This window comes from Stigmatopora argus, chromosome 10, assembly GCF_051989625.1.
Source record: "Stigmatopora argus isolate UIUO_Sarg chromosome 10, RoL_Sarg_1.0, whole genome shotgun sequence".
Lineage (NCBI taxonomy): Eukaryota > Metazoa > Chordata > Actinopteri > Syngnathiformes > Syngnathidae > Stigmatopora > Stigmatopora argus.
This window is the reverse complement of record NC_135396.1, coordinates 5,359,292-5,595,789: the sequence shown is the minus strand read 5'-3', so window position 1 is coordinate 5,595,789 and position 236,498 is coordinate 5,359,292. Positions and strand designations below refer to the sequence as shown.

The window sequence follows — 236,498 nt, the reverse complement described above, 5'->3', positions numbered from 1 at the left end:
CGTGCCGCGGGGGGTGCTGGAGCCTATCCCAGAGGCACACCCTGAATTGGTTGCCAGCCAATCACAACAAATCACAGTCATAATTAAGCACAATTTAGAGGGATTAATCAGAATATTTTTGGGGGCAAAGCAAAGTACCCTTAAAAACCACTCAGGTCGGAACCCTGAAATAAATTGTGCTTATTAAAATGATACAATTTTGGGAAACATTTCCTTAACTTAAAATGCTAAGTTATGCTAAGTTGAAATGCTATCTTTGTAGGCCCACCATTCCACTGAATTTCAAATAATTGTGATTCTTTAATTTTCTTATTATTATCAATAAATGTTTATCAATCACTAAAGTTGGATAAACCGATATTGAGAAGGGATAAACATTTCAATCTACAGTAACATATCCAAACCTCACCGATTTTTTTTGCAAAAATGGAGTTGGCCCAAAGCATCCCAAGTAACTAAACAAGAATAAAAATCAGATTTTTATCCCAGTACTGCACGCCGACAGTCAAGCGCACGGAATGCAAGGAATGTCTTAAACGAGTTGTTTTCGGGTTTGATTCCTCCTAAAAAAATGCCGTCCGCAGGTGTCTTTTTCTTGAAATAAAACAATCTGCGTTCTTATAAGCGCCCCGTAATTGCTTCCATGCATTATTCTATTAGCGGCCATCTTGGAAACACATCGAGGAGGAACACCTGCTAGAGTGCTCATTGTTTCCATAACAGCATTTGATGGTACGCCGTGAGCACCCAGATGGCCTCTTTGTGGCTGGCGCGCATGTACACACACTTGAACACACACACTCGAACACACTCACACGCACTTGATGTTGACTCAGAGCAAGTTTTGGGAAATGGCAAAAGCATCTGGCTTTGTTTTTTTTTTTTTTTTTTTAATATATATAGGACCTGGTTGTAGTTGTGATGAATTATAGAGTTTACTAAAACTGGTGCGCGTGTGGTCTCGTGAGTATCAACTTTTGCAGGTATTTTCATTCTCAGACAGGACAAGTCATTTTATATGGCTGTTTTTCAAAGTGCTGCTGGGAACATGAATATATATCTACCCATTGATGGGTGGCTAATGCTCACCCACACACATTTGCGAGCTGGGCCTCGTCGGATATAATAAAAAATGGACTTGCAGTAGGGTTGTCCAAACTTTTTTTTCTATCCTTCCATTTTTATTTGTTTAAAAAAATGGGTTTTTCAAATGTATTTTTAAGTTTTAAATTTTTTTGGGCTGGCTCGGTGGATGAGGGGTTTGCTGGGTGGCATCGCAGTGCTGAGCTTGAGGGTTCGATCCCAGGTTGGGAATTTGCATGATCGGCCCAGGCTTGCGTGGGTTTTTTTCTCTGGGTACTCTTGCTAGGCTAGCTGCTTGAAGACTCTAAATTGCCCCTAGCGTGATTGGTTGTCTGTTGTGCCCTGCGATTGGCTGGCCACCTGGTGCCGAGAGTTAGCTGGGATAGGCTCCAGCACCCCGGAAAATGTACCCAAAGCCCAACTAGCTCTAGCATGACGTTCTGGCCGTAAATCACAGCCACGACGTCGAACATCTCCTGTTGGATTTTTTTGCTTTGCTTACCCGTCTGATTGGATGTGAGACAGCGGCCGTAAATCCTTTGAGAAGAGACGTGGCTAGCGCTCGCAAATTAGCATCGGCTGCAACCCTCACGGTGGTAAACATCGCCTTATTGATTTAACGACCATCAATGACAGATAGACGGTAGAATGTAGAAGAGAAAACACGTGGTAGGATGAAAACATGGCCTAATATGGAAAGTTGGGCTGGGCATTGGGTAACACCCGGACCACTTTGCGACAAGTGGAAGCAAGAAGTCTCAGGTGTGCACTGAAATCCAATGGGAACTTTGGCCAGATGTCGAAAAGACGTTTTTTTTTCAAGGAGACGTTTTGATTCTCCGTCTCACATTCGGGCGTGGTTGGATATTTTTGGGGAGCCTCAAAGCTGACGTCATGGCACCGTTTTAGCAGCTTAGGTTTTGGTCAGATTTGTTTTCCGTCGTGTGTCATGGTCGTTACAAGGAAGTATTTCGTGATTACGACTGAGATTTTGAACTACATTTGACTGAAAGTCACAAATTGCAAAAGCAAGGCAAATTTATGATAAATGATGTTTATTTTTACACGATTCTTACACATGGGTGTTTTGTTTGCCAACGAGGGCTTCCGTGATTGGCTAATTGACAGTTAATCCTTTATTAATTGACTCAACAACTAGTAGAGGCATTGTCTTAATAATTTCATTTGAATTTTTCAAATTTGTTTACATTTTTCTCTATTAAAGAAAGGTCAATCTGGAAGTATAATTTTTTTCCCGTACAAAACTGAAATTGTTGTCTTAATTTGCCGTTTTAAATTATATGAATTAATAATTTTTCAGTTTATTTTTGAAGTGATCTTAATTTTTGGAATACATTTTTCCAATACATGTTTCATGTATGTTAAATTATGAGTATGGCTCTCAAGGAATAATATTTGAAAATATGAATTGTTTATGGCTCTCTCTGTCAAAAAGGTTCCCGAGCCCTGATCTAGGCCATTCTCGGCTGCTTTGCAAAATCCAGCTGGAAAGGTGGATCTCAACAAATTGGGGGCCACCTGCAAAAACATCATTTTTCATCGGCAAACTTTTACAAGAATGGGATGAAGGGGAAGCTGGATTGGAAAAGCTGCTTTCGTGAGGAATGTTGTTCGCGATCTCGCTCTGCTCCTCCAAGGCTTTTTGGACGGGCCCACCGGGCTTCCTGGCGCGCGGCGGGACCTGATTGACGGCCTGACTCTCCACACCTGCCTCACTTGTTCTCGTTCGCTTTGCTTTGTTTTATGGGACTGGCCTCTGGTGGAGTCGTTGACGTCTCCTCTCACTTAATGGTGCGTCACACACACGTATCAAAGTATAAAAGACGGCAGAGGGTGATTAACGCGGCCCAAAAGATCATCAACTGTCCCCTACCCACCCTGTTCAGCATCTACAAACCCCGGTGCCTTAGAAAGGCAGCGAGCATCATAAAAGACAAAACAGGTCCCAACGGTCTGAACTTTGTATGTTTTCCCTGGGCTTGCATGAGTTTTCTTCAGGTGCTCCAGTTTCTTCCACCATCCCAAAAACATGCCAAGCTGGTTGAACACTCAAAATTTCCCCTAGCGTGACTGGTTGTCCTTTTTCCCGCTTGTGCCGTGTGATTCGCTGGCCCCCGATTCGCGGTCACCCCCGCCCAGTTTTTTGGATAAAGGAAGGCTTAGATAATGGAGAAGGAAGGTTAAAGGTTAGCACTAAATGAGCTCTTGTGCGTTACAGCCTATGATGTGATATGTACTGTCGCACATCCGCATTTCATTGGAAATTGGACAGCGGTCAAATGTCCTTTACGACAATGTGCCTTTTCAAAAATATTTAGAAAAAAAAAAGAATATTTCTTCATTCTCTGTTCATTTGTACTATATGCTTAACATAAGTAACTTAAGGCGTTAGTAGAGGTAGCACAACAATCATCAACAGCGTTGAGATTCTTACAATCAACTGCATCGCATGTGTATGTATGTATATTTATATATGTATGTGTATATATATATATGTATATGTATATATATGTATGTATGTATGTATGTATGTATGTATGTATGTATGTATATATATATATATACATACATACATACATATACATATGCATATACATATGCATATACATATGCATATACATATATATACATATGCATATGCATATGCATATGCGTATGCGTATGCGTATGCGTATGCATATGCATACACATACATATACATATATATATATATATATATCAAAAATTAAATTAAAAAAAAGAATATTTCTTCATTCTATGTTAATTTGTACTATATGCTTAACATAAGTAACTTAAGGCGTTAGTAGAGGTAGCACAACATACATCAATAGCCTTCTTTTTATGAACGTATTGTTTATTATTTCAAAAGAAGAGAGAAGTGGCTTCCCGAGTGCACCAAGAGAAAACTCGCAGGCTTTTTGTTCGGTTTGTTTTCTTTATTGGGAGTCATATTCTAGACATTTTACAAGCTGCTACGTCCATGTTTTCACAAAGTCACAAAGAGAATGCGACACTGAAAAAAAGTGAGCAGAGAACACGTCATTTTGGAAGGCACCAAATTGTTTCGTCGTAGTTGCTTCATTTATTTATTTAGCTTTTGCCACATGCAGACACGGCGAACGACACTTCACTTAGGTAGAAGCGACGACACGTACACAAACAGGGGTTGCACGACTTAGGTGTTTTAACTGATCTTATGGTGAAATACAAAATGTCAAAAATACATGAAAAGCAAACCTGAAACAGGACGCTCATTTAAATACTATGAAACAAAAAAAACATCACATTTTGGGTCCTGGAGTTCAAAACTGTGGACAAAATATTAAAATTTTAAGTACATCATTCATTTTCAACAGCGCTTATCCTTGTCAAGGTCACGGGGTGCCGGAGCCTAACCCAGCAAAAGAAGGACTACATCTTAGATTGGTCGCCAGTTAGTTGTAGGGCACACAGAGACATACGCAACAAAATTATTGATAAAAAAATATTGATACACAAATATTCAATGCTTGAAAAATGTTGCTTTTAAAAATGACTAATATATGCAAATTTGGCATTTTATCAAAAATGTGTAGATCTGTGTTAGCCCACAAAATGACATAATAGTGGATTTGCTGCTTGTTTTTTTTTTATTTCTTTGCAAGAATTCATTATTGAAAAAAGGAAACAATTTGAAATGCATTAGAAAATGAGATGGTATCGAGCTTTATTTTTGTACGCTGGGAAAAGGCTCACAAAATCCTACTAGTCTGTGCAACCCCTAAATAACACACACAAACACACACAAAGAAACACGGCTTTTGTTACTTAAGTTGCTCAGGTGACCTGACGCACAAACATACAATATACAGCCATAATTTATGAGCGTGAGGCTTCCTTAAATACCACCAAGACTAAATACACCGCAAACCCGCACCCTTTAAATACATTTTAATTTAGACAATGGCACGGCGGGCGGGTTAAAGTACGTATATTTTTTATTTTTTATTCTTTTTTAAATAATAGCGTACATTCAAAACACAAGCGCAGTTTTCCTGGCAGCATTGCTGTGTTTTGTGTTTATTAAATATCTGACGACATTCTTCATAGATGGTCGCAGTCTTTCTTTTTGTTCTTTACAATGCTTTGATAGCTGCTGCTTATTGTTATTGCAAAACAATCTCCAAAAATGGGTTTTCCTTACTGCACGGTACCGACTCATTGAACGGGGTACGCGCTAAACTAAACGAGAATTGAGAATGAGATCTGTCAAATCACTCTGAACATCGTTCAGGATAATCTTACTGAGATTTCTGATCGCTTTGTGATGGTTAAAATGCTCAAATCTGGTTCCATTATTAGCATATGTTCTTTGGCACTCCATTGGATAATCGTGTAGGATAATTTGACCACTTTCTAATAACATACTGGGTTTACTGGGATTCCTAAGGGGTAAAATTTGTGACCAATCTGTGTAAACTAGCATACCTGTCAACGTTTGTTGATCATTTCAAATTGTGTACACCATATAACAACTTTTGTACGGGATATTTTTGAAGTACAATTTTTTTTGTAAACCCGATCTTGTTTTACCCATTTCGGGCCAAATGGGTACACACACGATCCGGGGGCGGGGCGAGCGCGCGGATCCCGTTTCGGCGAAACCTCCATTTGGCCGAATGAACGTTCGGCGAAACGTCTGTCGGCGAAACGTCCGTCGGCGAAACGTCTTGCGACGAATCATCCGGTCACGGATGATATGCGCATTTCCCTTTCACATGTCCGCCTGTTCACTATATAAATATAGCGCGTCAGCAAGCAATGTACCCAGACAGTTAAGCTGTCTTGGTCATACAGCGACATCTACACAATTTTGATTTAGTGCACCGATTGGGTATCCCGTCCACTTTGGAGAAAATGTAAGACTTTTAAGTGCGCCTTATGTAAGTAAATATGTGCCCCGTTGCATTTGTACGGGTTTTTAGTCGCTTAATAAGGGGAATTGCAATCATTATTAAGGAGAGGAATTGGCCAAGGTTGACAGGTATACACTTAGTCAGTAAAATGACTCTATCCTAAGAGAGCGCACAGTACAAAATAACCACTTCGATTTTGTACGGATATCTGAAAGTAACTTTTGAGCTAACTTTGATCCTGTGGGAAATAATACTTTTCTTATATTAATGGCTTAATGGTTAAGTGTGTACCCCACGTTGCTTGTTATACTGAACAATGTCAATTTAACAGCAGTCCCCTCTCAGGCGAATTTGTCTCATTCTGCACCTCTTCCGGTACCGTGCAGCGGGAAAGCGCCATGGTATTTTCTGTCGGCAAAGTTCACGCTAATGGCCACGGTCTAGCGCCCGGGTTTATCCGGCGCGCTACCGGCAGCCGCAGCCCTCCACCACCATGTCCTGGTAGTTCTTGAGCACGACACGATCTTGAGGGTCCAGGTAGAGCAGGGCGATGGGGCTGAGCGAGGTGGGCACGCAGCAAGCCCGCGGCACGGCGCCGTTGACAGAGTTGACCAGCGTCTGCACCATGGCGTGGCTGGAGGAATTCATGTGGTCGGCCAGGGGGAAACGGCACTCGCCCAGGCAGAAGAAGGCGTCGTACCCGCTGGGCGCAATGATCCACTTGTGCCAACCCACGTCGTTAAAATCCACGTAGAGGGGATGGCGGCGGCAGCGGTTGCGGGAGAGGCGCTTGAGCTTGGCGGCGCGCCCGCCGTTTCGTTTCACCCTGCCCGTTTGGCCCCCCAAACCGGGCGTTTTAGACGCTTTAACCCGGCGCGGTTTTCGGTCTCTGTTCCCGGCCACGCCGCCGAGGTTCCTCCCGCCGCGTCGAACCAACGGCTCTCCGCGGCCGTCGTGACCGTACGTGACCAGCAGGGGCCTTTCCTGGGCCCAGATGTGCTCGTCCTGCCCCACGGACCTGCGCACCCTCAAATGACCCCCTTTCTGTCCCTCCCCCGGCCCTTGACCGGTACTGTTCTCCGGCACCAGCTCCAAGAGGAAGCCCAGGTCCTCGTCTCCGTTCAGGGCCAAATCAAAGAGTTGCGCGTCCAGGTTGAACGTTTCCCAAAGGCCGGCGGACGATTGATTTTGAGGCACGGGGGCCAGGAGTCTGGTCCCTAGCAGCGTGGGACGGGCGTCCTTTCGCCGCCCGGAGAGGTATAGGTTAAATCTGCGGGGGCCGGGATTGAGGGACGTGGTCCTGGCGGTGCGCAGGAGGCGGAGCTCGGCCGAAAGCACCTTCTCATCCGAGGGGATGGAGGAAATGTTGAAGGAGATGTGAGTCCATTTATGGTTCTCCGCTGTGAGAGGCTCTACAGAAACAACAAGGGAGAAAAAAAAAGTTGTTTTAAAAATTGACCCGTTCAAAAATGACACATTTTTTTGCCACCAACAGCTTGAGATTCTTACAATCAACTGCATCACATGTGTATGTATATATATATATATATATATATATATATATATATATATATATATATATATATGTATATATATAAATATATATATATATATATATATATCCATATATACATGTATATATACATATACACATACATACACATATACACCCATACATATACGCATACATATACACCCATACATATACACCCATACATATACACCCATACATATACACATACATATACACCCATACATATACACCCATACATATACACCCATACATATACATGCATATAGATATACATACAAAGACTACTGGTACATATAAGCAGCACATTCATCATTTAAATAACATGACCCGGGTTCAGTGCATACACAAATGTGTGTGTCTACACGTACAGGGGCAACCCACATAATCTTTTGTGCGCGTGCTCAAGGCGTATGACATGTTGTGATTGTTAAACGAGACTCGTCAAAGATAACTGCACCAGTCATAAAGTAGATTTGGACATCACTTCAGGCTGATAAAATATCCAACAATTGGGGCACTCTAAAGGTCTCTCATGTTGACTCTTGCGCATTCTTACCGTTGTGGTGAAAGCTGCGTACGGTGTTGGCCCGCTGCACGTGCTCGCTGGGGAATGTGAAGGAAGGGTCTTCCAGCAGGTGGTACTGCTGCTGGTGGAAGCGATAAAGGTCCATGAGGTACTGGGGAACTGGCACGCCGGGCCGAGGGTTGGGCTGCGACCGCAGGCCTAGGCGGCTGAGCAGCAGACTCTGGATGGTCTGAGCCAAGGACTCGCTCGGGGAGGGCTCGGAGGTGGCTAGCCCACCATTGTCCACCTCGCCGGTGTTACCCTGACCACTGGGCGAGGCTTGGGGTAGCAGCAGGACCATGAGGAGCAGGATGTTAGCAGGGAGCATGGTGGACCTAACGGGAGAAGCATTATTAGCATTCAAACGGATTCACCAAACCATTTTAAATGATTGTAATAACGGTCAATAAAGTTCAGTTGTTGTACTTTTCACATTTTTTTGCCCATCTTTAACTTGCTGTAGAAAACCGGCCCTAAAACATGATGTTGAAACCACACTGAATTGTTCTTTAGGTCGTGATCAGTGTTGTGTTTGCGTCAGATATACTGCAACTTTTATGATTATTATGGCCACAAAGTTCAGTTTAAGCTTCTTCAGACCTCACCACATTTTCCCACGTGTTTCGACATTTTATTTTCATCGTCTGAAATGACCACAGATAAACTCAGGAAGCCGATTGACAACTTTCCAACTGCTTTCATGTTAATTCACAAACACATTCCTGATAGTCAAAAATGACCTTCCCCTCCCACACACCTTATTTTTGTGGGAACGTGAACACAAAATGGGAGGTCACACACTAACAATCACGGCTACCCGCATACCATCATGACGCAGATGTTAGTTAATAAGTCAACCAGTCATTACAGACCTAACGGCCCACCTGAGGTGAAAATTAGGGTTAAAAAAGCCACACAAAAGAGCTCAAATTTCACGAGATTCCCAAGTTCTTTACAGAAAAAAAAACTCCTTGGCTGCCCTCCTTTATCTCTTTACGAGACTCGCAATCGATTCGAGTCCAGATAAGCGAGGCGTTTATGGCCCGAATTGACACATAACGATGCTATAATGGCCGCTAATCTGTCCGCACTTACAGAAACGGGCAACAGGTGTGACCATATCTGTTTATGCTTTTATGCATACGTGATTGCGGACGCCGGCTCGGGTTCAAAGGCCACGAGAAAAGCAGCGTGGGATCGTCGCGAGCCGTCGGTCACGCTGCGACCGACGGCCCCACCCGCTCGCTTTGTTTCACCTGAGGCCAAGGCAGAGAAGGACAATTACAGAGGAGACGTTAGCGTTTCGAAAAGTGGAATGACAACAAGCAGAGAAACATCTCGCCTGTACTTTCCTCGTCTACTAAAAGATACTCAAAAGGTCAAAGGTTCACACAACAGGGTCGGGGCACTCCCCGCTTTCAAAAGGTGCTGATTTGGAGGTACCCGCAACTACAAACAACTAGAAAATACCATGTTTTGCTCTCCCATGGGTCACTTTCTGTAGATTTTCCCTCCCGTCCTATTAATTTTTGGACATTTTTAATCACTTTCTCACCTAAAAGACGCGAGACGTCCAATCCATTTTGACTGGGAGTGGCCAAAAACATATTTGTGCATGTATGTATGTATATTAGAAGATTATTAAGCAGATTCCCCTTCACCTCCACCCAACGACAATGTTGAAATTTTTATCACGACCCCCTTCACTGCCCACTCAAAAGACGATTGTTCTTTTTATTTTATTTTTTTTGATACCGAACATTCCTGTCAGCTTAAAAAAAAATAGCATGATGAATTATTTTGACTAAGGTGAGATGAAGGTTTAAAGGTGGTGTCCACCAAGAGATATATTGTACGTGGCCTGACCTCGCCGCGCAGCCGTCCGGCAGCGCGGCGATAAACTCCCATCCTCTGTTTTTATCTGTTTATTTCAACATGGCTTTTCCCCTTCCTCCTTCCTTCACTACGAGCGTGTCCCTTTTACCCCAACGGTGTGTCTTTCACTCTCTATTTTATCCGATTTTTCCAAAGCCTTGTATGAATGGTGTTTTTGCGGAAGAGTGCGGCACACAGACGGCCCCCCGAGTGTCACCACAGCTGGTTGATTTATCCGCCGCCGCTGTCTTCATGTTACGCCTGGTTCTCAACTTTCCCTTCCTGTTGCTCTTCCCGTGTTCTTTTTTCCCAAATTCCTCCTCGCTCCCTCTCTCATTCGCTTGCTGAAATTCTCAGTCCCCTCCCTAGTCCGCTCTCTGTTGCGCTCAACAATCACCCGCTTAAAATTGAGTAAAAACAAAAGTGGGCTAACTCCAATCCGGTCATATTTTTTAGTAGAATACTGATCTAATTCATGGTCTAGTTCCAAATTCAATATATTGGGAACACCTGTACTCACTTTTATGATCCATCAGTGCCTGCCTTTTCCAAGTTTGTCATATTATGAGTGTGCATAACATAATTTCATTCCCATTTGTGTGTGTACATTGAAGTTCACCACATTATGAGTGTGCTTAACATAATTTCATTTTCATTTGTGTGTCTACATCGAAGTTCGCCATATTATGAGTGTACATAACAATTTTAGTTTAATTTGTGTGTCTACATCCAAGTTCGCCATATGAGTGTGCATAACATAAGTTTATTTTTATTTGTGTCTACATCCATGTGTACATATGTTTACTCAGCTGCCACTTGCAAAATAATATTCATTTTAATGCCTTAATACATAATATTCTTATCTTTTTTTAGCATACATACGCTTACACATTTCATAATTTCATACTAATATATATATATATATATATACACATATACACACACTAAAGTAGAATAACTATAAGTACTACCTCACAAAGTAAGGGGTAGTACATAAACCTATGCTATACAGTATAAAGGTGCATTGTGGTTCAAACGAGAGAGCTCCACCTCCCTCTTCCTCTCATGACAAGCATGGGTGGAAATATTGACATTTCTCACCGATGACTGTGAGCGTCATGCTCGCGTCTGACAGCTATGCGAAAAACACAGACTGCCTGCTTTTCGCATTAATGAGGATCGCGGCGGCGGTGGCGGCCTCACGATTTGCGGGCTGCATTACCTGCCACTCTTTGAACTCATAATGGGAACACGGGAACAGGTAGCTTTTCTCGCACTGGAGTTTGGATTGAGCAACTGCTGTCTTTGTACTCATATGTGTATGTGTGTGTTTGTGTGTGTGTGTGTCTTTCCCCCTTTGCGACTAATGTCTTAAGCAGTGCAATCCCAGACCAACAGGAGTATTTGGAGTCCTCAAGCACCCTGAAGTGTCATGCAATAGCATCTAAAAATACCACAGGTGAGGGCACTGAGTAGAATGCATCACTGTTGCTTCAAGTCCCACAATGCACTGCTCTGGCTGATGTATTGTCATATAAAATAGTACTGTAGCTTATGTCATGCACACGAATGCAAAATGTAGTTATTTGTCAACTAAATGCTGTAGATAGGACAGTGGGGAAATGTGTTTTTATTTCAGCATTGTAATGAAATTCAATAAATGCAACTGGTTAGATTTAAATGTACACAAAAAGTGTCGTTGTGAGTAAAAGTAAGTAGCAGTTGTAGTAAGTATAGTCTGTTGCCAGTGCTCCTAAATTTTAGAATAGTGTAAGTGAATATTATTTTCAGTCATTCATGAAATATTGATAGATCTGACAGATGTTTGGACTACTGTTGCACTAAACTTTTTTTCTTCTAATCCCACTTTGTATTTTTTTCCTTTAAGTGTAGTTGAATCTAGAATTCTCTATCTCCAGAAACATAGAATCTTCAACCAGATATTACCCAAATAATTTGAAATGGAAAGTTATTAGGAATATTTATCTTAAAAAATGCAATACAACTTTTGTTAGGTTCTATCTTAGAGAGCCACAGTTTGAATTTAAATATGTAAAAACAAACTAATAAAGTTGATTTTTAACTAATGCTTTACAGTAAACAATTTTTTCAACCATTCCAATTCAGGGGCAAAAAAATAAACAAATCAATGCAACAAAATGTCACAATTCAGTTTCCATGACAATGGTTGTATCACATTGACTCTAACAAAGAGAAAGAATATTAAAAAGTCCATTTAAAAAATGTATAAGCAATGTTCATTTGGATAAAAACGGGAATGGCAAATGCTGAATTCTACTTCATCTCATAATCCCAAATTATTTCTGATCACTTATGTATTTACACGTGTATGCAGTACTCACCTCCAGGTGTGTTGGGATGTACGCAGTGTCCATGGCTTATCCTTGAGCTCCAGTGTTCCGATTCCTCGGCTCTCCCTACTGCTCCTTTGGACAGAGTGGATTGTGTCAAGTGTTATGTAGCACTTTTTTTCCTTCTTCTTCTCCTAACTAAAGCAAGTGTCTACTGGGATGTGAATCCTCTCCCACTAAATTGTGTAATTCTCCCTCCATGTTGTATCCAAAGATACACTGTCCACCTGCGTGTACTACCTAAAAAAATGGTGCAGGTGCTATTGTGCGGGTATGCAAAGAGTCAGAAGGAGAGTGAGTGAATGAATCAAGTCCCCGTTGGACCTCAACCTTCTCACTATATTGTCCCACTCCCTTCCTTTTCTGTCTCCTCCCCTTTTCCCTCTCTCGTTCTCTCTCTCCGTCACACACACAAATACAAACACTATCTTTCCTTTCTAAAAAGTCAATTTCCTACCTATCACTTCCTCTAAGAAATCACTTCAACAAATAAAACAAAGTGATCAAACTGAAAAACACTGCTTTTTTTCCCCCCTCCACTTCATCTACAAACAAACTCACCTGCTGAGTTTCAGTCGCGCCATTGCAGCGGTACAATGGCTCCTTCATTATAAATATGTGGCCCCCATTTACTCTGAATGGGATTGGGTTTTAATAAATAATCAAAACAAATGTATGAATGGATGAGTCAGCGGCCCGTGAAGTCAGCGCGGTTTCCGTTTGTGATTGGATGGAAGAAAGGAGGAAAAAAAAGGTAGGCAGTGCTCATTCACTCACTATTAGACGAGAGAAGCAAGGTGCACTCGTCCTTTCCCGAATTTGTATTCATGGAGTTGGCCCATGAGCAAACGTCTGTTTAGTCTGCATCGTCTCACATATTAGGGTTCGCGCACACTGACGCGAAACAATCTTCATTCGTCAAAGCACACAAGAAAACACACTTATCACACGGCCATATTTTTTTCCCCGTCTGGTAGTCCATCATTTCTGCGAACAGTAATTAAGGAATATGTCGTACTTATTCATTCAATCAAAAAGACTACACCCTAGATTGGTCGCCAGACATCCGCAGTGGCACACACAGTGACAGACAACATTCCTACACCTGATAAACGGCACGTTGTGCACGGCAACGCGCTCGTAACATAAACAAATTTAAATGAACCTGGATTACGATGCAGACACACTCAAAAATAAGTTGAATCTAACCTTATACTAAACTTAATTCTAATTTTGTTTTAAATTTTGATACCTTTCTTCCCCCGGGTTGGCTCTATTTGCCCCGCCTCCACCCTGACTTTCAGATGCAACCTATCGAAGGTTGTTTGCTTTTGTATTCCCTTCAAAATATTCAGAAAATGATGCACATAAATGTCCTTAAAATAGGATAACGCACAACCACTTGCCAACGAGAAGTAGTATATACGCCAGGGGTTGGTTCGCGGGCCACTTTAATGTCAACTTGATTTCACGTGGGCCGGACCATTTTAGATATAATATTTAGATCTTTTAAATAAATGGATTAAAAGAACTGGATTAAAATCCCTGAATATTCAGTTTTTATAGATCTAAAACAAGGTTTCTTTTAGCTTTTTTTTAAATATATTTTTAGATTTTACAAAATGATTTTTGAACTAAAAACAAAGAAAAAAATGATTAAAAAATTACAATTCTTGATTAAAAAGGGGCAAAATCAGGAAATTTAATATACATCTATACTCTTCATTTTAATTTGATCCTAAAACAGAAAGTCGGCACTCATGATTTACTTTCCCGGGCCACAAAAAAATGATGCGGCGGGCCAGATTTGGCCCCCGGGCCGCCACTTTGACACCTGTGATATATGCCATTCACACTGACAAACGGGAAAAAAATGCGAAAAAAATGTAATGCTCCGCCCAGTGCTCGTAGAGACATTACACGAGGGAGTTGCGACCAGAAAGACAGTGCCCATGATGTTCTTATGAGCAGCCTCTTGCATCCGCTGTATGCTCGTATATCCAAATTTGTCTCATATCTCAAGATAAACATTTGCCCGAAATTTTACTCGTATCTAAAATTGCTCGTATGTCGGGCCACTGTACAATAAAAAGACTAAACCTGCCCACGAAATCATCTTTTTGCCTTTGCCAGGCAGCGAATGACTTAAGCATCCATTCATGGCCCTTTTAACTTTAATAGATAGAAATACCAAACCTACGCATGGTATTATTATCTTTAAAACAGCATCAGATGCTGCGATAATGGACAAAATATGCTGCAAGATGAAAAATGTGGGTCAAACATATAAAGGCATTAATAGCCCCTGGACATTCTTTCATGGGCAATCTGCGGCTTGACTAACCGTTGCCTGGTCTTCCTTGCAAATGAGAGGCGATTCCAGCCTCCAGGTTTCCCATCCTCTGGAAAAGAAGTCTGCAGTCTGGTCCCGCTGACTTCCGCCAACGGGGGTGGAGAAAAACCTTTCAACGCCCTTTTAGCAGGTCATTCAATCTTCCTGGAATCAAGCATCAAATCATTTCTGAGCACAGATTCAAATATCAAAACTCACGTTATTTTGAAAAAATTAAATGGTGCCTCAAAGTAAAAATATTGATCACGATTTGCTTCTTTTGGCGACTACATCTTATCATTTTGGACAGCTGCCTTATAGCATGGCAGCGCATTGACATTTACCGCCAACTTTGTCACGCAAGGTGCCAAGCAAATCAGAAACGGGTGATTAGTTTGGTCTGCGATCCTAAAGGATGAAGTCATCGCTGCCAAGCTTCTGGTCTGTTTCCAAAAAAAAATCACTCTTAACTTGACTTCAAAACATTTTGCCAAAGACTATGACTGTGTTTGGACTTGTAATTCCATAAAAAGCAACCTACCATCTTTTCCACATCACTGTTATGGCCTCACAGTCTGAATGTGTACATTAAAAATCATCTGCTAATCGGTACTCGATACTTTTGTCATTTTATATTGCTTTTAACTGCAGCAGTTGCAATATTACCGCTATAGCTGCATATTTAACCTCAGTCTGCAGAAGGTCCCCACCTTGTGGACATCCTGTGTGGCTCCAGTTTTTTTTACCTAGGTCTACAATGTCTTCTGTGTCTGTGCTTACTACTGTCTTGCTACTACAACCAAGGGAATTTCTTGAATACGGGATGAAATAAAGTTCTAATCTAATCTAATATAACAGTTATGGCAGATTGGTTGGGAAAAACTGTCTTATAAGTTTGTGCTACAGAAATTTGAAGACAAATATGCAAACATAGCTGCTCCATTAGGTCACATCTGACCCAAGGTTAGAGCTCTTGTCATTGCACCTTATTCTTTCTGCTGTGCAGCACTCAGCGTCTCCTCTTCCCGAGCCAAGTTAGCCGGTCTCCCCCACCAAGACACGACCCCCCGCGACAGGTTGTTCCGACAACTTCCAATTCATCTCCCTGCACAGAAATTTGGAAAACAAAGCATAAGGCAGGTGGACGTCACGCAAGGCCTTGTTTGTGCAATTTACTGATACGACGAAGATTAACGACGAGTTCATTTGTATTGTTCAACCAAAATCTAATTGAGCACCCAGAGAAGTGCGTCATGAAGCAGGATGAGTCACAAAAGTAAAGTACCCCAAAAGCCAGGAATTGAACAAAGAATCTGAATGCCCATAAAAAGCAGCGTAATATTCTACCAAAACAAACTTGCTTAAATAAAATTATGGATGGAAATGGTATGAATCAGTTAAACAAATATGAAAATACTTTATTTATAATAAACTTACAGAACTACCCATCCCAAGTTTTAGGTGAAGAGTGACTATAGAGGACATGGATGTCATAACATTGCTAACACTTGTTTTTGGTTGTTTTTCTTGTTAAAACAGAACAAAGTGATGGATAAATTAAAATTAAAGTTGAATGTTGGTCAATACAAATGGAGAGTCTTAAAGTATATCAATAAAATAATAAGTTAGGTATGAATTTTCCTTTTTGCGACTTTGCGTAAATAATGTCCACCAGTACTTTTACATCTAATTTCAAAGCCTAATTTTTAGGAATGACTTTGCAACAAAATGAAAAAAAAAATATGAAGAGAATGATTTGTGTTTTGGCTAGGAAGGACAATTGGTTGTCTGAAAGTAGAGAAAGAGATAAAAGACAAAATTGTATTGATGTTCACATACTGGCATGTGATCAGGTGACGTTATGTACAAAAGGCAGACACGCACATGTAAACAAGGTTTGACGTTTTTTCATTCAGTATTGACAAATTCTAGAGTGATTTTTTTATGCTGACAGGACATAATACCTTTCCTGAGCTTAATGTCTGTAGACAAGGATAAGTAGCGGTAACGGTGACCATAAATAGAATAAATACATAAATAAAAATAAACCGCACTTCCAGAAAGACTGCATTTTCATGCACAAATGGATTTGAGGGAAACAATATGAAACATGTTGCCAGTACATTACAAAACCCATCAAATACTTTGAAGTTTATTTAAGTTACTATCCATATTTTAGTTGATTAATTGTAAAAAAATACAGAACATACATATTTTGTTTTGTGCTAGTTTTCTGCTTGTTCCATACAGTATGAATTCCTACTCGTGAGAACAGGTCTGTTCATCCTATTTTACCGCAATGTCTATCAGTTTGTATGTTCCCTTTCCTGTAAATAACATCTCTGTAAATGCAAATATATGTGTGTGTGTGTGTGTGTGTGTGTTTAGTAATAGCAGGAAACTGACCTTTCATGTTGACACAATCTTAGCAGACCAATTTGTCATTTGAACTAAACAAACAAAAACGCCAGGCTTCATTCAACCCACGCAGATCACAAGCAGCTGACTTTTGGCGAGTCCTTAAACTGTAAACACAAGGCACGGCCACGGAGTTGATTGTGAGCGCCTTATCGTGAACCATAAGTTTTATTTATAGTAGGTCTCCTTGTGTGTCCTATAGCAGATGTCACGGGCCAAGAACAAAGTAACCCTCCTGAGTCCAGATGTAGCCAGGTGTGGTCTGCTGTCTCGGCATGTTGCCGTGAAAATGCATTCCCAGTGCAACATGTCCTGAGGCAAATAGTAAATTTTTATATCCCGCATTGGAAAAGTCATCATACGAGTCCGTGCGCTTCATTTCTTTGCGTGTCAGGATGCGACTGTCTTCATATTCTGTACATCTGTTCGCACTGATGTGTAGCAGGAAGAAAACTGCCGCTCAGGGCCTTCTAACTTCGAACAATCTTTCTAATCTGAAATACGCCACTACAACACAATACAGCTTGTGAAAAGAGCTAACTCACAATTCTCATCTCATCTCATTTTCTGAACCACTTCATCCTCACTAGGGTCGTGGGGGTGCTGGAGCCTATCCCAGCTGACTTCGGGCCAGAGGCGGGGGACCACACCCTGAATTGGTGCCCAGCCAATCGCAGGGCACGAGGAGACAAACAACCATTCACACTCATGCCCATAACCCTTTTTTATTTTATAACGTACGAATGTACAAATAATTAAGAATAGCAATAACATAATAATAATAATTGAGACTCGGCATTCCCATTTGTGGACATCACATTTTAGTTAGTTAGTTAGAACATATGTTCATTAACATGAATATGTATATTTTCATTAATATGTATTGTCCTTTTATTCAATAAATCAAACTCAAACATAGGTCACAAAATGTTTATTATGTGACATGACCCAAAATGTCATGTCCACTTTTTTCTCATCTCATTTTCTAACTGCTTTATCCTCACTAGGGTTGTTGGGGGTGATGGAGCCTATCCCAAGCTGACTTGGGGCCAGAGGCGGGGGACACCCTGAATCGGTGGCCAGCCAATCCGAGGGCACAAAGAGACAGACAACCATTCACTCTCATACCTATGGGCAATTTAGAGTGTCCAATCAGCCTACTATGCATGTTTTTGGAATGTGGGAGGAAACCAGAGTACCCGGAGAAAACCCACGCAGGCCCAGGGAGAACATGCAAACTCCACACAGGTGGACCGACCTGGATTTGAACCTAGGTCCTCCACCATCAGGCCAACGCACTAACCACTCATCCACCGGGCCACCGGGCCACCGGGCCACACTACTTAGATTTTCATACCGACTTCCTTATAGTAAAAAAACAAAGTTCCAACAGATTTACCTGTACTTCAACGCTGTGCCTCTCCTCGTATTGTGTTCAAGACTACAGTACCCGATACCAAGACCAGACCTCACTAAAACCAAGAGAAGATCAAGACTTAAAGGAGTGAGAAAAAAAAATCAAACTTAAAAACCTTATGCATTTTTTTAGTGCACTTTATTATGTTGCAGTCGCTCACATGGGTAATTTAACGACAATAATAAAATTAGTCTGTTATAAAAAGGAGGGTAACGTGGTGAATGAGAACTAGAACAGGGTGGTCATGGATATTAACATAACATAAGTAATCAAGAGATATTGACAATATCTTTTTGGTTTTGGTTATAAATGGAGAAAATGGCTTCCCAAAAGAACTTGATGCATTACCAGGATGTTTTGAAGACACAGCTCTCATTTAAGAATTGTATTGTAGCCAATTCCACACCCATGCCCTCATTGACGTCCCAGCGTTTGTCCGTCCTCCCTTGCGTGATAGAGTGATGTGACAGTAGAGAGCAGACAATGTCGGGTTACCCTGCTAAAATGGGAAGGAGGACGGAAGCATCCCGGCCGGGCGGGATTTTAGCGTCCCCCGCTCGCTTCTCCGTGCGACTCGAGTCCCGCTGATGATTCACCAGTCTGCACGATAAAAGGTTAGCGACCCCAATTTGAGTAAGGCGAGGAGGAGGAGGAGAAGAAGGAGGCAGATGAGGAAGGGGGATAATAAGAAGGGGAGGATGTGGGTGCCTACGTCAGAGGCACTTCCTAATAGGTAGATGTCCTTGTCCCTGACACAAGTAAATCACGACTCTCTGGGAGAAGAATAAAAGATGGAGAGATTGCCGTCTGTTCAGCGCAAAGCTGTTTTGGTGATGCGTAAGATGGGAGGGAGTCAAGTGGTGGAGATTAGTAAGTGATTTAAGATGTGTGAGGGGAGAGTGGGTGGGTGGGTGGATATGTAGTGGCGGGGAAAACAGGTGAGATCCCCAAAATGAGATGGGAGGAGGAACAATGGAAAAGTACTCTTGAGACATCTTGTAGTTGGCACTTAAAAGTGGGAAAAAGTTACCATAAATGCTGGGAAATCATTTCTTGCTTTACAATTAAAATATGGGAAAATCCTGAGTGTTACATCCCAAAAATCAAACCCAAAGTCACGCTTCTTCCACATCCGGGACGTCATGTTCCTCAACGTGCATATATAATCGTCCAAATGGAAGTAAGACGTCAGCAGCTGAACTGCATCATAGACACTTCTTAGTGGCATCTTCCTGTGTTTACCCCGGTGGGATAGGGAGTGGACGGTGATGGGGGCTTACAGACAAATTAAGATAAGTTTGATTGCGCTCTAATTTGCACTTCCCTTCTCCGCCCTCATCTTTATGGGGCTTCTAGCATACCCAGATTTTGGGAGTCTGTACCTCGCAAGAGAAGTTCCAAAGCAGAAATTTGTAGTTGTACATAAACACACAGGGAAGCCGTACTGCCTCTTTATCGGCCCGGGTTGCTGGAGTCAGGAAGTGAACTGGCCCTCACAATTACTGGAGCACCTCCAACATTCTCTGCTCAAATAAGTCCGAGGACCAACAGTGACTCAGCCATTCCTATTGTGACTGCCTCCAAAACACCATTGGATGGGCAAGAACATCAATGTTTTAAAGAGGCAGTGTTTTATCATGATAATCTTTAATAAATCAAAAAGAAAACAATTGAAATATTCTAGCGTGCAATACTTGAATAAAAACTAATATAAAGTAGTATTTCAAGGAAGTGATTGAGGTAGACATTATCTTATACATTTGTATAACTTACGTTAGCACGACACAGAGTCCCTTCTGTGCAATAACAATCCGCAATATTTTAGAATTTACCTTGTCAGGACGTGACTTTTTATATTTTTATATTACTTATTTACATTTTTTTACTGGGAAAACGCACTTTGTAGAGTAGCACCACCAATTTTGTTATACGCAGCTGTGTAGGTTGACAATAAAGGCTTTTGATTTTGATTTGATTTTTGATTGATGCGGGTCCTATTTTAGCCAATGAAATGTGAGGATCTCCAATTATAGTAATAAGTGGTGAGCTTTTTTTATTTAATACGAGCAATTTAGTTAACAATTTGCATTCCTAAATGCCTTTAGCAACTTTCTTTAAACATGGTCCTTTTTATTATGTTGACAATTTGGATACATTTCAATTGAAAGGATATTTGGGCCTATAAAATCATGTCCTCCAAAGAAATAATTAATGTTGCCAAGGTTTAAAGGTGTTGTCCGTCGCTTTTAAAAATGCTACTTCTGGACTTACTGTATTTACTTTTAGGTATTGCATCAGGAACAAAACATAACTCAGAATATGTATTCATCTCTGTAGTCCAAACAGAAGATCCCCAAGACAGTAAATCTGTTTCTCTTTCACCTTCTGTAATGCTTCAATCCATCCTAATGGGTTCTAGCAAATAAACAGCGGTGGTGCGGTCAGACAAATGTTATAAATGAAAGACACTAAAAATAAATTGAGCGTGATGTCACAGCCCAGTTATTTCAGTCCAGGTTGGGGCAAAGGATGATGGAGAGCTTCTAAAAGTTATCAGACACTTGCCAGGAAGCGTGAGAGTTAGGGCCACAAACAGGAAGGAGTTTGGAATGTGCTTCCTGAGTCTACAGGTCAGATTCTTTCTACCGTCACCGCTAACCAACTGTAGGCCAACACACACAGGCAGAGGCAGAAATGTTTTCGTATACGAAAAGCGGGGCCCGGCAGGAAAGTGCCAGGAGATAACGCCGAGACAGTGTCTCGTGGCGGCGTAACAAATTGGAGCTGCCATAACATTTTGGGCTTTTGTAATGGATGGCCACAAACGCTATGTAAAATGGGCCTCTAAAATCACTTACTTTTCCTTCATGAATTGTTTTTATATCCTACTCACCATTTTATCTTTTAGTTGGGCACTTATTTTACCTGTAAGAAAAACAAAAATTAGCACACAGTGTATTTTTTTTTCATGTCATCATAAATTACAATTGATTTGAGCCTTTTTTGGCCAACATTATATCACACACATACTTGCTCCCCTTATTAATGATTGCCATTCCCCTTATTAAGCCATTAAAAAACGTATAAATGCAACGCGTTACATATTTACTCACATAGGGTGCACTTAAGTCTTAAATTTCCTCCAAAGTGGACGGGGTGCCCAATCAGTATGCACTAAATACAAGATTCTGTAGATGTCGCTGTAGGACGCTGATAGCTTGACTTTCTGGGTACATTGCTTGCTGACACGCTATAGGTACTCGGCCGTTTGGTCGCTGCACTTTTGGTCGCTGGACGTTTGGTCACCCGGAAGGTTATTGATAATTACCATTTAAAATTGTTGCTCAAATTCCCTAAATACAAACTGCGAATTATTATTTAGTCATACTTAAAGCCCTATTAATTATTAGGCTAAAGAAAAGCTCCAAATGTCCCGGACTTTTATTGTTTTTTGTTGGAGAACTTGTTAAGACCCTGACTGACGTAGCTTCTTAAAGGGACAACTCATGTACATACAAACTCTTATACACTCACACATCGGCTCAGTGAAACTGCTCATGACCATTGTTGGCTTTTATTGATGCGTAGATCGTGTTGTTTTACCTTGTTTTGTCGGAGGACTTTTGGTCGCCGGACTTTTGGTCGCCGGACTTTTGGTCACCAGACTTTTGGTCGCCGGTTGTTTGGGTCCGGGCGACCAAACGTCACGCACGCTATAGTATTTATCCTGAAAAGGGTGGAAATGACTGACACACGTGCGCATATGATGGTTAAAACATCACAATATTAGCAGTCGACGATGACGTTTTCGTCTGCTACTAGTGACCGAGACGATCTGGATTAGAGCCGAAATGGGTAAAACGGGATCAGTTTTTACAAAAAATGTACTTTTTGTAAAACATTTTTTCCCGTACAAAAGTTGTGAGACGGCGTACACAATTTGAAATGATCTAAAAACGTGTATAATATGGGAAAACGTATAAGTTGACAGGTATGCATACAAAAACATTTATGTGCTGTTCATACAGAATAATATTCCCATTTTTGTCCATTTAGTAGCTGAAACAAAATGCATTACTTTGTATGCAAATGTAATGTACAGCCATCACGTGTTGGATATGCGTCGCCGCCACAGAAGTGAGAAGCGACAGAGCCTGAGGTTGGTGCCCATGTACTATACGTCTGTGTAAATAAAATTAACCTTGCTCGTCCTTGTGGGCTTCCTGATTGAATCACACGGGCGCTCCATGACGTCATTTAAGTCATATTTCGGATTAGGGAGGGCGAAGAGGAGGGATGAGTCACTCCCTCATTGATGACTGTCTCCATTGAGTGGCTGGATAATTCAGCTACAAAAAAAGGAGAAAGACGCAGGCGGAACACGGCCGACTAATGGCACTCAAATAAAATGACTTATTGGGAAGTCGCAAAACACACCTTTTAGGGAGATTAAATAGTATTGATGTTGCCTGTTCATCAGGCGCACAACAATGAGGAAGGCTGCGACTCGGAATGCTTTTAATGGTCAGATGTGTGCCGCTTGACTTCGTTGTGTTATGGGAAATAATTAATAAGCAACTTGTCATTGTGTTTGCAGCTCTTTTTGGCAAGGCCTTTGTTAAATTTCAAGTCAATAGAATTTGTAAACGTATATCAGAGGTTCGGACATCCAAATGGATAGTGATGAGATTAATGACTCTGTTGCATGAATATAGTGAGGGTTTTTTTCTTTTAAAAAAATCAAATTGCATTTAATTTGACTTTAACTGGTTTTATTTATTTTTACAAAAGTATTTTTTGAACCAAGTACAAAAAATGTCAATTCAACAATTCGAGACAAAGAGACATCCAAAATTCAGCTTTTACAACTGTCACAATCCATTATATCCTGTATTAATATCAGCTGCAATGATATCATTCATGTTCATTCTTACCAAGATAAGAGCATGAAAAAAAGGGGATTACACCGCCATCTTGTGACAGCAACGAGGCTGTGCATCTAGTTCCCTCAAAGTCTCACATCTGTATGTAAACAAGGCCAATACAAAAAAAGTTCATAAATCAAACGAGTATGAAATGACGTCCTGGCACCTAATGAGCGCCTCCTTCTGGACCCCGATGGGAGTGTGCAGGTCAGAAACCTGCAGGTTGAGCACGTCGATGTCACAGCCGCGGAACGTGGCGTCCACTGTCACGTCGCCGTGCATGCAGATGTTCACTTTTTTGTCTCGCGTGGCCAGCACACACCTGAGGAAGCGTTCTCGCAGTTCTGCGCGCATGCGCTGCTCACGCTTCAACTCCTCCGGATCCGCGCATGCGCCTGAAGACGCGATGGTGGTGCTACACAGGCCGATATAACGAGGGGAATTAGGGTCGAACCCACGGCCGTGTGGGTCGGGTCCTCTTGGCAGGCGAAGCACGGGCACCGTTTTTTCCATTCCTTGAATTGACCTTGTTAATAAACAGAATACAAGAGCGAGTAAAACGTCGGTAAAACACGTGTTGTTTTTGTAGTTTTAGCAAAGTTAAAAAGCATCTTTTGACACTCGTGGTGGTGCGAAAAAGAATAGTGACTGTTCTCAAAGCACAACTTTCATTGATTAGAAGACCTCATTTAGAATAGTTGTAGTTTACACTTACCGACTTTGCCTTTTAATTGTACGCGGTTACCAAAACGCAACGTTGTTTAGTGTTCTTCTACTGAGCCTTTCATTGCCGGTTTGCTTTACAAGAAAGTGAACTACTGCCACCTGATGGACAGAAGAAAAACTATAGGTCTATTGCAGGACCAGAAGGATAGCTCCTACGTTTACATCATCATTTACATCATTATCTATTGGCAGAATTTGTCATAAATATTTGTTTAATTACTATTATTGTTCCATCTATCATAATTAAACAGGAAGCATCTTATTGTCTTGTTTCCCATATTTTTCTGTGCTATTCTAAAATAAAAACCCTTCATTTGAAACAATTCAAAATAAATAAATGCATTAAATCCATGCATTCTTGTTATCTTTAAATGGTATACACCTAGAACTACATCTATGAAATCTACTTTATATTTCTCGGTAAATGCTTTTGTTCTTTTCATTTTCTGACTGACCAAAAATTGCAAATCGGTTTCACAAACATTATTTTCTCAAATTAAATCAGTCTCAAAAGGGTACATTTACATAAAATGTACACAAAAAATAACATCTAATCAAGTATAACCATACAACTACCTCTCCGATAATTTAAGAGTATATTTTGTTGCCTAATTTATGACAGTTCTGAGATCGATGGTTCCATTTCTTTTCGTCTTATTCCACTAAAGTGTCACACAAACCATTGATATATTTGAAGGCCTCAAAAATTCATGTGAAAATCTTGGATATATTCATGGTTACTGAAAACATGCGTGACTCATGAATGTATTTGTGTGAAACATTTTTTACACAAATCCCTTCTCAGGCAAACTACACGCTGTATCAAGGGGGCATTTCATTTGAGCTCCAGTGGAGAGCAGTTTTCTTGGCCCAAAGGACGCGCAATGAACCAATAAAGCACGGAACCAGCACCATCCTTATTTTAGTTGAAAAGGGGATATGACTGCATCAAATCTTGTTGTCATGCAATATATACTACCTAAAATCCCTTGGTGATGCACATCTTGAGCACCAATGCAGGGGTAGGGAACCTATGGCTCACGAGCCATATGTGGGTCTTTTAATTGAGTGTTGAAATGAAAAAAAAAAGAACACCTTCTGAGTATGGCTCTCAATGAATAGCATTTAAAAATATGACCTATTTCTGTCTCTCTCTGTCCAAAAGCTCCACCTTTGGCTTATATGTTTCACTGCCATTGACGGCACTAGACGTCCAATCCATTTTGATTAGGAGAGACTGGCAGGCAGTAAGAATGGATAGGACGTCTAGGGCCGTCAATGGTAGTCAGTGAATCAAATGAGTGTCCTATAAATAATACATTTTCATTTCTTCTCATCACTGTCAACTTTGTGCATGTGTTTGGATTGTTTTGATACTGTAATATGTTCCAATGTGTTTGTTCTTTCTTAGTATGTATGTGAATACTGTTAATAATAATTAAATAATACATTCAAGTAATATTTCAATGTTGACGGATTGTCATGGCTTGATTGTGTTTACCAGTTAATAGTATTGTCAGTTTTAATCCTCCATACAGCTCCATCCTCTTTATGGCGTGCTGCGATGGTATCCTTGCGCATATGGTGTTATAGTCCAACATAGACCCCTCGGTAGCGTTGTAAAATAAAATCCAAATACTATGTAACAAAGATAAAATAATTATTTATGAAATAAAAAGCTCTTCTAAATAATAAATACGACTATTTTAGCACGTTATTTGACAGTGTGTGGAGGTCAAGCCATGTTTAGGCGGAAGGATACACTCGTCCGAGTGGAGCATGACAGGCCGGCGTCTCTCGTTTGAGGTTTCCGGGCAACTCTACTGCAATCACGCTGTACAGCTTAATAGATTCCTAGCTATACACACGAATAAAGCTGAATCAGATTCGAGTATTCCTGCCAGAGTGCGTGCCGCTGAAGCATTTTAAGCCTCCAAGCTACCACTTGACGTTTTTTCCCCTTTCTCCATCTTTCCGGAGCTCGTAAAGGCAAAATGGTGAGTACCAGGCCAACGACGTGGTTAGCTAGCTTGGGCATGATAGTGAACGTCTCTCGATGCTTCATTTAACGTCATTAAAACTGCCTCGCCGCGATGCTTTCCATTTTAAAAAATAACAGTTATTTAGCCTTTAATTGAACATTCCATTTTTTTTTTTCAAACAAGCATGTATAGCTAAAATAAACGATAACGATACGGGCTTTATAACGGTACCGATCGGATAGTCCGAATTGATTTTAGAAGATATTTTGCAGTATAATTATTATATTTTGCGAATATACTCGTTTTTACCCAAAAATGTTGTATTAATATATTTTTAAAAAAACCTTTACTGCGCATTTCGTATGTTTTTATGTGCAACTCAACACTGCATCCATGCCATTGCGGCGTAATAGCAAATTCGATGATTTCCAATGGCGTTTATTTGAATTATTTCCTGCACTGGTGAGTTTTTTTTCCCCTTGCAGCCTCCTCGTAGCTAAATGTGACCGAAGAAGAGTGGGCGTGGTGGTGCAGAAAGGGGCTGCTAAGAATAGACCACCCGGCCTCGGTGTTATCTTGAAACTCATCTCGTTTCTTCTAACCTTTTGCGAGGAGGCAGATGCAGAAAATGGTCGTTAACGCCGTCGTCTATGGTCGCACAATTAGCCGTCTGCAGCTGGCCAACATCAACAGGGGGTTATGGATCATGGACATGCGCAACAAGCGTTAAAAAAAAGCCGATTCCAGCACCCCTGTTGCATTACATAAGAGCAGTGCTCACAGGTAGTCGTTGAGGGATGGTTAACATGTGGACGTAAAGACGGCATGGCTCCTGCGCCATGCCGCTGAACCGCATTCTGCTCTTGCTGAATGAGCCTCCATGCCACCCCCCATCCCCTTTCCTCCTCCCGTGCCACCCACCCATCCCATCCGATCCCATCCCCCCTCCCGCTTCCAACCAAGCCATGCTTGGCGCAGTAGGCTGTCATCATCTGCAGTGCACCCTCCTCGCAATGAGAAGAAACTATTTGCAAAGGCCACCTCAACTATGATAACTTCCCTGTCTAATAATCATTTTTAAAAAGAGAGGGTTATCATTTGCATTGTCTTGAAGCTTTCTTAGTAACCACCTCCACCTTCAGATGACTCAGTTAAATTGACTTGAAGATCCAGTTGCATTGCGCCCACCTTGAGGAAAAAAAACACTCAGTGGGAGACTTAAAAGGTGAAGTGCAATTTTGGACGCATTTCGTTGCGATCGGGGCTTCAGATATAGAATACTTTTAGATTTAAGGATTATCCATGCGTTGGGAAACGTGATTTTCCGCCAGCCCCTCCCAGTCAAAATCAATTTGAATATTTTTGCGATTAGTTGAGTGATCAGTTCATTTGGGACTTTTGAATTACGTCATGTTGAATTGTCATATTTAAATAAATTTACCTTGCTTTTACATCTTGGCAGGAAATGTGCTGTAGATCCCCAAAAAAGTAGTCACTGAGAAAAGTTGGATTAATATAAATTAAGGCTTGGCTAAATGGGTATATCAATATATTGATTTGATGGAATCATTGCTTATGGATTTCATTTTAGTTGAAGAAAACCCTGAAAAAACTTGATGTTTTTTTCAATAATTCACAATAAATAAATAAAAAACTCAATTTATGGCCCAGGCCTAATGTAACTAGTAACATTATTATTGTTGAATAAACATAAACATAATTCATTTTTTTTCCCTTACCAATTTTCCTGAAAGTTTCTAACGTGTCACAATTTCAATGTGATTCTACCCACGCAGTCTGTTCCTCAATTAAAGACAAATATTCTCAAGAGGGGTCAGAAAAAAATACTTTTAAAGAAGTCATTTATGAAAAAAAGAATCCTGACAAACTATAAAGAAATAAACTATTGTCAATCATGGAAATATCAATGCTGTTTTCCCTTTTCTTTTGACAGTAGTGCAACAGGTTGGCTACACATTGATAAGAAATTTGAACCTTTCGTGATTTCAATTAAAGATTAACAAATAAAGGTGCTTAAAGGCAGTGATCTTCTGTGTGCTACATAGGCGACCCTATTCACGTCTCACTAATTATAGCGGACGCGCGTATTTCAGGCCGTGGCGTATTTATACCCGGCCCTCATCACACTTTCGCAGCTTTAACTGGACACGCTGTCTGACTTGGACAGATCTCGTAAAGACCTCACACAGGTGCCATAGTGACATGTCAGGTAAAGTTAAAATTGAATTGTCATTACATTTCTAGCTTTTTTACATCCGGGGAAATTACCAAATGATGGTTAAGGCAGTGTGATGAAGTATTTTATTTCATATCCAAGTATTGTTGTATCACAGTTTAAAACGATTTGAAGAGGAAAGCTTGATTGCTACATTGAACTCAAGTTTGTCAGTTATTTTGGCAGGTATAGTGATTAATACAACAAAAGAGGCTTCAAAAAAGTTGACTGACCTTGAAATCATTTCATTCTATTCGAATAAAAGCATGCAATATGTAAAACAGTTATGAAAAAGGTAAAGGAATTTTGTTTTGCATTCTTAATGCTATTGATCAACTTGAGTGTTAACAGAAGGGCAAGACTTGTGAATTTCTTTCATTCATTTTAATGCTGTTTTTAACATTTTCTCACTTTATAAATTGATCTAAAATAAGGAAGCGCATTGATTAATAATACAAATATATGTATATATAATTATGACTGAAACCTGTCGTAATGAGGTCTTCTCAGGGAAAGTGAGCCACTAGTGATTTGTCAATGTCCTTTTCTGTCAACAGGCGGACCAGCTGACCGAGGAACAGATCGCAGGTGAGTACATAGCGCGGCGATGCCGTTAGCTTTAGCAGCTCTGAGGTGACAGAGAGATGATCGACTGCGGAGGATAAACGCTTAGCCTGCGGTTGTCACTTGGTATTCTCCGACAAGCCGGTTGACATTCAGCCAAAGTCCCGGAAATCAGCGGGGCTGTGAGTCAGTCTCCTCTGCAAAAGAAACCTCACATATTTGTTTCCCAGTCCGAGCTATAAATTCACTCCTGCTTTTGCTTCGGCTTCCTTCCAGCATTCATTTACTTAGGCATTAGGAATGAGTCATAAGCACACAGAGACACACACAAATACACGTTTGATACCGCTTAATTTGGCGCGTCTCTTCTACCGGGTGGGAGTCTCTGGGTGTCACGGAGGACCGTGTGAGTTAATTGTGTCAACTTGCAGAGTTCAAGGAAGCGTTCTCGCTGTTCGACAAGGACGGCGATGGAACCATCACCACCAAGGAGCTGGGCACGGTCATGCGCTCCCTGGGACAGAACCCCACTGAGGCCGAGCTTCAGGACATGATCAATGAGGTCGACGCTGACGGTGAGAAGCACACCGCGTTCGGACTTGACGTAATGTATAAATGTGTTAAGGTTGGTGGCAACAGCGTCATGAATTAGTCATGAAACAAATGCTTGATTTGGTCAGAGGTCTACGTACATAAAAATGCTTTTTTAACAGTTTCTTGTCTTTTTCTGTTAGCTATAAAAAACATGAAAATTAAAAAAAACAAGGGAAATTTACAAACCTTTAAACCTGATTCTTGTAAATATAATTCCCAGTTGCTGGTTGAAATAATATAAACATTTTTACCACTGTTTATATATTTGTCAAACCCTCAAAATGCATTTTTTTTACGCTATCAGTTTTGTGTTAAGGTTGGTGGCAACAGCGTTATGAATTAGCGTTCGTTCAGTGATTTGAATTAAAAATTGTGCGAGATTACAGATACTACAAGTTGAGTTTGATGTGCAACTTTACAGTAAACAATGCCAGTACAAAGTTGAGTATTGTAACCAATTTTAATGATGTTTGCTTGGTTACTCAAGCAAGATGCTAATGCACCACCTGAATGTTTACATATTTTAAGTTGTATTTCAATTTTTTTTAACGGGAATTGCTTTGTTTACCTGGTTAGGAAATGGGACAATTGATTTCCCGGAGTTCCTGACAATGATGGCGAGGAAGATGAAGGACACAGACAGCGAAGAGGAGATCAGAGAAGCATTCAGAGTCTTTGACAAGGTCTGGAACGTTGCAAAACAATGGCCACCGTCCACTTTCTGCCAAACGTCTCCATGTGCTACCCCTAGCCTTTTTTGTTTCACCAATACAATGCCTGTAAATTTAATTCAGGAATCAACACATTTGTTATTGATTGACCAACATTTACCTTGCGGTAGGGTTCATGCAAATGCAGCGACATCTTGATTTAGGAGTTTAATTTGTTCAAATGAATATATAGCCTTTATCTAAAAGCAAAAATGTCTAAAACTGTGTTTGTCAATCACTACCGCTACTCTGCTTGGAGTACTTACATTCCGTGTTGCAGCCATTAGTTAATTCGTTTTCGCCAATGATTTTTTTCTTTTATTGCAGCATACATTGATTAAATGTACTTAATTAAGACAACCCTTTGCAGGATGGCAACGGCTACATTAGCGCAGCAGAGCTACGGCACGTCATGACCAACTTGGGTGAGAAGCTCACTGACGAGGAGGTCGACGAAATGATCCGTGAGGCCGACATCGACGGCGACGGTCAGGTCAACTACGAGGGTGAGATGATCGGGATGCCAAAGATAACCTTGTCAATCAGTCACTTCAAGGAGAAGGTTGCTTGCAAAACACTTGCAAAAGGATAGGAAGGTTTACAAAATGAGAAGTCATGAATAAAGCTCAAATTGTGTGTTTTTTATCTTCCAGAATTTGTCCAGATGATGACCGCCAAGTGAAGAAAAGGCCGAATTTTCTCTTAAACGTTGCTTGTCCTCTTGAGATAACTGTCTTTAAGAACATAAAGGAACAATTGTCAGCCGATGCCCCCCCTGTCCCCTCCCTTTACGCCCCTTAAACCAAACAAATCATTTCACGTCGAATTTGGCCACTTGATACAAATCCAAATACTTCTGCGGTATCTGTTAAGCAATCAACCACAGACGAATCCCCGAAGAAGTTAACGGACCAAGCTTTAAGAGGGCCAATGGCCTTTTACTTCCGACCAAGATTCTGCCGAGTCACCTAGCTCATGAATAATTTAGCGGGAAGAGCGAGGCTGCCACTGCAAGGGCGCTGGGTAGGAAAGGAACCGATGCCACCGATCACTTTCGAGAAGTCGGTTATTCTAATCTCTCCGCTTCCACAAAGAAAATCACCTCTTTACTAGCACCGGTGGTGATTCTCTCAATATCAATTTGACTACTCTTGCATGCAGCCGTTCTGTGGTGGTCTCCTGTCTCGACAAGGTGGTTCTGATCTGATAAGAGGTAGTGGTCAGATCTTGTATACAGTGGAGGTATATACTTTCATATATAGCTATATATCTGTTAAAAAAACAAACAAAAAAAGTGTCACTGTTGATTATTTCAAGAGCAACTAGTTGCAGTCTGTGGTGTTCATTGGTGCTTGGTTGGGGGGGGAAAAAAAAGCATTTGAAAAGTTTGGCTAAGAAGACCGATATGGGTGCTCTCTCGTTTTTGAGCCGGTGGCTTTATGCATCGCCACGGCAACCGAGCGGGAGCGCTCGTGTGATTTGTTGCTTGAGGCTGATTGTTGTGAAGACGCTCCCGAGGACTGCTGTTAATACATTTGTTCTGCAAACTGATACAATATCGATGTAATGCTTTCTGTGTTCTAAAATATGTGTTGACAAGAAACTTTGGTCACAAAACCTCTCTCTTGCTCTCTCTCTCTCTCTCTATATATATATATAAATACATGTATATGTAATATACAGTATATTGGTGTGTTGTAAGTTTTGCATCGCCTGTTGTTGAAGTAATAGTAAATGGCCGTGCTGTTTTCTCTTTGGTTTGGAAATGTGCCATAACATTCTCTCAATGCCTCAACCTTCTCTCGCAAGATAAACTATGTCTACCATATTCTCAAACTAGATTACATAACAGCACGTGTTGTATATCATGGTGTGGATTTTGCAAAAAGGAAACACTATTTGACTGCTGCGATAACTCGTCTTTCCCTCATTTTTCACCCTCGTTGGCTGTTGCTTCTTCAGTTTGTAGTCCAGTGGTTTCACCTCCAACCTGCTTGCTCGTTTTACTCAACCGAGTACTACTTGTATATTTACAATTACCTAACGTGGTCGGCCTGTTCTAATAAAACACGAGAATGGTTGTAGCAGCGAATTGGAGTGGTTTAAGAATTTGAACAAAGCGAATCATGGTTGAAGAGATTGAACGTTAAGATCACGTCGAGGCATGTCAATCAGTGATGTTTGATTCTGAGATGAGGACGTAAACGTGAATGGACTGTTACCTTCTGATGGTGTCCCAAAAGATGTAAAGATGTGATATATTTTCCAGAAATCAATAAACTGAATGAGCTTTACTTCACTTCAACTTTCAATGTCATGTCTTGGGCTCATGGTTTCCTTCTTTTCTCCATGTCCAAACTTAGGTAAATTTCTTCCAGATCGATTCACCATCACAGTACAGCTCACATCTTAAGGTAATAATGACATCTTGTAAAAGTAATTAAAATATACTTAACAGATGTAATGTTTACTTCTGTTAAAACTCTCACACTGTTCAGGCATGTACAGCTAAAACAGCAATGTTAATTTTTTTTTAAAGGATTTATACATATGACGTGTCTACAAATGTATCCGTTCATAAAGATAATTCATGAATATTTCAATTGCTGGCTGTTTTCCAAGCAGTTTCCAGAGGGGGAAAATATTTCTTTACACTTCAACTACAGGGTTATTGCTTAAGTTCACCTAAGACATTACAATACTAATACTACAAATTCTGCTGAGTTATATTTTTCTGAGTACATTCCAGAGGGCATAAAACTCCAATAAAAACTTGTTCAATGTTCAAATTGTCATGCCTGAGTGACATCAAGGTGTCGGTAAGGGAATTTTTTTCACTGCCTTTCCTTTCTGAAATACTCTGTTAATAGTTTTTTCCCTGCCAGTTGAATACATTTCCCACCTAGGATTGCTCCGCCTCAAACGGGGTCAGATTGAGTCACCCAATCCCTCGACTGGAGAAAGCACCCAGGCAGCATCGTGTTATATTTAGTGGCTCAAGGGATTGCTCCTGACCCTTTGCCCCCCATGCAACTGAGAAGAGCGTGAACCTTCCGGGCCAAAGCGACCAGAGTGCCTCATAGGTGAGTAGATGTGATTGGTCGCCTGTCCCAGCACTGTATTTGCATTCACTGAGGTTAGCAGACCGACGAGACGAATTAAGGAAGAGAATCACACACAGCAGTAAAACAAATGCTGTCACAAGGAGGAATTAATGGTTCTCCTCTGGTTGGGGCATGAAGAGCACTTACTCACACGCTAGAGGACGTCGTTACACAAATGCTTGATTTGGTCAATAGTCTACGTAGTACATGAAAATGCTTTTCCAAGTTTCTTGCCTTTTTCTGTTAACTCTAAAAAACATGAAAATTAAAAAAAGGAAATTTACCAACCTTTCAACCTGATTCTTGTAAATATAATTCCCAGTTGCTGGTTGAAACACTTGTTATAATTTTTTTTTACCACTGTTTATACATTTGTCAAACCCCTAAAAATGCATTTTTTTTCTTTTTTTTACACTGTCAGTTTTGCCATTCACAAAGATTGCATACAGATGGAATTTTCCACAATATCCAATTGATGTTAGTCCTGTCCACCGACTTTAATGGGAGAGTTTTCCCATTTCTAATAATTAATGACACTTATAATCATTTCATTCTGTCCCATTTAGTCCACCATACCATTTTACTTATTAGTACCAATTAATATTCAGTTGCTTTCTAACAGTATCATGAATCATTTGTACCAACATAGACTGCCTTTTCAAATTATTCCCTCCACATTTTACACATTAGACCCCAAACTTGACTACTTGTGGGTGCTCTACTGTTGAATAGATCAACTATAAAGTAGGAAATATATTATTAATGGCATAAATCTTTCTCTTAAGAGGTGTGCCAGTAGCCATCATTAGTGTAGAGAGCATCCTCAGATTCCATTAGGGCTTGGATGACCTTAAATTGAATCAGCGTTGTCTAATTCCATTTGTGTGGTTTTTGTCTGTAAATTGTCTGCAGGATGGGGAAAATCCTCCCTGCCTTTTTGTATTATAGACGCTTGCTCTTCGGTGCTTTTGTTTTCAGTTATCTTTCAACGCACATCAAATACTACATCAGCTTAATGTCAGTTGGTAAAAAAAAAAGTATTTCAGCCTGGCATAAAAGCATAGAAGCACCTTTTTTTTTTTCCTCTCCTCACCATATAGGTTTATTTTTTATTTTTTATGGATTGCACTATAAATGGGGGGTAACATTAGAACTAGTGAGTAGACTGAATTTTGGCATCCTGTAAGGCCTGTGTCTAATTATGTGCATGCCAGTCTGGAATTGATATTTCTGTTCATTATCTTGGTGAGTTTGTGTGAGATTGAATGATTCCAACATTAAAAAAAAATCTGTTTTTGATCGGCCGTTTAAGCATAAAAGTTGAGTATTGCTCAAGTTTCAATTATTTTATAACATTTAAAGGGAACTTAGAAAGGGGGAACTCGTTAAAGCTTGGGATGTCTGAGTTTGAATAAAATAAATGTTGTCTTTTTTTTATTATTGACACATTAGTAAGGACTCAGTCAGTCGTTCCACCGCTATATTGTCTCAATAAACATTTTGCATTGCCATGGAAGCCCACATCTGCACTTAACTCGGATCTTTTCATTACCGTTTGAAGTTTCTCAGTTCGTGTCGTTACATATTTTTGACTGCTTAAAGTACTGAAATGACCAATTTTTTTTCCAGCCAGTATGAAATCACTTGTTCGTGCAGTGCTAACGACGAGTTCGTAAACATCTTTGCACGAGTGAACTGCTTGTTTGCAAGTTTTGACATTTGTTTCTCAATGTTTGACAGCCCCCAAGTTAGAGCTTTAATGTCTCCTCCTCCATGTTCACAATGCACAATTGCAATACTACATTTCAAATGGGAAATTCCAGAATTCCAGCCTGCTTTTTATTATTTACTGCACTGTCATTTTTTGATATGTCTTAAATATACCTTTTAAGGATTTGTCATTAGTTTTGTTAAGCACAATTCCTGTCTCTGGAAGTGGACACTTTACTTATTACCCGCATCCTCATTGGCGTGTATTTCGTGCTACTGTAATGAAAACTTGCCACGAGCCACTTGAATGCGTCAGAAACTTGTTTGAGCGCTTCCCACTCATCCGTGCCAACCAATCATCCATAACCTTGGAAAATCAACACATTGTTCACCTCACGAATGCCAACATGGCGCTCCGAAGATGAGAATTCACATGGCAAGTGCGATTTTGCAACCTGATCCCCATGAAGCAAACATTGGCACTGTCCTGCTCTAATGATACCTTTGGCCAATTAGACAAACAGAGACAGGAAACAAGGCAATATGTGATTACTTAGAATTGTTTCTATTTGTTTGTGTCGTTTTGTCTCATCTCTGCTTGCTGTTTGCTAGCCGTAAAAAAACAGGATTATTGGCCTCGTATTCTACATCAATGTGATTTTTCAGTCATATTTTAACACTTATCTCTTTTATGATCTTGCAGGGGTGAATTGATGTAGGAGAAATCTGAGGTTTATTTCAAGACATCCGTTTTTTGGTTGGCTTGCAAGCGATAAGAGTGCTATGGTGGCAGTGGAAGTCAACTCACTTAACCAACAGCAACGGTTTAGTAAGTTTGGTTGGTTAACAATTTCAAATTATTAATAAAATATAATGTGCAACATCTAACTGACCTTGAATGTCAAAGAATTACACATGAATATTTAAAACAACCACATAACTTTAGACAGACTGAATTTTTTTGAATGTACACTAATTAGGCACATATTAATGAACATATATATATATATATATATGTAAATGTGTAAGATAGTAGCCAAGGGCTAAAGTCATGCTATTACTAGATTATTTTCTATTGTCGATCCTTAATGTTTTGTTGCATTTTTGCTTGCTGTTTGTTAAATTTGCAATTTAAAATCATTTGTCTGTTCGTAGTTGTTTAATTTTGCTTCATAAAATCAGAAAAAAACTCTAATGTTGTTTGCTTTTCACATGTATTGCTTTTCTTTTCTTCCCGTTCTCAGTTGTATGCTGTTTTGTCTCTCTTGGGTGATAGTGTTAGAAAAACTATAGGTGTGTCGATATGATAGAAGGCGGTTGAGGGAAAGTCACAGCGAGCAAGAGAGAGAGAGAGAGAGAGAGAAAGTGTTTGTGTGAGTGTGTGTGTGTGTGTGCTGGAGTGTATGGGCGGGTAAAAATATGCAGTCAAACAGTGCTTTGCTGAGCGCCGCTTTCAAACTTGGGTCGTCTTTTGAGCGTGGCTCACATGTGGACTTCACAAGGACACCACCATGGAAAAGTGAGTTACCGCTTTCTGTCTGATCTTCAATACATATTTTGGCTAGATTATTAATTTAATTTAATTTTTTAATAGGTCTAACAACCAGCTATATTGAAATATTCTGATTGAGCACAGAAAAGCTGGTAAGCAGCTCTAAAATTACGTGTGTGTAACTTCCACTGTTGAGATCCTGGCACTACTGGCAACATCATTGATCATTTTGTTGATTATGATTATGAAATAGCATGTCCTCCACAGAACTGTTGTACTTTACAGTACTTTACAACTGTAATTGGAACATCTTATGAAAATCAAATCAAAACATACAGGGTCAAAAGTCTGCATGCTGAAAAGGTTTAGATTTTTTGCCTTTTTTTTAGCTAGGTCTACAATGTCTTCTGTGTCTGTCTTGCTACTTTGTAGAATTGTATGTAGAGTATATCTGTAGGTTGTGGAAACCCCCCGGTATGCAGAAACCGGGTATTGAGAGCATTTTTTTGTAATGCCCCCAATGCAATACAGTATGTAGAAAAAGAGAATGACATGAACCATTTCTTCTTGCATTTTTTTGGACAAATTGCTCAATTTATTAACGTCTAAAAATCAGTGCTCCATTTTATTGTACATATTGTCTTTCAGGTGTAAACCCTTATCAGTATCAGTCTTATGCTAAAAGGCATTTTACAGGTGAGTTTAATCTGACTTTGAGTTTTAGAATGCATTTGTATATTTGATTTCCTCTAAAAAGGAGATGAATGGCTGAAACAGTTTATATGGACGAACAGATTTATTGTTTGAGATGAACAGTCGTCATGCAGTTCATATTTTGTCACATTGAGAACCAAGTCGTCACCACAATTAAAACAACTACTTTGCCATTGCAAAACTCAAAACAGGAAGTGGCCAACAGATTGCGACAGTCCTAAAGAGAGCTACTGGGGGGTCACAAATGACATAAAAAAGGTTGTCTGTTCCACAGTAAAACACAAAAAAACAAGCACATGATGAGCACTAAAGCTTGTCCATGCTGTTTTTCAAGTGTTTATGTGCATTTATAAGTTTACAGAAATGATATTTATGCATCCCCCTGCAAAGATTACATTGTGTTTTGGTTTGAATAAGTTGTTTATGCAGTAAGAACATATTTTTTTTCTTTTTCCCACAGAATGCTTTACTGAGAACACCCTGGTTCTTTTTGGTATCTGGACAGACACTAGTCTCCAAATGAAACCAAACCTCACCAAACATCTGGGAGCCGCTTAATTTTCTCCCAGATGAACGCCAGCGCGTTTTGCGACGGGCCGTGTCCCGACGCCCCCTGCAACGCGAGCCTCACGTTGCAGGGCGATAGCAAGCCGGCGACCAGCATCGTCATGTTCTTGGCCGGCGTGGCCGGGAACCTGCTGGCGCTCTTCATCTTGGGCGTGCACCGAAAAGACCACCGCTCCACCTCGTCCGTCTTCTCCATCCTGGTGACGGGCCTGGCCCTCACGGACCTGCTGGGCACTTGTCTCCTCAGCCCACCCGTCTTCATCTGCTACGCCCGCAACGTGTCCCTCACCGGCCTCGGCGACGAGGTCCTGTGCCAGCTTTTCGGCTTCGCCATGAGCTTCTTCGGCCTGGCGCCCACCCTCATCCTCTGCGCCATGGCGGTGGAGCGCTGCCTCGCCATCAGCCACCCGTACTTTTACTCGGTGCACATCCGGCGAAGCTTCGCCAAGGTGACCCTCGTCATCATTTACCTCTTTTCCCTCGCCTTCTGCCTGCTGCCGTTGGGCGGCATCGGCAAGTTCAGGCAGTACTGCCCGGGGACGTGGTGCTTTATCGACATGGACGCCACGGGGGACGCCAACGCCGAGCGGGTGCGGGCCTTCTCGCTCACGTACTCCAGCCTCATGGCGTTGATCATCCTGGCCGTGTTCGCCTGCAACGGCTCGGTCATCGTCAGCCTTTGTCGCATGCACCGCAGCCAGTTGATGCGGCGAGGGTCGGTCCAATCCACCGGCAGGAAGAGGAAGCTGAGCCTGCCCTTGTTTGGAAGGGGCGAGGAGGAGATGGACCACCTGGTGCTGCTGGCGCTCATCACCGTCATCTTTGCCGTCTGCTCGCTGCCACTGACGGTGAGGTCATATTCTACCTTCTGTGTGTGTGTGTGTATGTTACTGTATGACTGATTTGTTTTCAACGGAAAGAGTCGCTTTGTGTGTCAAGTCAAAAGTTGATGTGGTTTGACACGAATCCTCACCACCAATTTGAAGCCAAACTAGTTCTCATACATGCAGAAGTAAGATTATATAAGTACTCCCCCTTTTTTGTATGCTATGGCCCAAAAAGCAGTCACTGAGACGCATTGTTCGGATTGACAATAGCAATTAACAACCTTGCGTAATGACATGGATGACACATACAATAAAATTGTAATCCAACTTAAGTCCAACCAACCAGTCAAGTATCCTCATCAAATAGAGAATAATCAGCAGGTCCTCAAAACTTATATTATTGTAGCTATAGGACTGAATTCCATCAAATTGAAGTTTAACCTGGTATGATTGCAAAAAAAAATTCCCAATTATGCTAAAACACCGGCAGCTGTGGGTTCCTTTGATGATAGTGTTATGAAATGTAGAAACCTAAAATTTTACAGTCAACACAGAATTTGCATTTTAACTGTCGTTTAACAACAAACGACCGTAAAATGTATGCTTAACAGGTCTTGTGGTAGCATCACTCTGCTCCTGGGGTTTCAAACCACGTCCAACTAGGTCAGTTGCTCAGTACTCTGCAGTAAACTTTGCCTTGACATACTCTGTCTATTTGAAAGGAGAGTAATACCTAGGGAAAAGCAGCCAATCAGGTTAATCAACATCTGTTCCATGTACGTACTCAAACACTAGGCAGAGCATATAGCATACCTGTCAACCTCGGCCAATTGGTCCCTTTATTAATGATTGCAATTTCCCTTATCAGTAAGCGATAAAAAAAACATACAAATGCAACGCGACACATATTTACTCACACAGGGCACACTTAAAAGTCTAAAATTTTCTCCAAAGTGGACGGGGTGCCTAATCAGTATGCACTAAATTCAAGATTCTGTAGATGTCACTGACAGTTTGACTGTCTGGGTACATTGCTTGCTGACGCGCTATATTTATATAGTGAAAAGGGTGAAAAGGGAATGCGTAGTATGAGATTATTAGCAGTCAACGATGACGTTTTCGTCTGCTACCAGTGACCGATCCGGATTAGACCCGAATTAGGTCAAACAAGATCAGTTTTCAAAAAAACGTACATTAAAAAATCCTGTACAAAAGTTGTTATGCGGCGTACTCAATTTGAAATGATCAAAAAGCGTAGAAAATACGGGAAAACTAATAAATTGACAGGTATGATATGTAGTCTGGGTAAATGTTGTCAATACAAACCTAATTTGAGGTCGTGATCGGAAAGGGTTTATGTGCAGGTCATTTATGGGAAGGCTTAAAAGTCCTCATTCCTGCTCCCAATTGCTCACTCCACTTCTTGTGGTAAAGTCTGAAACCCACACCAAGTATGAGATCATGCATGTCAATTAGGGAATGTCAAGCGATGTCATGACGGATGTGACGAACCAAGGCCGGATAGCCCACATTTCCCAGGTTCGTTCGCATCTCCACAATCTGATTGTTACTGACTCCCAAGAATATTTTCCTATGTTACAATCACATGGCAATCGCCAAAAATGCAGCGGCATTTTTTTCCGTCTGACCTCCACGAATAGAATTAACACTATTGCCAACAGATGTGTGAGAAAGCATCTGGTCTTTTGGCTATCAGGACTACAAACATTCTATTGTAAACATTGCGTTGATGTATTGTCTTATTCATTAGCCGTAGCGCTTATCTTCAAATTAATGACCGACATTTGATTAGTTTCCTTTCCTTGACATCAAGTCGCGTCATATTTTGTAAGAAAAGATTTTAAATTCTGTGAATCCTCATGAAATTAATGTACAATCCCTCACCAGAAACATTTTCTACACTTGCTCAAATAACAATGGCCCTGCCAAGGAAAAACTAACTCTTATTGGCACTCTAGTGCAGTTAACTACTTAGCCTGACTAAACACAAGAGATTAAAAAAAAAAAAACGCTATTTTCCTTTAGATAAATGTTTTAAACCTGAATTTAAATTTCAATCATCTCACATCATCAGGTCAGCTTCAAATTTCCACAGATTTTTAGCACCCAAAACTAGTTTTCGCAGTAAACGTTTACTCCTGAACCCTACTTAGACATCCAGGTGATTATAAAGAAGGCACAGCACTATCATTACTTGAGAGTAGAAAATCAGACATTTTAAAAGTTTCATCCACTCTCAAGTGACAAACTGGTTTTCACCTGTTTAACCAGTTGCCTTTGTGATCAAACCTTAAATCACCAGAAACAAAATGCTGTTGCAATGACACACCTGTACTATATTCAAGTGTTATTTGTAACACATAAATTCATCGTCATTTTGGTGATTTTTGATTTTTGTCCAAGAAAAAAGCTACACATAATATTGCAGTTTAAAAAAATGGATTGGTCGGCTGATGCATCTTAGTTCTTTTTAACTCCCATTAGGATAATTAAGGTTTAAGATGCATACTGACTAGACCGCGACTATTTGCGAATGCGTGTTTTCTATGTGTGTATTCACGTTCTGACGATTTGTGTCATGTCTTAGCATGCAAAATCAGTGCCCGGTCTCGCAACAACAGGGGGGGTTTCTGAATTTCATTACTTGTTGTGCAAGGACTGCTTCTGCTTCTTTTGTTGACATTTTTACATTTTCATCTGCAACATAATTGGCACATTCCAGAATAGGCGATCATTTAGGCATCAGTATTTGTTATGTCTTTTTGTAGAGGCCCTTTAAAAAAAAATGTTTTGAGGCCCCAAACTCCTGATTTTTTTCCCCTATGGATAAAGAAACTGCAGCCTTAAAGCTTATTAACAAAATACAGTAGTTAAAAAAAAAATCAAGAAATGACGCCTTTCCTAATTTGGGGCCTGTGGACACAAGAAAAAAAGATGAGCTATTTGGACAGTGTGGGAGAAGAATTAAGGAAGTGCTGTGTCTATTTAGGGAGTTTTCTATTGGGACTCCATTTTTCTTTTCTCAAGCTTGTCACATAAACGACTCAAACCAGTATATCAGTGCCAGACACCTTTGATCTAAACCATCTTTACTTGCAGTCCAAAACAAAACCCCCTTGGTGCTCATAGCGTTATTTCAGTGGACAGCTTGTAGATATAAAACAGCCTTAACCAATAGCAGCAACAGATGGCCTGCAAAAGAACGTTCAATTTCTTTGCGAAACAGGAGTGGAGTTCATGCGCCATATTTTATAGGCAGCGTCAATAAACGTATACATTTATTGCAGTGTGGTGTAAAGTGTGGTTGGGGTGTCTCACTGAGAGCTATTTTTCATGATAAATAAGACTCGTGTTTTGGGTAGCTTTAGTGTAATTAACTCCTTGGTTGTCATGAACGTCAATTCATTTAGACTGGGAAGGGGCTGACAGGGAATTATCGCTAATGCTAATGATTTGTTTTCTGGATCACAGCCGTCTTAACCACAGTTACAGACTAGCAATTGGGTTTCGTGCTATTCCCATGGCAATTGCCAGTCAATAGTCAGCTCAATAAAGAGTTGGGTGAAAGCCGTGGTTCTGATTATGTACTCTTAAATCCTTACTTAACTGTCTTTATTTAGGATTGATGGTTTCCTGATGAAAGTACTTCATTGTTATGTTTTTAGCTGGCGTGAATCATTAAAAGATGGAAAATGGCTGAATCAGTCATGCTTTGGTGTCACGATGACAGGGATCCGTTAGTGCCGTTTCCGTGTGGTGACTCAGTCAGCAGGCCGTTATTGACTTAATTTAATTTACTTGATGACATCCCACAAACAAAATGCTCCTGCACCCGCTTAATGAAAGGGTCGCAATAATAGAGCAGCGGTAATGAGATTCGTTAGGCTATCTGTAAGGAACAGCCTCTGTAAAAAAAAAACACCTTACCCAGAAAATGTATTATTTTGTTGACATTTAAAAGTAAGTGGTTAAAAAAGATCATTTGTAACCAAATTATAGTTTGAAAACAATCCTCAAAGTATTCAAAGTTAAATACAACTGAACTGTACAAAAGAGTGCTATCCTTAATTCAAAGTGAAATTAAATCCAACGCTCCATCAGTCATTTTTTTAGCAAGTCCAAATTAAATCCACACCACTATTTACATATATATTTTAAATATTTAAATATTTTATATATTGCAGTTACTGTTAGCTTTCGTGCTATAAACCCAAGACATCACAACCTACCCTATCGTTCTTTCCTTCTGCTGCCCAAAAAAGAAAAAGAAGAAAAGCATAGTTCATTTTTGAATGTGGGGGAATGACACTTGTGTGGGTTGAAGAAGTCATGCTATGAGCCAATTGCGCAAGACGATGAATTAAATAGCAACATTGCCGAGAGATTAGCGCCTCGTAAATCTGGAAAACATGACAGACGAAGCAGGAAGCAGTCGTACATCAAACAAAACATTGTGTGCCCGCCAAAGGAATAAATCGGAGGAAATATCCATGCCTCCGTGCTTTGACTTCTATGCGAGACGTATTACGTGTTGACAAAAAGCTCATCTCCCTGAATTTATTCTTCCAGAGGGTGTGGCCCCGCTTCGTGTGAAAGTCAAAAGATTTCAAAGGTCAGCTTTGTTTGGTGTACTTTTGTTGCCCTGCAGCTGCTGTCTGCCAATTAAAAAAAGGTTCAATAAGAAGAAAGATGATTCTCCTAAAGTATTCTTAACAATCAGGAATGCCTTTTCATTGTTAAAGGACATTTAATCCTCCATTCAGCATTCACGCATGGTTCGTGTTTGTCGAGATGAATGCAAACATTGACTCGCAGCTTTGCTTAGTTGGAATTTGTGCTTTGACAGCATTGGCTTGAAGAACAAATGGTCATTTGTTTAATGAGGTTAAGAGTCCCCGAGGCTTCATTTGATTGGCCATGACAGCCGAGAAGGACGTTTGTGTCGGTGGATGGAATGCAAAGGTTGCAATCTTCAAAGCAAGGAGAGATGTTCTCTGCTTTTTTTCTGCTTTACTCATCTTTTGTTTTGGGAACACTATGTGAATATGTGACTATAAAGTGTTATGGGGGTGCTGGAGCCTGTCCCAGCGAAGCAGCTGGGGGCCACCCAGCCAATTGCAGGGCAAAAGGAGATAAACAACCAATCGCTTAGTGCTAAGGACAATTTAAAGTGTTTAACCAATTTAGCTTGCATGTTCTGGGGTTGTGGGAGGAAACCGGCGTACCCGGAAAAAACCCGCGCAAATTCGGGGTGAACATGCAAACGCCACTCAGAAAGGTCTATAGCTGGGATCGAGCTCTCGGTCTCAGAACTGTGAGGCCGAATCCCTAACCACTGGGTTGCCTATATATTGACGTACCTTGAAAAATTCACTGGTTTTTGGCTAGTTATAGATTACCGTATTTTCACGACTATAAGGCGCACCACATTATAAGGCGCACCCTCAATGAATGACACATTTTTATTTTTTTCCATATATAAAGCACACTGGATTATAAGGCGCCCTGTTTATTTTGGAGAAAATTTAAGACTTAAGTGCGCCTTATAGTCGTGAAAATACGGTAGTTATAAAAACATCTCTAAATGTTTTTCTAATGCTCGTTATGTGATTAGACAAGGTGGTATCAGATTGGCTCTGGCGACCAATTAATTAATTAATTACCCCGCCGCTGCCCGTTGTTGGCCGGGATAGGCTCCAGCACCCTCCGAGCAAATACGGCTAGGCTACGCTAGGCTAGGATGCAGTCTGACAAGCTAAAGGCGAAATCAGCATTTGTGAATATCTGATCGAAACGACTTCTCTTTTTTACCATCCTTTCGTCAGGCATAAACAGGCAAACGTTTCGTTATGTTTTCTTCCCCCAAAACACGTGTTTAGCTTATCATTATGTCGTCGTGGTAATAAAACCGTTCATCAATAAAATATTTTTGACATGGTCGTCGTTAACCAGAACAACACTGCTAAGGACGATTAGAAATAATTTCGTCAGCGCTGTTGATCAAAGCGTGTGAATAGTTCAAAAGGCCACTAGAACTGATTTTTTTGCTGCTATGGTGCAATTCATCAAAGGAAATATGTAGTGTTTTTTTTTCCTAATTCAAAACTTCTCTGACTTCTGCCAGTCGTTTAGTTGCCACCTTGTTTTCTTTCCAATTGTGCCTTAACTGTCTTTTATGTTCAGTCATGTCAGATCTTTATCATATTGCACTTCATGCTCTTGCCTGCCTTCTGCTTACACCCAAATTTGCCAGTGTCAACACCCCGAGGAATTCTTTAGCTCCGTTCGCACCCAAAGACTGAAAAGATTTAGAAAAGACTCTTGTAGGATAACTATCTTCCCCTGGATTGGCATCCAAAGCCTTTTTTTTAACTTTTAAATCCATGTTTTTTTGAAATCACCATCTTTTGTATTTGGATTTAACTCTATTAGCCACATTTTTCGGAATATGAACTGTCCCAGGCCCCCCAAGTTAAAATTCTGGCGACCTTTAATGATGTTGATTTGTATTGCTTATCAACGAGTATGTTGGCGGATGCAGAAAGCCTCATTAAATATGGCATATTTTGACAAATAAATCTCAGATGTCTGTGCTATCATCTGGCTTCATAATGTGGGTCCCCAATGCGTTTCGGATACTTGCCATTTCTTAATTTGACTGACTCATTTTTCTGGAGAATTTCAAAAAAGCAGAACATGAATGTGGGGTGTTCTCCAAGTGACACATTTTTTTGCCATGTGATGATAAGTTTAAGACATGACAAATTTTAAAACTAAAAAAAGAGGATTTACTACATCCCAAGTGTTGCTAAATTAACTAGAATAACCTCCCCAGTTTAAAGTACATTTTAATTTAAAAACATTTAATTTCACTTTCATCCCTTTTTCGCATTGACAACTTGATTAAGGACACACTTAAAAGGCGCATACGCAAGTTCGAACACCCATTAAAACCATCAGCCTCCAGCTAATCTGCTAATAGATAAATTTATTACATCAACGTAGTCGTAAAAGCTGTCGACTTTGGCCAAATGTATTACTAGTCTTGATGTTACTGCAGGAATAAATCTACCATCGATTATTAATGGCCGCATCCTACTCCACTTTCCGTTGACTTAAGCATGAAACACTGCTGTTTATTTAACACGTTTGTCCAATTGCTCTAGCATACGATGGAAATTTCTAACAACTAGATGTTGACTTAAGAATGAAACACTGCCGTTTATTTAACACGTTTGTCCAATCGCTCTAGCATACAATGGAAATTCCTAACAACTACATTTTGTAACTAGTAGAAGACCAAAGATGATTTGTGTCAGGGCCCGCTCAGTGTTCTCGGTGAAATACGGCACCCTCGTGTCAAATTAAAACAATGATAGTTGAAACATAAAAATTGCATTCGTGTGACTTTGTAGCACAAAAATTTTGCACCAATAGACTAGTATTATTACTGTAATTAGCTATTAATTGGGACAATCCGCGATGCACCGAGGGATGCGAAAGTCGAACCGTGAAATGGCGAGGGAACACCGCACTACAAAGTCAATGTTGATCTTCAACGCAAATGTTTTAAGTCAACATGAAAAATAAAGTGATTAATCTCAATGTTCTAGACTTAAGCAGGGAGTGTCAGTGTGAAAAAAAAGCCTCTGTGGTTGTTCCAAAATATTTGGATGTTGCATTACACAACTTAGTCATGCACAACAAAGGATTCAAATGAAACAAAGAAGGATAATTACAAGCAGACACTGTGAAAGGCTCTGTGGTTTGGCCATTATGGAGCTCAGTGAACTCTGGCTAATGTTTACCAGCTAAAATGATCATGCATTGTGGGAAGAACTTCATCCAGAAGTATCCTTCCTTCACCCTGCTTAACTCTTTATTGACGGCAATCCATGTCCAATTTGACACAGGAAATGACTTTAAATACTATGGTAGCAAATAGCAAGAAGACAATGCAAGAAGATGAGATGTTTTTCTTCATCATGACAGAAATCTTTAGTTGTAGTATTTTACCTGTCTTTGCAAAAATCATATCTAAACAAATAAATCCAAATGTATAAATAGATAAAATATAATAACCAATTTTAGCTAGGGGCAATTTAGACTGTTCAACCAGGCTACTCTTCATGTTTTTGAGATGTGGGAGGAAACCGGAGTACCCGGAGAAAACCCACACAAGCACTAGGATAACATGCAAACTCCACACAGTGAGGCCTAACTCAGTGGTCAAACCCTCAACCCCAGAACACGAGGCCAATGCGCTAACCACTCGCCCAATTTAGAGTGTTCAACCAGGCTACTCTTCATGTTTTTGAGATGTGGGAGGAAACCGGAGTACCCGGAGAAAACCCACACAAGCACGAGAAGAACTTGCAAACCAAGGACTGACTCGGCGATCGAACCCTCAACCCCATAACATCAGGCCAATGCGCTAACCGCTCACCCACCAGGCTCCCGTAAAAATATATATTTAAAGATTTCTAGCAACTGCCTTCCCTGTTTTCATTTCTCTTTTCCCAGTTTCAACATGACTTCCTCTTTGCTAACTCTGCATTCTATCGCCATTTATTTCAACCCCATTTATTAACCTTTATAGGCCAAGTGGCTATTTTTGGTTTTAAAAAACCATCCCATCACAACCTAACATTCACATCAAGTTTAGCACTTATCAGGGACTTTTACTGACCTAAATTATTCAACAATACTGTGGTCATCATCCCTGAAAAGGAGAATTTGAAATGCAACTTCCATATTGGTTTTCATTCCACTGGGTATTGCGGCAGTTGTTACGTAAAAAAAATATGGTTCTAAATGGATATCAGCATCCACACCAACTTGTAAATGATGCTTGCTAAAAAGCCAGGAAAGCATTTTTCCTGTCTATTGATTGGACGGTCAAATAGAATCAGGAAGCAATTTGGAGCCAAGATTATTCCAAGGCTGGAGAATTACAGACAGTGGAGCTCATACTAAACACTCAGACGGCCATTAGCGTTAAGTCGTGGGCGTATTGGCCATCTTGCATGACTCGTCCGGTCCAGAACAAAGCATCCAAACCTAGCGACTAGAACAAAGTGTGTCCAGATGTGTCGGGGGTGTCATCACGGGGCCACGGCAGGCGTGACGCATAGCAAAAATAATGACATGATAATGCTCATTAACGTGTTTGCCGATTAGGTAGCGCCGCAGTGGTTGCTGCGTAACGTGGCATTAAGAGGGAAACTCGCCGGATGCTTAATTAGGTGAAAATGTGCTAATTATGTCCCTGAGCGGCGAAAAATATTAGCTCTTTGGTTTAATTTAGTTTTAAGTGAATTGGATTTTCTCTTAATGTAATTTTTAAGCCAACTATAATATTGATCTTATTTTAGATTAATGTAAGCTTTTTTTGGGCTGCGAAAGTACTATTTAATGACTATATTATGGCTATATTTGAGTCTTTAGCTGAGTAGGTTTTGTTGTAGTTTTGTGTTTGGTTTACATTTCTAATTAACTGCTGATTAATGCATTCATTTGGACAGTAGTTAATGGCTTTCATGCTTTTTTTGCCCCCAGATTTTCAAATCTCTTATTTTTGTTTTTATTGTTTAAAAATATATTTCAGTAAGATCCTTTTTTAAACAAGTAAATAATTGGATTTATTTAAGATTATTTTTGCTTCATAGAATATTTTCTTTATTCCATATTTGTTTTTTGCAATGAATTATTCATATTCTTAATTGAGCTTTTGTATTTTAAAATTATTTCATTAACATTGTAATTTAAAATTTGGTTATTATAATGTGTATGTATAAATACATTTTTTTTGTTGACGTCTGCTCTTAGTTTGAAATCTTTGACCTTTACTTTGCCTGAACTTTTCACCAACTGCGAGTATGAATGAGCAACAGCTCTTTGATTTATTTATTTATTTAACTTATACACCCATTTTGAAAAGCGTCCAATAGAACAAATTATAGTCAAGTTGGCCCGATGATCGCGCGGGTTTAGAGAAAACATTGTCGTTGAACATGCCTAACACTTTGTGTACGCCACTGGAACATGACAGGATGATAGATGAGTTTGCACCAGTGCACAGTGCAAAACAAACACTCTACTTTCCAATTGGCACTGGCTCGTACGTACCTTCAGGCTGTTCTTGATTGGCCAAACACATTAATATTGTGGTGTATAAAGACAACGTGATTGGTGGACTTGTGTTCACAGCGCAGAGGCAAATGGTGATACTTGGTGATGGATGATAACATGCACTCATAGGACAACAAATGGCTGTATGGTGTCGAAAAAGTGTGTTTCTAATGCTCTGTTAATGTGCTTTACTTATTCACTGACATTGGAAAATCTGGCATCTGGTCACACAGTTATTTGTTGTGATTTTTCAATCATAAGTGCCATATTTTCTGGACTATAAATTGTACCGAAGTATATGTCGGACAAGCAGAATATGTAGAGAGGAAAAAAACATTCATTTTCTTAATCCCTCATCCTCACTAGGATCGTGGGGGGTGTTGGACACTATCCCAGCATGTGGGATTGGATTATGGGATGTGGAAGGAAACTGGAGTACCCCGAGAAAACCCACGCAAATGTTAATAATTTGGGATATTTCTTCATGCTTTCGCATGGACTTTTCTTTGTACTTTGTGCTTTTTGCTTTGTTGTCTTGTATCTTGTGCGACTCGTCCCCACCTGTCGCGTGGCTGGGTTTCTTTGTGCTAGCCCTAGACTTCTTTGGAGCTGTTCTGATGGACCGTCTGATCATCTTGGAATTATTGCATATTTAACCTCAGTTTCAGTCTGCAGCAGGTTCCCACCTTGTGGAATTCCTGTGTGTGGCTCCAGTTTTTTTTTACCTAGGTCTGCAATGTCTTCTGTGTCTGTCTTGCTAGTGTAACCAAGGAAATGTCCCGACTACAGGATGAAATAGAGTTCTAATCTTAAAATAAATCGTGTGGCAAAAGGGGAAATGTATTCAGTTTTAAGAACTACAGTCCTGTGTATTGCTTCTTATTGCAAAACTGTAATGGTTCATCTGAGTCAAGGGACAGATAGACACTCCAGTTATGACAAGAAACCTTTATGTTGTTGTAGTGGTACTCGCAAAGGTAAACAGGACCTCAAATCCCCACCATGACGACACATTTGCTGTTTAGCCTCCACTTTTTTCCCACCACGCAACATATGCACGATGACAACACTCTTCCATAAGTTCTCCGCTTGTGTACATTAGTTCATTCGAGACTCTCCCACGTCTTGCACAAATGTCAAACTTAACCACAACCATGTGAGTGCAAGTGTGTATTCAGGGCGGAACTCCTCCCACTCTTACTTCTCCGTTTTCACCAAATTTACGTTGGAGGCCCTAGCAACAGGGAAACATTTTACGTTAGTATTGAAAAAAAGAATCAGTCATCAAGGATTGTAAGCTTTGTTGGGATTTTTCCCACAAAGGTTATGAATGCTCGTTGATTGATCTGAGGAATGAGGTGAGAAACGCCGGCGTTCACGGAGCAGCTGTTTGTCTTTCAGCTTCCAGCTGCTGCCGTCTGGCTGCTTGAACTGCAGTTTAGGCAGCGTTTCTGCTATACCAGGAAAAGAACAATACTGTGTTCACATCTGTCTGACTTGGACATGTTCCTGATCCCAAAGTGGAGATTAGCTCATCTTGGAAAAGTACAATCGAAAACAGTAACAGGTGGATTATTCACTACTTTGTTAAAATGGCCGCCCTTTGGACGGAAAAGTACCCCGGAAAGAAGACAATCTTCAGACTTAAACCCTACAGAGGATGGCATTTATGTGTTTGCACTTCAATACAATGTTATTTTATGCATTTAACATAAAGCAAGAAAAATACAAAGCAATAATTGTGTTTGACAATTTAGTTTTTAAAACATTTCTGACAAAATAAATAAATAAACAAAACAGGATCAACTTTAATCTGTTTGGCTTTTGATCCATTTCAATTTGATTTAACAAATGGATATCTCAATCCATCTTAATTAATTGTCCCCCCCCAAGAATGTGTTTTTTAAAAATGTTGTCTTTAAATGTTGGTCATTTTGTTAATAATAATTGGTTTGTATATTGGTTTGTATATTCAAGATCGGTCTTGGTTAAGCCCACCGAAAACTAATGCATTTGTGAATAGGCTCAATAACAATAAGCACAAGACGTAAGCTTTTTCCAACACCCTCAGTTTATCCTTGAATATCGCACTTTTTGCCTTTGTTGTATTGTTTGAAAACAAAAAATGCACCCCCAAAAATCCCCACAATCCATGCTAAAACTTTCTCCCCGTTTCCTCAGTTCGCCGGGTTCATCAACGCCATCCACCCGTTCAGCGGCGACAGGGAGAACCTGACCGCTTTCCGCTTTTACGCCTTCAACCCCATCGTGGACCCGTGGGTGTTCATCATCTGCCGCAAGTCGGTCCTACGACACCTGCGCTCGCTGCTGAGCTGCCGTTTTGGCCGAGGGGCTGGGGTCAAGACCCCCGCTCACTCCGCCGCCGTGCCCCTGGAGGGCCACGCCATTCAACGCAAATCTCCGGACGTGTCGCGCAACGGCTTTTACGCGGGTTTACCCACGTCGCCCGGTACATGACGTCAGGACGTCTGAACTAAACACTTGGTGCAACCCTTTAAAAAAAAACATTTCCCACCCCCTCTAAGTTAGTCTATGTTAACATTAGCGGGCTGTTCAATGTGACTTGTTGTGATTTTAGCTTTCAAATATGCATTCATCCCTCTTTGTTGTTGTTGCCAGCCTTGGTCTTTTATTCACTGACTTCAAGTCTTTTAAAGTTCATCTGTGCATGACATCCAAGCCAAACTACTTGCCGTGACCCGTTCTGTAAATCTGCTAAAATGAATGTCGAATTTGATGTGTAATTTATAAAGTACATTCTATAGCACCTAATGTTTTTTTTTAAAATGTGAAATTAAATGTTACCTAAATACTGCAATGTATGTGTATACAAGTGTTTTTTGTTGTTGTATTTTATGATGAAAATGTGGATTTTTAATCTTTTTTATGTCACTTGATTCTATGTTCGTGACTGTCAGTAATGCTCATGCTTGTATTTGGAATGAGTCATTTTAAAAGCTCCAGATTGTTCCACTGAATTCAAAATTTAAAAGGTCACAACAACAATTTAAGCAAAGAAAAATAAGTTCCTTCTGTTGTAAATCCCTTTTTATTCAACTTATACAAGAACACATTTAAGAAAATGTCATCGAGTTCACCACATTACGAGTAACTTCCCGGCTCAAACAGTTTGACCACCACAGCTTCCCGGGGCTGCAGCACCAACGTGTCAAGGGCGACGGCGCCCATGCGGTCCATTGCCGAGCTGACCACGAAGACGCCAGCCTCGGGCAGGGCGGGGGCCCAGCCGGGGTCCAAGGGCCGGGCCTCCGGCCCGACGTTGAGCAACACCAGAAAGTGGACGCAGCCCCACGAACGTAAAAAGGCCAGGATGGGCGGCGAAGAGTCCTCGCTGGCGTTGGAGGACTTGTTGAAGGGAAGAAAAGTGAAAGTTCCGAAGAGGAGCGCTTCTTCACGCGCTCTGTTGTGACTCAGAGATTTCAAGAGGGCCGTTATTGAATGTCTTGACTTGAATGTATGCTGAAAGGAAGAACAAACTTCTCATCTTAAATTGTCTCAAACTCGGTTGTACTCTGGCTCTCTCTAGCGGAAAATCAATGCATTTTCAAACGATTTACAACACTCACTGTGATATCAGATGATTCGCTGCTGTTTCCTCCCTGACACAAAGGAAAACAAAATGTTTCAGTTCAAATATTAAAAAAATAAATAAAATAAAAATCATTTGCAGAGCTTTGACTAAACCTGTGCAGGTTCTAGCTGGTCGTACTGGACCACCGGTGTCCCTGGCAGCGTCATGAGCAACACCAGCAGCAGTCTCTTCAGGTCAGATGGGGCTTTGCATCCCACCTAAAAATAGAGAAGTAGCATTAAAATGGACAAATGACTGCTTTTTCACGATTTATCTACAACTTACCATCCAGCCAAGCCACGTGTCCTCCTCAGGCGTCTGAAGGTGAGCCTCGATGGCCTCCCCGACTTGACGATCGGACGGCAGGCGAGGCCTTTGGGGCAGCACCGACTTCAGGACCACGTCCACCAAGGTGACATTGAGCTCCTGGCTGGAGACCCTCAGGGAAGGAAGCGCCTCTCGCGTTTGTTTGACCACAACAATCCTAAAAACAAAACAAAACGCTAAAGCATAAAGTGGAATCTTCTCACTAACCTTGCACTGATACCTTTCCTCATCTTCTTTACTAAACTCCTCCAAAATACGCCTCCACTGAACTAAATTCTGCAATGCAAAGAACCCCCCTGTTCAATGGATTCAAAAGAACATCTCAACAGGCTAAAAAAAAGGAATAACCTTTTGTGTAAAGGCTGCATCTGTGTCACAGATTAAAAATCCTGCCACACCTTGACTCAACCAGAACCGAAGTGTGTACTGTGAAAATACCAACGCAGATCTTATTAAATATAACATTTTAAAATAATAATAATAATAACACGTGTCACCTGTGCGTCCTCTTCACTTTTTTCCGCCTTCTGCTCCTCGCACACGTCCAGAACCACTTTGAAGCCTGCGAGAACACGGTCAAGCAACGACCCTGGAAAGGATTCCGAACCATTCCATTCCAAATCAAAACCTTTGTCTCACTCACCTGCTTTGTTGCTTTCATTGAAAAGATGCCGTACGTAAGGCAGAGTCGCCGGGTGCTCCCCGGTGTCATTTAAAGGGTCCCACAATCCCCTCAGGACCAGAGCACTGATGCCCAAAGACTTCAGGTAAGGGAGTTGATCACACAGTGCTTTGCATAAGAAAAAAAAAGTACTGTATATCTGTCATGTCATCAGGATACAATACATTCAACAAAACATTAGGCACTTTTACTATAGTACTTAATTTTTGCCAGGGCAAGTTGCTCACTTTGACCAAAACAGAATCTAAATTAATCTAATTAAATTATTTTTAATGTTGTCAATGACAGGCAATAAAATAAAGTTTATAACTAGTACTAGTATGTATACTCTTTCCAATATGGGTTAGTGTGACATGCCACTTTGTACCACTAGAGGGCATCAAATAAACGACAACGTCGTTGGTCCGTAAATCAGTCATTTCATTAAACTGCCGTTCACTAGCCAGTTGTCTATTATTTTTCCATTTGGCGACTTATTAGTTTCCGCACTGTTAACTTCTAAGTTCTTAGGGTCTTACCCTCGACTGCCTCCGAGCTCCCAGGTGGCGTCCCGATGAAGAGGTCAGGTTGCAGCTGGAAAAAGAGCGACTCCTGCCACCAGGCCAGCGGGGTCTCCACGGGTCGAGGGCTGGTCAAGATGACGGCCACGGCGGCAGCCAGCATGGCCAACCAGACCAGCCAGAAGAGCACCACCAGGTAGCAACGAAGCCTCCTCCACCCCGGCCCGCCCGCCGTCTCTTCGAGTTCCTCCTTGCTCATGGGCCGCCATGTATACTCGTCGCCCTGGTCCTGCTCCCCAAATTGGAGCTCCGGGACGAGCAAAGCGGCCGTCTCCGAGGAGCTGGCGGCCCCGCTGGACGAAAGGCCCGGACCGGCCACGCTGCCGTAGCCGTTGTCGCCGACGTTCAGGGGCATGGCGCTGGTGCTGAAGGTTAGAGTTCATAGTTATTGCTTTTTATTATGTTTGGCACCATTTCCTGCTCCTGACAGGTGTTTTAATCACCTCCACTACATCTGGTTGAGGCCCCCCAAGGCATTGATAAGATCATTGGCCTCCATTTTCAATACTTAACATTACTACTACCACTTCGTCATATGAATTTCCCCAAAAAGTATTTGACTAAATAAATAATCTGGGGGCATTTTAAAACACTCATTTAGTCATCTTCATCACTATGAAGAGTTGAAATTAATTCTATTTCAAAAACACGAGCTAGCCAAAACAGTCTGAAGTTGAAGTGCCTTTTAAAAACGTTTAAATGGACCGAAAAAGTCTGTATCATTAAAATACACATTTCTTCTGTATTTGGTATTGTATTGTATTCTGACACTCACAGTAACCATAGTAAAAATTATTGAGTACATTTCTTTTTCCATCACGTAAGGTATATTTTGACGACTACCACTGTGTATGTATATATAAATATTTTCTATACTGTATAAAACCAATAGACGATCTATTATTTATATTTCACCCCATAAATAACTATAAGAACTATCATATTTAGATATTTGCTTAGCCATTACACAACTTAATATTGGCTAGGGAGCATTTCGTATTGCAAATTGCCCAAATATTTTCTATTAGTTGTGCACATAAAACGCTGTGTTAAAGCATTTCTAAGAATCCTCTTTTCCTTCCCTTTTTGAAATGTTTTATCATTTGAAATAAACACAGATTCTTCATAATCCAAATTACTCTATTTGATACTTGCTGATGAAAAAAAAACACCGCCACTACTCACCGTGTTTTTGTCCCTCCTAGATTTCACCTCTGGTAGAACTCCGATCAGCTTGTATCTTGCCGTCCTGACTTTTGTGAAGTGAGGAAATAAGAAGAAAAACCTATCCAATAAGGGCCCTGCTGAGTCACTTAATACACAGGTGGCGATCCTCACCACACACCCTCACAAGACATTCTGAAGACACACGACAAAGACCTTCCTTGCAGTTCTCGACTCATCTATCTGTCTGCCAATTCTCGGTATCCCCGTCCTTCCCCGACTTCTTCTCTTATGCTATCGTGCCTTTTGTCACCTTTTGAACTCTGGCACCGTTGTGTTAACTTCCATAGAGTATTGTCTTCGGTGTCTATCATCACAAGACCATGAAACGCCACATGCGGCGAGCACGTTGTTGGTCGTGGTCCTACTGTACAGTAACATCTCTGTAATAGGTAAGCATCTAATAACAGCCAATACAAAATGTGTCTCCCAAAAATATTTTTTTGCCTATCCTAGCAGACATGAAGTGAAAACTAATTGAACGAGTACACTATGGTTACTTAACTTAATTTAACTTCTCTAATTTCATTATTAAACCTTTTTTGTTTTTTTTTTGCATGTATTTGTGTCCAAAATTGAGTTTGCTATCTTTTTAACATCACTTGCTATAATATTATAAAACACTTTTCAGTCAGAATATGCACCACTGGACCATCAGGAACTTGTAGAGTTTATTTGTTGTAAAATTAATTTACATTTACCTCTATTATTTCAAATCATACAGTCACATAATTATATAAAGCAAATTCAAATATGAATTTCCTAAAATATACAAGGAAACCCATCTATATTCTAAATATTTAACTCATTGGTTCCATTGATGTGTTGTCCAATTCATGTAGATTGAACGTCATTCGCTGACAATCGCAGCGGGTGAGCTATAATGTTCCAAGAATGTTAATTTTCTGATTCATTTACTCCAGAAAGTAGAAAGTCAACTGCATTATACTGAAAAACACATGAAAATGAATTCCTCTCAGAATAAATTGAATTTTTTTCCTTGTAAAGGCAGAATGATACGCGTATAACGAGCAGTTTCCAAGCACAAGTTTCCCAACACGTAGTACTCGTTGAGCACTGTCACTTTTCAATTTTTCATTTCTAAAAATGGCCGCAATTTAATTGAAATGAATACACTGAATAAATACTCAATAAACACCATTAGTTGAACTCTTCTTCTGATCCACCAATATCCTGAAAGGGCAAAAATCACCAAACTCACTCAAAAATGAAATCCTGAGATGTAAAATAGTGTGTCACATGTTTTGTGTATACTTACCATTGGGTCGTGAGTCCTGTGAGCTGCGACGTGTTTCTGATACGAAGAGATGATACAGTCTCGCCTAAATGGTGAAATAGGGAAATTTTAATCTACACATTCTTGAGAGTGCATCCAATTTTTTTTTCTTATGTGTTTCAGTTCTTACTTGCTGGTTATACCGCCTCCTAATGGAAGTCCTGGTATCTCCTCTTCAGCGAGGAACTTAATCACATACAAAAGGTCAGGATCTTCATCTTTGGAGCGCATCGTCTGAATGATTTCTGTAAAGGAAAATATCCTGTATTAGGGAATAAACACGTACAATTGTTTTTTTTTTAGAGTCTGAGAGAAGCACCTTCTACTTTCATGTCAATATGGCGTTCGAGCGCTTCTTCCTGCCGCAGCGCTTCTTGCGAAACCTGGGGGGCCCCAGGTAGGCACACAATGATGATGCTGATGTTGTCCAAGCTGCCCTGCATGGGGCGAAACGTTGATATGCTTGATTGAAATGATGCCAAAATGTAGAAACATCATAAAAGGGTCGAGCTATATAACAGACGACAAAGGACTGAATTCTAACGATTCTATGTGAAAATTTAAATGTTCTGATCATGCATACCGTATCTTAAAATTTGTTTCAATTATAAAGCACACCAGATTATAAAATATGGTAGCGGTAGCGTAGTTGTAGTGGTTATAAATCCACTTGATGGAGCTGTGGTAAAGGGAATTTTATACAGGGATTAACCAATATTGATCCATATGTAAGGCTGATTAGATTAGAAGGCGCACTGCTGCCTTTTGAGAAAATTTGAGTCTTAGTTGCGCCTTATAGTGCGGATAATGCAGTACATCAAAAATTGTCCTGTTGGGTGCTAAAATAATGGTCTACTTTGTGCCCGATGACATCAACATAGTCAACAATGTACATCAGCAAGGCTCAGGAATGCAGTCACACTAAGCTTTTCAGGTGAAATAAATAGAACGGCAAGCAAGAGTTAGATAATGCCGATGAGCTAGTGTATATTGATTAATGGTACTTACTCCCTTACATATAGTCCTAATCCTTACGTGTCATCAAAGCTCCCAACGTAGCTTATACTGTAAACACCTATATATAGCGTCAAGTTGACGCTTTAAACACGGAGGCAGGACTAATCTGCTTACAATTAGACGTCAGTGTACTGCTTCGCCGCCATGTCCACACACGACGTCCTTCAATGTAAAGCTGTCCATTCATAAAAGCACGTCTTGTAACCATGCCAACCATGCCAACTAACAGGCACAAAGGTAATCATTTAAAGCGGTACTTTTTCGGTACACGGTCGATTGGTCGCCGGTCTTTTGGCTGCCGGTCTTTTGTTCGCCCGGAAGGTTATTGATAATTACCATTTAAATCGTTGCTCAAATTCCCTAAATACAAACTGCGATTACTATTTAGTCATACTTAATGCCCTAGTAATTATTAGGCTAAAGAAAAGCTCCAAATTTCCCGGACTTTTATTGTTTTTTTGTTGGAGAACTTGTTAAGACCCTGACTGACGTAGCTTCTTAAAGGGACAACGCATGTACATACAAACTCTTATACACTCACACGTCGGCTCAGTCAAACTGCTCATGGCCATTGTTGGCTTTTATTGATGCGTAGACCGTGTTGTTTTACCTTGTTTTGTCGCCGGTCTTTTGGTCGTCGGTCTTTTGGTCAACCAAAAAGCAAAAACTACTGTATAAATGCCATTTTTTGGGCAGTTGTAAAAGGAAAAATAGGGTAAGAAATGTGAAACTAGGATTTCTGCATTAGGTCATCTTTAGCACTTTTGTTTTCTCCTCACCTTGTAGAGACACAAGTCAATGACTTGCGCACAAATCTCTCGCAGGTCATCGCAAACCAACAGGCGGGAGCGCACGAAGGCGCAGAGTTCCTCGTTGCCGATGGCGTCCCAAACGCCGTCGCACGCCAGCACGACAAACTCGTCCCGGGCCGCCCGCTCCACCTCGTACACTTCGGGCTCGGGCGACACCAGCTGCTCGGTCTCCGGCCTCCAGTCCACCTCCTTGAAGTCAAAGTCGCCGAGCGCCCTGGACACGGCGAGCGAGCCGTTGATGCGCTGCAGCGTGACCGAGCCGCCGGCGTTCTGAATGCGCTCCTTCTCCCTGGGATTGAAAGGCTTGTGATCTTCCGTGTAGAAAACCAGCTGGCCGTCGCGGCAGAGCAAAGTGCGCGAATCGCCGCAGTTGATGAAGTAGATGTATCGCGGGGAGATCATGACGGCCGCCGCCGTGCTGCCGCTGCGGTCCCAGTTGTCCTCGCGGGCCAGTTTGTGCATGTGGCGGTCAATTTTGAGAAATCCCTCGCGTATGCCCTCCTTCACCTGCTCTGGGTCTTCACTTGCTTTTACCATTTCTGTGTCAAACACAGGGAAATTTCACATTATTTCTGGAAACTTTAGGGTTTAGATTTGTGAAGACGTAAACAAGACTTTTTGCTATGGTGACAAAAGTGCAGGCTGAAAAGCATTTGCTTAAAGAGTGGGGATATTTATTGCATTGTGGTGTTAACTTAATTAAATACAATCCAATAATTTAAATCTATTAAAATTCATTCATAGCAGTAAATGGTTAAAATAAGGTGAACGTTTGTGAGTTGAAAATTCAGTTAAAATTAAGTGATTGATTTGATTACATTAATAAGAACAATATATACGTTGTATGGAATTTTACTTTATAAATAATATAACTAATTATGAATTATTTGCACTTGTTTTGGTGGTCTTTAGGGGAGGAAGCGTAATGCAGTGATGAAGACACAATAAGAAGACTTTCATCACCACGTCAAATGACTTGGAGAACTGCTGTAATGGTATTCTAATTATTTTCTACAAATTTGTAGTATTACGTTGTCTATCTACATGTGTTTTGGCACCTTTTTTGTTGTTGAAATACCCTTAACCTTTTATAGGCACTTTTTTAGCTTGTTGGAATAGCTATTGTTTAACCTTTCATAGGCATTTATTTAACTTGTTGGTTCCCATTCATGTTACTAGATTTGAGTTCAAATCCCCCAGTTTTTACTTGCAAGTGCCTTAAATATGTCCCTCTAACATAATATCGCTGTATTCTGACTGATTGCATTTTTCAGTACCTGTGGAGAGGATGTGGTCCAGCAAGTTTTTCGAGCAGTACCGTGCCACGGTGCTCCCTGCATGTCCATCAAACACGGCAAAGTAAGCCCACTCACTCAGCTCTCCTTTCATGTGAGGCATGCACGTGTGCGCGTCCTCCATCTGAGCCCTCCAACCCTGCATGCTCGCCACCGCGTAGTTCACCCCGGATTCAGACCCCCCCTCGGCTACGTGCTTCTCCAAAATAGGCCTCTCTAGGTACGGGCTGGGCATGTCGTCGTCTTCGTCGCAGTTGTCCTGCTCCTCCGTGCCCTTTTCTCTTGAGCCGCCTTTGAAAAAAAAAGTCACCATCTTCCCCGTTTCTTTGACCAGCTGCCGGAGGAAGGAGGGCACCTCCACGTTGCTCGCCCTACGAGCAGTCCTCATGGCACCGCCGAGACGCCGCTTGAGCTTTCTGCTGGACCTGGTTGCCACGCGGCTCCCCTTTCTGGTGACCCTGCGCCGGCCCTGAGTCTTCTTCAGCAGGTCCAGGGCAACCAGTAAAGGTAAATACAAACTGAAATCAAAAAGATCTAGCTAAGAGCCCTGATGTCATTTTCAAGATTGGTATATCTAGACCTTGGATTCCCTCTGTTATTCCGGGCACAACTCAGTCCTTGCGTTCTTTACTCCTCCCTTATTAGCCTCCAGCTTCTATTGGCTGGTCTATTTCAGCATCTTTATCCCTCTTCCCAGCGCTCACCTTTGTCCCTCCCTCAGTCTGTAGAACACGGCGGCATTAATGACTTAGCAGAAGGCCCGTCTGCTCAAACGGGATGTGTCGGCGTAAGCGAGCGAGTGCTACAAAAGTCTTTTGACTAACAGCTGAAATTTAGCAGAGCCATAGTTGTTAAATCTCTTCTATCTTAGGTGACAAATTCCTAAATAGTTTTGCATCAAGGATTTCACCGAAAAGCGACTACTATAGCAAATACATTGTGGCTAACTAGTAAACGAAGGTAAAAACACCACCAAATATTTGTATTAGCTTGAGCTATATTATATGAAATCAAATAAAAAACGATTCTGGGAGCAAAATACACGTGAGCTAGACTAAAAGGAAAATATTAAATTAATTACTAAGGATTCATAAAATATATATTTATTTTGATGTTATTACTATCATTTTTATACTATTCAGAGTTAATACAATTTGTGATGTTTTTATTTTATTGAATTTTTTTTTTTTTTTAAATGTTTATTTAGTTATTTTTCTAAATGATAACATTGTATTTAAAATTATATCAGTTTTTTTTTATTTCCTGTGGCAAAATAAGCACGAGCTACACTAATACTAAAATTTTCTATTGCATAAGGTGCAGCAAAATATTTCTTCATGGGCTGCAAGTTTGAGATCGATATAGCACTTTCACAATTCGGTTGGCTCCACCCTCTAAAAAAAACTCCAAATATGTAGGATTATACTTCCATTTTTTTGTGTATGTAAAGCATTTGTAATAGATTCCTAATAACAACAAAGCTCAAGACTAGGCTTTATCCTTCATGCATGCAATAGCTGCAGCTGAACATCTCCCCCATGTGGTGTCTCTGTCAAACATCTTTTGGAAGGTTGCCTTGAGAAAAACTGGCAGATGCCAGGAGCACTTTAACCGTGGTCACCATTTCTTCATTTCTAAGATCAAAATTTGGTGGATGAAATAGACAGAATCATGCAGCGAGTCCCACGCGCTGGTTTCTCATTCATTATTGACAGCTCCTCCCATCAGATGCTCCCATGGCTGCTCATCACGACCCGTCGTCCAGACCAGAGCCATTCGCTCATGCGTCTCTTCGTTTAATGTAGCGTGCCTCGCTAGCTTCAGCGGTAGCGCTGATGTGAGAGCAAGCGGAGAGAGTAGGAGGAGGGGGGAGGTGGCGTGGGAGCGCGAGGAGGATGCTGGTGCGAGGCAGGGTGGGGCGCTTGGTTGTGTGTCGGAGCCGGAGGCAGGAAGCCGCTCACCCACGTAGCAGAGCATCACACAGGCAACGGGGAGCGAAGGACCAGAGGGTTTTTCCTCTCGGTTCCCTGGCGATACATGAGAAAAGGGGCGGAAAGGGGCTGGGGGGGGTGTCTTCCGGACTGGGAGGGCTCAACCATGTCTTGATGGAGTATGGGCCAGATCTTAGGATTCTCCCACTGCCGTGAGTCTTCTCGTCTTTCCTCTCTTTCCGGCTGACGTGCTGTTTGTCATCGTCATAGCTCTCGCTAGCCATATCGTAGCTTTCGTCTCGATGCGTTTCCATCATTTGAGGTTGCGGCAGCACAGTTATATTTGTGCACACCACAGGAAAAGAGATACCTAATTCATTATTTATTATTGATGGCTAACTGTTGTAGCAATAGCTTTAACATAACCTTTAAAAAGCCAAACACCACTAAAGTCCTAACTGCAAATGCAGTGAAACGGGTAAGAGAGTATTTTTAATTTGCTAAAAAGATTTTTCCCAACCCTAACTGCAAATGCAGTGAAACGGGTAAGAGAGTATTTTTAATTTGCTAAAAAGATTTTTCCCAACCGGTGCATTTAACGAGATGCATTTAATGTTGTGAACTTTTGATATGAAACAAAAATACCTGTAGATGTAAATGTTGCCCTAATTGGGCAAAACATCGTGATATTTTGTTTCAGTGAATCACAATTGTCTTAAATTTGGTAAACAATATATTACAAATGTGTTTACAAAAGAAATGATGTTGTGTACCCAAACACGGTAGTTGATTCATTCAAATAAATAATGCATTGGATTTATAAAGCGCGTTTCAGGACACTCAAAGAAATGTTACATTATTTTATTCTTCCACTCCACACTAGATGGAGGTAGCCTACTAAAGTACAGCTAGCATTTATAGGATATGCTCGATGGCCAAATATCAGCATTGAGCATTTACTTGGTATTGATTGCTAATGCTTTGCTTGTTTTCTATATGAACCATTTAGCAACAACTTTTACCTCTTTTTCTTTTTACAGAGGAATATGGCTCAGTGGCCTCCACTCCAGATTCAACGCCCCCGTGCACCGATGGTATGAAAGCTGTGCGCAAACAATCTGACATGACTCACTGGAGTTTCTGCTTTTAGAATTGTAAAAGTGCGACAAGTCTGACATGTCTCTCTCTCTTCAAAATATCTGAACTGAAGAGCCACAAGTGTTCACTTGCTTCCTTTCTGATGCTCGCACTCACATAAGCTTCCATCGCATTCCTCAAACATCAAACATTGAGACCCCTGAGGAAATTTCATGTGATCAAACGAAAGATATACATAGTTAAAGCAGCCAGTGAATTGCAAATACAGTTAGTTAGTAAACAGGATCAGAAAATGCTTTCTAATCTATTTTGAGTTTGTTCCAATCTAATGATAACTCATGGCTACTAAAATTTGTGGAAAATGTTTCCAGAAAATCATGTCTGTCAAGGGAAAAACCTCAGCTGAATAAATGAACCCCCCTATATTCTCCAGGTGGTAACGAAGAGTCTGAGCTATATGAGCTACAAACGGCGAGGGACTGGTCCGAGGATGAAACGACGGGATTCGATGATGACGACACGCTGGCCTCCTCCCCGTCCGTCTGGGGGACTCCACGTCAGAGCTCCCCGGAGTTGACGTTCTCCTACATCGCCATCGCCGAGCCCGAGGCCGTGGGGGCCTCTCGCGGCCACCGGGTTAGGCGCAGGGGCGGCTCGGGGGGGAGTCGCACGTCCCTGGTGCGCACCGACACCCCGGAGACGCCGGTTGAGTCACCAGACGTCGACTGGGACTCCCTGAGTCGGGCAGACGGTGAGGAAGAGCGGGTGGATGCAAGGACTACAAGCCCGAGGAGAAGGAGGCAAAATGAGAATGTTATAATGCAGCCAACGCCCCAAACTGTGGAGGCAGAGACTCAAGGGGGTAATACAGAGGTCACCAACCAGGAGAGCAGATTGGTGCAAGCTACATCTCAACCACAGATACTTCAAGGTAAAACCAGTTCCACGCTGAGTTCTGTTCAACTGACAATTACTAAAAAAAAATCCCGCCGCCAACAGCGGAGTAATGCCAATTGACATGAACTGATTCATCTACCAAGGCCTCTGGTGATGTAGTATGTGATAACATTTCTTGTTTTCCCAGCAGAGGCGGCATCCTTACCGACCCCCGAGCCTGAGTCACCCATTGTTATAGAGGAGCTCGAGTCTGAGTCCGTGTCCCCGGATGCCGTCACCAAAGATACTCAGGAAAAGCTGCTGAGCCAGTGTTTGCACTCAGACAGCGCCACAGTGTGCCCACCACTACAAGGTACATGTCCGTTTTAGCTTCCACCTTCTAAATGTCTCTGTCGATCTCTGGCAAAGCGCCCGCACTGATCGCTTCAATGGAAGCAGATCAGATATCATATTGATCCATTAAGAGCAAGATAAGAACTGCAAACCCTTGAAAAGTCCTCTCCATTGCATCCCTGCAGCAAACAGAGATCAGGGAATGTTAAAAAAATGAAAATGAATAAATATATTTCAATTAAAATAGTATCAGTCTATCAGTCTTAGTGAATGTATAATAAGTAAATATTAAAATAAAGCTAAAACAAATTCATCAGCCCAACACTAGGTACCAGGGTATGCTATATTATGTTTATATATATATATATATATATATATATATATATATATATATATATATATATATATATATATATATTTTTTTTTTTTTTTCATTTTGGCCAAGACTACAATAGCCATAGAGCTCTTTCAGCGTTTAAAAAAAAGCCCTTCGTTGCAAACGTGGGAGTGGGCGGTGCTTCAGGAAAGATTATTTTGGGCTGTCTGAGCGAGCGGGGCCAGGCCAAAAACAGCTGAGGGGGTTCGAAGGGGAGCACGGCGGGACAGCGGGGGTAGCCAGGCGAAACAGTGGCCAAAATGGCGAGCAAAGGTGAGAGAATTCTGCTGAAAATGTTGGAGAAAAGAATGCAGTGGTCACCTACACTATCTTGGCTAGTGTTGTTGTGAACAAAACGTAGTGTTTTGCAGTCTGGACATTTTTGGACTGCGGTTTGTCCGACTGAATATCTGGTGGGGGAAATGACGGGGTGAAGAATTCTGTCAACATTGGCAAAAAGAATACGGCTTGCTTAACTAATTGCTTTTTTTTCATTCATCCTCTTACATATGCAGACTTTGACATTTACTTTGTAGTATTTGTATGGTTTCAGTGGTGTGAGTTCAGTCAAGTTTGTGGATAATTTTTGATCCTTTTCATTCTTCTTGCCATTTTAAATGGGTTCTTAATCTACAGTGGTGAATATTGAATGCAGAGGTCTGCAAGGAGACCTGATGGGCAGACTGGTGTAGTACTAAGATAGACCCGTGAGAGAGAGAGAGAACATGATGCCACATGTTTGAAAACTGCTGTAAAGAAAATATAGGGCAATAGTATGTGGTTATTAATTTAAAAAAATCATTATTTGTGTTCCTTAAATTACTTTGACATCAAGTATTACAATTCCATTTGCTTTGCTGCAGCATTCTGATTATTATAGGAATGTTTGCATGATCAGAATAAACAGATCATATTTAAAAGCATGTAAAGCATAGACCTGTTATAGAAACTCATTTTGTCAGGTGACAGGTAGTCACAGAAGCAACTTAAATCACTATGAGAGCAGAGTGCAACTTGAAGTTTACCTAAAGCTCTACTTGGACTCTTTTCACCAAATTGTAAAATTCTGAGATGGCGCCAGGGACACAAAGTTATTTGTTTTGTCCCAAGTCAGTTGTCACCTGCTGAATTGCACTTTCCACCAACTCACATACACAGAAATCATAGTATTCTGTATACACACTAGACAGATAGATACACAGTGGCACTATTAAAAAGTAAACTCATCTTTGTTCACCAACAATAATAAATCAAATCAATTACTAACTCATACACATGAAAAAATACATCTTCATTTTAAAGCAGTGTAGATGAGGCACATATTTTCATACAGCACCCTAACAAAAAAATTGCAAAATATCAAACACCAATGAAATTAAAGCAATCAATGTGCAGGAAAATCTCTACCTAAAAGAAGACTTGGTTTTGGCACTGTCATAACAGTATGAAATGTTACAATGGGTTTATATTAAGTACAGTAATCCCTCGATTATCGCGGTTAATGTAGACCAGCCATGGCCGCGATAAACGAAAAACCGCGAAGTAGGTTCACCCCTATTTTAAAAAATTAAAAATAAATAAATAAATGAAATAAAATCAGCGTGGATTTTTACATTTTTATGAACTTACAAAAAAAATCTCCCCCCAAAAAATCCGCTATGTAGTGAAACCGCGATATTCAGGGGATTACTGTAGTACTTTCTTTTATGCAAATTAATTCATTGCCTCTAAATCCATAATTCTAATTCACCGAGACTGTCCAGACGCCACCTTCAGTCTCCACGGCAGCTGTTGCCGGGTGACGAAAAGACAGGAAACCAAGCGGGGTGTAGAAAATGGTGCTGACGCCTGGTAGCAGGTGCCGTTCGAGGCTCCATTTAAATTCCCATTGACCGCTTGCTTGACTCTGTCATCCCAGGCTAAATTTAGGATCCCTTATGTGTCCTCTTCGCCGCTCTGGCTTCTCATGTTGGAGGATGATAAGCACTCGCTTCTTCCTTATGTCACACCCCGAATGTTACTTGAACCTCTTGCACCTTGGAACTCATTGATCTTTCCCCACGTTTCAAATTTTAAACTCCAGTAGTACCTCGTTTATCATAGTTAATAGAATCCAAGACCTGCTTCAATTGGACAATTTTTTTATGGTGTCCACTTATGTTATTATAAAACTGTAACTTTAACTCGCAACTTTAACTCGCAAATAATGAGTTAAGCAGTGTCTGACCTAGCCATGATAGCAATTATTTCACATTTAAGTGATTATGCAGTCATTTAATATTAAAAATTAGAAAAAAAATGTATATCTTAAAAAGAAAGGTGGTATTGGCATTGAGGGATACAACACAGTATCAGTATTATATTGCTAACAAGGTTCTATATTATGAATGTAATAAATGATACAGTAGAAATGGTGAAAATTTGAACTACCACCCTGTCTGACTTTTCTGCTGTAATATGATACCCCGATATTTTTATATCTTCACCCGTCCATCATATCTTCCAGTCATGGACCTGATCTATTGGAAGGACACGGAACGAACAGGAATGGTGCTGACTGGCCTGGTGGTGGGCCTTCTGTGCCTCTTCCAGCTCAGCATCATCACTGTGGTGTCCACGGCGTCTCTCGCCATCGTGTGCTTCACCATCTCCGTGCGCATCTACTACAACATCATTCACAGCCTCAAGTGGGGCGATGGAGTGCACCCCTTCCGGTGAGCCCTTTTCTTCAATGTTGTCTTACAGGAAACACCAGTACACTGCTCCCTCGCCATTTTGTGGTTCGGGTGGTTATGGAACGGTTTAACTGTGAAAATCGAGGGAATACTGTATGTGGGAAATAATTTCCTTTTCAATGTGTGCGGCAGGTCCTACTTGGACATGGACATCAGTTTTAGTGGAGAGCAGGCAGAGCAGCAAATGCAGAAAATGATTGTCATGACTTTATGTGCCGTGGACAGCCTGAAAAAACTCGTCTTCGTCAGCAACCTCTTTGAATCCCTCAAGGTGAGACAGGGCGTTCTCGCTAATGACCAGCCAGTGCGTTTGTGCTGGACCTTCCTGGACCTCCAGTCGTTCTCATTAATTTTTTTATGTGTCTCCTTAATTCCACCCATCAAACTGTATCTTTTTGGCAACTCTCATGCTTCATTATGTGTGTGTGTGACACCGGTAGCGAAAAGATTTTGAAATTCATAAAAACTTCCAAGGACAAACTATCTTGAATATTTTAGGTTTGGCAGTGAAAAAAAAAATTGTATCATCATTTTACTACTTAAAACTTTAGGGGAAAAAAATCCATAACCATATGTCTTTGTCTTCATCTTGACTACTTGACTGTTAACAGCATCAGGTTATGCTTCGAGAAGGTTCCAGGACATTAGCAGTAAAAGTTTACTCGAGTGAGAGCTAAGGGATCTTTCACCTGAGGACCTTCCAAAGTCAACCCTGACTTGGCTGGAATGTGGCATGACATGCAGTAGCAGAATGAGGACAGGGTAGGTTCGGGCGGGGGTATGTCGATGGAGCCCCTCCCTGGCAGAGACTGTCCTGTCCCATATTGGGATAAAGTTACAGTGGAATATAAAAAGGGACACTGACACCATTGATGATCCCACTGACACCTCTTTTAGATTTTTATAGGACACGTTACAAAGCAAATGCTTGGTAACTTTTTATATTCTGGACGAGGAGCCGAATAGACATGAGACAAAACGTCCAATTTGTTTGAACTGGAAAAGGCCGGCTGCCAGAGTTCTGATTGATAAGAAAAGACCAACAGTTAGGGAGTGTTAGGGCTTTATTTAAAAAAAATAAAAAAAATAAACAGGATGAATGTCAAAATTGTTGTTAAATGTGACAAAAGTAATGTGCCACTATATGGGTGCTTAAAAACATGTAATGTAGAAGGCATAATGGATTTTATCTTGTGTTCTAGTTGCTGTTTCTGACCTATCTGGTGACGTACCTCGGTGATCTGTGCAATGGCCTCACACTCACCATCATCGGTACCACATTCACGTCTGGAAATGGTCAAAAACCAACTGCATGCTTGCCGTTTTAATGTATACTTCTTTTTGTCCCCAGGTGTGATTGCTCTCTTTTCTGTGCCGCTTTTCTACCAAAGGCGTCAGGTAAAAAGCTTTTACATTCTTCCCATCGCCCCACTGTTTTTTAGATTTAATTACAACGTGATTGTTATCAAATGTTTTAGGAGCAAGTGGATAGTTTCTTTGCGAAGATCCAGGCAGTCATTGACAACGTCAAGGACTTGTGAGTACAGCGCCATCTACTGAGGATTAAGGAAATATGGGAAAACAGAAATGTATCACATAACTTAGCTTATGATCATTTTATTTAATTTAATTCCCTCATTCTTATTTTTCCCCGGCAGCTTCCGACGATTGGCCCACGGCGGCAACCCCCCGCCCGACCTGAGCCCAGGTGATGCCAAACCAAAAATTCAATAAACACTGGTGATGATGACGAAGATAACGAAGCGCCGCGGTCCGTCACTCCAATGTCTTACCCAGACAGCTATGTGTGCAGCTGCAGAGGAGGATGGGACGTTTACTATTAGAATTATCTAAATTATTGGGTTTTAAAAGGGTTCATTCTAAATCTAGCTTTTTTTTTTAATATCCAAAAGGGGCCGTTGAAAGCTGTCGTCCAAATGTGGTCCCCGAGACCCCCGTTTGGAAACTTCACATTGACTTGACATCATTTTTCACTTATTTTCAGATGGAGTGCATGGTGATTTTCAAAGTGTTATTCATTTTCATGACTGTCTTTCATGCGCGAATGCGAGTGTGTCAAGCCATTAAAGTCACTTTTTGTCCTTTTTCTTTGTTTCCTCACGTCAGCTCATCACATTGTGCGTTTTTGCAGTTCGACCATCGATTTTGGGCAAAGTTGCTTTTATGCTGGAAAGCCTGTGGGGTAAGATTCTGCATTAAAAAAAAATAGAAGGTGGCTTTTGGTGGAGGTTTAAGTTTATTCATGAATGATTTTTCTTTTGCAACATACTCATCCCTTCTTCACATGCACCTTGCCCTTCAAAAAATAGACTTTTGTACATGTGCGATGCCTTTGTGATGACATGACTATCTTGTAAGTAAAATCCCTTTTAGAAATAATTAAACTGTACAGGTTAGCCTAAGAATTGTAGTCTCTTCCTACATAACTTGCACTACAACAAAATGAAATAATACATTTCTATTTAGGGAACATACAACAGTAGTAAAACACAAAAGACACAAGTTTTTATTTTTAGAAAAAAATTTCAAATGCAGAAATTAGGTTGTAATTGGCCTCTGAACAGCAGTTTCATGTGTTCAAAATACTATATACATACCATTGTATTCACTTGGTGTGTTGCCACATTTTGCCACACGAGGGCGACAACGTCTAGCCTTCAATTTCCTTAAGCCTAATGACACCAAACATTAAATTAACGTTTTGTTTTCGAGTAACAGTAAGATTTATTTTACACTTTCCTATATTTGACTTTTAATCTTCAACTTGCATACTGTTTAAGTGACGAACGTAGTATAAGCATGTAGTATGGTTTATTATGGGAGTTTCATTTTTCTGGAGGACTCAGAAGGCCACTCAAAAAAAATTAAAATAAAATTTGGGACGTCCAATTTTTTTAAAATCATATTGTAGCTAAAGCTCAGCCCAAAAAGTTATTTCTTGAACTAGTACTCTCTTAAATTATCTTCTATTGCTTATGTTGTGACGTCACAAATCCACAAACAACGTGCCGTCTACTACGCGAAGTGGGCGGAGTTAAGTCAATGAACCGAGCATATATAAAACAGCTTCGCACGCGTCAGGTCATTGTCGTCCGAAAAACCTTTTTTTTGGTGATAATGACCGAACTCCCTAAAGTTCCGAGGCGTTTTTACAGCGAAACAACTCTTATTTTGTTGTTCTTTTAAACATCGGACGACTGGGATCTCATGTTGGAGCCCGACCGGCGACTTCTTTGAATGTCCCCTCATTCAGCTTGCATGGAATACCATCCGACCAAGGCGCCTCCGGTGCCGCCTCACAAAGCCCAAAGTGGCCGACCGGGGCAACCTCATGAGCGGCTGCTGAAGTGCGTCCTGCTCGGTGACGGAGCGGTGGGAAAGACCAGCCTGGTGGTCAGCTACACTACCAACGGATATCCCACTAAATATGTGCCCACGGCATTTGACGACTTCTCTGGTGAGTTCAATGAATTCAATTACCTTTACATTGATTGATAATAACTCTTACAAGGTCTTTTATTCCTGAATTAAAAAACAAAATAATAATAATTTGTATTTCAACCAATATTCCCCCACTGTATTCATGTTAGATGCTTTTCCATTTTCCTTATTTGTCTTTTATATTTCCCCTAATTTTTCCCAAAATATTTTCAGTTATTTTTTGTTTTATTTTATATATTAATATAGCTGTTGGGAGAAAAAATATTTCTATTGGTCAGATTTTACAATAATGTTTATATGAAATTTGTGTATTTTTGTTAGATTTATCTTTCTTGTGTTTTTCAGTATTTCACAAGTTTTATTCATTTATTTTACCAAGTAGATTTTTTTAATTTTGTAATAACTTGGCTTTTTCAATGTTTATCTTCATATTGTTGTCTATCGCCATCCTGTATGTCTACCTGAAGTTAGCTAACATAGCCTATAGCTCTCTGTACCTTGAACCGGATAAGCATTGTCAAAAATGGACAACCGAGTGGACTTTGGATCATCTGCAAATAAATCGCATGGTTCCTGACCACCCATAAATTATGAAATCAAACAATGCCATCTTTTATCAAACACTTACTGCGAGCAAACAGCCACAGAATGGCCCACAACCCATATATTTCACACCATTGTTTTAACCACTTTGTTAAAATAGTGTACTCCTGAAGTAATGTTCATACTTATTAAGAAATTGCTAGATTATTAAAACTTATTCTTGGCAGAGGTGAAGTAAATATGTTTCTACCTGTCTGTATAAAAAAAAAAAGGCGGCATCCACCCAAATTTGTTCCATCTCCCATGGTAATAATAATGAGGCGTGTTTGTTTTCCCCTACTATGTTAATGCATGTGGGTTTTGTTTCATCTGTATGACTCCTCCCTGTTGTTGTTGCTACTTTTCAAAACGTGTCTCTGCAAGGTTTTGGGTAGCAAACCAATGCACTGACCCATACATGAAAGTCATTTCCAGTAAGTCCGAATTGTGTTATGTCATAATCACATCCAGTCATTAGTGCGCCCCTTTGGTTTACGTTTTAAACGTTGTATGGATTCGCTAGCCGTTATTTCTATAGGAACATGCTTGCCTTTTTAATGTACTGCTTTTAGTGCCCAGGTTTGACAAACTGTTTTTGTCATAGAACCTTTAACTCGTCTTACACATGTTGTAGGAACGTTTACCGTAAACGTCATTTCTGTTTAAAGCAGTTTCTCCCGACCCTAAATACGTTTTTCAGTAGAAAATTGGGCCTGCAAAAAATTCTTTGTACAGCTTGATATATTGCATAACAAAGAAAATTGTGTGTGTTTAATGCAAAAATATCTTTAATGGTATGTAACATAATGATTCTTAAGCCAAGAAAAATCACTCGTAATTTCATTTTGTTTATTTTTTTGACAGTAATTTTAAGTCACACACACACAGTCAAAGATAATACAAAATAAGACATGATGCATTAGGTTTAATATGGGAGTCAAGAACTGTTAAACTGTGTTTAAACGGAGTTCTGCACTAATTAGTTTTAAAGCCTACTGTACTGCCTCGAATCCACATAAAAAACACTCAACTGTGGGAAGAGAAACCACAAAGACCCACTTGGCGGCTCGCTGTCAGCTTTTGGTGCGCACAAGCGGGCTCGTTGTTGCGGTCGTCGTAGGCAGCCTTGACCCGTGGGCGCTCTCCTCCACATCTGTCACAGGGGCTCAGAGGCACAGATTGTCTTGACAGAGACTGATTGTGCACTTGGTGGGGCGGGAGGCCGGGGAAGGGGGTCGCAAAAGTGTGTGTGGGGGGGTTCATCGCTGGATGATGTCATTGCTTTCAGGCCCCACCAAAGAATTAAGGCGACCCAGTTTTCTTGGTGTCGACTTTAGGCGTTATGCAACGCGGCAGGTGCTAACAAGTATCACATGAGCCATGTTAGTTAACGAAGATAGAAAAATATGGAATTTGAGGCGTAACATTTGATCGCAATTGAAATTAAACCGGTCGTACCCAAAAAAAATCATTAGCACAGGGTTTGCGGGGGTGCTAGAGCTCATCCTTCCATCTGTTGTTTGCTTCTTAACCTAATTGAAAACAACCCATTCAGTCTGGTTTAGCTAACATGAACGTAAAATAGCTTAGACATGCTAACCCACAGGGATACGTGAACACAAACTCTAGGCAGACATTATACATGTACATTCTTTATCCTCTGCCAAGAATGAATAACATTATTGTGGCTTTCACATGAGTTACTTTATTCATTTCTTTACAGAAAAGCCATCTAACATACCACTCACTTTAAATGTATCAATAAATAGTCTCTCTATAAACACCAACCATTAACAAGTGACACATTTACAGGCATTTCATGTTTGAGATGTTTTTCTGGCCTCCAATCCGAATGTGCAAGCATTCATCTGGTTTCTGGTGTTGACTTCACTTTTTTTTTTGTGTTGGTACTGTGATGAGGCCGGCGGTTTCCAGCCGGGCCTTTGATCAGGTGGATATATGCGACCACACACACCCTACGGGCCTATTGTAAACGTTTCCATGTGCCCGTTGCTTTGTATCGCAAGAACCAATGACCCCGGCCGGCGTCTAAACTCGGGATGACTCACTCGCTTTTCATAAATGAGGCCCGGGGGAAGAGTCGCGTTAAACAAACAAATCGGCTTCCCGCTCTTGTCAAAAACACGACCGATGAGTACAAACCGTCCCAGCGGCCGTGTACGCGTGTCTGAATCCAATTGACGTCTTTTTTTTTTCTTTCTCTTTACCCGCAGCTGTGGTTCAAGTGGACGGAAACCCGGTTCGACTACAATTGTGCGACACTGCGGGGCAGGTGGGTTCAGTACACACACAAATATCCAATGAGCGACAGTATGAATTATCTTGGTGCAAAAGATGGTTATTGAAAGTTTTCAGTATGCAAAGAGGGAATTTTTTAGACCTCTCATGAGAGGAAATTATGTTTCAATGCTATAAATGAAAATATATTTGAAAAAATGAATGCAGTATTGCAGTGCGGTGGAAAAGCATTTGCCGCTTTCTTGATTTATGTTTTTGCAAAGTCGTCACGTCAGTTTTTGCCATTACACATGGCTTGATACATTTTTTTGTGCCTTGATATATTATGTTCTTTCACAAAAATGTATTTTGTATTTCCTTGGGTTGTCTCAGTGTGGTTCTAAGATTAGTTTGGTGAACTGTCTATAACAATTGTTTTTTTTATTTTTTTACAATGTATACAAAAATGGCTCAAATAGTATAGATGTTTTTTTATTACATTTTCAGATTTTTTATTTTTTTTGCTCATACAGTTCCAATACCATTTTTTGTTCTGTTATTACACGTAAAAAACTAAATTTGGTGTTTTTTTTCAATTAATTAAAATAAGATGTTTTCCTCAAGTGCACATGATAAAATAGTTTTCTGTCCTTTTACGGTAGCCCTTTTCAATTGAAGCTTCCATTTTTATGACTAAAAGCACAGGTATGGCAGCCATTTGCCTGGACTGGTCCAGTTATGTTTTTGGATGATTGTGGATACATAATTCTTTGGTGGATCATCAGTTCATTGCATGAGTCATATGCCAGGGATGCCGTTTGATTCACTGTTTTGGCAATAAGATTAGCGTATTAGCAGTCAAGCCAAAATATCTGACTAGTGACAACCTATTAATGGTGCGTTTACACCAACAATGATGTATTGTAATATGAACAGGACTAAAATTGTCATATTACAAGATTAAAGTCATCTTGAGGCTTATTTTTGCCTTAGTTTTTTTCATTTTCAGTGATCAACACAATTTTTTTAGCACAATATCAGGAGATTGTAGTCATAGGAGGAAAAAAAATTGTTGACTTTCGAGGTTGAAAGCCTTATTTTTACGTGACCTGGACATAAGTGGTAGGTGGATTTCAACTAATTATAATTATCTGGGCTTGGATTTCTGTCACAATTGCTACAATGCCATGAATGAATTCCACATATCACAGAAATTGCGTGCAATTGTGAAATTAAAGCGTCACAAATTCAAGTGGAAGCAACGACAAAAAAAGTCTAGTTTCATAAGCACGCTTTGACGAAGCCCCCCGTTTGATAGGCGGCCATATTGAGCCGCACGCAACGTGTCATGAGCTGCAGCCGGCACGTTGGCGTGTAAGGGCAAATATGAGCAGATTAGCGTCCGCGCTTATGTAATTCCACGTGCCAGAAATGGTCGCCGTGTCTGCCAAGTGACTGACTGACTGACATGGGGCGAGCGACACGTTAAGACGCGGTGGGCACGTGGGTGGGGGGGTTTGAGGGGGATGAAGGGAGATTAGTGGAAGGGGAAGAAGAGATTTGATTTGGTGTTTGTTTTTGTTTTTTTGAACTTTTTCATCAAATTGCGCTAGTTGTTGTATCATTTGAATTATTTTTTAAATATCACAAGTTGGAGACTTGCCATGGGAATAGATTGTAGTGAATGCGAACGGATGTATTTTAACCAAAATATAGGATTAAATCATGTTTAAATTTGAAAGAGCCACACCAATTTTGGGATTTTGGGACATTTAGAGGTCACGTCTTGTTTTTGGATTATTATTTTTTTCATTTATAGCATTTCTGCTCATTTTGAGCTATTTTTTATTCATATATGTTCATGTTGGGTCATCTCGTTTTCATTTTGGGCAATTCACAGTCACTTTCTGTTCATTTTGTGTCAATTTCTGATCATTTTTGGGACTTCCCAGATCCGTTCTCTTCATTTGTCAATTTTTCTTTGAGCTCTTTCTTAGTCTTTTTCTCAGTTATCAAATAACATTTTGTTATGAGTGCATGTCCTTCAAAACAGATGCCCTTTTTCCCCAACTAGTTTTCGGATGCTGATACATAACTCAAACTTATGCAAAACAAAACGGGAAACAAATTGTTTAACCAGGCCATTTTTTATCTTTTCCACCAGGATGAGTTCGACAAACTCCGCCACTTTTGCTACAACCGCACGGACGCCCTCCTGCTATGCTTCAGCGTGGTCAGCCCGGCGTCCTTCCAGAACGTGTGGGAAAAATGGGTGCCGGAGATCCGCCGGCGCTGCCCGCTCACGCCCGTCCTCCTGGTGGGCACGCAGTGCGACCTGCGGCAGGACGTCAAGGTGCTGATCGAGCTGGCCCGGCGGAAGGAGGGCCCCGTGGCCGAGGAGGACGCCCGCGCGCTGGCCGACAAGGTCGGCGCCGTTGCCTACGTGGAGTGCTCGGCGCTCACCCAAAAGAACCTGAAGGAGGTCTTCGACGCCGCTATCGCTGTGGGCCTGCGTAACTGCGAGCGCAGGCTTCGGCGCGAGAGGAAGGTGCGCAGCACGGCCGATAAGATGAAGATGCTCTCCAAGTCGTGGTGGAAAAAGTATGTGTGCGTCCAGTAGAAGCGGGACGTGGAAAGGACCAACGCGTGCTGTATGTTGACTGAGCGCTCTAATGTGAAAGAGTTGCATTAGATCAGCGTATGAACTGAGGAAACTATACTGGGTTTCATCTTTTTTAACTCGGCGTGCGGTACACTGTAATTCCACTTGCCAAATTCAGCCAAATCTTACCTTCACAAGGTGAAGAGAACGTGTTTTTTTTACTCCACATTTAATGCTTTATTTGATTCACTATTTTTTCCCTGATGAATACCAAATCAAACAGTTTTTTGGAGTGTACCGTACACGAATGAACGCCAGGATTTACGGCACCTTTTTAATCCGTTGTTTTCACCGTTTGATAGAAAAGTGCAGGTTTTTGAGTGATTTTCAAATCAAACGTATTGAAACTGGATTTTTTTTTTTGGGTGACATGGACAGATTTTTTCACTTGGAATGGTAGCAAATATATTTCACTAAAATGAAATGTCAATCAATATAATTATTTTCTTAGTTTTATAAAACAACCAAAAAACAATCTTTTTTTTTTCAGCAACAAAACTGGAGTTTTTTAAAATCTGATTTTTTTTAAATCTAAAAATTTTCTAAATATTTTCTTACTATTTTAGTAAAATGGAATCACATTATGCAAGGCATTTCCTAAGTATAAAAACTTTGCACATTTATGGTTATATCTACTTATGCATTTTTTTCCTCCAAAAAAATGGCAAAAACATGACATCAAGTTGTCTACTTTCATTTATTTGTTAAAACAAATTATCACATAGGTTGGAAAGTATTGGTTGTTTCTCAACATGGATTTTAACATTTAAAAATGTGCTAAATTCTGCTCTTCCACTTTTCCTATTTTTTTTTAAACTTTGTTTAGAAATACAGACCATGATTGAATTTTTATTAATCCAAAAAACATGTCATACCTCCCACTAGTGATGTTTTTTTAAATCCATGTCATCATATACTGTTGGTGAATTTCATTTAATGACTAACTAAAGTCGGATGTTGCCACGCAAATGACATGCAACGGTTGACCTTTGGTCCGCGTGGTGGTCCGACGCCAAAGTCCGCAAAACAAACGCGTACTCCCCTCAACTAAAGAGCGTGCCAAAGCATTGACATGTGGTGATGGTGGTCCGTGATGGTCCATTTTTACGCTCTTCTGTTGACCACCAAAGAGACTCCAATTCTACTGTACGTTTTGCTTCTTATTTTTCAGAAGCCTGTATTCATTCATTCATTGTTTCTTCATATCTGATCATGAACAAAGCGGATGCCTGAATGTGCCATGTTCACTTATGTATGTTACATAGTATATATACGTCCTATAAAATGATGTTTGTAATGTCACCATACTTACTGTAAGAGGTAATTAACAGCAAAATAAAAAGAAAAAATTTAAAGTGGCAATATTGAAGGTTTTGTTAGTAGTTTTTGGAGTTTCTTCATTTTTTATTTTTTTTATTTTGGATAATACACTGCCCCCTGGCGGCAAAGGTCAATATGAGACTCAACGTGACTGCAGAGCACGCTTCTGGTATGAAGTATATTTTCAAAAATATCACATAAAACAATGATTAACTAATTCATATTGATGTCTAACGAGTTGCTTACGTTTTAGGACAAACCATCGTGTTTATTTTGATGTGAAGACGTGTGATCGTCGAGTTAATACTACTACTTTAGCTACGGTAAGCAAGTCATGATATATCTTAATTGTGCTATTGTGTTATTTTGCCAAATTAGGTCATTTTCGAGAAATCGTGAAAATTCAATCTGAGTTACAGAAGTATTGAATATTATTGTAATCGTTGTATTTTCGATCTTGTGTGAATATCATACTAATTAGCGATTAGCTCGAGCCTAGCTAGCTATTAGCTAGAGCTTAGCTAGCTATTAGCTAGTCGCGAATGGCTAAACGCGACGCTAGCTTGACGTTTTTGTTCGTTTTTTCAAGTCAGTAGAGACTCAAGAAACAATTTCATTTTGGCATTTGCATTTAATACCCCCTAGAAAGTGCAATTACTCCTAAAATTATCCTGGATGACATCAAATGTTTGTTATCCAATTTCGTAATGTATCTAATCACCCGCCTTCTGTCTGTCGTTGGCTGGGCTGCGTTCCAGCACCCCCGCGAACATTCAGAGGATAAACGGTACCGAACGTGAATGATGACTGTATCTAACTAATCAATAGATTCATGGATTTCTCAAATATCATACAGCTGTGGCTCAACCTCATTTTGACTCTACATAGAAGTTAATGAGAACCTTTGTGCTCGTTAAAAAATAAAATAAAATAAAGACAACATTGCACTTTTGTTCCGTGAGTGAAGGTTACACAATACCAATCATATGAAGTCCGGGGATGAGTGCCATTAAGCAATCAGGAAGTGGAGTACAATGTCTCCAACAAGAATTTGCAACCCAAGCCATGATTCTCTGCCCCACAAAAAAAAAAAAAATTAAAATAAAGCTATGCTCTGCCCGGGAATCAGAGGTCAACTCTATTGCAATAATGACTTACTGTCAGATAACTTAGAGATAGTGTGTTGTCTGGCACGATAAGTGATTATGTTGTGGGTGGAGGTGGAGGTTTCAGGGTTGGAATTAAATCACATAATCAGTATAGTAGTCAAAAATGTTTCAATAACAACAAATAGTTGGCTTCTGAAACATACTGAATGCTTTCTTAACCTTGGCACTTTCACTTCATTTGTGTGCAAACCTATTTTCTAGCCCAATCCAACGACCCAAAATGGTTGCTAAATACCCTATAAAACACATAGGAGCCATTTTATGACAAGGTAATGACTTTAATCTTTGTGGTTCCTGCTTTGGCAGTTATTGGTCGGTATGAATGATGAAAGAAACAACTTCTCAAGGTCATTTATGGAGGATTTCAAACTGTAGCAATATTTGCACATTATTTTATTCTAGTAGTGGATATAAATGCAGGAATCAACAAATTTTCAATGTCATGGTTTCGACTTGAGTGGCTTCTTCTGGAATGTGCTGCATAATTTTCGTTTTTTCTCCAAATTTTAAGGTATGATGCCACCAAACATATTGTGGGAATCCTCGACTCATTGACTGCCAATGACGACAACATACATCCAATCCATTCAAAATGGGAGGCCTGAGAGAGGTAATAACACAAATCGAAACTTGTAAACCAAAAAAAAAATACCGCCTAAGGGAAATAAATTGGGCAAGCCAAACTACTTAAAAAACCCTATAGAGTATGCATTTCCACTGCTAAATAGGAAACTTAAATAGAGTAAACTATCTCTTGTTACATGTGAAAAAAAATTTTTTTAGTCTACGCAAAAATCCTAAAGTTAACAAAAAGCTCTTCTTATTTCATTTGGTGGATGTCCAATTTCTCAAGGAGGAATCCGAAGATTGCATCTTTTTTTGACAATATTTTCTAAACTTGTCTTTCCACATACAGTTCAAACTTTTTTTAACAGTAATCCACAAACCAGAAAGTGGCGACTAAATACCTTGAAAAACATTTAGTGGCTATTTAATGACAAGATAATGGGCAAAATCGGCGTTGGTGGTACATTGGTTTAATTAGTCAGCGTCTAAGTAGACTTTATAAACCGCATTCTGCCAACTGAGGCATTTTAGCATAGCTAGATTGAGGAACGTTTAAGAGTCACTGAAGGATTCCTGGGACCCCCCCTCCCCTCAATTTCCAGCATGATGACTGCATAACTCGCCGGGTGGGATTACAGAAGAAATGAGCTCCCCCGGCCGGTCAGCTCAGTTGGGTAGGGAGGGTTTCGATACTTAGACTGTGCTCCACTTTGTGCTTTGTCTTTGAGATTAAATGTTACCCAAGACCCTGTAATGCGGCATAATTTGTCTAGGGGCCTGATTAGACACCTACACCATGGCTTGCCCTGTGATATTATTTTTTATGTAAATCGGCTCAGGCATTATATGGTTCTGTGGTGCAATGGACAGCCCATTGGAATTCTAGTTCATTATCTCTAGAAAGTCCTTCAAAACCTGTTGTACTTTTATTTGTGAAATAAACCTAAAAAGCACAACACATGCACATCTTGATGCAGCATTATAATTATAGCGGTCCATGGACTTGTGTGGCTCTGTGGCGCAATGGATAGCGCATTGGACTTCTAGGCTTTAAACTTGAAAGGTATTCAAAGGTTGTGGGTTCGAGTCCCACCAGAGTCGTATTATAGTTTGATTGCCCTCGATAGATACAAGGTTTGATTAAAGGATCTTGTCATGGTACCTCTTAAAGTGAAGGACAAGTTCTTAGTGGTTGAAGAGTGGATAACAACGTATGCTTGTGTGGCTCTGTGGCGCAATGGATAGCGCATTGGACTTCTAGGCTGTAAACTCGAAAGGAATTCAAAGGTTGTGGGTTCGAGTCCCACCAGAGTCGTATTATAGTTTGATTGCCCTTGATGACACAAGGTTTGATAAAAGGATCTTGTCATGGTACCTCTGAAACGAAGGATGAGTTCTCAGTAGTTGAAGAATAGATAATATTGTAGGCTAACAATTGAATTAAATTTATCAGCTGTTTACACTGTACCTTAAAGTACCAGTTGCATATCAGTTAGTACTTCACTGAATTTGATTGATTGGATTTCATGAGCCACAAGTCCACAATACTGTGTGGCTCTGTGGCGCAATGGATAGCGCATTGGACTTCTAGCTAAGAGACTTGAGAAAGGCATTCAAAGGTTGTGGGTTCGAGTCCCACCAGAGTCATATTATAGATTCTTTGCCCTTGATAGATACAAGATTTGGTGTCATGTTACCCTTGAAACAAAGGATGACTTCTCAGCACTCGAAGAATAGATAAGGCAAACAATTGAAACAAGTTGAGTCGTCTTATTCTCAGTTTGTTGGTGGATTGAATTAATCAGAAGCTTTTACATTGTATCTTATAGGAGAACAATGCTATCAGTGTTTGATTCATCACTCGTCTGTTATCAAATGAATGTGATCTCATCATTCTCTGGTCTAAATGAAACATGACCTGATGCAATTTGGAAATGTTTATGTGGAAGAGCAAGTCATTTATCAAGATAGATTGTGATTTCTATTTTTAACTGTTTCCAGGTGAAAGATGTTTTTTTGTCGAGGAAGCTGATTAAATTTTTCCATAATAACTCGGGTTGCCTGTTATCAGTTGTGACTTGAAGGACTTTCCAAAACACATTTAACTGCTTTTATTGCCCTATTGATTTCACATGGCTTACTTTTATATCACTCTTGAAACACTAAAACAGCAGCAGGTTTTGCGATTATTTTCTTACAAAGCACTTTTACATGACGTTATCTTTTCACTCTTCCATCTCTGACGTATTGGAGGATCTTTCGTCCATTGAAGTTTTGGTTAATGCATAACTTGACTTATGTCACAATCGGGCCTTGTCGGTTTGAAGGTCGTGGTAGACATTAACCACAAGCTCTGCGATACTTGATAAGAAAAGTTTGCAAAGCTCAAATTGCCCGAGACTGTACACTCGTTGGTTTCGGTGCGAAGTCACAAATTTTATCCAGTGGGCATGAAAAACTGTCTTAGTGTTATTCATGAAATTAAGAAAATAGAATGGGTTGAAGTACATATAATGTGTCATTTGCCTCCACCGACACCTGATATTTTCATTGAAAAATGTTCCTTGCATGACTCTTAAGATTATTCCTTCCTCCTCCTTTTCTTTATCAGTTATTTCATTCCCTCACTGAGTGCGATTACTGGCAGCCTGCGTTGCTTTCATCTCTCATATGGCGCAGATAAGTCTGACAAAGGAGGCTGTCTGCAAATTCAAACACACCTCAGTCTAGTCCACGTTGTTCCCGCTTTGGACATGCCAGATAGCGTGAGGGACTCCCAGGTCAAGCGACATTGTCAACAAATCTCAGAGAACAAACAGATGCTGGCGGAATCAGCGGGAGGTTCTGGAGCTCGTTAATAGAGCTGACACAAGCACCGCTGGGCCAAAGTACTATCCGTTAGTATGATAAAAAAATAACAAAATCACAAGCACACAGCAGTAAAACTGTATAAACTCAATTCAGTGCTCCAATCAAAACCGATAAGCAATCAAACTGAATATTACATTGAGCTTTATTGCGGAGTGAGGAAGTAAAAAAAAAGTCGACACACCCGTGTTCTGTATGAAAAGATCGATGAAAGTTCAAGAAAGTTAAGTTTATATTGCAGTCATTGTGCTCCTTGCCTGTATGATGTAATAAATGTTACATACACTATTTACCGTAACCAGTTAATAGGCTTAAGACTGGAGAATTCCATAATTGCTTAATACTAGATTCTAATACATGAAGGTTATTTTCAGAAATTGATGTCACGAAAACAAACTTTATTTTGAGCAGCCTAAATGCCAAGATGTTTTCTTCATGTTTTATTAAGCCCACATCTTACTATCTACATTTTGTGCATGGTCTAGAGTTCGCGGATTGTCGGACCGGAGCGCAGACGTATGAAGTGGTGGCCATTGTGCAATGTGGACCGGAGAGCGACGCATTTTGCGGGTATGTGGATCAGTATGAGTTGTTGGCTGTCGATCAGAACACATGTTGAATGGATTCAGTCTGATGAGAAACAGGGGGGCTCGTGTCCAGATTTTCAATGTGAGCGTCTGGGGCCAGCGCACTGACACATGCGCGACAACTGGATCACTACCACAAATTGTGTTTATGTAGAGCTGCTTATGTAAGCCTGACCCAGGCGGTCTTCTTCCCTTGATACCATCCTGCTGTGTGGCAAGTTCTTAATGGCAAAATTGAGTTGGAGTTAACACCTGTTGGAGTGCTCCAACAATTTCAATCCATTCATTTAAATCAGTCCAATAAATTCATCAGTTCTGTCGAGATGAGCACTCCGTACCGTCCAGGGTCAAAATTCAGTTTCTAAATAGCACCAGGTTCTGTTCCAGTTCTTTTGTTACAGAACATTTTGTAACTTGTGCTTCGTCACTCTTGGCAGCCTCCTCTTCTCCCCTTTTGTGTGGCGCACACCCACGCCAAACTCCCTTTCTCCTCTCCCTCTGTGCTTGCCCTTTCTCCCCTTGTAAATACGTGCATTCACTTTCTCAATGCGAGAGCACCAAAACAATGACTTATTCTTCAGGCCTGGAGCCAGAAGAGTGACCTCTTGCGTCTCCTCTTTCTTCTCCATTATCTCTTTCCTCTTCATTTCTACCGACAAATCTCTTGAGTTTGCAAAGTTGGCTTCAACATGACTCCCACTCCTACTTCAATAGGTAGAAAGGAGGAGAAACCACGTCTTGGATGGCCTCTGTTCTAAAGAGCCATTGAGTCGTGATGCATCATTAGCTGAAAAAGACCAATCATTAATCAGTCGTTAATCAATCATTAAAGCAGACGGCACTTTGTTTCTGCTTTCATATGTTAAGTAGTGTTGCATTTCAATTGGACGATGAACTCGTTTCAACGAACAACTTCATGGTGGCTATTTTGGTAGGGGCAATTAGTGCATTGACATTGAAATGACGTCATAACTGATTTTCAAAAGATTATTTTATCAATATCAAAGCATCTACATGTACTCAATAGCTGCCATTGTCGGCGCTAGACATCCAATCCATTCAAAATGGGAGGGTTGGCAGCGAAAGAACGTTGCTAGTTCTAAATTCAAATCAATTGTCTGCCTATCACCGCTAATAGCAGTGAATGGTTTGAATGCTTTAATCCCGATTGAAAACTTCTTACTGGCTTCCAGGGTGTTGTTTGTTGTTTTATTTTTCTTATCTTTTTATCTCAAGGGTCTTTTCCACCCCACAATGCATCTTCCACAGACACTTGCACACACAGTGATGCCGGAGCCCAGTGGAGCCACATTGTAAAGCGAGCTCACACTGGGCTTGTGTTTGTCCACTCAGGCCGAAAAAGCTGAGCCGCCCTCAAAGCTTGATTGCTGACTAATCCCCACAGTAAGACAACAACACCGACTGCAATCTCCCTTGGAGCATGTGCTGCAGCGCACAGCAGGTAAAAGGCCTAAAGGGGGGCTCCATTCTTGCCCCCTCCCTCAAGCCTCTTCTATTAAGCCTAGGATATAACTGCTTCCATTTTTAGTGTTTAATTGCGGAAGCCATTACCGTGATGTGCAGCGACACAGTGGCCCTAACTAGAGCGAAACCCCCCACCCCGAACCCATCACCTCAGCCCCCCGAGCAAGCTTTGAAACCTGAGAAAGCAATTCTGACCTTTGGCATTCTGCCTCCCGTGGTAAAAACCTGCCCCCCCCCCACACATTATTTCACTGTTTCTCCCCTAGTTTCGGACAGGATGTGACCTATGTGGAGGTCTCTGTAGGAGGGCCTTGACCCCAGACACTGTCCAGACTACATGTCTGGACCCACCAAGCCCCATTGGGCTGACCATTAGACCTGATAAGAAGATGTATAAGTACTCAGTTTAAGATAATGATATAAAGTCAATCACCCAAGAGTTGTAGTACACCACAAACTGGTTGCCAGTCAGTGGGTCAGATAACCATTTGCCCCCATCAAAGTCAGGCAAATGAACCACTACACTATCAATTAGAATTCGCAGAGTAGAATTTCAAAATTTTGGGAGCAAATGCATTATACAAGTTTTTTGCTTCATGAAAATCAATGGAGTCACATTTTGGTTATTTATATGTCAAGTTGACACTACCAATCTACCACCATGGATATTGTATTTAATAACTGATATACCTGTAAATATTTAAAAGGGACTAAACAATTGGCCGTCATCAACTTTACAAAGAAAATGTCTGTAATTGGTATTTAGCAATATTTTCTGGGGAGTTCCAGATGGAGGTCCTTTTCGGCTTTTATCGTTAACTTGTGTATCTTTTAACGCCAGTAAAGCCCAGTCCGTAAGCACGCCAAAAAAAAAAAAAGTGCAATCCGGGTGGGACACGTTAGGAACCAGGTCATGACGTCTGCTGTGAGTCAGGTCCAAAGCTGCTTTTTTTGAACAAAGAACTGCAACTGCTGCACAAACTTTTAATACCTCATTATACCACACAATTTGCAATTTGTCACGAACAACAACAACACAGAAAGAGAGCTTAAGCTTACTGGGATGTTTTCAGTATAAAATGTTCTCATTAAGTCAGTGTTAAGAGTTACTGAGACCGAACAATTGTACACTTAATTAATTTCAGTTATTGTTGCGTTGCAGTCACTCTTTTTCAAATGAAGTACATATTAATCCTTCCATGAGTGGTTATTAATGGACACATGCTGGTCGCCGTGTGATTCATTGTTACCATAACAACTGGGCACAGCAAAACAAGTACTTTGAGGGCAAGAGAACTGACATTTTTTAATGTAGAGCATAACGTTTGGGCTCCAGTTACTTTGTAACAATTACTTTTCTTGAATGTTGAAATGAAATTTAATGGATTGAATGCTGCCAAGTCAAGTAACCTAAGGCTATTTGGGCCATTCTACTCAACTTTGCTTTGAGAGCACTTAAACATGGTGCTTCGATGAAGTGGAATTTTAGATTTCGCTTTGATGATCTGCTATAAATGCTTTTACGGGGGAGTTTCATTCACTCCCATTGACGTTATAGATGTCCAATCCATTTGGTGTGGTATTGATCATTCACTTTCTAATGTAGGATCCTAAAACAATACATTGGTTTATCATATCATACTAAGCAGACCTAAAAAAAAATAGTGTTTCAGTGGCGAAAGCTAAGTTTTGAGAGCTTGTTAGAGACGCACACTCAGGAGTGTAAAAGCAAAGATGTGAAATTGCTCTTAATGGCAACTCTGGTGGGACTCGAACCCACAACCTTTGAATAACTTCACCTTTCAACCACCTAGAAGTCCAATGCGCTGTCCATTGCACCACAGAGCCACATATCAAATGGATTTTGGACCTTTAAAATAATTTCAGTTTAAATAAGATATTTATTTAACCTGCATATTGTTTTTGTCTAATTCGTTTTGGAGTTGGAACCTATTTATTCCACAGTGCGTAACCGTCAAACAGCTAAAGTAGGAATCTTTGACTAGGAAACTCATCCAAGCACATGAAAATTTCAAACAGGCTGAACCCGGATACCTTTAACTGTGGGGCTGTTGACATGCTAAACAGTTGACAAGAACAGCCTGGACTGTGTCTTACTGTATTTCAGATTGTATTTTTTCCCTTCCTGATAAAGAACAGTACTTTGACAAAAGAAATTCAGTAGCAATCTGAGCTCAAGAAATATCCCGCATTATACTGCTTGGTAGTTAACTACTTTCTGCCAGCATATCAATGTTCAATCCAGCACACCGCCACGCTGCAGCTAAAGTGTTACAAGGGTAGATGGATTTAAGTGTCAATTACATAGAGCTTCCTGGACTAGTGGTGGTCTATAGCTGCTTTTCAAGGGATTACAGTAGATCATTAACATAATATTATGACTATTTCTGTGGTAGCTGTAGCTCATCTGGCATCACTTAGCGTAGATCACTAGAGGAGTACCGTACTAGAAATATTGCAGACCAATTGGTGTAGTCATTGCCTGTTACCCACATTTTCAGCATTGGGTAGCATAGCAGTCAATTCCTGCCATTTCACTGCTTTCAACTATCCCATTGGAAATGGCTGTCGCAAACAGACCTCATCCATGGTTGCTAAAGTCACCGTAAGACAACTCTGGTGGGACTCGAACCCACAACCTTTGAATTACTTCACTAATGCCTTTTCTAGAAGTCCAACACTATCCATTGCACCACAGAGCCTTACATATCATCATTGGTGGAGCTAAGAGAACTTATCAGAGTTAAGACATTTATGTTTATGGTACAGACACAGCTCCAACCATATAGCAATATGATCCAATATAAATACTCATTACAATCCAAGCCCAAAATCATTATGATGGCAAAATGCCTAAATCTGAGGAAAACCATGCATTCTGTATGTTGACCTGGGTCCAATTCCATTTCAACTATCCCATTGGAATAGAGAGACCTCATCCATGGTTGCTAAAATCACCATTGGACGACTCTGGTGGGACTCGAACCCACAACCTTTGAATTACTTCACTAATTCCTATTCTAGAAGTCCAACGCGCTATCCATTGCGCCACAGAGCCTTACATACCATCTTTGGTTATCAGAGCTAAGACATTTACGTATATGGTACAGACATAGCTCCAACCATATAGCAATATGATCCAATAAAAATACTCATTACAATCCAAGCCCAAAATCATTATGATGGCAAAATGCCTAAATCTGAGGAAAACCATGCATTCTGTAAAAACAGGTCATTTTCAAGAGTAATCATTGCCTTATGTATCACCAAGTTATTATAATATGAACCCTATAGCTGTAAAACTTGAGATCACACTAGCAAACTCAGTAGCTCATTTATTCAGGTCTTGATTATTTCAGCTCTTTTGCCACGTCGATCTTCTAGACAGTATCACTGGCCCGTGTAAATTAAACTAAATCAACAAATGGTCTATTTCTTTAATCAGTCATTTTTAAACACCGTTCTGCTGGCCCAAAATATGCTAATCATTTTCCAGTCCTCTGGTCAGCGCAAAACTGCCGAAAGGTCGAAACACAGCTTAAGCGAGCTTCACCGTGAATTTGACCCATGAATTGCCATAGACATCCAATCCATTTTTAAAAAAAAGTTTTTCCCGCAGTGGCAAAAGAGCCTAGTGAGAGCAGCAGAAATCCACATATAGACGCATGTTTATTGCTTTTCACATTTTTGCGGATGATTTTACGAGCACAAAGTGAGGCTTTATTCTTTCCAAAGAAGGCTTAGAATGAGAAAAACGGAATCCCCTCTTGGCCACAGACTCCTAATTGGCCTCATTACTGCGTAACTTCCTGGTCAATGCACGCCACGCTGACCTTGGCCTTTGAAATGTAGAAGTGCCGTTTTGGGGTTGGCGCTCCAGGAACAAGCTTTCTCTGTGTGCGAATGGGTGTGCAATAGCGAAACTTGTGCTGGGGCGCTCATTGGTGATCCCTCTGACGTCAATCTGCTTCACTTGCACTGGATCGATGTCAGTGTACGGTGTAGGGCTGAGGATTGGATTAGACAGGGAGCCTAAGTATCTATCAATCACTTTTACTGATAAACGCAGACTCTTGTATCTATTGTAACACATCAGACCTGAGTGTCAGTGTAAGTGCTTAATCGCGCGCCTCTGTGTAGCCATCAATTAAAGTTTTTAGACATCTTTTGTGACAATAACATTTCAGATTTTCACATCACATCTTGGATAAAATATTTTTTTTATTCTCTCACCAGTAAATACGTTTTTTTTTTAAATTTGCACACACTTTTGCTTGACTTTGTCCTTCCTTCAGTTAAATTAATCACCCTAGCAACCCCCCATTCCTTCAATTAGGCAATTAGCACGATTTAGGCACTGAAAAAAATATTCCCACTTTGTCTCTATGTAGCAGATTATTGAGATTCACCACTCGTATGAAACAGGTTTCAGAGCCCAGGGTTGAAAGAAAGGAGACCACACAAAGCATATCGTAACACCTTGTGTGGGACACGATGAGCTGGTGGAAAGTATGAGTCCTGTTTTATGAAGCGCCAATTGATGGGAGGCCCCCAGAGGGACTGCAGACGGAGAGTGTGACATAACCAGCGTGGGGGAGGAGAAAGATAATTGGCACTCCCAACTTGGAGGAGGGAGACGGTGTTAAAAGAAGTGAGATAGTGGAGAAAGGGGGAGGGGGGCACAAGGCAAACTAGAGGAGGCAAAGTGAACTGATATGACATCATGTCTTCAAACAACCTGAGGTCACCACCACATTGCGTTGCCTTACAATCTTATCTTGATAAAGTAGATTTCAGCTTCTAGTTAGTCACTAAAGTTGTGTTTTGGGATAAAAAGATATTTTTTTTCAAATACAGGCAGTTTTTTGTAAAAAGGTGTGATTTCCTTCTTCCACTTTATCCTTTTTAATCTTGGCATGGAATTGCAGTACAACTTTTTGGGGGTAAATAGACAAATTCCTTTTCATGATGTTAAAATTGTATTCTTGGGGGGAAAAAATTCATGGCACACATGAAAATAAGACATGTCTAGATCTTTTTTGGCAGGGTTGAGAGGGGTATTTTATGGTTTGAGTTTGATTTATTTAATAAGGGACAGCATGTATTAATGAACATATTTAGGGAACTACACAGTCACCTCTAGAGCCAGCCAGCCCTTCTTGATGTGTTGAATTTGTTTGTACAAAATCTTGCAGTGGAGGAGCTTTGTATTGGAAGATTTTGTAACAGTGACAGTGGTGTTGCGTTTTTGGCTTTCTGTCCAATACCTTTAGAGCTTGCTTATAAATGGGTTCTATTCGTTTTAGTGTTGTTTTGCAGGCCGATGACCAATTTGTTAGGCATTAAGTCATGTGTGATATGATCATTGTGTCAAAATATAATTTAGCTGAGATTGTTTCTAACGAACCTAAAATTGGACAAATTTAATTTGATTTTGTCCAACGTGTTTTTTTTATCTGTCATTTAAGACAAGTTGAGAGTCAAGAGTGATTCCTAGGTATTTAAATTCTTGGACTACACTGATTGTTTTTCCTTGGACAAAAACGTAGGGATTATGGTTGTGATATTACAACTTAATGTGAGTATTTTATTCCAGTCAGTCAGTTCATGTGCGATTATGCGTTCAAATCTCATGGTTTGAAGCGACTTAACCTAGCGCTAAGTGCCGACAACTGCTCGACCATGATGATTTACAAGATGAAACGAAGGCATCTGATACGAGAGCTCCCTCATCGTATCGCCTTGCATCATTCAGCGTGGGAATCATCTCGCATGTGTTATCTCTCTGCCGCAAATATGTCCACCACCATATCAAGTGTCACAAGCTGGCAACGCTCGTATACAGCGAACACAAATCACAGACACGTACGCGGCGTGTTCCCCAGCTGCGGTGCGAGGTCACATGGTGGCTCCCAGTGACCCTCTTCTTGTGTCGGCTCGTTTTGGGTTACACGCCGACATCTGCTGTGTTTTGGATGCTCTTGTCTTCTCTGTCTTAATAGACAACTGTAAAAATGGTGTAAACACCAGCATGTGATGTAATATGAAATATCTGGTTATGTGCAAGATGCTTTAATAACGTAAAAAGAAGTCATCCAACGATTTAAGTGCAGTCATTTTATCATGTTCACCATCTAATGAACTCGTCATCGTGACCTCAGCGTCCAATTGGTGTGTAACAACTCACACTTAAACCAGTTTTTCTCTCATTGTGTGCCAAGACTTCACCTTAATGCCTTGTGATGGTTTCTAATTAAAGACCTATAAACATTTAGGTTCTTCCCCGTTGCATAAAAAGCTTTGGGCTTATGTAAACATGGCTGGAAAAAATGCCATGTGTTATGGATTTTTTTTTAAAGTCCTTAATACATTTGTTGTTGTATAGTGAAGTTGTTTTTAACTTTAAAATAATGGAACTTTTAAAATCCTAGTTTAATGTTGGACTAAAAGGATTTCAGAAAAAGAAAAAACAATTTTAATTGGGTTTGTTTGTTGTCATTTGTGTGCTTTGTGGTGAAGCTTTAAAACTCATTATACTTGAATAATGACAATGAAAGCATTCAATTCAATAATTGAGAACATTTGCCATTCAAATGTACCAATATTAGCTTTCTAAGATTATTCATGTATTTATGATGAATATATTTGGGCATCCGGTGCAATTTTGCTATTTCGGCCTGAGACAGTTTTAATTTTCTCACAAAAATGTGCTTTATGCAGTCAAAGACTTAAATCTACTTGACTACAGTGCTGGTAACTCAATTTGCAAATAATATACAATTACTTTTACCTTGAATAACGTTAGAGTGAATGCAAAACAGACTTTAGCAATGGAACCACGGCCACGATGATTAACATTTTGAGGCCATACCTGATGTAAAGAGTTGGAAAACCGCCGCTACAGTTCATACCCGGGCACACATGCGTGTTCACATTCCAGTGCATTTTTGTGAATGGCTGCCATTGATCTAGCTCTAGCTCTCTTTGAGGCCACCTCCTAGCGTGAGTGTGGTGCAGAGCAGGTAAGCGATAGCAGGTAAACCAATACAGACCCCCGTCCCCCACCCCTTGTGAACACACACGCCACTATTGTATTGTCGCTTGCTTCCTGGGCCCCCCGTGTACTACCTGCCGGCACATTCCTGCCCAGCCGTGTCAGAATGGCTTTGTGTTCACACTCCTTTTGTGGCGCTCTCTATTCCGTGTCGCCCTTTTCTAGTTTGCCTTCTTCCTCTTTTCGCTACATGACAACATGTCAAATGTTCAATTCAGTGATTAGTTAAAACATTGATTTGCTTTGTGTTTACAATAAATATGTGCTGTCAGGGCTCTAACATGCAACTGAAAGGCTGTTATTAAATATACTCTGGGTAGGTGTTTAGTAATCAGTTGATTGTGTTTAATGCATGCAAGATTTTAATCGTGGGTTGAATTCCAATTGGGGAGCTTTTAAACAACAGACATAGTGTATAATTTTGCAGTATACACAAAATTAACCGTTTCAGAGACAGTGGTTGCTATAGTGGACAGCTATTTAAAAGTTGATACCTTATAAAGCAAGGAAAAATTATTTGTACTTGTTTTATATTTAGGATATTTAACCCTTTACAGGCAAAGTAGCTATTTACGGTCATTTAGAAAAAAATTACACACTTTACTTCACATGCTTACACATTTTTACACAAACACACTCGAATGACTTTCAGTTATCAACACAAACAACATAACTTTTATTAAGTGTGTAGTTTCCCAATTAAAATGATAACTTTAACTTTGTAGTGGGGTCAAATTTGAAGAAACACGTCTCAACGACCCTGACAAAAGTAACAATAACGTACTGTTGAAACACTTCTACTTTGACAGTTGGCAAAGAAAGACCCTTTCTGGGGTAACTCATATTTTGACCCGTGAGTTTTGAAAGTCAAAACTGTAGCCCACACCGTGTGGCTAATAACTAAACCATATGTCACAGATACACTAGACAGCTTTAGTAGAAGCTAATTCAGACTGTAGGAGGCAATCTCTTTTGCACACGTGGAACGCCGTAAGCCCAATTCCCGTAATTACGGAAAAGGGTTCAATTGTAAATGCGAGCGGCAGTGTTTCATTTCAGACTGCTCATTTGCGTGTGATTGGTGGCACTGAAAAGTGCAGTCAGGTCTTAAAGCTGTTGAAAGCAAATAAAAGTTTAGAGCCTCTCCAGGCAAGAGTCTGAGTGGATGGAAACGGAGATGGTAAGTGACACCGTCCACTTGTTGGAGTTGTCGCGTACTTTTGCGGCTTCATTTGAGCCTTTAGGCTTCTTCCTGCCTGCTCAATAATGCCTCGGGAAGGCTGATTACTTTAGGATGAGGTGATAAAGAGAGAGATTTACAACAGCCAGACAAAGTCCGTCACTCCTTTAGTCCCCTCCACTCAAATGTTATCACTTTAGAGGCTCGAAAGCTACAGTTTCATTTTTCACTCTCAGTCGGGGATAAAGCAAATAACATTTGATAGATTTTTTTTACTGCTAATTCCTACAGGCAAGGAGGTGAAATGTGAGCAGCTGTTTTAGTTTCCCTCAAACACGGGGGTTACGACTAGGAATATATAAATACTACATGGAGGCAGCTACGATTAATCGACATGTGTGCGACACGGCTGATGTAAACTTGTCATCTTATTATAACATCTTAAAATTACAAATATTCACTTTGATTTTTCTCCTTTTTCTTTCAGTGAGAATTCATTGTAAAATGGCTAATCTTGACTCCAAATCGTCCTAATTGTGGCTCAGGCGTAATAGCGTAAAGGTCCTGATCTGGTCCCCGTGCCTCGAGTTTCACATCGACGCTTTAGCTTAAAGTGACCCTAAATAGTCCCCCTACCATCACCCACTCTTTCCATTTTTCTTCTCAGCTTTGATCTTCTTCCCCTTCCCTAACCTGACCTAATGCTACTCCCTCAAATCCCAGGGAGCCCCACATCCCTCTGTTGCTTATCCTCCATGGTGGGATGGCGAGGGGGGGCATAAGAGCCCGGCTGGGTGGTCCCACCCCAAAAAAACCAACCTCCCCGTTCTTGCCCAGGGTCAGGAGTCAGAGGTGAACCCCGACAGTGTGTGGGAAAGGTGCTATGGAGTGTGCGGAGCTGAGGAGGAAGGAGCCGGCCGGGGGCTCGGTCGGGGTCTCGGCCGGGGGCTCAGCCGCTTCCTCCGCTAACGCACCGGCGGGGCTCCTTAATGGGGCTGCGGGGTCAACGGGACAGAGAAACACAGGCGTGTTGCTGCACGGTGTCACTTGCGCTTTTGATTTATTGGCCCAATTCCTTCCCCAACGCGCCTTTGTTTGGACTGACGGGGAGGGACGGGAGACCGCCTTAACTGGGGGGGGGATCAGCAGAGACGCCTGCCCGGGTGATGTTCTCTTTGGAAATTGCTCACGTCAGGATAGTCAAGGCTCTCAAGTTAAACTGATTGGTTGGCGTTTTGAAACAATCACAGTTCTGAGGGTCAAGGTCCGCCATTGATGTAGAGAGTTTCAGGGTTTTTTGGGGGGGGGGTTGTGGGAATTTTTTCTCAGGGTGCTTAAGCATTCTGATACACTGTAAAACATGCACATAATATTCGTTGGCGGCTGTAATTAATTCTGTTTGTAAATGTGAGCGTGGATTTTGTTGTGTTGACGATATACTCTTGTCTAAAACGAAGAAATTAGAATTCGATGTTAAAAAAATTTTTTTTAACAAAGTCACGCTAACTTAAGATCTTAGGTAAACCTCAATTTTTATCCTATTTTATGTATATGTTTTTTTCTCATTATTTAAAGACTTTTTTTTTTTTTAAAGAGACATTAAACTCCTAAAAATCCCAAATCTTTTTGCAATACACTGCTTCCAAAATATCCCCGTAGAAATATTTTGACAACTTAATGTTATCTCCGTGGTTGCGGAATGAACGTCACAGTCAAGAGTTCCCAAGGACATATTTTTTTTGTCAACGACAGTCATGAGGTGAACAAAAAAACCACATTAGAACAAAACGTCCTGACAGGAAATGAAACCCTCATGCAGATCTGTCTGTTCCTTTTAATCTATTAATTCATTCTGGCTCTCTTTGACAGGCTTAAAAGAAAATCAACTTGAAGAAGAAAAAATATGAAAAGACAAACAGCTGCTCCCTGTTTAGGAAGCATCCCAATGTGTGTACAAAATATGTGGTTAACAGTATGCATACAATTATACACCTAAAAGTATGCAGTCCACATAGTTATTGTTATGACTAAACACGCCCTCACTGACAATGGCGCCTATTTGTTGACAGATTTGCGTCTTGTCAGACTCATATGGGAGTCTATGGAATCCAAATAGCGCATAGTCTGCGCATCAAAAACATAACATTAGACGTCTTTTTGATTGCCAGCCAAAGATGGCTATGAACTTGTAAAACAAAACAGCTGTCAACATGAAACGCTCGGTAGGATACAGAGATGGATGGCGCTGCCGTTTTGGTTAATGGAGTGTTTCTTATTAGGCACAGACTTTAGTTGGTGGAGAAACCTCACATGATTTATTTTCCCAGAGAAGTAATGTGAAAAGGTGGATGGTTCGGTGAAAAGGTTCTTGGTCATATATTGGGAAATGAAAGCTAAATGTACACTAATCCCTCGAATATCGGGGTTAATGTAGACCAGACGTGGCCGCGATAAACAAAAAACAGCAAAGTAAGATCACCCCAATTATAACTACCACAATACATGTTTTCGCACCTATACAGGAATACAAGTACAATTATCCAAAATTGTATATTTCTTAAATATTACAACTACAAGCATGTCAAAAGACTTTAATCTATTAAGATCCAAATATAATGTATATATTTCAAAACCTACCTACTTTAAATACTGTACTCACAGTGAAAATAGTTCCTCTCTGCTTGATATAAATCACAGGTAAATGCAAATTTTAGTCTAAGTCCTTTGTCTTGGGTCCATTGTCCGCGATATTTGAGGGATTACTGTACATCAGGGGTGTCAGGCTCGGGTTGCTTCGCGGGCCGCTTTAACGTCAACCTGATTTCACGTGGGCCGGACCATTTTAGATATAATATTTAGATTTTTTTAATAAATGGATTAAAAGAACTGGATTAAAAGCCATGAATATTCAGTTTTTTATAGATCTAAAACAATGTTTATTTTATCTTTTAAAATATATTTTTTGATGTTACAAAATGATTTTTGAACTAAAAACACAGAAAAAATGATTTAAAAATTACAATTATTGATTTAAAAGGGGGAAAAATCAGGAAATTTAATATACATCTATACTCTTCATTTTAATTTGATCCTAAAACAGAAAGTCGGCACTCATGATTTACTTTCCCGGGCCACACAAAATGATGCGGCGGGCCAGATTTGGCCCCCGGGCCGCCACTTTGACACGTACTATACATGAAATAAAGAAACTTGCTGAATTAACTTTGAAGACTTTAGTTCATCTTTTTGCACAATTTTCTACTGAGATTTTTAAAGGAACATTAGGAAGAAAAAAAAAATATATAAGAAAAGATAAAATGTTTAAATCACCATGATGTGATGATACATAGTTATTTTGATTGAGTGGAAAATTTTTCTTTGTTAGCCTTAGGGAGGAGGGTTCACGTTTTTTCAGTGAAGTTCACAGACGGCAAAGTGACATCACGGAAAGTAATTTTGCAGCAAACCAAAGCGGGCGGCTGCCCCAAGGTGGCTTTTATGATTAGGAGATTATTAGCAGGGAAATGAAAGAGCCTCACGCACACTTCTATTTTGTGTGTGTATATGTTTGTGTAAAGAATAGAAAAGGAGGTCATCAAGGTGGCCTGCCCTGACCATTTTCTAAATGAAACTGGCCCAATAATACAGTGAAAAAAGTTACAATAATCTATGTTTTAAAAGCTTTACTGACATGTGTAGTATAGGAACTGAGGAAATGAAACAAGTGGTTACCATACGCGTGTGGTTCCATTGGCGTTGATCAAAGGTACAGAGGCGTTTCAGGGAGCGACGCCCGCGCCGGCATCCAATCAAGACCTTATTTACACAACAAAGCCGGCCGGCGGGCCTCACGTGAAAGCGTTCCACGTGAGCCACCTTACGAGCCGATGTTGCCACATGTCGTCCATATGCCGTGTTTGTACTGAGGCTGAAAAGATACACTAAAAAGTGCTCTCATCCACACCTGCCACGCAGGTGGGAATGCCACCGCCACCACCAACTTGTAGTACTTATTGAACTCCTCGACTTTTAAAAGTGAAAAAGAACCATCTGAAACAGGAATAGTTCATATGAACATTTGTAGAATTACAATTTTGTAGAAACTCACCTTCAGACCACCTTACAAAAACGTCAACAAAAGTATACATACCGGGGAAACTAGGTCAAAATGAACTACGACCTCCCGGCTTCTTCTACTGGCTAACTTCGAATCCTACAGAGAACCTTAAATCAGTAGTTAATTAATTAATTAGTCACTCCCGAGATCAACATAAATTTGAAATAGTGTTCTGCAATGGATGCTTACAACTTTCTAAAATATATCTACCAAATGTTTTTGTGATCCATCCATGAATAATAACAGCTTGACACTGATGTGATGATGCAATGTTTTTTTGATTGAGTGGAAAAATATTTTACATTATTTATATTTTCTTTGTTAGCCTTAGGGAGGGGTCACATTTTTTTCAGTGAAGTTCACAGACGGCAAAGTGACATATATAACAGATTTTAATAACAGATTTTAATTTTGCGATTATTTTTTTAATCTAATAAATAACACTTTAAGTCATTATTGGAGGCTATTGCCACCCGACAATCAAATCTAACTCCAATTAATCTGTCTTTTCCAATTCCTTTGTACCCCGACTACAACCAATTTGAATGGGATGCCAACAAAACCTGTCTTTGACAACAAAAACTCACTACGGGACGGAAATGGAAAGAAAGGATCCATAGATTACAGTAGCAGGATTGAGAAGATTCCAACATGTTAGGACATGTTGGCGCCCAAGCAAAACCTGCATTCAAAGCAGGATTTGACTCCATTGCTACTTTCCCAGGTGAACCCCCCACCTAACCTGACCCACTCACAACTTGTCACTTCCCACAAAGGCTAATCCAGCCTCTCTCCATTGTGTCCCGCTCACTCAGCATTCAGAACCCCCCCAAGCACCCCCGCAGGCGAGACGCTGGGAACGTCATGTAAAAAAACTGGATTGTAAAGAGCTAACTGTTGAGCCAGGCTTTAACTTTATTAACCGCCGCCTCCTTTGAGGTGGACAAGTCAGCCTTGACTGGGGCCCTTATGAAATCATCTCGCCGTGGAAAAAACTTATTCTATGGCCTTCTTTCATGGCGACTAGCAAAGGGTCAGCAAACACAAGAGAGGCACACTTCACCCGAGATTGACACCCACTGTTTTTTTGCGCACGGGAGGAAGAGGAAGCCAGTTCAAGACTGGTTTTACTCCAGTTTAAATACTGGTCACACAACATTTGTATTCAAATTGAACTATTGATCCATGCAGATGTCTTGAGTATTGTTGTTGTCGTACGAAGTTGGTCATTGGTTTTGTCTGTGTTTTTTATTTGTTTAATTTTTCTTTCTTCTGGCATCAATTTGCTGTGGCAAACTCGGATATTTGAGAAACACGGTAGTTTAGTTTTAAAAAGGGTCAATTAAGTGAGGAAAGTATATCATTTGAAATCTTTCACTGTCATTGACCCTGATGCCAAATCCATTTCATAACAGGACAAGAAAAAATAAGAAAATAAACAATAGCATTTATAGTAACATTGAAGCGTATTACTGCCACACTGAAAAGAAATGTTAGATTAGATTAGAGTAGATTAGATAACTTTATTCATCCCATATTTGGGAAATTTCATTGTCACATATGCCATAAGAAAGAAAAGTAAATCAAAAATACATTGAAAAAATCGGACAAAACCAATAAAACACTTTCATACGGCAACAACAATACGCAAGACAATAATAATAAAACTAAGAAGTGAATTTACTTCCCAAAAAATGATTAGGATATTCCCCAATTTACAATCAGTCCTGTATATTACTAGTCCCTTATTTACCACAGAAATAAACTAAATCACACTATACATGAGTAAAGATGAGAAAATAAAGACACAAAATATAGAAACTAGCCAAAAAACAGCTCATTTTCAAAAACACCCAATTCTCAAATGCTTCAACTTGACAAATATCACATGCTCAAACATGATTTATTTCACATTTCATGGCCAAAAATGAAATGAATTGTGTCCAATTTAATTTCCCCCACGTCTTGTGCGTGCTATAAACTATTTGAAAACTGGTCCCATGATGATGTCATATATAATAGCAAGGCAGTCTAGTCCAAGAGGTGTGGGGATAAGAACATGAGTCTTTAATGGGGGGCTTTTGCGGGGGATGAGAACATAATTAAAGCAGATTAAAGGAGTGTTGGGCAGCGAGTACAGTGTGTCACACTCAGATGCACAGGTGTTGTACACCTGGGCCTTTTAGGCTCACCTTTTAGCCTCACATTCACCTCGCTAACTGGGGCTCAGGGACCCTCGACCCTCAGGCACACCTGTGCTTATACTTCCAAAGAGGTGGAATTACGGGGTGAAACACTTCAGACCCTTCAGAGATAGTTTCATAACAAATATAAAATGCCGACATTTTAATCAGGCGGTGGAAGTTAAATATCAAATAATTTATAAGCACTAAAGTTTCGAAACTCAGACAATGACATTGGCTAACAATGCAAAAAAGGACAAAAAACATATCAAATGTTTTACCTTTTTTTAAAAAATTTAAATAAAATATTTGTTATGTTTTTTTGTCTTTTTTGCATTGTTAGCTAACGCCATTGTCTGAGTTTCTTAACTTTACTGCTTATACATTTTATTATTTAATATTGTTTACTGTTCTGCACATTTGATTCGTAAGAAAAATCTTCTTTTTTTCTGTTATCAGAATACGTTTTTAGTTTGCCAACAAATTTTTATTTGGTATTTAACTTCCACTGATTAAAATGTCTGTTTGCCAAAAATGAAATGAATTGTGTCCAATTTATTGATTTTTTTTTTTTTTTAAATGATAAAAAAATTCTACAACAAATAGTAAACATATTGAATATGTGGGTGAAAATCCAAAGTTTTAGACAAAAATACAGAAACCCTGAACAAACTTTTCGACCCAAAAAGTAAATAATAAAATATTGCAAAGAAATTCACAGCACTTGGAGTAATGATGATTGTTACCACTTAAGACAGGGAGGACGTGATGGCTGAGTTGCGGTCGTCTCGTGTGGAGGTCACGGATGTCATCCATCAAAGTTGACATGATCCTCGAGGGCCAACTGTCTCCTCTCATTGACACACTGGAGAGCACCACAGGCTTAAGGCAGGACACAACTCGCTAAAGGTCTTTAAGTAAGCCCCCCATGGATTTCGTTCCACGTGAGTTCCACTGACCCACCAACTTTTTCAACTTTTCTCAATGTATCTCTTATCATTTTAATTGAATATCACATACCTGTCAACCTCTGCCGATAACTGCCCTTATAAATGATTATGATTCCCCTTACAAACCCCCAAAAAACCTTACAAACACCGTACGAGTCGTACGGTGTTTGTAAGGTTTTTTGGGGGTTTGTAAGGGGAATCATAATCATTTATAAGGGCAGTTATCGGTAGAGGTTGACCAGTATGAATTATCAACCCAGCGCTGCCAAATACTACCAATCAATCTTCTGTTGTTTACCACACCAGCTTTTCAAAAGAAATCAAATGTTTTTTAAAAAAAAGTAAAATGTTGAAAGCTTTCGCTGTTTTAACTTAGCATGACGACTCATTTCGAAACGCAACGTCAAGTTCTAGCTTAGTTTTGCCTTTTGCACGTTGTCCAAACGTTCCATTATTTTGAAAGTGAAGTGTGCTGACTTCCTTTTCGACGACAATTGTGCGTTCTCATCCGTTGTTTCAAGCAGTGCAAACGTATGTTAGCTAAAAATCAAATCAATAAAAAAAACCAAAAGCCTTTATTGTCATTATACAACAGCTGCGTATAACGAAATTAGTGGTGATACTCCACAAAGTGTGTGTTTCAATTAAAACATAAATATAGTAATGAAAGTGAAACCATGAGTATTAGTTGATTTGCTGTTTGTCTTTTTTTATTTCTTTGCAGGAATTAACCATTGAAAAAAAAAAGACAATTATTTGAAAAGCATTAGAAAATTAGATCTTGATGCACATTTCTCTTTACGAAATGCGCCAAAGTTTTGCTTGATTTTGTCCTTCCATTATAATGTGAGTAAGTGAAATATTTCTTTGCTCATTTTCCAGTGCAGGTGATCAATGCTGATGATTCGTGACAGGTGAGAGAGCAGGAAGGAAACAAACATGGACTATTCTGGAATGTTGTTGTGCCTGTGGCATTGGAAAAGGTGAGAGACAAACTCCGAAGTTGGGCGTGTCTTGCAAAAAAAAAGTAGTAAAGTCATTTTAAGCGGGAAGTTTGTTTCCCAAAACATACTTCTGATTCTCTACGTGCAATGCATCGCGTAAAAAGAGCCTTCGGACGTCAACAAGTCTTTGTGTACGTGCAGTCTGGCATTCATCAACAAAGACTTGTTGCTCTCCACTCGGGTTTTTTGGGATTCACCATAAGCGAGTGTTGAAAGATGGAGTGTCAGTCACATTGATGGAACACTCCCCCCCGTGCGAGGGGATCCGAATGTATGTAATATGCAACGCTTTTACAAGAACAAATGACAAAAAGGGGGAGGGATAGGATGTGGCACCTATTTACCTTGCAGCCTTGCAGACCTGCAATCTGATCTTCCCAACATAAACGACCTGCTATCAATTCTGATCATTTCGAGTGATGTCATGAAGAGATTCCTCAACAAGTTCCATCCGGTAGCTCAGAGGAGCCTGCCTCCATGCCAATATGGGTGTTAACAGGAGATGCGCATATTTGATTGATTATTTCAATAACAGATCAAGTCATCTTATGCCACTTGTTTTTGTTTTTAGCAGTGCTTTATGCACTTTTTTTCCATTGACTCAAATAAGGATGAAAAGAGCATGATAATATTAAACAAAATGGTAAGAACGGACTGATTGCTCTTATGATTTAATATGGGGTTAAATCTTTGTTGTTTTTGTTATTTCTAATATTAATGGTCAATGTACATTCTGTTCAGTACCAAGGTAAAATTATATCATTATTTCAAGTATACACAAGTTGTTTGCTATGGTGTTGAGGATAGGCTGGTAGGGTGGGTAAGTATGACTCATGCTTGTTTTTGTTTTTTTAAGGTAATGTAGTCAACCGCTGACTTGTCAGAACGTTATTATTATTGTATATAAAGGGTACATACTGCATGCATGTCATGCAAAATATGCTTTTTGTATGGTCCTTATAAAATAGCATTCAGGTTATTTCAGGGATTAGATGGACGTGATTTTATATGGTTGAGTTGCTATGTAATGTTTAGAGTTCACATTCCCTTTCTGCTCTATGCCACTCCAGCAGGACGGCTTGAGTTTAGCCACAGGTTGTCAGGGTAACCAAAGACAGATTTTTTTTTCTGTTGGCCCCCTGGCAGAAGGGTGTACACTCAGTCAGTTGCTAGGGCAGGGTATATATATTATTTTTGCTAGACAAGATGTTGGGTGTGTAAACTTTGCTATCTTTCTAAATATCTGGCGTCTTTTTGTTCTGAATATTTTACCCACGGTGCCGTTAGTCTTGAAAACGAGGGGGTCGTCTTATACTCGGGCCAATACGTAGTCGTATTAAACAAAGCTGAAAAACTTTGTTTATTACCACTCTAAATTGAAGGTTACAGTCAAATCAAACATAAAAACAGATCATTACAAATGATCTATTTAAAATAAGCACATATCTTTGCTTCAGATAAAATGATTTACAAACACTAATGCCAGGTATCTTCACGTCCCTGTTTGAAGTGACTTGTTCCATGTACCCTGTGAACATGACTCATTGTTTGTAGTAAATATTGCTTAGGTTGTTTGCCATTGCATAGGGATTTCCCCTCTGTGATCACTGTATTTGTTGTAGAGTTTGAATTCCGTCCTCTTTCTATTCACCTTCCTGACAGACGTACGCACGAATCTGCATCTGAGCTGGTTGTCTAAAGTGGACAACAATGCCCGCAGAAGGACATCCGTCATGATGATGTAAAAGAAAAATAAAGAACGGATACAATGAGCGATGAAACAGCCACAAAGGGAAGCAAAGTGAGTAACAGAAGCACAGTCTGGTATTTTTTTTTTGCTTAGCCAGCTGCACACCTTTGAGACCCCCCCCCCCCACCCCCGCCCCCACCCCCCACCCCCTCCTTGGCCTCCTTTCTTCTATAGCCCACCTTAGGAAAACATCCAAACATCCTTGCCCCCACACGACGGCTTTAATCTCTGTGAAAAGAGCTTTTAACGACTAAGGGACCTGCCAAAGTGCAACAAAAGCAGGGAGGAACTAGGAGGATATTAGGTGAGTGCAACCTTCTGTAATTTATCACCTGTTGCCTTTGAGCCTCCTTACCTACACCTCTTAATCCCAGGGTTTTTTTGTGCAATTATTATTACTATTATTAATGGTTAAGAACAAGGGAAACTATGCATCAGGATCTTCAGTCCATTTGTCAGTCCTCCTAATTCAAATGGATTTGACGTCTAGCACGTTTTAACCCAAATATTTATTTTTCCTTGCATGTCTTTTAAAAATATGCTAGACGAGGAATACAATCCATTGCATTTTGCCCAGAAAATCTAATTATGGCTTTCCTGGGACGGTTTAAAGATATTGCATGCCCTCTTGTGGACTATGATTGCAAATACAGATTTTATGTTGGAATTAATTCACAGTATTTATTGAGTACCAAATGAACACTGTCATTAGTCGAATGGATAGTTGACATATATTTTGTTTTAAAGGCATTATTCTCAACAATACAAAGCTGAACGTATAATACAAACACAAGAGAAACAGGTTAGCTGCGCGTATTTTGTGCATCATAGGGTTAATGACGTCATGCCTGCACTGTGGTGCATAAAGCGAAAGAAACGATTCAGTATTATTGTAAACGAGCATCAATTAACTGCATTTTGAACGATGGCCTTAATTTATTGATATGTTTATTTTGCCTTCTGCTTTTAATTTAAATTCCGTAACAAAAAGCAGAAAGCAGAAATAAGATCTTTTCAACCGTACAGCCCTGTTGTTTGATTTCCAACTGCACGTGAACCCAACACTTACGGCAACGCATGACGTCATCAAGCAGTCCCAGCGTCCGTCTCGGCTCGATTGAGGCGAAAGCAGCACTCAGACAGCATTTAAAAAATCATTTAAAAATAAATAACAAGAAGAAACGCCCGACTTTTCAAGTCAGCCGTGAAAACGGCCCGATTGACTCATTCACCGCAACGAGGGGGGGCAACATGTCCGAGACGTACGGTATGTTCGTTCGGGGTGTTTTAATTCCCCTCCTAAGCCGTAAATATGAACGTTCCTCCGCTCTGGCAGGATGTGGAAAGCGCTTAGCTAACATCGCAAACTGGCTAGTTTACAGGGTAGATCGCTCTTGCTTAATAGTGATTATTCTTAAAGGATAGGGAACTTTTTTTTAAATAAAAGACGCCGTTTCTGTCTATGTGTGGGTGTTTGGATCTTTTATATCTGCAGTTTACGGTACACACCCCGCTTCCGTAGCACTGGGGAGGCTACATTTTGCAGGTGAAAGTTGGTCAAACTTTAATATTTCCGGTCATGAATGACACAAGGGCTCGCTAATCTAGAAGTAATGAAACAAAAAATGGTCTGCATTCATTGTCGTATTTTTAAAAAACATGTATATATGACATAAAGCGAAACTCAATGGGCCTGCAGCATAAGGAAGTTAGACACCGTTTGTGTGTGTTTTGGCTCGGACGGTGCAAGACGTCCAATCCGTATGGACTGAACGTCATGCAACGTTAATGGTATCTGAAGAGTTAACGGTATTTTCCACATTTTATTTTCAAATGTTACATTTAAACAACAAGACAAGAAAAAGGTAAAAATGGATCCAATGTGTTTTTTTTTTTGTTTTCTTCAAATGACCTAAAATATTCACTGACTTAAAATAGCCAGGCTGTAGGATCCAGGATCGAGGACATCCCTAATAACCGTGGATTATAAATTATTTATAAAATAACTCACCAGTGTGATCAATAGCCACCATTCATATTTCGAGAAAGTCAACGTGATTGTATTGGCTCTCAAGTTTTGCTTGGTAAGCGAATGCCAGCGTATACTACTGTAGGTACATATGTAATTTTATAAAGTACAGCAAGTAAAGTTTTGATTTCCTTTAGTTCTATTTTGTTATTAGCCAACTTGTCTCTTCTTTCGATACTGTGATCCAACAACCATAGCATCCCAGTGGACTGCTGATAAAATGGCAAAGTTGGCGTGTCACTGCTGTCACACTCACAACCGGGTTGCCGTGTGAGGGACAGCAGGGCATCCGGGAAGACGCTTGAAAAGCTGAGGCAAGCGTTTAGAAACTGCCAATTTTATTTAGTCAGCTGTGCTGTCTTAACACATCAAGCGGAAGAGTTTTTTCCCCTCTAAGTACGACTTCATGTTATTCTTCAGAAGTCTACTGCCAATTTCACCTTGACAAAACACCTCCTGGGCATTAGGTCTATGTTTGCTGAAGGAGGTGGCTTGAGTGCTTGTTTTTTTCTTTTTCCTCCGGTAGACGGCAGTGTTGCTTTATTGGCATCATTGCACACAAAATCGTGCATGCATATGCACGGCCTTGGTTTCATCATCTCGTAGTTGTCCTCTGTGAAAACATCTGTACAAACACCTGGCTGCGGCAGTGGCGCAGTCACCCGAAGCCGGGTTTAACAGCTTTGACGCTGAACGTGTGTTAAGTTCCGCTGCTTGGCTTGGCCTTCCAATATTGTCAAAGCGCGCAAACCGTGTTGTGTGCTCAGCGATTAGAAGGTTCATTTGGAGCCTGCCAGAAGCCGCGAGAGTGGGAGCTTGACGAGATTAAACGGATTGTCTACGCGGTTTCGAGCGCCAAGCGCAGACGGTTCGGGTTGTCCCCTGGCATTTGCTTAGCATTGATCTCCACTCTTTTCTACTTTCAGACTTCCTCTTTAAGTTCCTTGTGATTGGCAGCGCCGGGACGGGGAAATCCTGCCTCCTCCATCAGTTCATTGAGAACAAATGTGAGTTTTTGTCAAAGTTATTAGCTGACTTTAAGAAGGAATGCAAGGTAAGAGTTATTTTGAATGAATATTTGCGTGGTTGCTTGTAGTTAAACAGGACTCCAACCACACCATCGGCGTAGAATTTGGTTCCAGGGTGGTCAATGTCGCCGGGAAGACGGTCAAGTTGCAGATCTGGGACACTGCCGGCCAGGAACGCTTCCGGTAATTTCATGGATTATTTTTTGAAATGCAAAGGTTAGTGTGAAAGTAGGAAAATTAAAAACAGTGACTATTTGGGTTCACAGCTCGGTGACACGCAGCTACTATCGTGGAGCAGCCGGTGCACTTCTTGTCTATGACATTACAAGGTAAAATATTTTGGTCCTGTCACTATACCGAGTAGTATGTCGACTTTAAGACAACAATTGGTGCATATTGGTAAGTGTGTGTCCTTTGCGAGGATGCTGGTTCTTTACAAATGATGTTAGCAATTAGCTATAGCCTAAACAACACAACAGAAATTGTATACCAAACTCGCTAACTAGCTCTAGATCAAAAGATTGAAACGACTGTACAGTAATCCCTCGATTATTGCGTCTTCACTTATCGCGAATTCACTACTTTGCGATTTTTTTCCGCTGTTAATTATTTTAAAGTTCATAAAAATGTGAAAATCCATGTTGAAACTCGTAAGCAGAAGCCACTTTTGCTACTAGGACGCAGCACTGAAGAAAAAAAAAAGAAAAAAATGGGGGTGACTCTACTTCGCAATTTTTCGGCCATGTCTGGTCTACATTAACCGTGATATTCGAGGGATGACTGTACTGGTTTTGCCTTTGTGTTTTTTTTGTGCAAATAGAGACAAAGGTGACAGTAAATCTTGATTCAGACCTAATTAAAAAAAATAACGCTCCCCCATGTCTTGTCTCGCAGCCGGGAAACATATAACGCCCTGACTAACTGGCTGACAGACGCACGAACGCTAGCAAGTCCTAACATTGTCATCATCCTGTGTGGCAACAAGAAGGACCTGGAGGCCGAGCGAGAGGTCACCTTCCTGGAGGCGTCACGCTTTGCTCAGGAAAACGGTAGGACAAAGGATACGTTTAAATCTGTATTCACTTTGTTGTTGTCATATTTCCTCGTTGCCTGACCTTGCCCGTATGCGCAGAGCTGATGTTCTTGGAGACCAGCGCGCTGACGGGGGAGAACGTAGAAGACGGATTCTTCAAGTGCGCTCGCACTATCCTCAACAAGATCGAATCAGGTGAACATCTGGTGTGGCCGTCGACCACTGAATTGATGCTTGAACAAGTGAAATACAATTACCATGAATTGCTCTCGGTCTCCATAGTTCATAAATTGAGGATGGAATGATCCACCCCCAAAAAAATTAATAACCCAAAAGTAGCAGAGAAGCATCTCTAAAAAACTCCAAATTTGCACTGCATTTCAATAAATGTTAGCACATTGTGGGATGAACTAACATCTGTGTGAATGTTAAATCATCTCCACAGTTAGAATGAAAACAAAACTTTAGGGTAAAAAAAAACATGAAAATAACAATAGAAAATACAATTTAAAAAATCATATTAGAATTGAAACCTGCCTTCCACAAATGTCGGAATTATATCACATTTTGGGTTGTGTAGGCCACACTAACAAATGTTAATATCTTGGCCTACATGTCCACATATGTGAGCACCACATTTTTTTTATTAATGTCCAAAAATAGTCACTTCCATGACCATTGTGTTTGCCTCTCCAGGTGAGTTGGATCCAGAAAGGATGGGCTCGGGCATCCAGTACGGGGACGCTTCGCTGAGGCAGCTACGACAACCGCGAGGCAGCACGGCACAGAACAAGCAGCAATGTAGTTGCTAGGGTTGCACGCTCCTTTTGGTCCAGTCCACAAGATGTCCCATGCAGGTCAGTGACTTCAGACTCCAACAAGTTTAGCCAGGGAACCTGTTTTAAGTCTCTCAGCTCCAGGTGTTTTGGGGTGTCTGACACACACCTCGGAGCACCTGGATGAAACGGTCATGAGGACCACTTCAACTCTTGGCTTCTCAGAAGGTGTATTTATAGATGTGAGGATGCGCCGGAATGGTATTCAGTCCTTAGTAGACATGGACATTGTTTGTATGGCATGTCCCATTCATATTTTTAAGTCATGTCCTTCCATTCCTGTTTTTGGTTCAAATATTTCCACTTCTTTTAGTTTATAAATGATTGTGGATTCAAGTGTGCTTTGTTTTAGCACTTTTCCGGAAATGGAACTAGGGGATTTAACTCTTTCAATGCCATTTGGGGATGACAGACGTCCAATCCTGTGGTTCTTTTCGTTCTTCTGCTACGAATTTACATTCTTTCCTCACTAGTTGACGTACAACCTATTTGAACTGGGAGGGCAGGCAGCGATTGGACGTCTTTCTATCGCCATAAATGACAGTTAACGAGTTAAATGGAAAAAAAAAAATAATGTTACGCCAAAAAGAGCTTCATTGTCCTTTTTTGAAATTGTGCATTTGAGTGGATTGGATCCATTTTTGGACTCCTCAGCTTTATAAACGCACCAACGTAATACTCATGATCCAGTTGGCCCAAGTATAATATATATATACTTAAAGACCTCCCAAGTCAGCCACTTCATGCGCATACAGACGTCACCAAGAAACCACATTTCCCACAATTCGCCCAAAACGATTATATATGCACAAGGCTGTTTTATTTTGATTTTATTTTTTTTACTTTCCCTCTAAAAGAACATAGCCAGATCTCAACGGGGTATTTCCTTGATTTCTGCTCCACAGCTGGTGAGCTTTGTCGAGCTTTTGCTTAAGGCTGAATGGAGGAAAAAAATCCAAACAAAAACAAAAAAATCAGGCCAGACTCATCCAAAACTAACAAACGTGTTTGCGTGTTCTAAAGCGTACACCTTTTGGGAACTCAAGTCAGCGGGTTAGCACACTTGGAGCAAAGAGACACTGGAGATGATAAGAAATGTGTTATATCAGACTTTTTGGTTCATTTTCTTCTTCCTTCTGTATGAAGAGTTATTAGGGTCACACTGACAAGAACAATATATACTTTTTTTTGTTACTTATTAGTACCATTTTCTTCTCAGTGTGGCCTCAATTCTGCTTTTCTTCTGCAAGTGCACTTTTACTTTTCGGATGTTTTTGTTTCTGTGCTGTAATGACATCAATGTACATTTTCATTTGACTTGAAATTGAAAGAAAGATTTGCAATGTCATTTCTTATGAAGGAACATCTGATTAGGACATTAAATTAGGCAAGGGGAGTCGGTGTTAAACATGCGACTGTTATTTATTTATTTATTTATTTTTTTAAATGTCATTCAGTCCACTCGGAGCCACTCAGTTGTCACTTGGTAAGAAATGACACTTAATCTTAAATAGGACTGGACATCTGGAATATGATTTGTGTTGTAAATAAGAGTTGTCTTTAGAAGGTGAGTGTTGCTCATTGATTGTAATAATTATGCAATCCCCAGTAAATCTGCTTGTCTTTTTCCAGTGAACAATTCATGTCATTGAAAAAAAAAAAGCTTTATTCTTAAAACATAAATTACTGTTCACATTGTCTTCACCAGAGGCTTATCTGTCTTTTAAAAAGAGGAAGGTTATAATATCGCTGGGCTCATATGATGAGCAGTAAATGGTTGCCAAGGCATCCCAATCGTCTTGATTTATGCCCCTGGCTCGGTTCAGTTACAGCCTGAGTGGTTTTATGTTGCTAGAGTGTATCTATCGATTGATTTATTGATCTTGGCCAGGCTGTCGGGTGACCTCATGATTCAATTCCACAAGGTGTAATTCCGACAGCCGCCACGAGATGGTGCCAAATCACTTGAATGGAATCCCATATGACGTCATTCCTGCCTTAGCTAATAGTAGTGTCGTTTCCTAACTTTAATTAAGCAATGTCCTTGTCAAATTCAACTCAATAGTCTTCACGTAATTATTCCGGGCTTCCAGTACACTAAACCTGTGGACTGTTTTTTCTTTGGTCAGAACCCTAAAATTTCATAAAGCAGGATAATGATGCCAGGTTAAATAAAACGCACAAATTTGATTAAATTTGCTTTATATTTACATCAATAGCACTCCTCTTTTGTTAAATGAGTGGGTTAAGTGCAATTGTTGATGAAATAAAAAGACTTGGGGTCTTAAATTATTCTCATATATTTTTATTTACACATACTGGGACAAACTGGGAATCGTAAAAAAAAAGTGGGGGACTTGGATGGACACAAAAGGAAATATTACATAAGTACTGTAGTGAATCATTCAAAACCAAAATAAAAACATCAGAAACCATATTGGAAAATAGTCAACTTTAGTTGATGGGCGGTTGTTTTACAAGCAAAGTTGCTTTCATGAAGCCAATAAGTAACTGACATTTAGTAAATACTGATTGAGGCACATTTTGTGTGCTCTGGAATGAATGCTTCATTTAATAGGCAACATAACTATCTTAAGACATGTATTCATATTTACTCACAAACCATACTACACACAACAGTACTGCTTCACAAATAGTGTGGCAAACAAGCACCATGTCATACAGAGGAGTAGACTACATTAAAATGTCATTGTACGGAGACGGACGGCCATTTTGTACCGCGACAGTTTCCCATGACACATTCGACCAGGGTACACTCAATAGAGCCAAGGGATGGCAATCTACAGGGTGGGAAATCGGGTACCCCGCAGTACCAGAGATTGAAAACAGCAATTTCTTTTAACCATAATTTATGCTTAATTTTCTGGCAAATTCATGTTCAATACAAAGGCCCTTGAACCAGAGAGCTGTTTTTACCCCGATATTATCTTAGATTCCTAACGCTCTATAGGTGATGTTAAAGTCGTAAAATGGCCTTTACAAGATTAATATGACACCATTGGCATGTTTTAAAAATCCATTTTAAGCGCTGAGTGCACTGATTATGACGGTGCTTGTTCATGACAGTAGTGCTCTGAGATGAAGGTTAATTGGGGGAGTTGGATGTCAACGCGGCGGCCTTGTCAAACCATTGGAAGAGATGATTCACTTGGCTTCTTCAATTTTATAATGGGGGGGGGGGGGATTACAAGCCACGCCACACATCCAAAATATCACAAAAGAATTTCAAGGTCTACGAACTCCCCTCCCTATCATCGACGGGAAGGGGAAGGAAGCGAGGTACGTGCCCATCCGTTGTCTATTCCAGCGATTGGAGCATGAGGAGCTGCTTGAGGACCTTTGTCTGACTGGTCTCCCTGATCTCCCCGGCGAGGAACATCTCGTCCACCACCGTGTACACCTGTTGGGAAAAACGGCGCCGTTAAGGGCTGGGAGTTTTTCGACGTACATTCGATCTGACGTGAGCAGGACCGCAGAACAAAAATAGCCAAGGACAGCCACCAACCGCAGGCTGAAAGAGGATGTGGCATTATCTCTTTCCCTATTCATGTAAAGTCAAGCTTCCTGGAATGTCACCTCAGCAAATGACAACCTGTCATATTTTAAAATAACCACTAAATGACCTTACACAAGTCAACTCGAAGTATTTGGACAGTCCTCAGAGACTTAAATTTGGCATTACTTATTGATTGTTCGTTATTTGTACACTTCTTGAAGCTTTAAATCTCATTATACTTGTTTAATGACAATAAAAGCATTCAATTCAATTTAACCTGTTTTATAATTAATAGTGAATTTTTGTCAATTTATTAGCCAGCGCCAAAAGTTCTTGACATTTAAGCGAAATTATTATAGCTAACCTGGAAAAGTGTCTCTCCAAATACGACTAATTATCGATTTTTTTTTGCACCATTTTACTGTGAATACGTTTTTGTAGTCTCGAAAGTAAAAACCAAAGTACTAAAACTAATTGTTTTCTCAGTTATTCATCCACATCTATTAGCACAGCTCGAAAGAATAAAATGGTTAGTGTTAATTTGTGCGTGGGCTTAAGTGCTTAAAAAAACATGTATTTAGCAAAAGCATCAACTGGGGAGTTGTTTGTTGCTAAGCGTTCTCGTCTTGACCTTACATGGAAAAACTGCCACAAGTTTTAATGACATTCGGGAGAAAAACATGTTTATTGCTTTGTCAATGTATTTACCTTGTAGAAGTTGAAGACAAGATCCAGTTCGCAAACATTGTGGAAGTACTCATTGAGCACCTAGGATGAGGAAAATATATTTATTAGTGTATTTAGTTAGGCTTTTACTGGTGTAGAGTAGAGGATTTAAGTCAATTAGCATCAATCAATTCTTCAAAATATCAAAAAAACAGTGAAATGTGATGAGGTGCCGCAGTCAATGATAATCATTAACGGACATTCCAGAACACAATCAGGGCATGAGAACTAAATCATCATACTTGACTTAGAGTAACTCTAGTGTGTATAATGCTGTGCTGTGTGCGTCTTACCTCTACAAAGTTGTGGATTCCCTCGAGATACGCCAGGTTATTATCAGTCACGTCAACACAAATGCAGAAGTACAGTCCGGCGTAGCGTCGGTAGATGATCTTGAAGTTTCGGAACTGTGAAAACAAACAATGATTTAGATTTTTATTTCCATGTTGAGCTGCATTTTTATTGACATGAGCACACTTGATTTATTTTCTTTCAGGCAGGATCTTTACGGACAAGTATTTGGAACTGTTCATTAATCCTTCTGCCATTATTTAAAAAAAAAAGGTGACTGTCAAGAAAATATCTGAGTTTCTGCTTACTATATGATTCGAATATTGCCTGCAAAATAGTAACAACCTCTTTACCTCCACAAAGTTGGTGTGCTTGGCATCTCTGACAGTCACCACAGCGTGGACCTCTTCGATTAATTTTTGCTTCTCATCGTCGTCGAATTGCATGTACCATTTGGCCAGTCGTGTTTTGCCAGCTCGGTTCTGGATCAGAATGAAGCGGATCTAGAATATAATGTAAAAACACATCACTTAGACATGGACTAAAGCAATCACTCTTAATAATGTAATATGACTTTGGCGATCGATGTCATTCAAATGTACACATCTTAGTTTAAACATGCAGAGACAAAGTGATCCGTAACACCAACGATCGAGGGTTTATTTTACGTTCTGATGATTGAATTGCCATGTTTGGATATTATTACGGGTCTATAGTAATAACGATTTAGCCAAAAGCTATCTAAGACGTTAGCATCTTAGCAGTGATCGGCACCTCAAACATTTTAAAACGTTTTTGCGTTAATATGCCACACATTTACCATGTTCGTCTCCTATTTTTGGGACCTTGTCGACTCCAGAAAGGCACGTTTATGGAATATTAAGCAGAGCGATTACTCAAATACATGAGTAGTTCTTCCGATTCGCCCGCTATCTTTTCCAAGCTAACAGGAAGTAGGGAGTGGGCGATTAGACCGCTTTGCATGTTGGGAGATGTCGTTTTTATCAGCGGGGTTGAAATATTTGCGCTTCATTTTCAACTACAATACCCAGAATATTTCTTTCGTTGATCACATGAGTAGTTTTTTTTATTCCTCAAACATGATTTTCTTTATCATTGCTATATCGTTTACTTTGCTTTTCCGCTTTGTTTTATATCGTGAGCAAATATATATATTTTAAAACAATTTCAATTGTGTTTTAAGGAATAAAGATGTAGTTTAGATGTAATTTGTATACGATCATAAATTGGATTAACAGTTAAAAACTCCAGATTTAAATATTCATTCATTTTTTGAACCACTTATTCTCACAAGGGTCGTGGGGGGTGCTGGAGCCTGTCCCAGCTCACCACGGGCACCAGACGTGGGACACCCTGAATCGGTGGCCGATTAAAAAAAAAAGAATAAGAGTTCTGATCAACGTGCAAAATAATACGAACAATATATGTACTTTATAGATTATGTGGTGGTGTTAAAGCTACAATCGTGACCTCGGAATTGCCGGTAGTCTCGATGGGCAGCTGGATTTCCACAGCTGGGAGTTTGGATGGCGTTTCTTGCTGAGCATTTATTGGATTTAGATTGGGTGGAGGGATCAGGACTGTCAGGGATTGCACAATGTTTGAGTGCAGGAATGTCTTGGGCCCTTGAGACCAAAAACTATTCCAGCTGCAAACTTGGAGAAAGCGATCAGGGTAAAAAAAATTCAATAGCAAGGACAAGTAGTAATATAGGTATTGCACCATGTATGTCTTTAAATATTTTGTCTCATTTAAAGTAATGATGCTATTCTGTTAGGTCAAAAGCCGAGGCAGAAAGAAAAACAAAATGGATGAAAAACAGAAGGCTGATTATTTTAGCACAAACTTTGACCCCTGTTAATCTTGTTTTGCATGCCTCGGGTCATACAAATATTGCTTGAGAGCGACACAATGTCCGCTCTGATTGGCCTTCTGTTTTTGTGTTTGTTCAAACAAAGGTCACTGCACTTTGAGCAAGGCCTTGTTGTGTGTTTCATTTTAAGGGCTATGGTGGCCAACAAAAATGCATACTATATTCTAAACTAGTGGAGTTCCTACATTGGGTTCATGCGCAGTCCAAACACCTAAAGTACACTGAAGACTAATTAAATTGGCTGTCTCTACGGCGTCTGTTGAACTGCAATGTATCAAACCTTGACAAGCTAATAATATTTACATTTTTAGACTAAAACATATTTGACTATCCAATTTCTATAGCTATTTTCTGCGTTTTGGTCTTGACACACGTGGTCAGCGCGTGGTTCTGAGATTGAGGGTTTGATCCCAGGTCTGGATCTTCCTGTGTGGAGTATTCATGGTCTCCCCGGGCTTGCGTGGGTTTTCTCCGGGTACTCTGGCTTCCTCCCACATTCTAAAAACATGCATGCTAGGCTGGTTGAACACTCAGAATTGCCCCTAGCGTTAATTCATTTGTTTTCATGTAAATTATTTATATATTTTTTATTTTAAAAAAAATATATTACTTTTAAATGTGCATTATATATAATGCACATTTAAAAGTAATATTTTAAAAAAATATTATTACTTTTAAATGTGCATTATATATATAATGCACATTTAAAAGTAATAATATTTTTTTAAAATAAAAAATATATAAATAATTTACATGAAAACATATATATATATATATATATATATATATAGCGTCACCACGAACAACAAACAAATAATTAATAAATAATAAATACTTAGTCAACATAATATGTACTCAACAACAAATAAGTAGAGAAGTCCACAAATAACAACAACAAACAAAGAAACGAGCAATAATAATAATAACAGTTAACATAAAAAAATAGTCATAGTCAACATGAATAAGTTATAACAGTAGTGGTCACATAAATAATTAGGTAGAAAAGTGCATTTTATATTTACATATCCATGCCAATATGAAAGTAATTAAAATACTGAAGGAACAAAAAAAATCACAATGGCATGAATGGTGATTTCTAAATGTTTGTGTGTTTGTGTGTAAAGAGAGAGAGAATATAATGTGAGTTATGTTGTAATGTTGTGCATGAACCACTGGGCGAGACTGTCTTTCTGTGTTGGCCGAAAGAGGAAGGGAGATGCCGCCTAGAGTCGGGAGAAAGGCCGCCGCCATTATTGGGAACCAGACACAAAAAAATAAGACTTGCACACATTTTTATGCTGCCAGCAGCCCAACAACACTAGCGAAGAGGACCGGAATCCAACCTTAGCCCCCCCTGCGCCTCCCCCTTTCTCTCTCTCTCTCTCCCTTTCTCTCTCTCTTTTTTTTTCTTCTTCAGCTCCGCTCGGATCATCGCAGACATCTCGCTCGCCTTTCCCTCTCTTGGCGAATCTTTTATTTTGCACACAACAAAGGAAATAATAATCGCTCCAAACAACGTGGTGGCCAAGCGAGAGACAAAAAGACTCGGAAAGGACGCTTTTGAAACTCGCCCTTCCTGCATTTAAACCCCATTTTTTTCATTCTTCTCAGGCACGTTGAAGACGACTTTGTGTGGCATTTTGCTGGCTTTTTTTCCCACTAGAAATCGCGTTTGTCGGATCGCCCTCCGGCACGCACACACGCAACAATGCTAATGTGAAAACTTAAGACGCGAGCGTATAAAGTGACAAGAAATGGACACTTGAACACTTTTCCCGGATCCTAATCGAGGAGTGTTTTTGTCTCTTTTTTTTTAAGACTGCGAGGAGGAAAGGAGCGGACGGGATCGGAAGAGGAAGAAGGAATGTTATGGTAGGTAAAATGACTTGCTTTTTCATTTCTACAATGTGATCAATGCTCTCTTAAATATTGTATGATTTATAATTAACATTATTAAGACTTGATTTTCGCCATCAAGCGAATAGAATCCACATTTAAGAGTCCACCCCCACTAAAATCCCCCTAAAAGGATTCCGCGATCGCAACCTCTTCCTATGTAATAATCATAATTATTATCTGATTTTGATGCGTGTTCATTTATAGCTTATTCGTGGGAAGTTTATTGAGAGGAAGGAGTTTTATAAACATGGACGTTATCCAAAATAAACATTCAAACAATTGTTCTGAGCACACCTGGAATGCATTGATTGGATCAGGCCTGCAGATTTCCCTTGTGTTGGTCTTAAAAAAACAAAAAACAAACATAAATGCAGGGGAAAGTACATTTGTTTTACTCGGATGTTTCTGATTTAATCACAAATGGAGGTAAGTTAAGTTTGCCAAGTCATCAAATTGACATTTTGTGTGTTAAGCATGAAAAAGGAGGACTTTTAAGTCATGAATATTCCAATCATTTGGATTCCACGCCCATTTTTCATCTCTCTGGAATTCATTTTACATCACATGTGAAGCTATGTGGCTCGTGTCATGTTTTACGTTAACGTCACCACGTTAGACTTGCGTTACGAGGGTGACCTCATGTTAACGATTAACATAGCTGCGGATCTATTTCCACGATAGAGCCAGTCAACGTTTAGCCTACTGCAAAGTGGTCCTTGGCCCCCGACGGCCACTCCCTCTCCTTCGGGTCCCCGCTGGACATCTGGTCACTTCATTTCAGGAGACGTGCGTCTCTCTTTACTGCCGCTGGGTTAAGATTGATGCCGAAGCGTTTAGAACCAAACCGGCGCTGTGTCATTTCCCAATGAGGAACTAAAACAGGAATTTTGTTGCTGCTTTTGAATCCTTTTAGCCAATCTGATAGCTTTATCGGCCAGTGGAGGGCTATAACGGTTCTTTCTGTGTGTAGTGTGTCACGCCTCGATAACAGTGGCGAAGAAAATGTCATTTAATGCCGGAATGATCTCAAATCAAGTGCGTTCCCGATTTGATGACCGTTCACTTAATCATACCCATACGTCGCCTAATTTATTGAAATTGCGCCCCCTATTTGCGTCGTTTTGGAGCCGATACTTGGATTCATTTTAGCCTGCAGTTTATTGGGCAAGATTTGTGATGACTCTGTTTTTTTTACGGTGGTTAATCAACTGCCTTGGGAGGATGGCGGTGAGAAGCAAGTCAACAAAACACAATTTTCATGGTAGAACATCTCTTGGCTCCCAGGTAAAAGGCATTTGCAGCTGTCAGCACTTCTGTTCCTCGCCCGATTGGGCTCATTGCAACATGGCGGCCACACCTCCACTCACCTCGTACGCTATGCCACCGGCTCGTGTCGATCCACTTTTGGGAGTGAAGGCCATTGCTAAGATTGGAGGGAGGCTGACTCTGCTTGTCAGGCTGCGAGCCAGACATGTGGATGCATACTCTGATTAGGACACTGGAAGTGAGATTAAGACCCTCATTATCTGAACAACTCGTAGTTTGGCAAGGTTTATAAGAAGGAAAGTGGAAGGCTGTGCTCGCCTGTGTGCGGTCGATTGGTCGCCGGTCGATTGGTCGCCGGTCGATTGGTCGCCGGTCTTTTGGACGCGTTGTCCCTTTAAGAAGCTACGTCAGTCAGGGTCTTAACAAGTTCTCCAACAAAAAACAATAAAAGTACGGGAAATTTTGAGCTTTTCTTTAGCCTAATAATTACTAGGGCATTAAGTATGACTAAATAATAATTCACAGTTTGTATTTAGGGAATTTGAGCAACGATTTAAATGGTAATTATCACTTACCTTCCAGGCGACCAAAAGACCGGTGACCAATTGACCGTGTACCGTGCTCGCCTTGACGTGTTCTGCGGGATGTAAAACTGTGGCGCTATCCTTCTTAAGGTTGTTCGAAATGTGAATGAGGTGGTTTTCGATTGACTATCGGTACATTTGAAAATTGACCTCATGACATATTTCCGTGTTACCCCACGCGGAATGTCTAGCCGTCAATGCCAAGCGACTTGACGCAGCAAAGATGGATCGCTCGCTTCTTGGTCTTTTCCCCGAATCATCCCCTCGCAATTTAGATTCCCAGCAGAAGCTTGCTTGTAAGTCAGTGTATGCCTATGTTTGATGGAGAAAAGAGCTAATTATAGCAGGGAGTTTGGTGGTCCAGATTACAGACAATCTTTGCTCAATGGTGGCTTTGTTCTGGTGACCGATTATTAGGCAGAAAAGAGGTGCATTCTGGGATGATTGCATCTGAATTTCCATTAGAAAGTGTGCCTCGCCTCGGCTGAAATGAGGTTCTCTTCCCTCAGTCAGTGTTTTAGATTCTTTGCGTATGACAGTATTGATATAATGACCTCTGTGGCTTTCCCATATTCTCTTTTAAATGTACTACTTTCAAAGAATTGTTGAATTATTCGCCAGGGACTGACCTCAAATCAGCAGTTTTTCAATTGTGCCTCATATTTACCCGTGGGACCAAAATGACTATTAAATATCACCAAGACTCGTTATCTTGAGAATAAATTGCTCTCCCAAGAACTTTGAATGAACAGTTAACAAAAATTGAATTTGCCCTTTACCTAATCCAGCCTATAATTGTATTGTTTTCCAATTGAAATGGCTTATTAAAGAGGACGGCTTGTAATAAGAGAAGCTTTTAGATATGATTAATGGCGTAACGGGTGGCTCCAAAGAGTCACGGCGATTTAAGTGGCCATTTGAATAAGACCCCACGGTGACCGTTTTCACGACAGCCTTGCAAATGTAAAACCGGGATTCAAGACTTTGTGAAATAAGAAGGCCTCGATAAGAGCAGCGCGATTATATTCCTTTGTTTCCATTCCATTTCAGTGAGAACTGCATCTAAATTAAATAGCTCCTAAAGCTTAATTACAAAAGAATTCTGGCATAGATGTATGCGCAACGGCAATCCGCAACGACTCCGTTGCGAAAAACCTTATTAACGTTGACTGTAACTGGAAACAGAACTCAACTGCAACGCTTGATGGAAATGTGGCTTTTGACAAAAGGTGGAACGAGGGGGTTCGTAAACGATACATGAGGGGAACGCTTGTTGAACCGTTGTCCCATTCAGGATTACAATAGCTTGGCACTCGGGCGCTTTCAACTGCTTTTGTACGCTTGATACTTTTTCAGTGCAGGAACATAATGGATCGTTGGGTCTGGTACAAATAGTTACCTTTGAGTTTAGGAATTATCACTAAAGGCTTCATATTGATTGGCAAAATTAGTATGAGAGCGGGCAACCTGCTGTTGGTTAGAACTTTATTTCATCCCGTATTTGGGAAATGTCTTGTTTGCAGTAGCAAGACAGACATAAGACACACAAGACATTGTAGACCTAGGTAAAAAAAACTGGAGCCACACACAGGAAGGCCTTTGGGCCTTTGTTACTGTTTTTTTGCCATTTTAGCTTTACGCTGCCGGATCAGCCAATCAGTGACGACCATAAGTAACCCTGCTAGTACTTGATTATTGGCCACAGTTGAATTCCATGACTCGCGTGTCTAGAGACTAGATGTTATAATTCAAATAGTCATCCCCTTCTTCAGGTATAAGTAAGAAAGTATTTGGTAAAAATTAATACTCAAGTTAGGAGTAACTGCTTAGAATGTTTTTTTCCCTTTCTAAACAAGGTTATATTTTTCCCAGCGAATCATTTAAATGAACTGCTATTATTAATTATACTGACAAGACAGTGCTAAGATACGGAACACTTGTTTTGTTGAATACGGTTTTTATATTGCAAGTGATTTTTTTCATGTTAGTTGTGAATGTTTCCTGTTGCTTGCTATTTTTAAAGAAAGTAGATGTGTGGAGTTTTTTTTTGTTAGTGAGCATTTGTGAGTTTTTGCTCAGTGATGGAGCTATTTTACCTTTTTGGAAGCATCTTTGACATGAATCTGACTAGCGGATAAGTACTCCTAACCTTCTTCATGGCTCTTCGCTGGCCACTTTGATTCCATTCAGCAGAAGTTAAAATCCATTCTGCCCGCGTTTTTAAGCCATGTGCTTTGTTTTGGTGAGTCACCATTTAGCCGTGCAACAAACAATTGAATCGCTGTTCTCGTAACGTCTGTTTTTGGACAGAAATACCGTTTTGGTCCATTTTCCCACGTCCCAGATAACATCACGTAATTTTCTGGCTTGTGCGGCTTAACGATGCCAAGCAGAATGTCAGCCAAACGTCCGAAAAATCCCGGTTGTGGTTATGTGAACACTGAAAACAATCTAGATAAATTCATTTCAAATTTGGCCCAACTTTTGGCATCTTACGTCATTAGATGTGCAACTATGTACCTCGAGTTAATGAAAGCTGGCCGCTTTAGTCTCGGACTGCCAAACATCTTGAAATTAGAAAATCAACTGCAGATAGAAACTCCCCCAGGCCTTCAAATACCTTCGCCAAACCCATGTTTTTACTTTCCCTGCATTTTCAGTCTCCCCTCTTTTGTTTTTCCCCATGTTGTCATCATCATCAGCTATTTTCATTCGGCCTTTTTTGAGGGCACTGCGCGTAGAATTGTCAGCTGTGGTTAAGGACACCGAAACGGCACTGCCTTGTCACCCAATGTTTGTCTCAGATGCCACTTCGGGGGGTTCTGACCACAACGTTAGCCTTTGGCGTGTCCTTCGCAAACACGTGCGTGCTGCAGGCGTCTCGCACACAAACAAAAGCCCCATTTGGGGGTTTCTGAGGTCGCTGCCATTTTACTTTGGAGTGATCCAGACATTTTAAGTGTGGAACCATAATGTTTGTGTTTGTCTTTTTAGTGGTTCATCCAAGACAAACAATTAAAATATGATTTCATAGCAGTTATTTTTGTAGAAAGAGGCACAAAATTGCTTCTTTTGGTTAATTGATCAGTGAGGAAATCCCCGAATTATGCGGGGTGGATTGTTGACAATCGTATGACGGGGCGAATCGGACAAAACGAAATGGGACTGGATTGGATTGGATAACTTTATTCATGCCGTATTCGGCAAATTTCGTTGTCACAGTAGCAAGGGGGGGTGAGGATGCAGAAATAGGAAAGGCATTTTAGACATAAATAGATAGTTAATAAGTGGGTTAATAAATAAATACATGAATAAATATATAAATAAATAAGCGTGTTGCTGAAATATATATATATATATATATATATATATATATATATATATATATATATATATATACATACACATACATATACATACACATATACATACACATACATACACATATACATACACGTATACATACACGTATACATACACGTACACATACACATACACATATACATACACATATACATACACATATACATACACATATACATACACATATACATACACATATACATACACATATACATACACATATACATACACATATACATATACATACACATATACATACACATATACATACACATATACATACACATATACATACACATACATACACATATACATACCCATAGATGTACATGCATGCATACGGTAGGTCTTAACACAGCCATTTCATTTCGATTTCATTTTCGATCCCATTCCCCAAAAATGGCATTCAAATTACATATAAATCACTTTGACAACTTTTGGCAATCTGGCTTAAGTGCCAATTATTCCTAGCATCCAGGCATCAGTATGACAGTGTCCGTCATATTCTATTTAAGGTCCAAAGATAAGCGGACTTGCACATAGCACCTACTGTATTTGATATCCCATGCTGCAAAGCTTTGATACCTCCACTCGGTCTAAATCTATAGCCCTAGCAAAGGCTTCACGCTAGTAGCCCCTCAGCTGATGAATAAGCACCGCTCAGGCTGCGGATGGTTGAGTCGGCCTTTATCGATTGCAGCGCCACCACCTGTCACCAAGCCACCACTTAACTAATGATGTCCATGCCAGCGTCTCACGGCGGGGTGGGGGCGGAAAACGCAGAGGCAGCGACATAACGATTGAGAAATTTACCGGAAAAGCTTTGACCCAAGCAACGTACTACTTTTTATTTAGTATGGCAGTACTCTATTTACTTCCTGCACTTTCCATGTCTCCGATCTAGTCTGCGTGCTGGCAGCCGGACGTCATTGTGGTACTGGCGGGTCCATCTGCATGAAAGAAAGACCGACGAGAGTTTCCGACGGGGTGCCAGTCTCTGGCTTGGCCTGGCTTTGACCTTGTTTTTTTCTTTCTTTTAGTCTTTCTGTTGTCGGACAAACTTAAAGCGAATGCTACCAGTAATGAGTCACCTGAATGGTCTAAAATTAGGGTTAATGAGATAAAGGCAGTTCAATTATGGGAAGCATTCATGTAAGTCATTAACTGATATGTTGCTGTCACAAATTAAACTAAGCTATACTTTTTAACTTGTATTTCAGTCGGGGATAGTTCACTGTAGAGACCCACCCGACCCCCACGCACGAAAAAAAAGGCTGACTATGCTTGCATCAAGCGGTTTTAGTCACTCTTTTAAAATATTTACAGTATTTGACCATGGAAAGAATGAAACTTAGGCGAGCAAGTTGTGGTAGACTATTTTTCAGCCTTCGCCCCCTCAACAGAACAATTTGTCGAGTGAGTGAGGACAATACTGGAAAAAATATATAATCGCGCTACACTTATTATTCTGCAGAACTAAAATAAAAAAAGACAAACATGGTACACAGTATAGTATTGAAACTAATAAACGTTTACCCAAAACACAAAATATTGTCGTTGGCTTGACGCTAATGAAATTGGAAATTCAGATCATTTTATTATTATTACAAGCTAAGACAATACATTAAAAGACTGATCAAATTTTGGATTTTGCATTGATATCGTTTCAATAAGGGTTTCAATGTAAGTTCTTAAGTTATAGTGTTGAATTCTGAATTTTGTTATCGTGGCAAACGTCCTCTGAGTATAATTGGAATTAATCTCCCCCTCCCTCTCAATGTCATCATTTCCCAGGATGCACCAGTGGCCCCAAAGTCTACTTCTTATGTCAGAGTTCATTTCCTGCTGTGGGGCTGGCTGTTAAGAATCTCCCATTTTGTCACATTCCTAATACTCAAAAAATGAGTTGTCCCCCTAATCAAGGCACGGAGCACATACTAATAAATAAATGTTAAAAAAAAAAAAACTACATCTAAAGTGGGCATTTTATTTACACTTTATTTATTTTTCAAACAAAGCTGCTTTTACATGCTTTCGGTCACCAGCTTGTTTGCCGTTTTGCAATGCTAACTTGCCGTCAGTCAGATAAAAGTAACACAGGTGAGGAATGTAAACAAGTTTTGTTTTTGACAAAACGGCCTCACCACAACTCGTGTTAGTCACAGTTGTCGGAGAAGCGAGAATGCAGACTTTTTTGGGGCCAATGAGGGAAAAGGTCATCTAGAATGCCGTTTGTCAGGTCAGGACGAGCTGGGCCGGTTGTAGCTTAAATCCATGTGACTGTCGAGGAGGGCGGGGGAGGGGAGATAAGTAAACCTCAGCTGCATCTCAATTTACTAGATGCCTCATTTTATATTTTTGGGATTGATCTACTGGATTTCGCAGTTTGCGGCATAGCACTCGTGTGGATTTGGAACTACGGCTGTGACTCTATATAAAAGAGTAGTTAACACAAACATCAAATCTGAGCTTGTTTTATTTTTCTCTCGCCGAGCTGTGATATAAACAGGCGGAATGTATTGAGTCATACCGCTGCGACGGCAAAGAATTTCCTTTTGCCGTGCTTTTCGGGCGAACGTAACGAACAAGTCGACTCGTTTATAACCTTCCCTCGAACCGCAACTCTGGCTTGGTAAGCGCACTCATCGTCAGGCTCGAGGCGCAGGCCGAATACTCCCATCCTTATTTTTCTGCTTCATAACTATGTAAATATATCCTCTGCTTGTCCCCACTCAGTGTTTGGTCATAACAAACCCGATTCTGGGAAATTGTGCAGCGGCAAACGCGTTCACGTGCAGTCTCATCGAAAGCCCCGCCTCTTTCTCCGGGGTTCGTCGTTGACGGGAGATGAGGATGAGGATGAGGATGAGGATGAGGATGAGGATGGGTGATGTAAGCGTTTTCTCCCAGAGATGACTAGGGGCCCCTCATGGGTGCTTTGTGGTTGGGGCGCTTGCTCCAAAGTGAGCACAGGAAGCGGCGATGGCAGTCTGTGGGGGAAGGAATGGCTCACTGTTGTTCTACTTTGTTTGTTTTTTCATATGTCAGTACTAAAGCCAGAAACACAGGATGTGGACGCTCAAGAACAGTTCATTGCTTGCTTGTGCGTATGCACTGTATTTGTTTCCTGGCTTTGAAAAACATCTGTTTGGTGTTTTCATGTGACCACTGCCAAGAAGGTTTTTTTTTAAATATTTTATTACTCAAATATTTGCCTAAAAGAGACGATGTTGTAATTCAAAGTTATCCAAAATCAGTTTTCCGCATTGAAATGAATGGACATTTAGTAATTCGTTCCAGCCAGGGAAAAAACGAATGCACTTTTCTTACCACTGTCGTATTATTTGACATTATATTACGTCCAATTGACATTTTAAATAGCTATCGTTTTTTTGTGTTGAAAAGACCTGCTCCTGCAATGAATATTATGGCGCGCAAATTATGTACCAGTCTTCACTTAATAGCTAATCAATGTAGCTCCCACTGACAACTGTATGTGAGTAATACATACACTACAATTGAAAATAGCTCTTTCAAATTTTTTTCCAGTTGATCAAACCACGATCAACCCGAAAAGAAACTTTCATCCTAATTTACTAGTAAACGTTCACAAAATCTGAATTTTCCCCTTACCCACTACGAAATATAATTATTGACATTGTTCAGAAACGCTATTTAGCAGCTTGAAGGTGTGTCACTCAAAGTCTTTTTGAATTCTCTGTCTGGAAAGCAAATCCAATCCTCCTTCCATATGGATTTTTTTGTTGTTGCTTTCCTTTATTGACCAGATGCCAAGCGAAAATGCGCCCTTTTCTTTTCTATTCCTCTCTATCATCCTTTCTCTCCCTTGCTGCTGATTGGCTGGACCGAAAGGGAGGCATGAGGTTTTGTCGCCTAATCTGCCAGCAGATCGCCACTGATGGGCCTGTGCAGAATGGCTTTAGTAAATTACTGTTCCAGGCTGGAGCAAATCCCTTCTATCAGATAGCAGCTCTCTTCACTCCAGCCTCTTTTCCAAGTCTTCCTCTTGGCTACGTCCATCATGCTTTGACTTTATCTCTCTATCGCTACCTTGCGCGCCGTCTCTACTTCTCTGTAGTCGTTTCGCCCATTTCCTTTCTGTTTGTTGTTACTGCTTTCATTATTTAAACACCTCTACCCATGATCTCAGTGGTGGATGAGTTGTTAGAAAGTAGACATTCAACAGATTTGGAGACATTCGCCTTGACCAGAGTAGATCACGTTTGCAGTTGTTCTGGTTGGTTGATTGTTGGGTACACGGTCGATTGGTCGCCGGTCTTTTGGTCGCCCGGAAGGTTATTGATAATTAGCATTTAAATTGTTGCTCAAATTCCCTAAATACAAACTGCGAATTACTATTTAGTCATACTTAATGCCCTATTAATTATTAGGCTAAAGAAAAGCTCAACCAAAAGACCGGCGACCAATCGACCGCGACCAAGAGACCGGTGACCAATCGACCGCACACGGATTGTTGTTATGAAGATGGATGGATGTTGAGTGCTGTGGAAATGCCAATCAAAAGTCTTTCAAAGAAATTGAGGGGTGGACCGATCACAATTTTATTTGCCGTGAGCAATGGTCAGGTTTCTGTGGGAAATTGCAAAAAGTCATAAACTGTAATATTCAGAGAGAAAAATTAATAGGAGATTAAAATTGAATTATTCACAAGGTTAAAATCAAAATATGATGAACGTTGAATTATACATTGTACTATTACAAGATTCAAATTGTGAAACTGACATTTTGTTGCTCATTTTTCTCTAACATGAACCGTTTGGTTTCTATGGAGTCGACTTTTGGCGACGTAGTTTGTGTGAGCACATTTTTTTTGTGTAATATTAAGAGATTTTAGTCATGTTAGGAGAAAAGTCATAAAAAACATTTTTGCATCACTTGAACCGGAATTTGGTCAGGATCTGCAGACATCAACTTTTGGTGACATACCGACGTCGCTTCCTCATGGACCGCGAAACATGCCGTGCCAGTCCTCCGACTGTGTGATAATTAACAGGTTTCGAAGAGGCGTTTAGAAGAGACCACACACACTCACACATTTAAATAGGTGCAAACATTTTTTAAAAGCTTATGTGTTGTTTGGAAGGAATTTCAAGAAAACCTGTTAAAGAGGCATTTAATAGTGTTCTCAGCAACGGCAAGTTTCAGCCGAATTTGAAAGTGTTGTTCGACATAAAGCTCTTCTTGTAATACAGAAAGCATTCTGTTGTAGAAAACGCTTAGCCGAGTCACCTTTTGTCAGCTAGAAGTACAACACTGAGCTCTTTCCCCTGTAGGCTACAACCAGATGTTTGAACATGTTGTTGAGATAGTTGTCCAGTTTTAGTGGACTGATGCGAGAGGGAAGAACACGCAGCAGTGTGGTTGCTGAGCTTGAGGAACAACAACAACTCAGTGGAGATATTTAACCAACATTTTATGTTTTAACCCCTTTGAATTCTTTCTTTTTGACATTTCCTCAGGACTTTTTCAAACGGAATATAATGTAAGGGCTTCTTGACATTTCTAACTGACTGATGTTAATGTGAGTAAGAAGTCGAGGATGAGTATGTTTTTTATTTATTTTTTTATTTAGTGGAAGAGGATTCAATCCTTCAGTTTTTGTCGTTGGAAAGATAAAGGAAGAAAAATATTTAGTTGCTCTAAGTCAGGGTTGTCAGACTCGGGGTTGGTTCTCGGGCCGCGTTAACGTCAACTCGATTTCATGTGGGCCGGACCATTTTAGATATAATATTTAGATATTTTTTTAATAAATGGATTAAAAGAGCTGGATTAAAAGCCCTGAATATTCAGTTTTTTTATAGATCTAAAACAATGTTTATTTTAGTTTTTTAAATATATTTTTAGATTTTACAAAATGATTTTTGAACTAAAAACACAGAAAAAAATTGATTAAAAAATTACAATTATTGATTTTAAAGGGGGAAAACCAGGAAATGTAATATACATCTAATACTCTTCATTTTAATTTGATCCTAAAACAGAAAGTCGGCACTCATGATTTACTTTCCCGGGCCACACAAAATGATGCGGCGGGCCAGATTTGGCCCCCGGGCCGCCACTTTGACACATGCTCTAAGTCATTATTTTTGTACAGATACGTGACATCTCAAATAGAAAAGAAGTATATGAACATTCAGTAGGGTTTTGCAAATAAGCCAATAGGAACTGTGTTTTGCATTTGAATATACTAACAGTATGGATTTTTTTTTTGTGTTTAGTGTAATAAATATATCAAAAGCTTTCAACAGTGTTGTCTCTTTTGAGGGACAGTTTGTAGTCGAGCTTCATTCTCACTGAAATTGCCCAAAAAGTATTTCTTGATCAGCATCCTCCATCTTACACTTAAAGGCTTTTCAAGTCTCATGTGAAATACTTAACATTTTTTTATTATTATTTATTCATTTATTTTCTTAAGTTTTGGATGCACTCGCACCTGGAGGGGGAAAAAAATCCCTTAACTTTCCCTGCTGACTGTTGGAATGCTCCATTACACATTGGCTGAGCTGGTTGTTTATGTGCATGCTAATACGCAGTGGTCTCTTAATGTGGAGTCTTATGGCTTAGTAGTCCGGGGGGTGGGGGTCCCAGGTTTTCGGCCAGTCCCACACATCCATTAAATCTCTCTCTCGATGGCTCGTAACCCAAGCGGCTATCACCGTGGCCGCTCGCTATCCCGTGCACACCGATGTTGCGGCGGCTAATCTCGCCGCGCTCTAAAGGCCACGCAAAGGGAATTTATGTCCGTCCGCTACGGAAAGAAAGGAGGTAGTGAAGAAGCGTTTGAGGAGGTTGACAGATAAGGCTCTTGTGCTTTCTGTGCGCTGCTTTTTAAGCGGTGTTAAGCTTCTTAATTAGACATAATCTACAGGCCCCAGACTGAGGCGGAACTAATGAAGTTAAAAGACTCAAATCCCAAATCCTGCCATCACACTTTCTACCAACCGCCACCATCCTTCGCATTGTCGCTTCCCGATCTGCTGCCCGAATCCGAATTATGTATTTCTTGCTGTTGAAGCAAAAGTTGTAGCTACCTAACTACGCCACGATTGGCAGATATCGCTGACATTGAAAGATAACGTGGGAGACATTTTCTTACGTTGCTCCAGTTAGCTTTTCTTCCAGCAAAAAAACAGGCTGATTTTGCGATCTGACATTAAAGGTTGAATCTACCGTTTTTCTCTCCATCTTGAGCAATCAAACTATGACTCATTGACTCTGTTTTTCAGGATTATTACTCAGAGTTCAAGGGACAATTCTGTTTATTTTCAGTGTTCTCCAAAATAGAACGGAGGTTGAAAGACTGAATACGTTCACATTTTCTAGGGTTATTATTCTGTCAAAGTAGCTGCCATCATTTCTCAAGAGTAATGCGCTATATGCTCCAAATTTAAATGAGATCACATTTTACTACACAGCACTAGTCAGTCAGACCATTGTGCCTTTTTGTTATGTTTGTGTGCATGTTGATGTCTGCTATGCTATCATAACTTGGCTTCTTGTCCAAAAACAGTGACAAAATCCAATCATAGCAACAACAACTTCTGAAAATGTCACGGTAACCCTTAATATTTTTTTTAATCCTCTGGACTTCAAAATCATTTAACTGTGAAATTTCCCAAAGGCAAACACACAGACGTAATGGCCCAAAAAGGGACTCCTATTTGCCAACATTTTTGTTGACATATGTGGACATTACAATAAAAAAGGACATTTTCAATCTTTCAAATCTATCCATCCTTAGTCCAATTTTAGATTGTTGTGCATCAGAGTTGATCTATGAATTATTTGCGGAATTATATTTTTTAGTTGGCCAGTTCAGGGGAGCCTTTTGTAGCCAAATAATTTGTCAGAATTGGGCATATATGGATTTATTGGTGCCTGTGTTGCCTGTAGGTTAAAAATTGGGCAGTAGAGGGCATCCTTCAGCCTGTCATAGCAGATGAGTGCATGTTCTTGTTTCCTTTCTAGCTTGTTACCAGACATTCATTTTATCGTTTAATGTAAAAGCCAGAAACGTATTGATTAACGACTATGCGACAAAGCCTATAAGTGGAAGTAGATTCTTTGTCATCTCGCCCTGCTGTTATCAATCAATTCTCTTCAAACTTTTATCGTTGTTCATTTGTAGAAGGAAAACCGTATTTGCTTTTCATACGAGTCCACTCCGCAGAGTGATGGGATTTTCTGCCTTTTTACGACGAGTTTATCGCAACTGTTATTTAATTCACGCGCAGTGACCTTTTCCAAACGTCGTCACGCAGATGGGACGGTAAATGTAGTGGAAGATGTCTTGCTCAGCTGCTGAAGTTGATGAAAGTCGCGCAACGCCTGCTACACAAACCAAACAAGCAAGGACATCATAATGATGGCTCTGTCGAGCCAAGGCGCCTCATCAGGAAAATTCCTGACTCAGAATGTCGGGAAAGTGGTGAGCAGCACAACAAGTTAATTAAAGAATTTTTTTTTATGCGTCTTGGCACATATTGGTCTCTTCCGCACCGTCAAGAGTGTTTCCTTGTCCTTGTTCTCAGGGACTCGCATCTCCCCATGTATTCAAATGTGGGTGTGGGTGTTGTTTGGTGACCCAATTTCCCTCCCTAATCTCACCGTGGGGATATAGTACACATTCTCCAGACACTTCAGGAGGTACATCTGTTCAATGACTGTTGTTTAAATTTGTTTTGCCTTCGCAGTGGTCAGGATTTTATCGCAATGATTACAATGTCAGTCATTTTAATGTAACTTAATAGAAGATTAAAATTGAACTATTTACAAGGTTAAATTTAAAATATATGGACCGTTAAATTATAGATTATACTATTACAAGATTCAAATTGTGAAACAGTCATTTTGTTGCTGATTTTTTTCTAACATGGTTTCTAGGGTGTCAACTTTTGGCGACTTAAAGTTTGTGTGAGCACATTTTTTTTGCGTAATATTAAGAGATTTTAGTCATGTTTGGAGAAAAGTCATTTTAATGTAACGCTGTAATTTATGGGGTTAAACATTTCCAATTTTTGTGATGACCTCTATTTCCAAGCTGTAAAACGAGCGGTTTAGCAATTCGAGTAGTTGATCTGGATTTAGTTAGTTAGCATCATTGTGTAAAAATTTCTCAAAAAGTGGAATATCGCCATATGCCATTAAAAAGTGGTTTTCAAAAAATTATCGAGAATTTTTTGGCAACCAAATTGACAAAATCACCAATTTTGCTTTGTCCTTTTTACTTTTACTTTAATTGTATTAAATTTGGGCAGACTCTGCAACATTATAGCGTTGTCATTAAATTGGTGGTTAACACCGCTACTTTAAAATTTTCACTTTGCTTGTTTTGGAACGAGTGGGCGAAAAGATGTCAGGTTTGGCCATAGCAATTCATTTATTAATGCACTTTTAAAGTGTTAATTTAGGTTCTATTTATTCAACAAAGCTTCTTCTGTCCGTGATCTTACGCCAAGCAAATCTGGAGTTACATTTATTTAGCTTGAGAGCAAAGATTTTGTCCCTACATTGTCACTGTCTTCATTCGGATTAAGCGAAGGTAAACACGAGGCCAGCTTCATTGACTTTATCAGCCCAGACTTTTCAGGTAATTTGTCTCCCTCCGTATGTATTTTCCCATTAAATTCCACTTGGCCTTGATCTGCTCCACGTCCTTCAAGCATACCTTGCCCGCTACTCACCAAGATCATTACCTCGCTGAGTGGATCTGAGGGCTGACACATTCTGGACACGCTTGATTAGCCATCACGGTGCTCGAGGTAGCTTTGTTTAGAGCCCGAATGCAATGTTGAGCTCAGAGCGTCGTCGTAGCAAGCAGGAAAATGGAGAGGACGTGGTGGCTGTTGTGCCGAAGGAAGGGAAGGAGGATGCTGAAAAGGGGGAGATAAAGTGAGAGAGCAGGTGGGGAGGAGATAAATGGAACTGGAGGAGGAGTTGGAGAGGTGATGGGAAGACAGCGATGTCGAGTGGAGAGGAGAGAGGAGAGGGAAAGAAAGAAAAAAATAAATGACCTTTCCTCCTGTGCACGGGGAAGATAACTGTTTAGAAATGCTGAGGTGGACACAAGGCATATCTTCCACCAATAGAGCATCTTGTGCTCGTCTGGTTCTCTGCAATTGCTTCTCTTTCCAAGACTGGCTTTTTTCACACTTAGATTGTGTCACACTATTTCTCTGTATTTTGGTCTAAAAGAGGGAATTATGCAGTGCAGCTTTTATAGACAGTCGTCAGCATGAATCGCCGTCTGAAGCTTAGCTCTGGACTTTCTGTGTCACGTTTGCTTAGGTTTTCTTCAGCTACTCTAACTTGGTTCATTCCCCACAAAAGAATGCGACTTGGGTTACTTTTTACACTCCAAATTGTCCATAGTTATAATTGTGCCCTGTGGTTCATTGTGTTCTCTGGAAATTGCCTTAAGTTAGATTGGCTCATTCTGATGAGCACACATGCTAAAAATAGGTGGGTGAATGCATTTTATATCATTATTGTCATCGGCGTTATGGTGCCAAGCAGGAGAAAGTGATGTCTAACAAAACTATTTAAAAAAGCTACCCTGCCAGTAACCGTCTTACATATTTTTAATCAGGCAGGCTTAGTCATACAAAAGTGAAATTATTCCCCACTAATCATGTTTAAACTACAGTAAATCTTCAGCAAGCTGCCATCTGAAAAACACTAGGTCATGTTTTATGGGCTTCACTGAAGAAGAAAAAACGTATGCTATTACGGCCATGTCTGGTCTACATTAACCGCGATATTCGAGGGATTACTGTAGTTTGGTTCATTGAGTAAATGCTAAAAAATACTCCCGTTTCAATTATGTCACACAGGGAAATCTCAGTTTTTGTGATTAATCTATTGAAAAAAAAATCTTATTTGGAAAAACAAAGCAATATACTATATTAATAGTCAATAATGTTCATACAATATATTTATCCCAGGTGCTAAAATGTGTTTTTACATACAGAAAGAAGGGTTTAATCAATTAGACATGTCCTTGCTGTTTGGAAAATGGAAAGGAGGGAGGATGAGAGTTTATTGCTTGGAACAGGGATGACCCTATCTGGGTTTACTTCCCTTTGTCTTTTTTTTCTGGCGCTAAGACCAAGTTGAGAGTCACTGGACACCTGTCAGCTGTTGCATTTACAATATGTGGTCTGTGCAGACTTTAGTGTATCCTGCTCAGATTGGCCACACGAATACCACTTTTCAATTTTGGAGCAGGTTCATCTTTCTCGCCCTGTTAAGAATTGGATAATACTTGGAATTTTTCTTTCTTACTGTGGAGACTCGTGAGAGACAATCTTGTGAAATTGCTATGAAAACTGACCAGATGCATCGAAAATGAGGAAAATGTTTGGACAGGCGTCCATAAAAAAACGAAATGTAAGAAAGCTGATGCATACAAAAAAGCGAAATTCCAATGAGCAGCAGAGATATCCAGATCTTATTACGTGATCGGAAATCGGGCCTAATCATGTCGTTAAGCGCTCCAAACAACAAAACGATCCACAGCAAAAAATATATATATTCAGTACTATAGTTATACCAAATTTATGCTAGTGAAACAAACATTGCACAACAAAGAAAAAATGTCCAGCGACAAAATAAAAGTCGATAGCTCAATTCATCACATTCCAATATTGCAAAGGTTTTTACGAGATTAATGTAATTTCTTTACAACTTTATGTGTTGCCTAACTGATATGCATTCGCATGCAAAAATATGTCATCGGCACGTCCCTAATGTGCAGTATTGTATTTTTTTTTAGCTAAACTGTACATATCAATCATGTAAGTACACCAAGGGATTTCGTCACAAATTGTGAGTCTAAAAGTAGACTTGTTCGTTTGTGATTGACAGTCAGAAGACTGCTCTTCTAGTGGCGGGCACATCTGGTTTTCCATATCTGGGGGATTTGCTACATTTAGTAACTCAAGTGTGCAGAGCCGAGGCCTTATGGGTGACGTATATGACGGCAAGGTTGCTTCTTTTGTCGAACCCATGTGCTATTGCCACCTCCTTTTAGCCGTATGAAAAGAACACATGCTGTCAGGAGTGCCCTTTTGGCCCTCCTGGGTTGCCGTCGACACGTACCGGCTGTAGCCAATCCAATGATTACTTCCAGTTCCTGTATTTAAGTAAGCGACGCGTCTTCACTCGTCGCCGGATCATACTCTACCATGGACTGTTGTTAGCAGTTGCTAGCGGTAGCTAGCGGTCGTTATGCTGCTGCCTCTCTGTTTGCCTCTGTCCGTGTGCACGCCGCATGCGGCCACGCTTGTTTGCACGTTTTGGTTGATGCATTAAAAGGACTCGTTATCACGCTAATGCCTCGTCCTCTCCTGCCTCCTGCATTTGGGTCCCGTCCTACATCCACGGTCGCGGCGCACAACGCGGCGCGACCGTAATTGATACCCCCGATCGCGCTGCGACGACCCAGCGACGCAGCGTGATCATAACACATGCTTAATGAAGTGCCAGAGTCTCCGCATTGCTGCTGTAGTGTCGCGATCCCATTTTTTTCCTCCTCCTCAGCCTTAGCATCATCTTTACTGTAACGCCTAACATGCCTGGTGCTTCTCCTTAGTTGTTGTTTGTCAGCCTGTCTCGTTCCAGCGGGTGTGATTTTCACAGATCATGGTTCCTTCCCCATGCTTAAAAAAAGTGTACTGCTATTGATGCGTTTCCTCATGCCAAGAATATGTGCGAAATTCTCTTCTGTCCATGCCAGCGTGTGTTTGCCTCTGTGGAAGCAGACTGGAATTGAGCCCAACCGCCAGTGTCGACGGCGTCGTCTCGTCATAGCGGACGGGGTACACGACCGCTGAGCAATATGGGAGGTAGACGTGTCGTGTTTTCCCAACAAATAAATTGAGGTGGCACACTCGAATGAAACGACTCGATAAGACGTCAGCCGTCTTTGCAAATTTCCGCCGTCCAATAAGTGATTCCCTTTCTGTCTCTTCTCGTTTTTCCCGTGTCCCCGAGACACTCCGGCGTACTTTGCATCCCCCCCCTCTGCCTTTCCATCCCACCCCCTTCTGGCAAATGCTCTGTTTGCCAGACGAACGGGGAGAACACACACGTCTACACATCCATTCACACAAAACCGAGAGGCAGAAATAAAGAAGGCCTTATCTCTCCTACCAGAGACACTTTGTTCACGCGATTGCATGCTGATGAATAATATATGCGCTCACACACACATACACACACACACACCACGAGTTGCACTCTTCGATCGCTGATGATGCTGACACGGGCCCCCTTATGTGGTCTTGTGTGTATTACTGTATGCGTGAGCGCTGCAGACTCTTGTCACTGTAGAAGGATGAGGACTCTCTAGGGAGACGCTGATGAATGGGAGTGTTGTCACCAGTCAGTTCCAGCTGCATTAATGCTGCATGCTCTGATATTTTTTATTTATTTTTGGATGGGAACAAGAATGGAATGGGAAATTGCCAAATAATTTTAAAAAATGAACACTGTTACATGTTAACGACACACTTTTTTTGTGACAACTCCCCGTTGATGGTGTACTTTCAAAACTGTCGTGGTTATGTTTGATGGATAGCACCATGTTTTTATCGTTCTATATATATGTTTGAGGTGGCTAGACTTTTTCGGATAGAGTTGTATCCTGAATTTTAAAAAACTCACGGATTCATAACCGCTAAAACTCAAGAAAAGTCCAAGCTAGAAAAGCTTTCTCTTTAATAGAGGGGCATCTGTCACTATATACTGTTTATTAATTATTCATGCATAATCCTACTGCAGCCCTAATATGCATTTATTTTATTATTATTTAATACGACGGTGTAGCATATCTGGAAAATTAATGACGGCGCTTAAAAACAAAAAGCATCCATACTTGACTAACATCTCAAATTTACTGTAAAAAAAACTTTTGTCCAAGATATTGATTTTATATTGTCCCAAAAAACCTACTTAAATCTCTTCGGTGCATTATTTGATGTTGAAATAAGGATTAAAAATGCTAGTGTTGACTTACATTTTCTTGATTTATCCAATTAATTGACGTTGGAATCGAGCTTGATAAGGAAGTGGATTTGCACTCTGTCGGCATTGACATTTGTATTTGACTTTTATATTCATCCTCTTATCAGCGATTCCTACACAATTTGCATATAGAATAATACAAGTGAAAGTCTTAATTTGAATCAAAATTGATTCATATTTTCGCCCTTTACTTATCACACTGCTATTTTTTTCCTCTCATATCCCAGGAAGGCTTTTCAGCTTTACCGTGTCATCCTCTGAATTAATCGAACAGGATCTTACCAAGCGGCCACAAACATACTCGGCACTTTGATCGGTTATTATTCTAAATTAAGTAAGTGTGAGACATAAACAACTCCAATATAAATGTTGCCTTCGCCTTTGGCCAAGATTTTAATCTATGGCAACTTTATATTCATATATTCATTCATCTAACAAAGCCACTTTTCCTTGTAAGAATCGGTGGGATTAAACCCGAAATCTCACAACTGTAAGGCAGACATGCTAACCACTCTTCCACCGCGACGCCAACTTTATATTGTCTACCTTAAAACGGAGCGTTTATTGTTCCGTTTTGTGAGTTCTTAGTTCCTTTTTTGAAAATTATACACTCGCGTAGAAAACTAGAAGACAAACTACAGCTTCGCAGATGTCATTTACTTTTTGCTGAGTTGATTTTTACAGTCTGTTAACGTTCCTGTTGGGACATTGTTTTGACATTTAAATCCTATGAAGCAATGCTGATTTTTCAGAAGCATTTTCTTCGTTATTAGCATCAAGCTAATGGCTTTTGCGGGGGAAAAGTACATTCTGGGTGTACGCTATTTTCTTTGTTGTTGTTTAGTTTTATAGTCAACGTCAACTGGAATGTAATGCATGGATACGTTTTGATCAGGGAATGCCGTAGCCTGAGGTTTTTTTTGTGTGTTTTTGTGGTTTGACCTAAATCCAATCCTCTGGAAATGAGGTCAGAGTGCCCGATTGTCATGGAGGTGATCGGATCAGGACATCTGCACCTGGGACCGTTGCCCAAACATTGCATGACGACCGATCCACGGTGTAGCAGACATCTGATAGAAAGTCCCACGCAGGACAAGTAGGATTTGAGAATAAATGGCTGTTTAGTTGTGTCCATAACACGCAAAACTGCACCTGTGCACTTGCCTCGTGCTTTAGTTTGATGCATGTGCTTTGTTCATTTAGCGAATTGTCTGCCGTAGTAGTTAGCTGGGGGTGTCTCCTGCGGGCTTTTCGGTGTGTGAACAATGTGTCGTGGGGGGGGATGCTGTCACAGCAGTCGCTAAATTTGCCAACAGAGACATTTGGGATTGGGATTGTGCATTAATTCAATCCAGCAGTGTGGCGTTACATTTGTCGCGTATCTGATATTGCAAATCCCCGTAGCTCAGTGCTGGGTTTTTTTGTCCTCTCTCGGCTGTTTTTAAGAGGAATATTGGCCCCACTGGCTTATCTTCTACAAGACGAGAATAGCGTTATCGTACTTTAGAGATGCAGAAGTTGTCTTCCTTTGACTGTGTAGCGCTAGCATGTGGACATCTTGCATAATTCTTATTTTAATGTTATAATGGTCAGTTGGTATGGTTCAGTAGCAGTCTTGATACGTCAACACAATTGCCTTTTTCTCATGGACATAAAGGCTATGAGCAGTACATAAGATCTAGTATATCAGACAAGTGTTACTTATTCAACTGTTTGTATGGTTTTGCTAAGCAGGTGTACATGTTTATTTACAAATGCACTTTGGGGCATTTGAGACATTTGGATTTGATGGCAGCGGATCTGAAAATTCTGCAACTTTGACCAAATCTTGTCAGACATCTTAGCTTTTCAGGAAGCCAAACCACTCTACAGGGGTCCGCAATTTCCAACGGCACTTATGACATATGAGACCTGAGTTTTTCTAAGTATTTATCCATGCGTCAGCCCGTGGCAAAACCATTAATATTAGCTTCAAATTCCTATTTGCCCTCCGGCAAGATGTTTTTCTGTGGCCAAATGCGTTTTAGTTTGACTGTTTTTATTTGGGGAAAAACCCCAAACGACTTTATTTTATATAATGAGCAGTCTCCATTAAGTCCACTGTTGAGTTCTACAATTCAGTCGCAATGACTGATTAAGCGTCCATAGCAGCTCACGTTTTGAATTTCGATGACAAGGCCAAGATGTTCATTTAAAAGCTCACTAGTTCATTTTGACACGGATTTATCACTCTAATTACAGCGAGGTCAAACACGAACATACCCCTGACGAGCCGTCACCGCCACGTGCGTCTGCCGTGATCTAAATGGGAATCTGACTGGAGGTTAGCGTCTCGGTGTGCAGAGTAGCCCGGCAAACGCAACACCTGACAGGCCAATGAATGCGGACGTAAATGGATGGGATTTAATACGCGGCGCCGAGGGAGCGAACGGAACAATGTTTACCACTGTGGTCAGGGCTCAATCGTGTTTAGATTGGTCTCGCCATTCCGCACAGGACCATTTGTCTTCTAATTGCCGTGATTTAATTAGACGCTTTCGTTATCAAGCCATTGTGCCAAGAGTTTGATTTAGCTTCCGTCTCGGATTGTTCCGAGTCAGCCGAGAGCCGCACTTGAGAATCCAAACATGGAAGTGGCTTGTGGGCCCAAAGCCAGATTGGGTCCACTCTCTTAGTGCCATTCCTTTGCAAGCGTGTGATGAATGCCCACGTATGTTTAGTTCCTTCATTAAAAAGCTGTAAAACACTTGTGCTCGATGATGGGCGGATGGTGCAGCTTTAATTGCTCCTCCAAAATGGCTTGATTTGACGGCTGCGTCCAGGGCTATTATTTCAGTCATGATAAAGTATGTAATCCTAAAAACAAAATATTTTTGGTCATCCACGTCTGCAGATTGGGGTTTTGGTATTCTAGCGGGGTCTTTACAGGACAGAACGGTCCAGTGAATTTTCTTCCATCGCCTCAGTCGGAGTGGCTTTTCCAAATAAGCCTACTCAAAGTCATTTGGTCGCTCTGCCATTTGAGGTTATTCCTTCTCAGCTCCCACATACGGTCGACTTAATAACTGACTCACCCTTCCACTATCCCTATCTGCCCTCCCAATAGACTACGGAGCGAGGAAAAAGGTGAATGCGATAGAGGAAGTAAACAGAATACCAAAGTCCTGCGATGTGTGACCAGTGGAGTACAGGCAAAAATCATCCCTTGTCTACATGGAATAATCACACTAATGACCTGAGTCTATTCATTAATAGACAGAGCTGTACCTTTTTGCTACATGAGGGATGTGAAACACTTTGTGCCCGTGAAAGCTTCCCATGCCTTTGGGATAAAAGATTAGAGGGGTTTGAGGATGTTGTGTGTTTGGGGAGCGTTAATGGAGGTGCCCTCCACACTTAAAGGCTCGCTACTCGTAATACATCGTTGTCAGAGTCCACATCATGTTGTCAATGCCTTGTTTTCGCAGAGTGGTTTTTATAGCCAAAGACGAAATTGTCATACTCTAAGTTAAAGGGAAAGTAATAATTGATTATTCTTAATTGCGTTCGTTTTTCACCCATTCATGGCTCGACAACTACAGAACAGACAGTGCCTTAACATTAGTTTATCACTGTGAAAACCTATTGACAAAAAGTATTGTTTAATAGTCACCAGTTTCTGTGTTTTCAATCAAATCTTAAGCTTTTATTAGTCAAAATATGGGCTGAGTAATGATTGAAAGCATACGGGATACTAACATATTTTGATATGAATGTCAAAGTCAATAAGGATTTTTATGTCTACATGTTTTTGCTTAAGGGATATTGCACTTATGGTTCTATCACACTTGAAATAACCCCGCGTTAATACGAGTTGATGGTAAATGGAGTGTACTTAGTATATGTCGTGTATTTACCATCCCCAAAGCTCTTTACGTCAGCACCATTTCTACTACACATTGTAGATGTCTCATTTCAATTTCACTTGCGGATCATAGAAAATCCAAAAAAGTGAGCAAACGGCAGCCAATAACAGAAGACAATCTATTTTCTGCTTTCCCATTTCGTTTTTCAAAATCAAGTGCTTATTTCCTACTTGTTGAGGCTTGTCAGGAAGACAATCGTAAAAAGTGGATGTGAGTGGATGGTGAAGTAGCCGTGCCAGTGTACCATTAGCCAACCGCAAGTGCTCAGCACTCAGCAGAAACGGCCAGCGTTAACCTTCTCATCCCTTTGCCGCCTCTCATCTCACATCCTTCTCAGCCCTTTTCAACTCACTTTGCCGGAGAGTCATTTTGATCCTTTATGTTGGTTTTGGTCTCACAACCTCACCAGACTTTCTCCCATAACATAGTCATTATTTTCTTTCGCGTAGTTTCTCACTCGGATGGCTAAATGGGTTCAGGTGTTTATCGTTTCTCAGATTTTTTTGCCCCACCGTAACAAAAGAATCCAATCTTTTTTTTTGCTGTTTACAAATGTTGCATTAATTCAAAAGATATCTGTTTTCATCTCATCGCAATTTGTGCCTCTTTGTCTGACAAAGTGGTCTTCTGAAACGTGTCCAATTTCACAAACAAAAGTGACATTAATTGCCTAGGTAAAAAAAATAGCTTGACAATATGAAAAATTCTTTTATTTTTGTAACGGATGAACAATTCTCTCTTGAAATGTTTTGATTATTTTGTGTTGAGATGCCACCACATTACTGATGATATATTGATTTTTACCCAGCAAACGACTTGAAAAAAAACAGCGCTAGACATTTAATCCCCTTTGACTGGGAATTACAACTTTTTTTTGTTATGGTATGAACAATTCTCTAAATATTTTCATGTTGATTTCGTGTTTACATGCCCACCACGTTACTGAAGACATGGATTTTTCACCAGCAAATTATTTTTGACTAGACATCCAAATAAGTGCCCTGTAAAGAGTTAGTTCAAACCTATAGAAATCACCATTTGCCATCCTAAAGGCGCTTCATGCATTATACTTTTTGCCCAATTTTCAGCTTTGATTAGGACTGTTCTCAGTGAGTACTAGTTTTTATTTGCACATCTTGGAAAGTAGTTTGCATTGTATTGTCTCAAAGTTGCTTTTTCTGCTACATTAGCCCTTTTCGGAGCAACGAGATTTGGTGCATCGAGTAGAAACGTTACCTATTGGGCTGTGTTTCATTTTGTGCTCTTGCCAGGTTTTTGTTCGAATCTTGGTACTTGAACCCGCCCCAGTCCCAATCGTCCTCTTTGCATAAGAAACATGAAAAGACCCAGGCTCTGGGTAAGTGTGGTTTTTCCCCGCCACTAAAGAAATAATCTTCAGAATACACATTCTCAGAAATAGGTTTACGCTATCTTTTAGTCCCCTTGAGGCTGACCCGTGTTCTCCATTTCTCTTTCTCCTCATTTAATTGGACTCGGCGAGGCTCTGCAGTGCATGACAATTACTCATGGTGGTGAAAGGGGGTGGTCTTAAAAATCGGAATTTATTTCAACTTTGGCTATTTAAGCAGACTGCAGACATTTGGTGTGACTTGTTGAAGGTACAGCATCTACGTGCAAACATATGGCGCACTTTTAGTGTGTTATGTGTGTGTGTGAGGACCATCTGCCACTTAAGAGTTTGCGTGCCTGTGTGTGAACGCAACATCTTGTTGTAAGCGACGTAGAACACAATTTTGGGTAAAACTGCAGATACCAAGCATGAAAAGGCTTGCTATATATTTATTTGAGTGAGTGTTTTAAAAAGACTAACTAATTAATTTTCACACTGGGAGCAAAATCAATGCGACTCAGTTATTCGGCTGACAAGCTTTTACAAAGCCTTTTATTTCAGTACCTTGATGGCAAAAAAATTGCTTTGCAGTTTGATTTGGGGGTGGTACAGACTGCTTTTTGATGGATGTGGAATCCAAATTTTACTCTGTTTTGTTCCTGAAGTTCAGTAAGTTGAAGCTCCTAATCTTTTGAGGTTAAGAAAAAAACAAACCATTTCAATGACCAGTATCAAAACCGTATTTTCCACCCTATAGGGCTTTTAGTTGCACTTTATAGTGCGGAATATACGGTACATGCAATTTGTCGCTTGTACTTTAGCGGTGTGGAAAGAAGCCAACGATCGGTAATCGGAAACTAGATCTGTGCCATTTTCTGTATGTTGAAGCTTCAAATTCCTCAGAACTCGTTTAGGAAGGTTTCAGTCAAATGTTTTCAACGTTAATCTGTTTTTACGCTCTGATTTTATACCCATGTTTATGTTGTGGAGGGATTTCGTTTGGACTTTGATACCATTTCCTCCAATGTAAAATCGGTCGATATGTATTGCACAACAGGCGTTTGCATTTTCCTTTTTGCTCTTCCTGGCTTTCGGAGCACATTCCAAAAAAGCCCCCCTTGTCATTTTCGGTCAGTTCCTGAAACATTAGTCCATTAAGGCGTCCAAAGTCAGAGGCACTTGTCATAACACATTAGGTCATGCACCTAACAGACAAATAAATGTATTCAAAACAAAGTGCAAAAACTTCCCTAAATGACAACCAGATGCATGCAATGAAAGGAGATACATATAAGGGGGCTTTCCCTGCTTCTGTGAGACCGTCAACCCGATAACAGTCGGACTTGGCTGCTCATTCATGCGAAGTCTTTCAATCTCCCTCAACCAAGTAGTTGTCATACCAAAGTACATGACATGTCCGTTTGCGTTTAGCGTCTCCTGCCAGTCTTTTAACTTGACATGTATTTGCATACGTGTTTGTTGCCGTTAGAGCTGTTTCCATGCGCTAGCCCCAGGTGACAACATAGCTAACGAATGCGTGTCCTCTTCTTGAGGAGAAACGTTTCGCTCAAACATGAAATCTCGTAAGCAGACATTCTATCGGCCGCTGTTGTAAGACTGAATGCGAAATGTAAGCGCCAAAGGTCGTGCTTGAGAAACTGCTCTTATACCTTTTGCGTTATATCAAATTTATGATGTGTCGCTGAGCAAAGACTTTGTGTGTGTGTGAGCACCAGCCCATAAAAGCCCGCAAATCCATCCCCGTTTGGCATGGTGGTAAAGGAATATTGTACCTTGCACAGTAAGTAAATGAAGCTTGCGCTTGTAAACTTTGACGCAAAGTCAATTCTGGTGAATGACGGCTCCAAACTTTTGTTCCAAAGTTGTTGAAGTTGTCTCCGAACCACTCGTGTCCCATAACTCGTGCTCTGGTGTCGTCCACTCGGAGAGAAATGGTCTCCACGTTAAAGGAGACACCACGCTGTCGCTCCTTCTCGATGAATGTGCGACACTGGGAGGATTTATAAGACAGTAGTTTGAACTTCCTGCTGTCACAGTCAGCGGCGCATTATATTTAGAGGTCCTATCGGTAAGACCTTCTGCTGCAGTTGGAAAGGTTAAACCGCCGTTACATCCACTTTTCCGACTCTCTCATCCGAACGCTTGTCCAAATTAGGGTTTTGATTCTTTCAAGAACCCATATTTCTTTGGACTGTGAGTCTGGGTTGCCTCTCCCTTCTTCATTTGTATCCTGCATTCTTACTTGTTGAGTGTGTTTGTTTACAGTCTTTGTCCTGCTTAGCCTTCTTATACCCTCATCTGGCATCCTTCCGCCTTCTGTCCATCTGTCTGACACTCTCTTCGGGAGGTGTGTTGGGCCTGATGTGCTATAGCCACTGTGCCAGGCTGGCGCAGGAAGAGTAGTAGTACCCAAAACCCAGAAATGTCTATGTACATTCTCGAAAATGGCGCAGTAATAAAGGTGGGTTTATGTGCCAGATATTCATATGTGCAGTGCGGTATATCAGACTTGAAGGGATTTGCTACTGTATCCTGCGAGATGTTGTATTGCCATGAGATCAGATCGCATCAATGAATGGAACGCGCCGTTTGCGGAGATGCAGCAAGTCTATAATCCTTCTCAGAACTCTTCTGGATTACACCGTGATACTCGTTCCCCGTCTCTGTTTTTATGTCTGCTTACAGATGTGCTTTTTCTTGTCTGTTACATGTAAGGAATGCGCTCGTCAGCTACACCATGCAGAATAGCGTGGAGAATTCTACTAGGGGAAAAAAAGCTTTAAACATTGATAAGAAAACCACAAAAGAAACTCGTGAGCACACCCTGTTGACATTAGGGATGCCAGAAGCTATTATTTTTATAGGGAATCAATTGACTTATTTTTAAAGACAAGATCATGTAAATATTTTCGCCTACGTGGCCCAAAATGGGATGTCCACCTATTTGAAGGAGTGCTATGTGTCATTCTTTTATAACATTTGAAAATGCGAGCGCATGACAACTCGGAAATTCAAGGAATGTCCGACCCACGGCTTCTATCTCCCGCCCTCAACCTCCAGTTTCTTATTAATGGACGACACTTCCCCTGAGACACCGCTCTGAATGGGGAGGAAGAGTGTGAGAGAGAGAGAGAGAGAGAGCATGATGACCAGAGAGACAATCCTGACAGATGGGGGTGGGAAATCTATAAAATGAGGAGGGTTGATCGCACTCGAGTAGAAAAACAATAAGGGCGGAAGGAAGCGCTTGTATTCTTGCATCATGCAAGTGTAAGAGAGGGAAAACATGTTCACAACAAATGGAAGAAGAAAAAACACGCGAGAGAACTGCTATTCTCTCAATGTTGCCTTTCTGCCACTGTCATTGTCATTCCCGTCACGCTGCTTCATGACTGTTTCATGACCTTCTCAATTCCCAAACCTCCTGAGTGAATAACTGTTCACAAGCAGAAGGCTGGCGAAGCAATCTGGAAACCGTGATTCTTCATTGGGTGCTTTTCATTACAAAATAGATGCCAATCAACCTTAAAAACAATCAAATGCTTTTGCCGTTACAGAAAGGATTTACTTCAAGGAGTAGCCCAGGGATATCTGGAGAATGAATCATTAATATCGCCAGTGCTATTGACACGCTACGTTCCGCCTCAGCGGTGAGCATTCATTAGATTCCCAGAAAAGTTGTCTTGAATTAGTTTCTCCTTGTTGTTGCTGTTGCTTTGTACAAAGATGCTTCAATCTCTGGCCTTCCTGACTCTTATTAGCGGCGTAATGAGAGGAATGCGGCTACCCCGTGAAGGCGCGTACTTGGGCAAATATTTCTCCTTCTGGACAGTGAACACAGCCTGTTCTTTCCTCGCTAGCTTTTGTAGCACATGGTTTTGTGAAGCTCACGCACTGATGCACCACTACCGTTGGTTCGGCCTATCTTTCTCGCCATCTCTTGTCCTCCAGATGGGCAGTGACCTAGAATAGGCTCTTGTTACTTGTCTCTTTTAACCCTTTTAAATAATTGGAAAAAGAAAGTGCCACAGGAAGAGAACATTTTGGAGGGGGGGCGGAAAAACGGATTCGACATCACTAATGCCACTTCTCTATCCTGTGTTATACTTTGAAGGTAGTCAGCTGAGTGAAGGTACTTTGAGACTGGTGAAAACACTTGTAAACAACTTCCAATTATGCTTTGCTCTTAACGGAGCATTTGCCAAGCCAGCCGTGCGCTCGCGTCAAGAATGTGCGGTGAGCGTCTGCGTAATAAAGTATGACTTGAATTATCCTGCCATTTTCATTTTTATAACTTGCGGTTTTCTCAAGAAGGGCCTCGGGTTTATTTTTACACCTTTTTCCAGAAGTTAAATGGCTTTCAAATTCTCAATTATTTACTCTAGTATATCCACGAAACAACTTATTCTCTTATGCTAGTACAATACTATAATTTAGTACAAAGCTACTAAAACAATGTAAATGCTTGCAATTGGATTTGACCAGAAATATGCTTTTACTGCATTTCAATTAAGAGCATGTTGTTGTCGCGCATAGCAACAAACTGGAAAAACAGAAACATTTTTTTTTAAATATTTTGCACACAGATTTAGGTAGGGATGGTACTTGGAAGGAGAATGAATGTCTTTTTCGCATCATTTCAGGAGGAGGAATCAATCCAATCCAATCCCAAATCCCCCATTTTTATCAGTATTCCGTTTAAAGCCTAGCCCCTTAGTCTTAAATTGTCATGCTTTCCTCATCCCTGCTTTACCACCACACCCTGCCCCTTCTTTCCTGAGGGGATTCCAGTGTGGAGCTCACATGGCTCGGGCCACTGACCTCTATCCCCTTCCCCTCTCAACCATTCTTCTCCATACCCCCATTCTCTCTGTGTGCGCTAACTTCCTAACCTCGACCTCCTCCCTCCCCCAAAGAGAAGCTTCCATTCCTTCCTGCTCTTCTTCCACCTCATCCTCTCTCGGCTTACCCGTTTTTAAGATGAAGAAAAATGGACCAGCACATGCTTTAACTTATCTCGGTCTCTCAACACTCTGCCCTGACACTGCGGTATGTGTCTGGACGTGTGTGCCAGACTCAATCTCAATCGACCAATGAACTAATCTCTAAAATTAGTTCCGTTCGGGCATAGGTGTCTTAAAAGTCAAGCTAAGCCAAAGCAAGTGTTCTCTCAGCGAAAACCTTTGGAAATGCACATTTGTGTAGTTTTACTGCCACTTCTGTCAGTTTGTCTTAATCATTGAAGTCTGTCTCACAAGGCGTTTATTTACACCCTATCTGATGTCAGATATCACAAAACAATAAAACTGCACTTTGAGTTGACTTCGGTTTTGAAAAATGAAACAACGTACGCTCAGATCTAAGTCTTAACTATTCGTCAGTTCTCAGGAATTCCAGAAGTCACCAAGTCGATTATATTGTAAACATTGATCTGTGAATTATTACAAAAGGACATCAACTGATTTATCTTTTTGTCCACATGCCGCTACATGTTTGCTAAAGCCAATATATAGGTCAGTTGTCTAATACAGCGTTAAAGTAGGACGTCTCCCTGTCTATTTGTCACCCCATTCAGTTTTTGTAAGTGTGCCATAAAAGTTCTTTTGTTTAAGATTTCTCAACTGTGAAGCTTGTCTTTTTTCCCAACCTTATTTTTCAATTGATTTCATGTCCTTTTATCCCAGGTCGCAAAAGGCTAAACTACTCATACAATATAATATATCATGTCTTACGTTATCTATAGACTAATGTCGAAGTAGAACATTGTATCTCTTCATTTTAACAGGAATAATGCTTATTGCTATAATCGTTTGATAAATATTTCATTCATCTTAAACCTGGCAAAACATCGAAAATCAGGACATTCTTTTTCATAATGAGTCCCTTTTTGTCTCGTACACGGCAAAAGCACAGCAGGGAATATTTTTCCTTTGTTATTGATATTGACAGTCTTCTAGGAATTATGAAATCCAAGTTCTAAAGGCCTCTGCTGTAACTGTCAGCTTTGAACTTTGATTAAGCAAATTCCTCGCCGCTTTCCAAAATCGAACACGTTTTATATGCCAAGTTTGACACATGGCGGTTCCTTGGTTGTTTTATGCAGATGATTCCACTGTATTGTTTTAATATATAGTCTATATTTTTGTTTTGAAAGAAAGTCTGCCAGTTCCATTTCACCATTTAACCCTCCAGAACAGAGTTATGCTTTGAAGTTCGGTGTTTTCAAAAGATGAATGCATAACCGCAAACTCTCCACAACAAAAATTCAGGTTTGATTACGCTTAACTGTTTTTCTAACAGGTGCTTCGTGCTGCAAAATAATGTTTAATGTCGTGAATGGCTATGTTTTGACAAAGATACGAGTCGTCGTTTCATTGTGAGAGGAATTACGTTCCTTACAAATTGTAGCAAACAGCAAGGGTCGTTTCATCAAGTAATTTTGTTTCGATCATGTCACATGACAGAATGCATATAGCGCCCCCCCCCCAGAAAACAATGCCTACGTTGTCGACGCCAAAACAAGTCCAAATTGTTTATTTACTCTCGTATATTTACTTTCAAATGAATGTTAAAACATTTTGTCTCACTGTTCGTTGATGAGTTTGCTTTTTTAAAGAAAAATATAAAAACATGTTTTTCATTTTCAAACACTGTCAGTCGGCAAACTGATTTTTTGGCTTTTAAAATGCAGATGGCTTTCCCTAGTTGGCCAATTAGTAGCTGAGACCACATGTATGCTTTCATCTATTTGTTATGTACGTCTTTCATTTGGGCTGATGGGAGTTGGGCGCTAATTTTCACTGATGTGCTTGTGTGTCGTATCAGTGAAAATGTAGTCATAATAATAATGTTAATTAATGATTCCTCTGGAATTGAACAGCCTATACGGATTTTTTTGCGCAATACGACAACCATTGTTGTAATGTGGTTTAATAACCCCAGAATATTAAGGCTTAACAATAACAATGTTGCTCTTTCAGCTGTCTTTCACGCAACCCTATTTTTTCAGGTGCTGAATCATCTTCAGCCAAGAAAAAACTTATTAAGTGGTGCGCTAGATTCTATCAGCTGTTAATGACTGTAGTCTTTGGAGGAAACCTTAGTCAAAGGAATGATTGGGTGACAAATAGAAAATAATTATCTCCAAAGACGATTATAATTAAGATTCTAGCGTTGGTAATTCCAGAAAAATGGCTTGTCAATATCATTCTTGATTCATCTAAGTTTCTCACTTACACTTCTCCTTGTCTCTCTTTCAGGGTCAAATCAGAGTGCAGTAAATCCTCTTGCATGGGATCCCCGTGTCCTTGGCAGCCTCCCTCTCTCGCTAGAGTTTGAGGCAAGCATGACAGGATGAGCTTCTGCCAGCGATGATGATGGCCAAAAAGCAAGATGCGCGGGCTCCCACCTATAATCTGGTCGTGGTTGGGCTGTCTGGTACGGAGAAAGATAAGGGCCAATGTGGAGTGGGCAAGTCCTGCCTGTGCAACCGCTTCGTCCGGCCAAGTGCGGATGACTTCTACCTGGACCACACCTCGGTTCTCAGCACCAGTGACTTTGGCGGTCGCGTCGTAAACAATGACCACTTCCTCTTCTGGGGAGAGTCCGGGCGGACGGTGGAGGAGGGGCCGGAGTGCCGTATGAACGTGGTGGAGCAGACGGAATTCATCGATGACCAGACATTCCAGCCACATCGTAGCACGGCACTGCAACCGTACATCAAGAGGGCTGCCTCCACTAAGTTGGCTTCGGCTGAGAAGCTGATGTACTTTTGCACAGACCAGTTGGGGCTAGAGCAGGACTTTGAGCAGAAGCAGATGCCCGAGGGCAAGCTCATGGTAGACGGATTTTTACTCTGCGTGGATGTAAGCCGGGGCATGAACCGCAGCTTTGAGGATCAGATGAAGTTTGTTACAAATCTGTACAACCAACTTGGCAAGACTAAGAAACCCGTGGTCCTGGTTCTCACCAAATGCGACGAAGGAGTTGAACGCTACATTAAAGACTCGCACAGCTTTGCGCTAGCAAAGAAAAACCTCCAGGTGGTGGAAACATCCGCACGCTCCAATGTAAATGTTGACCTAGCCTTTCTGACACTTGTTCAACTCATTGACAAAAGTCGAGGAAAGCCTAAAATCATCCTTTACTTTGAGGCGCTGAAACAGCAGAGTCAACAGATTGCCTCAGCCAAGGACCGCTACGAGTGGCTTGTCAATCGAATTGTGAAGAACCACAACGAGCTGTGGCCGGCTGTCAGTCGCCGGATGCAGACGGCCCAAGAGTACAAAGAGTACGTCTTCCTCGAGGGAACGGCTAAAGCAAAGAAACTCTTTCAACAACACGTGCACAGACTCAAGCAAGATCACATCGAGAAACGTAGGAAAGCCTATCTAAGTACTCTCCCACAGGCCTTGTCTATACTATTACCACAGCTGGATGAGATAGACCACTTGAGCTGGTCTGGCGTTCAGAAAGTCTTAGAGACCAAGAGAGATTTTTCCCATTGGTTCGTGGTCTTAGATGACACACCGTGGGAGACCACACCGCACATAGACAGCATGGAAGATGATCGCATTCCGCAGGACCTCTTGGAAACCCGCACGGCTGAGGATATCTATGAGACCCACTTGAAGCAGCTCAGGAATGACCGAAAACGGGCTGAAATCAGGTGGGAGTTTAAGGAGAGGCTGAGCGTCTCTCCTTTCATTTCTCCAGGTAAACCGTGGGAGGAAGCACGTAGCTTCATCATGAATGAAGACTTTTACCAGTGGCTGGATGAAGCGGAATATTTGGATATCTACAATAAACATCAGAAGGAGATTATTGACCGAGCCAAAGAGGACTTCCAAGAATTGCTTCTTGAATACTCTGAGCTTTTTTATGAACTGGAGGTGGACGCAAAGCCAAGTAAAGAAAAAATGGGAGCAATCCAAGAACTGCTGGGGGATGAGCAAAGGTTTAAAGCCTTGCAAAAGTTGCAGGCAGAGAGAGACGCTTTGGTCTTGAAACATATCCACTTTGTCTACCACCCTACAAAGGACACCTGCCCCAACAGCCCCCACTGCGTGGACTCTAAACTCGAGCAGATCCTTGCTTCTAGATTCCCCACTCGCTACGCCTCGCCCGATATTTCCAGATTAGATGGAGGCAGAGCCGAAAGGATCAATCTGGTCATCCTTGGCAGAGACGGGCTGGCCAGAGAGATGGCCAATGAAATAAGGGCATTATGTACCAGTGACGATCGGTACGTGCTAGATGGGAAGATATATGAATTAGCCCTTCGACCCATAGAGGGCAATGTACGTCTGCCAGTTAATTCCTTCCACACGCCAACTTTTGCTCCCCACGGTTGCCTTTGTTTGTACAACTCGAAGGAATCACTCTCGTATATCGTTGAAAGTGTAGAAAAGCTTCGCGAGTCAACCATAAGTCGAAGGGACAGAGAAAATATTTTAGCCCAAATTCCGCTTTTCCTGCTGCTCGTGACTAAGCGTGGGGTGGGTTCCATAGGGGATATTGGAGGGGAAACGGCTCACACCCTGATCCAGCAAGGCTTGCAGGTGGCCGCAAAGCAGCAGTGTCGTTACCTGGAACCAGCCTCTCCCGGCATGGGCTACGGGCGTAATTTCAACGAAAAGCATCTCAACCAGATGTTACGAGGTCTCTTGGAGTCCCGGAGAAGCCTACGTAGTAGCTCGCCGCCCTTGCCTCCTTCAATAGCTGCCTTCAGAGACTCTCCGTCACAAGCCGTTCTGGAATCGGACCTCAAGATTGTCATGTGCCTCATGTGCGGAGACACCTATGATCTAGATCAGCTCCTCGCTCCTTTCCTGTTGCCCCAGCATTGTCGCCCCACGAGCAGTCTCCATTGTGGCACCTCCGTCCTGTTGGATCTGAGTATAGGTAGTCAGAGGCAGACCATCGAGCTGTCTCTGCTGTCCTTCCACTCCTCGTTCTCTCTCCGCAAGACCAAGTTGGTCCACGGCTACATTGCGGTTTATTCTGCTCGTCGGAAAGCGTCTCTGGAAACGTTATGTGCTTTCCTGTGTGAGGTTCAAGACATCATTCCGGTCCAGTTGTTAGCAGTTGGGGAAAGCCAGATGGAGCTCTCGGACTCCGACTCAGCCAGGGAACAGGTCAGTCAAGGAGAGGAACTGGCTCATGAAATTGAGGCGAGGTTCAACACAATAATATGTGGGCACGGAGGAGTTGTTGGCGGGCTTCATAAAATGGATCTTTTCCAATCGTTCCTCAAAGATATAGTGGAGAAGCGCACCATTATCGAAGCTACGCACATGTACGATAACGTGGCCGAAGCCTGCACCAATGAGAGCACCAGCCCCCGTTGTGGCTCTCCCAGTCCGGTTAACATTCTCATGGACTCGGAAGACGACATTGACCCTTCACCGCCTTACCCCACCTTCAGGGAAGATGGAGGTCTCGGTTCCCATCTGGTTAGCTTCAAGCTGCCAGATATGGATTCCAGTGATACATTTTCCGTCATTTCTGAGCTCAGTACGTTTGAGAGTAAGCTGAACAACAAGGTGCCTCCGCAAGTGAAACCCAAACCTGCCCGTAAGGTCAATCTCGGTCCTTACGTGGACCAGCAGGTTAGCACCAACAGACGCTCCTTGCCGCAAGCCGTCACCTGGGCTCCGGGTAGCGACGGTGGCTACGATCCCTCGGATTACGCGGAGCCCGTGGATGCTGTGAGCAAACCCCGACACGGGGAAGAAGAGTGCATCTACGCGGTCCCTCATGATAGCACGCAGGGCAAAATCATCACTATTCGCAACGCCAACAAAGGTCACTCCAACGGGAGTGCCGGCGGAAACGGGTCGGACAGCGAGGCCGATAGCAGCTCACTGGAGCGGAGAAGAAAATTGTCGGCCATCGGGATAAAGCCCAAGCTTTACAGGGATAGATCGAAACGACTTGGGAAGTTCAGCAGTTTTCGGACAAGCTTCTCCATAGGCAGCGACGATGAAATGGGCGGTCCTCCCAAGGCTAGCCAAGATGACGGAGGAAGCCAAAAGGACAATTCCATTGAAGAGAGTGAAGATCCTAAAAGGAGAAATATCCTGAAGAGCCTGCGCAGAAATACAAAGGTCAGTATTCTTTTGTTTTTGGTTTTTGTGAGGTTAATTTGACTGTCAGGTCAATTGGGATAACGCGCTGTGTTTGAGATCAAATACCTTCAATTACAGACACAGAAAAGGTGAAAAAAAATTGGTCTAGGCATTAATAATGCATTGTTGAGTAATTAATTGTAAGCAGCAGAGATTCAGTTGTATAGTTCTTCAAACTTTCTTGTATTTTAAATTAAATGCATGAGCAGCTAAGCTATCTCATCTCCTTCCCCAAAAGGTACTACATTTCTACAGAATGCTACTTGTTAAATATTTTGTCTAATTAAAGTTTTTTTTTGGGTGATGCACATTGATACAAGATATTTTGCACATGCATTTGTTGACGGCTAGAGTAGAAGTATAATTAGTTTTTGGCTGAGAATCAGCACCTGCCTGCCTCCTTTGGAGGATAACTTATCGCGGAAGTCGAAGACTAATTAGTGCAATATCTGCTTTCGGGCAGCCTTTCTCAGTGAAAACATGACAAGCTTGAGAAGATCCTCCTAAAAACACGTTGGCAAGTTTGTCCCTGACCGCTCTGTGGGAGCCCCCCAAACAAGCTTATTAGCAGAGGCAAAATGAAAACTCAAGTCATTAAATTGCGATCAGAGATACAAGAAATGTATTGTTGAAACGTATTTAGTTCAGAGTTGGACTTCAATACATGTCAAAACTATTTGAAAGCATCGCCATCTCATTTATATACTCATTAATGCAATGAAACCAAGATGACATGTAGGCTATTTATCTGCAAACATTTATGATGTTCCAAAAATTATCATGCAATTACTTACCTACAAAGTTGACAAAAACATGACTTGGGGTCTAAATGTACTTTTAAACACTTTTTTTATTCGCATTAATTATATTTGGAATGATTCAACCGTCAAACTCCCATCATCATTTGTACATAAAAATAACTGAAACATAGTCGTGGGTTTCGGGCCAACAGATGATAATAAAAAGAAAAGAAAAATGATGTAGATGATGTTACCCTGCAGTGACAAGGATCTTCTTGGTGATTTAAAGTTGACTCCCCTAATTTTTGAGTGGTGTGTTTTTCATAGGTATCTGCCTCTTCACTCTTCCCCCCCCTCTCCAACCCCCGCGGTGACACTTTTGACCTTGAAATGTTTATCAGTCCTGGTATGCTGCTCATTCACTTGTACGGCTTGGTACAGAAGGCTCTTGTGTGTAGCTTGCGCTTCTCTGATCATGAACAGCTTTTCACACAGTCATTGTGAGGTCGAAGGAGTGCCAATATGAAGTCTGTCTTTTATCACTTAGTGGCCCAAACCATTTTTTTCTTTAGTAATTTGATTCATAATGTTAACCCAATGAGCACCAACAGTTTGCAAACTGAAAAGATAAGAGTACAAGCTACACTATCACAGCATTGCCTAACTGCCTGTGACCTAAATAAGCAAGGGTTCAGGCTCCAGTAGAGCTGACCTTTCCCTTGAACCTCTGTGACTGCGAGGGTTAAAATCAATACATAGAATTTTACAAATGTTTATATTTCAAACCATGCACCATTTATACCATCATTTTTGCACTAATTAGCGACTCCTACGAAAAGGGTTTTCGCGTCCATATTCAAGCCATTCATTGCTGCCGTAAAAAAGGTCTTATCTGGTTCCATCCTAGTGTTTCCACGCAGCTGGCTCCACTAAAAAAAACCTTCATACTCAATCTGCTCCAGTCTAAAATCCCCGTAGGGTAGCCAGCCGTCTGTGTGGGTGTTTTTCGAGTTATCCGATCATCTTTGGAAGTGTACTGTGCTTTGACTTTCTAAGCAGTCAACACATCTGAGATCCACCGTGAGGCCGAGGGGACCGTCCACTCGGAGTTGTGACGGCTGGCAACAAATAATTGAAATGGCTTTCCAGTTTTTAGCATTTTTACCAACCCCCTCCCTCCATTTACCGGAGGATCCCGCCGCAACCTATCCTGTATTCCCTTCCTCACTCAGTGAGAGGCCGGAAACATCCCCCCCCCTGGCTCCGTCGCCCTGCAGCTTTTTTTTTTCATTGGTCTTGAGCCGGCAAGTGGAATGTTTTGAATTCCTCTGTCACCTAGCTCCACTCGAGTGTCCTCATGCAAGAAGTAGGAGAGTGGGAGATTAGACCAACGTAGACAACACAGTCCTGCGAGGATATTAAACTGAGCTGGGGAGAATTAAAGGGTATGATAACGCTCGCCTTTCACACATTGACGACTTAAACTTTCAAATGAATAGCAAGATTGGTAAACATCGAAAAATCTTATAAAACTATTGAAGCATCATTTAAGCCACTTCTAATATAGGCCGAATGTAAGACGACCACTGAACGAGGGCTCCGTGCGAAAGACAGCTTCGATTTTTTTATTTTTTTATTTTATTCAGCTGCCAGTACGACAAGTGCACATGTCAGGCTCCGTTGAACTTCTGTCTTAATGATTATTTTTTTGCTCTGTTTCTGCATGTAGCGGTTTCATTGTGCGCTACTGTGTGTAGAAGCGAGATGGTAAACCTTCAGTGTAGTGCAGTATCGAGAGCCGAGGCCAGTCTGGGCTCCGTCTCCGTAATGAGCCCTCCTCCACCCACAATGTGTCAGGCCCGCTCTGCTGCTGCAGTCCACGTGAGCAGCCAACCATGCATCCCCGGCCCCACTGACCAGCCTGCCAGGTTATAGCCGTGGGGATCTGCCAGACTTACTGGAGATGCAGGCCGTGGGGGGAGGGGGAGGGGGGGGCATCAAAATACCGCCACCTAAAACCATGATCGCACGGGTGTCCGAACCCGGGTGCAGGTTTGGGGGGTACGTTTTCACTAATCTGGTGTCTTAAATATAGGGATGTCCCAATCGTATATTTTTGCATGTGACTGCCACTAACCTAATTTGGCGAATCTGCTAATACCGAGTCCTGGTCTCACACCCAGTAAATGTATTAAAAAGGAGGGGGCAGTGGGGGGTTTGTTGTACTATATCCAAATGTGTTTTGTCCACCCCAATTTGAGTAATCTTACCGCAACATTCTAATCCTATAAAAGGGTGATTTCAATGAGATGAAAATAACAAATTCTTTTCTCAGTTGAGTAGCACCAAAATAACAAATTGTTTAAATCGTGTATTTTACATGAATCAACTTGTACGTGTATAAACCCAATGCAACAAAATTGCGCTATTTTAGTTATTTGTTAGTTATTTTAGTACTTCAAGGTTTGTTTCAATAGTGGCAATATAATCTGTCTAGAGAATTTTACATTATAAATATGGATCATTTTGTTACTGTAACTCATTAGCTACCATAGAAAAAATGTTAAAAACCTGATCTTTTTTTTACCTAATTCTGACCTCCCTACTTAAAAAATGTTACTTATTTCAGAAGAAACCTCATTGGTTAAACATTGCTGTCTTTTCTGTCTTTTTTGGAAGGTAAAAAACAACGTCCCTTTAGTGGAATAGTTTGCACACCCCTGCTATTTACGCTTAGTAAAATGACTGTTGACGATACAGCCATATGGAGGCAGGCAGAGAATGTTTTCCTGTGAGCGAGGCTGTTTAGAAAGGAATTACAGTTTGTATTTTCAGTATTTAAAAAAAAAAGTATGGCGGCACCCTGGCGATATCGATCAAAGTTATACGCAGATCAGGCTGAAAAACAGGATTGAAGAACCGATTGCTTATCATACGAGCTTTGAAGGAATGTGCGGGATGGCTGTCCATGCATTCCACTAAATACTTGCAACCATAACACATGTTGCGTGTGAATGCACCTCATCCAAAGGGCTTTTGTTAGCGTTGTCAATCAAGCAAGACAATAGCGCCAATGGTTCGGCAATAGTGTCAAAGCAATCAAGTAAGACAATAGCGCCAATGGTTCGGGAATGGCGTCAAAGCAATCAAGACCTGGACTCCTATTCCGCTGACCAATCTTATCTTTAATTTCTTTCAGAAACAGCGTGCCAAGCCAAGGCATTCCATCTCCAAACCTATCGAGAGCAACTACTTCGGAATGCCACTGGTCACCGCGGTAACTCTGGAGAGGCCCATCCCAGTCTTCATTGAGAAGTGCATCCGATTTATCGAAACCACGGGTAAGAAAGACTCGTAATTGGACATTTTATCTTTTGTCATTTTAAGATCCTCTCTTAAATAATACATTTTTCAAATACTCGCTAGGCACTGCGTGTACGCCAGTTGTCTACTTGAAGTATAATTCAAGTTATTATTATTTTTTTAAAAAGCTTTTTAACCCTGACATGTTAAAGCGTTTGTAAATATTTTTGGGATTTATTTTTTTATTATCTTTTGAAAAAGTCCAAACTGTGTTTTTGCATGAGTTCACGGAAAGCATTTCTGGTGCTTACTGACATTCCATTGCATTCCGCTTTTAATCTGGCTGCCATTAAAGGCCTGTGAAAGTGTGGATTACTCAAGCCTTCCAAAACATCCTTCGGAAGAGTGAAGGCAACTCTCTGGATAATGAGGCGTCACGTTAGGTCTCGCGTTGCCGTTTTCACACGTGTAATGAAGCACTTCCAAAAACTTCTGCGAGCGGAAAAAAAAATCTTGCGTATTCGTTTATTCCCGCACTCCATCTTAGGCGTTTTTCTTTTTTTTTTTTCCAACTTTATTACCTCCAGTGTTTGGTTTGATTCACATTCCCTTCCTTGTCCTTCACTGACTTGTTTCCGTAGCTCTGATTCACTCCCCCTCCGCCGTCATTCTCTTTGAGTACTTTCGACCTGTCAGCTTTGATTTCCTTCATCTATTTCTTCACCCGTATTTCTTTATCGCGGCAGTATTATTACCTGCCTCCCTTTCTTTGCTATCCGTGCATCTTTCGCTTCTCCTCTATTGCCCATCTCCATAAGTCAAAAATCAAGACTCAGATCATTAAAATCTGACTGCCTCTTTAAACCCAAATAAAAACCTTCACTTCAACAAGTATAATGTTCCAAACCGAAGGGATCCAATCAAAGACCCGTGCTGTACAAATTAGATAACGGAGATAACAAGTATCCACTGGACCAGTGGTTATCATTCGTAAACGATTTAAACCAAGTGCAAGTACATGAAAAGAATTAAAAGACTGACCCTTTTCTCCTGGTGCTCCGGTTTCCTTCTACATCCCAAAAAATGCATGATTGCACACTACAAATTCTTCATAGCTACGAGTGTGTGCATGGTTGCTCGTCTGGTTGCGCCCTGCGATTGGCCGTCAGCCCATTCAGGGTGTCCTCCACCTACTGTCCTTCATAGTTGGCTGGGATAGGCTCCAGCGCCCCCGCGACGCTTGTGCAAATAAACAATGCAGAAAACGAAAGGATGAATAAAATTAACTATTGAATTCTACTGGCACCTCAACGCAGTATAATTGTGGAAATTTGAGCCACATTAATCAATCACACTCTGTTTTGGAAAAATAAGGCCCAAGTTGAAAGAAACAATTTAAAAAGTAAAGCAACAACTAGATTAGATTAGAACTTTATTTCCTCTCATTCTGGAAATTTCTTGGTTACAGTAGCAAAACAGACACAGAAGACATTGTAGACCTAGGTAAAAAAAACTGGAGCCACACACAGGAAGTCCACAAGGTGGGGACCTTCTGCAGACTAAGACTGAGGTTACCGCACAGTCCCTCAGTAATCTGGAGGTTTTAAAGATCATCTTCCTTGCCTAGATCCTCCTAACCTATCCTATCACCCAATCAAAAAAATTGTCCACTGTTTGAATTGGGGCTATGTAAAATGCTTCTTTCTAAATACCTGATTATTTTTTTCATGAAATTGAGCATTATTAGAGTAACTATGTAGGCTTCATGTTGAGTAATAACTATCAAATGCACTGTAAAATCAAGTTGTAGCTAAAAATAAATGAAATAAGCGCTTTCATGTTAGCACAATAGAACAGCCGTGGGTCACGGATGAGGAGGAAATCACTAACAATGTATTATGGGCTTTTGGTAGCTGCTGCAAGTCAAGACTTAGCTGTAATCTGTGTCTGCGATCTGCGCCTATAATGGTGCTTGCAGGAAATTACGATATAGTGCTGACACTATGTTTGTCACCTTCGTGGCGCTTGATAACGAGCGAGCGTTGAGCTTGCCAGGTTGACCCACAGCCGTCCCACCCTTGTGCAAAAATACCTACAGCAGAGCAGTCGCTGGTCATCTGTTTTTGTCTTGACTTCTTTTGAAATATCCTTAATAAAGTAGCTTTTAATCAATCTTTATACTAAATGAATGAATGAGATTGCAGATAGGAAATGGAGCCAAGTACATTATTGCACACACTTGATCACACAACTCACAAATATCTATGAAAACATTTTGTACATGCAGTATAAATGAGCAGCAAAAAAAACCCAACAACCCCGCGGGCCGGTTCGGACCCCTTAGTGGGCCACTTCCAGCCCTCGGGTCGCTGCTCTAAACCGAAGCCAGATGAGATTTCAAGAAAGTCATTTTCTGACGATAATTTCAACCGATTGTTCCCATTTTTTTAGCGTCTTTTTGGAACAGCACGCATTGTAATATGATGTCTTTTTATTTTTATTAGACGCCACAGCTAATATCTGCGAGAAGAATGCTCGTGCTGTTTTGTTGTTTTGCAGCTAGTATAGTTTTTTGCATGATAGATGTGGTGGTGAAATGTGCACGCACGAGTATGCGGCGGGCATATCTACCGGCTACGTGAGCCTCCGTAGTGACGCAAAGGGCAGACCCCGCCGACCCGGCTGTCGCCATGGTGAGCGATGAAATGGGCCTTCGGGCGGTTTAGCCTGCGGAGAGGCTTTCGGGAATATCGACTGATGTGGGATTGGCTGAAGCGTCGTCCCGCTGTGAAATGCGATGGGGGCGCGACTGGTTAACCTGCTGCCTCATTAATGACAATGACTTCATGTTTTTCTTGTGCCTGAGAGTCCATTCACATACTTACTGCTACTGCTCATCATATTTCTTTCATGAAAAATTGCCACTTCAGAAATGAGTCCAGATTTCTTTTTAACTTTGAATTTAAAATGCGCCTTTATAGCTTACTGAAATTTTGCGTTTTTGCTTATTCTAAATAATATGGGATATTTTACACTAAAAACTAAGCATAATAATTTTCATAAAAGGTGAACCGAGCGACAGTATTTTGAAACAATATGCGAGTATTTTCGGAAGTTGATTCGATTATCGCCATCTGCCGGAATCCAAGTCAAAGCAATTTAAGAGTCCTTCACAGATCTTCATTGCAAACTCAGATCAACAGTCCTCAGCCCGGAACTTGGTGATCTGTCAGGTCAATAGTCCTAAAAACAATTAAATGTCCTCGTAGCCAGCTGCAAGTGTCCTTGTTATACTGAGCTTTCGTCTGCTTATAATGATTAATGTATCACATATACATATAATGATTAATACGCACATATATAATAATATCCCAGAATAACCCCAACACTAACCCTAGTGCTAACCATGAAGCAATATTTAAAACTCATTTTTTTCATGTAAAGGAATTCCTAAAGGAGTCTACTCTTTCTTTTCATAGATTTAGGAACAATCAGTCGAAATGCTCTTAACCCCCCCCCAAAAAATGGATTTTTTTTGGACGCTGTTCTTTAAAAATACTTGGCAGGAAACAAATTAATGAGCATTCTAATGTTATGTACATTTTAGTTTTTATTTTTCGCTGCTTTTTGATTGACGACTAAGTTTAAAAAGTTTATGCTCGTCAATGAACTCAGTGACAAAATGACATTCACTACTTTTGATAGGCACAGTTGACTGTAATCGATCAATTATTCATTAAAATGTCTGAAATGTTCCCTGGCTGGCAACTAGAATTGGCACCACAACTTTTCTTGGACGCTTTCCAAGAAGGTATTCTCCAAAACGTGCAATCCAATCCAGTAGAAGATCAAGCACCATTTTATTTTATTTTCGATACGTTGCGAATTGGTACTCCGCCATGCCTGCCTTCCTTCCTTCTTTCCTTGCTTCCTTCATCTTGCTTTATAGTTTGATCCTTTCATCTTTGCGCCGAACATTCAGCCGTCCCCCACCGTTGCTCTCGTCCTTGGGTGTTTACTGTTCCCATTTACCCTCCCATTTCTCTCTCTTTTCCTTCTCGTCTGCTTTGAAAAGCTTTTGTGGGTAATTGATTGGGAACGCGAGGTGGTCGATGCCATCCGTGTGCCTTGACTGAAAGCTCGCTCTACCTCGCCCACGCCGACTCCCCTTCGTCTTTGTCAAAAGTCTGAATGGGCAAGTTCACTGATGGAGATGGAGATCATGAAAAAATGCTGAATTACAATTTAAGCAGCAACGTGATTACCGTATTTACTCGCGTATAAGCCGCACCCTTACATTTTCATTATAATTGTTGAATTTTACAATTTCTCGCGTATAAGCCAATATCAAAAAGAATTAAGTCATCCAGTAATGGTTGTTTTCTTACTGCAAAGCAGAAAATAACCACAAATAGTAAATGTTACTTTGCCCACATCTACTGGTGAAAGAGTATAGCAAGGCTTGTGCGCATATAAGCCGTACTTTTGATTCCGTCATCATTTTTTTTTAGTTACAAATACGACTTCTATGCAGGAAAATACGGTAATTATTCACAGAACTAACTGTCCTAAAGTTAGGCCATCCAACACTTTTTTTATTTTTAAACTTTATAGTTTTGCAGCAGTTTGTGCCGCTAAACATCCAACCAACAAAACTATAGCTTTTTAGGCTGCTCTTCATGCTTTTCATGTGCTGTCAGCAGGTAATAAAGACCAACGGGGGCCACTTTAACAAGCGTTTAACTGAAACCTCAAGACATCACACTTGACTGTGTCTTTTGTTTGATGTAAAAAGGCAGGAAACATACCTTACGAGCACATTGCAAGACAATCCAAGGTGGAAAGTATTAAGCGGAAAATAGGACCAATTAACTTTCTCTCCCGTTTCTTTTTTTTTTGCACCCAACTTTCTACAGTTCTGCCTCGAAACGAATACCAACCTGGCTCCAATCTAGATCTTAAAACCTTTCTAGTAGACCAGGACAAGTATGTGACAGAAGTGAATGTCTTAACATGTAGCACTCGGGTAACCTCAGCTCATCTGTGGCCTCCATGCTGGCTTTTAGCATGCTTTATGGGTTTAATAAGCGCTAATAGTGTATTGAAAAGGACAAATGAGCTAACAATGGGCTATTGGAACCCTTGAGTGCTTGAGTATATAAAGCATTTTGCTCTTTTTTTTTTTACCAGGGTTGAGCACTGAGGGGATCTACAGGGTTAGCGGGAACAAGGCGGAGATGGAGAGCATGCAGCGACAGTTTGAGCAAGGTAAGTTATCTTCTTCCACTTTCTGAACTCTTTCATGGGGACAATGCATTACTTGGTTTGCCACGGTCCAAAAAATAAACTGCTTCAAGGCTACCCGCTGCATTGAAAGTAATAATAACCACAGGGGTTCAATTTGTTGATTTCGTACCTTCCGCTATTTTGCGAAAAAGGAATTAGTCTGTCATCATTTGTCTTTAGCAAATACAAATATTTTGCGGTTATAGCAGATAAAACATTTTTGACCATATAATTGATGGGATTATTTATCGTTGACTGAACAGACTGAAAGACCAGAATTGTTCTCAGTCTATTTTCTGACCTTTGTTTATTTTTTTTATTGAATAATCACACTTGGGTATCGACTTTGTTAATGGATGCTGCCTTCTAACTTTTCTCCCGGCTCTCAATGTGCATGTGTGCCCAAGCAAGTGTCTTATAAGGTTAGGGCGCTTCATTATCTCCAGATTGGTTTGTTTAATGAAGCACATCATGGCTAAGATGGACAGCCAGAGTGAGATGGCGGCAGAATGCAAGCGAGTAGACATGTAAATGAGGGGTGGGGGGGGGGGCTCAAGTCCAACTCAAGGAATCCGACTCGAAGCAGTGCTGAATAATTCAAGACGGCCATTTTGATTGACACATTGACAGATACTTATTCATTTAACTGTGTCTGCTGTGCCGCATCAGGTTGCCAGATTTTTCTAATATCTTGGTTACCTCGTTTAGCCGCATAAGTGGGGTAGAATGCTCCAATCACCTCGCAAAATGAGGCTATGTCGTTTCTGAGCAGCCAAAAATAAAGATCAAAGTCCACCGTTATTTATTCATGATTGGACTGCAGTATATTTGTATTGAGAAGCCGCGATTGCACATACTTGGAAGCGTCTACACACATTTGAAGTGATGATTAAAAGGAAAACAAATTGTAGCACATCAAAAGTTTTAATTGTTCTTTTTGCTTTTTGCATGTCATTTAGAATCCCATGAAATATATTATTAAATAATACAGTGGAGAGAGATACCAGGTCATTAAATTCATAATTCAATAAATAAGAAAACAATAATGGGTGGGGTGAGTGTTTAGCTCCTCGGCCTCACAGCTCTGGGGTCCTGGGTTCAAATACAGGTCACGTCCACCTGTGTGGAGTTTGCTTGGTCTCACCAGGCCTGCGTGGGTTTCCTGCGGGTACTCTGGTTTCCTCCCACATTCCAAAAACATGCATGGTAGGCTGATTGGAGACTCTAAATTGCCCCTAGGTATCGGTGTGAGTGTGCATGGTTGTCCTTTGTCTCCTTGTGCCCTGCGATTGGCTGGCCACCGATTCAGGGTGTCCCCCCCAGCTGGTATAGGCTCCAGCAACCCTAATGAGGATAAAGTGGTTCAGAAAATGAGATATGGGAGAGACAGGCCCATCTAGCTGATGTAAAACACAACCCCTAACCACTACTAACTATTACTACTACTACAGCTCCATCTAGTGTATATTATAACAACCCCCAATGACGACTATTACTACAGTTCTATCTAATGCACGTGTCAAAGTGGCGGCCCGGGGGCCAAATCTGGCCCGCTGCATCATTTTGTGTGGCCCGGGAAAGTAAATCATGAATGCCGACTTTCTGTTTTAGGATCTAATTAAAATGAAGAGTATAGATGTATATTAAATTTCCTGATTTTCCCCCTTTTAAATCAATAATTGTATTTTTTTAATCCATTTTTTCTGTGTTTTTAGTTCAAAGATCATTTTGTAAAATCTAAAAATATATTTAAAAAAAGCTAAAATAAACATTGTTTTAGATCTATAAAAAACTGAATATTCAGGGGTTTTAATCAATTTATTAAAAAAAATCTGAATATTATATCTAAAATCGTCCCAGCCCACATGAAATCGAGTTGACGTTAACGCGGCCCACGAACCTGACACCCTTGATCTAATGTATCTATAAAACAACCCACTACTACTACTACTACTGTTACAGCTCCATCTAGTGTATGTATTACACAACCCCTACTATCAATACTACCACATCTCCATTCAATGGATGTATAACACTATCCCCCACTACTACTACCACATCTTATAATCCGCTGTGCTTTATGTATGAAACAAATTTTAAGATATGCCATTCATTGACTGTGGGTGCAATGCTTCCTCTTTACGAAAAAAAAGCCTTACTATACTATGTCGTTTTACTAGGGAAAAAAGCCTCACTATACTATGTCGTTTTTAAGAAAAATAGCCTAACTATACTATGTCGTTTTTTTACGAAAAAAAAACCTTACTATATACTATGTCGTTTTTTTTTAAAGAAAAAAAAGCCTTACTATACTATGTCGTTTTTTTTTTAAAGAAAAAAAAAGCCTTACTATACTATGTTGTTTTTTACGGAAAAAAAAGCATTACTATACGATGTCGTTTTTGTAATGAAAAAAAGCCTTACTATGCTATGTCGTTTTTTTTAAAGAAAAAAAAGCCTTACTATACTATGTCGTTTTTTTAAAGAAAAAAAGCCTCACTATACTGTCGTTTTTTAAGAAAAATAGCCTTACTATACTGTCTTTTTTAACGAAAAAAAGCCTTACTATATACTAAGTCGTTTTTTTAAAGAAAAAAAGCCTTACTATACTATGTCGTTTTTTAAAGAAAAAAGCCTTACTATACCATGTCGTTTTTTACGAAAAAAAGCATTACTATACAATGTCGTTTTTTAACGGAAAAAAGCCTTAGTATACGATGTCGTTTTTTTAAAGAAAAAAAGCCTTACTATATACTATGTTGTTGTTTTTTAAGAAAAAAAGCCTTACTATACTATGTCGTTTTTTCTACCAGATCTCCATTCAATGGATGTATAACACTATTCCCCACTACTACTACTGCATCCTATAATCCGTTGCACTTTATGTATGAAACAAATTTTAAGATATGCCATTCATTGACGGTGCAACGCTTCCTCTTTATCAGATCACGGCTTGGACCTGGTGGAAAAAGACTTCACCATCAACACAGTTGCCGGAGCGATGAAGGCCTATTTCTCCGAGCTTGCCGAGCCTTTGGTACCCTACGGCATGCAGGGAGAACTGGTGGAAGCTTTCAGTAAGTCCTGCGACGCTCCTCTTTAGTAAGGTAGCATGCTTGTAAAATAGTCCAGTCGGTGGGTGGAAGGCCAAGGTCTTCCTTGAAACCCAAAGTCTATTGGATTTTCCTCCAAATCCTTTTTGCATTTCTTGAACCTAACAAGCACTTCTCGCACAAGGCAAATCCATTCATGGGGAGAATTGGATTTGCCCTTCAGAGCGATATACGCGGGAATAGGATGGTGGTAAGAATATGTCAGCCTCGGCCGGGGGTGATAGAGGGGTAGTAGTCTTCTCCATGAAGTCGTGGCTGCGATTAAAAAAATAAATACAATTTTTGTTTCCGTGCACCCACACAAGAATTAAGATTGAAGTCCAAGCTTGGCGGTAGATATTTACCCAAAGGGTGCACGGATGGTGCTTTCACCCCCCCCTTCGCTCACACATGCACATGCATTTGCATTTGTGTGTTTTTCCTTTTTATAACCGCTCCGGCGAGACCCTTCAGCCGTGACAGGGACCTGATAAGACTTCTCCAGGCGCTACCAAAATAAAGGGACCCAATGCTTAGAAAAAGAAAACAAGTGCGCTTTGACAGCTTCGTTTAGTACAACATTGCACAACGAATATAGTGCTTTATTTGAATCCCCTCTATTGCTGAAATACATTTCAAAAAGAATTCCGGCTAACAAACTTTACATATTAATTTTCTGCTAACTTCATTTTCTTGCACACAAACATAGAAAATAGCCAATTTTTCCACAAACCACACGTTTGTGAAGGATTGGCTATATGTGTGTATGTGTATGTGTATGTGTATGTGTATGTGTATGTGTATGTGTATGTGTATGTGTATGTGTATGTGTATGTGTATATATATATATATATGTGTGTGTGTGTGTGCATGTACACGTATGTGTATATGTATATATATATATGTGTATATATATGTAATATATATGTATATGTGTATATATACATCTATATATATATATTCTTCAGCAACACGCTTATTTATTTATATATTTATTCATGTATTTATTTATTAACTTACTTATTGCCTATCTATTTATGTCTGAAATGCCTTTCCTATTTCTGCATCCTCACCCTCTTGCTACTGTGACAACGAAATTTCCCGAATCCAATCCAATCCAATTCCCCACAAACATTAAACATAATGCCAAATAAACAGTTATACCACAGTGGGCAATGTAGGAAAATTAAGCATAAGAGTTAGTTATAGATGAGTAATAGGCGGTGAGTGTTAAGACGCCAAGAAAATGCATGCTAGTCATCCCACTGCGAATTGCTTTCAAGTTGTTAGTAACCGTTACGTATTGTCGTATTGTTTTATTAAGCCCCACAATGTTTGTCGTTCTCAATGTGATCCTGGGGAGAAATATTTTTTACAATTTAAAGCTCTTGTTTAGTGTGGCAATCACAGTTTGTCATGCCTCCATTTAAACCTGTTGGGTTACAATGCCTTTTAGCTCACTGAGGCGGATTTGACTGCATTCTACAAATGTTAGCAACTCTCAGAGATCCGTAGTTTACTACCCCAGTTTTTACCAAACTACTAAAAATGCATTTTGTATCAAAACTACGAAAATGGGAAAAAAGCTATGTTTTTTTTTCAGCAATTTAAATGGGGACAAAATGAAGACGCCATTTTAACTCATGACGATTCATTTCGAAACGCAGTGTCACGGTCAAAATATTTGTTGCATTTTGCACGTTGTAAAAACTATTATTTTGTAAGGAGCGTCCTCACTTCCTTTTCAAGGACACGTGCATCAGTTGTTTCAAGCCGAGTCGACGTGTGTTAACTAAAATGAAAACATGATTTGTTGTTGTTTGTTTTTTTCATTGCTAGAAATTAACTTATGTATTGGAGAAAAAAAAAAGAAATTTTGAAAGCATTAGAAAATGAGATACTATTGAGCTAAACGGTCACAAAATCCAACAATTCTCTTTAACCACTCGGAAATCAGATTTTTTTTTTAGACGTTTTTTGAGCTCTGACATCATTTTCCGACGAGCCGTTAAATGATCTTTTTAAACTGTAGGATGCTAACCAAGAACCTTGCCAGCAACAAAGAACAAATCAAGTGTTAGCTTCTCCGCCGCGTCCAACACGTGCTGATGTCACCGCAACAGAAATGAAAGAAATCGGTCGCCCATCGTAGACGCGATTTCCCCCGAGGACCCGATTCCGCCTAAAATGTGTTTTTGATCCAATGTGACCGCAAGGCTCAATTTTCTGCGTCTAAATCACGCGTGCTGCATAGAAGAGAACATCTGCCGCTTTGTCCGCCCCGTTCGCGTATACAGTACACACGGGACCGACTGTTAGACGGGTGACGTCAGCTTTTCTGACTCACCCCTCGTTGCCATCCGTCCGTCTTAACACACCCTATCTGTGTGTGTGTGTGTGTGTGTGTGTGTGTGTTTGCGTGAAATCTCCAGGGGTCGCATGTGAGGTATTCTTGTCCTCTCAAATGTGTGTGGTCTTTGTGTCACGCTTTGGCCTCCTTTTTAATCATGTGAAATGCATACTGTCATCGAAGGAAATCATTGGGTGTATTATTTTCGGAGACTTAAGTCCAATTGCTTTCATTACCCCTGTCGCACTCTTTCCGATTCGCCCCGCCATCTTTTAGGATGACTCTTTGCCTCAGTGATATTCCAAAGTGCGGCTCGTGGGCCGGAAGTGGACCGCTATGGGCTCCGGTCCGGCCCGCAGGATCGTTTTTCCTGACGGGGACTCGTCCATACTTTGCGTACAGAATTAAATTATTTCATGTTTTCCGACCAGGGCGCCGCAAAAATCATATTTGTTCATTTGTTCAAAACGGTGCCTTCAATGACAGCCAATGACTTCATAAGGAACCTGAAAATGTCCCAAAAATCAGAAGGAAATAATCCAAAATTTACCAGAAGTGAAAAAAAGCTCATGCAAAATGATCTCATTGCCTGTTATTGACAACAATAGATGTCCAATTCACTTAAACTCATCTTTCAGTGCCATTGACAGTGCTAAATGTCCATTGGACGCCTAGCGCCATCAATGGTTCAAAAGTTCACATTTTGGGGCCCCAGAAAAATATGGTTCAGCCCTCCTTATCTATTCTTTTTTTTACCCTTTCCGACCTCTTCTCCTTCGTCTTACCTGTCCTTTTCTCTTGTACAATACAGAGATCAACGATAGGGAACAGCGCTTCCAGACGATGAAGGACATTCTCCGCCGCTTTCCCCGGGAGAATTACGAGGTCTTCAAATATGTTAGCAGCCACTTAAACAAGTGAGTGACGAGGTCGGGGACATACTTTGATGGCCTGATGACTATACCTTTTACAAGTGCATATTTCTTTTCTGCTACATGTTACTTACTCCACTCTATAACCTGCAAAAAACAGAACGATGAATTGGACACCCTTGCCTTTGGCCATATCCTAGCTTTATTGGAATAATCCTATTCCCTATTTACCGCCAGTAATCCATTTTGGATTAGTACACTACATATATTTTAGCCTTTCCAGCATCAAAAGTGCATATCTGTTAACCTCGGCCAATTGCTAACCTTATTAAGTGATTAAAAAATGGTAGAAATGCAACGTGGCACATATTTACTCACATAGGGTGCACTTAAAAGTCTATAATTTTCCCCAAAGTGGATGGGGTGCCCAATCAAAATGTATAAAATACGGGAAAAGCGTATAAGTTGACAGGTATGAAAGTGATTGACACCCCAAGCAACGCGACTAAATGTGACATTTCACCTCGCGTTTCCTGTTTACAAAGAACGTCAATGTGCAAAACCGTTGTTTGTGGCGTTCATCTTTAATTGGACTCCCAATTAGTTGCGGCGAAGGACACTTAACTGCTAAAGAATGAAGGAAGTGCCCGCCGTCCGTCTGGCGTCATCCTCTGCCGTCTTTACCAGAAGAGCCCTGTGATGTTTTGATGGTCTGTGCTGTTAGCATTAGCGCATCGCACTTTAATCACTGGCAGATGTTTTACAATGAGCTGTTAGGTTTTTGGCTTGGAAGGATTTTTTTTTAAATTCACTCCATTTTGGTGCAATAGCTTCAAGGCAAACGCATACACACATTAGTGAATATTTTTCTTTTGTTTAGCCTTACTATACTATGTCATTTTTTCAAGAAAAAAAGCCTTACTATACTATGTCGTTTTTGTACAAAAAAGCCTTACTATATATGTCGTTTTTTAACGATAAAAAGCCTTACTATACTGTTGTTTTTTACGACAAAAAAAGCCTTACTATACTATGTCGTTTTTTTAACGAAAAAAAGCCTTACTATACTATGTCGTTTTTTTTTACGAAAAAAAGCCTTACTATACTATGTCGTTTTTTTTTACGAAAAAAAAGCCTTACTATACTATGTCGTTTTTTTTTACGAAAAAAAGCCTTACTATACTATGTCGTTTTTTTACGAAAAAAAAAAGCCTTACTATACTATGTCGTTTTTGTATGAAAAAATAAGTCTTACTATACAATGTCGTTTTTTAAGAAAAAAAGCCTTACTATACTGTGTCGTTTTTTTACGAAAAAAAAGCTACTATACTATTTCTTTTTTAAGAAAAAAGCCTTACTATACTATGTAGTTTTTTAAGAAAAAAAGCCTTACTATATTATGTCGGTTTTTTTAGGTGCTAAATTGATTTTGACTTTCAAAATGTATAATTAGGTGTTCATTGGTGGGTGAGCCATGCAAAAAAATGATGACCAAATACACGCTTGTCTGTTTTCCTCAGAGTGAGTCAGAACAGCAAACTGAACCTGATGACCAGCGAGAACCTGTCCATCTGCTTCTGGCCCACGTTGATGCGGCCCGACTTCACCACCATGGACGCGCTGACGGCCACGCGCACCTACCAGACAATCATCGAGAGCTTCATCCACCAGTGCGCTTACTTCTTCTACAATCAACCCCTGGCCGAGGGCCCCCCGGGCTCGCCCAGCTCCACGCTGCCCTACGGCGGGGGCACCTCGGCGTACTCGTGCATGGCCGGCGGCTACTCCTCCTCGCCGGCTCCCTCCCCTCCGACCCCTTACGTCCTCCCCGCCACTCCTCCCGTCATCCCTCACTACGGCCCCCCCATCCACCATCATCACCATCAGCAACAACACCACCACCACCACCACCATCATCATCACCACCAATCCCCGCCCCGTTCGCCGCCACCCACCCCCCAGTTACCTCTCCCCGCCCTGCTGCCCCCTTCCCTGCACCCTCACCACCCACCTACGGAACAACACACACTGTGAAAACACCAAGGGATCAAGGGAAAATATTAAAAAAAGGAGTTTGCGAGTCCTTCGACCTTTTGAAAAGCAGAGATGATTTTGAGGTATCTGTAGTATATCCATACAGGGTGTTCCAAAATGGTTGACCCCATTCTAAATGGCCATATCTAGGAAATTACTGGATGGATCTTAATGAAACTAAATACACTCTGTTGAAGGTCATTTGTTTTATTGGTTACATTTACAAAGAAAAGGACAAATATCTGTTTGTTTTATGACAGATTTTCATAAATGTTCACTATGAGCGCCGCCTGTGACTGCACACGTCGAGTCGGTATTTGAGCTCGTGTGATTTAGGTATGCAAAAGCAGCCCTTTTGTTGAAATTTTTGGTGGCAAGTGCGAATTTGTTTTGTAGTTGGTGCCTTCTTTGCAAAATTTGTGAAGATGGCACGCTGCACTGTCTTGGGTGACTTTAGAAGTGAACGGCATTCCTCAACCTGAAAAGATAGAAATGCCAAATGTTACACACAAATTTTTAGAAATTTTTTTACACAAGTTTTGAAAATTTGAGGTCAATCTAATCTATATTCTCAAAATTATTGGCCTATGAAATGGGCTCAAACATTTTGGAACACTATTTCTGGGTCAAACTCAATGAAAAATGTGAACTAAACGGATAGAAGTTTGGTTTTGCTAAAATTATAAGTGTTACTCAATATATCAGATCTAATGTCCTAGTTGGGCTTACGGCACACTAACCTGTAAAAGTGTCTGATCTTGGAACCTAAGCAGGGTTGGGCCTTGTTAGTAATTGGATGGGAGACTGTCTGGGAAGACCATGTTACTAAGGGGAATTATCTTAAATGCTAGAGTGCTAACGTAGCCTGTAAGAAGCAGTGGGATCTCTAAGAAACAGCCAGGCCCCATAGCCTAAAGAGTTAGTGCGACAGTCTCACAGATCTGGCGTCCTGGGTTCAAATCCCGGCCTGGGAATACCAAGTGCTGTAAACTCTTATGTTACCAAGGGGAATGAGCTCAAGTATTAAAGTGCTCGCTTAGCCTGTGAGAAGCAGTGGGATCTCTAAAATACATTAATTCTATTTGGGGCCCGTGGCCCAAGTAGTTAATGCATTACCCTTGCACCCTGACACCTCTAGCGGTGTGGGTTCAAGTCCCGGTCGGTACTGTGTAAAGGTTTCCCTGTGATCTGAACATAAGTTTACAGCACCTGGTATTCCCAGGCGGTCTCCCATCCAAGTATTAACCAGGCCCAATCCAATTTAACTTCAGGCGTTTTCAGGGTATAATACCGTAAGCCCAACTAGGACATGAGTTCTGCTATTTTGAGTAGCACCTATAATTTTAGCAAAAGCAAACTTTTACCTGTTTAGTGCCCATTCTTCCTTGAGTTTGATCCACAAATATGTTCTTTGGGAGAAGAGTGCTTGCATAGAAAAAAAAGGTCCTGACTGGCCACTTCCCTTCCCATCCCATCTCATCTCATCCCACTCCTTCAAACTGCAGAAGAACATGACAGCGAGATGTTGCCAGGACCTAGGAAAGACCCAGGGTGGGACACGATCGACATATGAACAGCCACGGAACTTTTATTTTTTATTTTTTTTAACTTAGCTGGAGGCCCCCTTGCACACATTTGCTCACTCAAATTCTTGTGTGCACACACATGCACACAGACAAAGACGGACGGTTTCACTCGAGGCTCTTTGCCAGGCAACGAAGAGCAAGAGAGAGAGAAAAGAACACACCCAACCGGATCTGCAGAACGGGGCTCATGGGTCATGGGTGCACTCACACCCTTGGCATTCAATCTACAGGAGTATGATTACCAATTGACAGATATCATTTTTTTAAGTCAGCCCTGCACCTCATGTTTCCACCTTTCTGTTAGCAAATGATGTGTGTGTGTGTGTTTTTACCTGTGCGTAGGTTTGTGCCAATTCTGCAGTTGTCAAAGCAAGGACCTTATTCAAAAAGCACTTTTCAGAGCACTTTTAGGGCATGTTTTTTTTTATATATCCAGAACTGTGACTTCACTTTCATCTCACTCGCTTTTCTGGGAGCACATCACTGACACCTAGAGGAGAAATTGCGGTATTGCAGTCACTACATGGGCGTTGCACCACATCTTTCACTGCTGATGTTTTTTGTCCGCTTTGTTTTTCCTTTTTTTTTTTCCTGGGATGGCGTTAGCAAACCTTTTGTGGGCCAAGGCACATATTTTTTTTACACAAGGAAAGTCTGATAAAAAATCATCCCAATTGGTTACAGTTTAATTTGTATAGAGCTATTTTTGCATTTTAATGGTCTATCTAGCACCATACATTTGATTTAATTAAACTTGCAAGCTCTCAAAACAACAAGAAAGGCTTCAACAATTAACATTATTTATTTGAAGATGGAGGCCACATTGCAGTCGCAGATGCTCCTCTAGAAATCCCAGTGTTGGACTTTAAAAAATATTTCCAAACATATCAATGATCTGTAATAATAATGAGACTGGATCTTTATTTTAGGGCAGCACATTTGTTTTTAAATATATAACATTTCAAAATTCATGTGACTAATTTTTTTTTTGAATGAGTCATTATTACTACATATCCTTAATATATTTGGAAATATTTTTAAAGGTACAACACTGGAATTTATAGAGAAGCACCCGAGACTGCAATGTAGCCTCCATCTTCAAATAATGTTAATTGTTGAAGACTTTCATGTCATTTTGTGAACAACAAAACTGTGACGATAGCCCCCATTTTGGAAATGTTTTTTTGCTTATTCAAAGACCACAACAATTAAATTGTGGCCCTAATAACCTCAATGGCCCAATCACATCTCCCCTCTGCCCTATTCTACCACAACACCTCCTTGTGACGTCCCCCCCACCCGAGCTGAAATTGTTGTTTTTCGGGAATTGCGACGGGAACAGATAGTCCATTCATCCGTCTGCCCCACCGGAACAGAGCATCCCCAAATTCCCTTCCCCGTCCCGCTGTTACCGTAGAAACCAGCCAGATCGGGGGCTCCGGAACGGAAGAACCGTAATCCAAACCGCCTTTGAAGTACGTCTTTGTGTACAGTCACACAAGATGCTCGCCAAGGTCACCTGGACACAATCACTGAAACTTAACAGGAGATTCTCTCAAACGGCCCAAGTCGTTCCTATGTGTACTTGTGTGTATGTGTGAAGTTGCGAGTGTTGCGATTAGGAGTGTGTACGTCGGATGAGGTGTGCGTGGCAGACGTCCAGACGGCGACGTTATCCAGGCAAAGGTGACGGCGAGGAATGCGGCTGCTCGACGCCCTGCCGGGTAAGCCTATTTGCTCATCCACATTATTACGGACAGGGGGAGTGGGATGTTTAAATGTGTGTCTGTGGGTGGGTGGGTGCTTCAGTAAATTCAATCTGTGTGTTGAGCTGACTGTGAGGCAGCCAAAGACTGGACAAAAGAGATGACGCTTCAGAAAAATGGAACTTTACAACAGAAAATGTGACATTTTTCCCCCACTTCCCAAATTGTTAAATTAAAATGAGTGGAGGGGAAAAAGTATATAGTGAGTTTTTTGTATGGTATGTCAGGGTGGGCCAGGGTCTAACATTTTGCCTCTTTAGTCAGTGGTGATAGGAAGAAAAAGTTTTTTTTTATGTTAATAGTAAATAAAAATGCTTTTAAAAATGTTTTGGGTGCCCATTATAGTGCATGAATTCTTCCCGACAAAGGAAGAGAAGGGCCTGACCACTCGGACTATTTAAAGACATCATGAAATAAGATATTATGAACTGTTTTGAGGAGAGAGGGGAAAAAAAATACAAGTAATGGAGTACTGTACTTACCTGAAAAGATACGTCAATTTGCTGAGTCGGGTCATTTGTCTCAATGGGAATGATGTATGCAGCAAGGCCTTATGTGATCTGTATCATAGTTAATAAATCAAATCTTGTACAAAGGTTTTTGTCGGTTGTGATTCCTTAAATTTGGAAAAGAATAAAAAACTAAGCGTAAAGTGGTTTTCTCACTGGACAATACATTTAATTGAGAAAAAATAGACAATTGACAGCAGTAGGTCCACACACACACACACACACACAAAAAGACAAAGCATACCTCCTTGGCACAAAGTTTCAAGTTTTCACGAAAGCGGCGACAAAACTCGGCGCTACAGTGCGACGTGGATTCACAGTATGAGAGACGGCCGAGCGCCGCTTCTACCGCACGAAGACGTCCAATCGCCTCGTACGTACTACATGCTGCCGTACTATAAAGCGCTGGAGACAAAAAATGTTAAGACAGCCACCAGACTTGATACGTTACTACTTGGAGATTTGACTAATTGATGAAAAAGAACAGTCGTGCAACGCAGCCACGGAGTAACATTTGTCTTTTTAAATACAGCGAGTCAAAAGAACGGAGCTAAAACTCACAAGGCAGACCAAAATGAAGTAAAATACTTAAGATTTGTGCATTTCTGATTGATTTTTTTTTTTGGTAGTACTTGAAATTTTATTGCTTTTGCTCTATAGTTGTGTCTAATATTTCGATTTGTGCCACTTCCCTGACATATTTTTGTATGGAGGAATTCAGTGTAAATAATCGATTATTTTGCAAGGCTACCTATAAACATGTAGCATATGTATTTAGTTATGTTTCTGCTTGATTGTATATCCATGCCATTTTTTGGTCCTCTTAAATTCAACTCAAATGGAGAGAATGTGGGACACGCAAAATATTCCACTAGAATACGTATTTAAAAATAAAAAAAGTACATGTCGGCAACATGGCTTCGCTCCTCAACCAAGAGGCCAACTTGAGTAACGACAAGTCTTGGGCATTGCGACTAAAATATTAAAATTAAAATCCTGGAACAATCAAAGTGCTTTTAAAAATGAAAAAAAAATATCTTGGCCTCAAATATTCCTGTCAATTACTCACATTTATGGGGATTAATTTTGAATGTACAATGCAAATCTTTCAAGTTATACAGTTCTGAGGATAAAATTTGAATTCTCAGTTTGCACAAATCTGCTGCGGATATCGGAAATTAGCTGAAATTTAAAAAAAAGAATAAAAATCAATTTCAAAAATTGATCAGCTTTTGAAAATATCAGATCGGTCGACCTCGCTCTGAAATTTCAAATAAATAGATTGAACAGTCGCCTGACACTTTTGTAAACTTGGGAGAACCGACACGTAAAAGTCAAATCCCAGACTAAAATGCCATGATTAAAAATGATTAAAACCGTGTGGAAAAAGGAGGAGAAAGTCATCGCTTGCGCGGTTCTACCTTGTCGGCGACAACGCACCAGTTGGAGTGGTCGAAGTAGGCGTGGCGGACGCGGAGCTCCTCCACCTGAGCGATGAGCTCGGCCAGTTCGCCCTCCCGGAACACGTGGTAGTAGCGCAGGCAGTCGGCCGAGGGCGGGTGGGCCGGGGGGCCGACCGCCGTCTCCGGGAGCGTCACGAGGTCGGGCAGGGCCAGGGCGCCGCAGTCCTGAGCCAGGGCGGCGCCGCCGTGCCCCCCTTTTCCGCTCCCCGGCTCCTCGAAGACGTCCTCCTCGGACGGCGTGGAGAAAAAGCTGGAGAAGTGGCGGATGAGGCCTCGGCCCACCGTCACGGGATCCCGGGAAGGGGGCCGGGAGACGGACAGGCTCCCGAAGTCGAAGATGGAATCCAGGGAGCGTGAGAAGAACCAGCGAGCGCCCGGCGGCGGCGGCGGGGAGGCGGCGTCGGCCACCGACGAGGCGCTCCTGACCTTCCTGTGCTTGTCGGTGTCGAGGCGGGGTTCCGGGGCGGGGTTCCACGGGACGAAGATGTCCTGCTTCTCGAATTTGCGCCGCTTCTGTTCCATGGCCCACACGTAGATCATGAGGCGGCCGCCCGCTCGCAGCGTGCGGGCCATCTCCTTTATTGCTCGGATACGACGTTCTTTGGTGGACAGGTGGTGGATGACTGCCACGAAAAACACAACTTGTTGACCGGGCACTCAGTGGCGGCCAATCACTTAAATCACATGTGTCAAAGTGGCGGCCCGGGGGCCAAATCTGGCCCACCGCATCATTTTGTGTGGCCCGCCCGGGAAAGTAAATCATGAGTGCCGACTTTCAGTTTTAGGATCAAATTAAAATGAAAAATATTGATGTATGTTAAATTTCCTGATTTTCCCCCTTTTAAATAAATAATTGTAATTTTTAATCCATATTTTTTGTGTTTTTAGTTCAAAAATCATTTTGTAAAATCTAAAAAAATATAAAAAAGCAAAAATAAACATTGTTTTAGATCTATAAAAAATGAATATTCAGGGATTTTAATCCAGTTCTTTCAGTGGTGTGCCGTCAGGGCCTTCAAGGCCTTCTCTGCTGGCCTAAGAAATACCTGAATCATATATTATATTTTGTTACTCATTACTTATGAAATAATTCCAAATAGTCTGTTAGCTTCCTTTCATTGCTTTCCCGCTGGTTGCACTGCTTCCAGATGTGTGTTTTCATATTGAAGCATTTAACCAATCACATTTCAGCTATTATTTGTTGCCAGGGTCAGAAATCTGCCTCAAGGCCTTCACAATAAGTTCTGCAGGCTCTGCTGCATTAAACAAGCGTCGATAAGACTGTTAAGATTTTTCCCTTAAATAAAAACAACTGTGTGTAGTCAAGACTTTCCAATAATGACAAAGTAAAGTGTGGCCACTTCATGGCGTAAAGGTGTGTTCACCTGACTGCCATGTGGGAGGCTGAGGTTCGAATCCTAGTTGGGAAACATTTTCCGTTAGTTGTTTCTATATATTTGTAGTCAAGACCTTCCAATAATGACACAGTAAAGTGTGGCCAATTTGTGGTGTAGAGGTTTGTTAACCTGACTGCCATGTGGGAAGGCAGGGTTCAAATCCTGGTCGGGAAACATTTTCCCTTAGTTGTCTCTATATATTTGTAGTCAAGACCTTCCAATAATGGCAAAGTAAAGTGTGGCCAATTTGTGGTGTAGTGGTTCACTCACCTGACTGCCATGTGGGCAGGTGGGCTTCGAATCCCGGTTGGGAAACATTTTTCCTTAGTTGTTTCTATATATTTGTAGTCAAGACCTTCCAATAATGACAAAGCAAAGTGTGGCCAATTCGTTGCATAGAGGTTCACTCACCTGACTGCCAATTCGTGGTGTAGAGGTTTGTTAACCTGACTGCCATGTGGGAAGGCAGGGTTTGAATCCTGGTCGGGAAACATTTTCCCATAGTTGTCTCTATATATTTGAAGTCAAGACCTTCCAATAATGACAAACTAAAGTGTGGCCAATTCGTGGTGCAGAGGTTTGTTCACCTGACTGCCATGTGGGAGGCTGGGGTTCGAATACCAGTTGGGAAACATTTTCTGTTAGTTGTTTCCATATATTTGTAGTCAAGACCTTCCAATAATGACACACTAAAGTGTGGCCAATTTGTGGTGTAGAGGTTTGTTAACCTGACTGCCATGTGGGAAGGCAGGTTTCGAATCCCAGTTGGAAAACATTTTCCCTTAGTTGTTTCCATATATTTGTAGTCAAGACCTTCCAATAATGACAAGCTGAAGTGTGGCCAATTCGTGGCATAGAGGTTAACTCACCTGACTGCCATGTGGGAGACTGGGGTTCAAATCCCAGTTGGGAATCATTTTCACTTAGTTATTTCTATATATTTGTAGTCAAGACCTTCCAATAATGACAATGTGAAGTGTGGCCAATTTGTGGCCTAGAGGTTGACTCACCTGACTGCCATGTGGGAGACTGGGGTTCAAATCCCAGTTGGGAAACATTTTCACTTAGTTGTTTCTATATATTTGTAGTTAAAACCTTCCAATAATGACAATGTGAAGTGTGGCCAATTTGTGGCCTAGAGGTTAACTCACCTGTCTGCCATGTGTGAGGCTGCGGTTCAAATCCCAGTTGGGAAACATTTTCACTTAGTTGTTTCTATATATTTGTAGTCAACACCTTCCAATAATGACAATGTGAAGTGTGGCCAATTTGTGGCCTAGAGGTTAACTCACCTGACTGCCATGTGGGAGACTGGGGTTCAAATCCCAGTTGGGAAACATTTTCACTTAGTTGTTTCTATATATTTGTAGTCAAGACTTTCCAATAATGACAAGCTGAAGTGTGGCCAATTCGTGGCATATAGGTTCACTCACCTGACTGCCATGTGGGGGGCTGGGGTTCAAATCCCAGTTGGGAAACATTTTCTGTTAGTTGTTTCCATATATTTGTAGTCAAGACCTTCCAATAATGACAATGTAAATTGTGGCCAATTTGTGGTGTAGAGGTTTGTTAACCTGACTGCCATGTGGGAAGGCAGGGTTCAAATCCCAGTTGGAAAACATTTTCCCTTAGTTGTTTCCATATATTTGTAGTCAAGACCTTCCAATAATGACACAGTAAAGTGTGGCCAATTCATGGTGTAGAGGTTTGTTCACCTGACTGCCATGTGGGAAGACAGGGTTCGAATCCTGGTCGGTAAACATTTTCCCATAGTTGTCTCTATATATTTGAAGTCAAGACCTTCCAATAATGACAAACTAAAGTGTGGCCAATTCGTGGTGCAGAGGTTTGTTCACCTGACTGCCATGTGGGAGGCTGGCGTTCGAATCCCAGTTGGGAAACATTTTCCGTTAGTTGTTTCTATATATTTGTAGTCAAGACTTTCCAATAATGACAAGCTAAAGTGTGGCCAATTCGTGGCATAGAGGTTCACTCACCTGACTGCCATGTGGGAGGCTGGGGTTCAAATCCCAGTTGGGAAACATTTTCTGTTAGTTGTTTCCATATATTTGTAGTCAAGACCTTCCAATAATGACACACTAAAGTGTGGCCAATTCGTGGTGTAGAGGTTTGTTAACCTGACTGCCATGTGGGAAGGCAGGGTTCGAATCCCAGTTGGAAAACATTTTCCCTTAGTTGTTTCCATATATTTGTAGTCAAGACCTTCCAATAATGACACAGTAAAGTGTGGCCAATTCATGGTGTAGAGGTTTGTTAACCTGACTGCCATGTGGGAAGGCAGGGTTCGAATCCTGGTCGGGAAACATTTTCCCATAGTTGTCTCTATATATTTGAAGTCAAGACCTTCCAATAATGACAAGCTGAAGTGTGGCCAATTCGTGGCATAGAGGTTAACTCACCTGACTGCCATGTGGGAGGCTGGGGTTCAAATCCCAGTTGGGAAACATTTTCACTTAGTTGTTTCTATATATTTGTAGTCAACACCTTCCAATAATGACAATGTGAAGTGTGGCCAATTTGTGGCCTAGAGGTTAACTCACCTGACTGCCATGTGGGAACGCAGGGTTCGAATCCTGGTCGGGAAACATTTTCCCATAGTTGTCTCTATATATTTGAAGTCAAGACCTTCCAATAATGACAAGCTGAAGTGTGGCCAATTCGTGGCATAGAGGTTAACTCACCTGACTGCCATGTGGGAGGCTGGGGTTCAAATCCCAGTTGGGAAACATTTTCACTTAGTTGTTTCTATATATTTGTAGTCAACACCTTCCAATAATGACAATGTGAAGTGTGGCCAATTTGTGGCCTAGAGGTTAACTCACCTGACTGCCATGTGGGAACGCAGGGTTCGAATCCTGGTCGGGAAACATTTTCCCATAGTTGTCTCTATATATTTGAAGTCAAGACCTTCCAATAATGACAAGCTGAAGTGTGGCCAATTCGTGGCATAGAGGTTAACTCACCTGACTGCCATGTGGGAGGCTGGGGTTCAAATCCCAGTTCGGAAACAGTTTCACTTAGTTGTTTCTATATATTTGTAGTCAACACCTTCCAATAATGACAATGTGAAGTGTGGCCAATTTGTGGCCTAGAGGTTAACTCAGCTCACTGCCATGTGGGAGACTGGGGTTCAAATCCCAGTTGGGAAACATTTTCACTTAGTTGTTTCTATATATTTGTAGTCAACACCTTCCAATAATGACAATGGGAAGTGTGGCCAATTTGTGGCCTAGAGGTTAACTCACCTGTCTGCCATGTGGGAGACTGGGGTTCAAATCCCAGTTGGGAATCATTTTCACTTAGTTGTTTCTATATATTTGTAGTCAACACCTTCCAATAATGACAATGTGAAGTGTGGCCAATTTGTGGCCTAGAGGTTAACTCACCTGACTGCCATGTGGGAGACTGGGGTTCAAATCCCAGTTGGGAAACATTTTCACTTAGTTGTTTCTATATATTTGTAGTCAAGACTTTCCAATAATGACAAGCTGAAGTGTGGCCAATTCGTGGCATATAGGTTCACTCACCTGACTGCCATGTGGGGGGCTGGGGTTCAAATCCCAGTTGGGAAACATTTTCTGTTAGTTGTTTCCATATATTTGTAGTCAAGACCTTCCAATAATGACACAGTAAATTGTGGCCAATTTGTGGTGTAGAGGTTTGTTAACCTGACTGCCATGTGGGAAGGCAGGGTTCAAATCCCAGTTGGAAAACATTTTCCCTTAGTTGTTTCCATATATTTGTAGTCAAGACCTTCCAATAATGACACAGTAAAGTGTGGCCAATTCATGGTGTAGAGGTTTGTTCACCTGACTGCCATGTGGGAAGACAGGGTTCGAATCCTGGTCGGTAAACATTTTCCCATAGTTGTCTCTATATATTTGAAGTCAAGACCTTCCAATAATGACAAACTAAAGTGTGGCCAATTCGTGGTGCAGAGGTTTGTTCACCTGACTGCCATGTGGGAGGCTGGCGTTCGAATCCCAGTTGGGAAACATTTTCCGTTAGTTGTTTCTATATATTTGTAGTCAAGACTTTCCAATAATGACAAGCTAAAGTGTGGCCAATTCGTGGCATAGAGGTTCACTCACCTGACTGCCATGTGGGAGGCTGGGGTTCAAATCCCAGTTGGGAAACATTTTCTGTTAGTTGTTTCCATATATTTGTAGTCAAGACCTTCCAATAATGACACACTAAAGTGTGGCCAATTTGTGGTGTAGAGGTTTGTTAACCTGACTGCCATGTGGGAAGGCAGGGTTCGAATCCCAGTTGGAAAACATTTTCCCTTAGTTGTTTCCATATATTTGTAGTCAAGACCTTCCAATAATGACACAGTAAAGTGTGGCCAATTCATGGTGTAGAGGTTTGTTAACCTGACTGCCATGTGGGAAGGCAGGGTTCGAATCCTGGTCGGGAAACATTTTCCCATAGTTGTCTCTATATATTTGAAGTCAAGACCTTCCAATAATGACAAGCTGAAGTGTGGCCAATTCGTGGCATAGAGGTTAACTCACCTGACTGCCATGTGGGAGGCTGGGGTTCAAATCCCAGTTGGGAAACATTTTCACTTAGTTGTTTCTATATATTTGTAGTCAACACCTTCCAATAATGACAATGTGAAGTGTGGCCAATTTGTGGCCTAGAGGTTAACTCACCTGACTGCCATGTGGGAACGCAGGGTTCGAATCCTGGTCGGGAAACATTTTCCCATAGTTGTCTCTATATATTTGAAGTCAAGACCTTCCAATAATGACAAGCTGAAGTGTGGCCAATTCGTGGCATAGAGGTTAACTCACCTGACTGCCATGTGGGAGGCTGGGGTTCAAATCCCAGTTGGGAAACATTTTCACTTAGTTGTTTCTATATATTTGTAGTCAACACCTTCCAATAATGACAATGTGAAGTGTGGCCAATTTGTGGCCTAGAGGTTAACTCACCTGACTGCCATGTGGGAACGCAGGGTTCGAATCCTGGTCGGGAAACATTTTCCCATAGTTGTCTCTATATATTTGAAGTCAAGACCTTCCAATAATGACAAGCTGAAGTGTGGCCAATTCGTGGCATAGAGGTTAACTCACCTGACTGCCATGTGGGAGGCTGGGGTTCAAATCCCAGTTCGGAAACATTTTCACTTAGTTGTTTCTATATATTTGTAGTCAACACCTTCCAATAATGACAATGTGAAGTGTGGCCAATTTGTGGCCTAGAGGTTAACTCAGCTCACTGCCATGTGGGAGACTGGGGTTCAAATCCCAGTTGGGAAACATTTTCACTTAGTTGTTTCTATATATTTGTAGTCAACACCTTCCAATAATGACAATGGGAAGTGTGGCCAATTTGTGGCCTATAGGTTAACTCACCTGACTGCCATGTGGGAGACTGGGGTTCAAATCCCAGTTGGGAATCATTTTCACTTAGTTATTTCTATATATTTGTAGTCAAGACCTTCCAATAATGACAATGTGAAGTGTGGCCAATTTGTGGCCTAGAGGTTAACTCACCTGACTGCCATGTGGGAGACTGGGGTTCAAATCCCAGTTGGGAAACATTTTCACTTAGTTGTTTCTATATATTTGTAGTTAAAACCTTCCAATAATGACAATGTGAAGTGTGGCCAATTTGTGGCCTAGAGGTTAACTCACCTGACTGCCATGTGGGAGGCTGCGGTTCAAATCCCAGTTGGGAAACATTTTCACTTAGTTGTTTCTATATATTTGTAGTCAACACCTTCCAATAATGACAATGTGAAGGGTGGCCAATTTGTGGCCTATAGGTTAACTCACCTGACTGCCATGTGGGAGACTGGGGTTCAAATCCCAGTTGGGAAACATTTTCACTTAGTTGTTTCTATATATTTGTAGTCAACACCTTCCAATAGTGACAATGTGAAGTGTGGCCAATTTGTGGCCTAGAGGTTAACTCACCTGACTGCCATGTGGGAGACTGGGGTTCAAATCCCAGTTGGGAAACATTTTCACTTAGTTGTTTCTATATATTTGTAGTCAAGACCTTCCAATAATGACAATGTGAAGTGTGGCCAATTTGTGGCCTAGAGGTTAACTCACCTGACAGCCTTGCGGGAGGCTGCGGTTCAAATCCCAGTTGGGAAACATTTTCACTTAGTTGTTTCTATATATTTGTAGTCAACACCTTCCAATAATGACAATGTGAAGTGTGGCCAATTTGTGGCCTAGAGGTTAACTCACCTGACTGCCATGTGGGAGACTGGGGTTCAAATCCCAGTTGGGAAACATTTTCACTTAGTTGTTTCTATATATTTGTAGTCTAGACCTTCCAATAATGACAATGTGAAGTGTGGCCAATTTGTGGCCTAGAGGTTAACTCACCTGACGGCCATGTGGGAGGCTGCGGTTCAAATCCCAGTTGGGAAACATTTTCACTTAGTTGTTTCTATATATTTGTAGTCAACACCTTCCAATAATGACAATGTGAAGTGTGGCCAATTTGTGGCCTAGAGGTTAACTCACCTGACTGCCATGTGGGAGACTGGGGTTCAAATCCCAGTTGGGAAACATTTTCACTTAGTTGTTTCTACATATTTGTAGTCAACACCTTCCAATAGTGACAATGTGAAGTGTGGCCAATTTGTGGCCTAGAGGTTAACTCACCTGACTGCCATGTGGGAGACTGGGGTTCAAATCCCAGTTGGGAAACATTTTCACTTAGTTGTTTCTATACATTTGTAGTCAAGACCTTCCAATAATGACAATGTGAAGTGTGGCCAATTTGTGGCCTAGAGGTTCGTTCACCTGACTGCCGTGTGGGCAGCCTGGGTTCGAATCCCGCTGTCGTTTGACTGATCACTACACAATGTAGTTCCGTGAATGGATGATCCTTTTTTCATTAAAATAAACACTTAGTCATTTTTTTCAGCAAAACAATTATGTTCCGGTCAGCCTTCGGCTGACCGGAAGACAGTTGGGGGGGGGGGGTTCCTGGTGGTGTTCGACAGTCGGCCTTCGGCCGACTGCCGACACCATACAGTCGTTGACTGGCGACACCGGGACGTGAACCCTCGACACCCACGTCGCAGGCAGGTGACTTACCCACTACACCACGAGGCGGCCCGCCTATACATGGTCATCGCGTGATTTTATTTAAGGAAAGACTGAATGACTTAGTCTTTTTTAATGGCAAAATGGTTCATTATCCACCGAGATTCAAACCCTGCCTGCCCACATGGGAGTCAGGTGAACGAACCTCTACACCATGAAGTGGCCACACTTAGCTTTGTCATTTTTGGAAAGTCTTGACTACACACGGTTGTTTTTATTTAAGGGAAAAATCATTACCAACTGGGATTTGAACCCTCTCTGCCCACATGGCAGGCAGGTAACAGAACCACTACACCACGAGGCGGCCTGCCCATACATGGTCATTTGGTGATTTTATTTAAGGAAAGACTGAATGACTTAGTCTTTTTTAATGGCAAAATGGTTCATCATCCACCGAGATTCAAACCCTGCCTGCCCACATGGGAGTCAGGTGAACGAACCTCTACACCATGAAGTGGCCACACTTAGCTTTGTCATTTTTGGAAAGTCTTGACTACACACGGTTGTTTTTATTTAAGGGAAAAATCATTACCAACTGGGATTTGAACCCTCTCTGCCCACATGGCAGGCAGGTAACAGAACCACTACACCATGAAGTGGCCACACTTTACCTCGACATTATTGGAAAGTGTTGACTACACATATATATAGAAATATTTAAGGGATATTGTTTCCCAACCGGGATCCGAACCACACCTGCCCACATGGCAGGCAGGTGAACAAACCAGTCTACACAATGAAGTGGCCACACTTTACCTTGTCGTTTTTGGAAACCCTTGAGTATACACGTTTGCTTCTATTTAAGGGAAAATGACATGAAAAGGATGGATTTTGGTGAGTAAAATATGGCTATATTCCTAAATAATATTTCAATTGCATGAGGTTATTATTGATGATTTTTTTATGTGTCGCAGCTGTAGCTGCAGTAGAGGTTTTATAGCCATAAAATAGTTTTTGAGGGTTGGATTGATTCCGACAGCTGAAGGCGTCGCTAGGAAATTCACGGACCGCCACTGAGTTCTTTTAATCCAAAAAATCTAAATATTATATCTAAAATGGTCCGGCCCACATGAATCGAGTTGACGTTAACGCGGCCCGCGAACCAACCCGAGTCTGACACCCCAGACTTAAATGAAAGGCTGCCAATTAAGAAAAAAATAGATTGCCATATATCGGGACCGATTTCCAATCCGTCCCAAGCCATCTTTTGGGGGAACTAAACAATATGGTGGGAACAGTCAGGTATTGCTCCGCCCAAAAGTTGATCCTCGCGAGCCAGCTCACCTGCAATCGAAAGCACGGCGTCGAAGCAGCCGTCCCGGTAAGGCAAATGGAGCCCGTCGCACATCTGCACCTCGTGCCCTCGGCTGCCGGCAAAGTTCACCAGGGGGCGACAGACGTCACAGCCCAGCTTGAACGCTTGCTCGTTGATGTCCAGGTACTTGCCGTTACCGCAGCCTGCGCGGGCGGAAGGAGGGGCAGACGTGATTTAGCGGGGGCCGCCGGCGTCTTGGCGGCGCCGTGCTACCCACCGACGTCGGCGACGACGCTCCCGGGCGGCTGCTCCAGCAGGAACTGCCGCACCTTGGGCCAGGCTTTGTAGCGGCTGTCATTAAAGTAGGGCGCGATCTTGTCGTAGACGCCGTGCACGTGGTCGCGCTCCAGCCGGCTGGCGGCCTCGTCCATCGTGACCGCGGCTCAAATGCCGTCACGCCTTGTCGACAGAACGGGGGGGGGAAAAAGATCACAACAATAGATCAGCAATCAACGATAATTCAGCTAATCGACTAATCGTACGATTAATCGGTCAAATGGCACATTTGTGCTAATACCTTCAAAATTTAATAGTCAAACAATAATTAAAAAGTTAAGTTCTTTTACAACTTATTTAGCACTTATTCAAACTCCAATAATGACAAATTCAAACATTCGAAAGTTAGCATCTCCACATTTTGATTGATGGCAAATTGCGAGCAACAATTAGGTGCATACTGCCACCTACTGTACAAGTGTGTACCACCTATTCCTCCACCTTGATTTCCCTCATGAGCTTGAGTAGATTGAGTGACCCGCAAATAGTTGCCAGCAATAATCGTTTATCAAATTCATTGGAAACAAATTTAATGATCTTTTTAAATGAGTTTTTGCAGCCTTACAGAACAATCAAGCCAGCTCATATTTGGCGAGTGGGCCTCACATGACCTTCACCAGAGGACATTCGGAGACCACACGTGTGGATAAAGTTGCAGGTTTATTCTATCCATCTCTGCGTCGTGTTTTCTGCCTTGACATTTGCCGAATAGAAATGGCGCGCTAGATTGTAGCCCTGGCTCGATAAAACGAGCGTTTTGTTCTCTGCGGTCATAAAACAGACAGACGGGTGCTTGGCTTTGTTTGCAGCGGGTACCATTAAAAACCCTGCGCAGTCATCAAACGCCATCAAAACTAATTGCAAATGGCATCAGGACAGAATGTAGTGGGGCACAAATGTCTTTTTTTGTAAGAGCCAAACGACTCATCTAAAATTTGAGATCGATTGTTTAGGTTCTTTGGAAATTGGTGTTGAAATTTATGACCCTGTCTTGTAGGCCTGGGCAAGAAAATCATTTTAGGGATTGATTTTAGCTTTTGTTATTGGAGACAGTTTAAAGCATTTGTTTTTTTCCCCAATATTGTTCCAGCTCATGAGATAGGGAACCGCCGCGACCCCTGTTAAGGCAAAACAACACTTTGTTTTCACGCAACAAAAGATGTCTGAACGCTGCTTTTCTTTATATTTGCACAAAGGGGGGGAATTAATTTGATTCATGACAGAAGAAATGGTTACTTTGCTCCAGTATTAACAAGCACCTCATGTTAGCCCAACTGCCTTCTGTCCTAAAGCGATTGAACTCATTAGCGGCTGTCAGTTTGCGAATTATTCCGCCGTTTGCTTGGCCAGGACATCCTGGTAAATTTAACCACTAAACGTACGCAATGGAAACACTCGCGATTGGCGACAGGCGCCTTAAAAGCCTCCAAAGAGCTAATTTGCGGATCAGATCGCCTCATCATCCCATCCGAGTGAAAGGAAAACATGTCTTATGTAACACTGTCCCTCTTCAGCACCCCCCTCCTGTCTCACAAAAGTGAGGTTCTCATTATGTAATCACCTCAGACTGACAATGAAAAGGCAGGATAGCATCCCTTGCATTGCGGTGGAGGCAACCAGAAGGTAACCTTGGAAGAGCCAGAGGTCACAGCGTGCTCTTAACAGCATGGACGCTCATTATGACGGGGAGTGATTAGAATTGGGAGCACCTGGGCTGCAGACAAACAGGTTTATCCGTCAAAGAAATGCCTGTAGCTATGACTCACTAGATAGTTTAATTTGAGCAACCATTCACTTACCGTTGTAGGTATGAGTCAGTTTACAAAAATAAAAATACAATAAGGTGTTTAAACATGAATGTCTTCTAGGAGGTTAAAAAGTTTGACATTGAAAATAAATCACGTCATTTACTCAGCACATTGCAACATCTCGAAAATGCCTCACCATGAATGAGCCGAGAAGCGTCGTCGCCGTGGCCGCCTCAGAGCTCCCCTCGCCGGGGGTGCTGCGGGTGAAGCACCCGCTCCTCGTTAATTGGCGGCGGGGGCCACGCACCTGCTGCTAATGCTGCTGCCACATTTCATCTTTTCACCAACGTACGTACACGAATTCACTTTGGATTAGACTACGTGAAACGCACGGAGAAGCGAGTTGTTGTCGGTGCGTGACCGGTCGCCGTTAAACAGCCGACGGACGCCCCGGGAGCCATCGCCGTCGCGGTCGCCGATGTCGTCTCACGTTGAGATGGTGAGCACCTGTACACTCACCCGCCACAAGGTGGAGATTGGAGAACAACTTCCGGCTAATTTGAGGCAATAAATGTGCTGGTGAGACTTTTCACGAAAGATTTCTTAGTGCATTACGGAAAAACAGATGAGTTACAAGAAAACAAATGATATCTAACCCTATATAACTAACTCAAACCAAAAGAAACTTGTTAAAAAACAGGATTTACGTTTTGTTGAAAGAATGATGCTTTTCTTTTGAAAGGCACACACCCCTATTGTTGTTCCTTCTTACGAAAACTTGACTAAGCTGATGAGAGAGCGTGTATGTATTAAAAAAGGCACTCGGTGCAGTGGCACAGCTCGGATGGGATTGGCTCAGCGGCTCACGTGACTACTATACTACTAAAACAATACTACCTGTCTAGCACGTGGACGCGGAAGAAACTCAAGTTTTCCGGAAATATTGAACTTCTTTCAAGTCCAGCAATTGTTTCTGACAAACGTTTCGGTGTTTTCTATGTTGTATTTCTTTCATTCCACTGACAGCTATCGATCTCAATGGTAACCCCCATGACATGCGTAAAGAATAAATTATCTAAACAAGGCGAGGCTTATGCATTCGGTCATAACAAAATAAATAAATAAACAAATAAAAGACAAAGAATTGACATGCATTGTTAAAAAATTAGAATAACTTTTAATATCTTTTTCAGTTGAAAAAAATATTGTTAAAGTAAAATCCTATGAGCATTTAAAAATATCTTCAACTTACATAAAGTGTACAAAAACATGTTATTTAAAGACTAAAACGTCCCTTTAATATTTTTTTAAAAAAGTCTAGGCAGTTTGAAAATTGAAGTGAAGCGGGGTTTTTTCTCGGCTAAATTTAGCGTCTCTGGTGGACGTGTTGCGGTTCTTGAGAACTCAACACCACGTCGACTGAGATGGGATTAGAAAAGCGATCCAGCATCTGAGCAATCTTCTCTTGAGTCACACCGTGTTTGTTCCTCCTGTAGTTTCAAAAAAATATTGCTTTAAAAAATGTATTCATCCTGGCCTATAATAAACTAATTTGTTGATTCAATTTCAAATGCCTAACTTTGTGTCATTTCTTGAAAAAAAAAACATGCTGCAAGGACAAACCAATTTTTTTTTCGTGGCGAATAATCAAACATGGCCAAATTGTCCTTAAAATGGCCCTAACTAACTAACAACAATAAAAACACCAATAAAATAAATAAATAAAAGTTACTTCTCTAGCTCATGGGGATCATACTTCCAGCTGGTGTTTGGTTCACAAAAGTCCACTCTGTATCCCATCTGCAAGGCCTGTTTGTAGAAGAAAAAAACATGAGTTGGCACAATTTAATCAGGAAAATCACATAACCACATCCCTACTATACCATTTGCACATAAGGCTTCATCTCCCAGGCCTGCAGGTTGGTGTTGTCGATGATGATGGGAGAGTGGCCGTCATGCATGGCGTCGGAAGCTGAAAGCATCAACACAATTACTGTATTAAAGTTACTGAGTGGTGAGCTGAGTGAATTGACCACATAGAAGGAAGTATGTCGCCTTTTCCATTGTTTTGATTCAAAGATTTTACTGACAAAGTGATATGTAGCCAATGAATTGTGCTTTTTTTATTTAATGGGGCTAAACTAGTATTGCAGAACTATGGACTTATAAGCGATGCCATGTATTTTGTGCCTTGTGATCTTTCTACCTCTTCTATGGTTCCACACGTGCGCCTCTCCGAGAAGGCTTGGCTCGTAGCGGTAGCCGTCATTATGTACGAAGTAGTCGTCGGTACTTAAGATGAGCCCGCTGGGACCGCTCGGCAACAGTGTCCTGTTAGACTTTAAAAAGTTAGTCCAGAAGAATTGGACGTCTATAACCTGATCTTGAGATTTACCTCGCCATTGTTGTTTTCCCTGAACCCGGAAGGCCTCTCATGAGAATGAGGACATAAGATGAAGACTCGTCATAGGGCTGTTGATGGGATTGGTCTTCACTGAAATAACACTGCGGTGCTTCCTGGCACCAACCGGAACCGTAGCTACTACCACCATCGTCAAAATCCCAGTTTGGATGATTATAACGAGGGACCGATGGGTACCTGGGGAACGGTGGGAATCTGGAGGGATAGCGGTGGTCCCTGAAGGGAGGGGGGTGAAAATTGTGGGAATTTGGGAAAGAAGGCTGCCGGAAATTGTGGAATGATCTGGCATCCGGTGACGGGTGGAAGGCTGGTGATGGATAATAATGATGATGATTTCGTGGAATGGAATAAGGCTCGTTTTTGTACCAGTGAGGCCGGGACATGTGTTTTTCTGGGGGTCTGCTTCTCCCCTCCGTGGGGGAGTTTGCAACATTCCCTTGCCAGGAAAGGTTTTCTAGAGGGGTGCTTATCGATGTTTCCGGTTGAACTAAAAAATCCTGTTCCTTTTGAGCCTGGCTGTCAATTTCTTGAAGCTCTTTGTAAAAGTCATTCAGAGAGTCGTTAATCTTCTTTTCTGAGGGAAAGGTGGGACCGATAAAGGTGGCGCTGGTTAGTCCCACTTCCTTTAAAACGCGTTGGACATCTGTAGATTCTATTTTGACAGCTTCAGTGCTTTGTTCCCCATCGGCAGAGTTTTGGACGGATGAGGAATCAGCCTGCGACATCTATGCAAGACAAAAATATACTGTGGGTTGTAAAAATATATACTACATTGTCGTTAAACACCAGCCAAATAAGGCAGTTGAGGTATAATACTACTTTTATCAACGTATATACACTGAACTAAAAAATGACATATTTAAAAATGCTCCTTTGCAGCGTATATGTGTAGGAGACTAACGATGCAAGAATTTTATTGCTCAATGTTAACGTTGGTTTTACGATCCATATGCATTTACTACAAGCTAGCTTGAAGTGCGATTGAATTCAATGTTAAACACGTTGCAACGTCAAATAATTTACCAAGAGCGAATCAAATAAATGCTATAACTTACCCTTTATTTAAACAACTGCTTACTTTGGGTTAGGTAAATATTCGAACAGAATGAAATTGGACAGACGGATATACTAAGTGCTAAAGCTAAGTGAGTGTTTACGGATGTGACATCACAAACGAGTTTTCTTTGTGGTTTCGAGCGCGCTTTTTCGCCACCTATAGACGAGGCGTCGGCATTGCAGTTGTTTAAATCATCCCCCCTCTTCCAACTAACAGAAATGCCACTCATATATACAACTAAATTACGTCCACATTTGCACATTATCTCCAGTGTACACAAAATAAACTACGAAAAAATATATTTGAACACGTTTCTTCTGTAATACAGCAATTCACAGTAACAAGGCCTGCGTATCAATCATAGCGAGCTCTTGGTCTCTCACAAACCCCTCCTCCTTTTCCTGAGGCGGTCCCACCGACACACGAGTCGGGGTATCTACAGGTGTTAAAGTTTGGGGCGTTGCAATTCTCCGAGGAGGGTTGAAGGTCTTCCTGACGGAGGGCGACGCAGACGGGACTGTGGGGTGCAACAACGAGGGAGGCGAGGGGATGCAAGATAGGTAGTCCACGGCCTTCCTCCTCTTCAAGCTCCTCGGATCTTTCTCTAGAGAAGAAGGCTTGGACTGAAGGTTCCTGCTCACAGGAGTGAAGCATCTGAGGCTTCGGACTGCCTGCTGAGGTGTGTTCCGCGGAAGGGAAGCATCAGTGACAGCGCAACTTGGCACAGTTGTCCTCTCCTGGGGAGTTGTTGGAGTCTTAGGAGGCAGACTGGGAGCGCTGTCCAAGCTCCACACGTCACTTTTGAGCAGTTCAGAAAGTTTCTCTTCAGCACACTGAAAGAAGTTGTCTTGGTCCTGAAATACGTAAAGAGAATACCCCCAGTTAACATGGATATATTACTTCTACGACCACCGATCAGAATTTACCCGCAATCGGTTTCTGAGCCGATCGAGTCCCTGTTGAAGGTGCTCTTCTTTGGGATTGGTCGAAAAGGTTGCGAGGTCTCCCGCATATACCACGGGGGTGGGTTGGGTGGACTGTCCCCTCAGCTGAATGTTGCTCAAAGCCAGCATAACGTTGGGTTTCACTACTTCCACCAGGCCAGCTTGAAGCAGGCTGTTAAAACAGCGGACCTTCAGAAAGTTCATGTTGCAGTCCACCAGGTAGAAGGCAGGGGAAGGTCCTGAGAAGACGATAAAAAAAGAAGGAACTTCAATGAAAGTCAGTAAAATTCAAGTCAATAAAGAAATAGCACAAACCTTGTCCATCCATCAGTCTGACAACACAGCCAGTTAAATCAACCTCTCCACACAGAGGATCAAAATCCATGTTTTGAAGAGCCACAAAGTCAGTAGACACTCTGGGTTGAAAACACGCTGATAACAATTCTGATGATGTCTGCATGAAAACAACAATTTTGTCGCTGACAATTATCTCATGTGGCTATCCACTGTCATTGAGTAAAATAAGTCACCTGCAGGTCCTGAAATTGGGTGCTCTTGGTGGCGGTCAGCTGAAGCGTGGCAACACTACCACGCTTTTTCCTCTCCGACGTGGCCAAGTTGTAGACCTTGTAGCGACGACCTTCCTTTAACAAGGCCTGCAGGTCTGGGGACGGCCGCCAAATATTGAATTGGTAAACTTGGGAAAACAGGAAAAAAAATGACACGTTAATAAAATATGAACTACGTTAGGTGAAGTGATAAAAGTGAACAATTCCGTTTTTTGTGTGTGGTCACGCTTAACTGTTGCCAGCAGGATTTAAAGAGTCGGCGATGCAGAGTCTCCAAACGGGGGTGACGTCTCTCAGAAGGCAGCTGGCCCGGTCGTCTTCCGTGTTTTTCTCGGTAGCGCGACGGTAGCGGTCCTGCATTTCTGCCTGTTTTTTGTCCATGAGGCAACGACGGTAAGCCTGCAGAGTCTCCAGCTGCTTCTCGCTCAGTTGGGCCTGGGAGCAAGAATGACCAAAGCCATGATGATTACGTCTACCGTTTAAAACTAGGAAATGGAATTTTTACTTCTAGTCCAGCCATGTCATCTCCCACAGCTTCGTGTAGCTCCTGCCCATCCTTCAGACCTGCAATATCCCGATGATTTAAAGTCCGCCTTCTGACTTGAGGTTTGTTTTCTGTGAATAAGCATAGTTCAATTTACTTTTTGGAACAAGACACCTAGTCACTTCTTGCTCGTACTATACCGTCGTCCTCCTGTTCCAACTCGGCTTGAATCTTAGCATAGAGCACCTCCATGGCCTTCTGCTTTTGGCCGTTGTAACGAACTGCCTCCTTCTCTTCGGCGCGAGTAGAACGGAAAACCACGCCTCCCTCAGACTTCCTCTCCATCCACTGGTAATGTAAATTTAAAAAATTAAAACCACATTTACTCAATGATCTTGAGCAAAAAGGCTGCGTTGTAATTATTTCGATTGCACATTTACACGAACGTACAGAGTCACCACAGTTAGGCCATGTAAAAAAGGTTGTTACGCTTTGTTTTTGATATTTCTCCTATACAAATAACGACCAAAACAATAGTTTCGTAAACTTTGGACAATATTTCCAAGTACCTGTACAGGGTAACTTCTTAGCACCAAGATATCCGCGCATCCGACATGTCCTCCATTGCCGTACAGCGAAGACAGAGGGAGCGTAAACGGTCGAGGATCCTTGTAAAACCCCAGTTTGGTGTCCCATCGAGCAGGTCTAGTGCCGTTAGCGAAAATCTACCAAAAAACAAAACCTTTGCATTCTGAAAGTTCCAAGTAAATATTCACGTTCCCAACACACCTTCAACATGAGTGACTCGGGCGCCTCCAGCGGCGCGCACCCGTCTTGCGATCCCACCAGCTGCGCGCCGTGGACGATGATCTTCCCGCCGACGGCCAGTCGACCCCGGCGGAGCCGAGCGCTCAAAGGCTCATCCAGTTGGGCTTTCACGGCGTACCAGCCATCTGTCACCCATACGACCGCACACAGGTTCTCCGATTGGCCTTTTGAGACCACCCCGCAGACGCAGAGAACTAAAGTTTTGGTCGCCGTGTCGTCCTTTTCCACAATCTTCCGCAGCGCCGGCCGGCGGCTGTGGTCCACCTCCAAGTCATACCTGCAAAAATGAATCAATAAATCAATTGATTTGAATACCAACGAAACAAAAGATGGCTTTGTCCTTCTCACCCACCTATACTTGAGTTGTAGCAGAACCCTCTCGGGCGTGAGGCACAGACCCCCAAGTGTTTCTGGGAAGGACCTCTCCATGGAGGCCAGCTTCCACACAATCCACCTGTAGTGATTGTACACCCATACGTCACTCAGGAGTTTAGGATCCACACCGGGCACGTCGCACAAAGCTCTGCAGGGGAATGATTAAATCTGACTTTAAAAACGTAGCGACTCAAATAAGGCTATTTGGTATCGAATCTACGGACTTAAAGAACTGCTCTTTGCCAGCCATCCCATCCTTGCTGGCAACCAGGTGGCCACCGTCCGCAAGTTGAACACCACTTTCATCTGCGAGAGCTTCTTTATTGAAGAACATCTCGAGGTGGAAGCGGAAGGCCTCCGCGTTCTCGCTGGTGATCTTGCACACATGGTGATGCACTCCATACTCATAAAGCTACAAAAAAATACACAAACTAAAGCTGCTTCAAAGTAATACAGCAGACGTCCAGTATTATTGAGACATTTTTATGTTTCTACTCATGATCGAAATTCACACATTTTACAATTATGTCATTGAGGCAAAGAACTGAAACTCACCTGTTTCTGGGTATACCTGCCAGGAGTCCTTCCATGTACCAAATCTTTTAAAGAAATCCTTGTCTCCCCCAAGCTTTTAGTTCGAAACAAACTGCCCGGCAAAGGTTTTATTGTCTGGCGTTTCTTTTTCCTGATCCTCATGTCTTGAATATTTTGTGCTAGCACGATTTTCTCGAGCGCCGTCCCTGTTGACGAACACCAATTTAAAAATCTTTGCTTGTGAGAATTACATACCTGTCAACCTCAGCCAATTGCTCCCCTTATTAATGATTGCAATTCCCCTTATTAAGTGATAAAAAACATACAAATGCTAAGTTGTACATATTTACTCACATAGGGTGGACTTAAAAGTTTAATATTTTGCCCAAAGTGGACGATGCGCCCAATCAGTTGGTGCGCCTTGTGTATGCACTAAATTCAAAATCTGTACACAATTTAAAATGATAAAAAACGTACAAAATACCAGGGAAAATGTATAAGTTGACAGGTATGGAATTACTGAACATAACTAAAATATTTACCTTGACTCCAGGTCGAGACAGCGGGAGGGCTTTGATCGGAGAAGAGATGGTCTAACGCAGTTGTGCAAGAGGCCTCACTGGTAGTGTTGCTATTATACGGTTTTGTGGAGCTCTGCTCGATTGTTATGTTTTCTCTTTTGAAAGGAGGAACAAAAGCTGGACGTGTTTTTGTGTTACAATTTCTCGGTCGCCCCTCTGTCTTCTTAAAAAAGGGAGGGATAGAAGTCAACCCTGTCGGGGACGCCTGCAGAGTCCTTTTTGGTGATGCAGCACCTTCAATGTAGCCTAAGCCGTCTCTGTTTGGTGAATGAATGACGGATGAGACGGTAGGTCGTATAGACATCAAGGCTGATGGCTCACCTGTGAGGTGTGGTGACGTGCGGGCCGAGAGAGAGGTTGTAGTTGAACGCTGGCCTGTCTTTTGCAAGACCTTAAAAAAGAAAAAAAAAGACAAAAGTAGGGTTTCAGACTCAGAATTCTGACATGTATCTCAAAAAGTCTAATTTCTGGACTGTTATCTCAGTGTTACTTACATTTGGCTGGGTTAATTAAAAAAATCATATTTTAATTGAAATATTTTGAGATACTGAACATTCATATGTTTTGTTTGTATGCTGGTTAAGTGGTCATTTCTTGACCCAAATACTATTACTGATTCAATAACAACATCCTTAAAAAATGCAATTAACATATTACCATTATGAAAACTTCTTTGCGGGCACAGTTTTGATCGTCCTGGAGTGTCCAAAGATCTGTCAAATTCCTCCAATAGTCTTCTTTTCAGAGGAGGCTGGTCTACAGTAATAGATGAAGTCATTACAAAAGTTCTCGCTTGAAACCAAAGCCCGAAACTCTACCACGACGATCTGATTCTTACCATTCAAGTCAGCGTCTTCAGCTAATCTTTTTCCACACGTTTCCTTCTCTGGGGTGCCGTTGGAGTCGTTTTGTGCTAGCACGTTTCCCAAAGTCATTGACTCTCCTGCAACACTCTCATCCTGCAGCAAAGCTTTGGTGCAATCCAAGGCTTCCTGGGCCAGGAACAACTGCTGCGTTTCGGTGCAGTTTATTAAATCCAACGACTGGAAATTGACCACTGAAGGCTCCTCAGTTGTCTTGCTGATTTCGCTGTCGAACTTTTGTAAGATTTTCTGTCCCTCACGTGCGTTTGTTTCTGCCGTCGCTGGCTTTTTGTCTCTGGCAAGGCTTTCGTCAAGTGGGGACATTCTGTTGTCTGACACCAAGATTTTTTTCCCACTGGCTAGGCTGAAGCTACCGCTGATGGGTGTGGACGTCTGCGGTGCATCTGCCATTGCTTCCTGGGACTCCATGAAAAAGGATTTTGCCTTCTTACGGGCTTCAGAAGTAGACGTGAGCCCAACATTTTGAAGGCTGTGCTTTTTGTCATCTTGCAAACTCTTGTTGTTCTTGTCACAATCATCATTAAAGAAGGAATTAGCTTTGGTTAGCGCTTCTTCGGAAACTGATACGTTCTTCCCGCTAGCGGTACAGAATCCGCCGCCACACAAGGAAGATAAAAAAATCTCTGATGTTGGCTTTGCAATGTTTGTCAGATTGTTCGATTGCCCAATGCTTTCCACGTCCATAAATTGTGCAGCTTTTACGTTTCCAAACTTGACGTCGGGCAAATTTGCCTTTGTTTGACTTCTTTCCTGATCTTTTTCTGACATTCCAACAGTGTTCACGTCTTTGAAATGATCATTTTGTGCAAATGCATTTGAAAAACAATAATCTAAGGTCTCTTTGTGTCCATCGTTTACTTGTTTTACGTCATACCGTTTTCCACTAAATGCTCCCGGATTCTCCTTTCCTGACAGAAAAGAACTTGAAGGTGAATAACTGGATTTACTAGCTGGGTTTTTCTCTAAAGGACCACAATCATCAAACAAGGACTTTGCTTTTTTAAGAGCAGCTGAAGAAACAGCAACTTGTTGGCCTCCAGCTGTCTGGAATCCTCCTGCCCAGTTGTCCACACGTCCTGAGAAGCTTCCATGTTTCATGTTCGTACTTGAGTCGTTCTCTTGGACTTCTTGGAGAAGTTGTCTAGCTTTTACCATGGCTGTTGCAGACACAGATACCTTCTTCCCACTAGCAGTTGAAAATCCACCACCACTCAGAGAAGAACTGAAAACATCCAAAGATGGATTTGAATGGTTTTCCACCTTCGTACTGCTTGGTCCAGCAACTTGTTTGCCTCCAGGTGTCTCGAATCCTCCTGCCCAGCTGTTGACACCTTCAGCTCCCGAGAAGTTACCACTTTTCATGTTCGTACTTGAAGCATCCTCTTGGTCTTTTTGGAGAAGATGTCTAGCTTTTACCAAGGCTGCTGCAGACACAGATACCTTCTTCCCACTAGCAGTTGAGAATCCACCACCACTCAGAGAAGAACCGATAACATCCAAAGATGGATTTGAATGGTTTTCCACCTTTGTACTGCTTGGTCCAGCAACTTGTTTGCCTCCAGGTGTCTCAAATCCTCCTGCCCAGTTTACACTTTTCATGTTCGTACTTGGAGCATCCTCCTGGTCTTTCTGGAGAAGATGTCTAGCTTTTACCAAGGCTGCTGCAGACACAGATACCTTCTTCCCACTCGCAGTTGAGAATCCACCACCGCTCCAAGAAGAACCCCCAACATCCAACGATGGAGGCTTTTTAAAATTGTCCTCATTTTTACAACGCCATACATTTTTGCTTTCTAAGGTTGGAGCAGCGTTTGTGTTTTTCCCGTCCGTATTTTTAGCAATTGCTGTTTTTGTTAAAACTGGCTTCCCGGTATCTGACGGGAACTCACTTGGGTCACAATCATCGAGCAAAAATTTGGCCTTCTGGAGAGCAGAAGAAGAAACAGCGACCAGATTGCCTCCAGCTGTCTGGAATCCGCCAGGATGTTGGTCAACATCTGAGAAGCTTCCATGTTTCATTTCTGTGAACGGGTCCTCGGGGTCTTCTCGCAAGATTTGTTGGTTTTTTTCAATGGCTGCCTCCGAAATGCAAACCTCCTTTCCACTGGCAGTAGAAAAACCACCGCCACTCATGAAAGAAGAAACCCCACCTAAAGATGGATTTGAAACATGTGCAGAAATTCCTTGTTTTGCAAAACTCGTCTTCACGCCAGAGCCGAAGTTGTCAAAGGGAAAGTCAGCTATCCCAGGCTTAACGTCAACCAACTGGTTCTCACTATTCCTTGATGAGAACCCGACTTGTGGTTCCTTTATTTCTATACAATCATCAAGCAAAGATTTAGCTTTCTTCAGAGCAGCTGAGGAAATGGCAACCTGTTTACCCCCAGCTGTTTGGAATCCACTTGGACAATGGTCAACATGTTTGATTTGTGAAAGGCTTCCTGGTTTCAATTGTTCATCCTCATCGAAAAGATGTTTGGCCTTGGATATAGCCTCGGCGGACACGGATAAATGTTTCCCAGCAGCTGTGAAAAAGCCAGAACTAGAGCTTGAGTGGCTAGTAATGGAGACAGAATTTGACAATGTTGAAGAAGAGGGTCCTACATTAGCAAAAGTACTGAGTGGTTCCGCGTTGTAACTGTCTATGAAGACGTTTTTCTGAGAGACGGTCGACAAATGTGATTGAATGTTTTCCTGAAAATCCTGGAATAAATGTTTGATTTTCTTCAGGCACTTTTTGGAAACACTTTTGTCGCCTGTTTGCAATCCTTTAGTGATCGTGTTTTCTTTTTGGATTGGATGAGCTGTTGGAGGCTCCCGTATGACATCAGGTACTTGGAGTTTTGCTTTTTCTTGTGCTATCGAGTTAGCTTTCTCATTTGCTTCCGTGCTAAAGCTGTCGTCAAAATCAATCCCGGATAGGAAGCCGGGGTCGAGTTCTTTGTCCGCTTCTATTGGGGCGACATTTTCTTGATCCAGAGGTTTCAACTTAGTGGTTGTAAACTGTGTGAATTCAAACTGGCTTTCTGCTTCTTCCAGGAGCGAGCACAACTCTTTCACGTCAGCCTTTTGTGAGGCGGTCAATTGGCAGTTGTCACGATTTTGTTCCAACGGATCTAGAGTTGACGTTGGGGCAATTTCTTCTTCATGGTTGCAATTCTCTGGTTGGTCACCCCGACATGCGACTGTATTCACGTTTCCAGACATTTCTGGAGCATTTTTTACCATCGTGACAGATAAAGAGGCACCTTGAAGCGATTCCTTGGTCAAAGGAAGTTTTATCGGATAACTTGAGACAAAAGATGACAGAATTTCCTTATTGGGAGCACCGTCTGATCTGGTGGATTGATCATCTTTATATGCAGTTGTGTTCATATCTACTTGATTTTTTGGAGCATTTTCAGCTTTTTGGACGGACGAAGAGAAGCCTTCCAGTGTCTCCTCTGTACCTCGACTATTTTCATCAACTTCTTGACTCAGAAACTTTTTGGAAACAGTTACTGGGCAACTCCCCGCAGAAGACGTTGTCGGAATTTCCTCGTCAAAGACGACTTTGACTGGTTCTTGATGGCTGGTCTCGTCAAAAAGGCGTTCAGCCTTCTGCAGGTTGGATGCCGATATCTTTATCGCTTTGTCAGAAGCAGTTTTGAAAGCAGAAACAGTCTTACCTATCTTTACACGAATTCTGGATGGAACTGAAACCAAATGGCGGGTTAAGACTTCGGGACTGCTGGCTCGTTGGGTTAATGTATCTTTGGCGGGTGTTTCAACTGAAACCTCAGCTTCATTTTGTTCTGTACTTGTCGTCTGTAAAGTCCAACAGTGACTTGTACTGGGTTTCTCGGAGTGGGTAGCAGTCAGATGTGAGACGTCGGTAACGGCTGACAGGAAGCCGCTGTCAAACGCCATTACCTCAACAATGGTCTCCTGGGGAGGAGCTTCAAGTTCAACTCTTACAAGATTTGGGTTTTTTTGTCGAACAACTTTCAACGCGGTAAGACAGGCTGACGGAGAGAAGGTGTGAGGTTGGGGAGCCACTTTGGGCGGTTCACCCTGGTGGGTCATTTGACTAAAATCTTTTGCGAAGACTCGGCAAAGCTGGGACATGTCCAAATCCTGGGTATTAGGCTGAAGCAAGGGAGGCAATTTTTCTTCAGTGACAATTTCTCGTTCTTGAAGCTCTTTCTTTCTATCACCTTCGTGGAATCTTCTCGATTTTTCATCAGACGTCTGAAACAGCTCAACATCATGACCTGAAAATAAGGATATGTTAAGTTTTAACTTGACATTCGGAGGCGTTGTCTAGCATTACATAAAGTGCACTCTTTTTCAAGGGAACTACACAGTCACCTCTAGAGCCAGCCCTTGTTTATGTGTTGAATTTTTGGTACAAAATCTTGCAGTGGAGGACAAGTTTTGTGTTGGAAAATGTTGTAAACTACAGTGGCATCTGCATATTTAACAGTATTGTTCCAGTGCCATTATTATTCCATATTAGGCGAAAAAAAATACCAAATACCTTGAGTGAAGTTGTTCAGCGAGTGCTTTTTCTTGTCAATGGTGTAAATGAATTTAGCCTTTTTCTTAGTAAATCCAGTTGATTTAAAAGCTGGCTTGACTGTCTGACCAGGAGTACGATCACCCTCTGTCTGAGTTTTGCATTTGTTGTCCATAAGTGGACTAATTGAGGTGGCTGGAATGTCTGTAAAACTCAAAGGGGACCACTGTGAGGCTTCAACTTCTACTGGATGATTTATGTCTTGCTCTTGAGCAGATTGTCCTTGTTCAGAGCTCTTCACCATCTTCAGTTCTGAATTCATGTCAGCAAAAGACTCCGACAATGGGCTGTGGATCCCCCTGTCCCCGTTAATGGCATCTGGCAGCTCCTGAGTATTCTGAGGGGACCCTCGGGACTCTGGACGAGGGCCAGCCTCGGGAGAATCCGCTATGTTTGATTGGAGCAGGAGCATTTAGTATTCATTAGTTATTGTAATTGAACTCAGAAGATTAGCGCCAGAACAAAACATACAAAAAGTAAGTAAAAATAGTAGCAGTACCTTGTAGAGCCACAGGAAAAGAGTCATTGTTTTCCGCTTCATTTTGGTTCGCGTTGGAAAGTGAAGGAAAAAGTTTCCGGACCATCTGAGTAAAAGAGGCCAGAAATAATAAACAGTCATCCCTCGATTATCGCGTCTTCACTTATTGCAAATTCACTACTTTGGGATTTTTCTCGCTATTAATTTTTTTCCCCCAAAAAAATATATATATATATTTTAAGGTCATAAAAATGTAAAATACACGCTGAAACTTGTAAGCGGAAGCCACTTTTGCTACTAGGACTCAGCACTGAAGAAAAAAAAAGTTATAATAGGGATGACCCTACTTTGCAATTTTTCAATTATTGCGGCCATGTCTACTCTACATTAACCACTATATTCGAGGGATAACTGTAATATAGCATAAAAATATAATGGTACTATTAACTACTACAACAAATGACTTTAAAATGATAGCAGCTAAGAGTAGAACTGTACACAAGATCTCACCAAAACGGTGCCACTCAAAGCAAATGTCCCGGGGCGAGGACTTTCCTCTCTATCAGCTGCAGGAGGACAAAACCAACACAGTTGTCGCAGTGCATGTCAAATAATAAATGAAACAAGAGTTGCTTACATAAAATGATGGTGGAAGGCAAAGCGGATGGTGTATTCAGAGAGCTGGTCCACGATATGTCGGGGTTTAGGTTGGCGCCCAGGCTTTCGGATATGCGTTGGGCGTAGCTGGCCTTGCGTCATTTAAACAACATGTAACTTGAAAGTTTAAAGTAAGGGAGTTCAATTTTAGTTTGAAATAAAAGCACTTACTGGGGACTTGAGTGGTGTGTTAAGCAAACCTGATGGCAAAAATAGAAAACCTGCATTGGACTCAAACGACACATTTGAAGAAATTTTCAATTGTGTAAATTGTATTACATTTTAGGAGAATTTATGTTTTTTTTTTAAAATACGTGTAAATTTATCAAATAAATTAGGCCCTACAAAAATGATCATTATGGTGCAAATGAGAATGCTAAAAATGCATTTGAATCAAACAGCATAAAACGTTGAGTAATTTAAATAGTACTTGAAATAAACTTACCAAAACAGTCTGGATTGTGTGACTGCACGAGGCCATAATTTGAACTGTGTGATGGAATCACAAAATCTGGTAAAAAATGATTGAATGTAAAAAAAACTTCAGAATTCTAGTAGCATTTTACTTACGCATCTTTGAAACTCTGAAACAGACATGGACTCCTGGCACCCCATGGCGAGGTCTCCTTCCCTGAAGAAAGCAAAAGATGGACAATTTTGTGCGACCAAAACAATCTAAGCAGATCTGCAGTACATCATCGTTACCCTGTTGCTGGTCCTCGGCATCCGGCGACACAAAATTCCGGCGTCGGAACACTTTGGGAGTTGAAAACTGTTGACTTTCCACCCTCGACGCAGAAGTTTCCTCCAATTTTTTGATGTTTCCCTCCTGGTTTGGACACAATTCTTCTTGATCCGAGATGTTTTCTTCCCGAGATGATGCCTGGGTGGTCAACAATTGGAACCAATCAGGGTCCACCGGACCCAACTCTTCCATGAAATAAAAAAAAAGACGTTTTAATGACTATTTCGGTAATCCTGGTTTAGTGTGTGTTTTCTTACCTTTCCATATTTCGTCTGTCAAATGTTCGTGCATTCTGGTAAGAAATCCACTCCCAGAGATTGAAATACGTTGAACTAGTTCCAGTTTGGCAGATGTAAGGTGTGTAATTAGTCTTCAGGTGATGCCAAAGGACAATAATCAAATAAAATAATACATTAGTTGTCATTTCTGATCTTAAAGACATGCTTGAGATGTTTGTAGAAAAAACAACAACTTGTTAACACAGAATCAAAAACAAGGAATTCATACTACTTACCATCACGTCGTGTAGCAAACTTTCATAACGACACAAAATTTCAGCATACAATGTCAGACTTAGAGACAAGACACGCCGTAGTTGTCCAAAACGTCCCGAAGTTTGAAACAAAATTTAACGTTTACGGATAGTTTTGACTTCAACTGCATAATCTGAATCCGTTATGCGCCTGCGCAAGTGGTCGGCACGCGTTCATAGCTAACTACGGCAGAGACAGTAGGACAAATTGTGCAAAAATAACAATCCTTTTATTTTTTTAAATATGTATGAATTTGTATGATATTCTTATTAACAGTGACTATTATCATATGTGTTTCTATATAGTAATACATATGGCTATTTTCACAAGCAATATTTTAATGCACACCACAATCAAGGAGAAGAAAATACTGCTATCGAAGGCTGAGAGCGCAAAATGGGCTATTGAGAGCGTTATCGCTTGTCGGCCATTTTGGGTCAGTGCCTTTCGCTAAAACAGCCAATGGAAATCACTTAAATGTCACAAGCTGGCAATGATACAACTACATGGATATAATTAAACAGGCAATTGAAACGTGAAGCTGGTATTTAGTGAAAACATATGAACAATCAGTATGAACTACACCCAATATGAGAATGACAAATTACAAGTCCGTAACTTACACTTATTTAGGTCTCTTGCCGATTTAACGTAGCTTATGGAGAAGCACCATCAATTTCGTCACACGCAGTTCTGCGTGTGATGACAAGTGTCCGATTATTATTATTATTATTATTATTATTATTAAAAATGCCAAATATCAATTATATAAATATAATCAATGCGAAAGCATAATTAATGTTTTTTTTGTTTATATTTGTCCAATAAGGTAAAAGCAGGAGATTTCCAAGGTGACCCTGAACATCCCTTGAAAAATGAGAGGGAAGTGTTCAGTTTGAGGAGGACGAACTTCACAGAATGTATTCCTTCAAAATGATTTTGTTTTAGTTTTTTTGTGTGCCCACGACTGACTCCGGAACCCCTTACGGAACAAGTTATATTGGACAAACATAAATGTCGAATAACCAGGTAAGCAAATTAAGCTTTTATTCGACTTCGGGACCCACTCGCATTACTTATAATGATTAAAAAAATATGATGACTAAATTGATGCTTGGTAAGAAATATGTACGTTTCTGCTTCTGTTATATAATACTCACTGTGTTTTAGAAAAGTTAATTGTATCACAAATGTTCAATGGTTTCTCTATTTATTACTTTGTCCCAGATCCTCCTCACAAACTTCATATTAAAATTGCCAACCATAAAAGAATGGGGAGTGTTGTTTTTCATGTCGATAGTGGGAAAATAATTCGATTTAGGATTAAAAAAAACGTTTGCAAAGCGATTTGCAAATACATATGCAGTTCCCCTTCGTTCGATTGGTGTCGCTGTAGTAGCATAATGCTACTTGTTGCCAAACAGGAAATAGTACGCGGGCTGGATGAGTTCACGAACCTTTCGTTAAACTGTATTTCGCCTCAGCATATTCAAAATAAAGTCACTTTGTACATTATTGTCAAAATAACTCTTCGTGTACTCTGATTGCTCAGGATTGGTTTTCACTGAATGTAGCACTAAACAACTAATGGTCCGGGGTGGATCATGTGTAGAATTGAAGACGTTTATTTACATTAATAGCGTGAATAGGAATGTGTGTGTATTGATATCAAATATGACTGATGGTTTAATTCTGCTGCCTAGGAAGTCTTTAGTGCCGTTAAAATAGATTCAAATTAGTACTCCTTTCCTATTGGTCTAACATGAATCACATGACCCACCGCGCTTGGCATTTCCAAAGATTCTTTACATTAAAATGTATAAACACCGCATCACTTTCCATGTTATCATACTAAACGTGTATTGTTATAGTTTGCTGTATAAATGTCTGTTACCTTTTACATCCGACCTGTGTTACCACTACTATAGGTTGTAATGGCTGGAAAGAAGTAGTCCTTCTTCACTATGTTTAGGTTATCGCTTCTCGGCCTTTTGGCTAAGATCAAGTGTAGTATCTGTTCTTATCAGTTTAATATCTGATACGTCCCCTATCCGGGGACCATATATTAAATTGATTTTTGGAACTGGGAGATGGAATAGGGGCTTGCTCCGTCCACTCCACGCATCGACCTGGTATTGCAGTATCTCCAGGAACGGTGCACCCCCCCATATTGTCAAAATACATCTAACGAACTCATATAACGGTCATTATTATCGAATAAATTAAAATTCAGATATTAATATATTGAGATATATAATTGCTTGTCAATATTAAAACTTTGACTGAAAGTCATAATAAATACGGTCGATCATTTGGGTTTATTTCTAATTTCACTCCACCTCCAATAAATCCAACCTATTTACACCCAAATGATGTATGTATATGCCCTGCTTCATGGTACGTACATCACAACGTTGCTGCAAATGCCCTGACTGCCTAATACAGTTGCTGCAACGTGATTGGCTGCATAATTCAGCTGCTGCAACTTGATTGGCTTCTCAAAGGACTGGAGTCGCCCACTAGTTTGTAGTGCGTTAGCCTGTGTGTTAAAGTAGTATTGCGGATATAGACTTCGCTCGTTATGTTTTATTTTCGTCAGTACACTCTTGTTTCTCTTCAGATCGCATAAATCTTTCGCCTTTTACTAAAGATTTCCGTGGGGAGGAACAACAAGAGTTTTATCCAATTTTTTGATGCTCTGCGCAAGCGGAGCTTCCCTTTATTGTCAAAATGATACTTAAATATAACTGGGGTTTTCCATCTAATTACTTCCCCTACTGCTTGATTATGCGCATTAGTGCCGTTAATAATCTGTTATTTCTTAATGAAATAATAACTTAACGTGTTTTTGTTCAGTTGATTAAATAAATAAAATTAACGTGTCAGTTGATTAATCAACTGACACGTTAAATTTATAAAGTTTCGGTCCTGAATGTTTTAACTTCGTTTATAAAAAATAATTTCAATTTGGTTTTCAATTTTTCAAAACATTATTTTGTTAGAGATTAGAACAATGCAATTTGAAGATGTGTAATTTTGTTCTAGTTGTATTTTGATTTGTGCCTTCAGACCCTTTTCAGAGTTATCTTGACAAACTAAGAACAAAATTAAGAGCAGTTTCATGCAAATGTTTAATGATTGCATTCATTATCTGCACAACACTAAATGTTAGTAGCGCTGTGTATTCCCAACCAAAGAAACAACAGGAAGTGTGTAGGGAGTGAGGTGGGGCTCCATTGTCAAGTAGGTTACTCCAAAAAGGAGCGCATGCGCATTAACTCTATGAGAGCAGCAGTGCATGATGGGATTTTGTAAAATCATACTTTAAAGCTAAATTAAAGACCGTCCAGTTCATCAATGACTCAACTATTACATGTACTAGTTCTCGGTAGAATTGCCTTATACGGGGTGTGTGTTTATGACTATGTTATTACGGTGTAGCAAACGAGTCCGTGACTGAAAATGGCGACCACGCGAAAGAAGAGAGTGCTGCAGTTGTGTACAACTCATACTTACCTGGCAAGGGAGATACCATGATCATGAAGGTGGTTCACCCAGGGTGAGGCTCAGCCATTGCACTTCGGCTGTGCTGACCTCTGCGAATTCCCCAAATGTGGGAATCTCGATTGCATAATTTCTGGTAGTGGGGGACTGCGTTCGCGCTCTCCCCTGATCACATGTGAAAGAATTAGTTACTACAGTTATCAAGCCTAAATCCAACAGTTTTAGTCGTTTCCATCATTCTTGCATTCTGTGAAGGTCACGTGTTGATATTTACATGTCCTGTAAGATGAAGAGTAAAATTATAGTTCCCCCAAAAAGCTTTGGTTTCAATTCATGTGTTTTAGGTTATTTTGCCTGTGAGGTGATTGTTTAATTAAGGCCAGCTAGAATTTATATTATTTGTTATCATTTATATGTTTTAATTAAATGATACTAGTTGAATTGTGAGTTGATCATTTTTGTGACATACTCGTGGAAAGTTGTCATTGTTCATCACAAGACCAGGAAACAGGAAGTAATACGTTAAACAGTAGTTGTTGATTTGTTGTCATTTTTTTCAAATGTTGCTCAAATGAATATAAATAATATAATAAAAATATTGGTTGCCAATCAGAGAACTTTTGGGTGCCGGTAAATAGGTAAAGGTTATTGCTACTCTCCTATTGGACCATTGTGAGTCACATGACCACAAGGACTCCACTATTTCGAAGCATTTGTTCCATTTAAATACAGAAATGCATTGTTTTTTTCCCCCTGCTATCAAACAGAGCGTGTAGTTTTAGGTTCATGTATAAAGTGTGCTTTTGTTGTCATGTGATCTGTGTAACCACTACTATAGGCTGTAATGGCTGTAATAAGTAGTCCTTCCTAACAAAGTTCTAGTTATCGCTTCTCGGCCTTTTGGCTAAGATCAAGTGTAGTATCTGTTCTTATCAGTTTAATATCTGATACGTCCCCTATCCGGGGACCATATATTAAATTGATTTTTGGAATTGGGAGATGGAATAGGGGCTTGCTCCGTCCACTCCACGCATCGACCTAGTATTGCAGTACCTCTAGGAACGGTGCACCCCCCCAACAATGTCAATACATATATACATCAATTGTGTTCCTTTATAAAGAATCTTGCCAAAGATTACATCTGAGGTAATAATCCCATATCCTTTCTTTGATATCAATTTCTGAATGTTATCATTACAATACTACAATCATTTGGTTTTATTACTAGCATCTCGAGACCCCCAATTAAATCTAACTTTTTACTCAAATAGTGTATGTATATGCTCTGCTTCATAGTAGTACATCACAACGTTGCTGCAATGCCCTGACTGCTCAATAAAGTTGCTGCAACGTGATTGGCTGCATAATACAGCTGCTGCAATTATTGGCTGATCAACGTACTGGAACCGCCCACTAGTTTGTAGTGCGTTAGCCTCTGTGTGTTAAAGTAGTATTGCGGATATAGACGTCGCTCGTTCCGTCTTGACTTCTTCAGTACACTCTTGTTTCTCTTCAGATCGCACAAATCTTTCGCCTTTTACTAAAGATTTCCGTGGGGAGGAACAACAAGAGTTTTATCCAATTTTTTGATGCTCTGCGCAAGCGGAGCTTTCCTCAGATGTCAAAATAAAGTCCTTTCAATCACAATGTGTTCCCATTGGATTCATTAAACAGGTCATGATCGTTTTGCATTTACGTCATTAAACATCTGATTCTCAATAACTAAATAATGACAACGTTATGTGAATTGTGTCAATTGATTAGTCAACGGACACATTTACTTTAAATACAGTTTAGTTCCTGAATAACTTAACTTATATTACACAAATTCTATTTGGTTTTCAATATTTCAAAACAGTACTTTGTTGGATACTTGAACAATGTGAAGATGTCTTATTTTGTGCCTTCAGACCCCCTTTTAAAGTCATTATCTCGACAAACCAAGAACAAAATTATCAAATTATGAGCAGTTTTTTGCAAATGTTTAATGACTGTTTCATGTTCTGCACAACACTAAATGTTAGTAGCACTGTGCATTGGGAGGTGGGGCTCCATTGTCAAGTAGGTTACTCCAAAAAGGAGCGCATGCGCATTAACTCTATGAGAGCAGCAGTGCATGATGGGATTTTGTAAAATCATACTTTAAAGCTAAATTAAAGACCGTCCAGTTCAAAAATCACTCAACTATTCCATGTACTAGTTCTCGGTGGAATTGCCTTATACGGTGTGTGTGTTTATGACAATGTTATTACGGTGTAGCAAACAAGTTCGTGACTGAAAATGGCGACCACGCGAAACAAGAGGGTGCTGCATTTGTGTACAACTCATACTTACCTGGCAAGGGAGATACCATGATCAAGAAGGTGGTTCACCCAGGGTGAGGCTCAGCCATTGCACTTCGGCTGTGCTGACCTCTGCGAATTCCCCAAATGTGGGAATCTCGATTGCATAATTTCTGGTAGTGGGGGACTGCGTTCGCGCTCTCCCCTGATCAATTGTTAATAAACTATCTAGACTACATCCTGAAACGAACCCGACAGATGTTAAATCTAACTGCGCAAAATGAATTATATCATTATTCCCTGAAGTCATTCATATTGTCATGTTTCACTTTCAGATCAAAACGCTTTGGTTTTCATTCAACAACTGTTTCTGATTTACAAATCTTTATTTTTTCGGTTTCAAAGTAATGGTGGAGTTGCGATTTTAATCAACAAAATACTGACATTTACCGAATAGGTAGTTTAAAGTTATTATTATTCAGTCTATCGATGATCTGGGAAGGGAGTTGCCATAAAGATATCACATATATAAAGCACTAGATGTCTATTGCTTGACGGCAGGGGCGTTGTACGTGTCCGCCATGTTGAGTCAGAGCCTTTAGATTATAAACAGAAATGACTCAACTACGATAAGAAAACCATTCCAAAAAATGGATGTAACTACGCAAAGGACAAAAAACGTTGAACTGGTATTCCCTAAAAATGTATGAATAACCTGTGTAAATTATCACTAATATAAATTATACAGAAAATCCGCAACCAAAAATGGAAAAGACTATAACTATTTGTGAAATATTTCCTGAATAAATTATTTCTTCCAATTTAAATATATCATTTTTAAACGAACGCAATGTTTTTAATGAAAACGTTTTTAAATCTCTTGCATTTATTCAATATATCGCATTTTCGCTGGTATTATTTGATTTTAGGCTATTTTATATGAACCACATGGATTAAAAAAATGGTGCGTTCATTTATTTCAAGTTTAAAAAGAAGCCAATGTTTGCAGAGCAGTTTTCTTTAGACGAAGACGTCATTGAAGAGGAGTTTCCTCCTCCTCCATCAGAAAGAGCAAGGAGGAGAAAGACTTCGCATACAACACTGGAGTTGTGCTGGTGCTACTCCCCGCTGTTGACCTATGCATCGCGAGTAGCCGTAAAAAAACGGGGACACCCCCTATTTCTTCCCTTAAGGTATGTCTTTTCCTCGTTTTTTCCACCCATCGGGCTTAATTTCCACAAAGGAAAAGAGCCAAAAATGACCCGACCAGAGCCAAAATGGCTCCACTCGGTTTCTAGCTGCTCGGTCGTTTTCATCGCAGAGATAAAAACTGTCCAAATTGGACTGGTTCACGTTGTTCTGTTCCAGTACCGAACGGAAAACAAGTAACTAAAACGTTATTTAACCCGTACCGTGTCAAAATAATAGAGCTATGTGGTTTATACTATTCGCGTTTTTTTACTTGGACATGTTCTGTTGGTGGCTACACTGACAGGGAGACGTTAGCTACACCCAATGTACTAATAGTCACTGAAAAAATGATATTTCAGCAAGATAATACACCATTCCACTCGTTTAAGAGTTTTACTTGCTTGTAACTCAAATTGCATATATATATATCCCTTTATACTTGTGTATTCCCTAATGCACTGATTTATTAGAGTGGACGAGCAGAAAAAATATGTCGTTTTGCCGCCACCCTGTGGCGCCCTTCTGCCACGACAGTAGGATGGGAATTGAGCCCTGTGTAAAAAATAGAGACTAATTGCTACAATATTGTAGCAAGAAAAGTACGTTGTTTTTTTTGTTTATCTCGACTAACTTTTTGACATACAGTCCATTACAACTGTTGGAATTTAAATTACATTAATACCCTATTGGTACAGAGATTGATAGTTTTGGTGCAACATCTGCATGATTTTGTAATGCAATATATAAATATATTGTTTGTTTTCATTAGTTGAGCATGAGTATGGAGGATTATGACTACCTGTTCAAAATCGTTCTGATTGGGAACGCCGGAGTCGGGAAGACATGCCTCGTACGCCGCTTCACTCAGGTAGGTGTTGATTTAGAAATAAATAAATAAGAAAAATACTGTTAATTTTACGCCTTCCTTTTTCTTCCTTTTGTCACCGTATTTTTCAGGGCCTTTTCCCGCCCGGACAGGGAGCGACGATCGGGGTGGATTTCATGATTAAGACTGTGGAGATCAAAGGGCAGAAAGTGAAGCTGCAGATATGGGACACGGCAGGCCAGGAGAGGTTCCGCTCCATCACTCAGAGTTATTACCGCAGTGCCAACGCCCTCATTCTCACCTACGACATTACCTGCGAGGACTCCTTCCGGTGCCTTCCCGAGTGGCTGCGGGAGATCGAGCAGTACGCCAACAACCAGGTGGTCACCGTTTTAGTCGGTGAGTGGATCGACGCTCCTTTACGAGATGTGCAAAAAGTTAGCAGTATGCTGAAGGTGAAAAAATACAGCTAGAAACACATTTAACAGACACACCGAGCATGACTACAGTAATCCCTCGAATATCGCGGGTAATGCAGACCAGACATGGCCGCGATAATTGAAAAATTGCAAATTAGGATCACCTCTCTTATAATTTATTTTCCTTCAGTGCTGAGTCCTAGAAGCAAGATTGGCGTCCGCTTACGAGTTTCAGCGTGATTTTCACATTTTTATGAACTTAAAAAAATAATAATAATTAATAGCGGAAAAAAGTGAATTTGCGATAATCAAGGGATTACTGTATACAGTGATTTATTTAATTTTTATCAATAAAACAGTCACAAATGGGATGGAAAAAAACGAACTGAAGACAATTATATTGTTAACACATTGCCAGACATAAGGATATCGTCAAAAGAAACAAGACAAAAGTATGTTTTGAATTGAACTCTGGTGCAAAAAGCAACAAAATAATCAGTATGGACAAGGAAACTGTCCCAAAGAAACACACATTTATATTTTCTAATAAACAAATTAGCAACCTATCTGATCAGTACTCAAAAATCTGATGTCCAGGACTCGAACTCGGGTGCAAAATTATGTGATATGGACAACTCTACTTACAATATTGGAGTATTTAGATTAGCATTAACAGCCAGTTTTGCCGGGGGCCTCAGGTAACAAGATCGACCTGGCCGAGAAGCGTGAGGTGGCGCGTCAACGGGCCGAAGACTTCGCCGAATCCCACGGCATGCTGTATTTGGAGACATCCGCCAAGGAATCGGACAACGTGGAGAAGCTCTTCCTGGACTTGGCCTGCGAACTTATCCGCGAGGCCAAGCACAACAAGCTGGACAACAACGACGCGGCGCCCGCGCCTGGCGAGGGCAAGAACATCAGCTACTTGAGCTGCTGCAGCCTCAACTAGAGGGAGGCGCCTTTCTCCCACCGCACAGGGCTCCGTTCCCCCCTACCCGTTGCGCCCCGAGTCTCAGTATTCACCAGCAGTGTTGCTAAAGCGCCACCGGCTAGTGTTTTGTCGCCGTGTACAGTAGAGAATGTTTTTTTTTTTTTCTGAAAAAAAAAAGTTGCACACATCTTGCTCCGTAAGAATTTATTCCAGAATTAAACTCAGACTAGGACATGGAATAAATGCATAAAAAAAAAAAAAAAGGCTTTTCGTACGTCCTCGCTCCTCGATAAACTGTGAAGTATTTTTGCCTCCTACTTGCTGCTACAGTACGGTTTTGCCAATGTGAAACAGTATTTTATTCCATCATATTTTTTGTCGTATTAGCATTAGGATGGTTTTAACCTACTAATAACAAATGATTTTTTTAAAATCCCTGCTCAACGCTACATTTATTGTATTACGTTTGAAGCTGATTTTAAATCCGTTTTTCTCTTTCTCATCATTTTTTTTCAACTCATTAAAATAGCAGACAATTAATTAAGTATTGTCTGGCCAAGATTTATTGTGATTGGTTTACATTCAAGTGAGTTTGCAGTTGTTTGATTGTTTTTAATTTACTAAAAAAAAAGTACTATTCACTGGGTCAAAAAAAGGATCTGGTCAGTTTTTTGTTAAAAAAAATAATGTCTCGAATCAACTATCAAAATAGAAACTCTGGTTAATATGTTAAATATCACCAATTTGGGTTCATGTGTCAATATAAAACAAGTCGATAGTGATGATCAGACTTGTTTTTTTTACCTAAAAATGTGATCTTAAACCACAAATGTCCATGTGAAAAATTGATTTTTTTTCTGACATGGCAACATTACATGCGTTTTTATCTTTTGCCTCTGTAGTGGCAGATTGTAACATGGCCTCCTGTCTTGTAGTTTGTGTCCAGTTGTTTCCTTTGCTTGCCAGCGTGTTTTTTTTGTTTTTGTTTTGTGCCATAACTAAAATTTAGTGCTCATGTATACATCCCGACTGTAACGTACTGTACTGCACACACACGCCGTATAACTGCACATGATTTTTTTTACTGTATACATTTTTGATGTTGTAAAAACTTAGCACTTTCCTTTTTTTAACTTAATATTTGTATTTCATTTTGCTGTTACTTATTGTTAATCCATTGGATGTGTGGTTAAAGCTGTAAGAAAACACTACGGCAAGGTTTCTGTGTATAAAATATACTCTCAAGTGCTCTGTATGATATTAAATAATCTGACTAAATGCATCTTTTATTCCTTGTGTGTGCTTTCTTATTCCTTTTTTTGTGGGATATAATAGTTAACCCAAAATAGCTTCATTTGAATATACAATTTTAAAATATGCGTGAGTTGTTTTGATTTGTTGCATCGAATTAAAACTTAATTTACATTATATTTATATATTTAACGTGTTACGAGTCACGAATTGAAAAATAGTACAATTAAAGAAGGTGACTTCGAGTTTTCTGCACGTTGGACTCCAACTCCCATGAGTCTTTGCGGCTATCGCCTTTAGCCATCGGCTATGCTGGAAGCTAGCTAAATTTAGCGGAGCTTTGCGAAACTCAGAGAGGAAATTAAACTTGTTGTTTATGCTCAATACGTGGTCCCGTGACAATTATTGTTCCTTAAATCTTGTTTTTTTTTGCTTGCTGAGAGCAGATTCGCTTCCTTTTTCCTCTTATTAATGAGGTTCATCCGGTCTGCTCGCCCCAAAATGTGCTGACGACAGGACTCTTGACAGCACGGCATCAAGATGACATTTCAAGCCGGAAAAACACTTTTGGACAGAATTGCATTTTTTTGCATTCTGTCATTGTTCGTTGGATGTTTAAACGCTTTAAAAACTCAACGATTCACCAGACACGGGGGTTCGTTTCCATCTAACAAGATCTCCGTCAGCTATGAAACTTTTTACTTTGACCAGAAGGTGAGTAGAACATCTCTGATTTTGGAATATACTGCTAATTACTAATTGTGCTTTAAAGATTTGATTGTTTCCGTCTTTTTTCCCCCCGAACAAAAATAACCCTTAAATACGCCGGGGTAAACTAGATGCTACAACTCGTGGCAGTTTGTTAAATTATGATCATAACATATCATAACAGTTGCCAGATAGCACTCAAATTTGGCTGCCTTTTGTTTTTTGTTGATACAGTGGACATCTATTATAATATTTATCATTAGCGTAGGTCACAGAGTATGTGTTGTACTAGTAAAAGAAGGAAATCGATCATAGAAATATTTATAATGCAACAGACGTTTAATCCATTATGCCAGATAAAATTGATTGGACGTATTTTTCTGTGAATGGCAACCAAAAAGTTATGTGAGGTAACAAGTTTCATAATAGAAATGAATACATTTTGAATTATTCTTTTTATTACGCTTGTCTTATTATTATTTCTTTAAAAAAATGTATTTTTCTTTTCAAATGTTTTGTTTAGCTTGTGTGGTTTTTTTTCCAGGTATTAAAGCTCTATAGTAGAGCTCATTATTATTTTATTTTGTTTTTAGGTATGACGACTGCACACTTCCTCATTGTGCTGAATATTGACGATGTTGCACAAAAAGCTGCGCCTGCAGACAATAAAATATTTCCTCTTACTACTTCCCGTAGTAAAAAAAATACACAATCAGTGTGTGGGAGTTCTGTCTTGCTACAAAATTTCCTTTGGGAGGATTCGTGATCTTCATGTAGTGTTTGTTAACCCCTTGCTGCCTAAATTTACTCCAGGTGGATATTCTTGCCAGGCTTGTGTGGGTTTTCTCCGGGTATTCCGATTTCCTGTCATATCACTAAAACATGCATGCTAGGTTGAACACTAAATTGTGCTGAGATGAGTGTGATTGTTTTTTTGTCTCCTTGTTCCCTGCGATTGGTTGGCCACCAATCCTTTTCGGCCCCAGTGGTTGTTCCTGCAATGTCCACGTGGGGGCATCACTTTGCCGGACAAACAGGTGTGCTCGGGGAGAAGGTCTTATTTGGGTGCCAGTCAGTGCCAGCTCTACCAGTCCAAATGGATTGGACTTCTAATCACAGCAAAGAACGGATAATTAGCTAAAAGTCAATTTTAATGCTCTAACTAGATATTTCTTAAGAATTAATCGATGAAATATTTAGAAATTTTGCAAAATGGAGCTCCTGACCGCAGTTTGAGGGACAAAATGGGTTTTTGAAAGTTATATGTTTAGACAAAGAATGTGCTTTGTCTCCCTCTTGTGGCGTATGTGTAAAATGACAAACGTTTATTTGGGTTGGCTGGGCTCATTGTACGATTGTTGAAAAAAATGAGGTCGATTTTGTCAATCATTTATATCGTTCAATCTTATTTTTTTTTATAAAAACGAGAATCATGATAATACAGAGCTCAAAATTTATATTAGGTATAATTTGAAGATATTTATTTTGTTTTTAATGAAAGAAAAGGAAAACTGACACATGCAAGCATAAAATCATGGCAAATATGAAGTAAAAAAAGTGACATTTAAAAGCAAACAAAGCCACATTTAAATGCATTCTTCACGCAATTCACTGAATATAACCCCACTGAGCACGCAGCTGGCCAAATGTGTTTCTTTTGGAGTCGGGTGAAGGTGGGGGGCAGCACCCTGAGGGTCTGCAGACTCTGCCAAAGCGAGGCTGAATAGACGCTTTGAATCTTTCTACTGTCATTCCTGACTAAACCTAGTGCACTCTTTTGTCTTCATGTGGGGACCGAAAGTGGACTTGGGGACAAAATCACCAAATTTGTGTGTTTATGAATGATTTTAATTTTTTCCAGATTGATCATTTCGGCTTTCTAGAGGATGGCACTTACAAGCAGCGCTACCTTGTGGCGGACAAGTATTGGCGCTCCCCTGGGGGCCCCATTTTGTTTTACACGGGCAATGAAGGAGACATCACCTGGTTCTGTAACAATACCGTAAGTGATAGATGTCTATTGTCGTCAATGGTGGTCAAGGCACAATCACATGACTGGTTCTTTTGGTTCAGGGCTTCATGTGGGACGTGGCTGAAGAGCTGGGCGCCATGTTGGTTTTTGCAGAACATCGTTATTACGGAGAATCGATGCCATTTGGAGCCGACTCTTTTAGCGTGAGAAGATAATACGACCCGAAAATGATTTAGTTTGGATTTTTTCCATTTTTGAACCATTCTAGAAGTACTTTTTGTGTTCAGTTCTTTTGTGAGAGAAGTTTCAATTTCCTGTCTGCAGGACAGCAAACATCTGAACTACCTGACAGCAGAGCAAGCCCTGGCGGACTTCGCCGTCCTGATCCAGAACTTGAAACAGAGCCGAACTGGAGCTCAGCAAAGCCCGGTTATCGCTATGGGAGGGTCATACGGCGGGATGCTAGCCGCGTGGTTTAGGATGAAGTACCCCAATGTGGTTGTCGGGTAAGGCCGGCAGGTTTGGACGTGAAGAATTGCTTTCACAGTCAAGTCAAAAAAATGTTTTTTTTAGCGCTCTGGCAGCGTCGGCGCCAATCTGGCAGTTTTCCGGAATGGTACCGTGCGGCGACTTCTACAAAGTGGTCACGCGAGACTTTGCCATAAGCGGACGGAACTGTGACACCAATATTCGAGCGTCCTGGAAGGCCATCAGTAACCTCTCTGCTACCGGTAAGGCACTGGGAAAATACGTTTAAATAAGAACATAATATTTTGGCCATTCTATATCACAGTTGTCAAACTGGCAGCACCTCATTTTTTGTGGTCCGTCAAAGTAAATTATTTTTTTTAAATGCTTTCTGGCGGCTTGAGTAGTTAGCAGGTCGGCCTCACGGCTCTGCGGTCCTGCATTCAAATACAGGTCGGCCTGCGTGGGTTTTCTCCAGGTACTCTGGTTTCCTCCCACATTCCAAAAACATGCATGGTAGGTTGATTGGACACTCTAAATTGCCCCTTGGTATCGGCGTGAGTATGAATGGTTGTCCTCTCCTCTCCCCGAATTTAGTTGGGATAGGCTACAGCACCCCCTGCCACCCTAGTGAGGATAAAGCGGTTCAGAAAATTAATGAAATTTCTATAAAATTAGGTTGTCCTCTTTAAAAAAATGAGGATGACAAATCGGAGAATGCTGTTTAGATTTAAAAAAAAAATGTCGTATATAACAGTGGATACCCTTCGGAGAGTCATGATGAAATAATGACTTTCTTAAGGGAATCCTAACTATTAGCGGCCCACTCCCAAGATGAATTTGACAAGGCTGTTGTATTACGATAGCTTCGGGTCTGGCGTGGCTGTCGGAGGAGTTTGGCTTGTGTATACCGCTGAAAAACGACAAGGACGTGGCTGTCTTCAAGGGCTGGCTCCAGGAGACGTGGGTCAACTTGGCCATGGTGGACTACCCCTACCAAGCTGATTTCCTGCAGCCACTCCCTCGCTGGCCAATCCAGGTATTGACACTCACCACTTGTTTTCAATTTGTACTGGAGTCTCTGTTTTTATATTACCATGTTTTCCGCACTAAAAGTGTACACTGTGTAGTGTATTGCGCGGATTGAAATGAAAAGTGTACATGCTTTATTGTTTAACGTACTAAGCGATGCGTATACGGTCGTGAAATGTATTGTAAGGATGTTGTGCTGTTTTTCACACAGTGCGACTATTGTTGCTTCAGTGAGTGTGTACATGTTGTTCCAAATGCCTACTGGTTGTTTAGCAGACTTGCTCAATGACGGCCCGTAAACGCTTTCTCCCATAAAACGCCTGATTTGCATGGGAAATTCTCGGGGATTTACGACGGCCGTGTCGGCACAGGAGGGGGGTGTTTAGGGGGGGTCGGCGCATACTGGCTTTGGCGTCCTGAAACGCTGGGAATGCAAAAAAAAAAAACGACAATAACTGGCAAAACAAAAATAATTGATTAACCATGTTTCAGTGCAAATGACTTCCTTAGAAAGCAGTATGCCACCAGATAACGCACCCAAAAGGGGGTAGTTGAAATTTTTCTTTTGTTTCGAGCAGGGGTGTGCAAACTTTTTTGGGCCAGCGGGCCACAGCCTGGACCCCCCTGTCTTAAAGAAACTTGAGTTTGTGTATTCACAGTCAAATTCGGTCAAAGATGAACCATTTTTTTAATTTGGAACACCGCTTTTTTGTCACTTTTGTTACATTTGCCCATTTGACCCCCCCTTTACAACCACAAGTGTTGATACTGAGGCTTTTGTGCGCCGACTCGGCGGTGGTCGATGGATGAGGACGGCCGAAGACACGTCCAAGCCGAGATTTACGTGGTGGAAGAAAAAAAAAAACAGAAAAGGAGCAGCGGAAGGGGGGGGTAGCATCTTCTCCTTACTTTTCAGCCAGGATTAGCTTTATACATTCATCTCTGCCAACACCTCTAAGCCCTCCAATGGCCCTTCTCACACTGGCTCACATAATCACATTAGCTTTGTCATTAAAAAAAAAGAAGGTTCTCAGCCTAAAGCGCTTACGGCGCCCAAAGACGTCGCATACATTAGAGCAAGGGTGTCAAACTTGGGTTGGTTCGTGGGCCGCATTGTCAACTCGATTTCATGTGGGCTGGACCATTTTTCGATATATTTATATACATATAAAAAAACGGATTAAAAGAACTGGATCAAAAGCCATAAATATTCCGTTTTTTATAGATGTAAAACGATATTTATTTGGTTGCGTTTGTTGTTGTTTTCCAGGCGGCGTGCAAGTATCTGACGTCGGATTGGTCAGCGTCTGACCGGCAAATCCTTCACGGCGTCTCGCAAGCGGTCAATCTCTACTACAACTACACCGGAAGCTCCTCCTGCCTCAACACTTCCGAGACGGCTACCGGCAACCTGGGCATGATCGGCTGGGACTACCAGGTAACGGGCGGCCATTTTTATTTTTTCCACCCAAAGAAAGGTCAACATAAGAGGGCCAAATTGTAATATTATGGCATGTAAATTTAATGTCTTATGAGGAAACAAAAATTGAATTTGTCATAGTTGTAACAAGTTGGACTTTTTTTCTTGTCATTTGCTGACTTTTTTTCATGAATTTTTAAACTCATTTTGTTACAATTTCATTTTGAAAGGCCAATTTTCTTCTTCTGCGTGGCCCTAATACAGTAATCCCTCGATTAGCGCGTTTTCACTTATCACGAATTCACTACTTCGCATTTTTTTTCCGCTATTAAATATTTTTTTTAAACAAATATATATATATATTTTTTTAAATTAATAAATGTGAAAATCCACGCTGAAATTTGCACTGGGAAAAAAGGTAGTTATAATAGGGGTGATCCTATTTAGCGATTTTTCGATTATCTCGTCTACTTTAACCGCAATAGTCAAGGGATTACTGTAGACAACAATAAGTGTTTATGAAGTGAACAGAATCGAACCATCGTGCTGGTTCAATAGCCTTATGACCCAAGCTCCGCGCCTTCTTCAGGCCTGCACCGAAATGGTGATGCCCATGTGCACCGACGGCATACGTGACATGTTCGAACCCGGCGAGTGGAATTTCCAAGCCTTTTCTGACGAGTGTCACGCCATGTTCGGCGTCAGGCCGCGAGCCGACTGGGCCGGCGTGGTTTTCGGTGGAAAGGACATCGCCTCACACAGTAACATTATATTCAGGTAAGAGAAAATCTTTCGTTTTCTGGCGCCGATTTCCTCACAGATTCATTCCCCTCTCGCAGCAACGGCGGCCTCGACCCGTGGTCTTCGGGAGGCGTAACGCGCAACTTGTCGGACTCGCTGGTCGCCGTCCTGATTCCGGAGGGCGCTCACCACCTGGACTTGCGCTCCGCCAACGATATGGACCCACCTTCCGTACGTGAGGCCCGTGCTCTTGAGCTAAGCTATTTTAAAAAATGGATCAAACAAGCCCATAAAATGCATCCAAATGCAGCCTAAAGTCTTCCAAAATGATATCTGGTGCTGTTTTTTTTTTGTCAAAATCTTTATTTTATTTGATTTTTAAAAAAATACAATTCTGAATAAATTGATGCGGGAACATCGGCGTGGAAAGTTAATAAAAGTTCACAGTCGGAGGAAGGCAATAACGGGATTGGCAGGAGGTTATTAGCATGTGACCCCGTCCTGCGGGCGACAATTCACTTCACCTGCTGCCTGGTTGTTTCCCCCCGCTAGCAATATTATTAACAGTGCTCCCTGGGGGAAAGGAGTGTAATGGAAGGTTAAGAGAGGCCAGGATGGAGTTCACTCTTCAATCTGTGCATGAGAGAGTCACAAAATTGGACAGGAAGTCCTATAATTGTTGAATGGGACTATTATCATTTTCAAATTAAGGGACTTTTACCCTAAAGCAGGGGTCTTGAGCTAAAGATATTATATTTTTTGATGGTTTTCTTTCAATGTAATTGCATTTTTTTTATCAAAAAGGAGGAAACAAAATGTTTGTTTTTGTCTTTTGTGCTTTAATTAAAAAAAGGAAAATGGTAAATGTTCTATTTTTGTATTTATTTATTTTGAAAACTAATAGAGGAAAAGCATCCTCAGTTTAATGTATTCTCATTTTTAGATTAAAAAAAATAGAGATAAATATTTGGATGAAACAAAAAACTAAATGTTCATGTTTTTTATTTAAATAATTTTCTTATAAATGGAAAATGTATTTCCCTTTTTATCCTTTTATGTGATTATTATTTCAAAAACGGAAAGACGTTAAATTGAAATATTTTATTTTTATTTACGTAAAAAAATAAGTGTAAAACAGGACATTATTTCGACTTTAAAAAATATTTAATTTGATTATAAAATAATGCAAAATTAATTGAAATTGTTCATTTTCAAGTTTAAAAAAGGCCACAAAAGATAAGTATTCTCTATCTACAACTATAATCTTCATTCGAATTTTAGCATGAACCAAATCCACACGCACGTTTTACTTTGGCGGTCCGCACGAAGGCCCCCGGCCCTCCACTTTGACACCCGCGACCTACACCTACACAACACGGACGGGTAACGAGTCGAGCGCTGGTATGTCACACAACAAAAAGAAGCTGTACTTGTCACCAGCAACTTTTTCCGATGGCAAGATTTACCGACGGCCCCCCCCACCCCCCACCACACCCAAAGGCCCTCCTTAAAAAGTTTTCTCAGGACTCGCGGGGGCGCTTTATTCCACCGCCGTCCGACAGCGACCATCAATCAAAGGCGTTATTTAGTATTCACCGGAGGCCAAACGCCAAAGTGCGTGGCGGTTAGCGGGCGGACCACACACGCAAACACACTATATATGGAATGAGATTAAGACTCGGGGTGTCACATTGAAGGAGAGAGGGAGGGTCGGCCGGAGACGTGAATTTTCTTCACCAGACCATTATGTCAACCAAACAATATAAATATTAAATCGTTGGCTGCCATTGACAGGGGCTGAACTTTTTTTAAAAAAAATTTTACAATAGAAAACTAAAGTGAGATTTGGATTCACCACCCCAAAATTACACGTTTTTTTGACCCGTGTCATAAGAAACTTAAAAATTAAAAGAACTTAATGATGGCAAGGACAATTGTTTTCATAAATTTCTATTGGCCATTCATAAAAATTGCATCAAATAGGACATTTTATATAATTTTTTAATGATTTTGAATGCAGTAGTGAATATTGTTGGAAATTATTCACTAGTTTTCAGTTCATTTTTGACATTTTATATAAATTTTTCATGATTTTGAATGCAGTAGTGAATATTGTTGGAAATTAATCACTAGTTTTCAGTTCATTTTTAAAAATATTTCACAGATAAATCTTTTTTTGACCAGTGTCATAAGAAACTTAAAAATTAAAAAGACTTGATTGATTACAAGGGCAGTTGTTTTCATAAATTTCTATTGGCCCTCATAAACATAAAGGAAAAGCTGTAAAATTGCATCAAATAGGACATTTTATTTAAAGTTGTGATGATTTTGATGCAGTAGTGAATATTTTGGGAAATTCTTCACTAGTTTTTCTGTTTTTTTAAATTAAATATTACATACAAATTCAAATAAAGGCCCATTTTGTTCATGTGCTCACCCCATTACTAGTAATGATCGTAATTTGATGGCTCAAGTCCTATTTTTCCCATTTATAGCTCCCCGGAGAACGCCAAAAAGTCAAACGGCGTGAGATACTACATTCCTATTGTTTGTATTGATTTGAACCTTTTCATGCATGAATTATTTATTTGCTTACTCTGTGAAAACGGACGACGCTCAGACGTTCAATTCTTTTTGAGTGCTGTAAAAAAAAAGAAGGATGCTGGATTGCAAGTAAACAATGTTAACCTCCCTGAAGAATTCCTTTTGAAATCCCAAAAGCGACACGACCCTCCTCACGCCCTTTCTGCCTTTACGCAACAATGGCAGCTTGTTTCCGGGATGTATGCGTGCGTCATGCTCCGCCAATGTCAAAGACCCTCCAACACCCCCCTCCCCCAAAGCTCCTACGGCAAAAAAAGGTTGTGAAGATGGCAGGGGGTTGGTTGGTTGGTTTTGGGGGGGGTTGACCCCTGTGGCCGCTTTGTCATAATCCCATCAAATAGATTTAAATAAGCGGAAAGAGACAAGAACACCGTTTTATTCATTGCAAACGGCTTAAACGTCCACTTGTGACAGCCTAATTTTAGTTTTTTAAAAGCCACGTCATTGGACATCTATTATTGTGAATGGGGTGATAGTTTGTTTTTGTATTTTGACCCCCTGAAAATGATCCAAAGCAGGCGCATTGAATTTTCTTATTCCAATTTTGATTTGAGATACAAGTGGCATATTTAGGATTTTTTTTAAGCTACAAAAACTATTTAAAAAAATACAGTGCAATACAGACTCCCACTGCTAGAGGGCGACAACAAACTTCCCAATTCGCAACTATACATCCAAATATATTTCATTTGCCGTTGGCTAAGGCGCTAATCGTATAGTTTGTTGTTGTATCGAGCAAATATTACTGTATTTTTTTGTGCATAGGCGGAGTCAATATCAATATAAAAACACGATTTTGGCGCCATCTAGTGGCACAGTCATTTTACCCGATCTTTGCTTGATTAGCAAAAAAGTTTGGCTGCCAAAAAAAACAGGTTCACTTCACTTCCTTAAAAGCAGATGTTAAAAAATAAAACCAAAGCTACACTTTCCTTTTCTGTAGAAATAAAGAAGCAACCTTCATAATTTCAAATCTGATTTTGGTGTAAAAACATCAATGTCTAGCCGAGATCTAATTAGATCGGCACTTTCCTCGTTTTTTTTGGCCGCCATTAACATGAGAAAGATTTTTTCCAAGTGTCACCCAAAGCAGCTCACCTCAATTTGCACTGCTTCCAAGAGGAACCCCATGAATTATTCAACAAGGAACTGACACAAAATAGTTAAAGTGCATCTTTAGAGCAAACCAAAAAAAAAAAACCCAAAATGGCGCTGCTGGCACGCAACCTGGCGTCCCCTTTTCAACGGCTGGCAAGGCAACTTCCTGTAAAGACGCCCCCATCAAGGCTTCATATGCGACATTTCTGTAAAAGTCAGTGTGACTTCTCTTCTGGCCTGCGTTCTTCTCCTTCTTTTTTTAATTTAACAGCTTCGGCAGCTTTTCCAGTTAAATGGAGTGTTCCATTATTGGAGAGGCATTTTAGCGAGGGGCTGTGAGGTGCAATTTAATGAATCTCTGGCACAAAGCTCCCTTTCACCAGGCCCGCCGAAGAATGGGGGCTATTTAGACCCTGTAGGGCTTTATGTCAAAGGCGGCCCCATAATAGCTGTCAGGCTGGGGCAAAAATTCCCACTGGCCCTGGGAAGGCACCAGAAATCAACTTTATGTCAAACAGAGATTAAGACGCGAGCGGACGTTGGCGGCCAAGTCGGGCGTGCATTTTCCCATCAACGGAGACTCGGTCCGCTACTGTTACCGGTTGAACGGGATGGAAAAATGGCGGCAGGAAGTCGTTCAGGTTGCGAAAAAAGGCTGGATTTGCTTTGTCGTCGCTCTCTTTGAGCATATAAACTGTATTTGTAACACAAAAAACTGATGACTGAATCAGTAGTATGGCTTATATGCGCATAAATTAGACTTGACATGCACAAAACGCCATAACGCAACAAAAAACAATATTTTGATGTCTATGAATGTAATTCAAGAAAAAAACGTATCTTGCATAAAACGTGAAAAAACTCACTTACTATTGCTTGCTCAGGGCGCCGAAGGATGACAAATTAGACCGCTACGGACACACTTCCTGGTTGTACTGCTCACCTGACTTCCGTTTTGAATTTGTCTACGTGCAGGCAATACCCTTTAGAAATGTGCAATCCGGAAATCGATTTATACAATATCTCGGAAATACCATGTGCAATGATTTTTCTTAAGATTTTCCCTTCAAAGTAACACATTTGTGCTCCCGAATGTGGGGGTGAAAATTGTAAATCAGGGGGAGAGAAATTGTACAACTCAACATTTTTAAGGAATTTTTTAGAGTACGGCTTATATGCGGAGGCGGTCAATATGCGGGAAAATACGGTAATGACATAGGCAGGTGTGTTTTGACCTTAGTCGAATAAAAAATGATGACTTAGTGTCCAACTCAGTTTGGTTGGCGGGCCACGTTGGTGCCAACTAGATCTCCTGTGGGTCGGACCCGTTTAATTTTCGGCCATAAAAAGGTAACTTAATGGGCGCGAGACGTCTGATCGGACGTGGCACTGAAAAATGAGCCAGTTTAAATGAATTAGAGATCTGTCGTTGTCAATGGCAGGCAATGAGTTCATTTTACGTTACTTCCTTGTTATTTTAGGGTGCAGGTCACTTTTTGGGGGGGATTTCTTGGTTTACAAACCACCGATTCCCTTCAGAAGTTCTCGTGGGTTTTCCACTCCAACCTAAACGACCTGGGAGTGTCCAAGTCCAGTTATTGTCCTTGGCTCAGCGTGGAATCTCCACCCAAATCCCTCCGAGGAGAGCCTCAAAGAGTTAAGCCTCTCGCTCTTTGAGGGGGGAAACCCCCTCTCCCTTCTTGTGACATCACAGGGTCCGGCCCCCCGAAAGATCCCCCCCGCTCCACTCGCCGGCTCCTCACTCGGAGGCGGACGGCGTGGATTACCATCTGAGGCAGCGGCCCGGATCGCTGGCGGGCGAGGAATGGCCGCCATCATGAACCCGCCGTTCATGAATTTCTGCTTCCTGGGCTCCACGGTGGACGGGGGTCTCCCGGGGGAGTCGGAGGAGGACTGCAAGGAGACCACCAGGGAGCTGCTGAGCTTCATGGACTCGGCCTCCAGCAATATCAAGCTGGCCCTGGACAAGCCGGTCAAGTCCAAGAGGAAGGTCAACCACCGCAAGTATCTGCAGAAGCAGATCAAACGCTGCAGCGGGATGGTCGAGGCGGCGGACGGCGAGGGCAAGGGCCCCGGATCCCCCCCCTCGTCGGGCAAACCCGTCCCCAAACGGGAAGGCGTCCAGGCTAGCCTGCAGAACCGCAGCCTGGCCGCCCTCTTTAACCCGGCCAAGGAAGTTCGTGGCGAGAAAGCCAAGAAGCCGCCCCTGCGCCACCGCAACCTGCCGCCCTCCTTCTTCACCGAGCCGGCCCACGACGCCAGAGTCGACCCCGCCGGCGGACTGTCGCTTCGCGATCTGGAGCGAGCCAACCCGGAGGCCGGCGACTTCTTCGACCTGCTGGGACCGGAAGACGTGGGCCGGGCAGCCGAGCGGGAACTCTACCGAAGCGTGGGCGACCAAGAACAGGCCGCCACCGCCGCGGCCTCCTCCTACGACGCCCAGCACCTCCTTCCGTACCCAGACTCGTGGACTAGCTGCTCACCGCCCCTCTCCAGGAAACTCCCCACTCCTCACCAAGCGGCGCTCTACTGCCACCCGGAGGCCGGCGTTCCCGAAGGCGGCGAGGAGAACGCCCTCTGCTCCTTGGCCTTCTCCAACTTTTTCACAGACTGCTCACTTCCTCAGGTCAACTACGACTTTAATGGCGACTACAACAGGACTCATTACTCCTCTCTATGAGAAAAGCCTTGTGTCAGGGGGGCGGGGCTCCATTTTTGTTAAAGGCACAAGTCAGAAAGTGCACTAACCTCTCTAATGCAGTAGTTGAATTATATTTTTAGGCCTGAATATAAAAATGGACTGATAAACGTCCAATCTGATTGCGTTCGTGCTTAGCGTCCAGTCAAAAATGAATCCGTCAACGGCACGAAAAGGTGAGCAATCAACGCCAGTCCTCCCAGTTGAAACGAATGATATCGCTGCCAGACCTCCCATTCCAGACGGATTGAACATTTCTCACGTCAATAAATCAAGCCGCATAAGTCAGACTCATTGGAACGAACGTGTTTTCATTTTCCTCAAATTGAGATGAAAATGTGTTGGAATACATTCATTCATAAATCAAAATCCTAGATGCTGTACCCAAATGAAATAAAGCTGGTCTTTATTGCCATGAAAATTGTGCTTGATTTTGTTTCAGCTGATGAAAAACCTTCATAAACTGGAAACATGAATGTCTCTTGCATTTTTTCATTGAAATGAGTTAAAATAACGCTCTTCTCAATAGAATTCATTGTATTGTGATTCTGTAACATTTTGATCCAAAAGAGTCATTTAAAAGCTGGCTTTCATGATTTAATCGCCACCGCTTTGTGTAAGTGAGCAAAAATAAGCTAATAAGATAATCTGATGTCCTATTTTGATGCTATTTGGGTGTTACGTTGTTTATCAAAAAAGTAAATATGCTATTCTGTGTGGACTACAGGGTCTCCTCACCCAAATTTCACAATTTACCACAAACCTGCAAAGAAATAAGCAAAATTTGGGCCGCCAAGGTCACTTATTGGCCAATACATTTCCCCCAATTTATCTTTTTTTTTAAATATAAAATTGAATTTTAAAAAAAGCAATGAGAGGCACTCATTGGTGATTTGGTGGTACCTCAGCTTACGCATATCTCTACAGAAGAATTACTCAGGTTACGAAATGTCACTGAAATATGAATACGAAAGAAATTCAAGTTATGAATCTAAAAAAAAATTGAATCACCAAACGAAAATCCACTTGTAGCATCCTGTATTTTATTGTGAAATCGCCCGTGTTAGAGGTGCTCTCCCATTGGCTTGCTGGCCGGCATTGAGCACTGTCCAGGTGGGAGCTGCGTGTTTTGCTGTGCCTTGGACCTCCCATGTTGTTCTCGTCATGGTGCTTCTTTTGTTTGGTAAGTTTTTAAAGCGTGCTCAAGACAAATGTATTCTTGGTGATGCATCTTGGAACCCAAGAAAGTGACATGCAGTTGAGGGATATTGCCGAGAAATATCATTTTAATAGTTTAATAAATGACTCTCTTTTACTTTTAATACATATTCCATGCAAAAGGCTGCATATTTTTATTATGAAGGACTTTGGAACGGATTAGGTCATTTAGATGTATAAGGCAGGTCTACTTTTGAACAATTCAAGAGAGGAAACTACTTATGGAACGAATGCATCTCGTAAGTAGAGGAACGAATGAATTTCGTAAGTAGAGGTGCTATGTATAAAAAGAGTTAAAGCTTAAAATGTCCACTTTTGACTACTAGCTGTCACTGTTCCCTCTAAGCTGCGCGCGTGCGCAATTGCGCACTACTCTCGTCTTCTCTGCGCAGCAGCAATCATATGGCGCGCAGTAAAAAAAAAAAAAAATCGGATTTTTTTTTTTTTTTTTTTTTTTTTTTTTTTTTTTTTTACCCCTTTCCACATAATGGCGCCGTTTAAGCGGCAGCCAGTGGCAGTAGCTCTGTCCACTTATGTTTTTCGTGTTTTACAGCATGTTTTACATGAAAAATTAGAGGGAACATTGACATGCACCTGCTTGTGGCAGGTGTGATACTGGTGTGCCCATAGCGAGCAATGATGATGTCGTGACCGGATGATTCACCTAAAGACGTTTCGCCGACGGACGTTTGACAGACGGACAGGTCGCCGAATGGACGTTCCGCCGAACGTTCATTCGGCGACCTGCCCGTCTGTCAAACGTCCGTCGGCGAAACGTCTTTAGGCGAATCATCCGAGTACCGATGATGTCGCTCACACTGGTACTCGGTGCGCTCAGGGAGGTTGACTTTCTGCTCAGACCAACGAAAAATTAGAGGGAACATTGCTAGCTGTCCACTATCGATGAAAGCATGACAAAATGTGTATATATATTTATATATATATTTCTATCTATATTTCTAGCTATATTTCTATCTATATTTCTATCTATATTTCTATCTATATTTCTATCTATATTTCTATATACGTATAGTACTATACTTCTATATATTTATATATTTCTTCCCATGTTTATTTCTTAACTTGGCCACTAGGTGGGAGTAAAATTCCACATGAGACTTTGACCCACTCCCTTGCAGGCAAGGAGCTTCTTGCACCTAATTCATAATCACAGCGGATGATATGCTGCATATATTTGAATATCATTCCCTTACCAGTGACGTCCATTAAGACGTGTGCAAGTCAAAACAATACAACATTCACACAGAAAACCTATGGATTTTCATATTAGGATTCATCATGACTCCAAGTTGAGGCCTTCCTTCAAGTCAAATCGGTTGTACTTATATGCAGACTCCAATCATGACCGGGGAATGGAAATTAAGACAAAAAATGTCTGCATTAATATAATATTATTATATTAATAAACGGCCAGCATTTTCTTCTGTCAGGCTGCTATCGCGGCACGAAAAAAAGTGGCTCGCAGCTTCACTCAATTTCTTTCAGATACGTTTCATGTCTTGGCTGCCTTTCATTGGCGCCTTTTCTGTCCTCGGGGTTTCTGGGAGACATTCTGTGTGATAACAACACGACTTTACGACATATTTTCTGACTGAATCAAGGGTACGGCTTATACGCGCACAAATTAGACTTGACATGCACGAAACTGCAAGGTGACAGGGACAAAACGCCATAACGTAAGACAATGCGACCATTTATTTCAAAATAGAGAAAAGACAAACAGATAAAACGCTTAATAAAATTCATTTTGACGCCTAAAAATAAACCGTATCATGCATAAAATGTGAAAAAAACTAATTTACTTGTGCCTACCATTGCTTGCACAGGGCGCCGCCATCTTGCATTATGGGATACTGAGTTTATGTTTGCTGAACACAATGCATAGGACAGACTTTTCTCTTACATGGATTTTTATGGTAACAAAAAATGCTGAAAATTCCTTCCCCTTTAAGAGGGGAATAAATGGGGGCCTCCATCCGTTCGTCTGTCCGTCTTGAATCGTGTTCAGTCGGGTCCGCGCCACACATGGTTGGCGTGGAAACACAAGGTGAGCTTTTAAAAGTTGCTCTCCTCGTAGTTGGTCACACTCCACCAGAGCAGAGAGGAATTTTGGGCCCCCCGGCGCCAAATAGAATCTTTTGGCAGGATGTTAATTCGTCCCTGGAACGTTCCGCTTGCGCTAAATCTTTCCTTTGAAACTGTCAGCGACCCCGCTCCCGCATCAGGGCGGCATTAGCATTTTCTATCGCCATCACGGCGGTTGAAAAAGAGACACCTCCCAACTTGGCAGCCGATTAATTTGTTTTGCCATTTAACTGCTAATATTTCCGAAAGGTCTGCTAACTCCCAGTCGTGGAATTTTTGATTTGATATTCCCTTCATAGATGTCCAATCCATTTGGACTGGGAGGGACTGAACATTTGCATACCTGTCAACCACAGCCAACATCTCTCCTTTTATTAATGAATGCAATTCCCCTTTTTAAGCAAAAATAATTCGTACAAACAGGTAAGACGAGATCGGTTTTACAAAAACGTACTTAAAAAAAATCCCCTACAAAAGTTGTTATACGGCCTACACGATTTGGAATGATCAAAAAACGTATAAAATACTGGAAAAACGGAGTTGACAGGTATGAATTTGGCTATCATTTTGTAACTTTTTCCATCAGAAAAGAATTTAGAGAAATATGATAAAATACAAACACAGAACCTCTAGATGGTAAAATATGCAAACCACAAGCTGAAATTCGATCAATCAAACAAAATGGCACCCTTTTCCCTTTTTGGCATGCAAAATGAATGTAATAAAGAGTGATTTTCCCAATGTGGCAATCAGTGAAATCAGTTCCCCCCACTGATGTGAAGGAGAATACTTTGTAGTGTCCCAGCTGCGTTTCCCTAGAGAATCATGATCAGCTTCAAGATAAGATGACAGCAAGAGAGAGAGACAGAAAAGTTACAAAAAAAATACCCTGACTTGCATGAGATTCACTCCTTCACAATTGCGACGTTTGGCAAGGACACCGGCGGCCGACTGGTCCCACATCCGTCTATTTTGGTCCCGTCTGTCCCACGGCGAGTTTCGGCCCCTCTCGCATTGGACGGGATGCGTGACATTGGATGAAAACGATCACTCAAGTTAAAAACTATCCATGCTCACATATTCCATACAAAATCGGGAGACTGACCAATTTTAAAGGGTTTAGTTAGTATTTGTGTGAGGACCGTGGAACGAATTAGAACATTTACATATAAAGTACACCTCTACTTACGAAATTTTCAAGTTACAAAAAAACTTCTGAAACCAATTGATTTTGTAAGTGGATGAAAACGATCACTCAAGTTAAAAACTAGCCATGCTCACATATTTCATACAAAATTGGGATAGTGACCAATTTTAAAGGGTTTAGTTAGTATTTGTGTGAGGACCGTGGAACGAATGAGAAAATTTACATATAAAGTACACCTCTACTTACGAAATTTTCAAATTACGAAAAAGTTCTGAAACCAATTGATTTTGTAAGTAGAGGTACAACTGTACTACTACAGCTCTATCTAGCAAATGTATAACATATCCCCTACTATACTACCACTACAACCACGACTACTACTCCTGCCTTATTATCCGCTGCGCCTTATAGTGCGGAAAATTCAGTTACTAAGGAATGGCGTGACGTCCCAAAGTGACAAGTTTCAAAATCTACCGGCTACCAAAATAATTGAAATAAAAAAAACATCCCAGATTCTCTTATTTTCCATTCCTTCTTTATTTATTATATTCTTTATATATTATATGAGAGGAGACAAGCTGTCATTTTTGTCCTCTCCAAAATCGCCCCGTGAACGGACCGGGCGTGACCTGGCTAGAAGGCGGCGCCATTTGTATGCAGATTGTCTCGTTTGCGTTTGGCGTCAATAGAAGGCATTAATGCGCCCTCATGTTGGGGATCAGGCACTCTTGTTGTGAGATTTGATTTGATTAAGCTTTCCGCCCATTTCACATGAAGCCTCATTGACGTGTCCATAGCCATGCCGCCCTGCATATCAATACGTGGAAATATTCATTAGGGCAGAGCATCGGCGGCTATTCTTTTCCGTCAATTGTCCATCAACTTTTTTGTATCCATTGAATGCGGGATTGACTGGTTGGACCCCTACACTTGAATTTAAGTGGCTCAAAAATGACAGTTTTGTGGTGATTGGAAAAAAAATGCTTTTGTAAATGCTGGCACATTTTCCAATTTGACCTTCTGGTTCTACTAAAAAGTGTTTAGTGAAGAAATGTGGGGGAACAGATTAGTAATATGGGGGTGCCAATGACTAAATTGTAGGAACAGATTACTGTATTTTCACGACTATAAGGCGCACTTAAAAGTCTTGAATTTTCTCCAAAATAGACAGGGCGCCTTATAATCCAGTGTGCTTTTAATATGAAAAAAAAATTAAAATGTGTCATTCATTGAGGGTGCGCCTTATAATGTGGTGCGCCTTATAATGTGGTACGCCTTATAGTCGTGAAAATGTGGTACTAATAATCTGTGAGTACATATTACTGAACTGTCGGTATAGTTTCGTAATATGTGGGTAGTTTAGTCATTTGAAGGTACAGTTTAGTGTTCTGTAGGCATATATTAGTAATTTGTGGGTACATATTAGTCATTTGTGGGTAGAGGTTAGGAATTTGTTGGTACATATTAGTCATTTTTAGGTAGAGGTTAGGAATTTGTGGTCGATGAGTAATTTGTGGGTACAGATTAGTAATTTGTTGGTACAGATTAGTCATTTGTGGGTAGAGATTAAGAATTTGTGGTAGATATTAGTATTTTGTGGGCACAGATTAGTAATTTGTTGGTACAGATTAGTCATTTGTGTGTACAGATTACTAAACAAAGTACGATTTTGCTATTCTGTTGTCAAGTATTTTACAAATACTCAAATTTTCTAATGTCAGTTTGTTCTATATAGGACATTTTAATCTTTATTGCAGTATTTTTCAGACCCATTATTATTATTAATATTTTTAATATACTTAACTGGGCCATGTGTGACACGAATAACCACTTTAAATCAAATTCCATTTTATAGCAAAAAGTACAACTGGCGCAATTGCGGCACATTCATATTGGAATGGATGCGTTGAGGCATTTAACAACAGCGATTCCACTGTGATCTCATCTTTAATGCAGTTTGTTGATTCGTCTTCCCGCTTGTTGCGGGTGTGGTGGGCGGGGGTGCGGCCGAGGGGGGGCTGGAGTGCGAAATGCATCATTGAGTATGAATGTGATTGCTGCTGGTAGAACAGCTGTATGCCATTTGTCTTCATTTGGTCAATGAAGCGATTTGATGGCGGCCGTTGGGAGGATTTCACCTGTTACGCCGCGCACGATTTTCACCTTGCGGAAGGAGGGTTCTTTGTTTTCTTAGATTCTCTTGATGGTATGACATGAAATATATTTAGGATTAATTAGTGTGAGTCAAATACTGAATGAATAGTGTCTTATTCAAAGGGATATTTGTAAGCATAGCTCAGGGTTTTGTCAATCTGGCCAAATATCACGAGCGAGAGCGTGCTCCTCGCTGACCTTTTCCGAACACATTATGATAGCCTCCGTGCTGAGAAGGTCACCTCTTCAGGCTGGAGGAGGTGGTGAAGGAGAAATAAAAACCACAGGGACCACCATTCTTGCTCAGGTGTTGATTAAAAAGGCATCCTGACAAGTAGGGATGTGTATGGCCTCATATTTGGCGATACCATACACATCCCAAAACTACACTGATTTATTATGATATATTAATTCACTGTGATCACTTTGGAAATTGTATTTTCTCGCGTGTAAGGCGCCCCCGCGTATAAGCCGCATCCTTAAAATTGCCTCAAAGTGGTTGAATTTTACAATTTCTCGTGTATAAGCCGCCCCCTGATTCTCAATTTTCATCTCCATATTCATGGTTTTTAATAGGGAGTACAAATGTGTTACTTTGAAGGGAAAATCTTAAGAAAAATAATCGCACGTAGTATTTCTGAGATACTGTATGAATCGAAAGGATCGTTTGCTGGATTGCACATTCCGAAAGGGGTTGCTTGCACGTAGACAAATTCTAAAAGGAAGTCATGTGACCAGTACAACCAGGAAGTGTGTCCGTAGCGGTCTAGTTGTCATCCCTAGGTAAGATGGCGGCTCCCTGAGCGAGCAATAGCAGGCCTAAATGAGTTTTCTCATGTTTTATGCAAGATATGGGTTTTTCTTATTCTTGAATTTCATTCTTAAACGTCAAAATAAGTGTTTTATCTATTTATCTTTCCTCTATTTTGAAATAAATGACCGTGTCTGCCACATTGTCTTGCGTTTTGGCGTTTCGTCTTTGTCACCTTGCAGTTTTGTGCATGTCAAGTCAAATTTATGCGCATATAAGCCGTACCCTGGATTCAGTCATCCTTGTTTTATGCGACAAATGCGGCGTATATGCGAGAAAATACAATAAATATCATTGCCCAACCTGTGTGTGGATTTTTGGTCTGATTTAGTAACAGTTTGCTCCAAGGCAGAATTACACAAGATTCACTTGGTTGTGTGATTCACGCTCGACGGGTGAGCGCCCACTCTGGGAACACGACTATTTTTATACAAGCAATTAAAAATTAAAATTTCCATCATCTCTGCCCTTTAAATGTTGTGTGTGGATATTCAAAGGTGTAAGTGAAACTTGTAAAGTGAAACTTGGCTTGGCTTGCATGCTGTCACTTTTTATAGCGTTGTAATAGTATCCAGTAGGGTGAACAAAAAATACTTTGTTAAAAATCTTGAAGGGAGAAAAACAGCAAAAAATGCCATTAAAGAAAACAATAAAAGATTTCTACCATTTCCTTTCAAAGTGTCACTTGCAATTTCATTATGACACGTCCCTAGATACAAAATGTGACATTTATTTGGAGGGGATTTAGCGAGCCGGTGAGAAGGAGTGCTAAGTAATTGACATTAATGAAAAGGAGGTTGAAATCCACTTCTAGGGCAACGTCAGCCGTGTTCTTAACGCGCCGTTCGTTTTATTTGGAGCTTTGGAGATTTGGCGAAATGTCAACCTGTACGGGAATATATTTGATTTCCCTAATGCAGAATAACACGTGGGTTCTTTGGTTTCTCGTTTTATCTTATACACTTTCAAATGTCATAATTAGATGGATTCATAAGTGTTTTCTTCCTTACTTATTTAACTCATTGGCTGCCATTGAGTGTTATTTTTGGCCCTAACTGGCGTTTTATTCATTTTTTTTTCACTTTTGTTAACATTGCTTTTATGTATGAATTAATTTATGATTATGATACAAACAATGATGAGGAAACTGGGGTGAAATAGAAAAAGCTTATTCGCTTCGGCGACCCTTCACGTGACTAACCCAAATATTTTAAAACATGTCAAAATAATTGATAATATTTACCTTTTTAGATGATAATGGCCCTCAAAAATAGCATTTAAATAAATAAATGCACCAACATTTTGTGTTGTGTGTTGACTTATGACATCGCTGGTTTGGTGTTTCCATTCAATGATATTTCGAAGTATTAAAGTGTGCCCTAAGCTTAATAAATGATGCTAGTGCCAATAGATGGGTATATTATGACATGAAAGAATGTCATTTTTGCAATATGTATTGCCAAGCGCTACCTGAAAAATGTTCTTTTATTTGGTGTAACGGATGAACAACTCACGAAGCAAAAATATGCAGGTGCTCACTGAGCATATTCAGTACTTTATAATATCTGCAATGCCCTTGACTTCCTGTAAACACGGTATTTCCCCATGGGTTGACCAGTAAAACCAATAAATATCGCTGTGGCCTCCCAGGATGAAGCCCGCCCCTCACGTCTCTCATTCCCATCGCTCATCCAACACCCCTCGCGCACCCGTGATTGATCGAAATGATGCCTTGCCAAGCATACTCCAAGGGATGAGAAGTGTGGTTCGCACGGCTTTAGATTGTTACATAAAGTTCCCCTCTCTTGGTGTTGAGACGAACGACAAAGTGCGGTTGTGTTCCCACCCCCTGACCAAAAAAAAAAAATGGTGGCATAAATTACCAGCCCTTGTGCAAGCGAGCTAGCTCCATCTCATTTCCATCCGTCACCATAACGGTTGTTCTCAAAGGGCCCATTCAGGGCCGGTGCTGATGGTGGGCCCCGGATGTAGGGCGTAAAGGGGCGTGGTTAAGGAAGGGGAGGATATAAAACAAACGTAATATGATTGGTGGAGATCTGATGAGAGGTTTTTCTTGTGAAATTAATACCGGTTATGCTATGTATTTCCTTTGCTTTTTTTATTTACATAAAAAATAAAGCAGAAAACAGGAACTATGTGGTTCTTATTTATGTATTTGGATTAGACACAGATGATTTACCGCTCACACAAAGTGATGTAGTGGGCCGGATCTGGCCAGATCTGACATGATCACATGGTGCAACATCATCATTTCAATGTCACAGATGACTTGTCGGATTGCCGATGAAGTTTAGGGCGGAGAGAATTAAAAGCAAATGACGCTTCGCCAACCAAGCGCGCCAACATGGATGAGCCCGGCTTTCATTAAAGAGGCAGAATCACTGATTGTGCTCCAAATCATTCATCAGCGTAACCTTACTCATGCTTGATCAGGCGTTGGCTGATGACTATTTTCTACGTTTTTGTTTCTTCCACTAACCTCGAGTGTGAACTTTTTTATCACTGATGTTTGGAGTTTGTGGCTAATTTGGTTGGCTGATTTACATTAGATTGAAGTACAATAAAAAGATCGTCCTGTCCAACAAATAGTTGGAAAAACAGCATTTTGAGCATTGATAGCTATTTAAATGGGGCCCAGTTTTATTGTCAAATCGAAGAAAGTCGATGAAATTTGGTGATCATCACTTACTTATAACATTTGGTCATGTCTAGACTTGTTTTTTCCATCCATTGATTTTCCTCAAGAAGCTCGCTTATGTTTCGCGTGTCGTCTCTTTGCCCGATTGAACCAATGCGCTACTGATTTCTCCTCTCACTCTCTATTTGTCGTCGCGGTAGTGTTATGATGACCATTTATAAATGCAGGAATCCGATAAAACGGAGCCGTGCGGCAGCAGAGCTTTACGGCAAGGAACGGGGTCATCTATTTAAAAACGGTATCATGTGATATTTGTTTAGTAGCAGACTGTCGACCTTCAAATAGCCTTTTTTTGCTACTTGTAAAAGCAAATGTTTTGCTTCTTTTTAGTAGGAACGGAACAATCACTGAAGGGCAATTTTTTACATTTCATTTTGCCTTTCAGAGAAAAACTACGAACCAGTAGAGGTGTATATTGATTGCGTCAGATTTGGTGATATGATTCACAGGTCACGATTCGATTTGTTTCCGACACAATTGAATTAAATTGATTCATTTCAAAAGACTAAACCTTGCGATTTTTGTATCTCACTTTGGAAAAAACTCATCAAAATGGACATGAAAGATATGAATTTATTTCTGAAAACTCATTCAGACTAAAGTAAACTTGTTTTATGTCTGAATACATATGCCCTTCATTTGATTATTTTCTCAGTTTTTAGTGTTTTAAAGCTAACCAGTTTTCGTACAATCCTCCTCCCTGCAGCTGACTGCTGCTAACTAGTGGACGGGAGTGGTAATGCAGCCACCTCTTGTTTATTTCCACCATAAACGTACATGTAAAGTCGGATTTGGAATCGATATGAGAATCGTGCAATCAAATATCGCGATACATCGCTGAATCTATTTTTTAAAAACACCTTTAGTAACGGGGTGTCGATTGCTTTACTCACTTTTCAGTAAATGACAGACTTTAGTGTTATCTGGCTAATCGACGAATGATGCAATGGCTGTAATAACGAGTCAATTATCTGAATTATCAATGCGAGAAATGTGACAATCTTCTCCATCTTTGGCATTCCTGTCACGATCAGGCGTTTTATAATTGAAAGGGTTTTGAGACGGCGCACGGATCGTCGCTCTCGGCTGATTAAACGCTGATAGGAGGGACTATAAATCAAAGGCAATCCCACCCAACTAATTAGCAGTTATAAGAGTTACAAGCGCTAAACAACTACCGGGGCTCCTTTTGCTGACATAATCAACTTATTTGTGTCGAAGTGGAGCAGAAAGCTTGGGGCGTCACAACAAATTCCTTTGTTCCCAAGGGCAAACGCAGAAAAAAAAATACGGTTTTTAATTAACGAACGGCCAGGGTTTCATTCTAAAGCGTCTTTTATATCAATTAATAAACCTCGACAGCGGCATTACATCACGGCCCAAACTATGAAGGACATGCTTGGACTTAATTCAATCGCGGCAATCCGCGACGACATTGTGTGAATACAAAACGAGCCCGTTCCCTTTTGTGGGGGCGCCACTGGAGACACGGAGCCAGAGAGATAATCCTCCAGAAAAAGAACCAAACAAATTTCGATCGTCTG

General features: G+C 40.9%; 17 protein-coding genes, 3 long non-coding RNA genes and 11 other non-coding genes across 41 annotated transcripts; 21 read left to right on the top strand and 10 right to left on the bottom strand.

Moving 5' to 3' along the window:
• Positions 1 to 5,792: 5,792 nt before the first annotated feature.
• bmp16 (bone morphogenetic protein 16) lies at positions 5,793 to 12,918 on the bottom strand. Its single transcript, XM_077611562.1, has 4 exons — positions 12,907 to 12,918; positions 12,337 to 12,420; positions 8,090 to 8,433; positions 5,793 to 7,411 (listed from the first exon to the last, which is right to left on the bottom strand). Exons 3-4 carry the CDS (start codon positions 8,424 to 8,426, stop codon positions 6,465 to 6,467), a joined length of 1,284 nt encoding a protein of 427 aa, XP_077467688.1. The 5' UTR covers positions 8,427 to 8,433; positions 12,337 to 12,420; positions 12,907 to 12,918; the 3' UTR covers positions 5,793 to 6,464.
• A 10,344-nt stretch (positions 12,919 to 23,262) lies between these two features.
• gemin7 (gem (nuclear organelle) associated protein 7) lies at positions 23,263 to 24,263 on the bottom strand. The gene is made up of 2 exons (XM_077611747.1): positions 24,153 to 24,263; positions 23,263 to 23,963 (listed from the first exon to the last, which is right to left on the bottom strand). Exon 2 carries the CDS (start codon positions 23,948 to 23,950, stop codon positions 23,567 to 23,569), a length of 384 nt encoding a protein of 127 aa, XP_077467873.1. The 5' UTR covers positions 23,951 to 23,963; positions 24,153 to 24,263; the 3' UTR covers positions 23,263 to 23,566.
• Positions 24,264 to 25,931: 1,668 nt separating this feature from the next.
• On the top strand, positions 25,932 to 32,548 carry calm3a (calmodulin 3a (phosphorylase kinase, delta)). The gene is made up of 6 exons (XM_077611317.1): positions 25,932 to 26,160; positions 28,939 to 28,969; positions 29,377 to 29,520; positions 30,116 to 30,222; positions 30,620 to 30,755; positions 30,903 to 32,548. Exons 1-6 carry the CDS (start codon positions 26,158 to 26,160, stop codon positions 30,929 to 30,931), a joined length of 450 nt encoding a protein of 149 aa, XP_077467443.1. The 5' UTR covers positions 25,932 to 26,157; the 3' UTR covers positions 30,932 to 32,548.
• Positions 32,549 to 33,058: 510 nt separating this feature from the next.
• On the top strand, positions 33,059 to 36,008 carry LOC144083450 (uncharacterized). The gene is made up of 3 exons (XR_013303550.1): positions 33,059 to 33,332; positions 34,983 to 35,058; positions 35,767 to 36,008. It is a non-coding gene; the product is annotated as an uncharacterized LOC144083450 (long non-coding RNA).
• A 120-nt stretch (positions 36,009 to 36,128) lies between these two features.
• Positions 36,129 to 51,654, top strand: ptgir (prostaglandin I2 receptor). Of its 2 annotated transcripts, XM_077611314.1 has the most exons (4): positions 36,129 to 36,582; positions 37,204 to 37,251; positions 37,730 to 38,684; positions 50,997 to 51,654. In XM_077611314.1, the coding sequence occupies exons 3-4, from the start codon at positions 37,839 to 37,841 to the stop codon at positions 51,291 to 51,293; spliced, it is 1,143 nt and encodes a 380-aa protein (XP_077467440.1). In that variant the 5' UTR covers positions 36,129 to 36,582; positions 37,204 to 37,251; positions 37,730 to 37,838; the 3' UTR covers positions 51,294 to 51,654. The 2 variants fall into 2 exon arrangements, with proteins under 2 accessions (XP_077467440.1, XP_077467441.1); XM_077611315.1 differs by lacking the exon at positions 37,204 to 37,251.
• A 218-nt stretch (positions 51,655 to 51,872) lies between these two features.
• On the bottom strand, positions 51,873 to 55,212 carry LOC144083440 (amino acid transporter heavy chain SLC3A2). 2 transcript variants are annotated; one of them, XM_077611304.1, is made up of 10 exons: positions 55,183 to 55,212; positions 53,956 to 54,362; positions 53,399 to 53,545; positions 53,253 to 53,317; positions 53,104 to 53,181; positions 52,976 to 53,031; positions 52,714 to 52,912; positions 52,542 to 52,646; positions 52,424 to 52,456; positions 51,873 to 52,316 (listed from the first exon to the last, which is right to left on the bottom strand). In XM_077611304.1, the coding sequence occupies exons 2-10, from the start codon at positions 54,350 to 54,352 to the stop codon at positions 51,939 to 51,941; spliced, it is 1,458 nt and encodes a 485-aa protein (XP_077467430.1). In that variant the 5' UTR covers positions 54,353 to 54,362; positions 55,183 to 55,212; the 3' UTR covers positions 51,873 to 51,938. The 2 variants fall into 2 exon arrangements, with proteins under 2 accessions (XP_077467430.1, XP_077467431.1); XM_077611305.1 differs by lacking the exon at positions 55,183 to 55,212 and adding an exon at positions 54,441 to 54,475.
• Positions 53,866 to 56,985, top strand: LOC144083446 (uncharacterized). The gene is made up of 5 exons (XR_013303548.1): positions 53,866 to 54,368; positions 55,203 to 55,421; positions 55,512 to 55,613; positions 56,642 to 56,722; positions 56,822 to 56,985. It is a non-coding gene; the product is annotated as an uncharacterized LOC144083446 (long non-coding RNA).
• On the bottom strand, positions 55,871 to 60,289 carry ppm1na (protein phosphatase, Mg2+/Mn2+ dependent, 1Na (putative)). Its single transcript, XM_077611310.1, has 6 exons — positions 59,625 to 60,289; positions 58,315 to 58,886; positions 56,838 to 56,955; positions 56,649 to 56,763; positions 56,501 to 56,564; positions 55,871 to 56,415 (listed from the first exon to the last, which is right to left on the bottom strand). The coding sequence occupies exons 1-6, from the start codon at positions 60,028 to 60,030 to the stop codon at positions 56,383 to 56,385; spliced, it is 1,308 nt and encodes a 435-aa protein (XP_077467436.1). The 5' UTR covers positions 60,031 to 60,289; the 3' UTR covers positions 55,871 to 56,382.
• Positions 60,290 to 61,241: 952 nt separating this feature from the next.
• Positions 61,242 to 69,120, top strand: rtn2a (reticulon 2a). Of its 3 annotated transcripts, none has more exons than XM_077611306.1 (10): positions 61,242 to 61,785; positions 62,614 to 62,667; positions 63,105 to 63,602; positions 63,756 to 63,920; positions 66,784 to 66,991; positions 67,145 to 67,283; positions 68,215 to 68,284; positions 68,364 to 68,410; positions 68,491 to 68,549; positions 68,671 to 69,120. In XM_077611306.1, exons 1-10 carry the CDS (start codon positions 61,755 to 61,757, stop codon positions 68,744 to 68,746), a joined length of 1,347 nt encoding a protein of 448 aa, XP_077467432.1. In that variant the 5' UTR covers positions 61,242 to 61,754; the 3' UTR covers positions 68,747 to 69,120. The 3 variants fall into 3 exon arrangements, with proteins under 3 accessions (XP_077467432.1, XP_077467433.1, XP_077467434.1); XM_077611307.1 differs by having other exon boundaries at positions 61,508 to 61,785; positions 63,759 to 63,920; XM_077611308.1 differs by lacking the exons at positions 61,242 to 61,785; positions 62,614 to 62,667; positions 63,105 to 63,602; positions 63,756 to 63,920 and adding an exon at positions 64,438 to 64,550.
• A 964-nt stretch (positions 69,121 to 70,084) lies between these two features.
• rhoub (ras homolog family member Ub) lies at positions 70,085 to 77,318 on the top strand. The gene is made up of 3 exons (XM_077611312.1): positions 70,085 to 70,490; positions 73,291 to 73,349; positions 75,459 to 77,318. The coding sequence occupies exons 1-3, from the start codon at positions 70,271 to 70,273 to the stop codon at positions 75,912 to 75,914; spliced, it is 735 nt and encodes a 244-aa protein (XP_077467438.1). The 5' UTR covers positions 70,085 to 70,270; the 3' UTR covers positions 75,915 to 77,318.
• A 1,637-nt stretch (positions 77,319 to 78,955) lies between these two features.
• LOC144083447 (uncharacterized) lies at positions 78,956 to 102,515 on the top strand. The gene is made up of 6 exons (XR_013303549.1): positions 78,956 to 79,055; positions 82,366 to 82,450; positions 99,262 to 99,424; positions 100,340 to 100,440; positions 102,124 to 102,262; positions 102,386 to 102,515. It is a non-coding gene; the product is annotated as an uncharacterized LOC144083447 (long non-coding RNA).
• On the top strand, positions 80,022 to 80,113 carry trnar-ucu (transfer RNA arginine (anticodon UCU)). Its single transcript is given in 2 exon segments — positions 80,022 to 80,058; positions 80,078 to 80,113. It is a non-coding gene; the product is annotated as a tRNA-Arg (tRNA).
• On the top strand, positions 80,236 to 80,327 carry trnar-ucu (transfer RNA arginine (anticodon UCU)). The gene is given in 2 exon segments: positions 80,236 to 80,272; positions 80,292 to 80,327. It is a non-coding gene; the product is annotated as a tRNA-Arg (tRNA).
• On the top strand, positions 80,566 to 80,659 carry trnar-ucu (transfer RNA arginine (anticodon UCU)). Its single transcript has 2 exons — positions 80,566 to 80,602; positions 80,624 to 80,659. It is a non-coding gene; the product is annotated as a tRNA-Arg (tRNA).
• trnar-ucu (transfer RNA arginine (anticodon UCU)) lies at positions 85,708 to 85,800 on the bottom strand. Its single transcript has 2 exons — positions 85,764 to 85,800; positions 85,708 to 85,743 (listed from the first exon to the last, which is right to left on the bottom strand). It is a non-coding gene; the product is annotated as a tRNA-Arg (tRNA).
• trnar-ucu (transfer RNA arginine (anticodon UCU)) lies at positions 86,939 to 87,031 on the bottom strand. The gene is made up of 2 exons: positions 86,995 to 87,031; positions 86,939 to 86,974 (listed from the first exon to the last, which is right to left on the bottom strand). It is a non-coding gene; the product is annotated as a tRNA-Arg (tRNA).
• A 766-nt stretch (positions 102,516 to 103,281) lies between the features above and the next one.
• On the top strand, positions 103,282 to 109,426 carry rab4b (RAB4B, member RAS oncogene family). The gene is made up of 7 exons (XM_077611311.1): positions 103,282 to 103,478; positions 105,167 to 105,247; positions 105,337 to 105,451; positions 105,535 to 105,597; positions 106,163 to 106,317; positions 106,401 to 106,496; positions 106,998 to 109,426. The coding sequence occupies exons 1-7, from the start codon at positions 103,289 to 103,291 to the stop codon at positions 107,111 to 107,113; spliced, it is 816 nt and encodes a 271-aa protein (XP_077467437.1). The 5' UTR covers positions 103,282 to 103,288; the 3' UTR covers positions 107,114 to 109,426.
• On the bottom strand, positions 109,427 to 112,642 carry ap2s1 (adaptor related protein complex 2 subunit sigma 1). Its single transcript, XM_077611313.1, has 5 exons — positions 112,492 to 112,642; positions 112,025 to 112,174; positions 111,674 to 111,787; positions 111,363 to 111,422; positions 109,427 to 110,558 (listed from the first exon to the last, which is right to left on the bottom strand). The coding sequence occupies exons 1-5, from the start codon at positions 112,492 to 112,494 to the stop codon at positions 110,457 to 110,459; spliced, it is 429 nt and encodes a 142-aa protein (XP_077467439.1). The 5' UTR covers positions 112,495 to 112,642; the 3' UTR covers positions 109,427 to 110,456.
• A 2,118-nt stretch (positions 112,643 to 114,760) lies between these two features.
• On the top strand, positions 114,761 to 169,182 carry arhgap35a (Rho GTPase activating protein 35a). 5 transcript variants are annotated; one of them, XM_077610796.1, is made up of 8 exons: positions 114,761 to 115,437; positions 143,579 to 143,671; positions 147,281 to 151,129; positions 155,090 to 155,231; positions 160,384 to 160,461; positions 163,425 to 163,556; positions 166,733 to 166,838; positions 168,314 to 169,182. In XM_077610796.1, exons 3-8 carry the CDS (start codon positions 147,392 to 147,394, stop codon positions 168,825 to 168,827), a joined length of 4,710 nt encoding a protein of 1,569 aa, XP_077466922.1. In that variant the 5' UTR covers positions 114,761 to 115,437; positions 143,579 to 143,671; positions 147,281 to 147,391; the 3' UTR covers positions 168,828 to 169,182. The 5 variants fall into 5 exon arrangements, with proteins under 5 accessions (XP_077466922.1, XP_077466921.1, XP_077466925.1 ...); XM_077610795.1 differs by lacking the exon at positions 143,579 to 143,671; XM_077610799.1 differs by lacking the exons at positions 114,761 to 115,437; positions 143,579 to 143,671 and adding an exon at positions 134,789 to 135,078.
• Positions 169,019 to 186,513, bottom strand: trmt9b (tRNA methyltransferase 9B). Of its 2 annotated transcripts, none has more exons than XM_077610801.1 (6): positions 186,181 to 186,513; positions 184,178 to 184,359; positions 183,930 to 184,103; positions 171,999 to 174,774; positions 171,826 to 171,932; positions 169,019 to 169,305 (listed from the first exon to the last, which is right to left on the bottom strand). In XM_077610801.1, exons 2-4 carry the CDS (start codon positions 184,329 to 184,331, stop codon positions 174,089 to 174,091), a joined length of 1,014 nt encoding a protein of 337 aa, XP_077466927.1. In that variant the 5' UTR covers positions 184,332 to 184,359; positions 186,181 to 186,513; the 3' UTR covers positions 169,019 to 169,305; positions 171,826 to 171,932; positions 171,999 to 174,088. The 2 variants fall into 2 exon arrangements, with proteins under 2 accessions (XP_077466927.1, XP_077466928.1); XM_077610802.1 differs by having other exon boundaries at positions 172,662 to 174,774.
• Positions 186,514 to 187,134: 621 nt separating this feature from the next.
• On the bottom strand, positions 187,135 to 189,599 carry n4bp2l2 (NEDD4 binding protein 2-like 2). The gene is made up of 6 exons (XM_077611572.1): positions 189,462 to 189,599; positions 188,380 to 189,131; positions 188,191 to 188,315; positions 187,868 to 187,956; positions 187,717 to 187,793; positions 187,135 to 187,474 (listed from the first exon to the last, which is right to left on the bottom strand). The coding sequence occupies exons 2-6, from the start codon at positions 189,129 to 189,131 to the stop codon at positions 187,351 to 187,353; spliced, it is 1,167 nt and encodes a 388-aa protein (XP_077467698.1). The 5' UTR covers positions 189,462 to 189,599; the 3' UTR covers positions 187,135 to 187,350.
• Positions 189,600 to 189,785: 186 nt separating this feature from the next.
• brca2 (BRCA2 DNA repair associated) lies at positions 189,786 to 201,798 on the bottom strand. Its single transcript, XM_077611573.1, has 26 exons — positions 201,615 to 201,798; positions 201,358 to 201,470; positions 201,061 to 201,285; positions 200,926 to 200,986; positions 200,801 to 200,844; positions 200,527 to 200,555; positions 200,336 to 200,447; positions 200,209 to 200,264; positions 199,720 to 199,804; positions 199,182 to 199,607; positions 194,617 to 198,915; positions 194,436 to 194,534; positions 194,100 to 194,169; positions 193,740 to 194,035; positions 193,219 to 193,403; positions 192,888 to 193,075; positions 192,641 to 192,811; positions 192,250 to 192,565; positions 192,030 to 192,185; positions 191,661 to 191,808; positions 191,482 to 191,591; positions 191,210 to 191,411; positions 190,938 to 191,104; positions 190,723 to 190,861; positions 190,390 to 190,646; positions 189,786 to 190,317 (listed from the first exon to the last, which is right to left on the bottom strand). Exons 2-26 carry the CDS (start codon positions 201,389 to 201,391, stop codon positions 189,796 to 189,798), a joined length of 8,397 nt encoding a protein of 2,798 aa, XP_077467699.1. The 5' UTR covers positions 201,392 to 201,470; positions 201,615 to 201,798; the 3' UTR covers positions 189,786 to 189,795.
• Positions 201,799 to 202,475: 677 nt separating this feature from the next.
• rab30 (RAB30, member RAS oncogene family) lies at positions 202,476 to 212,068 on the top strand. Of its 2 annotated transcripts, none has more exons than XM_077611407.1 (5): positions 202,476 to 202,662; positions 208,434 to 208,612; positions 209,380 to 209,478; positions 209,568 to 209,835; positions 210,554 to 212,068. In XM_077611407.1, the coding sequence occupies exons 3-5, from the start codon at positions 209,386 to 209,388 to the stop codon at positions 210,802 to 210,804; spliced, it is 612 nt and encodes a 203-aa protein (XP_077467533.1). In that variant the 5' UTR covers positions 202,476 to 202,662; positions 208,434 to 208,612; positions 209,380 to 209,385; the 3' UTR covers positions 210,805 to 212,068. The 2 variants fall into 2 exon arrangements, with proteins under 2 accessions (XP_077467533.1, XP_077467532.1); XM_077611406.1 differs by having other exon boundaries at positions 208,429 to 208,612.
• On the top strand, positions 203,609 to 203,799 carry LOC144084106 (U2 spliceosomal RNA). Its single transcript, XR_013303733.1, has one exon. It is a non-coding gene; the product is annotated as a U2 spliceosomal RNA (small nuclear RNA).
• LOC144084109 (U5 spliceosomal RNA) lies at positions 204,234 to 204,347 on the top strand. Its single transcript, XR_013303736.1, has one exon. It is a non-coding gene; the product is annotated as a U5 spliceosomal RNA (small nuclear RNA).
• LOC144084101 (U1 spliceosomal RNA) lies at positions 205,142 to 205,305 on the top strand. The gene has a single exon (XR_013303728.1). It is a non-coding gene; the product is annotated as a U1 spliceosomal RNA (small nuclear RNA).
• LOC144084107 (U2 spliceosomal RNA) lies at positions 206,022 to 206,212 on the top strand. The gene has a single exon (XR_013303734.1). It is a non-coding gene; the product is annotated as a U2 spliceosomal RNA (small nuclear RNA).
• On the top strand, positions 206,634 to 206,747 carry LOC144084108 (U5 spliceosomal RNA). Its single transcript, XR_013303735.1, has one exon. It is a non-coding gene; the product is annotated as a U5 spliceosomal RNA (small nuclear RNA).
• Positions 207,464 to 207,627, top strand: LOC144084118 (U1 spliceosomal RNA). The gene has a single exon (XR_013303744.1). It is a non-coding gene; the product is annotated as a U1 spliceosomal RNA (small nuclear RNA).
• Positions 212,069 to 212,733: 665 nt separating the features above from the next.
• On the top strand, positions 212,734 to 219,243 carry prcp (prolylcarboxypeptidase (angiotensinase C)). Its single transcript, XM_077611409.1, has 9 exons — positions 212,734 to 212,751; positions 214,607 to 214,747; positions 214,819 to 214,920; positions 215,042 to 215,223; positions 215,291 to 215,448; positions 216,052 to 216,224; positions 217,488 to 217,655; positions 218,227 to 218,414; positions 218,477 to 219,243. The coding sequence occupies exons 3-9, from the start codon at positions 214,825 to 214,827 to the stop codon at positions 218,691 to 218,693; spliced, it is 1,182 nt and encodes a 393-aa protein (XP_077467535.1). The 5' UTR covers positions 212,734 to 212,751; positions 214,607 to 214,747; positions 214,819 to 214,824; the 3' UTR covers positions 218,694 to 219,243.
• A 4,614-nt stretch (positions 219,244 to 223,857) lies between these two features.
• Positions 223,858 to 225,179, top strand: fam181b (family with sequence similarity 181 member B). Its single transcript, XM_077611807.1, has one exon. The coding sequence runs from the start codon at positions 223,906 to 223,908 to the stop codon at positions 224,779 to 224,781; it is 876 nt and encodes a 291-aa protein (XP_077467933.1). The 5' UTR covers positions 223,858 to 223,905; the 3' UTR covers positions 224,782 to 225,179.
• Positions 225,180 to 236,498: the final 11,319 nt, after the last annotated feature.

Excerpts from the sequence above, each read along its gene's own strand:
- bmp16 (XM_077611562.1), bottom strand. The coding sequence starts at position 8,426 with ATGCTCCCTGCTAACATCCTGCTCCTCATGGTCCTGCTGCTACCCCAA. Across the intron at positions 7,412-8,089 it reads ACGCAGCTTTCACCACAACG|AGCCTCTCACAGCGGAGAAC; the intron begins GTAAGAATGCGC and ends TTGTTTCTGTAG.
- gemin7 (XM_077611747.1), bottom strand. The coding sequence starts at position 23,950 with ATGGAAAAAACGGTGCCCGTGCTTCGCCTGCCAAGAGGACCCGACCCA.
- calm3a (XM_077611317.1), top strand. Across the intron at positions 28,970-29,376 it reads GACCGAGGAACAGATCGCAG|AGTTCAAGGAAGCGTTCTCG; the intron begins GTGAGTACATAG and ends GTCAACTTGCAG. Across the intron at positions 29,521-30,115 it reads CAATGAGGTCGACGCTGACG|GAAATGGGACAATTGATTTC; the intron begins GTGAGAAGCACA and ends TTACCTGGTTAG.
- ptgir (XM_077611315.1), top strand. The coding sequence starts at position 37,839 with ATGAACGCCAGCGCGTTTTGCGACGGGCCGTGTCCCGACGCCCCCTGC. Across the intron at positions 38,685-50,996 it reads TCTGCTCGCTGCCACTGACG|TTCGCCGGGTTCATCAACGC; the intron begins GTGAGGTCATAT and ends CCGTTTCCTCAG.
- LOC144083440 (XM_077611304.1), bottom strand. The coding sequence starts at position 54,352 with ATGCCCCTGAACGTCGGCGACAACGGCTACGGCAGCGTGGCCGGTCCG. Across the intron at positions 52,647-52,713 it reads ACACGTGGCTTGGCTGGATG|GTGGGATGCAAAGCCCCATC; the intron begins GTAAGTTGTAGA and ends CTCTATTTTTAG. Across the intron at positions 52,317-52,423 it reads GCGAATCATCTGATATCACA|CATACATTCAAGTCAAGACA; the intron begins GTGAGTGTTGTA and ends TCTTCCTTTCAG.
- ppm1na (XM_077611310.1), bottom strand. The coding sequence starts at position 60,030 with ATGAGGACTGCTCGTAGGGCGAGCAACGTGGAGGTGCCCTCCTTCCTC. Across the intron at positions 58,887-59,624 it reads GGACCACATCCTCTCCACAG|AAATGGTAAAAGCAAGTGAA; the intron begins GTACTGAAAAAT and ends TGTTTGACACAG. Across the intron at positions 56,416-56,500 it reads ACAGGACTCACGACCCAATG|GATATTGGTGGATCAGAAGA; the intron begins GTAAGTATACAC and ends TTGCCCTTTCAG.
- rtn2a (XM_077611306.1), top strand. The coding sequence starts at position 61,755 with ATGGGCCAGATCTTAGGATTCTCCCACTGCC. Across the intron at positions 62,668-63,104 it reads AACGCCCCCGTGCACCGATG|GTGGTAACGAAGAGTCTGAG; the intron begins GTATGAAAGCTG and ends TATATTCTCCAG. Across the intron at positions 67,284-68,214 it reads ACCTCTTTGAATCCCTCAAG|TTGCTGTTTCTGACCTATCT; the intron begins GTGAGACAGGGC and ends CTTGTGTTCTAG.
- rhoub (XM_077611312.1), top strand. The coding sequence starts at position 70,271 with ATGTCCCCTCATTCAGCTTGCATGGAATACCATCCGACCAAGGCGCCT. Across the intron at positions 70,491-73,290 it reads GGCATTTGACGACTTCTCTG|CTGTGGTTCAAGTGGACGGA; the intron begins GTGAGTTCAATG and ends CTTTACCCGCAG. Across the intron at positions 73,350-75,458 it reads TGTGCGACACTGCGGGGCAG|GATGAGTTCGACAAACTCCG; the intron begins GTGGGTTCAGTA and ends CTTTTCCACCAG.
- rab4b (XM_077611311.1), top strand. The coding sequence starts at position 103,289 with ATGACGTCATCAAGCAGTCCCAGCGTCCGTCTCGGCTCGATTGAGGCG. Across the intron at positions 105,598-106,162 it reads CTTGTCTATGACATTACAAG|CCGGGAAACATATAACGCCC; the intron begins GTAAAATATTTT and ends CTTGTCTCGCAG. Across the intron at positions 106,318-106,400 it reads ACGCTTTGCTCAGGAAAACG|AGCTGATGTTCTTGGAGACC; the intron begins GTAGGACAAAGG and ends CCGTATGCGCAG.
- ap2s1 (XM_077611313.1), bottom strand. Across the intron at positions 111,788-112,024 it reads AGCACACCAACTTTGTGGAG|TTCCGAAACTTCAAGATCAT; the intron begins GTAAAGAGGTTG and ends TTGTTTTCACAG. Across the intron at positions 110,559-111,362 it reads TTGTCTTCAACTTCTACAAG|GTGTACACGGTGGTGGACGA; the intron begins GTAAATACATTG and ends TTTTCCCAACAG.
- arhgap35a (XM_077610795.1), top strand. The coding sequence starts at position 147,392 with ATGATGATGGCCAAAAAGCAAGATGCGCGGGCTCCCACCTATAATCTG. Across the intron at positions 151,130-155,089 it reads GCCTGCGCAGAAATACAAAG|AAACAGCGTGCCAAGCCAAG; the intron begins GTCAGTATTCTT and ends AATTTCTTTCAG. Across the intron at positions 163,557-166,732 it reads AGAACTGGTGGAAGCTTTCA|AGATCAACGATAGGGAACAG; the intron begins GTAAGTCCTGCG and ends TGTACAATACAG.
- trmt9b (XM_077610801.1), bottom strand. The coding sequence starts at position 184,331 with ATGGACGAGGCCGCCAGCCGGCTGGAGCGCGACCACGTGCACGGCGTC. Across the intron at positions 184,104-184,177 it reads GAGCGTCGTCGCCGACGTCG|GCTGCGGTAACGGCAAGTAC; the intron begins GTGGGTAGCACG and ends CCGCCCGCGCAG. Across the intron at positions 174,775-183,929 it reads CGCCGTGCTTTCGATTGCAG|TCATCCACCACCTGTCCACC; the intron begins GTGAGCTGGCTC and ends TTTTCGTGGCAG.
- n4bp2l2 (XM_077611572.1), bottom strand. The coding sequence starts at position 189,131 with ATGTCGCAGGCTGATTCCTCATCCGTCCAAAACTCTGCCGATGGGGAA. Across the intron at positions 188,316-188,379 it reads GGGAAAACAACAATGGCGAG|GACACTGTTGCCGAGCGGTC; the intron begins GTAAATCTCAAG and ends AAAGTCTAACAG. Across the intron at positions 187,794-187,867 it reads TGAAGCCTTATGTGCAAATG|GCCTTGCAGATGGGATACAG; the intron begins GTATAGTAGGGA and ends TTCTACAAACAG.
- brca2 (XM_077611573.1), bottom strand. The coding sequence starts at position 201,391 with ATGCACGAACATTTGACAGACGAAATATGGAAAG. Across the intron at positions 200,556-200,800 it reads ACACAATCCAGACTGTTTTG|GTTTGCTTAACACACCACTC; the intron begins GTAAGTTTATTT and ends TTTTGCCATCAG. Across the intron at positions 193,076-193,218 it reads GCAGGTATACCCAGAAACAG|CTTTATGAGTATGGAGTGCA; the intron begins GTGAGTTTCAGT and ends ATTTTTTTGTAG.
- rab30 (XM_077611407.1), top strand. The coding sequence starts at position 209,386 with ATGAGTATGGAGGATTATGACTACCTGTTCAAAATCGTTCTGATTGGG. Across the intron at positions 209,479-209,567 it reads TCGTACGCCGCTTCACTCAG|GGCCTTTTCCCGCCCGGACA; the intron begins GTAGGTGTTGAT and ends CGTATTTTTCAG. Across the intron at positions 209,836-210,553 it reads GGTGGTCACCGTTTTAGTCG|GTAACAAGATCGACCTGGCC; the intron begins GTGAGTGGATCG and ends CGGGGGCCTCAG.
- prcp (XM_077611409.1), top strand. The coding sequence starts at position 214,825 with ATGTGGGACGTGGCTGAAGAGCTGGGCGCCATGTTGGTTTTTGCAGAA. Across the intron at positions 214,921-215,041 it reads TTGGAGCCGACTCTTTTAGC|GACAGCAAACATCTGAACTA; the intron begins GTGAGAAGATAA and ends TCCTGTCTGCAG. Across the intron at positions 215,449-216,051 it reads CAGTAACCTCTCTGCTACCG|CTTCGGGTCTGGCGTGGCTG; the intron begins GTAAGGCACTGG and ends GTATTACGATAG.
- fam181b (XM_077611807.1), top strand. The coding sequence starts at position 223,906 with ATGGCCGCCATCATGAACCCGCCGTTCATGAATTTCTGCTTCCTGGGC.